General features: G+C 36.5%; 2 protein-coding genes and 1 pseudogene across 8 annotated transcripts; 2 read left to right on the top strand and 1 right to left on the bottom strand.

The window, feature by feature from the left end:
- Positions 1 to 537: 537 nt before the first annotated feature.
- ADAM10 (ADAM metallopeptidase domain 10) lies at positions 538 to 138,322 on the bottom strand. Its single transcript, XM_082733756.1, has 16 exons — positions 136,581 to 138,322; positions 101,323 to 101,473; positions 80,267 to 80,385; positions 76,963 to 77,121; positions 61,724 to 61,824; positions 44,274 to 44,423; positions 41,043 to 41,135; positions 38,230 to 38,413; positions 30,221 to 30,384; positions 21,604 to 21,787; positions 17,120 to 17,270; positions 16,110 to 16,293; positions 14,883 to 14,991; positions 13,958 to 14,178; positions 4,621 to 4,747; positions 538 to 2,795 (listed from the first exon to the last, which is right to left on the bottom strand). The coding sequence occupies exons 1-16, from the start codon at positions 136,633 to 136,635 to the stop codon at positions 2,701 to 2,703; spliced, it is 2,247 nt and encodes a 748-aa protein (XP_082589882.1). The 5' UTR covers positions 136,636 to 138,322; the 3' UTR covers positions 538 to 2,700.
- On the top strand, positions 81,181 to 88,383 carry LOC309868108 (proteasome subunit alpha type-1 pseudogene; annotated as a pseudogene). The gene is made up of 2 exons: positions 81,181 to 81,248; positions 87,270 to 88,383. The product of its transcript is annotated as a proteasome subunit alpha type-1 pseudogene (transcript).
- An 18,541-nt stretch (positions 138,323 to 156,863) lies between the features above and the next one.
- MINDY2 (MINDY lysine 48 deubiquitinase 2) lies at positions 156,864 to 231,874 on the top strand. 6 transcript variants are annotated; one of them, XM_082733758.1, is made up of 9 exons: positions 156,864 to 158,685; positions 173,763 to 173,820; positions 182,742 to 182,806; positions 187,971 to 188,129; positions 198,123 to 198,225; positions 204,547 to 204,689; positions 218,169 to 218,342; positions 221,582 to 221,776; positions 222,038 to 231,874. In XM_082733758.1, exons 1-9 carry the CDS (start codon positions 157,825 to 157,827, stop codon positions 222,086 to 222,088), a joined length of 1,809 nt encoding a protein of 602 aa, XP_082589884.1. In that variant the 5' UTR covers positions 156,864 to 157,824; the 3' UTR covers positions 222,089 to 231,874. The 6 variants fall into 6 exon arrangements, with proteins under 6 accessions (XP_082589884.1, XP_082589883.1, XP_082589885.1 ...); XM_082733757.1 differs by having other exon boundaries at positions 157,639 to 158,685; positions 225,387 to 231,874; XM_082733759.1 differs by having other exon boundaries at positions 157,644 to 158,685; positions 222,035 to 231,874.
- Positions 231,875 to 240,442: the final 8,568 nt, after the last annotated feature.

Raw genomic sequence — 240,442 nt, 5'->3', positions numbered from 1 at the left:
TTGATTTAAATTTTGGGGCAGATTATTCTATGCAGGGTACTAGTCTGGGGTTGTACTTCTTTTTCTAGTTAAGACTGAAATGTCAGTTCTCTGCTTATTTGCTATGAATGTGACGAAACAGGAAAAGGTGGCTCCAAATTTTAAAACATACTAACTACTAAAATGGGCTTTTAAAATAAATTAGGTACTTAGTATTCAAAACTTTGTAAAATATATATAAGACCACAGTTTCCAAAATGACTTGGCTCGTCTACCAAGACAAAGACTTTTAAACATTTTGAATATTGATTAGAAGTAATGTAAAGCAGCTGAGATCAGTTGAGTGTTTTTTTAAAGGATCATTGTGTGTAGATACAGAGATACCTAGTCATAAATTTTTTTCATGGACTCCTAACCTGGAATAAAACTATCCGTATGTGTATGGAAAGAGTCATCCTCTCTGCTTAATCATCTCTCTCTTGAGAAGTAAGGAAAAGCTGCCTTGCAGGAAGCTCCTTTTGATAGTTCTCAGAGTTCAAAGAGTATGGAACCTTCAAGTTGATTTCATCAAGTCTATTTATTAATGCATTTCAAGTTTCAAAAAACCTTACATCTTTGCACAATACTTTATTTTTTGCAATTTTTAGTAAAAATTTCCAAAGTGAACAAAAAGATACTGTATAAAACACAGTGGACATAAACTGACAGTAGTATTAGATCTCATTTGTCTTGATCCTTTTGTTTTACCACATCTTGATTTGCAGTGGAAAGAGTTCAGTGCACGTATCTCTTGTCAGAAAACATTTAACTTAGACTCAAAATAAAATAGGGCAGTGTGTACCTGCCAAAACCCTACCACAGGATAACATTACAAGCAAAAAATGTACATGTTCCAAAGTCTACCACATTCAAGAAGTTACTAAGAACTCTTGCAGAAGAAAAGTCACCATTTTAGAAATGCAAACCCACTTCCAACCTTTGCACAGTCCAAAAACAAAGGCATTTAAATGATTTAAAAGCAATTACGTACATATCTACCTACTTGTCTGTTTAGAATTATTTATAGTCTATCTGGGGTTTCATGTACAAAATTTGTCTCTAAATCATGTACAAAAAGCTGTATTTTGAAAAAAGTCACCACATACTGTACAAGTTTACAAGGAAGAGATCCCATTATTTTCTCTAGCATTTTTGGCCTTGCTGGCTTGCGTCACATTATGAGAATGATTGTGTAAACCTTATACTCTTAAGAAACAAAAAGGAAAAAATAAGCCAAAACACAAATCTTTTCAATGTTCCCTAAATTTGCCTCCTATGTGAAGCCAGAAAAAATCATAGCTGTTTACTTCTAATTTAAGTGATGTAGTTGGAAAACAGAAGCAATAAATACGTCACAAGCTTAAAACTTTTTGTAATGCCCCCTTCCATTCCTGCATAGCAATAAGCCTGTTAATACATTAAATGCTTTTGCTTTCTTTCTTTAAAAAGCCAATTATTTACATCTGTTTAAAAAATAAATTTGGAATGGGACATTGTGCTGTTTCACCTTCACTGCTGTTAAAATATTTTAAGGAAAAAAATGTCAGAAGGCCTATCTACAATTTTAACTACTAGTTGAACAAATCATCCTTCTTTAGTGGTTACCAATGATCAGTGATAGTATGCTGAAAAAACTGTTCCAATACTTTGATAAAATAAAAGACACAGCTTTTCTTTTCTGTATCAGAGAAAACCAAAAACATAATTAGCATACTTTAGATATATGGAAAACACAAATAACAGGCTACAAATAAAAAAATCATTTCATTGACATAATTTCTACCAAAGCGTGATTAAAACTTCACCTATCAATTCAAAACTGGAATTAGAAAGTTAAAGTAAATAAGCAGAAATCAGACATTTACGTAAGAACGGACTCTGAAGTAGTATGCTGCATACGTCCAGTTTGCACACTTAACTGTGTTCCTAAGCGTAGTCACTCCTGTGCTCTCAGCAGCCATTGGATGAAGACAAGATGAATATCAGAACCAACTCCATCATTATAAAAAGGTAAATTGATTCTCACTTCAAAAACTGCCTGTGTAAAGCATTACAGAATCCTGGACCACTGAATACCACCATTCTCTGTTATCCTGAGTATGTCAATTAAACAGTAATTTTTCATTAAGAGCGGAAAAATTTTATAATACAAAGAAACATCCATATTGCAATTTCTGTTTACAATTGCACACAGAAGTACAGTGTACATAAGAAATACATGTCTGCATATAACAAGGTATGTACATTGGCAAGTGATGTCTCCAATGTTGAGGTGGTCGAGCCTCCTAGCCTTGATTGGCAGTTGAAAAAAATATATATATATTTCAATTTGTGATAAAAGTTTATCGAGAGCCAAGTCTGCCTGCAAGTGAAGAAAATGCAGCAACGAAGAACAGGGAACACGGGGCACGTAATAATATTCTAAGACTTTGTGCCATTAGGTTAAAAAGAGCTGTCCATAAGAAAATTGGGTTCCTTTTCCACCCCCCCACCCCCAAATTGGAATTTTCAGGCTTTAAAATTTAAGTAATTCCACCTGGTCTGAGGACATGATCTCTTGCCATTTTTTCTTCGACTGTTATTTGTGAGGGTTTAGTTGGGGGATGATGATTTAATAGGTGTCTCTTTGGAGTGAAGTTTTCCCATTGTAGGCACTAGGAAGAACCAAGGCAAAAGCTGCAGTTAACGTCTCATGTGTCCCATTTGATAACTCTCCCGGGGCCTCTGACGCTGGGGTTGCTGAATGGGCTGTGGAGGTCTCCTCCTCTTTAAAGTGCCTGCGAATCATGAACAAAAGTAAAACGGATTTACTGTGCACTTTTTAATGTTAAAAAACAAAGCTGTCAATTCAATAAGAAAGGTTCTAGATCAACACTATCCAACAGAAATACAACTCATGTATGTAATTTTAAATTTTCTGGTAGCCATAATGAAAAAGGTCAAAAAGATGGGCAAGATAATGTTAGTAGCTTTTTTATTCCACTTAATCTGATATAGGCAAAATATCATCACCTCAAGGTGTAATCAATACAAGAAAGTATTAATAAACTATTTCATTCTTTCTTGTATACCAAGTCTTCCCAGTATTGTATTTACAACATTCCCAGATGTATTTACAACACATCTCACTGTTAACTTGCCACGTTTCAAGTGCTCAACAGACATTAACTATTAGATTAATACATATTCTGAGGACAGAATCTATGAGGAATAAATTACAGAGTCTTTGAGCAAATGACTTAAACTCTCTGAAACTGAGATGCCTAGTCTGTAAAACAGGGATTATAATGAACCCCTACAGCCTGTCCATGTAATCTGTGAGGATTAAATGACAATTCATGTAAAAGTGCTTTTTGGGAGGGTTCGATAATTGCTAGGGTTGGTTTTCTTTTTTTTTTTTTAAGGTAAAATTTGCTTAAAGTGAAATCAAGTTAAAAAAAAAAACTGTTATGTTGCATGAGATCATAATTGGTAACATATCTAATGAGTGTCATGTGGCCCTCAGAAATCCCTAGGAAATTAATATAAATTCTATGGTGCTCGCTCACACTGTCAATTTACAAAAAGCAGTGACATCAAAATCACATTTCCTCTGATTCCCACCAAGATGCTGTCCCAAGCATGACTACTGAGCTCTCTTGTGCCACGACAGGTAAATTTAGGCAAACAGTTGTAAGAAACCCCTAGTTTTAAACTACTTTGTGTAAGGTATCAGACTTGGCCTGAGGTGAGAGGCTTCATGAGAAGTCTGTGGGAGGCAGGAGAGGGACAGCTGTCATTTACCTCTCGTTCTCCCCCACCATTATGGCACCATGTCTGCCCCACACCTAGAGTGAACAGTTCTGGCGCAGGCACTTCTGAGGGCAGCACAGAAGCCACAAATAGCTTGGGGAAGGTGAGGCACAAACAGATGGGAACTAAATCATCTGGAGCAGTTGCTTCCTAACCTTTTTCTTTTCCAAATCCCTGGAGCGAATGTAAAGAAAGCCTCCTCCCAATGCTGTGTCTCCATGAGAGGTCAAGGGTGGACCCCAAACCTCAGGAATTGTTTTCAGAGACGAAGAGTAAAAACCACGGTTTCTTGGTGACTGAAGCCTCCATCCTAAGCCCTTCCCACAGACCATTATCTTTATTTCCCCATAAGCATCACCTCTCAGGAAAATGAATTTATGTGCCAGAAAACATTTTAAGAGCACAAACAATAGAAACAATAACAGAAACACAGCTATTAGAATAATCAATCATTTCGAAGTAGCCTATCATAATAAAAACAAAGAAGGGAAGATTTTAGAATACAAAAATAAGAAAAGAGAAAACAGGTATCAGGCAAATATATAACTGTCCAAGTCTAAATATTTTTAGTGATTCAAGACAGATTAGCATTAAATTGGTAGCCATTAGCAAACTAGATTGGACTGACAAAAAACATACTTAAAAATCAAATAATTCAAAAAAAAATCAAATAATTCATCTACTAATCTTATTCTCAAAGAGAAAATACTATAAAATTTGTTAAAAGACCCATTTATCATTCAATTCTACCTGCTGAACAGTTCAAAGTTATTTAAAAAAAAAAAACATACCTTGCTCAAAGTGTCTTACCTGGAAGAGGTTTAGGAGGAGGCAGCTTTGGATTACTACTTGGAGTATGAACACTGCATATCTTAATAAATCCAGCCATTAGCATGATCAGGGCAATTCCCATAAGTAATACTGCCCACCAATAAATCTAGAAATAAAAAGATTTTTCTACTGAAAGAACTGCAAAATATTTTAGAATATTTTATATTACATAAAATATATATATTACATTTTAATTTCTGAAGAACATTTGTTCTTCAGGAAGTGTACAGATACCACATATAAGATTAATTTCTTCTTTTTTTCCTTAAGATTTTATTTATTTATTTGACACAGAGAGAGGGACAGCGAGAGAAGGAACACAGGCAGGGGTAGTAGAGGAGGGAGAGGGAGAAGCAGGTTTCCGGCTGAGCAGAGAATCCAACATGGCGCTTCATCCCAGGACCCTGGGATCCTGTAGTATCACCTCCAATGTGATCCAATCCATAAGCACCAAGAATCAGTGGTTTTCCAACTTTCAGGATGATATGCTAGCCACAGGAGATGCACATCTATTCCTAAAGTCTACTGTATTTTCTAACGTATTTCCTTCCCTCTAGTCTTCCCTGCTCAAAACCATCTTCTACATGGTCATCCATGTTACAACTACCTAAAATATGGAATTGACCATGCCATTCCTCTCTGTAAAACCCTTCTTTAAAACCTTCCCACCAAGGATCTCTAAAACCATTAAGCAGGAGGGAGGAAAAAAATAAAACGAGCACAATAAAGTACAGCAAAGTACACATATGATTCTACTTAAAAAATATATATATACACATACACACATATACACACACACACACACACACACATACATACATAGATATGGGGGGGCGGTGCCTGGGTGGCACAGTTGGTTCAATAACTGGCTCTTGGTTTCAGCTAAGGTCGTGATCTCGGGGCATGAGATCGAGCCCCATGCTGGACTCTACACTCAGCATGGGGTCTGCTTGGGATTCTCGCTCCCTCTCCCTCTGCCCTTCCTGCTTGTGCTAAGATAAATAAATAGACTTAAAATAAATAAGTAAATAAATACACACACACATGCATGTATGTATATAGGTATATGTATATATATGGATGCTAGTCATTTGGGCATCCAATTCTTAATTTCAGCTCAGGTCATAATCTCAGGGTTGTGAGATCGAGTGTCACGTCAGACTCTGCAGTGGGTGTGAAGTCTGCTTAAGATTCTCTCTCTCTGCCCCTCCCCACCAGCTCATGCTCTCTTTCTTTCAATAAATAAATAAATAAATACTTGTAATAGTATACATGGTTTTTAAAGAATATACAAAAAAATCATCTTGAGAAGACTGGGCTTCGGGGGGAAAAGGTGGCTTATTTTTCAATCACTACTTTGCCAATTTAAAAAAAGGATAATCACACTTACAAAAAGAAAAAATGTAAAAACAAGACTTTTTAATTAAAAAAAAATACGTGACTTTTTAGATCCTCCCTATTCATAAAACATCCATCTGTACGCTCTATTTCTACTAGTCCTTAAGAATTTAGTTTTGGGGGACGCCTGGGTGGCTCGGTTGGTTAAGCAGCTGCCTTTGGCTCAAGTCATGATCCTGGCATCCTGGGATCGAGTCCCACATCAGGCTCCTTGCTCAGCAGGAAGCCTGCTTCTCCCTCTGCCTCTGCCTGCCACTCTGTCTGCCTGTGCTCGCTCTCTCTGACAAAAAAAAAAAAAGAAGAATTTAGTTTTGGTATCACCTCCTTAAAGAGGTATTCCCTAAATAGGTCTTCCCTATTTTCTATGAAAACACCAGGCAAGAATGAAAATGTGTTTCTCTGTGCTTGTCTTCTCGAATCCAGACTGGACTACAGGCTCCCTGAATTTATATGCTACAAACTTAGTACCTGTCCCACAAAAAAGTACCTGTTGGACTAGTTATTACCAGTGAGTCACTATGGCAAACACCGACTCTTATAAACACTTTTAAAGAGCTTATTTGTTATTTCTAGATTGCCCACACAAATAATGTGACAAGGCTCTCACAACAGAGACAGGATATAAAAAATAGTGGTTTTGGTATCTCTGATACTAGTTTTTTAGTACCTAAGACATCTTAAATACAAGATGCAGGTAGTTATGAGAATAACAGAAGCAGAGAAGAAAGCAAGCCTGGATTTAGTTATGGTTATAACTGTAGAAAACAAAAGTCAAAAGTTGAAGGTCCAGTTGAGATCAATAAACATTTACTAAAATATGGCATCCAGTTCCTAATGGACTTCCAGTTCCTTTTAGCAGTTTTCTTGGACTTCCTCCAAATTTTTCCAGGTAATTAACTACGTTCTCAAAAGCCCACAGCCTGAGATGTTTTAGTGACGACAGCAGCTCCTCTGAGTTTAGTGTGTGGGGAAACGAAACGTCACAGTGGTGAGAATACAGCAAGAAAAACTAAACAAACAAAACAATAGTGTATTTGAGAGCGTAGTAAATAAATATGGCCAACTTTGGTCGAGGGTATTTTTTTTTTTAAGATTTTTATTTATTTATTTGAGAGAGAGACAGTGAGAGAGAGCATGAGAGGCGAGAAGGTCAGAGGGAGAAGCAGACTCCCCATGGAGTTGGGAGCCTGATGCGGGCCGAGATCCCGGGACTCCGGGACCGTGACCTGAGCCGAAGGCAGTTGCTTAACCAACTGAGCCACCCAGGCGCCCCGGTCAAGGGTATTTTTAATGTTCCCTTTAAAAGAGAATTATCGTAGAATTGGTTAAATGTGAAATTATACATACTATAAAATTAGAAGAAAGAATACCAAACCAGGCTAACAAATGAAAAATATGTGTTTCATCTGTAAAGAAAAGACCACAATTTGTCCACCTGCTAGAATATCAAAGAAAGGAGAGCCATCACTTACTCAACAAACATTTAATGAGTGTAAATTATGCGTGAACTCTCGCCTTTCATAGATACAAGGGTGTTGAGTGAAATTTAAGAGACAAAGAGAAGATAACCAAAAGGTTAAAACATAGCTTTGCAGTTACCAAGCACTAAATCAAGTCTAAGAAAATAATTCTACAAAGGAAACAGACGTTATTCAACAGAGTCATTTACATGGCCAAAAGAACACACAAAGTAGAAAAAAAAAAGTAAAAATTACAAATTAAAAGGTCAAAATTTACCAGTCTAATATATTATGTACTAATTATAATTATTTTTTATTTAATAATCTAAATAAACAAAAGGGACCTATAGGATTATAAAATGATAAAACAGGTATCACCCAAAAGAAAACTGTGAGGAAGAAGGAGCAACACATACACTCAAGTCTCTCCAGACACAGGATAGTCTTTACTTTATTTTAAACATCCCCTCGGGGCACCTGGGTGGCTCAGTGGGTTGAACACCTGACTCTTGGTTTCAGCTCAGGTCATGATCTTGGTGTCCTGGGATGGAGCCCTGTGGCAGGCCCTGCACTCAGTGCAGAGCCCACTTCTCTGCCTTACTCTCCCTCTGCCCCTCTCCCCTTCTTGTGCGTGAGCATGCACTTGAGCACGCACACACTCTTTCTCTAAAATAAATAAATAAAATCTTTTAAAAATCTCCAGAAAAACTCAACCAGATAATCGTTTCAGTGAATGTTCCAGAGTTTGGTAACTCACTCTCCGTAAATGACTCTAGACCTCCTGTGGCTCACAAAGCCTTTTTGGGCCCACAGTTCCTTGTGGTGATTCTCGTTTTGCCACCCTGCAGGGACAAAAGGCTTCCCTTCTATCCTTCAGAATATACTGGTGTCTAGACTTTGACTAAATGTTCTTCCATCCTGCAACACCCCCACGTGCCACCCCTCACACCAGTCTGCCAAGCAGAAAGCAACTGACTCCTAATCTCTTAGTTACTTTAATCATAGCCTGAGCAAGCAGGATAAAATACCACTGAGAGAAACCTGAAGATATTATAGCTTCAAAGTTAAGATAATATGCACAATTTTTATTCTTTTCCAGATACATTATGACATTTAAGAAATCTGCTACATTCATCTAGCAAATATATATTGAATCCCTACCATATGCTAAGCCCTATGACAATACTGCATCTTTGGTGTTCAGGTTTCACAAATGATAGCTATGTGGCCTATTCTACCACGTAATGAAGGTCCACATCCACCCTCCATTTTAACATGTGAGGATGACAGAGTAGAAAATTCTTTTAAAAAATGAGTCATTACATTGCAGAGACTAAAAAAATGGTTTCCAAACTTGAGCATGCACCATCACCTACTGTCTCAGTGGCTCAACGATGAGGCCCAATAATCTGCCTTTCTAGCAAGTTCCCAGACAACACTGACACTGCTGGTCAGGGGACCACACTTTGAAATCCAATGCTCTAGATTATGGTTTGGCAAAAGGTTTCCTCTAAAAGGCCAGATAGATATTTTAGATTTGGGGAGCCAGTCTCTGTTGCAACTACTCAAAGTACAAAAGCAGCCACAGATAATATGTAAATGGTTGGGTGTGGCCATGCTCCAATGAATCATTATTTATGGTCACTGAAATCTGAGCTGATATAATTTTCAAAGGAATGTTATTTCAGTAATATCTTTTGATTTCTTCAACTACTTGAAAACATTTATAGCTTGTGAGCCACACAAAAGCAGGCAATGGGCTAGATTTGGCTCATAAGCCATTCTGCTGACCCCTGGTTCTAGATAAATGGTTGGTTCTCAGTCCTGGCTGCCCACCAGAAATAGCTGAGGAGCTTTTAAAAGATCCAGATACTTATACGCCATCCCATGAGATTCTGAATTAATTAGTCTAAGCCCTAATTAATGAACAACCAGGAATAAGAATTACTGGTTGTTTTTTTTAAGATTTTATTTATTTGACAGACAGAGATCACAAGTAGGCAGAGAGGTAGGCAGAAATAGAGAGAGGGGGAAGCAGGCTCCCCACTGAACAGAGAGCCCAATGTGGAACTTGATCTCAGTACCCCGGGATCATGACCTGAGCCAAAGGTAGTCATCCAACCAACTGAGCCACCCAGGCGTCCCGATATTTAGGGTTTAATAAGCCTTACATGAATAAAGATTTCTAGTGTCAGGTAAGTTTGGAAAATGAAATTTAAGGATTTTGTACTGTAGGACTTCTCACAATACTCTTCATAAGTATCTAAGAGAGGACTACAGTATATAATGTTTTCCAGATTCATTTGACTACCAAACCCATACATCTAGTGTTCTATGAAGCACTCAGGAAAACTTGCTTCAATCTTTCATAAAGAAGAACAGATACTTAGTACTGAGGTTCATAAAGTTACAACAAAATATGAGAGAAGAAATTAATTTAAAAATGAGAAATACAATTGATTCTTATCAAAATAATAATAAAAAAAGAAAAACTGATAAATCTAAACAAAAAGAAAAAAGTAACAAAATAACAGGAAATTACTTTTAAAAAGATGGAGAGGGGCAACTGGGTGCCTTAGTCAGTTAAATGTCCACTCTTTATTTCAGCTCATATCATGATCTCAGGTAGTGGGATCAAGCCCCCCACTCACCCCCTCCCCCGGTCGGGCTCAGTACTTTGTGTGGAATCTGCTTGAGATTCTCTCCCTCCCTCTGCCCCTTCCCCCAATCATGCTTTGTCTCTCTCAAATACATAAGTAAACCTCAAAAAGATGGAGAAATACAATGATAAATTTGAAAAAAAAAATCAAAGTCAAAGAAGGTTTTCTACAATGTCAAATCTAATACAAAAGATATAGAAGATGTGAACACATCAGTAACTATGGAAGAAAGTGAAAAAGAACTACCCAAAGCCCTCAACCCTGTTTTTTAAAAAAGGAGATAAGGATGCAAGGTCTCTATAGATTTCTTAGTAATCGCTTTCAAACTTTTTAAGGACTAGGCGACTCCGGGGCGCCTGGGTGGCTCAGTGGGTTGGGCCGCTGCCTTCGGCTCGGGTCATGATCCCAGGGTCCTGGGATCGAGCCCCGCATCGGACTCTCTGCTCAGCGGGGAGCCTGCTTCCTCCTCTCTCTCTGCCTGCCTCTCTGCCTGCTTGTGATCTCTCTCTGTCAAATAAATAAGTAAAATCTTTAAAAAAAAAAAAAAAGGACTAGGCGACTCCTTAATAAATCCAAAGGATGTTTATCATTATCTCTTTGCCAGATACAAATATAACAAACATATTTTTAAAAAATACATTCAAAAGGGGTGCCTGGGTGGCTCAGTGGGTTAGGGACTCTGCCTTTGGCTCAGGTCATGATCTCAGGGTCCTGGGAACGAGCCCCACATCAGGCTCTCTGCTCGCAGGAGCCTGCTTTCCCCTCTCTCTCTCCCTGCCTGCCTCTCTGCCCACTTCTGGTCTCTATCTGTCAAATAAATAAATAAAATCTTTAAATATATATATATATATATATATATATATATATATATATATATATATATACACACATTCAAAATACTACCAAAAACAACTTTTCCAGAAAAAAAAAGCAGAAGTTTTCTTACATCATTTCCATGATACCAGCAGCAGTCAGTAACTCATGCCCTGAAAAGTATTAAACTGTTCAGATTCTTCTTACTCTATGCAATCTGAGGAGTAAAGGTGCCAGGGTATGAAAGGAAAGTCAGTGAAACTAACCCTCCTTCCTTTCACAGCATCTTAGACCAAAGCATCCTAATAATCTAGCTTATTAACTAGAAGGACACTTTCCTGACATGATGAAAAACCAGAGCATGAAGCATTCATGTAACAAAATAAACTCTGCTATGCAAGTGAACTCTGCACAGAACACAAATCAGACAAATAACTTCTAAGAAACTGGATTTTTGTTATCTTAACTGTTTGGCCTGGGAATGCCCACAAATGCAGCAACAGTCTTGTGGTTCTCTCCAAGCATTATGGACCATGCTATCTGAAAGAGTGGCATGGGAATGTCAACAGTGATATAAAATGAAAGCATTCTACACTCACTTAAGGCAAACTTGTATAAAACCAAAAGTGCCTGATTAATCAGTTTCAGAACACAAGAAAAGACTTGATATTGCCAATTCATTTTAAGAAGCATTTCACTAAATCCTCAAATCTAAATATGAAAAAACGTTTTAAAAATGCTTTTAGGGACATCTGGGTGGCTCAGTTAGTTAAGCATTTGACTCTTGATTTCAAGTTTTGATCTCGGGGTTGTTAGTTCAAACCCTGTGTTGGGCCTTATGCTGGGCATGGAGCCCAATTAAAAAGAAGAAAAAAAAAACTGGAAAAAAAAAGTAATACTTTAAAAAAAATCATTTCCATTAAATATTTTTCAAATAGGAATGAAGGAGCTTTTGATATGCTAAATAAAGGAATCAAAATTAGAGAGAATGGAGAAAAGTAAAAAAAATATTATTTTTAACCTGGTAATTCACAGACCTGTACCCCTGGGGATAAAAATATATGTTTATAAAAAATAAAAAATTTAAAAAATATATATATTATTTTTAGATATGATTCACTACCTTGAAAACCTAAAATATCTGGCACAACATACACTCAAATAGAACATACCTCTGAGATCTCCATTATCAGATTACTTTTTCAAATATTGTCTTCTATAGTTGACAAGTATACCAGATCTCAACTTACTCTTATCAGAGATAATGGGGGGGTGGGGGGTCTGGATCTGAATTGAAAAGAAGGAAGTAAAGGACCAAGAAAGGTAAGCTACTTAAAGTCACATATCTGACAAATGCCAGAGGATGATATGAATCCTTGCACAATTCCCAAGCCTATACTCTTTCATCTTTGCCACAGTGCCAAAGGCACCTTCAGCTTAATGGATATTTTTTTGAACACCTATTATGCACCAAGCACAGGAGTAAGAAAATGAGTAACATATCATGTTTTAAGGAGACCTAAGTTAAGTCAATTGACCCAGTTTTGGTTTAAAACCTAGGTCTCTTAGAGCAATCTGGCTGGTTCAATAGGTAGAGAATGCAAACTCTTGATTTAGGGTCATGAATTCAAGCCCCATTTTGGACAAAGTGCTTAAAAAAAAAAAAAAAGGAAAAGAAAATTAAAAGTGTTCTCCAAAAAATAAATAAATAAATCCGAGGCTTCCTAAATCCAGGTTCAGTGATCCTTCTACCTCATAATCATGATATAATCTAAAAATCCTACACTCTAACAAGTGGAGTATTATTCTTCATATGTTTAAGAAGCATCATTTTTTATTATTTATTTGAGAGAGTGCGTTCAAGTGTGTGCATGTGTGACAGGGGGCAGAGAGAGGAGAGAAGCAGGCTCTCTGCTGAGTGCAGAACCCACTTGGGGCTCATCTCAACTCCCTGAGATCATGACCTGAGACGAAATCAAGAGTCAGGGGGCTTAACGGACTGAGCCACCAGGCATCCCAATAAACACCATTTTATTACTGGAGATAATTTCAAAGTTTGTATATTACAAATGTTATTACAAGAGTACCGAAAAGGATGAAAAACCACAGATGACTTTTTTTGTGCCTTTAAGGCATCTTCAGTCCTAAACACACACAAAAAAGGTAAGAAACAATTTGGGAATGGGGGAAGGGAGGAGGACCTGAGTTCTAAGTCAATTTCCAAAGCAAACTCATTCAATTCACATATAGCACACATTCAAATATACACTTGCAAATTTCCTACTAATATTTTAATGTAATCACTTAGAAACATGAATATTTAAGTGACTTCAGATAGTCATTCTCAGCAATCTTTTAAGAAATTTTCAGGTAATTCAACATCTGTACAGCTTGGAGAAATGTGAGCTTAAAAATAATACAGTTCAGTGGATTTATGCCAGATGAACATCCGTAATCATTAACAAATCTGCAAAACCCTCTATATCAGATCTTAGCTGTTCAACATTTCTGATGACTGACAAGATAAAAACCAAGGAATTATATTGAAACAGAAAAAAACTGCAGAAAAATCACCGATTTCTATTTCAGCAAAGTAGAAGCTGCAGCTGGCTATCTGTCATATTGAGACAAGGGAGACACATAAAAAGCAAACAAGCCTTTCTAGAACAACTTGAGGAAAATGCCCTAATAATACGGACCAGAAGAGGAAGTAACCCACTCAGGAGACCAGGGAGCAGAGTAAAACAGAAAGACTCCCCATCATCTACCATCTACTCTATGATATAGATATACATATGGGGTTTCTGACCACTTTGAAAGAAAATAATACACAGGGATAACTGAACTGATAAAGTTAATTCCAGTATAAATAGGAAAGAAGTGATTATTCTCTGGTGACTGCTGACCAGGTGAAATTACCAAAAAAAAAAAAAAAAAAAAAAAAAAGTTAAGATAAGTTTCTTTATAAATAAAAACTATACTTACCACAATCCATTCAGCAATATTTTCATAGAGCTCTGGACTAAAAATTGCTTTTTTAAGCCTAGCTAGAGGACCATCAGCATCTACTAGTCTGCACCGCATGAAAACATCACAGTAGCCTCTAAAATCATTGCAAGGGGACCCAGGTTGCAAGGTGATCGTTCGACCAACGAAGTGCATGCTCCACCGCGAAGACCCTGTACTGGCACAAGTTGATGGGTCCACTAGAAAAGAAATGCCAAATATAAGTTGAAGCAGATTTCCTACCAGGCTAGCTGGGGAGAGAGGGAGGAGAGGGAAAAAACTGCCTAAAATCACTACCATGACATGTTATATAGACTTGCATGGGTTAGGCTGGATAACACCATTGGTAATTAGCCTTAAACATACAATATAAACAAATAGCCAGCCAGCAACATCTGATTTTGTACCTACAATGGCTATTGGTGTTTATATTAATTATTGCCATAAAGCTGGCAGGTTTTTGTCTAGTTTATCATTTTTAAAACACTGTAGGGATCATAATACTAGAAATAAAATGCTACACTACATTTAAAATTTTCCAAAGAGGACCAGTATCAGTAGAAATGACCTGTCCAAACTGGATAACTATGTTTAATGCTTAAAACTTAAGAGGAAAATGAGTCCTGCTTGGCTCAGCTGATACAGCATGAGACTCTTGATCTTGGTGTTGTGAGTTCAAGCCCCACATTGGGGGTAGAGTTTACTTTAAAAAAAATTTTTAAGGGCACCTGGTTGGCTTAGTCAAAAAAGCATGCAACTTTTGATCTCAGGATTGTAAGTTCAAGCCCCACCTTGGGTCTAGATAACTAAAAAATAATAAATAAATACACAAACTAACTTAAAAAAATTGAGAAAAATTGGTTTTAAAACAGATTTTATAGTCTTGTGTTTTTAAAAGCCTTACTCTTCTTCATACAGCAGACATGGCATAATTCCTTATCATCTTTGCCATCTGAGCTGGCACAGGTACACTCCTCCAGGCCATACTTCTCACAGATAGAACCTGCACATTGCTGCAAGAAAAATAAAAGACCAGTTATTAATCACTCTACAGTCAAACCTAGTGTTCACAGTGACAGGTATACACCTCTGATGCTAAAATAATTAAGTAGAGGGCCACGTAGGTGGCTCAGTGGGCTAAAGCCTTTGCCTTCAGCTTAGGTCATGATCCCAGGGTCCTGGGATTGAGCCCCGCATCGGGCTCTCTGCTCAGCGGGGAGCCTGCTTCCTCCTCTTTCTCTGCCTTTTTGCCTACTTGTGATCTCTGTCAAATAAATAAGTAAAATCTTTAAAAAAAAATAATTAAGCAGAAACACCAGGGGGAACAAAAAAGTATAGATTAATATCAGAAGTGGATCATATAAACATACCCAAAAAACAATTAAGTGCAAATAAGGTAGCAAATATTTTTTTTTTTTTTTTTTTTTTTTAATTTGACAGAGATCACAAGAAGGCAGAGAGGCAGGCAGAGAGAGAGGACGAAGCAGGCTCCCCACCAAGCAGAGAGCCCGAGGTGGGGCCCAATTCCAGGACCCTGGGATCATGACCTGAGCCGAAGGCAGAGGCCTCAACCCAATGAGCCACCCAGGAGCCCCAAGGTAGCAAATCTTTTAAAGAAATGGCAACTCAAAAAAAAAAAAATCTGAACAAAACAAAAACAGAGAAAGAGATAGATGAGCATCAATTTTATATTGGTTATTATGATGGCTCCTTTATAAGAAGAGAAAAATTAAATTTTTCTCATGTAAAGTGAATGTCTAGCCAAGAAAGCTTTAAAGGCTTCACATTCAGATAAAATGACAGAAGAGTCCTTTTATGTAGGCTGTTAAAATACTAATTTATAAAACTCAAAAGCAGTGCAAAGTCATATGCCTAGCTATAAAACTATTTTTTCTCTAGAGACTATCAAACACATGCAGTGGAAAGATGAAATGTTAGTAACTAATCGAATGCCACCAGGCACTTATACCACATGGTATATTCATGGCTTTATGAGGGAACAGAAAGGGATATTATTAAAACAGGGATCAGGATTAGTTACTAGAATGCTGCAGCTTTAAGTAACAAACAATTATTCTGAAAAAGCAGGTTTTATAAAACTAAATGAAAGGGTTATAAAGCAAATGCTTACCCCATTAATGCACACTTGAGTATGCCTATTACAGTCCGTAAAGTTTGGTTTAGGATCAGAGGCTGGGCATAGAGCTGTGATGCCATTACATATTCCCTCTTTTGCACAGTCTGAATCATCCCGACACTTCTCAGTTTTTGATTTGAATGCACACTGTGCTGTACAACAGGGACCCTGACTTGGGCTAGAATGAACAGTAAAGTTTAGATTAAGGAAAATTACTTGCTTATTAGGAAATAAGATATGCATAGATATGGTCCTAGTTTTTAAATCATAAGTCTTATCTTTATGTAAGCATGTTATTGGAATAAAACTTCAAATTTTGGACTAAGAGGCTACTAAATTTCAACATTCTATAAATGTGAAAGAGTGACTGTCTTGCTTCTATAATCAAGGCATACTGTATTCATCACTCTTATTCTACTTGCCTTTAGTGAAAGGCTATCATAAAAACAGATTTAATATTAGGTGAGCTATCACTGTGTTTCACAGTTAACATTATACATTAGTCAATTCATCAATTTTTCTCACATTTATATGCTAACATCAAACTAGGCTACACAGACCAACCATTTAAAAAGAAGTGCACTGGCAATATTTTGTTGCTTATATCTACCATTACCAAAGTAATTTTGACAAGTGAAATAATAATATGACACTAAGTTAGAGGAGTCTATGAAAATCAGTATTACCTAAGTATTTAAAGTTAAAATTCTAAAAATACGGATGAAAGTCACATTTTTAAGTTAGGAACTGAACAGTGTGTATTTTATTGAGCGTCCTGTCTTTTGCCTGTTTTTTACACCCACCACACAAGCTACAATTATAAGGAGCTCAATCTGCCAACCACAGTGCACTCATCAAAGCTACTCCAGAAAAATATACAAGACAGCAGCAAACAAAGACAAAGTTTCCAAACCCTATGTGTCTCTAAAGTCAGTTTTAAATGGGTCCTAACTGCCCCGGGCTGACCGGTGGCAGCGTGAGCACTCCCGGGATAGGCAGAATACCTGCACTGCTTCCCAGGCTTCAGCTTGCATTTCTTCCCCTCTGGCTGGTTTGCATCATAGCAGCACTCATCTTTACACTGGTCACTATAGCCACAGTCACATTCTTCACCTTGCTCCACCATCCCATTTCCACAAATAGGTTGGCCAGATTCTGAGGAAAATCAATAAAACAAAGTAAACACTGTCAGCACACATAATTTGATTTAAAATGCACAAACTTTGGAGCCTCATAACAAAGGGAGAAAGGATAATTTGATGAATACAAAAAAGTAGAACTAGGAATCTCGAAATCAGTAGAAGACCTAAATTCAATTCTAACAGTGCCTCAGTCAATAACTAGCAATGTAGCCGTTGGGCAAGTCACTTCCCTTTTGGGGGGCCTCAGCTTCTTAATCTGTACGGTGAAGAGACTTGACATTATGGTTCCCTCTAAAGTCCCTTCTGGAAGTGGTAACATTCTATTTAGGCTACACTGAGCTTTACTGAACAATGATTGCACTGTTCACATTACGCAAATATGAACTAAGTTCTTCATCAACCAGGAAAAAAATTGAACCCTCTTTGGTAACAGAAAATTTCAAATATACACAGAAGTAGTAGAAGTACAGTGAACTCCCATGTACCAATCACTTGGCTTTAACAACTAGCAACAATATGCTATAAACAATTCCACCCAACATATTCATTTATTCTTGTAAATACTCCAGGACGAATCTAAGAGACAGGAGTTTTTTTCTTTTTTAAATCTAACCATAATAACATTATCACATCTAACAAAATTAATAATATGCTTTAACAGCATCTAATAGCCGATCCATGTTCAATTTCCTCAACTGTCTTTTTACACCTGGTTTGTTTGAAAAAAGTACCACATAAGGATCCTCAACAACCCCATGGTTGCTTTTGGTTGGTATGTGTTCTTTTAATATATGAGACTCCCTCCTCTCTTTTTACTTTTACACTATTTATTTGTTAAAGAAATTGGATCATTTTGTCTTACAGAATTGCCATGTTGTGTTTAGCTGATTATATCCTAGTCAATAAATATTTTTTTAAATGTACATTAATTTGTTCCTCAGCTAGACCCAAGCTCTCTAAGGGAAGAATTACATATTCTTTCTATTTTTTTTGTATTCCCAAAAGCCTAACAGTATTGGGTCAAATCTTGGCTCATTAACGTTAGACAGTCTGGTCTAAGCACAGTGAATAATTTTAGAAAAACTTGTAGGCTCTCTTAAAGTTCTCGAATTTTATCAGTGGGCTTTAACATCTGTAGAGGAATGCTACTCCTTGTAAGATGAGATCACAGAACTTTAGCATCTGCAGAGAAATGGCAAGAATCAAATGTCTTCACTTTTTAGAAAAGAAAACTAACTTCCAGTCTGTGACTTGCCAGAAACTATATGCTGCAGTACACGCAAATCAGAAACCAAACCTAGATTTCCAGGATCTAAACTCTGGTGCTCTTTTCTTTCTGCTACATCAAATTGATGTGGGAAACTGTTCTAGCACTCTTAAAATTAAAACTTAAAATTCTAGCTCTCTTAAAATTGAGAACTGAGTAAATATATGGGAATACCTGAACTTAACACAAAGCATATCTGAATCCAAACTATTCTAGAAAGACTAGCTTTATATTTAAAAAATTCATTCTTACCCTTAACCACATCAAATATTAAAGAAAATCTTAGAGCTAACTGAAGATCTCTCCCTCTCTTTCATTTTGTACCACCTATTCTGTTCTCTAAAACTAGAAGCATGAACACAGACATATATTCTAAGTGAGTAATAATGACTTTGTTCTTAAGTCTCGTAATCATCATTTCAGAATTCACAGGACATGTAATTTAGGAGAAAAGGAAAAATGATAAAGTCAGAAAATCTCTGAGGCAATATTTACTACACACTGGTTTTTATTTCATACAGAAATATTTTTTCAAGTAAGCTAGAACACATGGAAAAAGTGCTGTTTAAATGCAAAAATTATAATAGACACATATCTCACTATAACTTAAGAAACAAATTTCCTTACATAATACCTACAATATGCTCATTTATAAAAGACAACTTCAATCAGAAAGTTTTCTGTGAAAATCCAGTTTACAAATAAAGAAACTAGGTAGCACTTTTACATGTCTTAGAAAACCTACCAGTGATAATAACAACATCAGTAACAAAAACGATACCATCCATGTAATTTGAATCTGTCCTTTTAAAACAAATAGAAGGCCTTAAAAGAAAAAGCCAATCAATATTAAGTAAAAATTAAAACTTGAGCCTAAACAAAAATTTAATTTTTACTCTGGGAAAGATTCTATGAAGAGGATAAAATGAAAAGCTACAAACTGGAAGAAAAATATGTGCAGATCAATATCTGACAAATGACTAGTATGCAGGCTATGTAAAGAACTCTCAAAACTCAACAGAAAAAAAAAAAATCCAATGAGAAATGGCCAAGAAACATGGACATTTCACCAAAGAAGATAAACAGATGGCAAATAAAGCACATGAAAAGATGAACATTTTTAGTCATGAGAAAAATGCACATTAAAACCACAATAAAATACCACTTTACACCTATCAGAATAGATAAACTAAAAACAATAAAAATGCCAAAAGGTGACAAAGATGCAGAGAAATTAGATCACTTATAAACTGCTGATGGAACCCTAAAATAATACAGCCGCTGCAGAAAACACTTTGACAGTTCTGCAGAAATAAGAGCAAACAATTATTATATGATCCATCAAGTGGACTAGGGGGCATTTATCCCAGAGAAATGAAAACTTATGTTCACATAAAAAGCCTATACACAAATATTTATAGCTGCTTTATTCATAATAGCCAGAAACTGAAAATAGCCCAGATAGCCTTTAGCAGGTGAATGAACTTCCTAAAAGAATAGTTTGGACTCAGATATGCCTTGTGATGGGTTTGTATGTTTGAGCTGTGTTCCCTTGTAGCCTGTGCTACAACTGTAAACAAATTGTGGTACAGACACACCATGGGATACTCCTCAGCAATAAAAACAAACTCCTGATAAAGGCAACAATTTGAATGAATCTTCAGGGAATTTTGCTGAGTGCAAAAAGGCAATCTCAAAGGTTACATAATGTATGATTCCATTTACATAACATTTGGAGTGACAAAATTTTAGAAATGAAGAATGGTTTAGTAGGGCATCGGTGAGGGGATAGCAGGAGGGAGGTAGGTGTGTTTGCCCTCAACTAACTTAATAATGTTGTGAAACAGGATAAAGTAGAATATCTAGAACATACTTAGAACATATTAAATACCGCAAGAGAGGAATAACAGATGAATAGATAAACAAAATGTGGTATTATCCATACAATGGAATATTATTCAACCATAAAAAGAATGGCATTCTAATACAAACTATAATTTGAATCAATCTTGAAAGTTTATGCTAAGGGAACTAAGCTAGACATGAAAGGCCAAATATCGTACAATCCCATCTGTATGAGGGGCCCAGAACACAGGCAAATTCATAGAGACAGAAAACAGATTACAGGTTACCCAGTCAGGAGAGAGGGAAGCAGGAGTTACTGCTTTTAATGATTATAGAATTTTATCTGGAGAGATGAAGAAGTTTGGAAATGGGTAGTGGTGATGGCTGCACATCGCTACAAATGTACTTAATATCACTGAATTTTTAACTTAAAATTAGCTTACATACAAATTTTGTATATTTTTATTTTTTATTCTTATTTATATTATACATATTTTATATATTTTTTTCTTTAGCATAAGGCAAAAAAGAATTTCACAGCAGCTTTATTCACAATAGCCAAAACCCAAAAAGCCCAGGTGTTCAGGTGCTCAACAATAGGAGAGTGGATGAGCAAAGTGTGATATATTCAGACAATGCAAGCAATATTAACTACTCAGCAATAAAACAGAACAAAACACTACTGATGAATCTCAAAATATGCTGAGTGAAAGCAGCCCTCCACAAAAGAATATAAACCATATGATTCCACTTATATGAAGTAAAACAAACAAAATTTCTCTACAATGAAATAAATCAGAATAATGGTTGTCTCTGAGAATTGTTGGGGGCAGAAACGGACTGTGAAAAGAAATGAAAGAACTTTGTGGGGTGACAGAAATATTCTGTATTTTGATAGGTGCTTAGGTCATACAGGTAAATGCGTTTGTCAAAGCTCACTAATGGTGGACTTCCTGTACAACATTTCACTTATATTTAAAAAAAAAAACGCACAAACAATATTGACCTTTAGTTATACAGGCTGAAGGGTTTAAGGGTGAAGTATACTGATGTCTGCAATCCATTTTTAGATTGCTACAAAAAGAACATGGGATTGAGGGATGGGTAAGTTAATAAATAAGTTATAAAGCAAATACAGCAAAGTTTTTAATAGTTATAAAATAGAGGTGGTAAGGGAATGGGTGTTTCAAGTTTTCTGAATGTTTGCAAATACATGTTGGGAAAACATACATACCAACAAAACAGTTGTTTCTCTTCTTCTCAAGAACTTGGCTTATATTTCTAATACTACAGAGTGAGAATTTATTGTTGTTAAGTTTGTCCCCGGATGTTGCTCTTGCATACATGATGTAATTGCCATTTTCTTTCTGTCCTAAATTCTTAGACTCTCCTGGAGTGCACTCTGTTCCAGAATCATGCTGCCAAACAGAATATAGAGTTACATAAACAGGAAGTAAAATAAGGTTTTCAGGTCATCTGATTAAATGTAATTTTCTCACCAGAAGAACAATGGAAGCTTGTGGACTCTTCCCTAAAAAAGATCCTACAATTGTTTTAGACTGTGAGAAGGAAAACAATTTGCTCTTTTAGGAGCCACTGTCTTAGAAGGGGAGGAAAAATGAGGGAAGGTCTACCCACAACAATGTACAGCTCTGTAAAGGGGGAGTAGAATGGAGGATAAACCATCATAAAGTCTGTCAAAAATAAGCTCGCCATGCACTCCTATGTTTATTGCAGCATTATTTACAATAGCCAAATTATGGAAACAGGCCAAGGGCCTACTGACCGATGAATGGATAAGGAAGATGTAGTACATATACACAATGGACTATTATTTAGCCATAAAAAAAAAAATGAAATCTTGCCATTTGCAACAACATGGATTGAGCAAAGAGAATAAGGTATGTGAAATAAGTCAGTCAGATAAAGGCAAATACCAGACAGTTTCACTCATACGTGGAATTTAAGAACAAAACAAATGAACAAAGGAAAAGGAGAGAGGGAGCGATGCCAGGAAATAGTCTTTTAACTATAAAGTACAAACTGATGGTTACCAGAGAGGGAGAAATAGGTGATGGGGACGCCTGGGTGGCTCAGTTGGTTAAGCAGCTGCGTTCAGCTCAGGTCATGATCCCAGTCTCCTGGAATCGAGTCCCACATCCAGCTCCTTGCTCAGCAGGGAGCCTGCTTCTCCCTCTGCCTCTGCCTGCCACTATGTCTGCCTGTGCTTACTCTCTCTGTCAAATAAATAAATAAAATCTTTAAAAAAAAAAAAAAAAAGGAATGCACTTATGATGAGCACTGAGTCAAAAGTGTTGAATCACTATACTGTATACCTGAAACTAATATAACACTGTATGCTAACTACACTGAAATTAAAATTTAAAACTTAATAAAATGAAAAAAATAAGCACCTACTTTCAAAACTAGCAACAGGAATGCAAACTACTTAAAATGACTAAATATTCTTCAATATACATGTTAAATTACTATGATTAGTTCAGAGAGAAAAGATGAGGAAAGACGGGAAACAAAAGAGAATGGCATGAAGCTAAGTACATAAAAGATAGGCATCTAAGAGAGTTGACTTACTAACTAGTATATAAGAAAGATTAAGTAAATGCTATTTTTAAAAAATTTTTATTTATTTATTTGAGATAAAGGGAGAGAGAGAGACTATAGCAGACTCCACACTGAACACAGAGCCAAACTTGGGGCTTGATCCCGCACTACAAGATAATGACCTGAGCTGAAACCAAGAGTTGTTTGAGCCACCCAGGCACCCCAGTAAATGCTATTTTTAAATGACAATTAAGAAAAGCCAAGTGGTGGGGCACCTGGGTGGCTTAGTGAATTAGCCTCTGTCTTCAGCTCAGGTCATGATGTCAGGGTCCTGGGATGGAGCCCCATATCGGGCTCTCTGCTCAGCGGGGAGCCTGCTCCTCCCTCTCCCTACGTCTCGCCTGCGTCTCTGCCTACTTGTGATCTCTCTCTCTCTCAAATAAATAAATAAATAAAATCTTAAAAAAAAAAAAAAAAGAAAGAAAGAAAAAGCAAAGCCAAGTGGTAAAACTAAAACACTCTTTGCAAGAGTAAAACAACAGACATATATGTGTGTGTATACAGAGAAAATTTATGGTGTTGGCATACACATACCAAAAAGTACCAAGTACCAAACTATAGCTCCATAAATTTTCTCAAAGTAAATATACTTATGTAACCAGCATGGAGATCAACTAACAGAATACTACCAGATTGCATCGGCACCCCCACCGCCATTCCTCCCCTGGGAAATATTTAAAAAACAAATCAGGGATGCTTGGGTGGCTCAAGTCAATAAAGCGACTACTTTCAGTTCAGGTCTTGATACAAGCATCCTGGGATCAAGCCCCAGAATAGGGCTCCCTGGGAGCTTGTTTCTCCCTCTCCTGTTCCCCCCTGCTTGTGATCGCTCTTTCTGTCAAATAAATAAATAAATCTCAAAACAAGCAAATAAACAAACAAATAAACCTCACAATGCTCCTCAAACAACAATTCAGAACTTGCCAAAAAGGGTGAAAATATTTGGATCCTAGAATAAAAGCTCCGTTTAATTAAACTGTTATTTGAATACCCAACAATTCCACCTTCCAGAAAAGAATGAATGCCCAAAGGCATTATGTTTCTTTTCAAAACCCATCTAAATTACTTTCATTTTCTACTCCCTAATCTGAAACAACTTTTTTTAAAAGACTCTATTCTTTTTTTTTTTTCTAATTTAACTAATATTGACATCAAACATGGGGCTCAAACTCATAACTAGAAGATCAACTAGCTTCCAACTGAGCCAGCCAGGTGCCCCTGGAAGCAACTATTAAACGTAAGACCTCTCCTATCACATTTATTCTCCCTGGTACCTCTTGCTGTTCCCCTGAACATAGATTCAGCATTTAACAACTCTTGATTATTCTCTATTACTACCTTGCTTTATGTTTTCATTCTATAGAATTTAATTTGCTTTAGGATAATGTATGACACTAGATTTATTCTCAGCATTAGAATTTTAGAAAAAGAAAAAAATCCCATACTGTATAACTCTTGATATTATCACAAAATATTTTTAATTCAATAAATATTAGAATGTGTCCGATATTATATGAGGAACTAAAAATATAAAAATATAAAGATGAATTTAAGCATCATTCCTAGCCCTTAAAGGCTTATATTCTATTTAAAAGAGATAGCATATTTTGATATCCCTGGCTAGTCTGACTCTCTGCCCCATAAATCTATTACAGATATCACTAATTGGGGAGGCCTGACTGGCTCAGTTGACAGAATACGTAACTCTTGATCTCGGGGTCATGAGTTCAAGCCCCACATTAGGCAAAACACTTGGTTGCTTACACTCACATGCATACATACATAAACTAACAAATAGAGAACACTGATCAGTTATTACTTTACTAGCCCAGAGGATATTGTAATAGATAATCATTAATGGCCATGGAGGGAGAAGAGGTTATAAAAAAGCATGCCAACTATTCATATTTGTCATACTCAGAACAGGGGATAAACAAGCATACGAGTAAGCAAAATATAAGACAGAATATAAAGGCTACTTGACTATATCCCCCAAAAGTCCTGACAGTTCAAATGGTTTCACAAAGAAACTCTAAATTTGATAAGAAAACAAATATTTTTCTCTGACTATAAATACAATACATACTCTTTTAGAAAATTTAGAAGATAAATTTCAATCATACTCAACCATGCATAACTACTATTAACATTTTGGTCTACTTCCTACCTGACTTGTACGTAGTTATATCATATTTTAATACAAAATTTGAATTATACCACTTGTACAGTTATATACATGGTTTCTTTCAGCTTAACTGAATAAGGCAAACACTGATTTTTTAAATGATTGCAGAGCAATCGAGGATACTTTCCTATTGTGGGGCCATTTAGGCTGCTTAAAACTTTTTGCTATAAATAAATAAAACTGTAATAGATACTTTAATGCACATAAATCTTTGACAGATTCTGCCTTTTTCTTTTATAAAGTTGGATTCCCAAGCATACAGTTTCTGAGTTACAAGGTCAAACATTTTAAGGGTCTTGATACATAATGACAAAAGGGCTCTATCAATTTACATTATGTAACATGGATCAAGATTTCAGTAGGCAAAGATGAGAAGGAATTGGCTTCCTGGCAAAAAGAAAATTTTAAAGGACTATAAGTAACTTAATTTGATAGGAGGGGATAGTTAACACTGGAAATATACTTAAACCCAAAAGATGGAAAACCCTGGGGCGCCTGGGTGGCTCAGTGGGTTAAAGCCTCTGCCTTCGGCTCCAGTCATGATCCCAGCGTCCTGGGATCAAGCCCCCAATCGGGCTCTCTGCTCAGCGGGGAGCCTGCTTCCTCCTCTCTCTCTGCCTGCCTCTCTGCCTACATGTGATCTCTGTCTGTCAACTAGGTAAATAAAATCTTTAAAAAAAAAAGATGGAAAACCCTAAATGCTAAGATAAGGAGACTGTATGAGCAATACCAGCAGATATGGGAAATAAGGTTGTAAACTGCAGTGACATGATCAAAACAATCAGAACTATAACCTAGACAAAGATTAACTTGGTAACAGCAAGCACATATTATAACTTTCATACTAAAAAACAGAAACTTGTCTCATTTATTATTTCAACTTCCCAAGACAGAGCTTATAAAGTGGCTAACAACAGGTGTACAATAAAGATTTGGGATAGGATAAATAAACACTAGCGAGTGTGAACCATTAAGAGAAAAAGTAACACTGACATAGTACAGATGTACAACAGGAAAGATAAAGACAGATTTCAGATAAAGATGTCAAGGGAGATGGGCTCAGGAATTTATAGTACTGGCTGCTCTTAGTAAATTTAAAAGTAATTTAATAGTAAACACTACTGTGTATATGCATGGTAGTGTGAATAACATGAACAAGGGAATGGGGTGTGATTGAGCATGGCAGAGTCTTTAAAAGTAGTCTGGTATGAGAGGAAAACAACAGGGTAAGCAAAGAACGTGAACCAATTTATCCATTAAACAAAAAGCCTTAAGTAATATAAAATTATTATATTAAAAAAAATTTCTGGCAGTTGGATAAGGAATAGATTAGACAGGAAATAAAAAGAGAACAAATTAGATTCCCTACTCTAAGTGTGGTCTACAGAGCAGGGGCAGCTACAGCAACACCTGGGAATGTAAAAACTGGGGTGCATGGGTGGCTTAGCTGGTCAAGCATCTGACTCTTGATCTCAGCTCAGGTCTTGATCTCAGGGTCATGAGCTCAAGCCTCACGCTGAAGCCTACCAAAAAGAACAATGCAGAAACTTGTCCCCCCTCCCCATGGAATCTGTATTTCAAGATCCTTGGTAATTTACAAGCACTTTAAAATACAGGAGACCCTACATCACTCAGCATCAGGGAAATACAAATCAAAACCACAATGAGAGAGCACCTCACACCAGTCAGAATGGCTAAAATTAACAAGTCAGGAAATGACCAATGTTGATTAGGATGTGGAAAAAGGGGACCTCTCCTACACTACTGGCGGGAATGCAAGATGCTACAGCCACTTGGAAAACATTATGGAAGTTCCTCAAAAAAGTTGAAAATGGAGCTACCCTATAACCCAGCAATTGCACTACTGGGTATTTACCCCAAAGACACAAACATAGTGATACAAAGGGGCACCTGCACCCCAATGTTTATAGCAGCAATGTCCACAATAGTCAAACTATGGAAAGAGGCCAGACCCCAGATGTCCATCAACAGAAGAATGGATAAAGAAAATGTGTATATGTATATATATGTATGTACAGATGTATATAAGTACACACACACACACACACACACACAAATGGAATACAACTTAGCAATCAGAAAAATGAAATCTTGCCATTTGCAATGACATGATGGAACTGGAGGGTATTAAGCTAAGTGATATAAGTCAATCAAGAAGGACAATTATATGATCTCACGTATATGTGGAATTTAAGAAATAAAACAAAGGATCATATGGAAAGAGAGGAAAAAATGAAACAAGATGAAATCAGAGAGGGAGACAAACCATATGAGACTCTTAATCACGGGAAACAAACAGAGGGCTGCTGAAGGGGAGAGGGGTAAAGGAATGGGGTACCTGGGTGATGGACACTAAGGAGAGCACATGATATACTAAGCACTGGGTATTACATAAGACTGATGAATCACAAATCTGTACCTCTGAAACCAATACTACATTATATGTTAATTTAAAAAATAAATAAAATGTAAATTAAAGAAAAAAATTGGGACGGCCTTAGCCTAAATGACAGAGGAGTAGCTAAAGAGTACTACAACACCCCAAGTAAGGGTTGGAATCAAGGGGACTGAGAGAGAAAAGAGAACATTTGCTTGCCCTTGAAAAAAAATAATTAACCATAAGCAATAGTTCTCTGCTCATCTCTACAATTTCAATTACTCTCTTAAGAACAGATCACACAGTGTGGGATGCCTGAGTGGCTCAGTCAATTAAGCCTCTGCCTTTGGCTCAGGTCATGAACCTTGGGTCCTGGGATCAAGCCCCACATCAGGCTCAGCAGGGAGTCTGCTTCTCCCTACCCTTTGTTCATGCTCACTCTCTCTCAAATAAATAGATAATTAATTAATTAATTAATTAAATAAAGCGGATCACATATTTCCTGCAAAGAGAACCCGCTTTCAAAGTTTTGAACCTCTAACGAGAAAAAAAAAAATGTATCAAGCTCGAGAACAAAAGCAGTCAAGAGGCAGAGAAATTAAACACATTTTAAATAGTTTATCTAAGAATATTAATAATCTATCAATTTCTGATAGGGATTTAGAAGAAGAAAGATTTGTTATTTAGAGAGATGGCACTTCCATTTTACAAACTAGGAGAAATTAGAGAAGTGCATTTGAGGATTTTAAGCTCCAACTATATAATTTTCTTCTAAACTCAAGAAAATTTCCATTTCTACAAGTGATATGGTACAAGTAAAATGAATTTACATAGTTGTAAAATGAAATTTTCCCAAATTCATTATTTAATAAGCCTTACCAAAATCATAAGACTATCTTTCAGTATTTTGTATTTCTGTGTGCATTAATCTTTAGGTCTCTTGAAAATCAATATGATAGACTGAGTACTAAATGACACCAAGGAATTGTTAATTGTCAGGTATCATAACTACATTACAGTTATATAAGAAAATGTCTAATTTTTTAAGGATGTATACTGAAATATGTTAAGGATGAGTAAATTTGCTTCTAATCCCTTACAGAAAGAAAGAAACACAGAGAAAGGAGGTATGGCAACATCTTGGTCACTGTTTAATCTGAATCAGAAGTTGGCAAACCAGAGCCCACAGCCCATTTTTATATGGCCCAAGCTAAGAATGGTTTTCCATGTTTAAAGGATTGTAAAGGGGCGCCTGGGTGGCTCAGTGGGTTAAGCCGCTGCCTTCGGCTCAGGTCATGATCTCAGGGTTCTGGGATCGAGTCCCGCATTGGACTCTCTGCTCAGCAGGGAGCCTGCTTCCTCCGCTTTCTCTGCCTGCCTCTCTGCCTACTTGTGATCTCTCTCTGTCAAATAAATAAATAAAAATCTTTAAAAAAAAATTAAAAAAAAAAAGGATTGTAAATACAACAAAGAATAATATGCAACAGAGGCCAAATGTTACCCTCCAAATCTAGCATGTTTACTAGCACAGTCTTTATAGAAAAAGTTTACTGACCCCTGTTCTAGATAATGGGTATTTAAGAATTTATTGCACTATTTTTCTCTACTTTTGTATATGTTCACACTGAAAAAATTTAAAATATCAATCCACAATAGAGAAAGACAAATCTAACAAACTCCAACAATGCTTTAACAGAAACCAAGCAAACCCCCCCCCAAACAAAAAACAAACAAACAAACAAAAAACACTCCACAGTTTGCTAACATTCAAAATGTCCTTTTATTTTTTTTAAAGATTTTATTTATTTATTTGACAGAGTGAGAGATCACAAGTAGACAGAGAGGCAGGCAGAGAGAGGGGGAAGCAGGCTCCCCATGAGCAGAGAGCCCAATGTGGGGCTTGAACCCAGGACCCCAAGATCATGACCCGAGCCGAAGGCAGAGGCTTTAACCCACTGAGCCACCCAGGCACCCCTCAAAATGTACTTTAAACAATGAAAAGTGAGGGGAGCCTGGGTGGCTCAGTTGGTTGATCATCCCATTCTTGATTTCAGCACAGGTTACCATCTTGGGGTCGTGAGCTCGAGTCCCAAGTCCATACTGTGGGTGGAGCCTGTTTAAGATTCTCTCCCTTTGTCTCTGCCCCTCCCCCGGCACATGGGCACTGTTCTAGGTCCAGCAGACAGAGAAGTGAATGAAATAGACAAAATTCCTTGCCTTCATAGACTTCTGCATTGTTATGCTTACTTTTCTTATTTGACTTGCAAATAGTCTATCCTCCTCTCTTTCAGTAGTGTCAAGTACATTCCTGTGTTCCAATATATAAAAACTAAACACTAAACAGTTAAAAAAAAAAAAAAACCTAGAGGCGCACGGGTGGCTCAGGAGGTTAAGCCTCTGCCTTCAGCTCAGGTCATGATCTCAGATCAGGGGCTTAGGATAGAGCCCCACATCGGGCTCTCTGCTCAGCGGGGAACCTGCTTCCCCCCCATCTCTCTGCCTGCCTCTATGCCTACTTGTGATGTCAAATAAATAAAATCTTAAAAAAAAAAAAAAACTAAATATCCATATGTACTTGTAAACAAATCACTCAATATAAAATTTAATAATCTTTTTTACAAAATCTAATGATTAGGCAATACTTACTGGAGATCCAAAGTTATGTCCAACTTCATGAGCAAAAGTAATATGAGAGACTTTGGGGGGCACATGAGACCCATAGTTCTGAACAGTAATAATTCCAGTGTTTAAGGACTTCTTCTTACCATCTGAATACAGCTTACTTTTTTCACATATTCCTCCAGAGCTTCCTAGTTCAGAACAAAAGATGGCTAAATTAGCATCTATTCACCCCCGAAAATAACTTTCTAACATATACTACATCAAATTAAAACATTTTATATATTCCACATATATTAAATACTCAAAAGTTTCTTTAGGCCAAGATTAGTAAGTCATTTCAAATAACTTTTAATGGTACACATAAAAAAAACTCCCAGGACTTAGTATAAGGCCCTTAAGAAAATGTCCTTCATAATCAAAATATTCCCTAATTTTTACTCCCATTAATTTAGCAAAAGTTTCTGTTAAATTTGAATATACCCATATTTACGCTATCAAAGCCTATATCTTCTTGTTAAAAAAAAAAAAAAGAAACAAACATTTAATTTAAATGAAGTTGAACAAAATATTCTCAAGTAGATTCTGAGAAAGTCACATCTACAAGTAACAGTAGTGATGCATAGGAGTACATGATTCATTATCTTTAGAGGCAATATACAACATATTTTTTAAAAAAGAAAATAATTAGTGGTTGCCAGGGGCTGGCAAAGAAATAGGGGGATAGAGAGAGATTTGTAAAAGGGTAGAATTTCCACTTATAAAATGAGTAAGATCTATGTATCTAATGTATAACGTGATGACTATAGTTGGTAACACTGTATTGTATAAAGGAATTTGCAAAGAGAGTAAAACTGGAACACTCTCACCAAAAATAAATACTATATGCAGTGATAGATGTCACCGCATCTATAAGGGGGAATCCTTTCACAATGTACATGAATATCAAATCATTATGTTGTATACTTGAAGCATCTTACAATTTTGTCAGTTATACCTCAATAAAGCTGTGGGGCAAAAGAAAAGAAGTATGCCCAGGAGGCAAAAAAAGGGGATTGAAAGGGAAGGAAGGATAGAAGATGGACAGAAGGGGAAGAAAGCAAAATGTGGAAAAATGTTGATTGATTAACCTATCATGAGTTCACTATACTATTCCTGCAACTTTTCAGCAAGTTTGAAATTTTTTTCAAAATAAGTTCAAAAAATTGAATTATGACTTTCCAATGTATCTTGAGAATGCTTTCAAATTTTAAAAGAAAACCTATAACACTACTTCTATTATATATATTAAATAACTTTGTAGTTCACTTGTTGCAGAATAGTAACTTGCCAAAATAGCCTAACAGCAAAATGATAAGTACTTGTACATCTAAAGCCAGTTAATAATAAGAAATTAGAAAAAGAACAATGGGAAAATCCAAAACTGGCTGGCCAACCCATGTCTGTATGCACACAAGTACTGAGAAGAATATAGTTCTTTTAATAATTCTGTTAAAGACTCTTAGTGAGAACTCTTTTGTTTACATTCACATGAAAAGGTTTTCTCTCTTTGATGTTTTTATTAAAAATACAATCAAATGTTAGGATATTCTGATAATCAAATTATTTCAAATTAAGCTTTCTATATGCAAAGTTACAATCAAGTTATTAAACCATTAAAAAACCTTATGTTTAAAGTTCTGATAAAGCATATAATAGAAGGCAATTAAAAACAGATTTGCTAAAATGGCATAACACTACAACTGCTGCCCTGTTCATTTTAATATTAGAAAGAAAATTTAACAAGGGGCTCCTGGGTGGCTCAGCTGGTTGAGCATCTGCCTTTGGCTCAGGTCATGATCCAGGGATCCCAGGATCTAGCTCCATATCAGGCTACCCACTCAGCAGGCAGTCTGCTTCTCCCTCTGACCCTCCCCCCATCTTGTGCTCTCTTTCTCTTTCTCACTCCCCCCAATAAACAAACAAACAAATAAATAAATATTTTAAAACAAATTTAACACAAAATTAATATGAATTTGAATTACCATCATGATTTAGGAAGTGAAAGTAACAAGCTCCACAGATAAGTAAACTGAAAGACTAAGCCATATGCAGATTTTAACTAGCACAAGATGGAGAACTTTTATGATATTCAGAACTTACTACCTTTTCTACAAAGAAAACTGAACAGAATGAAAACACAGCAAATGATGTATGAATATTTAATATATATTTTTCATGCTACTTCTGCTTTTGGAGATGAATCCTAAGGACTGTATCACTATTTCCAGAAATTAGAAAAGATATGAATAAGCACTCTGTATGTAATAATTATAGTTTTAAACAAATAGTAAATTAATGTCCTGCCTTAGTGAAGATATGTCATACGCAAATTGGTCCAATGCAGTACTGTCAAACTTGAATTAAGCATAGAAGACTTCCGTAAATCTTTATCAGTTAAAAAAGAAAAAAAAATAGCATGTATTAAAAATCTGATAATATAATTTTTCTGTATTTTTAAGGCTTATATAGTTTAAGGGAAGATCAGACATAAATCTGAATGTTCTCTTCTAAAATACAGTCTTTGAAATTTCACATCCTGTTTAACGTCCCAGTAAATATTTTTGGTTTTAATGTGTATCTCTTAGAGAAAAGTTCAATATTTGTTACAAACTAATAACATATGTTAAAATAACTCAATCATATGGAAAAAACAAAAGACTATACTTAATTTTGTAAGTTATGGCTTAATATTTTTTTGGCAGTAGTACACTGATTTTTTTATTTTAATTCCAATAAAGTTAATATAGAGTAGTATGTTAATTTCAGGTATACAATATAGTGGTTCAACAATTCCATACATTACCCAGTGCTAAGTTATGGTTTAATTTTTTACAAAATAATGCAACTAGTTCTGATGTGCCAGAAACTCAATCAGTGATATCATATACACCTACAGCTAAACCACGGCTCAAGTTCAATAACTGCTTTATTGTAAAAATTCTAATACAGGTAGTCATCGTTGCAAAACACAAATTGTGAATGAATACTAATGAGAAAGGTAAACATTTTTTTGAGTTAAAAGCTGGATGGATAGATGGCTCAATAACCAACAAAGTACAATGACATTTTTTTAAATCTACTATACAATCTGAGGGCTAAAGTCACAGAATATCACTCCTAAATTTTAAAACAGACCTTCACCCCAGCCCCCAAATTAAAAAAACTATAGGATAATAATATATATAATACCCTGTAAGAGTCCACAAGCACAGTTTTGATGTGAGCAAGCCTAAACACTTAAAACTTAACATACTGACCATGCAGTGTTAATCTGAGCAGTAATTTTGAACCAGACAACAGTCTCACTCCCTGACAGGTTGTTAGGAAATATCCTAAGGGCATTTCTTTGTCTTTCGTGTCTGGAAAGCAGTATTCACAAGTAATAATGAGGGACCAGAGAAGTTAAACGTCCTGCTTGGACCAATCCAGACCACACAAAATGCCAATATTAACTGTCCTCTTGTAATATTCTAATTATGTAATTCTCCCAGCCTTATAACTAGACTTTTAAACAACATGTTAAGAATTTAATAGGCTTATGGGTTATCTTGAGAACATGGAGTTGAGCTCTGTATGTCCTTAAGTCCTAATACGTAAAATCAAACTAAAATTTCTAAACTTAAGAAACTACTGCTAACAATTGAAATGTCTCAAAAAATGTTCTTCACAAATGGTCAGAGGAATACCAAATGGTTCAGGATTAACTATAGAGATGAATTCCACAGACAGCCTTACTCAGTGGCCTGCCCAAATTGAGACTATGTTCATGAGGATAACATTAAGAAGGATAATACATGAAGAACGTACCTTAATATATTTTAAAAAAGAAAATGGCCCCTCTCAAAAGGCATGTTGGAAGGGTGCCCCAAATAAAATGCAAAAGATTATCTAATACAAGGAATTTACTTAGTTAAGGATTCAACACTGCAGTCTCTAAATTAAGTAGGAGGCTACCTGCTAAACACAGAACTGTATTCATACAAAGAAAAGCTTGAAGAAATCTTCCCAGTTCCATAATCAACACTAACTTTGTTTAGAAAACCAGATTCCCTTTTTTGGACTCCCTTCTAATCACTGTATAATTTAAATGGTAGCCTCTAAGCAAGCCCAGTTCACAGCTGTTTCCACTTATTATGGAGTTGGGCAGGAGGTTCTGTTTTCCTAATTAAAGAAAACCAAGGCCATACCCAACTACAGAATGATATTAAGTGAGAATAAAAAGTAGTGTAAGAAGATTTAAAGACAAAAAACCTACTATTCAAATGTTTCAACCTTCACCGTTTTTCCCAGCTTAACTGAGTCAGTGAAGACCTCAGCTAATAATTTGAGTAATACTGTGAAAATTAACATCACAACAAAACCCTCCACACCACCATCTATTTATAGTAAAATATCTGCAGAATTAAATGAAACTAAGTTAAATAATACAACAAAATCAAAATTAATTAGGCCAAATAAAAATGAAAGATTGAGACAGTAACAGATCACAAACTGAACAGATTAGCTACGAAATGGTACTTTTTAACAAACGGATTAACCACAAAAATTACTAAGATCTTTAGGCAGAAACATGCAGTCTATAAAAGGACAAAGAGAGAAGAAATTACAATGAAAAATACACACTGAAGCAAAATGATGTACCTAAATTTCTAAGATAAATTTATAGATACAGAACAGACAAGAACCCAGTCTCCTAGCTCCCAAACCAGTGCTCTTCCCAAAATGATGTCTAAATATTAAAGAGTAGAACCCTTATAACTCCTCTTTCAAAAAAAATGGATTCCAACAATACAAAACCTCTTCCAAGATGCTGGAAACATTTCAACTTCTTATCAGAAACATCTTGGAGTAAGCTACGATCCTGTAGTATATTAAACTCAGCAGAATAACTACCAAATGCACTGAACCTGGAGTCAAAAGGTCTAGACTCTGGGTTCTGTGTGATCCTGGATCGGTCACAAAAATCTCTAAATCCAAGTTTTCTCATCTGCAGAATGGAGGTAATAATACCTACACCTCAGAAGGGTACTGAAATAATAAAACCAAATATATATTTTTCCTTATAAAAAATTACAACGTAGGGTGCCTGGGTGGCTCGGTTGGTTAAGTGGTCTGCCTTAGGCTCAAGGTCATGATCTCAGGGTCCTGGGATAGAGTCCTGTGCTCAGCTCCAGCTCGAGTGCCCCCTCTCTCTTACCTTCCCCCAACTTGTGTGTGTGTTCTCTCTCTCAAATAAATAAAAATCTTTTTAAAAAATACAATGTGGGTCAAATATAAAACCCAGTTCAGGAAGTCCAAGGGCAAAGGGAAAAGAAGAAAACTGTCAATGTTATGTTAAGGCTGGTACCCTATACTAGAAAAAGCCAGATCAAAAGAACAAAGATCAGGGTGTCTGGGTGGCTCATTCGGTTAAGCACCTACCTTCGGCTCAGGTCATAATCCCAGGGTCCTAGGATGGAGCCCAACACTGGGCTCCCTGCTCAATGGGGAGTCTGCTTCTGCCCCTTCCTCCACCCCTCTCCCCACCTCCCTGCTTGTGCTCTCTTGGGCTCTCTCTCTAATAAAATACTCAGAAAAAAGAAGAGAAAAAAAGAAAAAAGAACAAAGATCCCTTCTCTTTCCCACTCTGGACTCCATCCTTCTGTCCCTCCCAGTAGCTCTTAGAGAAAGATTTCTAAGAACTGGAGTTGAGGGTTTAACACAGAGTAAAGAAAGAGGTATCAGAAGAAGAACTTGCGACAAAAATACAAGTTATATGTCCCACTTACAATCGAGAACTTTGCCCACTGCCGTTCAGAACAATGAGTAGCATCACAAATGGTGGTTCAAATATCAAAATAACTAGATAAAAAGACTAATTGTCCATTAAAAAGACTAAATGTCCAAACCCATTACCCTAGTTTAATCACGAGAAAAACATCAAAAAGACTGTAATAGAGGGGCATCCCACAAGATACTTAACCAGTACTCCTCATAATTGTCAAGGTCATCAAAAACAAAGTCTAAGAAACAATAATAGTTAAGAAAAGACTAAAGAGACAAGATAACTAAATGTAATGTGGTGTCTTGGATGAGATCCTACAACAAAACGGGACCTTAGGTCAAAACTTAAAAAACTGAATCAACTACGGACTTCAGTTAATAATTTTGTTAATTGTAACAAATGTACCATCTAATGTAAGCTGTTAAAAATTTGTATAGGGGGGCGTATACAGGAATTCTCTATACTATATGCTCAATTCTTCTGTGAACCTAAAACTATCCTAAAAATACAGTTTATTTTTGCATCTACAGACATGAGGCTATCTGAAGCTTTTAAAAAACTGATCAAGCTCCTTCAGGAGTATTACATTCCTAATGAACAAAAGTTTGAAGCTGAAAATGTAAAACAGTTTCTGGTTTGAAATCATCCAATCCCCTATCCAAAAGCCATTCTGTGAGTAAGTTTCCTTAGAGACAAAAATATGAACATGGTAGTTCTCAAACTTGAATGTGAATCAGAATCACCTGGAAGGCCTGTTCAAACAGATTGTTGGGCTCTACACCTAGATTCTGATTCAGTAGACCTGAGTAGCATCCATGAATTTGCATTTCTGCTAAGTTCCAAAGTGATGTTGATGCTGTTAGTCTAAGGTGTACACTTTGAGAATATATTAATGGTAATTTACAATAAAAAATCAAATGAATCCTTGAATGTTCACAGTACTTACTAATGAGTAAGTAGAAGAAATCATGAACTTTGTAATAAATCATCCAACTTACTCAAGAAGGGGAAAAGAAATATCAGAATATAAAAGTTATAAAACATGTGAAATTATCATAGGAAAAAGTGAGATTATACAATCTGCTGACAATGCAAGTAACACAATACCAGGACAGATCAACATAAGAGACAAATATAAATTTCAAAAAATACTGTACTATGATATATAGTTCATGACATAAATTTGCACCTTAATGACATCATGAAAATGTGGAAGAAAAACAAAAGAAGCTTTGAAAATTGCAAAAGTATTATTCATTGCTGGCTTTAAAAATAAAGCAAGAAATATAAAAACTAAAATACAGTACTACTTAAAATGTTAAAATATACATTACAAATCAAACAATTACTAATTAAAGCACAGGAAAAGAAAAGCTTCCCTTACTGGGCATAAAGCATTCTATGTTTTAAAAAAATTAGAAATGATACATCAGAAGAGGTATTGCCAAGATGAAAGGCTACTGATCAAACTCTATATGGCCAAAGTTATATTCAAAGAGTCTGGGATTGTTTCTACTCAATCTTTCAATTAATAAATTTGTATTTCTCTAAATTAGTCTCCTCAACTTATTAGACTATAAATTACAGACTCCCTATCCCCACTGTAATGGGAAAGGCATTATCCTATGCCAGCTTTCTTAATGACAGCAGTTTCCGTCGCTAAAGCAGAGACCCAAGCAGAGTCCGGGCCCAGGTGTTAAGGTTAGTGGAGGCTTGGGTACTGGGGCCTTCTGCTTATAACACTTTTCAGGCAACACTTACCCTTTGTTAAAATAAAGGCTGTAAATAAAATAATAATAAGGGCAGTCTTTCTTTTCTTTCTACCTATAGCTTCTGACTGTGCTCTGCTCTCTCATTGTAGAACAGAAGCAAGACTATCGTTTTTCCCTTTTAATTCTAAGGACCTCTTTCCCAGAAAAAAAATAAAAAATTAATAACATTAACTTTCATGAAAAAATTAGTAATAAGTACCACTTCTTCCTCATAAAATTATTTCAGCCACTGAAGTTACCAAATGTCAGGCTATCTCCCCATTTGTACTCATTTCAAAACAAAAAGCTATTTCATATATTTTCCTACTTACATTACACTTCTAACTCTTGCCTAACTCAAGCTCTTTAAATTAAGATACTGTACAGCCATCAGTTTCTACTATACTTTTGTAAAATTCAATTAGCCCTGAAAATTGCTTTTTTTAATTATTAAGCCAAGACAAAGTTAGATAAATTACCTGAAGGTGCTCCAACCCAAGCCAGACCAAGAACACCATCATCAAAATCTCGGTCTGTGAAGACATAGGCCAAACAGTAGTCATCATGATTCTGCTCAGAATTCAATTCCAGAAACTTTTCCACGCCAATATTTGGGAAACGGAAGGGATTTGTAGGGTCCTTTTCATCAGCAGTTGTGTTGATCTAAAATCCAAGACAACTATTTAAATAGGCAATTAACGTTAGAAGAGTCTATGTGTAAAGTCATTGATCACCTTCTTCTGAACCCGCCTGGACAATATGCTTGGAATCCAAGGAAAATAAGGCCTGGATTAAGGCTTCTACAATTATTCCCACTGCCCCTATCCCTAAGCTGATCATAGAAGTCAAAAAGAAAAAAAAGAAGAAAAGGAAAAAAGAAAGGCTGAGTGAGTAGGAGAATTAAAACTGGGTACACTAAATTTCTAGGCAAGTATTGACCAAATTTCTAAATACTGAACACTTGGGATGGAAAAGCAGGTTCTGCTTTCAAAACTTCTAATAAAGAAGTAGAGTTTCTCAAATTTAATCATGTGAGCAAGTCTCTTTTAATACTAAATGGTGGAATGCAAAAGGATATAAACCCCTAAATTCTAGCTAATTACTAGAACATGAAATAGATCTCAAACCCAAGACCCTCAACTCAACAGCCAAATCATTTCCTTGCTCTCCTTGCCTAAAACCATAGGAGTCAAGCCCAACAAACTGCAAGTTCAATTTTTTTCCCTGAATGTAGGCACGAATTTTCTTTTTACTCCCCATTCTCTTCTCTTACTATATCAAGCTGAGTTCCTCCAGAAAGTTTCTTTTGATACTTAGCTACTGTACTCCTAGTGCAGGTTCCTCCCTGACAAAATCTGAAGAATAATCAGTTCTGATAATAAACTTCTACCAAACAAAAGCTTTCATTTATAAGCCCCTGTCTCCTTTCAGAGATACTTGCCTATCCTCTGAAGTCCTAGAACAATTTGCCTTTCCTCAAGTTAGAAAATTACATATAAAACTGTGGAAACAGAATAAAAAGTGATATGTATGAAAGGAGACATTTTTTAGAAGGCAGTCCTCAGTCTATTGAAGATGTTAGTAGTAAAGGGAGGGTAGAACAGTTGATAAAATAAGAACTACAGGACTTTTTAGGTTCCATACCTTTCAGTAAAACCAAGAGACTCAGAAGCAGGACTGCAAAAATACTACTGTGGGAAACTGCCTGAGGACAGATTTCCAGTTTATCTACTAACAACTAAAAACAATCAGTAATGGTCATCTAACACAAAAATATCCAAAAGCAATCACACTATATATTATAAAAAGCACATGCTTAGAGACAGGCTATAGATGGCATTTTCCCACTAAACAGTGGGAAACAGTGAAATGAAATTCCTTGATATTTCTGAAATATTAGCTACAAATAAAAATTGCACCCAAATTGTAGTTACCTATATTACAAATGAGATAATATTTAAATGTTTATTGATACAAATTTCAAATTAATGGGTCACAAGGAATCTTCAGGTAAGATTTAAACTAAAATTTTAGTCTTGGTTAAAAGCTTTAAAACAACCAAGTGCCATACTATCCATTCATATACTTGCATTTCTTCATAATGCAGATCATTATACTAAAAAAAAAATGTGTTTCACTACAATTTGTTCTAATATTCTTTACTTTCCACTAGTTTGCATTTTATTGCTTTGCCTACTAAATAATAATTATTATCACTTTAACTTGCTCATTTAAAGGCTTAAATTACTCTCAAAATACATGAAAGCTACTGATTATAAACAATTCTTATGTTTATCTGCAAACCACATTTCATCCTGAACTCCCATTTAACATTTCATCACACTACTATGGACCACCTTTAGCTAAGCTATTAAATGTATTACATGCATAAACAAAAATTATAATTTAGTCAATCATATTTTAAGAAAATTAGAAGCACAAATATAAAGAAACCCTATGGCAAATACTTACATAAAATGATTTTTTTAACTCAAGCCATTTATCTAGTTTACGAATTCAGATTCCAAAGCTATACACATAGATAGAATTCACACTTGAAAAATTTTTGAAACAACCCAATTTCGTTAGTAATTTAGTATCTACTTATTTGAATTTATAACATTAAAATTAATCATCAGTGACCCTGTGGATCTAGGTAAGCATTTCTCACAATGTGTTCTACAGTTCTCTGGACCCTCAGTTGACTTTAATACAGAAAAGGTTCCATAGTCAAATTAGTTTTGAAAATTACGAGTTCCTCTCCTGAAGGACTTCCCAAATTTGAGAATTCTGTACTAAGAATTCATAAGAAGAGAGCACAGTACTAAGTATACAACTTCTAATTTTATTTAGCCACTCTATCTATTCTTCTCTCTCCCCTAGAGCACCAAAAGGGATACACTCTGAAAAGTAATGCACAGGGCAAATCTTCAGACACTGAGAAATGATAAGGTGGGGTGGGGCAGAATGTCAAGTATTGTATCTGTAGTTCTTGAGAGGCTAGGGCTTTCTAACTGGCATGTTAATCAGACAGAATATAGTATGACTACTTCTCTTGCAGTCCAGATTAAACCCCTATAGATTTCCTTTTTATATCATAAACTGAGGTATTCCTGTGTGTGTGTATTTGCACATGTGTGTGTAAAAGCCAAGAATAAAGATAAATTGGATGAGTAATACAATTTAATTATTAATGCATAAAGATGAAGTAAAATGCAAGCACTTTTCTTATAATAAACACTGTCCTTATTGTTTCTCTTTCTTATTGTTCTGAACCATCGAAATTTCTTACCCTTATTCGTTTCACCATGAAACTGATGTTACGGATTCCGGAGAAGTCTGTAGTCTGGTAAATTGTATCAATTGCTTTAACATGACTGGATATCTACAGATTTAAAAAAAAAAAAAAAGAACATTTTAGAGGCGATATTAAAATGTGAATAAGGCTATGAATTTCCATTTTCCCAAATCAAGAATTACTCGTGTTCCACCACACTCAAATTTTAAAATGTCCACATCACATATTGGATGAAAAGATGAAACAGATTAGTGAGCTGGGGCTAAGAGGGGAGATTCTGTGCCTTTTCCAGACTCTTCTCCAGCAAGAAACAATCACTCTCACTTCAATCATATAAAACTTTGTTTCTTCCATCAATCCCGCAATGTCAGACCTCCATGTCTGTTCATGTGCTATTTCCTTATGCCTAGAATATTTTTATCTGTCAGACTCGGTTCAAACATCTTCTAAAGAATTATCCTGATAGGGGAACCTGGGTGGCTCAGTGGGTTAAGTGTCTGACTCTTGATTCTGGCCTGGGTCATGATCTTGGGAGTTACGGGACTGGCCCTGCACATCAGGCTCTGCACTGGGCATGGAGCCTATTTAGAATTCTCTCTCTCCTTCTGCCCACTCCCATGCCCAACTCTCACCCTCCCCTGACCCCAAAAAAACATTCCCTGATAACATCAGGATACTCAGTCATTCTCTGACTTTAGTCTTTCTATCGCTGCACTAGTCCACATTATCTTTAAGTTTTGTTGACTACTACTATATACTATACTAAGCACTGTTTAAGGTGCTGGGGATACAATAGTGAAAAACAGAAAGGTCCCTATAAATTTACAGATTTATTCTAGAGGGTGATGGTAGAAAGAAAGTAATATAAATATAAGTAAGATACATTAAGAGCTCCTAAACTCTAGGAGGAAATTAAACACGGTGATAAAACATAAAGGGATTCTCTATTTACCTAGCTGACTCCCAACTAAACACTTCAGCTTCTAAAACCACTTTCCCATCTTTCATTTATAAAAAGCAATCTTGCTACAGTTTATGTAAAAACATGTATATGTTCTCTTAAAATTATTTTCAAAGAAATTATATAAACTTAAGATAGTTAAGTAGAAGCATTAACAATAATTTCAAAAGTAGCCCAGGCTTGGGTGGCTCAGTGAGTTAAAGCCTCTATCTTCGACTCAGATCATGGTGTCAGGGTCTTGGGATCGAGCCCCACATCAGGCTCTCTGCTTGGCGGGGAGACTGCTTCCTCCTGTCTCTCTCTCTGCCTGCCTCTCTGCCTACTTGTGATCTCTGTCAAATACATAAATAAAATCTTTAAAAAAAAAAAAAAAAAGTAGCCCAGGCTGCCAAACTGATAAAGAAAGCTCTACCAGTGCTGACAGGGTCCATTATAAATTCATGCTACTGAACCTCAACTTGGCTTGGTAATCCCTTATCCAATTCCTTCTGTTCCTACTTCATTCCCAATAGTGGTAATTCAAACATCCCTCCACAAATGAATATACTTCATACTTTACTGAGACTTCATTTTTATTTCTCTTCCTCTTTACCTTCAAATTTTTCTAACTTCATCCATTTCTATTTTTCTCAAAGGGTAGTTCTTTCCCAAAGGGAAACTTTTCTTTATTCTCACCCCAATTCTTACTGGACCTTTAAGAACACTTTCCTATCAATTTTTCTTTCTCTTATATACCACATTGCTTTTCTAGTGGATCATCATCTTCCTCTTCCTACCAACTTGCTCATTAATTCTATGTCCTCCTTTCACCCCCAAATATTCCATATTGTTTCTAAGTCGCCATATTTGTTTCTATTTTTCACATTTCTTAAAACCCTCACTGCTTTGGCCAACATACTGATCACTGTTTGTAATGCTTTTACCCTAACAACTCTATCAGCTTAAAGCTCATCAATAATCTTCTAATAACTAAAAACCAGCCTCCTTTTGTAGTTTTTTTTCCCAGTATTGAGGTATAATTGATAAATGAAACTCTAAGATGTTTAAAGTGTACCTCTTGATGATTTGATATATATATATATTGTGAAAGGACTCACCCACCCCATCTAGTAAATTAACACACTGTAATCATTCTCTTTGATATCTCTGTAATATAACACTGTTAGTCATGCATTTGGTTTTGAAACTGTTTCTGCCTTGGTTAATTCCATTTAATCTCCTACCCGTTTAACTATTACGTTTTATCCCATTGCTTCTCTTCCTCATCCTATTCACTATATACAGACATCCCCCAGTTTCTTTCCTTTTAATTTCATTTTCTCCCCTTACTTCAACTCTGTCTTCTGTATCTTTAAATTCAAAGAAGAAAGTTTAAGGTTAGGGCTAAATACTCCCAAGCTCTACATTTTCAATATGCTAAGGAATGACCACTTGGCTCTTTTTTTTTTTTTTTTAATTTATTCAATTGACAGACAGAGATCACAAGTAGGCAGAGAGGCAGGCAGAGAGAGGGGGAAGGGGACTCCTTGCTAAGCAGAGAGCCCAATATGGGGCTTGATCCCAGGACCCTGGGATCATGACCTGAGCTGAAGGGAGAGGCTTTAACCCACTGAGCCACCCAGACACCCCAACTACTTGGCTCTTAAACACATCTAAAATTAAGCTCATCACCACCATCAAAATGAATTCATCATTTATACTAATGGCACCTACATCCTCTTAGTCTCAAATCAATTTAGCGTCAAAAATGGATTATCAAACTTTCACTGGGCATCTTCAACAAGAAGGACATTTTGAAGAGTATCTTCAGAAACTTTTTACTTTAATAAGGGTTGAGAAGATAAAAATGCAAGAACACAACTCTGAAAGTGCTGAGTACAAAAACAAAACAAAACAAAAAAACAAGTACTAAGTACAATGGGAACACAAAACAAAATTAAATACTTCTCATTGGAAGGATTCCTCTATTCTTCCCTCCTTATAGGACCACAACTGAAAATTTCACCTTCTTTTCAAAGCTAATCGCCAGTGTCATCATCTTCACGAAATCACTGTCTTACACCTGTTTTGGAGGATTCTAAAATATCCTAACTCTTTCAGTCATCCATGCACTTATCCCACGTATTTTATAATTACTAAAAATATGTTTGTTTGTTTGTTTGTTTTCAAAAAAGGGATATGCCATAACTTTAATTCTTAGAGGAAAATATAGGTGTAATGAAACAGTATGAGAACTCCTAAAATAGTAGCAAAATTACAAATACCTGGGCAATCACAGCTTCTCGTGTTCCATAATATTTAAAGAACAGATGATCAGTCTGAATATAAAGCTGACAAGTATTTCTTTCAGCTGAAGTTGTACGTTTTTTCCTCAGGTGTTCTGGACTATTAACAGCATGTTCTTCTTGAGGTGTCTATAAGTCAAAAAAGAGTCATTTCTGATCATTAGTATGTTTCACTATTATTATAAATTTATATAGCTAAGAACACATATTAGGTAGAATTTCATATTTGCTTTATTATGGAACACCATAGGTATTCCCCCACACCATTAAAAATTCTTCATAAATCTTACTTTCAGCCTCATAATATTCCACTGTATAGATGATCTTTAATTTATTCAAGCAATTCTTTCACTTTAAAACATTTTCAAAACCTACCTTTCAATACGTAATCATTTAAATATAAAGCAAGTCTTCTAGTTGTTTGTAATACTTTGATATCTTCGTCTATCTCCCTCTAATACCCAATCTATTACCCAGCCCTGTCGAATTTACTTACCTCCTAATACCTAGGGAATATGCCCATTTTCTCTGGTACCCACCCATCAGCCCAAGCAACCATCACTTATTACCTAAAACACTCCAATAATAGCAATGTAATCTATCCATATCTATTACTGGCCTTCACTCTATTCGCCATACTGCAATCTTATCAAAATGCAAATTTGCAAATATTACCTACCTGTGTAACAGATTTCAGTAGCTTCTTACTGCTCTAAGGATAAAGCCCTAAATCCTTTACATGTGCCACCAAATCAGCACTCAGTCTCTACTTACCTGCCCACTTTCTTTTCATTCTATCTACCACAGAAACCAACTCTTGCTCTCTGTGCTACACAGGCCTTCTTTCCAATCCTCCAGCATCATGTCTCCTGACACAGTTTCTGCACACACTACTGCTGTCTCTCCTGACCTAGCTAACTTCTCCCTTCAGACTTAGCAAAGGTCAATTCATCCATCATACCATGTCACAGAACCATGTACCCATGTCCCTTATATACATGGTGATTGGTTAATTTTGGTCCCCAGCCCACCATCATTGGTTTTAATTTAATTTATTAAATTAAATTTATTAAATTTAATTTCGGTCCCCAGTCCACCATCATTACTTCAACCACTAGAATACAAGCTCCAGAAACAAAAAATATCTGTGTTTGCTTCTTGCTATATTGCTTTCACCTAACACACACTTGACAGGCAAACACTAGATACTCAGTTTGTATTTATTTAAAGAATTAGCACTGCTACTGAACCCAAGCACTTCAACATTTGCTGACATCTAAGAGCTCCATTTTAAGTGAATTTTGATGACACAGTAATGAAGGATTCAAATTAAATTGGTTTTTTAAGCCACAATCCAAATTTACATTCACATTTTATACTTTCCTTCTACCTTAACGACTCCATGTCTGCCTGTTCTCTCACTTACTGCCTTCATTTTACTTTTATTTATTTTCACTGAGTACAGCATTCTAGGACAGCAGGTACTCAGTTCCAGCACATTGCACCATCTTCTGTTTCCAACTGTCTCCAATGAAAAATGAGCTGTCATTTCAACTCTTGCTTATTTGAAGGTGACCAAATTTTTACTACTGGTTGCTTTTAAGAGTACATATCTTTTCGTTTTTATACTTTTCTAATAATATGCTAGAGTGTTACTTTCATTGGAAAGTATTTGTCTAATTACACAGCTTACTGAATTTGTTGATATGCAGTGTCATTTTTGGAAAACCCTCTGCCATATCTGTCCCTATTTCACTCTTAGTTTTTCCCTCCTTGATATAATTGATATCAATTATACATATACTAGACCTTTTTAATGAATCCCTTATTTATCTCTTTTTTATATTTTTCTATCCCTTTTCTTAGTAGTTTACTCTGTTTTCTTATGATCCACCATCCAGATCTAAACCCATCAAATTCTTAATTTCTGTTGTTATACTTTTCAATTCTAGAATTTTCATCAGGATCTTTTGTGCCTTTCCAGTTTTTTGCTGTAATTTTAAATTCTATCTTTATGTACTTGAACATACTATAATATGTATGTGTCCGATCATTTCATTATCTGGAAAACTTTAGGTTGTTTACATGTTTGACATCCCAGCTAGAATGCAAGCTCTCTGCGGATGTATACTCTGCGTCATTTACTCTTGTATCACTGCTATTTGGTATACAATAGTTTTCTTCTCTTGTTCTTCCATCATGTTGTCTTGTTTGTTCAGATGCTTACTATTTGTAACTGAGCGCCAGACAATGTACATGAAAAACCAAAGATATAATTTTAGGCTTCAGGTGATGATCTTTCTCAAGACAAGATTTATTTTTTCTTCTGGCAATAATTAGGCCTGATACATTGGTAATCCTGGATCACCTTAAGCTAATTAGAGATTAAGCAGCTGTGATGTAGAATTTTAATCCCTGTGCTAGAAGGAGGCAGGACATTTTTTGACTCACTCTTACTCCCACGGAGTAGCCCTTCAAGATTCCAACCTAAGAGAGCCGTAAGTACTATTTTTATCCTTAGCTTCAAGAGTTCTACTCAGCCTCTCAGTCTCTTAGCTACCTTATCAGGAACTAGAAGATATACCTAGAGAAAAAATAGCCCCAAAGGCCATGCTCACTTGTCTAGGCATTTTCATATATTTTAAGATTCAGCCCTGTAATTCTTCACAGCCTTGTTCTTTCTCCAATGCCTCCAAACAAATAAACACACAAACATGCAAATGCAGACACACATAGAAACACACACAAATATTTATATTTTAGGGTGCCTGTGTGGCTCAGTTGGTTAAGTGTCTGCCTTCAGCCCAGGTCATGATCTCAGGCTCCTGGGTTTGAGCCCCATTATCTGGCTCCCTGCTCAGTGGAAAGCCTGCTTCTCCCTTTCACACTTCCCCTACTTGTGTTCATTCTCCAGGTGATTCTCTCACTCTCAGTGTCAAATAAATAAAATCTTAAAGAAAAAAAAAAAGGAAAAAGAATACTCTATTTCTTGAAAACAATTCCTTATTAATTTTATGTATTGTGAATACTGCCTCAAAGTTTATAACTGTCTTTGCTTATGGTGTCTTTTACTCTTAATTTTCATATAGTGAAATATATCAAAATTTTTATAGTCAAAAGATTTTATGTCATATTCAAAGTGTTTCTCTACCCTAAAATATTTTTTAATATCTTTTTAAATGCTTTGCCCATGTTTTAAGTGGAGCTCATGAATTTTTTTTAAGTGAGTTAAAATAGTTCTTTGTATATTTTAGAGAAGGCTTTTATCAGATGTACTGTTGACATTTTCGCACGGTCTCTGGTTTTCTACATTTTCTTAACTGTGTCTTCTGAGATTTTAATTTTGACAGAGTCCAACTGATAAATTTTGTAGGGTATTTTTGTATCCTAAAAAAACTGCTGCCTATGCCAAAGTTACAAAAATTTCTCCTTTTTTTCTACAAGTTTTAAGATTTAGCCTTAACCATATAGATTTTTCATCTATTTTCACCTACTTTTTTTAAAATTTTCACCTAATTTTTATATAACGTATAGTGTACAGGCTGAGGTTTTTTCTCCCATATGGATATCCAATTCATTATGCTAGTACCTGCCAGACTGTTCTTTCTTGGGACTTTCGTGAAAATCAACTGACCCTATGGCTCTCTATCCTTAGGTCAAAAGGACACCATTTTGACTATTATGCCTTAAAATCAGGCAGTATAAATCCTCTAGCTTTGTTCTTTTTTGATAATTCTTGGGCTATTCTAGGTTCTTTACATTTCAGTCTATCAGAATCAGTTTATCAATTACTAGATAAATCCCCACTGAGCTTTTGATAGGGGTTGCACTGACTAACTCTACAGAACAATTTAGGGAAAACTGACTATTGAATCTTCCAAACAATAAACACAGCATATTTCTGCATTTAGTTAGACATTTAATTTTTCTTGGAATGTTTTATAGCTTTCATATATGTCTTGTGCATATCTTATTAAATTTATTCTAAGTATTTTATATTCTTGAAATTTTTAGAGGGTTTTTAAAAATTTCACTTTCTTTTTTCTTTTTCTTTTTTAAAGATTTTATTTATTTATTTGACAGACAGAGATCACAAGCAGGCAGAGAGAGCAGGGGGCAGGGGAGGAAGCAGACTCCCCGCCAAACAGGGAGCCCAAAGAAGGACTCAATCCCAGGACTCTGGGATCACGACCTGAGCCAAAGGCAGAGGCTTTAACCCACTGAGACACCCAGGCACCCCTAAAACTTCATTTTCTAAATGTTCACTGATAGTGTATAAAATATAACTGATTTTTTTCATACGGTCTCGGTACCTATCCTGAATTCTTGATAAATTTACTTATTAATTTTAAACTTTTCCTAGACTCACTAGGATTTTCTAAGCATACTCTCAATGTCACCTACAAACAAACACAGTTTATTTCCTTTACAATCTATATGCCTTTCATTTCTTTTTCTTGCCTGATTACGCTATGACCACAATGTATTACCTTCTTTTATATCTTTTATATATTGAGTCTGACTGGTTAATATTTTAAGAAATTTTGCATATGGGGCACCTGGGTGGCTCAGTGGGTTAAGCCTCTGCCTTCAGCTCAGGTCATGATCTCAGGGTCCTGGGATTGAGCAGAGAAACTACTACCCACACTCTCCCTCTGCTTGCCTCTCTGCCCACTTGTGATCTCTATCTGTCAAATAGATAAATAACATCTTAAAAAAAGAAAGAAAAAGCGGGCTCTCTGCTCGGCAGGGAGCCTGCTTCCCTTCCTCTCTCTTTGCCTTCCTCTCTGCCTGCGCTTGTGATCTCTCTCTCTCTCTCTCTGTCAAATAAATAAATAAATAATCTAAAAAAAAAAAAAAAAAAAAAAAACAGGGCGCCTGGGTGGCTCAGTGGGTTGAGCCGCTGCCTTCGGCTCAGGTCGTGATCTCAGGGTCCTGGGATAGAGTCCCACATTGGGCTCTCCGCTGAGCAGAGAGCCCGATGTCAAATAAATAAATAAATAATCTCTCTGTCAAATAAATAACCAAATAATTTTAAAAAAAGGAAAGAAAAAGAAATTTTGCATATATATTTATAAGGTATATTGGCTTGTAGTTTAGTTTCCTGTAAGATCTTTTTCTGGTGTGCTTATCAGCATAATGCTGCCCTGACAGAACGTGTTAAGAAGTTTTCCCTTCTCCTTTATTTTCTTAAGGGCTTTGTGTAAGATTGGTTTGTTTGTTTGTTTGTTTGTTTTCTTAAATGCTTAGACTTCTATGGTGAAATGATATCTGGGCTTGAACATTCCTTGATGGAAAATTATTAAGTATCAATCTAATATCATCATACATACACCTACTATTCTATTTCTGCTTGTTTTTTTTTAATTTGTATCTGTAAAGGAATTTGCCGATTAAACTGGCTGTTAAATTTATTGGCTCAATGTGCTCAAAATTAAACTACTAATGTGTGTAGTAATATCCCCTTTCATTCCTGATACTGTTAATTTCTGTTTTCTCTTTGTTTCTTGATCAGACTAGCTAGAAGTTCATCAATTAATCCTTTCTATTGATTTCCTCTGGTTTTTATATTGAGACCCCTCTTGTTACTTGATTCCTTCTATTTAATAACTTAGAGGTTAATTTGTACTTCCTGGTCTAGCTTTTTAAGGTGGAAGCTTCTAAGGCTGATTTCTATATATTTCTTCTTTTCTAATATGATCATTTAAAACTTCACATTCTTGGGGTGCCTGGGTGATTCAGTGGGTTAAAGCCTCTGCCTTCAGCTAAGGTCATGATCCCAGGGTCCTGGGATCAAGCCCTGCATCGGGTCCTCTGCTTGGCGGAGAGCCTGCTTCGCCCTCTCTCTCTCTGCCTGCCTCTCTGCCTACTTGTAATCTCTGTCAAATAGATAAATAAAATCTTAAAAAAAAATTTTTTTTTTCACAATCTTTGTTATTAGCGAATGTTCCCTGTGCACTCTTCACTTCTTTGCATAGATATAACTTTCCATCTGGTATTCCTTTCCTAACCAAAGAACATCTTTTAATATTTTTTTGCATTAAATTTTCTTTCAGTGGTTATTCAGCTTAAGCTGAATCTAACAAATTTTATTATTTTGTGTTTTTGTTATCCATTTCAAAATAGTCCCCAAATGCATTACTTGATGTGACTTAATCTCTAAAAATTACAGAATTTTCCTCATTTTTTGTTACTGATTTCTAATTTAATTTCTTTAAGACCCAAGAACTTATTCCGTATAATTTCAATCCTTTTAGATGTATTAAGATTTCTTTTATAGGCCAGCATATGTTGGCAAATATTCATTTATACTTCAAAAGAATGTATATCTGCTACTTTTGAGTAGAGAGTTCTATAAATGTCAATTAAGTCAGGTTGGTTCAGAGTAGTATTTAAGTTTCCTATATCCTAACTGGTTTTCTATCTATTTGCTCTATCAACATATCAATCAACTTCTCTAATCAGAAGTAAGTGTACATCCAACTATAATTTGTAGATTTTTCCAGTTCTCCTTTCAGTTTTGTCAGGTTTGCCTAATGTATTTCATAACTCCATTACTAACTACATTATTAACTAACAATTAGGATTATTTCTCCATGATAAAGTAAAATGCCCCTCCTTGTCCACAGTAATATTCTGTGAGCTGATATACATTCTTTGATATTAACATGGTCACTTTAACATTCTTATGACTGGTGTTTGTATGATACATGCTTTATCATCCTTTCAAACTATCTGTGTCTTTACATTTAAACTGCATTTCTCTCAGCAAGGAAATTGAGGCAGCAATCAAAAAGCTCCCAAAAAAGGGGGGTTGGGAGAAGGGGGGTGGGGTTATGGACACTGGGGAGGGTATGTGCTATGGTGAATTCTATGAAATGTGTAAACCTTGCGATTCACATACCTGTACCCGGGGGATAAAATATATTATAGGTTTATAAAAAATAAAAAATTTAAAAAAAAAAACCTCCCAAAAAATAAAGAGTCCAAGACCGGGAGGCTTCCCAGGGGAATTTTAACAAATATTTAAAGAATTAATACCTATTCTTCTGAAGCTGTTTGAAAACAAGAGAAGTGGAAGGAAAACATTCAAACTCTATGAGATCAGCATTACCTCATACCTTTTGATCCCAAAACCAGAGACCCCACCAAAAAGGAGAATAACAGATTAACATAACATCCCTGATGAACATGGATGCAAAAATTCTCACCAAGATACTAGCCAGTAAGATACAACAGTATATTAAAAGGATTATTCACCACAACCAAGTGGGATTTATTCCTGGGCAGCAAGGGTAGTTCAACACCCACAAATCAATCAATCAACGTGATACACTAAATAATAAAAGCAAGGACAAGAACTGTATGATCCTCTCAACAGATGCAGGAAAAGCATATGACAAAGTACAGCATCCTTTCTTGATTAAAACTCTTCACAGTGTAGGGACAGAGGGAACATACTTTTATACCATAAAAGCCATATATAAAAAACCAACAGCGAATATCACTCTCCATGGAGGAAAAAAAAGAGTTTTCCCCTTGCAGTCAGGAACACAGCAGGGATGTCCAATATCACCATTGCTGTTCAACATAGTACTAGAAGTTCTAGTCTTAGCAATCGGACAACAAAAGAAATTAAAGGCATTCAAATCAGCAAAGAAGTCAAACTCTCACTCTTTGCATAAGACATGATACTCCCTGTGGGAAACACAAAAGTCTGCACCCCAAAACTGCTAAAACTCATACAGGAATTTAGCAAAGTGGCAGGAAATAAAATCAATGCACAGAAACCAGTTGCATTTCTATACACCAGCAACAAGACAAAAGAAACAGAAATTAAGGTGCCATTTCCATTTATAATTACACCCCAAACCATTAAGACACCTAGGAATAAACCTCACCAAAGAGGCAAAGGATCTGTACTCAGAAAACTATAGAACACTCTTGAAAGAAACAGAGGAGGACACAAAGAAATGGAAAAACGTTCCATTCACAGATTGGAAGAACAAATCTGTCTATGCTACCTAGAATAATCTATACATTCAATGCAATCCCGATCAAAATACCATCACCGTGGGGAGCCTGGGTGGCTCAGTCAGTTAAGCATCTGACTTTGGCTTAGGTCATGATCCCAGGGTCCTCGGATAGAGCCCCACCTTGGGCTCCCTGCTTAGCGGGGAGTATGCTTCTCCCTCTTCCTCTGCTGCTCCTCCTGCTTGGGCTCTCTCACTTGCACTCCCTCTCTCAAATAATTAAAACTTTAAAAAAAAAAATCAACTTCTTTCATAAGAGTTACAACAAATAATCCTAAAATTCATATGGCACGAGAAAAGACCCCGAATAGTCAAAGGAATATTGAAAAAGAAAATCAAGCTTTGCGCAGTGGCAGTATCGTAGCCAATGAGGTTTATCCGAGGTGCGATTATTGCTAATTGAAAAAGAAAATCAAAGCTGGTGGCATCACAATCTGGGCTCTAAGCTCTACTACAAAGCTGTAATCATCAACATAGTATGCTACTGGCAAAAAAACAGATATACAGATCAATGGAACAAAACAGAGAACTCAGAAATGGACCCTCAACTCTATCATCAATTAATCTTCACAGGAAAGAATATCCAATGGAAAATGGTTCCTCGGGGCGCCTGGGTGGCTCAGTGGGTTAAGCCTCTGTCTTTGGCTCAGGTCATGATCTCAAGGTCCTGGGATTGAGCCCCGCATCAGGCTCTCTGCTCCGTGGGGAGCCTGCTTCCTCCTCTCTCTGCCTGCCTCTCTGCCTACTTGTGATCTCTGTCAAATAAACAAAATCTTTAAGAAAAAAAAAAGAAAGAAAGAAAATGGTTCCTCAACAAATGGTGTTGGGAAAATTGATACAGAAGAATGAAACTGTACTATTTCCTTACACCATACACAAAAAATAAACTCAAAATGGATGAAAGACCTAAATATGAGACAAGAATCCATCAAAATCCTAGAGGAGAACACAGGCAGCAACCTCTGTGACCTGGATCACAGCCAATTCTTGCTAGACACGTCTCCAAAGGCAAGGGAAACAAAGGCAAAAATGAACTGGGACTTCATCAAGATAAAAAACTTTTGCACAGCAAAGGAAACAGTTAACAAAGCCAAAAGACAATGGACAGAATGGGACAGAGTATTTGCAAATGCCTTATCAGATAAAGAGCTAGTATCTAAAATCTATAAAGAACTTACCAAACGAAACACCCAAAGAACAAATAATCCAATCAAGAAATGGGCCAAGACAAGAACAGACATTTCTCCAAAACAGACATACAAATGGCCAACAGACACATGAATAAATGCTCAACATCACTAGACATCAGGTAAATACAAATAGAAAGCACAATGAGATAGCACCTCACAGCAGTCAGAATGGCTAAAATTAATAAGTCAGGAAATGACAGATGTTGATGAGAATGCAGAGAAAGGGGAATCCTTTTACACTGTTGGTGGGAATACAAGCTGGTACAGCCACTCTGGAAAACAGTATGAAGGTTCCTCAAAAAGTTGGAAAGAGAGCTACCTTACAACCCAGCAATCGCACTATGGGTATTTATTTACCCCAAAGATACAAATGTAGTGATCCTAAGGGGCACCTCAATGTTTATAGCAGCAATGTCCACAATAGCCAAATTACAGAAAGAGTCCTGATGTCCAATGACAGATGAATGGATAAAGACAATGTGGTATGTATAAACACACACACACACACACACACACATACACACACAGAGAATGGAATACTACTCAGCCATCAAAAAATGAAATCTTGGGGCGCCTGGGTGACTCAGTGGGCTAAAAGCCTCTGCCTTTGGCTTGGGTCGTGATCCCGGGGTCCTGGGATGGAGCCCCACATCGGGCTCTCTGCTCTGCAGGGAGCCTGCTTCCCCCTCTCTCTTTGCCTGCCTCTCTGCCTACTTGTGGTCTATGTCAAATAAATAAATAAAATCTTAATAAAATGAAATCTTGCCATTTGCAACAAGTCAATCAGAGAAAGGAAATTATCATATGATCTCACACATATGTAGAATTTAAGAACCAAAATAAAGGATCACAGGGGAAGAGAGGATGAAATCAGAGAGGGAGATTAACCGTAAGAGACTTTTAATCATAGGAAACAAACTGAGGGTTGTTGGAGGGGAGGAGTAGGGGAATGGGGTAACTGGGTGATGGACATTAAGGAGGGCACATGATGTAATGAACACTGGTATAAGACTGATGAATCACCAACCTCTACCTCTGAAATTAATAATACATTATATGTTAATTCACTGACTTTAAATTTTTTTTATTTTTTTATTTTTATATTTTATTTATTTATTTGACAGAGAGAGAGAGAGAGAGGTCACAAGCAGGCAGAGAGAGAGGGGGAAGCAGGCTCCCCACTGAGCAGAGAGCCCGATGCGGGGCTCGATCCCAGGACCCTGAGATCATGACCCGAGCCGAGGGCAGAGGCTCAACCCCCTAAGCCACCCAGGTGCCCCTAAATTTTTAAAAAATTATTTTTATCTATATTTCTTTTAGACAGATTTGGTCTTATTTTAATTATTCTTACCATTCCAGCTTTTTAAGTCAATGTGGATAGTCCATTTACATATAATGTAATCATAAGCATGGTAAGATTTAAACTTACAATCTTGGTATTTATTTTCTATTTGTCCTATATGTTCTTTGTTCCTCTCCCCTTATTTTGGATTAACCGAGTATTTTAAACTCCAGTTGATTCCTGAACAACCCAGAGATTAGGGATGCCAAACTCTCACACAGCTGAAAATCTGCATATAACTTCTGACTCCCCAAAAACTTAAATATTAATAGTCTGACTAGAAGCCTCACTGATAAAGCAGCTAGTCAGTTAACATATTTTGCATACCATATATATTATATACTTTACTCATATGCAAACTAGTAAGAGAAAATACATTTATAGTGTTGTAATTTATGTTGTGCAGTATTTACTGAAAAAAAATCCACATATTAGTGGACCTGCTGTGCAGTTCAAATCCATGTTTTCAAGGGTCAACTGTACATTTGATTGTTAACTATGTCTCCTTTATTTTCTTTCAGTGGTAACTCCAGGGCAGAGGACATTACTGTAAACATCATCTTAAAAGGACCCAAAGTAGGGATGCCTGGGTGGCTCAGTTGGTTAGGCGGCTGCCTTCGGTTCAGGTTGTGACTCTGGGGTTCTGGGATCAAGCCCCGCGTCAGGCTCCCTGCTTAGCAGAGAGCCTGCTTCTCTCTCTCCCTCTGCCTGCTTACTTGTGCTCTCTACTTCTGTCAAGTAAATAAATAAAATCTTTTTTAAAAAAAAGTTGTTAAAAAAGAAAAGGACCGACAGTAAATACTTAGACTTTGGGTCCACGCTGTCTCTGATACAACTACTCAACTCTACCGATGTAGTGCAAAGGCAGTCACAGACATGTACCTAAGAATGACTGTGGCTGTGTTCCAATAAAACTTTATTTACAAAAGCAAGCAGCTGGTGTATGGGGTGTAGTAGGTTGCTGAGCTCTGCACTAAAGTTTCCAATATCCAACTTTTTTTTTTTGAATTCTTTAATTTTTTATTTTTTTTATAAACATATATTTTTATCCCCAGGGGTACAGGTCTGTGAATCACCAGGTTTACACACTTCACAGCACTCACCAAAGCACATACCCTCCCCAATGTCCATAATCCCACCCCCTTCTCCCAAAGCCCCTCCCCCCAGCAACCCTCAGTTTGTTTTGTGAGATTAAGAGTCACTTATGGTTTGTCTCCCTCCCAAACCCATCTTGTTTCATTTATTCTTCTCCTACCCACTTAAGCCCCCATGTTGCATCACCACTTCCTCATATCAGGGAGATCATATGATAGTTGTCTTTCTCTGCTTGACTTATTTTGCTAAGCATGATACGCTCTAGTTCCATCCATGTTGTCCAATATCCAACTTTTAAACGGCAGAATCTACCTGCCAAAATTACACCACTTTATGTATAGTGTAAGAAACAACAATATACTTCCACTTTTCCTATCTTTTGTGCCATTATCATAAATTTTGATTCTTTGTATATTATAAACACATTTTACATTGTAACTATTTTAATTACCTCTTAAAGAAAATATTTAAATGATAAAAATGTCCTTTATATTCTACTTATGCATTTAACAGCTTTTTAAAGATTTATTTTTGAAAGAGAGAGAGGGCACACATGGGCACGGGAACGGAGAGTGACAAGCAGACTCCACACAGAGCAGTGGTGGACGCAGGGCTTGATTCCACAACCTTGAAATCCCTACCTGAGCCAAAACTAAGAGTTAAAAGCTTAACTGACAGCACCACCCAGGTGCCCCTATGTATTTTCTACTTTATGCTCTTCACTTCATTGTATAAATCTGCATTTCCATTTGGTATCCTTTTTCTACCTGAAAAATATCCTTTAACATTTCTTGCAATGTATATCTAGAGGCAAATTCTCCCAGCTTTACCTAAAAAAGATCTTTAATTAGCTCTCATTTTTTAACATTATTGTCACAGAATAAAGAATCCTAGAGTTTGATAGTTTTTCTTTCACACTTTAAAGATGTCATTCCATGTATATCTTCAGTTTGCAATGTGTGATGGGCAGGCAGCAGTTACTCTAATATTTGTTCCTTATATGTAAATGTATCTTCTTTTCTATGGCTAGTTTTGGGTTTTTTTAAGGATTTTATTTTTAAGTAATCTCTACCCGGAATGTGGGGGCTTGAACTCAACAATCCCAAAATCAAGAGTCACGTGCTCCACTGACTGAGCCAGCTAGGCGCCCCTCTCATTTCTAGTGATTTCCAGTAATTTGATTGCAATGGGTCCTGGTATGATTTTGTGTTTATCCTGCCTGAGTTTCACTGAGCTTCTTAGGGTTTTTCCCGATTTCTTAAAATTCTGGAAACATTAATTTTTCAAATCTTATTTCTACATTCCCTCCTCCTTGTACTCCCAATTATTTTCTCTCTGTGCTAAGATTTGGGTTATTTCTACTGTTTTATTGTCCTTTATTCATGCTTTCTTATGTTAGCTTCTGCAATAACTAATTTGCTCTTAAGCCCATCCACTAAATTTTTCAATTCAGAAAATGTACTTTCCACAGTTCTGTAAGTTACATTAGGTTCTTTATTATAATTTCTAATTTTCTGTTTTCATGTTCTTTGATAATTCTTTGAACACATTAATAATAGTTGCTTTAATGTCCTTGTGTGCTAATGCCTGTAATTTCTGGTTCTGTTTCCACCTGGTGTTTTTTCTCCTGACTACAGATCACATTTTTCATCTTTCTGTCATCTAGTAATGCTTTCTGAATGTTTTTTGAATGCTTACATTGTAGAGTATCTCCGTTCTGTGACCTCCTTTAACAAATATTATTGAGCTTTATTCTTATAGGAAGCTAATTTACTTAAGAATCACTTTGATCTTTATCAAGCTTGATTTTTCAGATTAATAAAGGTAGGTCTGAAGTAGTCTTTACTCTAGCGTGAGGTCACCCTATTCCTAGCATGACTTGGGATTTCTACCAAGTGTAATTTCTTATAGGTGTTCAATTTATAGATTCTCCAATAGTCTGTCCTCCTGTTCACGCACAGGTTAGTTTTCAGCTAAGACTCAGGGAAATCCTGTCCAGATATCTGGAGCTTTTCCTAGTATAGCCCTCTCTTCTCAGGCATTCTGTCCTAAGTCCAGATACCTCAGCCTTCCTAAACTTTGACCTGTCTCTTCAACTCAAGAGAATTGCTATGTACTTCTCACCCTTCTTGAGATCTCCTTTCCCAGTGCCATACCTAAAATTTTGCCTCCAGCCAAAAAAGGAGACTACAGAGAGACTTACTTCTTCCCACTCAGGGATCTCAGTCCTTCCCTGCTTCCCTTCCCTACATTCAAACAATGTCTGAAAATAATTGTTTCAAATATTTCATTCAGTTCAGTCTTCATATATTCACAGGAGGTCTAGCTGGATATCAATTACTCCATCATGGATAGAAGGAAAATCTCCACTTACTTTTTCCACTAAGCATTTCATATTTTTCATTTTAGACATTTAATACTTTAGCAAACCAGGAATTTTGTTCTGTTTTAAATATGATGTAAGATGGAGACCTAATTTCATTTTATTTTTTTTTCCAAATGGGCACTTTTTTTCTGGCTCTGCTTACTCAATGATCTCTACTTTTCCTCACTGATTTGAGCTTCTACCTCTACTACATAACAAAATTTCACACATGTATCAGTCTCCTTCTGAGAACTCAATTTTATTCCTCTGGTCAACTTGTTCACCTTATGCTAATATCATACTCTCAATTTTATAGTAAGTCTTTATAGCAGCAATGGCCACAGTCGCTAAACTGGACCTTCCAGCCAAGCTGCCCTTCACAGACGAATGGATCAAGAAGATATGACCCATATATTCAATGGAGTATTATGTCTCCTCAGAAAAGATGGATACCCGGGGCGCCTGGGTGGCTCAGTGGATTGAGTCTCTGCCTTCGGCTCAGGTCATGGTCTCAGGATCCTGGGATCGAGCCCCACATAGAGCTCTCTGCTCAGCAGGAGCCTGTTTCCCCTTCTCTCTCTTTGCCTGCTTCTCTGCCTACTTGTGATTTCTGTCTGTCAAATAAATAAATAAAATCTTTAAAAAAAAAAAAAGATGGATACCCAACAAACATTTTTATCAACATGGATGGGACTGGAGGAGATTGTGCTGAGTGAAGTAAGTCAAAAAGAGAAAGTTAATTATCATACGGTTTCACTTAGTTGTGGAGCATAAGGAATAACATGGAGGGCATTGGGAGAAGGAAAGGAGAAGGGTGTTGGGAGAAATCTGATGAGGGCTTGAAGCATGAGAGACTATGGACTCTGAGAAACAAATTGGGGGTTTTGGAGGGGAGGGGAGCCGGGGATTGGGTGAGCCTGGTGGTGGGTATTAAGGATGGCATGTATTGCACGGAACACTGGGGGTGATGCATAAACAATGAATCTTGGAACATGGAAAAAATAAAATAAAGTTAAACAAAAAGCAAAAAAAATAGAAATTATAATAAGTCTTAATATCTTCCAGAGTAAATCCCTCTTTCCTGCTCACCACCTTTAGGGTGGGCCCTACTTCTTATTAGCCTTTACTTTTCTCTGTAACATTTTCAACACATCATTGTGCTGTGAATAACCCCGTTGTAATTTATACTGGAATTGCAGTGAACTTACAAATCAATATGGGGTTATGGACATTGGGGAGGGTATGTGCTATGGTGAGTGCTGTGAAGTGTGTAAACCTGGGGATTCACAGGTTTTGAAACCTTGGGGCTAATAATACATTATACGTCTATTTAAAAAAATAAATACATTATATGTTTATTTAAAGGGGGGGGGCGCCTGGGTGGTTCAGTGGGTTAAGCCTTTGCCTTCAGCTCAGGTCATAATCTTAGGGTCCTGGGATTGAGCCCCATGTCAGGCTATCTGTCCAGTGGGGAGCCTGTTTCCCCTCTCTCTCTGCCTGCCTCTCTGCATACCTATGATCTCTGTCTGCCAAATATATAAATAAAATTTTTAAAAAATCAATATGGGGAAAACTGATGCTTTTATGGTATTAGGTATTATTTTCTACAACAATGATATATCTCTCCATTTATTTAAATCAATCTTCTTTAACTTTTCTTCCAAAGTTTTATAATTTTCCTTATATAGGCCTTATAATTCCTTGTTACACTGATTATTCAATACATGGCAGTCTTTTACTATTATTAAATGATGTCCTCTTTTTCTGGTAGTCTGCTGATATAAAGAAATGCAGCCTACTTTTGTATATGAATGTTATATCTAGCCACTGCTTTAGTATTCTGTAGTCTTGTCCTCTTTATCCACATTACGAATACCTTAGTACAAGCCACAATCTCCACTGAGTAACTGAAAAACTTCGAATTTTTTCCAGTCTCTAATTTTGTACCCCACCCTGGAGTTAAAAATTGTTTCCTGGTCTTGCTGTCCCTCTGACCTTTGTATATACTGTTCCTCCTATCATCCTGTCTCTTCATGGCCAACATAACTTCTGCTTATTCTTTTAGTTTCTGATTTTTGTCCTCAAATACTATCTAGGCTAGATTAACTACTTCTCTTAATGTGTACAGTATCAATGCTTAATCCTCTTCTATCTCTTACCACTCTCAACTGTTTCTCTGTGTCACCAATTAAACTACAGTTGACCCTTATACAAACCTGTCATAGGTTTGAACTGTGTGAGCCTGCTAATATGTGATTTTTTTTCCATACATAAACTACCATACTCTAAATGTATTTTCTCTTCCTTATAATTTTCTTAAGAACATTTTTTTGTCTAGCTTATGTTATTTTAAGAATACAGTATTAAATACATATAACATACAAAATAAATTAACTATTCATGTTATCAAGTAAGGCATCCAGTTAATAGGAGGCTATCTGTAGTTATTTTTTGGGGAGTCAAAGTTATATGCAGAATTTCAACTGCACAAGGGCAGCAACCCCCCAACCACCATGTTTTTCAAGGGTCAAGTTACTAACTTTTTGAGAACAAGCTTTCATGTTCATCTCGACATAATCCCAGAACTTACCAGTCTCTGACATAAGGCAGAAGACTGATACATAATTATTCAAGAAGTACAAAAATAAAATCTCGCTTATACTTGAAAAAGCCACCTGAAATAGAATTGTCTGTTCCATTTTGCAGATCAAGAAACACACATATCTGCATTTGTGACTCAAGAAACTCAAGCAACATTATTCCATCTTACTACTGTTAGAAAAGACGCCAAAATACATAATAAATGTTTTACCATAAAAATAATTTTTTAAATGTGTGTTTTGAATTAACTATTTCTAAAAAGGTCAGAAAAAGAGTAAAAATAAACCAAGAGACAATGGTGAAAAAATGTAATATACCAAAAGCAGAGTTGGAGATCCACGCTGGGCATAGAGATTACTTTAAAAATCAACTAATTTGACAAATAAATATATATAAGTCTCAAAAGCCTTGTGATTTTTACTATAGTGCCTAAACATCTCAGTTTGCTTAGGCCAGCAAACCAGGATAATTTGGTCGCTCTAATTTTCATACGAATACAAATACATTTATACAAAATATGTATTCGGACTAAATTTTTCCTAACTTGACAACAAAATATGTAAGACAGAGTATATTCTAGACATGTAACAATGTTTTTTGAGTCACACAGATTTGCATTCCAATCTCAGCATCATGCCTTATTATAGGCAAGTTACCTGACCTTTTGAACATTAAAAAATATTAAGTATTTCCCCACAGAGGGATCAATCTTTCAGAAATTCTAGAACATGCATTTTTAATGCAGGAACACATACCCAAGTTCATTTCCATTTCTTAATGTAAGCTAGTATTAAAATCCTTACCTGTGTTACTTCCTCTACACCAGTCATCTGGTACTTCCTCATCCTTTCAAATACTGAATGATCTGCACAGCCCCCCTGTGGACCATATTTATGGGGATAGTCTAAAATACAAAGAATTAATGACATTACTATCACAGGTTTAGAGATTACTATCTTATAAATGAAAAGCTAATTCTGACAATTAATGAAAGCCACAGATGCTTATTGAACATCCTCATTTTAAAAGCTTGCAAGTTCCTAAGTTCTCCTCAATAAAATATCACTGGTCTCTAGATTTTTGTCTAGATGATTTGTGAATTCTAAAAAAGACAATAACCATTCTTCATTCTAGGTTTTACTTTCCCAACCTTTCCTGCTTCAGATATATAAAGTGCGTTAATACTGCAATTTACTTCATTTCATAATTTACAACTTTCCCCCCAAACACATTAATTTTCCTATGTTGCAAATGTACACCTCAAGCTGAACTACAGTTAGACTAATATAATATTCTATATGGCTTGAATTCCTTCAATGAATACCAACTGGCCTCAAGGAAAAGTGACCTAGAAACATGCTTCATGGCACAGTAAAAGCAGAGAGAGTTTAAATTTCTTCGAAGTGTAATTCAAGTCAGTGCTTTATAAGCCAATAACTATTTTATCATTTGTTTTCCCTTTATAATTAAACAGTGATTAATTTATCCTTAACTGAATTCATTCTATTTCTAGATACCTATTCCATTTTAGCTTAGTCATTTAAAACCTTATTCCACTCTCAAATTTCACATACTTCTCCCTTGCTAGGGTTCTCCTTATTCATGAACCTATTTTATAATTTAATCAAGTTACCATAATTAAGAGAACTGTCAAGATAAAATATCAAGTATTTTATATTTAGCTTAAGATATAGTACAAAAAATAATTAGAAATACTATACACAGTTTCTTAAGAAAATCTAAAACCTAAAGTGGATACTAGTGACCTAATTCTTTGAAAGCTAATTAGATAATACAACACAAATTTAATCTAGCAGTTAAGAGGCAGGAGTTATGTGACAACCTATATTTACTGATAGTAACAGTTCTAACTTAAACTTTAGTTTTTTATCAAAGGTCAAGACTCCAAAAACTGTAAAATTCCAATCAATAAGTGTAAAATAATAGACTTAAAATGTTAAGACTTTGTAACTCCACATGTATGAAGTGATTTAGGGAAGGATCATTAATGGGTACTAAAACCATTAGGTGAAAGATATGAGGTAACAGGATTTTCATAGTCTCTGGAAGTATAACCCCATAGATTATTTATTAATTATAAAGGAAAATGGTACCTTCACACTAAAGATATAGTTCTTTATAATTCTCACTTCATTTACCAAATGACCAAGCTAAGCACAACCAGTAGGAGAAAAATATGTGCCTCTTTTTTTTTTTTTTTTTTTTTTTTTAAAGATTTTATTTATTTATTTGACAGAGAGAAATCACAAGTAGACGGAGAAGCAGGCAGAGACAGAGGAAGGGAAGCAGGCTCCCCGCTGAGCAGAGAGCCCGACGCGGGACTCGATCCCAGGACCCTGAGATCATGACCTGAGCCGAAGGCAGCGGCTTAACCCACTGAGCCACCCAGGCGCCCCAAATATGTGCCTCTTGATGTAATGTGATAAGGAATGCCCAGCTTTCCCTATACAATATTCTTGACCAAATATGTTCATGAATAAACAATCAAGACATAATAAAGTGCAGAATATCCTCTAAGTCACTGATCTAGACAAGTAAAAAATAGCAATGTTATTTAAAGGAAAAAAACAGAAAAAGTTGGTAACTAAGGGTAGAGGAGCTGGTAATCAAGACACTAAAAGAGACATAATAAACAAATGCAAAAAAGATATTCTTAGGACTACTGGAGAAATTTTATTATAGACTGGATAGTAAAAGGTATTACTGAATTAATTTTTTTAGGGGTGAACACTACCATAGCTATTTATGAAAATGTACATATTCTTAAGGAGTGTGAGTTTTAGGGGATGTGTTTAGCAATGAAGTTTCATGATGTCTAGAACCTATTTTCAAATAGTTCCCCAAAAAGTGTATGCGGGATCCAAAAAAAAAATTTTTTTTAATGGCAGATCTAGGAGGATATATGTTTCTGCATAATTCTTAAGTTTAACATTTTTCAAAATAAAATGAGGACTAAAAGACTACAACGTTGGTAGAACAAATGATTTCAAAGTGGCACTGAAATACCAAATGAGACAAAACCTAATATGTGTATTATTTTAGCGTTTCAAAGGTTGACTTTGGGAAAGTAAAAACGTAACGCCATTCAAAATGTATCCAAAAAGAATCTGCCACAAAGGCTGAAAAGTTTTCCAATGTAATATGCCCAGATTTTCAATTCTCATCTTTTAGAATATTTAGGGTTATAATCACCACAGTATCTTCCTCTGATAATACAATTTTTTTAAAGATTTTATTTATTTATTTGACAGAGAGAAATCACAAGTAGATGGAGAGGCAGGCAGAGAGAGAGAGAGAGAGAGAGAGAGAGGGAAGCAGGCTCCCTGCTGAGCAGAGAGCCCGATGCGGGACTCGATCCCAGGACCCTGAGATCATGACCTGAGCCGAAGGCAGTGGCTTAACCCACTGAGCCACCCAGGCGCCCCTGATAATACAATTTTAACCTGAAAACATCCCAATGAGCCTTGCCCAGATTCTTAATGGACTCTAACTTGCCTGAACCACCAGGTGAAGAAGCTCCTCCATGCCAAGAACACTCATTTTAATAAACAAAGAAAAAAATATAGAGTCTTATTCATAGGCATGTTTATACACATACTTAAAGTACCTTTTTCAGTTAACAGAGTTTATTTTGCTACTTATTTTAATTGTTATTATAAAGCCATGTTCATAGTTTGATATCATTTATACATCCATAACTCTGTTCTATTTTATTTTACCCCCATACTAGGATAGTCCAGATTCCAGTAACCAGGAACATGGACTGAGTCTTTGGCTTGTTTTCCCTTAACTCAAGGCTAAGAAAATGGCTTATCTATTTAAGATAACAATGTTTAAAGGAGGAATCTTGCTGATGCTGGCAACAACTAGGCAGACAAGTAAAAAATGTACTCAGAGTTACTGATAAACAAAATATTTTGCCATATAACAACGGATGAAACTAATTTATATATTTTCCAAAAGTTTAGTTTCTGTTCCAATGTGATACGCAACGAACTTACAATTCAATTAGTATGTTATAATCTTATTTTTCGACTAACAGGTGAGTTTGTGGTACCTTAGTTTAGATTAAGTCTGTATTTAAGATAATAAGAATCTATTTTACCACTTACCTTAGGCTAATTTAAGTTCAATGAAAAATGCATATTTACCATTTGATGAAATTCTTATAGTTGAATTAGACATCTCCCAGTATACACACACAAAAAAGCTATTTTGACACCTGAAACTAATATAATGCTGTATGTTAACTATATGGGAATTAAAATTAAAACTTTAAAAAAAGAACTATTTTATACTACAATTCCAATTTTATCGTGACATTTCTTAAAACCATTTAATAAACCCCAAGCCCAAATTGCTCTCTCTCACAAAGAGACATTAGCATAGACACATGGACACCCGATGACACCACTCCCAAATAAAAAACTATTTTACTTCTTAGCCTTTCAAAAGACAAGCCCTGTGATTAAATCATTACAATCAATTTTCAATGAGCTTTCCATAAAAGTCTACCATACCCGGTCTCGCCATGTCACACGTCTCACCACTACCAAAAAGGAAAGAAGAAAGGAAAGGAGAAAAGACAGAATGAAAGAAAGAAATACAGAGGCAAAGGGAATAATTTGTTTACCAAAATACATAAATGTCTCCAAAGACCCTCCAAATCAGTATATCATTTAGCCAATTTAAAAAAAGGTCTTTGGGGTGCCTGGGTGGCTCAGTGGGTTAAAGCCTCTGCCTTCAGCTCAGGTCATGATCTCAGGGTCCTGGGATCGAGCCCCACGTTGGGCTCTCTGCTCAGAAGGGAGCCTTCCTCCTCCTCTCTCTCTCTGCCTGCCTCTCTGCCTGCTTGTGATCTCTGTCTGTCAAGTAAATAAATAAAATATTTTTTTAAAAAAATAAAAAATAAAAAAAAGGTCTTTAACTATTCAAAAATCTTATTTGAAAAAAAAAAATTTTACTTTTGGCATAGTTTGGTAGCCATTGACAAACAGGTCCTCATTATTGTGCATACAAAGCTACAGTGAATTTCCCAGCTCCCTTCCAAGTTAGATGTGACATATAACCAAGTTCAAGTTGAAGGAGCATGAGCAACAATGAAGTACACAAGACAGGATACTCCACACTCTCTGTCCTTCTGAATGGCTGACGGGAGACAAACTGGAAACAGCATGAAATAAAGTACCCTGGATTCCTGAATTATTTATTGAAGAGAAGCTGCCTGATGAGGAATACTCACCTTAAACTGTTACTTAGTGAAATGAGCTTTTAGTGCATTTTGTCACTGAATTTGGGGGCTATTTGGTACTGCAGCTAGCACTGCCTTAACAGATAGTGAAAATGTTCATCAAAGAGAGAAAAACTAATTTTATACCTGCTCTCCCAATGGCATTTGGCAAATTTTTCCAATCATAGTACCAAAATAATCTTAGGCTAGCATATCAGATATCCTTTAGCAATGTTAGTATTCATTGTCATTTTCTGAATGTTTTCATTTATAACTAGTTTTTACTCATCCCCAGATAGAACTTTTGCCAAAAATTCAGACATACAGTTAAGTAAAGAGTCATACACACAGTAATAATTCCACTTTTAGCTAAAGATAGAAACTTGTAAACTCTGTAACACCCAGATAAAATATTTCTCACGCTTAGAGAAATGTGCTATTTTCACTGTTCAAACAATTTAAGAAGATTTATTAATGCATGATTTTCAGTTTTAAAAAAGTAAAAAGGGCTGTGAAGCTTGTTAGCAATGTGGTTTAAGTCCACCACATAATATGTCAAAATAACATTTTTGCTTCAATACATAATATAATTATAATACTTCAATACATAAATCAGTTAATAGCCTTGATATTTTTCAAATTTGAGAAATAACAAATATCATAATCTGACCATGAGAGGAATTAGGATATACCTCCACTCAAAACAAAGAAGGGCACCTGGGTGGCTCAGTTGGCTGAGCAACTGACTTCAGCTCAGGTTATCATCTTGGGGTCCTAGGTTCAAGCCCTGCATCAGACTCTCTGCTCAGCATAGATTTCTGCCACTCCCTCTCCCTTCGCCCCTCCCCCTGCTCATGCTCATTTTTTCTCTTTAACAAATAAATAAAATCTTTCCCCAAAAAATACTAAGAAATATATTTTGAATCAGTTTCTACACAGGCACAAAACAGCTACTACAAAGTATTTCTGGAAGAGTGAATTTTATACTTCCAAACACTTGAACCAGTGAATGTGCACAGCATTTAAATGAGCATCTTACTGAATTCAGGAACAAAACAAAAATATCCCTGTCTTAAACAACTGTAACATCATCCTCTTTAGTATGATAATAAGGGAAGCCTAAAAAGAATATACGTGTCTGATTTATACATATTCAGCAGTCCCTATTATGTAGTAACCCAATAAAATATAAATACTTTCCAGATATTAGTAATACTAGACACAGTGACACTCTGCTGTCATCAATATATTGGCACTGATGCTGAGCAACTGCACATTTAAGATTAGGGTACTCAAACAAGTACTGGGTATCTCACCTACATGATGAAATATATAAAGCTAATATATTTATAGACATAAACATACACAGGTATACACACACATATATATCTGTTGACACTGTATATGTAGCCAATATTAGAATGGATTTCTTCCCACCAGTCCTCCGCAGTCAGAAGTCTAACAAATACTAGTGTAACAGCACACCATCTATAGGCTAATATCAGCAGCAGGTGAAAGGAAGCCAGCACAAGCAAGAACCGAACCACCACCTTGCAGGCCATCATTCCCCAGGGGTAAAAGGCAGCCTAAAATAAGATTGCTCTGTGCCGTCACACCTCCAAAAAACTGCGTTTGGCTGGAACCAAGAGAATACAGACATTTCAGAATATCACCTCCCCTGGTCCATCATCCAGCAGAGGTCAAGAGACTCTTGCCGCATTATTCAACTCCAGCAAGAATCAAGGGGGAACCCAAGAATTCTTCCTATTCCTGAGAAAACATTACCCTGCCTCTCATGTCACTGAAGACTCAAAACCATCTACCACTTTCTGCCTTAGGACCATCAGGACTATTCTCATTGTGACTTAGCTTTTATAGTCATGAGACTATACCAGCAACTACTCTAACTCATTAGAGTCATTTTTTCTGTCCCTCGGTCACTACTTCCCTTTATTTCCTTATTTTTAGCTCCTATCTCTCTGACATCACCCCAACATAATTCTTAGTGATTCCAATAATATCAATGATTCTTCCAGTACACTTACACCGCCTTTTCTCCAATGATCTTCTCCTACATCAAGATCTCACTTACATTCTTTTGAACCTGTCATTACTAATAACTGAAACCCATTAATAATCTCAACTTGCACATCCTACTTTCTTTCCATCAATTATCTTTTCAGAAAATTCCCTCCAACAATCCTGCAACACCACTTAAGATCTTTCAATCTACCAATGTTACCACCTTGTTCACTATCACTGGATATTCTCTTTCTTCTGTTTATTCAGCTTAAATCCAATACTCAATTATTATTATAATTACTTCATTGTATTGCCTTAAAACTTCATTGCCCCCCCACCCCACCTCTCATCCAAATCCTGTTTAAATGAACTTTCTACCTGCACCCCTGCAATTGAATGGGCCTGGGGAAAACCGGTAACTATGACTATTCTCACTCAAAAATAATCATCTGTAACCTCTAACAGTTCACTTATGCTTCCTGGCCATGACACTATATTTCCAGAGTCCATTCTCTATCCTATTTACCCAGTTAAAGACAGGCACCCCTTGTTTTGCCCCATTAGTGGCAGCAGTAAAACTGACCATGTCAGCTGAAACTATGCAAAGTGATCTTCATATCAATGGGTAAAGTTACAATTGTTCCCAACCTTAAAAAATTTTAAATATGAAAATACTAATACCCTCTTAGTAAATATACTAAAACTAATTATTACTTATAAATGTATAGGGGAATGAAAAATTTTTAAAAACTATTATTTAGTACAACATACTTTAAAATATTAGAAAAATTAGAATATCTAAAAAGAAAAATGTAGTGTTTTATCTCTTTATAAATTGTATTTTATATACCATAAACTAGAGAAAGACATACTTTCGGAAAGTTTGATATTTAAGTTAAAAAAAGACATTTCCAAAGCAACAAAATAGTATTTATATATGCTTCAAATTCTGTTAGCACAGAACTGTCTCAACAGAAAAAAAAGGAATCAAGTGTAAAATTTTTCCTATATAGTTTCAAAACTTTTAAGACTTATTTACCCTGGTCACCACATTAACTATGAAAATGGACAATGACATTTTCCCTCTAAAATTACTGACAATATAACCCCCATTTCTAGAAAAAGCCTTTGTTCAACTAATGAATAAGCCCTCATTGTGATGCTAAATCATAGGATGCACTGTAGTTCCCCTGAAAAGGCCAAACAGCATATTCTTTCACAAAGAATGAATCATTGGTGTAGAATATTCAGCCTATTTAAAACAAAGATCGGCTTTAAATCTATTGCCCATCTTCCAGTTCTTTTGCATGCCAACCTTTTGCTTTTGTTTTGCTGTAGAAGGGGCAAATATAAATAATACATATATTGTGATACCACCTCAAGCAGGAAATAGTTCTCATTAACTCTCAATCATCCACTCCAGGAAGAAGGAAATATTTACCATTTAGATACTGTGTCCAACAGAACTGATGCATAAAACAAACACCCACTACGGGGCGCCTGGGTGGCTCAGTGGGTTAAGCCGCTGCCTTCCACTCGGGTCATGATCTCGGGGTCCTGGGATCGAGTCCCGCATCGGGCTCTCTGCTCAGCGAGGAGCCTGCTTCCCTCTCTCTCTCTGCCTGCCTCTCCATCTACTTGTGATTTCTGTCAAATAAATACATAAAATCTTTAAAAAAAAAAAAAAAAACCCACTTCTCACTACATACTAACTAGTGTAGACCTTGCATCCCCTTGCATCCTCACTATTTCCAGTGAGGCTTTCCTCACCTCTGTGTGACTGGCAGGTTAAAAATCTGATTGCAAAGTCCAAGGCCTCAGTTATGAGATCTCAAATTTGGTTTGTCTCCAATAACGTGCTATAAATCACCAATCCAGTGAAATGATCTAACTTTTATTATCTTAATTGAATTTAAGATAGACGGACTTCACAATGAACAGAAAGTTGTTAATATCTGAAGGGTAGGTAGGTAGGGTTCTTGCCCACAAAAATGCTGTTTATCCCCAAAGTTGTCAAAAATTAACAAAGATTCACTGAAGAAGAGTAAAAGGAAGAAGTGGGTTTTTTGTTGTTGTTGTTGTTGTTTTTAAGGACAGAGGATGAGTGTAGAGAAATAAAAGAATGGCTAGGGCAAACCCAAATGTCCTTCCTCTCTGTTTTTAAGGACAGAGGATGAGTGTAGAGAAATAAAAGAATGGCTAGGGCAAACCCAAATGTCCTTCCTCTCTTTGAACTCCAGGAGACAGGAGTACCTTTCTCCTGAACACCCTGTCTCCATTCCCCACATCCAGTTTCTCCAGAGGGTGGGGAGAGCACGGGAAGAGAAGCATAGTATGATTGTCCCTGGGACAGAGAGGAAACTGAAGGTGGTCTCCCTTTTCACCTGCACTCATAACACTGATCACCCAGGAAAAAGAGGTGGGATAGGCCAGGCATGTCCTTTCCCACCTCTGGTTTTTAAGAAGAAAGGGTTAGTGTTGGGGGCCAAGTAGATCATGGGCATAAGGTCAAGAAGAGCAAGTTGCTCTATTATTCTGCTCAATTATAAACAGAATCACTAGACTCTAAGATGTATTAGGGTAAGAACTTTTGTGTCCATAGCATCTGAAAGTGTCTTATACAAATCAGGCACTCAGATGATATTAGTAAATTAATCACATGTTAACTGCACTCAAATTTCAAAAATAATTAATCATTACATCTGTAAAACTTACAACTAAAACTTGCAATGAAAGCTTGTAACACACTGGTTTAATATGACCATTATTTCCATTTATTCAATCTGGCATTACACCCCTATACACAGAAAATGGGTGAGTCCAGGCCAAAGAAAATGCCAGTTTCCTTTCCCTTCTGAAGTTCCTGAGCTGCAGCAGCTAAAAACAAATACTACTGCAACCAGAGTTATAACTACCTTTCTTCTGTCTTCAGAGATTCTTACTTCCAACAGCCAAAAGTCTACCCTACCCAAGGTTCAAGTCAAATGCCATCTCTCCTTAGAAGTCTTCCTAAGTATCCAAAAGGCTCCTTCAGTTTGTAATACCCTCTATGCTTTGATGGCATTTTGGTTAAGCATTTATCACATTCTGACTAGACCACTGACTGAAAATTCCCCTGATGGATTTCTTTTTTAAGTCTTAATCCTTACATGGACAAATAAATAAACACTTGTTGAATTTAATTTCTCAGTCAGCAGCTGGTTTCCATTCCTCTTCAAAGGTCATCCATTAACCAAAGATCTGTAAACTGCTGACTCCAATAGCCTCTTTTCAGCCTTCATTCCACCTGCGGTAAGTAGGCGCTGCCTACAAGCAAAAACTGTTTTTACATGAAAGTGTGTTCTAAATCTCTAACTACTTTATAGATCCACTATAACACAGACCTTGCTCAAAATTAAGGCATGTATGCACATAAATTTCCTAGTTGTATGTCAATGTTATTCTTAACTGCATTAATTTATTTATACAACAAGCAATGAGAGAGAAAAAACTATTAGTTACCAAACATAAGCAACACAAGAATACACAGACAAAGAGTAGAGACCCTCAAAGAGCTCACAGTCTAGCTGGGGTGTTAGACATATAAACAAGTATCCATTTAAATATTAACTCCCTAAGTGTGAAGTGTTGTTGCAATCATCCACAGTTAATAAAATGTTAAATATTGGTTGAATTTAATGTACTCATCCAGTCAACAGCTGTTTTCCTTCCACGCCTCTTCCCAGAGATCAATCAATCACATGGACCACTGACCCGTAAACTGCTGAATTCAAAACACAGCGAGGACTCACCAACACATCGACAGCAGTAAAGAGAGGTACAGCCAGAAGTGAGGAGCCAGAAAGGCTTCTAGATTATTTCTGAACTGAATTTGAAGGATGAGTACTGGGGTTTGGGGGAGACAGAATCTATACACAACTCACATAAGATGAATGTTCCTTTGCTCTCGTTTCTACAAGGCTCATCTTAAAATTTCCAAAATGTCCCCTCTCTAGACCTCAGGTATTAGACCAAGACAGTAAAAGCCCTAGTGTTTGTTACATCCTCTTGTCTTTTTCAAAAATTATCACATGTAAAATGTTTAATCAATCAACAGTTGATGAGTTTATCAAAAGCTTTAGAGTTGTTTTATTTTTTTTAATTTTTGATAACCCAAAACATGTCTATTAACAGGCAAATGCATAAAGATATTATCCACACAATTAAATACTACATCAATAAAAAGGAATGCACTATTAATATACACAAACAATATGGATGAATGTCAAAAATACTGTGCTAAAGAAGCCAGATTTTTTAGACTACATAAGACATAAGTGCATTTACATAAAATTCTACAAAGTGCAAACTAGCCTGCAGTTTTGTACCTGAGAAAAGAATTGTTGAGAAGAAGAGAAGGATTACAAAGAGCAGGAGGAACCTTTTGGGGCAATGGATACATATACTATATTAATTATGGTAACAGTTTCACAGATGTATACAAATGTCAAAAAAAATACTAAATAGTATACTTTACATAAGCAGTTTTGAAGATAATGTCTACCAGAGCAATGTTTAATAGTAAAAAAGGGGAAGCAATCTAAATGTCCATTTAGTTGACAGGTTGGTAAGTAATATATTCACCAATGAAACAACAGAACATTATGCAACTATTTAAAAAAAATGTAATGATGGTGGGCACACTTCTACTTCATTAACAGGCAAAAATGTTTTATATAGTCATTTGATAATCAGCAAAATCAAAAATATTTCCAGCTCTAGAGGAAAAGTAGTTAGATATCATCCAATTTTAGAAGAGATAGGGAGATTAAAAATCTGGTCTAACACCTTCATTTTATACACAGAAAATTGAGACCTACTTACCTGCATAAAAAAAGTAGACCTTCCCATAAGATCACGAAGCTATTCTAGTGCATCATCCTGACTTCCCTTCTAATTCCTTTCTCAGACATATGGCATGCCTCAGTTCTCTGACACATTACCCCTTGTGCTTTCTCCCTACCATGTCTGCAACTAACTTGTTATTAGGATCTTGAGGCAAATAAATTAAACCCTGAAACCCTTTTAGCCAGTTGATCTACAGGGTCATCTTTAAATCCATGATTATAAGACTCCCTAAGGTGCTAAAACCAGTTATATCCATATCAATGGATTCCTAGTATAATGTCTGAATATAAATATATAAGATAGCAATACTGCTTATATAGATTACCTATCTGATCTCCAAATTAACTATGTACAAAGGACTAAGTGGTATTCTTACCTTGCCATAATTGTTCATACTTATATGTCCTAGAAGAAAGTGCTTTTTACTACCTAAGTACAGAATTGAGCAAGTGTAAATTTAAAGCTGATAAATACATGTGGTTATCACCATCACATATAAATATCAAAGCGCCTAGAGAAGTTATTGAAACTTTTCACTGCAAATTGTCTCTGTGTTCTGGTACTGCCTCAGAAGCCATATTCTCTAAGATTCTCCAGAACAGCAATAGCATTTTCCATGATGGCTTCATACATTTAAGCCTATGGTTGCAAATATGGTATTAAAAGAAGGATAGCCAAACTCTCATCAGAATGCCTACCCTAAGTTGGTATACTTCACCTGTCATTTGCTTCTGCTGAAGATAAACATACAGGGATACTAAATTTACTCAAGCATATACACAGTGATCTAAACAATCACACGGTAATTCAGCTGTGAAAATAAATTATTGGCACTTAAGCAAATTATATGAAAATACTAATATACATTAAAGGAATGTCCTTTCCCTCTTAATTAGTTATAAAGTAGAACGTCCGGGGCGCCTGGGTGGCTTGGTGGGTTAAGCCTCTGCCTTTGGCTCAGGTCATGATCTCAAGGTCCTGGGATCGAGCCCCGCATCAGGCTCTCTGCTTGACAGGGAGCCTGCTTCCCCCCATCGCTCTGCCTGCCTCTGCCTACTTGTGATCTGTCTGTCAAATAAATAAATAAAATCTTAAAAAAAAAAAGTACATAAGATAATAAAAAATTAAAAAAAAAAAAAACAAAGTAGAACATCCACTGCTAAATATAGTGAGGAGAGAATTTGGCTTAAAACAACAATAGATGCAAACATGTCATTTTAGAAAGGCCTTACAGATTTCAGAAAAGCCTCAGAAGTCCTTGGAGTAATAATGAGTTTACAGCTTTCTTCCCTGAGTAAGGCAGACGAGCACATGGTGAAGAACACAAGATCGACTATCAAGTAACGTAGGTTTTCTAAGCCTTAATTTCCCTCATCTATAAAGCCGGGGAGAAGGAGATATGATATGTGTGCCTACTATACTTTATGGTGTTACTATAAAGATTAAATGAAGTAATGTAAGCAAATAATTTTACATAGTGCCAGGACACACAGTTAATGACTGTTTTTACTACTACAACTACCAGTACCATAACCTTAGGTATTCTACACAAAGAGGTTAAAGAACCAGTTAAAAGTAAGTTATCCACCCATCCTCTAGAAGAGGAAGGGGTAAGCAAATGATAGCTGGCTCAACAACTCAGTTGTTTGGTCTGCTATTCAAATGAAGGAAGATTTTTACATTTTTAAATAGCTGAAAAAAAGATTACAAACAAAGTCACTCTAAACATTACTATTTTTAAGCTCTAATACCACTACTGGTATATAAGAATAACAACATGAAAAGGTCTCCTTAGCATCAACATTATTTTTTTTAATGGAAAAAAAAAAAAAAAGTATATATATATATATATATATATATATATATTTAAAGATTTTATTTATTTATTTGACACAGAGAGAGAGATCACAAGTAGGCAGAAAGGCAGGCAGAGAAAGAGGGGGAAGTAGGCTCCCCACTGAGCAGAAAGCTCAATGCCGGGCACGATCCCAGGACCCTGAGATCATGATCTGAGCCAAAGGCAGAGGTGCCCCTTAATGAACTTATATTTTAATAGGACAAGTAAAAAACAAGAAATGAAATCGATGGTAAAGTTAAATGCCAAAAGGCATAGAAAACTCAGTCACATCCAATGTCACTGATCCTCCAGGCTAACTTGTCATTTTGGGGGGAAAAGAAAAGTTGACGTAAAGGAAGGTATTTGGAAGTTACTATAAGATGGAAAGTGGAAAAATGCAATTACAGGACAGGAAGCAATAAAAGTGCAAAAAAGAGCAGAATATGCTCAACCTACTTACAAGTAGACAGAAGGAAGGAAATGAGAGAATATGTAATAATAATAGAAATCATAATTCATGGGAAGTGTAAATCGGCAAAGGATAAAGTTTGATCATAATACAAATAAAAACAGGTGTTCAAAATCTGTCCATTACTCTCCTCCTCTCCCTTTTCCATAAGGCCTTGTTTGATTTTGAGAAAACATCGTAAGGAAAATGTTTCAAGATTTCATTAAGTGTCTGTAAAGAATCTGCTCCAGATATTAAATAAAATTTGGAATGCTAAAGAAGCAAAAGAAACAGAAATCATGTTTGGAGAACTTGTATACCCTGACTGGAAAGGTAAACCTGCAAGAAGATTAAATTACTAAAAAAAATTACAAAGTAACATACGAATCAAGTAGATAGTAATTCTGTTGGCAGAAAGAAAGGAAGGCAAAGGAATTCATATTCCAGCTTATGAAGAAGGACTGTAGCATGGTGCTTGAGAAGTCTGAAACACCAGCAGGGTAAACTGGAAAAGGAATCAAACAGGGATGAATAAATATAGGCAAATAGCATTAAAAATATGTACATATAGATACAAGCAAGTAGCATTAATGAATTTGTGAGTTAGTAAGTAGCTAAAAATCATAATGCACCCTATCTAGAATAATTATGCTATTTTCTATAGCAATCCAACATCAGAGATAACAAGCAGTTGGACAGACTGAAGAAGTATGGAAACTGTCAGAGCTGATAGAGCAAAAAGCCAAGATGGTTAGGCTTTCCAGCATATTATTAGGAGTGAGAATGAAATTACTGACAATAAATTCCTGGCTGTAGAATGGAAAATGAAGCCAGAAGGAAGTTGCCAAGTTAGGAAAATAGGCAAAAAATGAGACTAGTCTAATTATAGTCAAAAATAAAATATGAGTATTCAAGAGGCATTATAAATTAGAGGAATGTATTTCGGTGGTATTTCATTAAAGCATTCTCGTGACTGGATGACTGTGAATATATGAACAATGGTAAAATTAAACAGTGAAGTACAAGTACATTTTCTACTCTTAAAATGCAGAAAAAGAATTCTCCCAACAAATTACAATCATGTAAAAACAAGGGTAGAGGACAAAAATCCATCATGATAAACCTAGAATCTCACCAAGCTGAAATAAAATTATTTCAAGATTCCAAAAAGAAATACTCAAAGAATTTAGAGATACAAAAATATCTGAAATAGTCCTTAAATACTACACAGTACTACACAAATACCCACCCTGAAATTTACAAGAAATTTCACAGGAAAGCCACACACACAAAGGCATTATAGCATTAAATGACTGATTATCAGAATAAAGAATTTCCAATTCAATCAGAGTTGGTTGACTCATAGTTCAAATAGAACTGGTTGTACCGTATCAACAAAGTAGGCATGGACTGACAAAGAAATCAACTCTTCATACAGGTCGAATATTTGTTAAATTGAGACTCTGGCTGTGAAACTCTTTTCTAGCCTGATTAATAGCTTAGGAGAGAAAACAGTTCAGGACTCATGTCTCCACATACTTTTACCTATTTATATGTCTTTTTGCAGAAGGCTACTTAATAAAATTTAAGTACTTACTAATATCATCTTCATGATAAATGACAGAATGAAAGGGCAGAGTTCGGTCTTTAATATATCGCTCTGCTGGCTCAACATAAAATGTGCCACCACGAGTCTGGATGAATCCTTCAAATCTTCCATCAATAACGGACCCATGGCTAAAGCTTCCTTCTTCACCTGTTAATGAAAGGAACAAACACTTGAAAAATTAATTTTCACGTAAATGTTAAATTCGTTCTCCTTTAAAAAAAGCCATTCTTACATATCTTAACCCAATGAGCCACCCAGGCACCCCTTTTCTTACATATTTTAAAAACCTGAATACAAATTTATTGGGGAAATTAATTTTCACAAAGAATATATCAAGCAGAATTTGAGATGTGAACAGCAACTAGTACATAGTTAAAGTCTATTCAATTACTAGATAACAACAGTAAGAAGAGAACATCTTTTTCATTGACAATCACATTCCCAGCATCTAAGTACAGTACCTGGCAAGAATTCAATAGTCATTCAATAAATAATTGTTAAATTAACTTAAACTCAGAAAGAGGCAAACAGATCCACTGATAAAATATGCACTTCCAAAACACAGATATTAACGTTTTTTTAGAGGAGCACCCGGGTGGCTCAGTCAGTTAAGCTTCTGACTCTTGATCTCAACTCAGGTCTTGATCTCACAGGGTCATTAGTTCAAGAAGAAAGAAAGAAAGACAGAAAGAAACATAAAGGACAGGAAAGAAAAGAAGGAAGGAAGGAAGGAAGGCAGGCAGGAAAGAAAGAAAGAAAATAAAGTATCTTTTGAGTTTTTGCTCTAATCACCATAAGTAATAAAGTTCTTTTCCCACCTGACATAATCTGTATGAAACTTTTGGCTTCCTTTTTTAGAAATATATTTTTAAAATAAGTAAGTATCAAATATTTCAGAAGTAGTTTGAACAAAAGCATACCAAAAATCCTTTGTAATTTATAAACTGTCCCATCAATTATACTTCTCTAGTGAAAGAAAATACAGGATAAAAAGGCTATTTTGAGATATTCACAAAGAAAAAGTGAGAGTCAGCCATCAAATGATATGAAGAAATGAAAAGTAGGGGGATGGTGCATTAAAAGTTAAATTTACCTGTTAAAATTTTCTCATTAAAATAAGTATCAGGCTTTCCACAATTTCTAAACTGTAGATTAACATTAATTAACTGACTGTGAATTAACTTAGGACTAAAGTTAAGAACCCAAGACACTGGTATTTTAAACGTGATTTCTATCTGCAAATTCATCTAGTTTTATACTCTTCTTGACCATCACCTAGCAAAGAAAGGTAGACACTACATTCTGCCAAGAAAGATAAATGATCAAAGGAATAATGGTTCAATATTGAAAGTTTAGACTGATGGAAAAACACTTTATAGAAAACTTGTAATTTATTAACAAAGTTTCATCTACAAGTAAGAAATTCTAAGTACAGAAATGCCTCATTTACCTGGCATAAAAAAAATAGGAAAAATTTTTAATAACTTAATTTTCTATAATGTTATGATTTTGAGTAAAGATCTTATAGAAATGAAATTTAACTTTCAGTTAACTTTGTCTTAATAACTGAGAACCATCTTGAGTATTTATTAATATAGTTATAACAATATTTTGAACCTCTCTAATATCTCCAGAAGATTTGACTGTTCTTTCCATACTACTAAACTGTCAAATGTAACTTTTTCTTGGGTTAAGTGTACTCCCCATAGCCCTATTACATTTTTTTTTTAAGACTTTATTTATTTATTTGACAGACAGAGATCACAAGTAGGCAGAGAGGCAGGCAGAGAGAGAAGAGGAAGCAGGTTCCCTGCTGAGCAGAGAGCCCGATGTGGGGCTTGATCCCAACACCCTGGGATCATGACCTGAGCCGAAGGCAGAGGCTTTAACCCACTGAGCCACCCAGGCGCCCCGCCCTATTACCTTCTTAATCAGTTTAGTAAGGGAAATTTGTTAGAATTGTGAACACAGTAGTTTGGAGCACATTCTAAGGTCTTTTCAGAAATCTTCATGAAGTCATTATACACATCTGATCAAATCTCAAAAAGTCAGTTCAGAACTGAGCAGCAGGTAGCTCCAAAGATTATGTGTACCTCTGTGGCCCCCTGTTCTTCATGGCCCTAGGGCTAAGGCTGGGGTCCATCTTGTTCTGAGATTGAACACCAGCAGTACCTTTCAAGCTCACTTCAAGAAACAGATAACTTCACGCCACAGTAGGCTGCACAACAATGAAGCTTTAGAATTCTTTGTGCAGTGATGGAAATGATCAAAAAATAATAATACAAAGGCAAAACCTGATCTCTCCCAAATCTTTTAAATATCTAAATATTTTTTTCTCATGACAAGATTCCCAAAGTGTTTTGTTATAAACCACATTTTCATTTTTTAACAAATAAAATTTGGTGGTATTTAAAATCAAGACATACCATGTTGTTATTTCACTTTTCATTGCTTTAGCTGCTTAATATTTAAGCTTTGCTTCAATGCTACCTTTATCTATACTTCGAATCTTCACAAGTCTATTTCATTTTGTAGATCTGAATGACTAAAGTTGTTTCTCATCTGAAGTATGCTAAGACTTAAATGTTAAAGAATGCTGTATAACATTTATCCAATAAAGTTTTGATTTAAAAAAAAAAAAAAAAAAGAATTGTGAACACTGCAAATAGATTCTGAAGCAGGAAGGCCCAAAAAGGATTTTTCTATGAATGACTTTGTCCCTTTTTTTTAAGGGTTCTTCTCTTTTCTTATAAAACACAGCTAATGCTTTGCTTGAAAGATCAGAAAATTAATGAAATCATTAAAAGCTTTTTTAAAAAACCTAACAATCATATAGGTGCCTGCATGGCTCAGTTGGTTAGGCAACTGCCTTCAGCTCAGGTCAGAATCCTGGAGTCCTGGGATTGAGTCCCACATCCAGCTCCCAGCTCCACGGGGAGTCTGCTTCTCCCTCTGACCTCCCCTCTCATGCTCTCTCACTCTGTTTCTTTCTCTCTCTCAAATAAATAAATAAAATCTTTTTTAAAAAAAATCTAACAGTCATAGGTATTCAGCGAATCACAACTACATTTCTTTCAGAAGCCAGGCACTGTGTAATTCATTATTAAATATACATATAGAGATCGGTCCAAGGATTACTTTATTCTTCAAAGACTGTTATCCTTCATAATACATTTAAATCTCCTCAGGAATTATCTCACCTCTCTGGAATATATGCCTATACCTCAAAATATATGTGTTTCTTTGTACAGAAAAAAACTAAAGAAAGAGATCCTTCTAAGATTCAACTTACCATAAATATGTCCAGTGTAAATATGAGAGGTATCATAATCAAGTACTTTATTTGATGTTTCTACTTTAAATTCATCACTGAAAAGAGATGTATCCCGCTTCATTCGTAGGTTGAAATGTCTACAAAACAGGATGGAAAAGGATAAAAATGAAATTTAAAGGATCCAAATTTTAAACATTTTTTGTTAAAAGTTCTGCCATTTTAGTATATGTGCTGCTGAAGCGAGCACAAAAGTTCTGCAAAATATAAACTGTTTCACACCATTTGTCTACCTGGAAATATACAAGATCTTTCTTTAAAAAAATTTGCTCTAAAATTAACTCTAGTAGCTACAATGCAAATTGAAATTATATATAATTAAACATTAACTGTCTAAGACATATTAAAAATTAAATGCCAACAGTCTGATTCCCACATTGTAAAACAAGTTAATTTCAACAGCAACTAAGTTGCTTGGATATAAAAACAAGCTTCTTGACCCAATTACTATTATTTACCACTACCTGTCTTTCCTCTTAAGTAATTCTGCAGCTTTGCCATTTTCCCCTACTTTTCACAACTTAAACAATACATTAAAAAGTTGGGGAGGGGAGCTGGGAGAGGATGATGTGGTTATGGACATTGAGGCAGGGAATGTGCTATGGTGAGTGCTGTGAGATGTGTGGACCTGGTGATTCACAGACCTGTACCCCTGGAGATAAAAATACATTATATGTTTTTTTTTTAATTTAAAAAATTAATAAAATTTTTTAAAAAAAAAAGAAGAAGATAAGACGACTAGGGTCAGGAAGACTCCACCTCTTGGGGAAGGTTCTAACTACTTTCACTTTGTTATAAAGGAGCAGGAGAGAGGAAACATCAGTCTCCATGACGGAAGGATAGGACAAGGAGACAGGAGGAGCCTGGCTGCCATCATGGCTGCAGTGCATTCTGAGTATCTAACTGGAAGGGCCATGGCTGGGTTTAACGCCCGGCTCCCACCGTCTGGAAATTCTTAATTTTTTTTTTTACAAATGGTTCCACATTTTTGTTTTGTACTGAGCTCCTTCAATTATGTACCCAGTCTTGAGGGAGAGACACTTTGAGGAGAGTTGTGACGCTTCAGTGTTTGAGCTGTTGACATGCTGACTGGAATCTAGCCCTGACTGACGTCATTTTGATCAGGAAAAAAAAAAATTTTTAATCATGCTAAACTGTGTGGCAGTCAGACAACAAATTGAAGTGATAAATACATATTTTGTGGGTGAGCCTTTCTGAACTAATAAAATATTTGATTCATTAAAAAAAAAAGCGGCATCTATATTAATGACTCTCCTCAGAAAAGTAACTATGCATGCTCTTTCTTTTACATATACATAAACACACAACTCGTTTCAACTTCTATATGTTTTCCCTAGGGCTTCTAATTCTTCTAATTATCATTAGACCTTCCTCAATTTAAGTTGAGAAGCCTGTGATGACCAATATCAAAAGACCAATATCTTAGCCAAAATCTTACTCATTTTCAATGGTCCTCCATAAAAGACAAAGACCAAAATACTGAGGTGAAATTAAATAAAGAATCTAGGGTTTGAATCAAACTATGAATCAACTCTTATGCCTAAAATCAACTAGCCCAGGATTCTGATCTCTTAAATAAAGATAATAAATTCTATCTTGTAAAAGCCCTTTTAAGGATGATCGCTTATAATACATGTAAAGTCATTAACACAGCACCTGGCACAGAGGAGCTGCAAAACAAATGGCAATTAATTAGCTATCATTACTAAACCCTTAAATGTATTTCAAGTCTCTTCTATAACTGTTAAAAGAGTCTGCACATAGCACAATTTCTCCCCCAATGAATCTGAACCAAAGTGTTCAATTAGCAACCCCCAAATGTTAGTAGGATGTAGAGTAACTGGAACCGCCACACATTGCTGGTAGAAGTATAAAATGGTACAATCACACTTCGGAAAACTGACAGTTTTTTTGAGGTTAAACATGAAAACCCTATGATCCACAATTCTACCCCAAGAGAAGTGAAAATATAATACGTAACTCCACAAAAACAAACTGGACACAAATGTCCAAAGCAATTTCATTCAAAATATATAAAAACTGGAAATCAATTTTTCAGTTAGTATCAACAAGTAGAGTTTAAAAGACTGTGGCTTATTCATACAATGGCAAACCAAAAAATGCCAAACTACTAAAAATATGCACTTTTGTGAAGATACAAAAGAATATATATAGTATAATTGCATAGATACGTAATTCTAGAATAGGCAAAAACCTATCTACAGTGACAGAAAGCAGATTGGTGGCTGTCTGGGGTGAAGAGAGACTAAGAGCAAAAGGGGATGAAGAAATTTTTGCTCAGAGGGACATGTTCTATTACCTTGATTTGAATGGTAGCTGCACAAATATATACATTTGTCAAAACCTAACTCACACTACACACATGAAATGAGTACAGTTGACCTTTCAACAACACAGATCTGAAGTGCATGTGTCCACTTACCCACGGATTTTTCCCCCATAAATATAATACAGTATCGTTTTCTTAATAATATTTTTTCTCTAGCTTACTTTAAGAATACAGTATATAATACATAAGACATACAAAGTAGTATTCATCAACTATTTATATAATCAATAAGACTTCCAGTATAACATTCCTGTTGGATATCATATCACAAAGACTTCCAGTCTTATTGATTATATAATCGATAGTAGCTGAGTTTTGCGGGGGAGTCAAAAGTTGTACAAGGCTTTTGGTTGTGTCAATGGGTCGGTGCCCCTAACTCCCACATTGTTCAAGGGCCAACTGTATATTTTCTGTAAATTATACTTTGTGCTTGCTTCAGCAGCACATACACTAAAAAAATATATATAAATTATACTTCAATAAAGTTTATCTTGAAGGGAAAAAAATTCATTTTTCAAGTAAATAAGGGTCAACAGGGTATACTCATTAGCTTCAGAAAGCTGTGTCCCTTTTTCAACTTTTTCTATTTTATATTTTCCTTAATTTCATGTCAATCTTGGTACTCCTTTATTTTGAGGTTGTATTCATTTTCTACTGGCCTCAAACTCTCACCAAAAAACTCCAAAAGCTTCCCAGGGCTGAGACAAAGACTCTGGGTTAGGAAAAGTATCCTTAGAGCCTTAAGTTTTCCATCTCCTGGCACAAGTAATCAAAGGTCAAACATACCTTCTAAACGGGAACTCTGCAGGCAAGGTTAAAAACAGACTACCCTGAACAAACAGGAATCCTGCCTGAATTCTTACTACACATCCTGACTTTTCATAAAATTTCTTCTGTTAACAGGAAATTCTTGATAATATGAAGGTATAAATAAATACATTATTTTTTGAAGGATCACAATATTTGAAAAATCATCAAGTTATCATTATATATACTTTTAACTCACTGTACAAATACTACCTGAAAAAGAGCATCTTTGCTAAAGGGACTAGAACACTAAAAGTCCAAGGGCTTAGTATATTTAATCATTCAAGATTTATTATTCAGCAAAATTATTATACCCTATAACCATTATAAGCAAGAGTATATTCTATATGCAAAAAAGGGGGGTTATAAGCTTCAGAAAGAAGTTAAGCTCAGTATAAAAACAATCTATGCTACATTCCCTACCCCTCAAAAAATAGTTTTATATCACTTAAAATGTTTAAGCACATAGGAACCCTAGAGGAAGTTAACAGATAAAATTTAAGAACACTTGAAGTAGTTCCCTTCCAACCCTGATACTGGCAGTGTAAGAAAATCATCTCACGGGGCGCCTGGGTGGCTCAGTGGGTTAAGCCGCTGCCTTCGGCTTAGGTCATGGTCTCAGGGTCCTGGGATCGAGTCCCGCATCGGGCTCTCTGCTCAGCGGGGAGCCTGCTTCCCTCTCTCTCTCTCTGCCTGCCTCTCCGTCTACTTGTGATTTCTGTCAAATAAATACATAAAATCTTTAAAAAAAAAAAAAAAAAGAAAAGAAAATCATCTCACATGTACAAAACATTATTCTCCATACTGATTTAAATTGGACTACACCATATATAAAATCAGTTCTCAATTACCATCACAATCAAGTAGCAGTATAGATAATGAAACAAAAAATCAAACTGAGATAATACCCCCACCAAATGCATTGCTTTTATTAACATTAATTTGCATCTAAAACATTTATCAACAGAAGAGGGAATGGTACAAAAGTGAGCCTGACAGGCAGGTAAATGGTAAAAACAAACAAGATTACTGGGCTTTCTATTCTGTCCCATTGATGGATGTGTCAATGGTACTGTTTTTGTGCCAGTACCATGCTGTCTTGATGACAGCTTTGTAATAGACCCTCAACTCTATGGTCAACTAATTTTCGACAAAGCAGGAAAGAATGTCCAATGGAAAAAAAACAGCCTCTTCAATAAATGGTGTTGAGAAAATTGGACAGCCACATGCAGAAAAATGAACTTGGAGCATTTCTTTACACCACACACGAAAATAGACTCAAAATGGATGAAGGACCTCAATGTGAGAAAGGAATCCATCAAAATCCTTAAGGAGAACACAGGCAGCAACCTCTTCGATCTCAGCCGCAGCAACATCTTCCTAGGAACATCGCCAAAGGCAAGGGAAGCAAGGGCAAAAATGAACTACTGGGATTTTATCAAGATCAAAAGCTTTTGCACAGCAAAGGAAACAGTTAACAAAACCAAAAGACAACTGACAGAATGGAAGAAGATATTTGCAAACGACATATCAGATAAAGGACTAGAGTCCAAAATCTTTAAAGAACTTAGCAAACTCAACACCCAAAGAACAAATAATCCAATCAAGAAATGGGCAGAGGACATGAACAGACATTTCTGCAAAGAAGACATCCAGATGGCCAACAGACACATGAAAAAGTGCTCCATTTTACTCGGCATCAGGGAAATACAAATCAAAACCACAATGAGATGATATCACCTTACACTAGTCAGAATGGCTAAAATTAACAAGTCAGGAAATGACAGATGCTGGCGAGGATGCGGAGAAAGGGGAACCCTCTACACTGCTGGTGGGAATGCAAGCTGGTGCAAACATTCTGGAAAATAGCATGGAGGTTCCTCAAAATATTGAAAATACAACTGCCCTATGACCCAGCAATTGCACTACTGGGTATTTACCCTAAAGATACAAACGTAGTGATCCGAAGGGGCACGTGCACCGGAACATTTATAGCAGCAATGTCTACAATAGCCAAACTATGGAAAGAACCTAGATGTCCATCAACAGATGAATGGATAAAGAAGATGTGGTATATATACACGATGGGATACTATGCAGCCATCAAAAGAAATGAAATCTTGCCATTTGCGACAACGTGGATGGAACTAGAGCGTATCATGCTTAGCGAAATAAGTCAAGCGGAGAAAGACAACTATCATATTATCTCCCTGATATGAGGAAGTGGTGATGCAACATGGGGGCTTAAGGGGGTAGGAGAAGAATAAATGAAACAAGATGGGATTGGGAAGGAGACAAACCATAAGCGACTCTTAATCTCACAAAACAAACAGTGTTGCTGGGGGGAGTGAGATTGGGAGAAGGGGGGTGGGGTTATGGACACTGGGGAGGGTATGTGCTTTGGTGAGTGCTGTGAAGGGTGTAAACCTGGCGATTCACAGACCTGTACCCCTGGGGATAAAAATATATTATATGTTTATAAAAAATAAATATTTATTAGAAAAGAAAAAAAACAAGATTAAAAATCTATCACAATCTATGAAACAGACAAACTACGAAAGAATAATTAGAAGCTAGATGTAATTTACTCCATTAATTAAGTCACTAAATTCCAATTCTTTAATTTTAATTCTACTACCATCTGTTTAATACATATCTTTATGCTATTTTAATATTTCTATGAATTATAACTTCTTCATAACATTCCTGTTGGATACCATATTACAAAATAATTAGCTAACCACATCCTACCTTCCCAGTTTCTCAACAAGCCCTGAATAAAAAACAATCTGAAAACATAATCTGGTTTTTTAATTGTTTACACTTTTGGTTCAAAGATCAGAAAAACTACAGTGACCACTGCCTTATAAAAATCATTGTATTCTGGAAAAAGTTTGATGGTTCATTAAATATCAAACACAGAATTATTATATGACCCAGTAATTCTACTGCTAGGTATAAATACCCAAAGGAATTAAAATCAGGGACTCAAACAGATTCTTGTACACCAATATTAATAACAGCATTATTCACAATAGCATAATATGGAAATAACCCAACTGTCCATCGATAGAAGGATTTTTAAAAATGTACACGAGTGGAATACATATACAATGGATTATTCAGCCTTAAAAAGTAATGAAACTCTGGGGGCACCTGGGTGGCTCAGTGGGTTAAGCTGCTGCCTTCGGCTCGAGTCATGATCTCGGGGTCCCGGGATCGAGTCCCGCATCGGGCTCTCTGCTCAGCAGGGAGCCTGCTTCCTCCTCTCTCTCTCTCTCTGCCTGCCTCTCTGCCTACTTGTGATCTCGGTCTGTGAAATAAATAAATAAAATCTTTAAAAAAAAAAAAGGTAATGAAACTCTGTTATGTGCTACAACATGGATGAATCTTGAAAACACTTTGCTAAGTAAGTCAGACACAAAAGGCATACTATGGCATGATTCCACTCATCTGAGAGACCTACAAGAGGTAAATTCATAGAAATAGAAGGTAAAATAGAGGTTATCAGTGACTGCTGAGAGGACAGAAAAGGGGAATTATTGTTTGTTTTTGTTTTTTAAGATTTTATTTATTCATTTATTTTGACAGAGATCACAAGTAGGCAGAGAGGCAGGCAGAGACAGAGGAGGAAGCAGGTTCCCTGCTGAGCAGAGAGCCCAATGTGGGGCTCAATCCCAGGACCCTGGGATCATAACCTGAGCTGAAGGCAGAGGCTTAACCCACTGAGCCACTCACGTCCCCCAGGGAATTATTGTTTAATGGGTAAAGTATTTCTGTTTGAAGACCTCCTCCTGTGTCTTGTCCTGCATCTCTAATTGGAAGCAAGACCCAGATACAAACACAATGATATGTCCAGAGACCATATGGTGTTGGTTATGATGCTATGGGCCCTCATATTTTCCAAACCTGCCATTTGCCAACTACTTTGACTGTAGAGGCACGTCCACTGTAGCCCATTCTCAATCAGCTTATACTCACTTGGAGAGACATATGTCTAGGTTTGATGACCTGGTTAAACATGGTCTGTGTGCCTTACAAAAGACACTTCGTGCAGAACAGGACCGAACTACAAAGAATGTTTCCACTGGAATTGTTGGTAAAGACTTGGAGTTTACTACTTAGGAGGAGGCTGATGTATCTTCATTCCTAGAAGGTCTTGAAGAAAGACCACAAAGAAAGGTACAGCCTGTTCAACCTGCTGATTAACCTGAAGAAAAGGCTGATGAACCAATGGAACATTAAGTCACAAACCAACCAGTCTCTATGTGTATTACCAACTATGTAAGAATGTGGAGCACATACTGATGACAGTAATCTATACTTTGAACCAAAAGATGCAGGGTGGTCTTATGGTATGTTTTAGGAATCAGTCCAGATGTGTTTTTCCCAAGTAACTTATCTGAAATCATGTAATGGTGTGCATTTTTCTTTGGGGATCTATATAATCATTTTCTAGAAAGTATAGTTATCTGTACTAATATTTTTGTATGAAGAACATAGTGTTTTGTGATCTTAAAGACAACTGTGAAGTAAAATTGTTTCACCTGCTTGTAGGGAGGAAAAAGAATTTCTGTTTGAGAAGGTGAAAAAACTCTGAAAATGGATAGTGGTGGTAGCTGCACAACACTATGAAATGTACAACTGAATTGTTCACTTAAAAATGGTTAAAATAGTAAGTGATGTATTATTTTGCCATAATAAAAATAAACAAATAAATATTTGTAAATTATTATATTCAAAAGACTTGGAGAATAAGATAAAATTGTGTGGCCAGAGATACCGTTCTTGGTGATAAAAGTTCCAAAAGAACCAAGTGAGACAGTGATATTGCGAAGATAATGAGATTATAACAATCTTCCCAAATGTAAACAGGTTTACGATTTTCACAGCATTTTTACCTATGTTACTATATCTTATCCTCAGAGTAACCTGCAAAGGAGTTGTGATGAGTATTTCTATCAAAGTGTATGACTCAAGGTCACAAGACTAGAATTAGGACTAGAACTTCAGTATTCAGCTGTTGCATCTTACTCTTTCTACGATACCACAAATGTATCTCAAGCATGTGATTTAAAAAGTCAAGCTAGGGGCGCCTGGGTGGCTCAATGAGATAAGCCTCTACCTTCGGTTCAGGTCACGATCTCAGGGTCCTGGGATCGAGCCCCATATCGGGCTCTCTGCTAAGTGGGGAGCCTGCTTCCTACTCTCTCTGCCTGTTTATGATTTCTGTCTGTCAAATAAATAAATAAAATTTTTTTTAAGTCAAGCTAATACACACTGAGTGCTGTAGTAGTCTTAATGTAGTATTATCAGTCTCTGAAAACAAGTTATCTTTTAAAATCTGAACAAATGCAAATAAGATAATGAAATAAAAATATAACCTTGTTTAATTCTCACTGAAAATTGTATAATACTACCATAAGAAATTTTCTTTTTTAAGGGTTAAGCCACTTTCAAGATTAAGGCTAACCTCTGTCTCCTTTTACTATGTTTCTTTCAGTAAGTTTAGTCTTATTACTATTATTATCATTATCATTATATAGCACACTGTCATCAAAGAAGAACTTTAGATTTTCTTTGGGAAGAAAGATGCTCTGTATAAAGAACATTACTTGCACCTGGAATGCTTTTCTACCTTTAGATTTAACGACTATACTGATTCTACTGATCAACAGTATTTTATCCCTCATATTGATTATAGTATTTCTACTGTAATTCTTTCTTGTTTTCCTCAATGGCATTATAGTAAAGATGTAAAGAACACAGTGAAAAAAAAAAGAAAGAAAGAAAAAAAAAGAACACAGTGAAATTATAGGAAGGCAAAATCAGTTAACAAATAACAGTAATTTGAAAAAAATCAAACATTCCAATTCTCTAACTTCACTGTTTTGAGGATCTAGTTGTACCATACGATAATAATAGCTGGCTTTCCTTTCTAGGCTTTAGAAAGGCACTCTACATCTAAAGAAACAGTAGAGGTACCAGAACAACAAAATCAATTTTGTTTAGGATAGGTCTCTATAAAAATTTCTGGAAGTTTATGTATCCTCTACATCTTTATATGAAGAAGTATCTCTTCTATATATTAGAACACTAAGAATACAGAGTAAAAAGAAGTTGCCTTTGTCCATACAGCTGCTATTTTGGCTAAGGAGAGTATGGCTCTGATTCTCAGAAGAAAACAAGAGATAAAGGGTACATCCCTTGAACTGAAGCCATATTAGGACAAAAGGCCTCAACTAATGAAGTACCTTGGTAACACAGGAAAGAACCCTGAGAGCAAAAGCCTTGCTTAAAAGTACATCAGTATAATCCAGCAGTCCCAAAGACCAGAACTGTCATCATAAACAGAGGTCTATCATATCTAAATGGAACAGGTCTATGGTAGACCTGGCTCAATGACTCCTAGAAATAAAACTGTACTACTTAACAGGACATCCCTGAGGTCTCTAGATGTTATCTCTTAACATTCACTTTATTCTTAATAAAGATCCCTGAGTCTCCATCCAAATTATTTTTTAAGACAAGTTGTCAACATTTAATATCATTACTATGAGTCAAGTACCTAGTTTACTCCCATGAGTACACTTTTTGAAACAGAAAAGTCCTTTTTTCAAATGATCTTTAAAAAGAGTGTGTGTGTGTGTGTGTGTGTGTGTGTGTGTGTGTGTGTAAATCTACTTTTTTAAAGGATAAAATGAATGGGTTGGTAGAAGGGGAAAGGGCACAGTCAGCCCACAGGCACCACACTGGGCAGCACCTGAGGCAATCACCCCAGAAATTCTAGGGCTATACAGTTTGAAAGATCTAGTTCCAGGCTTAACTGTTGTCCTTGAGGTCAATTACCCTAAATAAGCAAAACACATAGATCAGAATCCCCAATGAAGATAAAAGTAAAACTAAAACCTGAGCTAAAATGAGTAACTTTTACCCTGTGTAAGAAGACAAACAGATCACTAGTTTAAGTCTTTCCCATACTAGGAGAGCCAAGGGGAAGAGTCCGCCATAATGGCATCATCGCAGAACACAAGACTACATGTATTTTACATTATGTGAGAATAAGATTTATCTATTGGAGAGGGGAAAAAAAAAGTTTCTGTAAACACCTCTGACTTTATGCAACTGTTATGTTAACTAAACAAATGGCAAGCAAAACTACTGAATATAGGCATACCTCTTGTTTTTGAAGATTTTATTTTTAAGCAATCTCTACACTCAACATGGGGCCTGAACTTAAAACCCCAAGATCAAGAGTCGCATACTCTAACTGACTAAGCCAGTCAGGAGCCTCCAAGCATACCTCATTTGATTGTGCTTCATTTTATCATGTTTTGCAGATAGTGTGGTTTTTTTACAAACTGAAGGTCTGTAGCAGCCCTGCATATAGTCTATTGGCACTATTTTTCCAACAGCTTTTGTTCACGTCATATGTCAGTGTCACATTTTGGCAATTCTCACAATAGTTCTAACTTATTCATTATTATTGTATTTATTATGGTGATCTGTGATCAGGGATTACAACGGCTAAAAGATCAGATGATGCATTTAGCATTTTTTAACAAAGTATTTTTTAATTAAGGTATATACCTTTTTTTTTACATATAATCCTATTGCATATTGAATGGACTACAGTATAGTATAAACATTAACTTTCAGATGTGCTGGGAAACCAAAAGATTCATTTGACTTGCTTTATTGCAATGTTTGCTTTACTGCAGTGGTCTGAAACCCAACCTGCAGTACTCCAAGACATGCCTCTATAAAACACTAAAACAATGATAGGATTTAAGGGTTATCCAGATATTTAACATAAATCAAACATACAAAATCATAAGGATCACCTGTATTATTAATTTCACAGATCAGATAAGGTTGATATGACCTAGATCATACAAATAAAATCAGAGTTTGAATCTGAACCAAAATCTCAAATATTAATTCAGAAAGATCTATGGACCCCATGTTCACTTAAGTATTTACAGTAGCCAAGATATGGAAACAAACCTAAGTGTTCACTGATGGATGAAGATAAAGATGATGTGCTATATCTATGCAATGGAATATTACTTGGCCATAAAAAGGAAATCTTGCCATCTACAACAACATGGATGGAACTTGATGGTACTTTGCTAAGTGAAATAAGTCAAAAACAGAAACACAAATAACATATGATTTCACTTACATATGGAATCTAAAAAATAAAACAAAACAAACAAAGCAAAAACAAACTCATAGATACAGAGAACAGACTAGACTGGTGGTTACCAGAGCAGAGGGGGTTGGGAGGTACACAAAATGGGTAAAAGGGATCAAGTGTATGGCAATGGAGGATAACTAGACTTAGGGTGGTAATTACTTCTAGTATATACAAATACGAAATCATAATGTTGGAGACCTAAAACTTATATAATGCTATATACACCAATCTTACCTCAAAATCAACAAATAAATAACAAATCAAAAAACAGGGGAGGTGGGGTGCCTGGGTGGCTCAATGGGTGGCCTCTGCCTTCAGCTCAGGTCATGATCCCAGGGTCCTGGGATCCAGTCCTGCATGGGCTCTCTGCTCAGCAGGGAGCCTGCTTCCCTTCCTCTCTCTCTGCCTACTTGTGATCTCTGTCAAATAAATAAATAAAATCTGAAAGAAAAAAAAAAAAGGAGGAGAGCAGAAGATAAGATAGAATATCTAGCATAGAGAAGGGATTCCAAAACTTCTGCTGAATTAGTGAAGACTTGTCTGAGCAGCTAGCAGGTTATTCTTCATGTGGAAAACACTCTGAAACATCTCTATCATCGTATCCCTTCAAACTACAATATTCCCTATTGCCGTTTCGGGGGAAGCAGGAAGGAAATTTGCCCCTCTGCATTCAATTTCAATATTTCAGAGCTCTCGCTCTCTCTCTCTTTTTAAGATTTATTTATTTATTTTATAGAGAGGGAGAGCATGCCCACAAGTAGGAGGAGCAGAGGGAAAGGGAGACAGAATCCCAAGCAGACTCCTTGCTTAGCACAGAGCTTGATGCAAGGCTCAATCTCACAACCCCAAGATCACAACCTGGGCCAAAACCAGGAGATGGAGGCTTCACCAACTGTCCAACCCAGGCCCACCTCAGATCTCTCTTTCTTAAAGATAAAACCTATCATTATCTCTTCCCCGTGCTCCTCAATTATTCTACTCCTATCCACATTTTCCAGTGCCCCTTTTAACTATCCAGACCCAAACAGGCCTAAGGATCCAGATACCTCTTCCAAGCTCTACTCCCAGGCTCCACCCCATCCAACCGTGGCTATTCAAGCAGCTCACGTTTCCTTCCCTATGGATGAGTACTATACTCAGTTCTTATCCTAAATCTCCCTCCCACTTAAGATAAAGTTTCAGATGAAAGGGATGTACTGCTGCTCTGCTATTGCCAAACATTTGATAGTTTTCTGATTTGCCTCCCTGATTATCCCAACTTCCAAAAGAAAAAGAACAAAATGGTAAGAACTTCTACTTTACAATTTATACTAATAAACTATGATTAACTGATTAATGATCAAGTGACAAGAACTTAGGAAGAAGACACCACCATTAGAGTGCCTCAGTGGCTTAGTCACTTGAGCCTCTGACTCTTCATTTCAGCTCAGGTCATGATCTCAGGGTTTTGGGGCTGGGCTCTGTGCTCAGCAGGGAGTCTGCCTGAGAGTCTCTCTATCTCCTTCTGCCCCTCCCTGCTGAACTCCTGCTCTAATAAATAAACAAATCTTAAAACTAAATAAATAAATAAATACAAGATACCACCTTCATCTTCTCACTTTATAGTTAGTAGGGGAAAAAAAGCATATTATATATGCAGATTCTTAAATGTTCACGGGAAGCACAAGTAACATTTCCTATTTGGGGACTTGAAACACAAAGAAGTGAAGCTGAATGACCATGTCTCAAAAATATCATCCAATATTACACTGGACAAAGTGACCTCTAAAGTCTCTCAAGATTTAGAATGTGAAAGGCTCACTCAGTTTGACAACTGGGAGTAAGCTATTTGTAAAACTGAAATGTAAGAAGATTTTGGGTGTCACGTACATGGTCTGAACAGTTTTACTATGAACCAAAAACAAAAAACAATGAATACTGTTTATAACACAACTATTTGTCCCCTACTACCATTTCTAAGATTCTTGATATGCTATGTGTTCATACATGATCTGTTCATTCAGCATTGTTCTCCCAGAAATGAGTTTGTGAACCTAATACAAAGTGATTATAATTTAAGATTTCAAAGATGCATAAAAATTATTAATTAAAATTAACTGATGTGTTTCTGCTTCACACATTTAAGTCAAAATGAGCCATGCTATACTCAAAAGACAACTGGAGTCCTTATAATCGATCACCACAGAATTAGTACAGATGGTTGTCAAAGATATTGGCCAATATGCTCTTAAAACCAAAATGCCTAAAAATACATTGGCTATTTTCATGAATCATTAGAAATTCACACACACAAAAAAAGCTATTTTGCTACCATAGCTATTTATATGTGACCATGATGTATCCAAATCTGGACTACCCTGTGCATTTAGATCCAGCAAAATCATCAAAACTAGAGAAATTCAAAAAAGGGTAAATAATATAGATTAGGAATATTGCTAATGTTCACCATAACAAAAGCAAGAAGCACCAATTGACCATTCCCCTCCTTGAAATATTGTTTCCCTTGGCTTCTGGAATACCACACTTTCAGGTTTTCTACTTTTCTTACCACTCATCAGGCTTTGCTTCCCCCCCAGTCACCACCTAAATTTAAATTGTTGCCATTTAATTCTCTCCTAGGCCCTCCTCATGAATTCCACAAAACATGTCCAAATTTCTCCTCAAATTTAAACCTGTTCCAATATTCCTTATCTAAGTGGACCCAGTAGCCACTCAGTTGCTCAAACCAGAAAGCATTCCTGGCTTATATAACTCCTTTTATACCTATGTATCAACCAAGCTCAATAAATTCTACCTTTAAAATGTCTTAAATTTATCCACTCTCCTTCATCACCTCTAACACCAGCTTAATGCAGGCTACCACCTCCCATGAGGACTACTAGTGCAATGGCCTCCTCAACAGCCTCAATGCTCTTAGTTTAACTTCCTTCCAAATTACTCTTCAATTGCAGCCAGACTGAACTTTTTAAACTTTACACAGTTACTTATCATTAAAAACCTTCCAAGACTAAATAAAAGATTATTACCATGACTTACATAAACACTCAGAGATGTGGCTCTTACTTACAACTACAGTCTTATTTGGAACCATTCTCCCTCATATTTTACACCCCCTCATATAACGAAATTCCTTCAATTCCATAAACATGCCACTTCTCATCTCAGTATCCCTGCACATGCTGTTTCCTCTGTCAAGAACACATTTCATTCCCTTCTTTGGCTAACCAACTCCTCTTCTGTCATCTTTCCAGGATCAGTTTAAATGCCATCTCCTAAGAGTAGCCTTCCCTGACCTTCAAACAAGACGGTATCCCCCAATGCTCCTATAGCAATCTTCTTAACATTCCTTTCTTAATATTTATCACAGCTGTTATTCCTAATCCAATACCTGCCTTTCTCACGAGTCCATAAACTCCTCACCAGTAAGGACCTGTCCAGTTACTCTATTACTAGTGACTACTAAAGTACCTGGAATACATTAGGTGCTTAAAACATGAAAGTGGACTTAGTATATTACATCATATTAAAGCTGGAGAAACATCTCTTGTAGCTCAAATAAACTTAAAAAGAAATGCACAGGGGCACCTGGGTGGGTCAGTGGGTTAAGCCTCTGTCTTTGGCTCAGGTCATGATCTCAGGGTCCTGGGATCAAGCCCCGTGTCGGGCTCTCTGCCCAGCTGGGACCCTGCTTCCTCCTCTCTCTCTGCCTGCCTCTCTTGCCTACCTGTGATCTCTGTCTCTCAAATAAATAAATAAAATCTAAAAAAAAAAAAAAAAAAGAAAGAAATGCACAATGCATTTGTTCAATCCAGAGATCAAAATTCCATTCAAATCAATCTGTGGTTTGCGGTTTAAAAAAAAAAAAAAACATACTGCTATATTACACAACTATATGTCCCATACCAACATAAGACTCTATTTAGATGTTACACTTTTGGTTTACATTTGATTTGATTCAGCCTTATTCTCCCTGCACAGACTGTTTTAGAACTAGTTCAAAGTGGTTAAAAGATTTCAGAGACTCATACACAAATGAACAGTTTGATTTTATCCCTATGTACAAGTATTAAAAAGAGGCGCCTGGGTGGCTCAGTGGGTTATAGCCTCTGCCTTCAGCTAAGGTCATGATCCTAGAGTCCTGGGATCGAGCCCCGTATGGGGCTCTCACTCTCTGCTCAGCAGGGAGTCTGCTTCCTCTTCTCTCTCTGCCTGCCTCTCTACCTACTTGTGATCTCTGTCAAATAAATAAATAAATAATCTTTTAAAATATTTGTCAATCCTCCCCTCAAAAAATTGTTAACCCAAAGAACCAAAGACTTCTAAGAAGTTAGAAAAGAGGTTATGATACAACCAATTGAGGAATCTCAGTATTCAGAAGCTTTTCAAAAAGAAACTATATATGTCATTACCAAAAAATTTTTGAACAGTTACCAGTTTTAAAGTAGCATATAACTATATGAGACTTCACTAATGCTTAATAAAACAACCTAACAAGTATAAAACCAAGAAACTTAACATATCCATGCAATAGTTATATAAAGGATTTTCAAGTATAACAAAATAAATAAACATTTAAATAACTTTTAATTATAGAAAATCCTTGCTTCACTTTTAAGAAACAGCACAACTTACGTGGGGCTTAATCAATTGAAGAATAGAAAAAAAAAAAACAAGGATAGCTATGAACCCAAAGTAAATCATCTAAGCTGGAGAACTTACCTCATAAAAGACCCAGCTGCACGTGCAATATTTTAGTATGAAATATAATTTACAATTGAGGAAAGTGATTGATGGGTTTTTCTACTACTAAAATATATGCAATTTCTGACACTTATTGTCTAAATCATCAACTCTAGAAACTCTGACATCAAAAGCCTGTTTTTTATGAACACGTTTTTGGCATTTTTAAAATTTATTTTATTTTATTTTATTTTATTTTATTTTATTTTAAGTAGGCTGCATGCCCAACTTGGAGCTTGAACTTACAACCCTGAGATTAACAGCCGCCTGGCACACCAGAAAAGTACTTTTATACTCTTACTTCCATTCCTTTTTCAAAATGGGCAGAAGAAAGCTCAGCTTTTTAGGTTTTTTTTTTTGTTTTCTTTTTTTGTTTTTGTTTATACTCATTCCATCTCTTCCACATAAAGCCTAGTTTAGTGCTTAAAAACATGTAAAATAAAAACGGTGTTTCAGATTGAAATCCTATTGAAGAAGTAAAACTCAGAGCAATCATCAGTTCTCAACTTAGCTTTTTTTTTTTTTTAAAGATTTTATTTATTTGACAGAGAGTTAGCAAGAAGGGGAATATAAGCAGGGGGAGTAGGAGAGGGAGAAGCAGGCTTCCCAGCAAGCAGGGAGACTGATCCAGGGCTCCATCCCAGGACCCTGGGATCATGACAGGAGCCAAAGACAGACATTTAACGACTGAGCCACCCAGGCGCCCCTAAACAACTTTAAACTTTATTTCAAGAGAAGTGGCTTTTCATGGAATTCTTAAGAATGGACTTAGGGCTTAAAGAATCTTAACATTTCTGCATTTAACATTAATATCTGTAAACCTGAAATGTGATATACCCTTTCTTATTTAGGACACTTGGAAGCCAGGTGGAAGGAAATTTGCTCATATACTTAAGCATAAAACAAAGAGCACAAAGAATGACTTTAATACACACACACACACACACTCATATACTTAAGCATAAAACAAAGAGCACAAAGAATGACTTTAATACACACACACACACACACACACACACACACACACACACACAGAGACTGTGCTAGTAATGAGAAATCCAAGTCATAAATGTCTAAGCAGAACCCTTTTCAAGTATTTTCCTCTTTTCTCAGTTAACTGCATAGTATTTATTGTGTTCTGTAATTTATTAAAATATAGTGATCAGATTTTAGGGGATTAAGCCTTACTATATAATCAGGAAACATAAACTCTACTTGACTATTTTTTAAAAGATGAAAAACAGGGGCGCCTGGGTGGCTCAGTGGGTTAAGCCTTCGGCTCGGGTCATGATCTCAGGATCCTGGGATCGAGTCCCGCATCCGGCTCTCTGCTTGGCAGGGAGCCTGCTTCCTCCTCTCTCTCTGCCTGCCTCTCTGCCTACTTGTGATCTCTGCCTGTCAAATAAAGAAAGAAAGAAAATATTTGGGGGAAAAAAGGATGAAAAACAGATAACAAGTCTAGTCACAATGCACAAGGACAGCCCACATTTTAGAGCTTACTATTGCCCAAAGTCATTCCAAAACTATATACACAATAAAGCTTGGTCTTCCAATGGACACACTGCTGCTGTTTTACCATAGTCACTTCTCTTCTCATTTGTATTACAAATTGTTACCAAATGAATAACCCATAATTTGTGTACCAATACAAATCCTATTTATGAGGGATTGTAGAGTACCAAAACTAACATTTTGTATATGGTGGAGTAGGAGAGACTTAGCAGGAAATCTGTAACTACACCAACCAGGTCATTTTGTAGACCTTTGCAAGGAAACAAAAATAAAATTATCAGATCATCATCACATTTTTAACTAACATATGTTACGACATAATTACAATGACCACATTTTGGTTATGACATAATTACAATGACCACATTCTATGGCACAAGGTTGTTTTTTCATTGTTGTTGTTTTGTTTTTAAGATTTTATTTATTTATTTGAAAAAGAGAGAGAGAACACAAGCAGAGGGAAAGGCAGGCAGAGAGAGAGGGAGAAGCAGACTTCCCCCTGAAGACCTGGCTCCAGGTCCTTTGTTGAGAGAAGAAGTAAGTTCTCCCTCATCTGAATATCTATAGTATTTTTACCTATAAAGCACCACATCACATTTTCCTCTTATAAAACAGCTAACCCATATCTTGCTGCCCCTATTAGGTCTATGTTTGATTTATGTTTCTACTACCCACAGCCTAAACTAGGTAACCTTTAACTAGCAGTCAATAAATAAGTTTTTGGATTAATAAACAACAGCATGCACTCACATGCTCACACCCACTCACACACATAAACACACAAAGGAAAGGGGCGGGGGAGTCTGGGAATTTAGTTTTGCCACAAGCTCAATATGAATTATGTGAAAGATAAAAACACAAAAATCTAATGATATAATAGAAATGTGGTATACAAACCAAAGGCAGCCAGAATCTAAACTTTTCCTTTTAGTAGTTACACTGTATTTGGAATACAGTATTAAATTTATTTTGAGGTGGTCACTAAAAACTTATGAAGGCTTAATGATTGCTTATTATTTCATGGCACTAATAAAGAATGGATAATTTAAAAATATCTGAAGGTAAGGGTCATAAAAACTTACATGAATTATTACCACTAAAATTTTTATCTGGAAAAACAGACCTTAAAATGAAACTTTTTACCTCCTTTGAATCAAAGTAAGAGATTTTATAACTTAAAAGTGCTTTTTTCCACAATGATCATTTTTTTAATATGGAAAATAAATTAATCTAAGTAACACATTTATTTCCCAGCTTCCACTCCATTTATCATCAAAGCTCTTCTATGGACTTCTACAAGATGACTCTTCCTTAAATGCTTCCTTTTTCATGAAAGGAAATACTTTGTTTCATAGCATTTATTATCTGATTTTTCATCCATTAAATGTCTTTTTTTTTGAAGATTTTATTTATTTATTTCACAGACAGAGATCACAAGTAGGCAGAGAATCAGGCAGAGAGGAGAGAGAGAGGAGGAAGTTCCCTGCCAAGCAGAGAGCCTGCCGATGCAGGGTTGGATCCCAGGACCCTGGGATCATGACCCGAGCCGAAGGCAGAGGCTTTACATCACAGAGCCACCCAGGCACCCCACTAATATATTTCTTAAGCATCTGTACATCTGTATACTTAAGCATAAGTACAAATAATAAACATTACTAAATAGTAGCCAAGATGTCTTCCTGTGAGGAACAAAAACACAGATATAGAAAAATAAATATGAAATACATGAAAAGGTAGATAGAATGAATCAAATTGCCAATGGCACATTTCACCTATTTAAAGGTTCCAAGGAAGGCATAAGTAAACCTTTAAAGAAGCAGAACTTGAACTGTACATTAAAAAATGATCAAGATTTAAGATAAATGACACAGAAAACAAACCATTCATGGTATACTCAGCAATTAGATCATTCTAGGTGAAAAAGACAGTTAATGTTGGGAAACAGAATAAAGTTTAGAAAAATGGACTACAACTAATTTAGAGAGAATCTTGAAAGCCAAGTTAAGAAATCTGGCTTACAATCATTAATTGAAGACTTTAGAGCAATAAGCTGACATGGAAAAGGAAGCATTTAAGGAAGAGTCATCTTGTAGAAGTCCACAGAATAGCTTTAATGATAAATGGAGTGGAAGCTGGGAAACCTATTAGGAGCTAAACAATAAATCAGGGTTACACCAGTAGGAAAAACACAAAAGGAATAGATTTACTTATTACAGCAAGCAAGGGAGAGAGTCTAACAAAGAGTACTCCAAGATTTTGTATCTGAGTACCCCTAACACACAGAAAGAAAAAAAATATGGGGTTTAAGTGAACTAGATCTGGCTCAAATCTATGCTGTGTAACTATAAAGAAATCATTAAACTTCTCCGAGCCTTAGTTTTCTCAGATATAAAAAGATATTTACCTTGATTGGGTTTTGAGAAGTTACATAAGAAAACGCACATAAAGCATCTATGCACCTGGGACACTCCAGGCACTAAATGTGATTTTTACCATTCTCCCTTGGCTCCCTGTTCTTTATCCCTTAACAAATCTGAAAATCCCTTAACATAGGTAATCTGTTTACAAACTCATTTTAGAAATGATAAAATGGAGTTATGGGTGCCTGGGTGGCTCAGTCACTTATAAGCATCTGACTCTTGATTTTGGATCAGGTCATGACTTCAGGGTCCTAAAATCAAGCCCTATGTTGGGCTCCACACTGGGCATGGAGCCTGGTAGGATTCAGTCTCTCTCTCTCCCTCTGCTCCACCCCACTCCTGTGCTCACTCTCGCTCTCTCAAAATAAATAAATAAAATAAATAATTTTTTTTAAAAACTGAGTTGAGAAATTAAATGACTAAATGACATAAAACCAGCTACCTTCACTGTTGGCCCCCTAAGGCAGATATATCAACCCATAAGACATATAAAAAGTAGTTGGAAATTATGAAAAAGAATCTTCTTTAGCAACACCTACATGGTGCCATCAGTTGAGCATCCAGCTCTTGGTTTCAGCTCAGGTCATAATCTCATAAGCGCTTTGCCCCACCCTGTCCTCAGCACAGAGTCTGCTTAAGATTCTAACTCCCTCTCCCTCTGTTCCTCCTGCCTGTGTTCTCTCAATCTCTCTCTCTCTAAAATAAATAAATATTTTTTAAAAAATCCTCCAATAATATAAGACTGGATTTATAAATTTAAAAACATTTTAAATTTGACTATTTCCTTAATATAAAAAGGATAATCCATTTTTATAGAAATCTTTTTATTTGCATATTGCCAAATTTTAGTATAGGCTGAATTTCCAAATAGGGACCTTTCCATTAAAGAAGGAAAATTTATGGTACAAAATTTCTTCTTTTAAGTTAAATATAGGAAAACTTCAGACACAGCAATAAATTTACTCACCTTCCATGGGCATGGAAATTTAGACGTAAAAACTGGTCCTCATGTGAAACTGCTCTTTTGGCACGCTGGTGTTTTTGGTGTAGTGAATCCACATCATATGATAATCCTTCATAATGTCTAATGTATTTATTTAAAGGATTTCCATACTGACCTATAAAAAATAAACAGTTCAAATTAGTATCATTCTGATGATCCATTCTAGTTCTAATATGATTCCACAATTATTCAAATATCTACTAATACGTATGAAACACGGTCTCACTAATGTTAGTATTTTCACATACATTTTTTAAAAAAACTTATTGGCGCCTGGGTGGCTCAGTGGGTTAAGCCGCTGCCTTTGGCTCAGGTCATGATCCCAGTGTCCTGGGAACAAGCGCCCCATTAGGCTTTCTGCTCAGCAGGGAACCTGCTTCCCTTCCTCTCTCTGACTGCCTCTCTGCCTACTTGTGATCTCTGTCAAATAAATAAATAAAATCTTAGAAAAAAAAAAAACTTATTGTAATAGGAATTTCAACCACACACAAAAGTGTGAATATTAGCCATAGGTTTGTCTTTGATGTCTTTTATCAGGTTACATTTTCTATTAATACTTCGTTGATAAAAACTATCAGGAACAGATATTGACTTGTGTCACCTGGTTTTTCTGCAACTAGTAAGTTGATTATATGGATTTTTTTCTTTTTAGTTTATTAATTATAGTGAATTAAATTGACTGATTTTCTAATATTAAACCAACTTCACATTACTGAAATAAACCCTATTTGGTCATGGTGTATTATCTTTTACAGTCACGAGACATACTGGTCTATAGCTTTCTTTTTCTGCACTATCTTTGCCAAGGTTTGATATTGGAGTAAAAGAGGAGTTGGAAAAGTATTCCTCTTTTTCAATTTTCTGTACACTTTTATATAGAATTGGTATTAGTTCCTCCTTAAATGTTTCATAGAGTTCACCAGCAAAACTATCTTGCCCTAAAGTTCTCTTTGTGAAAAGTTAATTAACTACAATTTCAATTTCATATATAGATAAAGAGCTATTCAGGTTATCTACTACCTTTTTTTTTTTTTTTAAGATTTATTTATTTATTTATTTGACAGACAGAGATCACAAGTAGGCTGAGAGGCAGGCAGAGAGAGGGGGGAAGGAGGCTACCTGCTGAGCAAAGAGCCTGATGTGGGGCTTGATCCCAGGACCCTGGGATCATGACCTGAGCCAAAGGCAGAGGCTTAACCCACTGAGCCACCCAGGCACCCCTAGGTTATCTAAAGTGAGCAGTAAGAATTTGTCCATTTTTCCTAAATTGTTAAAAGTTACAGAAATAAATCTGTTTATAATATGCCCTTATTATGCTTTTCATATCTTTTGAATCTGGGGTGATGTTACCTCTCTCATTCCTGATACTGGTAATCTATATCTTTTCTTTTTCGTTCCTGATTAGGATGGCTAGAGATTGATTTTTACTGATCTTCTAAAAAATTTAAAAAAAAACAAACTTTTCCTTTGATTTTCCCTCATTATTTTTGTTATCTATGTGTTGGTTTTCACTTTGTTCTTCATTTTTTTCTGCTTACTTTGAGTCTAACTGCTCTTTCTTGTTTGTTTCCAAAGGTAGTATCACTGATTTAAGACTTATCTTCTCAAAAAAAAAAAAAAAAAAAACTTAGCTTCTTCTCTAATTCAGATGTTTACTGCTATAAATGTCCCCATTATACAGCATTAGCAGCATCCAATAGATTTTTTTGTTACCACTTTCATTCTATTCAACATACTCTCGAATTTCCTTTTTGACCCTTGCATGTCCTTTTAGAAGTCTGTTATTTACTTTCCAAATACTGAATATTTTTCAAATACCTTTCTGTTACTGACTTCTAATTTAATCCCACTATAGCCAGAAAACTTGCTTTGTGGTATATATCAATCCTTTTAAAATCAGACACTTATTTTATAATCCAGAATATGATCTATCTTTGCAAATATTTCATGGGCACTTGAAAATAATGTGTATTCTGCTGTTAACAGTAAGTGCTCCAAAAATGTCAATCTCTGTTCTTATTGAGTCAGAGTATTCTATAAATGTCAACCAGGTCAAGTTGGTTGCTGAGGTTGTTCAAGTCTTCTATATCCTTAATGATTTCGATCTACCTCTTCTATTTTCAAGAAAGGAGTATTGAAATTTGTTTATGGTTGATTTTTTTTTCTATTTCTCCTTGTAGTTCTTTGCTTCATTGATGTTTGAAGTTGTTATTATTATATGCATAGATGTTAATGATTATCATGCCTTTTGGATTAATTCATCCTTTATCATTATCAGATGATCTTTATTCTTTTAATATTCTACGTCCTAAAATCTACTTTGGTATTAATATGGCCATTACCCTCTTTTTTGGGGACTAGCATAGTGTATCTTTTCCCATCCTTTTACTTTTAACCCATTTGTTTTGGGTCTTTGTTTTGTTTTGTTTTATTTTTAGATTTTTATTTTATTATTTATTTAAGAGAGAAAGAGAGCATAAGCATGAGGGGAGAGGCAGAGGGAGAAGCAGACTCCTCACTGAGTGGAGAGCCCAACACTAAGTGGGGAGTCCAGCATGGAGCAGGGAACCTGATGTGGGACTTGATTCCAGGAACCTAGGATTAGGACCTAAGCCAAAGGCAGCTGCTTTACCAACTGAGCCACCCAGGCGCCCCTGGGCTAATTATTTTTATGATTCCATTACTATCTCTTCATTGGATTATCAGCAAAATCCTGTGTGGTTATTTCAGTAGTTGCTTTAAGGCTTTTGGTATATATCATTAACTTATCCCAGTCTACCATTAACAGTTCAGGTACAAGAACCTGACATTACTATACTTCCACTTTCCTCCTGCTGACCTTTAGAGGTTATTGCCATTGTATATTTTACTTTTTATAAATCTCACAATATACTGTTATTGTTTTGGTTGAAACAGACAATTATCTTTTAATTAGATTAAATAACAAAGAAAAAATCTCTAACATTTCCAGGGTTCTTTATTTCTTTACGTGAATCTATATTTCCATCTGGTATCATTTTCCTTCTGATTTCCTCCTAACACTTCTTCTGCTGGTAAAAAAAACTCTTCCAGTTTTTATATGTCTGAAAGTCTTTATTTTGTCTTCATTTTTGAAAGATATTTTCACTGGGCATTCCAGGCTGTCAGGTTTGTATTTTTTCTTTAAATACTTTAAAAATGCTGTTCTACCATCTTTTCACTTGTATTCCTTCTGAGAAGAAATCTGTCATCCTTATCTTTCCTCCTCTGAATATAATGTATCTTTTCCTCCCTAGTTTGCTTTTAAGATTTTCTTCCTTATCACTGGCTCTGAGCAATTTGATTACGATGTGTTTCTTCATGTTTCTTGAGCTTTATTTCAGTGAAATTCTTGGATCTACGGGTAGACAGTTTTTCAAACTTACTTCTTCAATTTTTTTTTTTAACTCTTTCCACCCTTCCCCAGAAGGACTCAAATTACAAGTGTATCAGGTCACTTAAACTTTTCCCACAGTCAACTGGGGGCTTTCCTCATTCATTAAAAATTCTTTCTTCTCTTCATTTTGAATTGTTTCTACCGCTATATCTTCTAGTTCACTAATAATCTGCAATATCTAATCTGTTGTTAATGCCATCCACTGCATTTTCCACTGAAAACAGTATAATTTTCATCTCTAGAAGTTAAAATTTGTTTTCTATTTTCTATGTTTATACTTAACTTTTTAAATACATGAAATAAAGCTATAATACTCTTCTAATGTTCTTGTCTGTTAATTCTAATATCTGTGTCACTTCCAGGTTGACTCCAATTAATTGTTTATTCCTCTCATTAGAGACTGCTGTTCTCTTGCTTCAGTGCACGCCTCATCATCTTTCATCAAATAGATGTCAGACATTGCAAATTTCACTGTTCTAAGCTTTTTTTGTATTTTCATAAACATTCTCAGGCTTTGTTACAAGAGAAAGTATAGTTACATGGAAATAGTTCAAGCCTTTTGGGTCTTGCATTTATGATTTGTTAGAGGGGTCAGGAACAGTGTTCAGTGTAGGATTAATTATTCCCCCACTATTTTTTTTTTAAAGATTTTATTTATTTATTTGACAGAAATCACAAGTAGATGGAGAGGCAGGCAGAGAGAGAGAGGGAAGCAGGCTCTCTGCTGAGCAGAGAGCCCGATGCGGGACTCGATCCCAGGACTCTGAGATCATGACCTGAGCCGAAGGCAGCGGTTTAACCCACTGAGCCACCCAGGCGCCCCCCCCCCACTATTTTAAGATTTCATTTATTTATTTGACAGAGAGAGACTGGGAGAGAGGGAATACAAGCAGGGGGAGTGAGAGAGGGAGAAGCAGACTTCCTGCGGAGCAGAGAGCCTAATGGCCTGATGCAGGGCTTGATCCCAGTAGACCAGGACCAAGACCTGAGCTGAAGGCAGATGCTAATGACTGAGTCCCCAGGCGCCCCATTCCCCACTATTGAAGCAAGATCTATTTGAGTGGTCTACCCCATTGCTCCACAAATTCTGAGTGAGAAGAGGCACATTTCCTGCTCTATGTGAACACAGGGCACTCTTTCTTTCCCTGGCCTCAGGTAGTTTCTTCACATGTATGCATCACTGATCAATACTCTGCCAAACACTAGGGGAACCCTTTGCAGATCTCAGGAATTCTCTCTCTATGCAGTGCTTTTCACTCTGATGTTCTGTGAACTCTAGTTGCTTTGGTCACCCCCTCACCCAACCCTCAGTTTCATCTTCTTAACTCAGAATTAATTGGCCTCCATCTAGGTTCCCTCCCATATCACTGCAGATGGAAATTTTCTGAAGATAGAAAGCTGAAGCAATCATAGGTCTTGGCTCATTCGTTTCCCGTCTCTCAGGGATCATCATCCTTTACCATCTGGTTACTAGTGTCTTTCAAAGCTGTGGTTTCTCTGGTTTTTGTTTGTTTTTTCCCTGAGTTTCCTTAGTTTGTTTCAGGCAGAGGGATAAATCTGTTCCTGGTTTCTCCATCTTCACCATGAGCAGAAGTCAAAAGGAGTGATTCCTTAAGGTATCAGAATTTCTTCCTAAAGAAAACTGCCTTCTTTTATAAAACAGAATACCAAAATTAAAAAAAAAAAAAAACTATAATGGTTTATCTAATGTATTCCATAAAGCCTAAGTGTCCATCGCCAAATTTTCTATACATATATAAGTCAGTGGGTAGTCATTATACAGCTAAGGACACAAACTCTTACGTCAAATCATCTGGGTTTAAGTTCTGAAGACTGTGCACAAGGTAAATATATGTAACACTACTGAGCTGTACACTCAGAAATGGTTAAGGTAAAAAATGTTATGGTAAGCATTTTTTTTTACTAGAATAAAAAAATTATCTAGTTTAAATACCATTACCTTCATTTATTAGCTTGTTGCCCTCATCAAATGGAACACTCACCTTCAGTGCCCCATCCTTAAAATTGGAGAGAAGCAGAATACCTCTCTCTTAAGGCTATTTGGATTATGATTTAAGCCATGTGTGGCAATTAGCAAAGTGCCTACAATACCATAGAGCCTCAGTAAATTATTCATCATCATCATCTCCTCCATCTCTTCCTCTACTTCCTCTTCCCACACTTGCCTTTGAGACCTACATACACAAACTGAGGCCATAAATTGAGGAATAAACACAGAACTGGGTTTCATTCTGATACTTCCTACCTATGACTAGATGACATGGGTAAATATTTAACTTTTTTAAAATCTCAGGGTTCCTATCTGTAAAACAGAGACAAAGACTACCTTAAATGTATGTAACCTGCTTAGCACAAAGGCTAGCATTAAAAGGTCATTTAATGTAAACTATTACTGAGTCACTTCACTGTCCTCTTAAATGCACTGCTCTCAAGAGAGATGACAAGAATGGAGTCCTAAACTAGAATCCAAAAATATCTTTGCAACTAACAAAGAAAATACAGTGAACCCAGGATATAAGAGATGACAAAGCCTGCTAATATGAAACTTTCAAAAATCAAGACTAAATAATGGAATCAGATATTATGCATTTTCCATATTCTTTAGAAATATTTTTAACTCTATACTTGGGTTGTAAAAAACACCCCGCACAAGAGAAAATATCAAGAAGAAATCAAGAATGAGGAAGTGGTAGTATGAGAGCTTTTGGGTAGTTTCTTTCATTTTGAAAATCAATGTGGGATTTCCATTGGATAACTGAGTTGTATTTAAGTGGACTGAGTAGCCACAGCACACACTTGGCTTTGCAAAGTTACTGCTTCCTCTCCTTTTTCAACACCAAAAAAGTCAACTTTTTAAGTCACAGTTCAGATAAAGTGTTCTGCCACTTTTAATAACTTAAAACAATTAACTACTGGTGTTCTGGTGACATGTGATAAAAGCTCAATTATTTGCATGGATGGAACACTACTGGGAGAGTTATCAGTCATCTTTTCTCTGTCCCACACACATAGAAATTTTCTAAGGGAAGATAATGTTTACTTTCACTGATAAAGGATCTGAGTAATGATTTTCTGAATCTTTAAAATTGAGATAAAACATGATTCACAGATTTTAACTGGTAAAGTTAAAAATGTTACCCAGAAACATAACAGTTTTCAAGTCCATGTCATTATCCTCTTGTCCATAAAACCTATGTTTCTATGTTAACTATACCTATATATCAGTATTTATGAGAAGATCTCAGTAATTTATTAAAAAAATTCACTGAAGTTAAGATAATGTATTGAAACTATTTTTAATTTATATACCCCAATACTTAATAAGACATAGGGGGATCCATGGCAAAAAGAAATCAATTAAGAAGGAAACAAAAAATATTTGGAGAGAATCCTGGACAAAGTAGAATCAATCTTAGATAATATTAAGGAAATCTTGTTAATATTTTTTAGGACAGGGGCACATGGGTGGCTCAGGTGGTTAGGCAACTGCCTGCAGCTCAGGTCATGATCCTGAAGTCTCAGGATACAGTCCAGCACTGGGCTCCCTGTTTGGTGGGGAGTCTAATTCTCTCCCTTTGACCCTCCCCCTCTCATGCTCTTTCTGTCTCCTTTCTCTCAAATAAAATCTTTAAAAACATATATATATTCTTCAGTTCATGAGCACTGTAGGTATACACAAGAATACTCCGAATTTTTGAAGATACATTTTAACGAATATAGGGGTAAATGCATTTTTCATTGAAGTAATTCCAAGTAGGAGAAAAAGAGAAAGGACACAAAATGTTAAATAAGTTTCCACTTCTGGCTTTAATGGAGAAAAGGAACTGAATTTAACCTACCACCACCATAAACAATTAGAAAACTAAACATAAGAAGAAAACCAAATGAGGTGAGATTTACAACTGGCTCAACTCACTAACTACAAGCTGTTTCCAGGCCAATGTGCAGGGTGGAAGAACCCAAGAAGTCTGAGGGTCTCAATGAATGGAGGAGCCAGATACCTGCATTCATAGAGATCAGGCATTCAGAACTTGTGGGTCGAGTGCCAGGAAAAGCTAAACAGAGAGGAGCTATAAGACCTAAAAAGGAGTCCCCTTAAATGTTTGGCTGAGTACTAATCTGAACATGTGAGAGAATAAACTATCACAGGCCAGAAAAATTAACCAAATACCAAAAAAGTCAACAGAACAATCTTCAAAGGCCAATAAAGGTGATCACCAGAACAGCCCTACAAGAAATATTGAAAGGGGTCCTCTAAGCAAAGAGAGAGCCCAAAAATAACAGAAGAGTCAATATACAGTAACAATCACCTTTTAGACAATACAATGGCACTAAATTCCTATCTTTCAATAATTACCCTGAATGTAAATGAGCTAAATGTCCCAATCAAAAGTCACAGGATATCAGACTGGATAAAAAAGTAAGACTCATGAATATGTTGTCTGCAAGAGACTCATTTTAGACCCCAAAAAACCTCCAGATTGAAAATGGGGGGTGGAAAACCATTTATCATGCTAATGGACATCAAAAGAAAGATGGGGTGGCAATCCTTATATCAGACAAATTAGATTTTAAACTAAAGACTATAATAAGTGATGAGGAAGGACAATATAATTAAAAGCAATATCCAACAAGAAGGTAACATTGTAAATATTTATGCCCCTAACATGGGAGCAGCCAATTATACAAGCTAGTTAATAACAAAATTAAAGAAACACATCAACAATAATACAATACGGGATGAGTGAGCCTGGTGGTGGAAATTAAGGAGGGCGTGTACACTGGGTGTGGTACATAATCAACGAATCTTGGAACACTGAAAAATTAAAATTAAATTAACAATAATACAAGAGGAGGGGATTGTAACACCCCCCTCTGGGCAATCGACAGATCATCCAAGCAAAAGATCAACAAGGAAATAAGGGCTTTGAATGACACAGTGGACCAGATGGACTTCACAGATATATTCAGAACATTCCATCCTAAAGCAAAAGAATACACATTCTTCTCTAGTGCACATGGAACCTTCTCCAGAAAGGATCACATGCTGCATCACAAATCAAGTCTCAACTAGTAAAAAAAAAGATTGGGATCATTCCCTGCTTATTTCTGGACCACAATGCTTTGAAACTGAAACTCAATCACAATAGGAAAGTTGGAAAGAAATCAAATATATATGGAGGCTAAAGAGTACCCTACTAAAGAATGAATGGGTCAACCAGGAAATTAAAGAAGAATTTTTAAAATTCGTGGAAACAAACAAGAATGAAAACACAATTGTTCAAAATCAGTGGGATACAGCACAGGCAGCTCTAACAGTGAAGTATACAGCACCACAAGCATTTCTCAAGAAACAAGAAAGGTCTCAAATACACAACGTGACCCAGTATCTAAAGGAGCTGGAAAAAGAACAGCAAATAAAGCCTAAACCCAGTAGGAGAAAAGAATTAATAAAGATTAGCTCAGACAGAAATCAATGAAATAGGAACCCAAAGAACAGCGGAACCTATCACGAAGGTTAACTAGGAGCTGGGTCTCTGAAAAAATTAATAAGATTAATAAACCCCCAGCCAGACTTATCAAAAAGAGAAAGGACCCAAATAAATAAAATCAAGAATGAAAGAGGAGCAATCACAACCAACACTGAAGAAATGCAAACAATTATAAGAACACATTATAAGCAACTATATGCCAACAAATTGGACAATCTGGAAGAAATGGATGCATTCCTAGAGACACATGAACTACCAAAAGTGAACCAGGAAAAAATAGAAAACCTGAAGAGACCCATAACCAGCAAGGAAATTGAAGCAGTAATCAAAAATCTCCCAAAAAACAAGAGTCCAGGGCCAGATGGCTTCCCAGGAGAACCCTAACAAACATTTAAAGAATTAATACCTATTGTTCTGAAACTGTTCCAAAAAATAGAAATGGAAGAAAAACTCCCAAACTCTTTTTAAAAAAATCCAGCAGTACCTTGATCCCAAAACAAGACAAAGACCCCACCAAAAAGGAGAATTACTGAACAATATCCCTGATGAACATGGATGCAAAAACTCTAAGATACTAGCCAATAGGATCCAACAGTACATTAAAAGGATTATTCACCACAACCAAGTGGGATTTGCTCCTGGGCTGCAAGGATGGTTCAAAATCCACAAATCAATCAACGTGATACACATTAATAAAAGACCAGAGAAGAATCATATGATCCTCTCAAAAGATGAAGAAAAACCATTTGACAAAGTATAGCATCCTTTCTTGATTAAAACTCTTCACAGTGTAGGGGTACAAAGTACATACCTCAATATCATAAAAGATATCTATGAAAAACCCAGAGTGAATATCATTCTCAATGGGGAAAAACTGAGAGCTTTTCGCCTAAGGTCAGGAACACAGCAGGAATGTCCACTATTACCACTACTGTCCAACATAGTAGTAGACGTCCTATCCTCAGCAATGAGACAACACAAAGAAATAAAAGGCATTCGAACTGGCAAAGAAGTCAAACTCTCTTAGCAGATGATAGACTACTTTATGTGGAAAAACCATAAGACTGCATTCCAAAACTGCTAGAACTCAAACAGGATTTCAGTGACGTGGCAGGATATAAAAATCAATGCACAGAAATCAGTTGCACTTCTATACACCAACAAGACAGATGAAAAGAGAAATTAAGGAGTTGATCCCATTTACAATTGCACCTAAACCATAAGATACCTAGGAATAAATCTAATCAAAGAGGCAAAGTCAAAGGATCTGTACTCAGAAATAGAACACCCATGAAAGAAACTGAGGAAGACCCAAAAAAAAAATTAAAAAAGGGAAAAACATTCCATGTTCATGGACTGGAAGAACAAATACTGTTAAAATGTCTATGCTACCGGGGCGCCTGGGTGGCTCAGTGGGTTAGGCCGCTGCCTTCGGCTCAGGTCATGATCTCAGGGTCCTGGGATCGAGTCCCGCGTCAGGCTCTCTGCTCGGCAGGGAGCCTGCTTCCCTCTCTCTCTCTCTCTCTCTGCCTGCCTCTCCATCTACTTGTGATTTCTCTCTGTCAAATAAATAAATAAATAAAATCTTTAAAAAAAAATGTCTATGCTACCTAGGGTAATCTATACATTCAGTGCAATCCCTTTCAAAATGCCACTGACTTTTTTCACAAAACTAGAACAAATAATCCCAAAATTTGTATGGAACCAGAAAGGACCCTGAAAACTCAAAAGGAATGTTAAGAAAGAAAACCAAAGTGGGTGGCATCACAATCCTGGACTTTAGGATCCATTACAAAGCTGTAATCATTAAGGTAATACGGTGCTGGTACAAAAACAGACACACTGATCAATGGAACAGAAGACAGAACTCAGAAATGGACCTTCAACTCTATCTTCAACTAATCTTTGACAAAGCAAGAAAGAATATCCAATAGAAAAAAGACAGTCTCTTCAACAAATGGTGTGGGGAAAATTGGGCAGACACATGCAGAAGAATGAAACTAAATCTTTTCCTTACACCATACACAAAAACAGATGAAATGGATGGAATGGATGGATGAAAGATGGATGAAAATGGGTGAATGGATGAAATGGATGGAATGAAATGGCTGGTTGGATGGATGAAATGGATGAAAGACCTAAATGCGTGACAGGAGTCCACCAAAATCCTTGAGGAGAACACAGGCAGCAACCTCTTTGACTTGAGCTGTAGCAACTTCTTGCTAGACACCTCTCCTAAGGCAAGGGAAACAAAGGCAAAAATGAACTATTTGGACTTCATCAAGATAAAAAGCTTCTGCACAGCAAAGGAAATAGTCAACAAAACCAAAAGACAACTGGCAGAATGGGTCAAGGTATTTGCAAATGTCATATCAGATAAAGGCTAGCATCCAAAATCTATAAAGAACTTATCAAACTCAACACCCAAGGAACAAATAATCCAATCAAGAAATGGACAGAAGACATGAACAGAGATTTCTGCAAAGAAGACATTCAAATGGCCAAAAGACACATGAGAAAGTGCTCAACATCACTCAGTACGAGGGAAATACAAATCAAAATCACATGAGATACCACCTCACACCAGTCAGAATGGCTAAAATGTTAAGTCGGCAAACAGCAGATGTTGATGAGGATGAGGAGAACAGGGAACCTTCCTACATTGTTGGTGGGAATGCAAGTTGGTGCAACCACTCTGGAAAACACTATGGAGGTTCCTCAAAAAGTTGAAAAGAGAACTATCCTATGACCCAGCAATTGCACTACTAGGTATTATCCCAAAGATACAAATGCAGTGATCCAAAGGGGCACCTGCACCCCAATGTTTATAGCAGCAATGTCCACAATAGCCAAACTATGGAAAGAGTCCAGATGTCCAATGACAGAAGAATGGATAAAGAAGATGTGGTATATATACATACATACATACATACATACATACATACATAAAGTGGAATATTATGCAGCCATCAAAAAGGAGATCTTGCCATTTGCAATGACATGGATGGAACTAGAGTGTTTATGCTATGCAAAATAAGTCAATCAGAGAAAAACAACTATCACATACTCTCACTGATACATGGAATTTAAGAAACAAGAGAGAGGATCATATGGGAAGAAAGGAAAAAAAGAAGACAAACCAGGGAGGGAGACAAATCATAAATCTCTTCATCTCAGGAAACAAACTGAGGGCTGCTGGAGGGGAGAGGGTTGGGGAACTGGGATGGCTAGGTGATGGATACTGGGGATGGTATATGTTGTGATGAGTACCGTGTGTGGTGTAAGACTTACGAATCACACACCTACACCCCTGAAATAATACATTATATGTTAATTTAAAAAATCAATAAATAAGTGCCAATAAAGGACTGAGAAGTGTTCATATTCCCACCAACTAGAGAAGAAAGACCTGTAAAATATGGAGCACTGAGTACAGAACTCAAAAAAATAATACCTATTCATGAGGTAAAATTTGCCTAACACTAAAGCTGTTGAGGACCTTATGCTACCAAAGATAAGGGCAATATTCCAAAGGGTTAACATGGTTCCAAGTAGTTTAACTATAGGAAGTTTAACTATAGTTTAACTATAGTAGTTAACTATAGGTCATTATCTCAGGTCCTGGGATCAAGCCCCACTTTAGGCTCTCTGCTCAGCGGAGAGCCTGCTTCCTGCTCTGTCTCTCTCTGCCTGCCTCTCTGCCTACTTGTGATCTCTGTCTGTCAAATAAATAAATAAAATCTTTAAAAAAATCAAACATGCAAAAAATAATAATCGAATGACCTACATCCTATCAAAAATTACCATGCATGTAAAGAAGAAAATCAGAAAATATAAATTTATTTTTCTGCATGATGGGGGAAAAAATCATACATTAGAAAGAGAAACTGCAGAGATGATGAAATTAGCATACAAAGAGGTTAAAACAGCTATTGTAAATACATTCCATATGTTAAGGAGCATACAAAACAAACATAAGGAGGGGGGAAGTAAAAGATTTAACTATAAATCTACAGAATCAAGAAACTCAACAAATCTTAATCAGAATTAAATATAGGTATGCCTGGGTGGCTCAGTGGGTTAAGCCTCTGCCTTCAGCTCAGATTGTGATCTCAGGGTCCTGGGACTGAGACCCACATCTGGGCTCTCTGCTCAGGCAGGAGCCTTCCTCCCCCTCTCACTCTGCCTGCCTCTCTGCCTACCTGCGATCTCTCTCTGTCAGATAAATAAATAAAAATATTTTTTTAAAAAGAATTAAATATAAAAGAAAACCACTCAGAGGCAAATCATAGGCTAATGGCTGAAAAACAGGGGCAAAGAAAAAAAACCAAAGAACTAGAGAAAAAGACACATTATATACATGTGAACAAAGTTATAAATGACAGCATAATTGTACATAAGTCAGAAGATAATGAAGCAACATGTTTAAAGTACTTTAAGAAAAAAAAGTTCAACCTAAGATTCTATACCCAGTGAAAGTATCTTTCACAAATGAAGGTGAGTGGGGAAAAAGGTGAAATGATCCCTTTTTCAGACTTCAAAACCGACAGTCATCACTAGTAGACCTGCATTACAAGAAATGTTAAAGGAAGCTTTTCAGGCAGAAGGAATGCTACCAGATGGAAATCTGTATTGACACAAAGAATAGTGCCAGAAATAATGAATATATGAGAAAAAAGAACTTTTTTTAATCCTTCCAAAAGTTAAGTGACTGTTTTAAAAAACACAATGTACTGTCACATTTATGACACATACAAAATTAAAATATATGACAACAGCACTGTGGAGAACAGAAATGGAATTCTGTATTTTTTGAAAGTACACAATAAGTTATTGATATATATATTATATACCCTAGGAACACCTCTAAAAAATGTAGCAAATATAACACATAAGCTATTGAGCAGAGATAAACAGAATCTTTTTAAAATAAATTAATCCCAAAGAATGCAGGAAAAAGGGGAAAAGGGAATAAAAGAAAACAAATAGTATGATGGTTGTTTTAAGCTCAACCATATCAATAAATATATTAAAAGTAAATGACCTAGGGTCCCTGGATGGCTCAGTCAATTAAGTATCTGCCTTTGGCTCAGGTCATGATCCTACAGTCCTGGGACAGAGGCCCACAGCAGGCTCCCTGCTGAGTAGACAGTATGCTTCTCCCTATTCCTCTGCTCCTCCCCGAGCTCATGTTCTCTCTCTAACTCACTCCCTCTCTCTCAAATAAATAAAATATTTTTAAAATGTAAATGACCTAAACATAAACAAATGGGAGTCATTTTTTCATTTTTTAAGAAAAGGAACAGGTAAATACAGACCATACAAAAGATGTTTAAAACACAAAAATAAAGATGAGTTAAAGTAAAAAGGAAGAGAAAAGTTATTCCATACCAGCAATCCAAAGAAAGCTGGAGTAGCTAAGGTATTATCAAAGTAAACTTCAAAACAAAAAAATTATGGGTAAAGAAGGACATTTCCCAATTTATCAAAAGGACATAAATGTGTATCACATAACAGAGCTTCAAAGCACATGAAGAAAAAGTTGACAGAACTAAAGAAGTTATAATTATAGTTGAAAATCATAACAGTCCTCATTGAACAAGGAGACAAAAAATAAAAATACAGAAAATTTGAACACTATCAAACCACTTGATGCAATTAACATTCACAAAACATTCTACCCAACAACATAATATTCTTTTCAAGGACATATGGAATATTCACCAAGACAGAACTTATTTCTAGGCCATAAAGCATGTTTCTATAAATTTAAAAAGGCTGAAATTATATAGTATGTTTTCAGACCATAGCGCAATTAAATCAGTAACAGGTATGTGTTAAAATCCCCAAATATTAGGAACTTAACACACTTCGATTCGATTCAGCCCACAGGTCAAAGTAGAAATCAAAAGGGATATCACAAAGTATTTTCAACTGACAGCAAAGAGCAGATGAGAACTTTATAGATTGATGTAAATGTTCTATATTGTGATAGTAGTTATATGGCTATATATATTTCTCAAAATTAATTGTTGAAGTTTACTGTATAGAAATTATACCTCAATAAAGCCAATCAAAATTTTAAAAAATGCTGACTCAAACTGGTAGGTATATGGCTATCTGGCCTTTCTTTTACCTTTCCCTAAGTTATAAAATTTTCAAAAACAAAAGTCCAGAATCTAAAACAAAGATAACTCAAATATTACAATTTACCCTCTTTAAGGAAAATTAATAAAATCAACATTCTACTCAATTCCAAGAAACTACTCAGCAACCTATAATGATTCATTATTCAAAAATAACTAAATTTTGGTTAATAAGACATAAGTAGTAAGAAATGGAAGAAACAAAAAGATTAAATGACAACTAGTGATCACAGATACCAAAAGAACATCAGAGGAAAACAAACATCAAGGGAAAATATCAGTTGAGAAAGTAGAAACTACACCATCTTCAAGAATTAGCAGTTGAAGTTCCAACTCAAAATTTAAGCTAAAAAGCTAAAAGAAAATCTGGGAGCCTACTACTCACCACATGTTCAAATAATGAGTTCATTCATTTACTATTACCACAGATACCAGAAATCTGTGCTTATGGATGTTTCAGTCTTAACACACAGAACCATGCTATTCAAATTGTGTTTTGGGAACTGGCTGCATGGGTAGCTTCTGGAGAACTGTTAGCAATGAAAAATCTTGTGCTCCCCTTCAGAATCCCCCAAGCAACTCAGGCTCTATCCAGACCATGATTCCCAGTGATCTGTAATATACATCCAACTTTCAGAAGCTCTGCAACTTTTCTGTATACAGAAATTCCCTGACTTCTACTAGCAGCTATATTTTTTTTTCCAAAATCTGGCTTCAATCTACGCATTAATAGCGTATTAACAGTTACCACACGTGCTACCACTTAAGCAAGAAACGCCTTACCTGTTACCACAGGTAAAAAGTTTCCAAAAGTTCCCACCTGTTACACAGAAAAAGTTCCCAAATAATATAAAACAGAGGAAGCAAATCAACCTAAAAGTCAAATGCAGCAGGCCACCTGTTTTCGCAACACAATTACATGTTCGTTCATTTATGTATTTTCTGTCAGTCACTGCTTTCATACTACAACAGCACAGCTGAACAGGCAGAACATTACAAAACAGGCATCAAATCCGTAGGAAGTCACTTTAGCACTTACTGACTAGTTACAAACCATCTTTTTTTCCTCTACAACACAGGTTCTAACTTGAGATCCATGTGCTTCTGCAGGAGATTTTTGAGCTCCTTGATTTTGCATGCAAAATTCTAAGAATATTATTTTCTTTCTCTCTTTTTAGTTGGTACCTTATTGATTCTGCTTCTCTTACTTAAATCTTTTATTCATCTATTTGTAATTCTATCTTTTTTTAAAACTTACTACACTAGCCAGGACTAACAAACCATGCTGAATAACAGTAGAGCATTTTTACTCTGCTGATTTTTACAAGCGTATCTTTAGTTTTTATCATACAATATATTCATAATATAATGCTAAGGTTATTTCTTCCCATTCCTATTTTAGAAATATAGTATTTTAAAATTTCCTGTACCCCGAGGGATAAAAATATGTTATATGTTTATAAAAAATAAAATAGAATTCACATGAAAATCTGGCTAAAAGACATTTAAAAAAAACTTCACATGTCATATCTTCAAATTGAAGTTAAAAATCCAAAACTACGTAGATCTATTTTATTTCTTAAAATGTATTCTAATTATTTTAAGTGTATACTGATAGCTCATTATGTACAAAAAAATCTTGCTTAGATAATTTTTAAGTATTTAATTAAATAATGTTTAAAATTGGATCTAATAAGTGAAATTCATTGAGCACCTGCAATCTGCCAGGCTCTCTAATATTCTACATTTTTTTTTCATTTAACCCACCCGAAAGACAAAGTTAAAAACTATTAGCCCATTTTAACAAAAATCGAGGTTTGAAAAATACGTAACAAGCCCAGAGGTGTCTCTGGGCTATTTGCTATTGCCTAGCAAATAGGAGGCAGTGCCAGGAAGATAACTCTGGTATCAGTTACTTCATGATTTTCTGCAATAATTCTATTACCCCCATCATAAACAAGGAAAGCTATCATTCACATTCACATTTCTTATGTAATTATAAAAAACTAAAGAGAGGTGCACCTGGCTGGCTCAGTTGTAAGTATGTAACTCTTGCTTGATCTCAGAGTTGTGGTTCGAGCCCCATCTGGGTGCACAGATTACCTAGAAATAAAATCATCCACAAAAAAAAAAAAAAAAAAAACCCTGAAGAGAAAAAAAATATATCAAAATACAGCACATGGCAGGGACCTTTCAAAACCTAAACTGACATCTACCTCTAAGATGCAGAAAATCGTATAATAAAATACCAAATAAGAACATACCTTTTAAAGACCCAGAAAATATATATGTATACCCTTGATTTCCACAGCTTGTGAATGAAATTGGCACAGTTTACTCCACAGGAGCCCATGCCAATCTCCAACCCTCTGCACTACTTAGCTCAGTCAGATATCACAAAATTGCCTGTTTCCACATACAGAGTCTGGACCTACTCAACTGAGATTTGTTCCTATACTTTAGCATCTAATCAAAAGCTCAAAAAGCAGGGGCAGAACGCAGCTCTATCACCAAATCTCACTGATGCAGTTAAATATTCACCCATCTCCTCAACTATCTGAACAGAGCTTGGCCTCTGATCCACTTTTGTATCTGATCTCCCCTTATTGCAGATCTTCCTGATTCCCTTCTAAGCTGCCTTGAACAATGTGGGAATTAGGGACACCAACAGATACACACACTCCTGCACGTAAATGTTGAAAATACACATAAAACTTTGGAATCCCAAAAAACTTAACTACTAATAATGGCCTATTGATAGGAAGCTTTACCAATAACACAGTCGATTAACATGTATTTTGTGTATTTGTGTAACATGTATATTGTATATACGGTATATTTCATATACTGTATTCTTACAATAAAGTAAACTAGAGAAAAGAAAATGTTACTAAGAAAATCACAAGGAAGAGGAGCACCTGGGTGGCTCAGGCGTTAAGCATCTGTCTTCAGCTCAGGCCATGAGGGCCAGGGTTCTAGGATGGACACCCGCATCAGCCTCCCTGCTGGGTGGAAAGCCTGCTCCTCCCTCTCCTACTCTCCCTGCTGTGTTCCCCCTCTCACTGTGTCTCTCTCCGTTAAATAAATTAATTAAATATTTTTTTAAAGATTTTATTCATTTATTTGACAGAGAGAGATCACAAGTAGACGGAGAGGCAGGCAGAGAGAGAGGAGGAAGCAGGCTCCCCGCTGAGCAGAGAGCCTGATGCGGGACTTGATCCCAGGACCCTGAGATCATGACCTGAGCCGAAGGCAGAGGCTTAACCCACTGAGCCACCCAGGCGCCCCTAATTAAATATTTTTTTTAATCATAAGGAAGAAGAACTACATCTACAGTACTGTACTGTATTTATCAAATAAAATCTGCATAGAAGTAAACCTGTGCCATTCTAACTCAGGCTGTTAAGAGTCATCTGTACTCTACTCCTGATCATTGTTATTTGCTAGACTCTCCCAGGTTATATCAGTACATAAATATATATGCCCTAGTACTAACAGTAGTATCACTGCTTCTGTAATACCAAGCTTGAACTAAGAGAAATCACTAATAGCACCAGACATAAACAGGAACCCAAGATTTTGTGTTTTTCTCAAATCAACATGTAAAGCCTACATGAGAAACTTGACCTAGAACCTCTGAATTTTTCCATAAATACTAAATCATTCTCCATTATCATCTTAATTAATTCCCATACTTTCCATACAATATCCTCTTACTTGAAGTAATATTCTATCACTTAAAAATAATGTGGGAATCCTCCCCACTTTTATCTTCTTCAAGACTATCCAGGTATCCTTTGAAGCCAGCAATATAACCCAAAATATCACCTGAAAAATAGTTAACCCAAAATAGTTAATAATAACTAATAACTAAAAAATAGTTAACCCAAAAATATCACCTGAAGAACACCAACACTGCCCTGCCTGCCTCTCCAATGCCCACTTTTCTACCAGGGACAAAACCATAAAGTGAAAATCTGGTAAAACTGTCAGGGAACCTGGCTGGCTCAGTCGGTATAGCATGTAACTCCTAATCCCGGGCTTTGAAGTTTAAGCTCCACAATAGGTATTGAAATTACTCTAAAAAATAAAATTTAAAAAAAAAAACACTGTCTGAATAATGTATACTATCAGCAAAACTTCAGCAAGCAAACATATCTGCTCAGTTCAGAATCCAGGTCTCCAGTGAAGGATCTGAACAGAGCAGCCTAGTTCAGAAAACTAGTTTACATGTCTGTGTCCTGTCTGCAGATGAAAAAGGGTGGGAATCTGAATTAGGGAGATGGAATTCATAAGACTAAAAATTTGTGCCAAACACAGCAAGGTTCAAAAGGTTCTAGACAATCAGAAACCATGACAAATAACTGGCTTCCTTGCTTCCACACTTGCCCCCACTGTACACTATTTTCCACAAAGCAAGAGTGATGCAGTTCAAGTCATGTCATGTCTGTCCTCTGCTCAAAAATGTCCAAATGTTTCCCAACTGCTCTGAGTCCTAACCATGATTTACAGGGCTGAACATGAACTTATAAAGGGCTGCATTCCCCTACTCTACTCCCATAACCGTCTCACCACTCTCCCCTCACTCTATGGGCGACATTAGTCTCATTGTCCCTCTGCCTAGAATATCTTCTCCCCAGCTTCTCCCAAGCAGGGAGAAGCAGGACTGGACACCACACTTCACTCAGGTATCTACTCAATTTCTTCAGAAGCTGTCTATGGTCACCCTATCTAAAAGCATAGCTCCTGGAACGCCTTGGTGGTTCAGCTGGTTTTGGGTCAGGTCATGATCTCATGGGTCATGGGATCAGGCCCCTGTGTGGGACTCCACACTCAGCAGGGAGCATGCTTGAAGATTTTCTTCCTCTGCCCCTTCACCTACTCGTGTGCATATGCTCTCTCTCTCAAATAAAACAGATAAATATTTTTTGAAAAGTTTCATCTTAACATAAAGTTAACAAGCTGACAACAAAGTTTGTAAGTTTTATTGAGTATAATCAGGTAAGTATAAAGACACTCTACATTTCCCCTTGGAGTCTAACTTCACAATGAATGACAGCTGTTCCATGCTTTAAAAATAACATTTTTTTAGGGGGTCCTGGCAGGCTCGGTTGAAAGAGCTTGCAACTCTTGATCTTGGGTTCATGAGTCCAAGTCCCCCACTGGGTGTAGAGATTAATACTTAAATAAGTAAATTTTCAAAAAATAACATTTTGGAGGGGGCCCTGACTGCTTCAGTCAGTGGAACATGTGGCTCTTGATCTCAGAGTTGTGGGTTTGAGTCCCACACTGGGTGTAGTGATTACTTTAAGTAATAAAAAACAAGTAATAATTAAAAAAAAACTTTTACAAAATAACATTTTTAAAAATAGGAACACATACTAGCTGAGAAAAAGCAACTTGGTTTTTACAGAGAAAAGGCTAACTCATTCAACCTACCTAATTATATTAGGTATAATTATATGTTAATTAACAGAACATATCAAAATACTCAATGAGCAAAACTAATACACTAATACACTAATACATAACAAAAATGATAGTTCCATTCCACTTTAAAGGCAATTTAAGGGGCGCATAGGTGGCGCTGTCATTAAGCCTCTGCCTTTGGTTCAGGTCATGATCCCAGGGTCCTGGGATAGAGCCCACACTGGCTTCCCTACTCAGTGGGAAGCCTGCTTCTCCCTTTCCCACTTCCACTGCTTGTATTCCCTCTCTTGTTGTCTCCCTGTCAAATAAATAAAATCTTAAAAAAAAGAAAAGTCAATTTAAGTAAAAAGGCTAATTAGAAGCTTTCAAGGCTTTTTTCCAGACATACTGAGAAACTTAGGATTCCCACATAATACACAAAAAATAAAATTTACTTCAATATTCATTAATCTGTTCACTTAACACATAATATAACCGGCACTTAGTAATATCCTAGCCATTGTTTCGGGTGCTGGGAATACAGCATGGACAAAACAGTTACTGACCTCATGAAGTTTTATTCTCGAGAAGGAAGATTGACAATAAAATAAGTTAATAACTTTAGATGGCTATATGAGCGTATTCTCTGGGTAAGCAAACAAAATGCCAAGGAAAGGGTTGGTCGTCTTATGCGAAGTAATGGTAATGGAAGACCTCACTAACATCTAAGCAAAGACTTAAAAGAGAGCCAAATGCAACAAAGTAAGTGTACAGTAGTCTTTCCCTTCTATCTGCAAGGGATACATTCCAAGACCGCCAGCAAATGGCTGAAACAACAACTGCATCAACCCTAGACATACGGTCTTTCCTATACATACACACCTGTGATAAAGTTCAACTGATAAATTAGGCACCATGAGAGATTAACAACAATAACTAATAGTAAAACAGAACAATTAGAACACTGTAAAGTTATGTGAATGCAGTCTCTATCTCAAAATATCTTACTGTATGATAATCACACTTCCTTCTTGTGATGTTAAGAAGGTAAAATGCCTAAGTGATGAGATAAAGTGAGGTGAATGACACAGGAATTGTGACAGAGTTAGGCTAACACTGACCTTCTGACACTAAGTCAGGAGGATCATCTACTTCTCAACTGGGGCTATCTTAGGTAACTGAAACTATGGAAAGTGAAACCATGGTTAAGGCAGGACTACTATACTTACCACTACTGAACTGCATAAAATGGTTATGATGGTAAATTTTGTTATGTGTATTTCACCACTATTTTTTAAAAGTTTTAATTTAAAAATGAAAAACTAAGAGGACAGATAATACAGGAATCTAGAAGGGAAGTGATGCATGTAAAAGGACCAGCAAGGCCAAAGTCCCTGAGACAGGAACAAGCTTGGCATTTTTTACAGAACTCTGTATAGCTGGAGCAGAAACAAACAAGGGGGAGAACTGCAGAGGTATAGTAGGGGACAGAAGCATACAATGAACATCACATAGGGCCTCACAAGCCACTTAGGACTCTGGCTTTTACATAGAATAGTAAGCCACTGAATGGGTTTTTTAAAATTTATTTATTTTCCTATTGCTTTTTTTGAGGTGCAATTCACATAACATAAAACTCACTATTTGAAACATTTTAAAGTATACAATTTGCCAGTGGATGGTTTTGACAAAAGGAGTACCTTTTGAATAGGATCACATTAACTGCTATGTTGAAAAAGGAAGGGAGAACAAGAGAACAGTTAGCAGGGTTTACAGTAATTAAAGTGAGACGGATGTTGGCTTATGTCAATCAGGGCAGTGGAGGTGGAAATAGTTGAGTATTCAAAGTCTACACATACTTTGCAGAAGGAGCTGAAAGGATTTGCTGATGGACTGTATGCAGAGGGTAAGAGAAAGAAGAATAAAAGATAACTCCAAGTTTTTGGCCTGAGCAACTGAAGACCAGAGCTCCCATTCGTGAGATGGGAAAAGACTACAAAAGGCAGGGGGTGAGGAGAATCAGAGGTTTGTTTTTGGACATGTTAAGTTTGAGATGCCCACTAAACATTAACCCAATATATAGCTGGGATACAAGAGGCTGGAAATCAAGGAAGAGGTCTGGTCCAGAGATACAAATAAAATGTGGGGGATCATAACTATATTAAGGGTTGTTTAAAGCAAATAATAAGTAAATCCAGGAACAGAAACTACTTCTTCCAAAGGTCTGTTGCAATTTAAATTTACATGTGATTTGTGGCCCATAATAGACTATTTTCTTCCTCTAACTTAAATCTTCTATTTACAGGAAATAGATTTGTACAAAAGGAGACACAGCCAACAAATCTGTGAGTAAAAAACAAAACAGTAATGAAAAAGAATTAATATTCTGTTGTTGCCTCTGAATACAGACCTGGAGTTTGTTGTTGTTGATGTTTTTTATCACTCTGATAAAATACCCATGAGGGCCAAAATGTAAGACAGGAAGGTTAACAAGAAGGACTCAAAGAACAGCAATCTGTTATACCTTTTTATTCCTTCTAATAAGAATAGAATATTAACAATTTCTCATGTGAAGTCCTTAGCAATGGAGAGACACATCTGTTATCTCACAATGATGAAAATAAAATACATTTAACCTAAAGTACAAGAAAGATGTTAGTAATCTCACATCAGTGGAAAATGACAGTTTCCACTGAGGAAAATTTCTAGAGAACTGTAGTTTACCTATCTCCAAATAGCTTTTCATTTGAACAATTATTAATTTTTTCCTCTACTTTAACATCTTCTTGAGCCAGGCTCATCATTATTAATATCTTTATTCTAAGATGTCCTCCTAACAATGGGATAACCTATAGGTTATTATGTTACTGTGCCATTGTTCCTACATAAAATATTTCCATCCTGCAATATTCTGTCAATGTCTCCTCCTTTCTCTACTATTACTTTATTTTACCCATACATAAAAGCATCCCAACAACATTTTATTTTCTGGTCCTTAGTTGTAGTTGACAGAAATCTAGTCCTCAGATAGCATGTAATAAATTCACATGGTGCCTAGTACTTAGAAGCTTCATGGGAAATTTGAACATCCCACACTTAAAAAGAGAAGTTATCTTATTAGTTGTGTAAGACAATGTCATTAATCTCATGAGATGCATAATGAAGTCTTTAGTGGTACAACTTACTTTCAACTGGTTCAGAGGAAAAGATATATATAAATAAATACATATTTTTTTCACATATTTTTTAAATGAGCAATAAAGCAATCATGGCAATAGATAACCATTAATAAATTTAGATCAAAGGTATACAAATGTTAATTGGACTATATATGCTTCCAACCTCTCAGAAAGTATAGAAGCTTTTAAGATACAAAGTTAGGAAAAAATATATATTGAGTAAATGTCTATGTATACAATTGGTAAAGGATAACTGGATTGGATCTATTAAATGGAAAAAACACAACTAATTTCAAAACTAAATTTAAAAAAAAAACTGGAGAAGTAAAGGAATACCATAAAATTACCTACTTGCAAGAGTAGTAGAAAAATGACCAGCAAGTTCTAAAAAGCAGAAAAAAACATACATTGGTCTCCTTGCCACTGGAGAACTTAGAAAGTATCTCCATTTTTACAGTTTGAGAATAGTATTTTTATTTCCTGTAAATTTTTTCAAAGTCTGGTGACTTTGGACACTAGTTTTTACTATAGATAATCTACTTTAAAAAAAATACTTGTTTCCGGGGCACCTGGGTGGCTCAGTGGGTTAAATCCTCTGCCTTTGGCTCAGGGCATGATCGCAGGGTCCTGGGATCAAGCCCCACATCGAGCTCTCTGCTCGGCAGGGAGCCTGCTTCCCTTCCTCTCTCTCTGCCTGCCTCTCTGCCTGCTTGTGATCTCTCTCTGTCAAATAAAATAAAATCTTTAAAAATAAAAATTAAAAAATACTCGCTTCCTGATTATTGCATAAACACATAACTTATATCTCACCATCCAGAGATTGTGTATCCTCAAGCTTTTAAAAAATGAACATACACAAATTTATGACAAAATTGATATAGTATTATAATAAAATGTCGTATAAGGTTATTTCCTCTCTTTAATTGTAAACATTTTCTAATGTAAAGGAAAAAAAAAAAAAAACACTTGATGGACCAAAAGCCAAATGGCTCAAATATTATAAGTATAAAGAGTCTAAACTGATGGCAAAATAATCCAATCTTTGTACAAAGGCAGAATCTAACAACCTCACTATACAATGCCTTTCAAAGCATGAAGTTTGTTTCTCGGAGGCACTACGGTGTTTAAGAGCATGAATTCTGCAGCCAGACTGATGAGATTAAATCCTGGTTTTCTCAAATAGCTATATGACTTCTCTGACACTGAAGAAGTTATTCTCCCTGATCCTGCTCCCACATTTGTGAAATGAAAATAACAGAACCTATCTTACAGAGATGTTGTAAAGATTGGGATAATACACAAAATGCCCAAGAAACAGTGCCTGGCATATAATAAAAATTCCATGAATGCTAGACATTACAAATATTTTCCATTTTTCATGGGTAGGTAGCATCTTACTTTCTATGGATTCTGCAAACAAAAGCTTCCTTCCCAGCTTCTGAATCCAAAGCCTACAAACTTCTGTTCCAATCTAAATTAAATATAAGATTAGGACAAAAAACAAAGAATAAAAATTTCATTAACAACAAGATGAAAAAATAATCAGAATATATCTTGCTAATGGTAGGTCAATATCATCATCTTTGTGTATAATAGCAAAAGTACATAACACACTTTCTTTTCCATATCAAAGAAACTTTATTCTACAATTTTAAGAATGGGGCAGAAAAATCAGCAAACATGTTTTGACATTACAGATCTTCCTATTTACAGAAAAACTCAATTACAATAAATGAGAGGATGTGTAAGAAGCTAAGGCTGGCACATTTCCATTCCTCAGAAAAATTACTTGTAATCAAGTTGTTTTCAACAGACTTTTCACTTGTATAATTCTAAAATTAAGTACCAAGAGCATTTTTCCCCAACATAAAAGTGTATTTCCTTCCTGAGAAACTTGAGTCATCAACTTTATCTTAGACATCACACTGTGTTGACCAATGCTTCTTATATTTGATATATACTCACTCTGATCTTGAAGCAGTAAATACCACTAACAAAACTGTTCTCTTGTATGACAAAGGCAGACTTCTAGGAACTATCATGTCCTATATTTCAGCAATATATGTAAGTACCCTTACTGTATTCTTAGAAAAGTTACTTCTGGGGGGCCTAGTTGGCTCATTCAGTTAAGCGTCTGCCTTTGGCTCAGGTCATGATCCCAGGGTCCTTGGATCGAGCCTTGCACTGGGCTCCCTGCTCATCCCTCTCCCTCTACCTGCAGCTCTCCCTGCTTGTGCTCTCTGTCAAGTAAATAAATAAAATCTTAAAAAGAAAAGGAAAAGTTACTTCTACAATGTGACTTCAAACTTAAGCCACAGTATCAACTTCTTCACTAGAAATGAGTCAGATAATGTTCTACAAGCAAATACCTACACCCAGCAGTTTCAATGGAAGTTCAAGACAATAGGGTATGTCCTACAATTAAAAGCATATTTCAAAACACCCACTTTTTGAGATGAGCTGGTTTCTAAAAATGAGGCTAGCTGGCTCAGAAGTTAAAATAACAGTTAAAATAATTTAAAAAGCAGCTCTTTTTTAAATTATAAACTAAATCACAAAGGGCATGAGACATCAATGATTAAAACATACTGAATGTATTAAATTTCTAACACTAATGTATGAACTACAACTTAACAAATTCAAAAATGAAACATGTACATATTTAGATTTCTAGGCTCATCTGAAATGCCTTTATACCATTTCAATAAGTGCAGCCACACGTATAGACAGTAACCCATGTAAGCGACAGTGACTTTCAACCTACCTAAATAAAATACGCGCACACACACACACACCACACACACACACACACACACAATGGGTTCAGCCACAACTCCCCTGCTGGTGTATATCTACCACACACCCACATTTCATCCTAAACCCATTCTCATTACTTCTCCCTTCTCCCATATGAAGCCCCAAAGCATCTACCTCTACCTCCTTCCAGGAAATATAGATGTGCAAATAAAACAATTCTGCCAAAGGTGTTAATGATGATAATAAGAGGAAGCGAGAGTAGAGTTATAAAAAAGATATGAAAGCCTTTGAGAACTTATGCATTAATATTTTGAAGAAAATATTTTGTGAAAAGTTGAAACTGAGTAGAACTAATTCTGAAGATAGAATTGTAAAGCTGCTGGCTGAGTCTCTCAAAACTACCCCACAGAAACTAAAATCCTACCAATCTATGGCTCTTCTAACGAGCAATTGGTTTGTTCTGGTTTTGAAATAATCCTCACTGAGTTCTCAGTCATTCAATTACTATTATAAAATAATTAACAGAATCAGATTTACTTCCCAGCCACAAACTAGAAGATGAAGAATGGGAACTGCTAGAAGGTAAGGGATAGAGCAAATTTTTCAGAGCTGCAGCACAAAGAACACTAGGAGAAAAAGGTTTCAACAGGATAGAAATATGGAAGCTTATGAAACTTGAGTAATCAGTTAAGACAGCAGCTATCAGAAATTTTTAAAAAATAAAGAAAGAAAGGTAAAAAAGACTCAAATTTCCTCTGGAGCAGGGTTTCTCACTCTCAAGCACTACTAACATTTTGGCCAGACAAATCTTTGTTGTGAGGGGCTGTCCTGTGCATTGTAAGATGTTTAGCAGCATCTCCAGCCTCTACCCACTAGATGCTAGGAGCATCTCTCCAGGTATGACAACCAAAACTGTCTCTAGACTATAAATATTTCAGTGTCTGCTCTGCATATACACTTTAACTACACATTAATTTTTTGAAAGATTTAAAACTGCATAAATACTACCAGGCAAACTGTTATTAATAAGTATTTTTAAATATTAGTGAATTAATATTAATAGTGATTAATTTTAATTAATTAATGATTAATATTAAATGATAAAATTGTGGAAAGGAATTATGGATTTTCTTAAGCTCTATTTTCTAATGCTTGGTATCAACTTTCTAGCATTTCAATTTCTAGAAATACATTTTATCCATCTATATTTTGAAACTAATAGATTCCAAATGAAAGTAGGCCTGGAAACAACAGAATCTTTATAATATCTGTATAACATTTTGCAGCCTCCAGCATTTTTACAAACTTATCCCAATTAACTCCTAGGGAAAGAGGTAGCAAAGTAATATCCCATTCAACTCATAAGTATAGGACTCCATCTGTATTCTTACGAAAACTAAATACAAAGTTCAAATATATGTATTGTATCCCTTGCCATCATCCATGCAAGCAAAGATGGATAGAAAATTCTGCCCTGGGGGCACCTGGGTGGCTCAGTGGGTTAAGACTCTGCCTTCAGCTCAGGTCATAATCTTGGGGTCCTGGGATCGAGCCCCACATCGGGCTCTCTGCTTGGCAGGGAGCCAGCTTCCCCTCTCTCTCTGCCTACTTCTGCCTACTTGTGATTTCTCTGTCAAATAAATAAAAATTAAAAAAAAAAAAAAGAAAATTCTGCTCTGAAAATCATATATGTGCATTTGCCAAAGAGCCTAATTCCAACTTAATAACAAATACACACCTGCAAAAATATACTTGTTAACGCATCTTTAATTCTAACCTCTCCCAGGCGCCTGGGTGGCTCAGTCACTTAAGCATCTGACTCTTGATCTCAGCTCATGTATTGATCTCCGGGTCATGAGTTTAAGCTCCGCACACAGGGCTCCACACTGGATGGGGAACCTACTTTAACCAAAAAAAAAAAAAAAAAAAAAAACCCAAAACACTAACCTCTCCCCGCCACTCCAAATTCACCAAACTTCTGCCTCACAACTCTAGAGCAGTTCTTCCCAAATGTCAAGCCAAATATTTCTGAAAGACTATGCAAAGTTTTAACTAATCCCTAACAAAAATATTAGATTGCAAGTCGGATAAAATCCCCAACTATGACACACATCCCTAACTAGAACCTACATAGATTCAAAACTTTAAGATGCCTTATTTTCAACTTCGAAGACTTAAGTCCTCTAAGTTTGATGAAAACACATTCTCTCCAATGCAACAAACTCTGAAATCTAAATTCCACACAGTGAGCCTTCAGTAAATTTTATTAGCTTCATGTTAAACTTCTGCCAAGTTTTATCAATTTTTCTTCCATGAGATTTCTTTTCTATCCTTATTTATTTCTACAATTGCTATTCTAATACAGAACTCAAACACACAATTCATCAAGGAACTAATTTATTCCTTACTTGTGTCATATTCCAACTCCTCTACATGGACTCCAACCAACATTCCGTAACACTCTACCTTGCAGTTATAATGGTCTAGAATATGAATATTTGGAGTCCTGGCTATCATGGCCATGGAGACTCCATTCCAGGAAAGAAAACCTATGAGCACCTTAGTAGACTATTATGCCAAACACTTTTCTCAAAAACCTTTCCCCAACTGGGGAAATAAATCCTCAGTTCAACTGCAACTATAATACATAATTGGAACTGTATTTTTACATCTCGGCATTTCTGTCTATGCTGACAAATTCTGTTTTTTACTTCTCACTCAAGACTAGAGCTTCATGACTCCTACTAACCACAGACATACAATAAACCGGTGACTAAACAGCAACGTTCCCGCTGTACACATTCTCACACTGTTTACTTGGAATTATAATAGCTTTAGAATGAATTCACCCAGTATCCGAGGGAATCTACATTCTCTAAGAACAATTCTCAGTATTGCTGTTTCTTGCAACCTAGTTGGACAGGACTCTCTCCACAGTACCAAGGCAAAACCTTCACACTGCTGGATATCACTATTACTGCCCTCATAGGAATTGAACTGGCAGGATTATTACAGTTTTCCCATTTATTCTTATTAGCACTTTTTCCCCAGTATAAAGATTAACAGCTTTCTTTTCCCAGTATAAAGATTAACAGCTAAACTAGTTAGAATTACCACTACTGAATTTTTATTCACAGAAGTAGGCATTTTAGAGTTGCTTGGAAGAATCACTAATAATCATTAAATAAATCAATTCCTCCAAAACAAAAAAACAAAACAAACAATAACAAAAAAATAATAATAATACACAAAACCTGAGGCTCCTTACCCAAGCATGTCACACAGAGTTGCCCACATGCAAATAGACCAAATGCAAATCAATTCCTAGAATTTGGAGCATCTGCCCTTTGACTTGGGGCTCAGATTTGAAACCACTGCACTCTTCCTTCCACGGCTTTTTGCATCTACAGTTTGTCTCCCCCAGTTAGTGACCACATAGTCCTCTCCTGGAAACTTGTGTTAGCAGCTATATCCAGTGACTACTTGCCCTGCCCAACAACTTCTCCACACACACAAATTCCATTTTTGTTACTTCACGTATATATTTTAAATTAGGCCATCCCCAAAATACACTTCCAACATTGGCAAAAGTTTTCTAACCATTAGAATGTGATACAATTCAAAGACAGACAATTTAACTTTATGCAATCACAAACTCACCAAATCTGTAACACACAACAGTTACTACAAACTAACCATAAAACACGGTGTCATAGTATCCGGAGCCTCTGTCATCTACCTCTTACCTAACTGCTCCCTTTAAATACTGAGAATATTTTTCGTTACTTAAAATTTGCATTCCTGCAGAGGATACTACAATTGCACATTTTCAGGTATATTTAATATCAATAATCTAGTATACTAGTTTGGAACCAAAGTACTCATGATTCAGATCTAGAAAAGGATCTACCTACAACCAAATGAGTTTGTGTTTTATTTGGCTTGTCTTCCTGGTTATCTATCAGGTTTTTTCTCTCCATTCCACCCTGCCTCATTTTAACTACCAAAATACATTAGTACATTATCCTAAATGTTCAGAAAAGGGAACCTCAACACTAAACTACACAAGCCAAAGCATACACATTAAAAATAAACTTTCAGGGGTCCCTGCGTGGCTCAGCCAGTTAAGCATCTGCCTTCAGCTCGGGTCATGATCTTGGGGTCCTGGGATCAATCCCCATTTCTAGCTCCCTGCTCAGCAGGTAGCCAGGTTTCCCTCTGCCCCTTCCACCCCAACCCCACGGCTCCCCTCCTGGCTTGCGCATGCTCGCTCTCAAATAAACGAATAAAATTTTTTAAAAAGTGAACACCAACTAATTAGAAGGTGATATTCTCAAGGTTTGCAAGAAAGCCAGGAATTTTAACCAAAAAGTTGGAAATACTATTGAAACTAGATAGAATAAAAAGCACAATCACTAGAATAAATTTAGAATACTCATTTCAATTGTTTCAGGGCAAGGGGGAAAGCCAGAAACTACAACAGAGGCCGGAACAATAATAGCTGTTCTTTACACTAAACTCCAATCATTTAAGAGATTGAAGTCGGAGCAGTGGGTTAAAGCCTCTGCCTCCAGCCAGGTCATGATCCCAGGGTCCTGGGATCGAGCCCCGCATCAGGCTCTCTGCTCAGTGGGGAGCCCGATTCCTCCTCTCTCTCTGCCTGCCTCTCTGCCTACTTGTGATCTGTCTGTCAAACAAATAAATAAAAATCCTAAAAAAAAAAAAAAAGATTGAAGTCAGCCCATTTCAAGAACACAGTAAATGTGTAAGTATATCTTAGAAAAACTTCATCAAAAATTGCCAAAATTTTACAAGTCTGGTCTTAAAAGAAAAAGAGCCTGGGACGCCTGGGTGGCTCAGTTGGTTAAGCAGCTGCCTTCGGCTCAGGTCATGATCCCAGGGTCCTGGGATCGAGTCCCACATCGGGTTCCTTGCTCGGCAGGGAGCCTGCTTCTCCCTCTGCCTCTGCCTGCCTCTCTGTCTGCCTGTGCTCGCTCATTCTCTCTCCCTCTGTCTCTGACAAATAAATAAATAAAATCTTTAAAAAGAAAAAGAGCCTAAGTTTTTACTTGCAAGACCCTCAACTGTTTTTTTTCTGTGAGTTTCATCCAAGTAGAAAAAGAAATGGCTTATTTGTTCATTGAAATAAAGTGATTTGGAAAAATGAGAACCATCATTCTTTAAGACCTTCAAATTGTTATTATGAAAAGAGAATTTTTTAAATATTTATTAATCTTATACTAAATAAAAATAATAGAGTATGCCACAGCTTTTAACAAAGTTTTAAAACTACTGTATAAATAGGGACTCCTGCGGGGCTCAGTTGTTAAGCATCTGCCTTCTGCTCAAATCATGGTACCTGGGGTCCTTGGGATCGAGCCACACATCAGGTTTCCTGCTCAGCAGGAAGCCTGCTTTTCCCTCTCCCATTCCCCATACTTATGTTCCCTCTCTCACGGTCTCTGTCAAATAAATAAATAAAATCTTTTTTTAAATACCACTGTAAAAATAAAGAATTAAAAAACATATTAAAAGTTGGGTAAGAGGTCACAGACAAAAAAACATTTTTAAAAGAATCGATCCATCTATGCAGGATGAAGCTGAGGCAGAAACACAAATAACATACAGGATCCACACAGGTGACAAAAATGAGTGAAGTAGGCCAAGTTTATTACCAGTAGGAATGATAGTAACTGCACTGACTGATAAGCACATGCCCAGTCTAAAGAGGACAGCTATCGCTCTACCACTCTGCTATAGACAATGGGAATGCAGCCCAAGAACCTGGGTTTCCAATCCTTTCAAGAAAGAAAGAAAGAAAGAAAGAAAGAAAGAAAGAAAGAAAGAAAGAAAGATCTAAAAATCTATGAATTTCATTGAGGAATTTCCCAATTTTTCGATGATGTTAACTAGTTGAAACCTAAAGATGCTATGAATCAAACAAAACACATCTCTAAGATGGGTTCAGTCCAGAGGCCACCTTTAAGCTAATGTGTGAAAACCGCTTTCAAAAGGTTATGAGGGGGCAACGGGTAAAAAGTTCAGGCCTTGAGGTCAAGCTGGCTTGGGTTTGAATGTCTAATTCACCACTGAGCAGGGGGGTAATACTAAAGAAATCATTTCTTCAAGCCTATTTCTTCAACTGTAAAATACCACCACTCTCTCAGAAATGCTGAAAAGTGAAACTCCTAACAACAGTATCAGAAACAAAATAGACATCATAGAAATGTCCCTTACTCCCCCTCCTTAACCCTGCAAGTCCTTTGAAAAATTTAAGAAATCAGATAATTATTAAATAAACACCCTTGAAGATCATAAATAAGTTATTAAAAAAAAAAATCAGAAAACAGAGGTGCCTTCTATGGCCGTTTCCCTCAACACCTGCCTCTCAGAGAGGTTCTTTGTATACAGAAAAGATAGAGTTAACGTAGGGGATGGCCTGAATGGGCCTTAAAATGATACAGCTGACTGGATTATCAATCTCCAACTAAAAAGATGAAGAGGCAGAACTCCTTAAAGACTGAGACAAATCTGTCTCTCTTATTAAATTCATAGACCCTTATTTGCTGGTAGAAGTGAAAGAAATCGTTTAACCTTAAGCTTTGATACTTTTAATACTTTTGGCCAAACTTCCAGAAAGCTTATTTTTAAAGAATGCATGGTATAAAACAAAGGATTTACGCCAAATTTTTAAACATAAAAAACATGCCATACTCTAAACTTCATTTTATGTGTGATTTCATCAAACCAAAGTACTATTGTAGTGAATTGACTACTAGAGCTGAAATATCGTTTGTCCTCTCAAGCATATCAATTAATTTTTAAAGAGAAAAGACAACTCTCCAAAATATTCAAAAACACAAATATTTTGGAATTTGAAACACAAATATTTAAAAATTCCAACCAATTTCTAATGTATATGTTACAAATAGCTCAGATTCATATTTAAAAATAGTATATATTACAATAAAATTACAAATATCTCCATGTACCCAAAGGCTACAATCTTGATGCTAATTTTAAAATGAATGTTTTAGTGTCTTTTTTTTAAAGTTCTGCTTAAATGTGTAAGAGCTAATGCTTTAATGTTTAATGCAAAATGATACTTTATAAATGACTCCAGAGTTATGAATTTAGATTTTTGTGTGCCAAGAATCTTAACCCACAAAAATTATGCTCTTAATTTACTTCTTCTTCAGCCATCAGGCTACACCAATTTATATTGATTGTTTCACACTTAAAAACAAAGGTCATTTTATATACTATCACTCCTCAGTAATTTACAGTACATGTGTTTGTCTTACTTTGTACCACCTAATAGAAATCAAGAGTCTAACACCTGACTATAATCACAAATAGTGGTAACAGGCATAAGTAATGATTTGCTAGAAGTCACATTCTGAACATAAATACAAATGGTATAAAAAGGCCCTTATAAAGGGTCTCTAGCACACAATACTTCTTAAAACTAAACATCTTCTAGAAACTCTTAATCTAAAACGTACATCTAGCAAATGAACACCACAAACTACAACAAAAGTGTACCTACAAAGCATCATTCTCGGACTAAGTAGAACTCAGGACAAAAACATGCTTGGCTCTGCAATCATAAGTTAAAGTGACAAAGAAGAACAGAAACAATACACTACATAAAATATAAATTATCAAATTAGACTAAACTCATCGGAAGCATTCCGGTAAATTTTTCAATTCAATTATCTTAAACATATTTGAGGTTTTTAAGTATACTTTGGGGCAAGTAAAAAACTTTACCTGAAATAAAGCACTTGACACAACAACAAAATTATGCAGCTGGTCCTAGGATCAGAAAAATCGTCTTCAAAACCCGAGTTATCAAGTGATTATCTGCTTACAGTAAATTTAATTCCAATTTGGGGGTGGGGGGAGTTGCCACCGTCTGACAACTCACTAACTACACTGTACGTCTAACTCCACCTGAGACCTTAGGAAAACTCAAGTTGGGTCACCCAGGGACTTGTCCCTCTAAGAGACCCAAACCAAACAGCAGGTCAAAGAACATCCCGAAACGGCTCACCTCTTCCTCCCCACCAAACCCAATCCCCAGGGCAACAGAATGCTTTCACTGAACATAAACACACCCTCCTGAGAGCTCTCTCCCTACACTCGGGCAGAGGCAGGGCTCTATAAAGAGCGGAAGCGACTCTTCTCAGAAAAGCAGAGGACCACCGTTACCCCTCCACCGGCGACCCCTCTGCAGAACCGGGTCAGTCTGGATCGCCGCGCCCGGTAAAGAACAATACACCAGCCCCGCCGCACACATTGCAACTTCCCACGAGCCTGCGCGGCGCTTCCCCTCGATGGAGCGGACTCCGGAATCCGCCGCCCGGCAGAAGCTGGGGGCGGAAGGAGGGAGGTAAAGACCGCCAGCCCCACGGCGGCAGCCCGTCCGGCACCCGGCGACAGGCTGGAGGGATGGAGCCACCGGCCTGGGCTCCACGGCTCACGCCCGGCAACTCCGATCTCCAGACTGCTTCTCTGGGAGGCGACCCCCGCCTCCCCTGCCGCCGGGGCAGTGGGGGGCGGGGAAGGCCTCGGCGGAGGCTCGGAGCCTCCTTGGCCCGCCACGGAAGGGAACGCGGTCGGGGCGCGGGGGACAATAGGGAGCGGGGAGCGCTGCGCGCCGGAGTGGCGCCGCCGGCCGGCCGGGCTGACTGACGCGCCCGCCGCGCGGCGCGACTGGGCTCCGCTCGACCCGGCCGCCGCTGCCGCTGCGCGGTCCGCCGTGGTCAACGCGTCCCCGGCGCTCGGGGTCGTGCCTCACCTCCCAGCCCCGCCGCCCAGGAGAGCAGGAGAATTAACACTCTCAGCAACACCATCTTCCGCGGCCGCCGCCTCCTCACGGGTTAACAGCAGCACATCGATCCGGAGGGAGAAGCTGAAGGGGCTTGGTCCGGAGTCTCCACGGGAAGCCGGGACCTCCCCCGGCAGGAGAAACGGCGAAGCACCTCCCTCTCGCTCCACTTCAGGGGCCGGCAAAGCTCCCAGCGCCTCCAAAACAGGGACCTCCCTCCCCCTCGTTCTCTTCCTTCCTCCCTTCCCCGCGTTCCTTCCCTCGCTCCTTCCCTCTTCTCTACCTCCCTCCCCCGAACCCCGGACCTCCGCCTCCTTCCTCACCACGTGATTCGCGGCGCCCAACCGGCAGGCCCAGCCGCACCCCTTCCTCCCGCCCCTCCCCCTCCCCCAGGCGCCCCAGGGGCGCGCGCATGCGCGCGAGGGCCGGTTCCCGGGCTGCTAGACCCGCCGCCGCTTCCTGTCCGCCGGCGGAGAGCTGGGATTGGGTTTAGGAGGCGGGGTTTCTCCGGGTCCCGCCCCCAGACGGGAGCGCATCTCTGCAGAGCCTCCGGGGCTCGCTAGTTCTTGGACTGTTAAGGACCGTCCCTAAGGCGAAAATGAAGAGTGAAAGATGTTAAGAGGCCGCTTTCTTCTTCTTAACTTCACAAGGAAGGGAGGTTTATTTCTTCCTTTTCTGCCTCTTGTGGTGCAAGACAGCGAAAGTAAAGTCCCAACAAGCGACAGCCACCAGTGATCAAAACAGACGAAAAGACCTTCAATTCCAGAAAGGAAAGACAGAGCCTGTGGCAGGTTTTTTTCTGAATTCCTTAAAAATTTGTCGCAGATCACGCTTTGGCCGTTCTAAATGCCCGCAGTCTAAACCATACGGTCCTAAATCTGCCCAAAATACGTCTTCTTTACCACTCTCCTTTTACCAGCTCTCAAGAGAACTCTCTGATCTTCACCCCAACTTCTTTGAAGCTTGTGTTTGGTTTATGTTTGGTTTCTTAGTAACTTACTTTAGTTCTTTAAAATCATATTCCTGGATTAAAGACTTAAACAAAGGACCTGAAATTGTAACACTTCAAGAAGAAAAATGGGAAAAGGCTCCTTGACATTGCTCTTGCCAGTGATTTTTTTTATTATGACACCAAAAGCACAAGCAACAAAAGCCAAATAAGTGGGACTACATCAAACTGAAAGCTTCTGCACGAAGAAACAATAAGCAGAATTAAAACGCACCCTATGGCTCAGTGGGTTAAAGCCTCTGCCTTTGGCTCGGGTCATGATCCCAGGGTCCTGGAATCAAGCCCCACCTCAGGCTCTCTGCTCAGCAGGGAGCCTGCTTCCTCCTCTCTGCCCGCCTCTCTGCCTACTTGTGATTTCTGTCTGTCAAATAAATAAATAAAATCTTAAAAAGAAGACGCACCCTACACAAGGAGAGGATATTTGTAAATCATATATATGATAAGTTAGTATCTAAAATAAATAGAGAGCTCATACAACTCAACAGCAAAGAAACTATCCAATTTAAAAATAGACAGAAGGGAGGGTCTGGGTGGCTCAGTCCTTAAGCATCTGCCTTCCACTCCGGTCATGATCCCAGAGTCCTGGGGTGGAGCCCTGGGCTCCCTGCTCAGGGAGAAACCTCCTTCTCCCTCCCACTCCCCCTGTTTATGTTCCCTCTCTTGCTCTCTCTGTCAAATAAATGAATTTTTAAAAAAATAAAAATAAAAATAGAGGACATGAGTAGACATTTTTCCAAAGAAGACATACAGATAGATGGCCAACAAACACATGAAAAGTTGCTCATCATCACTAATCATCAGGAAAATGCAAATAAAAACCACCATGAAAAATCACTTTATATCAGAATGATACAAGTAGAAAACTGAAGAAATAACAAGTGTTGGTAAGGATGTGGAGAAAAAGAAGCCCTTTTGCATTGTTGGTAGGAATGCAAATTGGAGCAGCCATTACAGAAAACAGTATGGAGTTTCCTCAAAAGGTTAAAAGTCAAGCTGCCTGGCTAGTTCAGTCAGTAGAGCATGCAGCTCTTGATCTTAGGGGTTGTAAGTTCAAGCCCCATGTTGGCTGTAGAGATTACTTAAAAATTTTTAAAATCTTTTTTAAAAACTTAAAAATAAAATTACCATATGACCCACTAATTACACTAGAAATGTATAGAATTATTGAATCATTATATTGTATACCTGAAACCAATATAACCAATATAACACTGTACATTAATTATACTTGAATAAAAAATAAATTTTAAGAATGTTTTTGAAATAGGCAGAGGAGCTAAATAGACACTTTTCCAAAGAAGATACTCAAATGTTCAATAGTAAAACACTAACCATCAAGAAAATGCAAATCCGGGGCACATGGGTGGCTCAGTGGGTTAAAGTCTCTGCCTTTGGCTCAGGTCATGATCTCAGGGTCCTGGGATCAAGCCCCACATCAGACTCTCTGCTCAGCAGAGAGCCTGCTTCCCCCTCTCTCTCTGCCTGCTTCTCTGCCTACTGGTGATCTCTCTCTCTGTCAAATAAATAAATATAAATCTTTAAAAAAAAAAAAAGGCAAATCCAAACCACAATCTTCAGTATTAGAATGGTTATCTTCAAAAAGACAGTAGATATAAGTGCTGGCAAGGATGTGAAGAAAAGGAATCCCGTATGCACTGTTGGTAGGAAAGTAAATTAGTGCAGCCACTGTGGAAAATAATTTGGAAGTTCCTCAAAAAATTAAAAATAGAACTACCATGTGTTCCAGCAACCTCATTTCCAGGTATACATCCAAAGGAAATGAAATCAGGATCTTGAAGAGATATCTTCACTCCCATGTTCACTGCAGCTTTATTCGCAAAAGCCACAACATGGAAACAAGGTAAGGGTATCTGCATGGATGAATGGATAAGAAAATATGGGGCGCCTGGGTGGCTCAGTGGGTTAAGCCTCTGCCTTTGGCTTGGGTCATGATCTCAGGGTCCTAGAATCGAGCCCCACGTCGGGCTCTCTGCTGAGTGGGAAGCCTGCTTCCCCCTCTCTCTCTGCCTGCCTTCTGCCTACTTTGATCTCTCTCTGTCAAATAAATAAAATCTTAAAAAAATATATATGCGTGTGTGTGTGTACATATACATATACATATACATATATATAACATAAAGATATATATAACATATAGTGCATATATATGTATATATAACATATATATATGACAGAATATTATTCAGCCATTACAAAGAAGGAAATCCTGCCATTTGCCACATCACGGGTGAACCCTGAGGGCATTATGCTAAATGAAATAAGTCAGAGATCTGATACCACGTGATCTTCCTTATATATGGAATCTAAAAAAGCCAAACACTTAGAAACAAAGAATAAAATGATGGTTACCGGGGGCTGGGGTTTATGGGAGAAAAATGTTGGTCAAAAGGTACAAACTACTAATAAATCGGCTCAGTGGGTTAAAGCCTCTGACTTTGGCTTGGGTCGTGATCTCAGGGTCCTGGGATGGAGCACTGCATTGTGCTCTCTGCTCAACAGGGAGCCTGCTTCCCCTCCTTATCTCTCTGCCTGCCTCTCTGCCTTCTTGTGATCTCTGTCTCTCAAATAAGCAAATAAAATCTTAAAAAAGGAAAAAAAAGGTACAAACTTCCAATTATAAGATGAGTTAGTAATGAATCTTTAATAAACAGCATGGTGACTATAGTTAATAATACTATATTGTTTACTTGAAAGTTGCTAAGAGAGTGTACTTTAAATGTTATCAACACAAAAAAGAAATGGTAATTATGTGAGGTGATGGAGGTGTTAACTAACCCCACTGTTAGTTAATCATTTTGCAGTATATGTGTATCAAATCAACACATTATGCACCTTAAACAGTGTTGTATGTTGGTTATATCTTGATGAAGCTGGGAAAAAATGAAATTAAATAAATAAAAGTACAGGAGTCAGTGGCATTTAGTAAATGCAGATTGCTGTCTAACCACCACCACTATCTACTTCCAGAACATACTCCTATGGCAAATAGGGAGGAAAAAACTTGTATTTCATTAACTAGAACTTTCTGGTGGCATATTTTTTTGTTTTTAACATCTTAATTTAATTTTATTTTTTTCAGTGTTCCGAGAGTCAATGTTTATGCACCACCTTCCTGTGGTATTTAACTAGATTATCTTTATCTATTTGGCATCGTGTTTGAATAGGCTGAATTAGGGAATATGAGTATTAGTAGTATCATTACTACTAATAAATCGGCATACCTATACTTTTTATTCTTTATGTTTTTTTAATTTTTACCCTTTACATAAGTCAAGAGTATGCTTCTTTGTCAGTTTGACGAATGAATTATAGTTTTCCTCCAACATTAACAAGCTCAAAAATATAGTCAGTAGTTCCAAACCATCATGAAAAGCATCCATTTATAATGAGATGTATGGGATTATTAAAATATGACAGATTCTCATGACTTTTTTTTCCTTTCTTTTTTTTTTTTTTAAGATTTTATTTATTTATTTGACAGAGAGACAGAGATCACAAGTACTCAGAGAGACAGGCAGAGGGAGGAGAGGAAGGGAAGCAGGCTCCCTGCCAAGCAGAGAGCCCGTTGTGGGGCTCAGTGTGGGGCTCAATGTGATGCTCAATGTGGGGCTCGATTCCAGGACCCTGAGATCATGACCTGAGCTGCAGGCAGAGACTTTAACCCATTGAGCCACCCAGGCGCCCTTTTTTTTCCCTTTCTTAAAAGAAAGTTTTATGCCAACGTTACATTGCCTGTCACCTGTGCTTGTTACTACTCTCTTTTGGCAGTGTTGTCAACAAATTATATTTTTATTTCTACCTATTAGACTATCTCGTGGCATGTTTTGTATAGCACAGTAATTTTATATAATTAATGAATTTTTTTTTAAAAAAAGGCGGGGGTCACCTTGGTGGCTCAGTGGGTTAAAGCCTCTGCCTTCGGCTCAGGGCATGATCTCAGGGTCCTGGGATCAAGCCCCACATCAGACTCTCTGCTCAGCGGAGAGCCTGCTTCCCCCTCTCTCTCTGCCTGCTTCTCTGCCTACCTGTGATCTCTGTCTCTCTGTCAAATAAATAAATAAAATCTTTTAAAATATTTTTTTAATTTTTATAATTATATTTTAAATTTATTATTTGTAATGGTTAGAGGCAAGTGACACATTCTCTTTAAATTCAACTGGAAGGGCCCTTGGCAGCTCAGTCAATTAAGCACCTACCTTTGGCTCAGGTAGAGTCCTGCATCAGACTCCCTGCTCAGTGGGGACTCTGCTTCTCCCTCTATCTACTCTTCTGCCCTGCATGTGATCTCTCTCTCTCTCTCAAATAAATAAAATCTTCTTAAAAATAAATAAATATATATATAAAAATGCAACTAGAAAAAAAATCCAAAATCATCATTTGCATTACCAAGGTGATAACTGAAAATTACACTTAAGATTGTACTTTATATTTTATTTTACTTTTTAAAGATTTTTTGGAGTAATCTCAACAGCCAACCTGGGACTTGAACCCATAACCCTGAGATCAAGAGTGGCACACCCCACCAACTTGGCCAGCCAGGGACCCCACCTTTTTATTTGAAAACATAAATATATAACATACCAACCAGCTTCATAATGTATGGTATTAAAATGTCACAAGTTAGGACCACTCTTTTGTTTGAAATTTTAACTTACCACATTTGGGGTATTTTTCAGATGTACTGGAAACTGATGATTTATACCATTATAGAGTGCATGGGTTTGGCTCCCAGCCCTCCCGCGTATAAGCTGTGTAGCTTTGACCAAATTTTTTCACCTTTCTAACTTCAATATTTCTTTATAAGATAAGAATAAAATATTTGCCTTATGGGATTGTTTTGATGATTAAATTTAAATTAGTTAACATTGTAAAGTAGCAGGTAATAATTGCTATGTAAATTTTTGTTTGGTAAAAATATATAAATATCACCATGCTTTCATGAATACTCAGACATCCTTTCAAAAGCAGCAATTAATAGGATTATTTCCTTAGCAACAATACACAGCTTTGATACTACCAGTATGATGCAAGTTATCCTCATGCTGCAATAATGAGAAACTTGGTTAGTAAGAATATACTTGTATACAGAATATTACACAAGTAATCTACATGAAAATGCTTGTTGCACAACTTAAGCCTATCCTGCTAAACGTTTCAACATTCATATTTTAAATTTCCAACTCCTAATAAACTGCCGTATGGATGTCTCTCTGTCATGCCAAATTCGTGTTAACTTCTTATCTCTAATAATGGCACCATCACTCTCCCAGTAACCTGACATGGAGAATGGACAGTAGACTCTTTTTCCCTCATCTGTTCATAACCAGTAACCATGTGTTAATTCTTCCCCTAGAAATGGTTCTTGTGCCTTTTGTCTTTACCTCCCCACTACTGCCACTCCAATTCACACAATTTCTCTTGCTCACACTGATGGAGGACTTCTAATCCATCCCAGGCCAGTCTCCTAGTGTGGAGAGCATTGCAGTACAATGGTCTCTCACCATTGGTCCTCACTCAATGAGCTACAATTTGCTTCCTCTCCTATCATTCCTAGGAAGCTTCTCTTGCCAGGGTCATCAAAGATCTGTTAGTTATCAATGCCACTGTATACCCACAATCCTTATCTAACTAGACCTCCTCAAAATTCCCTCCTCCAGTTTTTCAAGACTGCTCATTTTCCTGATTTTCCTCCCTATTTTTAACTGCGCCTCCTTCTGTATCTCTTCCCTGGGGCTTTTTCTTTTCTTTATCCTCTAAATATTGGTGTTCCTTGGGTTTTTATCCTTGGCTCTCTTGTCTTATAATTCTTCACTTGCATTAGTCTTACTGCTCTCAAACATCTACAATGCACATCATTGTAAACTCCATTAAAACAAAGCCTAGATTTCTCTTGTTCTGAATTCTACCCCAGTGCCTGGACACAGTCAGCACTTTTCCTATACTTGTGTCCCAAGTCCCAGACCTATATCCTAGTTGCTCCATGTACCAGCTGCAACCTTTAGTAAGGCACCTGTGCCACACTTTGGTAATTTTTACAATGAGAATAGTGAGACCTACCTCAGAGTGCTGCTGTGAGAGTTAAGTGCTTGTAAAGTACTCAGCATATTACATGGCACATGTAATTATAAAAGTTTAGGTGTGTTATTATTGTGTATCTAACGTTTGCTAACCAACTCCTCCCGTACGCCAAATACAACATGTCCCAAACCGAACAAACCCCTACATCAACCTACTCAGTCCATCTTGGTTAATGACAAACCCGGGGAAGCAATTACCTAAGTCCTCTCCCATTCTAGTGAGTCAAGTCATCTTTAATCTCATCCTATGAACCACCTCCCCCCAGAGCCCAAGTTCTGGGCTCTCTGTCTCACATTACCCACTCCTTGCCCTTTTGCCCCCACTGCTGCCAGAGTGATCCTTTTGAAATATATATATATATATATCCTGGGGCGCCTGGGTGGCTCAGTGGATTAAGCATCTGCATTCAGCTCAGGTCACGATCCCAGGGTCCACAGGGAGCCTGCTTCTCCCTCTCTTCTCCACTCATGTTCTCTCTCACTATCTGTTTCTCTCTCTCTTAAATAAATAAATAAAATAAAATATATATATACATATATACATATATATACATATATATAACATATATATGTATATATAAATATAAAAAACATATATTTATATATATCATTTTATTCTCAGGGTAAAACACACAGCCTTCATGAACTGGTTGTTGCCTTCCTTGCCAGATTTGTCTTTCATGGCTCTCATACTTTATCTTCTAAAAGCATGAAGGACAAAAACCAGAGTAACAGTAACAGCTGGCAGTTAGTAAGGAAATGAAAACTTAAAAAACTTAAATAAGTTGCCATCTAGGGGGAAAAAAAGGTGGGACACCTGGCTGGCTCAGTTGGCAGAGCATGCAACTCTTGATCTTGGGGTTTAAGTTCAAGCCCTGTGTTCGGTGTAGAGGTTATGTAAAAAAATAATAATAATAAAATGTAGGAAAAAGAAAAAAGTAATGGGTTGCCCATAGTCACAAAGCAGGTATGAGGCAGAGCCAACCTCCAAAGTTAAATTTTTCTCCAAAGCATGTGTTTAATCACTACAGTATGCTGTGACTCAACTGCAGTTGTCTTCCCAAAGACACATATCATTTCCCTCTTTGACACCTTCGCACGTTTTATTCCCTCCATGAGGAATGCCTTTCCCATTTATTTTACATATTCTACAAAATTAGGCTCAAAAGATCCTTTCATTAATTAATTTTAAGACCACTTTTTGCTAGAATTTTGCCTCTGAGTAAGGGATCAGAGAAGAAAAGGACTTAGAAAATTGACTTTTGGGGAAAGAGAACGGTGAAAAATGGTATTTAAAACTGAAGGCATTTATGGGCGCCTGGGTGGCTCAATGGGGTAAGCCACTGCCTTCGGCTCAGGTCATGATCTTGGGGTCCTAGGATCGAGTCCCACATCGGGCTCTCTGCTCAGCAGGGAGCCTGCATCCCTCTATCTCCCTCTCTGCCTGCCTCTCCATCTGCTTGTGATCTCTCTCTGTCAATAAAATAAATAAAAATCTTTAAAAAAAATAAAATAAAACTGAAGGCATTTAGATGGCATGTAACAAGTGTCAATTTCCTTTCGAATGTAAAGAAGTAGATATTATTAAAGATACAGCTCAGAATACTTTTCTGTAAAATCTCCACTAACTTCATCTCTGGACAAAACAATATTCATCATTTACATACTTCTAATGTAGCTTCAACTGGATTGTAGGAGCATCTGGGTGGCTCAGTCAGTTGAGCATTGGACTTGTGGTTTTGGCTTGGGTCATGATCTCAGAGTCCTGGGATGGAGTCCTGGTGGGGTTCCTTGCTCAGGGGGAGTCTGCTTCTGTCTCTTTCCCTCTCCCTCTGCCCCTCCCCACCAAGCTCATGCTCTCTCTCTCTCTCTCCCTCGAAAATAACTAAAGCTGTATTAAACTGTATAAAACTGTATTGTAATTGTTTATTTAATATCTTCCCTAATTCTTTTTTAAAATTTTATTTATTTATTTATTTTAAAGATTTTATTTATTTTTATTTATTTGACAGACCGAGATCACAAGTAGGCAGAGAGGCAGGCAGAGAGAGAGGAGGAAGCAGACACCCTGCCGAACAAAGAGCCTGATGTGGGGCTCCATCCCAGGACCCTGAGATCATGACCTGAGCCGAAGGCTGTGGCTTAACCCACTAAGCCACCCAGGCGCCCCTGCATCAGTTTATCTTTTAACAAGGATTACATAGCCTTTAAAGCTCTGGACACAACCTGGTAGTTCATAAGCCAAATTAGACTCACAGACATGTTTGGCTTGACTTGTAGTTAAATTTTTTCTGAACTAAACGTCAATATTCAACAATCAGGAGCTTTTGAATTAAAAACTAGATACCAGATTTTCTGTGAAAACTGAGAGGCTGGGGCGCCTGGGTGGCTCAGTGGGTTAAAGCCTCTGCCTTCGGCTGGGTTATGATCACAGGGTCCTGAGATCGAGCCCCACATCGGGCTCTGCTCAGCAGGGAGCCTGTTTCCTCCTTTCTCTTTCTGCCTGCTTCTCTGCCTACTTGTGATCTCTGTCTGTCAGATAAACAAATAAAATCTTTAAAACTGAGAGGTTAAGCAGACTTATACTCCTACATAATCTCAATTGCCTGAAACTGAGTAGAGGCTGCCCTCCTTGGATGGGCTGGTCTAATGTCACCCCAGCTGGTGTTATTCCTGTCAGAATTTTAGCTTGTGACTTCTGTGTTGAGAATTAGACCAACTTCCAAAACGTTCTAAAGTGTTTTCCTAGACCCCAGAGGCCCCACAAATCCCAATCACACTTTAGCACAAAATACATATTATTTATATTACTCATCTGTAATTAATCCCATATTACTTTATGGAAACTCATATTATTATTCTGATATTACAAAGGACAAAGAGAGAAAGGTTTTGAGCCAAAGCAGAGAGAACCCAAAAAAAAACCTTATGGGGTGGCAATGGTCATTATTGATCATCCATTCAACAGATATTTATTCTGCTCCTAATCTAGGGATTTTCAGACTACTGAGACTACTGAGACAATATTGCTGACATAGGACCAGGAACCATAATAAGCATTTGACATACATGATCCCATTTACGTTCACAACAATGCTATGAAGTAGACATACCCATTTTCCAAATGAGGAAACAGAGGAGGACCAGGCCTCTAACCTAAGTTTGTTTGACTCCAAATCTTACAGTCTGGTTTTTTAAATTACTGGGTGACTCCATTTGTGTTATCATTGCCATGGTCCAGAAACTACTATTTGTTTGGTTAAGCCCAGAAGTTTGATTTTTCACAGTGCAACCTGAGTTGATCAAGCCAACAAGGACTAATTCATAGGAGCTAAACTCTCAAGGGATGTCTTGAGCAAAACGTCACATTATTATTCTACCAGTTAGATATTCATGTTAACAAGTCACTGCATTCTGTTTTATTTTTTTTAAGATTTTATTTATTTATTTGACAGAGATCACAAGTAGGCAGAGAGGCAGGCACAGAGAGAGGTAGAATCAGGCTCCCTGCTGAGCAGAGAGCCTGATGTCCGGCTTGATCCCAGGACCCTGAGATCATGACCTGAGCCAAAGGTAGAGGTGATAACCCACTGAGCCACCCAGGTACCCCATCTGTTTTATCTTTTAACACATGAGTGGCTAGTCATCATTGGAAGCAGTTTAGTAAGCATGGCATCACTGCAGAAGCAGTTAATTAAATGATTTTACTGGCTAGTTTATCCAACTATTCAATTTACTATGCCACATTAGAAACTTTCAAGGGACCAGACAGGTATCAGGCCATCCAGCTGTTCAGATGACTGCTACCCTAGATAGTGATTGAAGCACACGATGTCAAACCCTTATATTTTGGAATATTCTCTACGACTCTGATCCATTTTATACTGATTTGGTTATTTCATTCTCATCTTTCTGGGAAGCACTTCATAGTAGGCCTCCTATACTACTGTGTAGTCATATTTTTATTTCACTCATAGATGCTATGTCTTGTCTTCCTAACCAGATCATAACCAATTTGAGGGCAGTGATGATAATATATTTGAAGAGTTTTGCTCTATGTTCCCATTTTATTCACAAAGCCACATAGCAAAGTCATCCACGTTAATATTTTTCCCTACCTTTTTTTCTTTTACAAAAGGTGAAATCTCATGTTAAGGTGAAATCTCATGTTAAGAGAAGTAAATTGATTTACTCAAGCTTGTAAAATTAGTGCAGGACCAGGTTTTGGTCCTGGGTCTTGTGGTCTCCATTCATCACAATTACTACTACACTAAGCTGCTTCTGCGTGACCATGCTTAATATTCCCTTTTGTGCCCCAAAGCACCATGTTGTAGATAGTCAATAAATATTTACAGAGGTTTATTATTGTAATTAGAAGCCAAATGAGTCATAATTCCTACTATATGCATATAAACAATTACCAACTATACTTCTCAACAATGCAAGTGGTTATTATCTGATTATTACTCTAAATGAGTATTTCTCAATGTATGGCCTGGGGAATACCTGCATCAAAGTCACTTAGGATGCCTGTCAAAACTGCATATTCCTGGGCACCTGGGTGGCTCAGTGGGCTAAGCCTCTGCCTTCCGATCATGGTTTTAGGGCCCTGGGATCGGCCTGTGACCGGTTCTCTGCTCAGCCGGGAGCCTGCTTCCCCCTCCCTCTCTGCCTGACTCTCTGCCTACTTGTGATCTCTCTCGCTCTGTCAAATAAATAAAATCTAAAAAACCCCAACAACAACAACAACAAAACTGCAGATTCCTGGGCTTTTCTCCAATTCTATTGAGTTGAATTCCTGGGCTTGGAGCCCAGAAACATGCATTTTTAAAAATTAATTTATTTATTTAAGGGAGTGGGCAGCAGTAGAGGGAGAGAGAGAATCCCAAGTGGATTCCCCAGTGAAGGCTGAGCCGGCCTGTGGAGCTTGGTCTGACGACTGAGATCATTACTTGAGCCCAAATAAAGAGTCAGACACTTAACCGACTGAGACACCCAGGTGCCCCCCAGAAACATGCCTTTCTCTTAAAAAAAAAAAAAAATGGATTTTATTTTTTTATTTGACAGAGAGGGATCACAAGTAGGCAGAGAGGCAGACAGAGAGAGAGGAGGAAGCAGGCTCCCTGCTGAGCACAGAGCCCGATGCGGAACTTGATCCCAGGACCCTGAGATCATGACCTGAGCTGAAGGCAGAGGCTTAACCCGCTGAGCCACCTAGGCACCCCCAGAAACATACCTTTTAACAGTTTTCTCATGTGTTAATCACACTGAAGTTTGACAATCACTGATCTAAAAAAAACCATGAGGGATAGAGTGAACATAAAAGACCAGGTTCTCTTGGGAAGTCAATGTCAACATATAAAAATAATAGAGCAGAGGATATATTTCCTTGATTCTCAGATACCCTCAATTGTAAAAGTTTGCCATTGATTTAATAACAGCTTTTGAAGAGAATAAGAGAAGAGCATTAAATGTTCACAAAATGTTTAATACCTGGGTGTCTGGGTGGCGCACTCAGTTAAGTGTCTGACATGAACTCGGGTCATGATCTCAGGGTCCTGGACCAAGCCCCATATTGGGCTCCATGCTTAGAAGGAACTCTACTTCTTCCTCTCCTTCTCTCTCTACCCCTCATCCCCACTTGTGCGTTCGTTCTCTCTCAAATAAATAAAATCCTTTTTAAAATGCTTAATTCTGAATCTAGAAAATTTCAAATATTAAGATAGTGAAACTTAGACCTGAGGAAATGCAACGATTGTATTTTTTAATAATTGTATTTTAAATGGTATAGTTAAAAAGAGGGGATTTTAGGGGCACCTGAGTGGCTCAGTGGGTTAAGCCACTGCCTTCGGCTCGGGTCATGATCTCAGGGTGCTGGGATCGAGTCCCGCATCGGGCTCTCTGCTCAGCAGGGAGCCTGCTTCCCTCTCTCTCTCTCTGCCTGCCTGTCTGTCTACTTGTGATTTCTCTCTGTCAAATAAATAAATAAAATCTTAAAAAAAAAAAAAAGAGGGGATTTTAAAGTTGGAAGTTGGACATAATTTGAGTAGACTTTAAAAGCTAAACTGGAATTAAGAGAAAAAAGGAAAAGACATTTTGAATTAGGGAAACAAAATGAGCCAATAATTTGCATAGGTATAATGAGTTCAGTGAGTGAGCAAAACCAAATCTTCTAGAAAGAGGGTTATTATTACATTTTAGTAGTGGATAAGGCTGTTAGATAGGATAGGGATTAAGAAAAACTTTGAATGCTAGACCAACTCGTGACATTTAGTGGTTAAAGAAGTGTTTTTAAGGGTTTTCAGTGATAGATGGAAAGACTGAATGCATTGTTTAATCTGGCAATATACACAATGTACTCCAAAGAAAATAAACTATAGAGAAATCAGTTAGCAGGTTTTCTCCAGCATACTCACTGACCTAGGATAGCACCAGAGAGAATGGAAGGCAAGCCTTAGGTAAAATATTGAAGAGTCAAATCCTGATTGGACCTAAACTTTTGGAAATCGATTAAACAGAGATTCAGTTACAAGGACATTGATTGTAGTGAAGCTCATAATGAAATGTCCAAGAAGCAGGGATTGGTTCAGCCATACAATGGAATATTATTAATTCACTAGGAATGTTGTAGGTGAATGTATATCAATGCATAGAGATGTCACTATATATGTATTTTTTTTTAAGATTTTATTTTTTTGTAAGTAAGCTCACACCCAACGTGGGACTTGAACTCTCAACTCCGAGATCAAGAATTGCAGCTGTGCTGAGTCAGCTATACCCTAAGATGTTCATAATATACTGTAACTAAAAAAATGTGTTCAAAATGGTCCCATTTTCATTTACAAAAACATGTATGTGTTCAGATGCCTTGAAAATTTGATAAGGACATACATACAGTGAAGTATCACTAGTATTATCTTTAATATTTCATTCCACATAGTATGATGAAGAGTAGTTTTTCCTTTCTTTTTTTTTTGCTTATATGTGTTTGCTAATTTTTCTAAAATGAAAATCTTTTGTATTAAGAAAGGACAATTAAATATTTACTCACTTTAAACATTTTAAATTTAAAAACAGGACTTGTTGACCATGAGGAATATAAACAAAAATACTTGAATGTTTTAAGCCTGGATGCCAGAGACTGATATTAAGGTATAAAAATGTGGGAAAGACAAGAGCAAAGAAGCATTTTGAGATCCGAATAGCAAATTATGGTTTTCTTTTCTTTTTTTTTTTAAAGATTTTATTTATTTATTTGACAGACAGAGAACACAAGTAGGCAGAGATGCAGGCAGAGAGAGGGAGGAGGAAGCAGGCCCCCTGCCGAGCAGAGAGCCTGATGCGAGACTCGATCCCAGGACCCTGAGATCATGACCTGAGCCGAAGGCAGAGGCTTTAACCCACGGAGCCACCCAGGCACCCCCAAAATATGGTTTTCAACATGATTTTGAAGTTATACACAAAACACACAAGTGCACATGCACGCACATATACCCACAAACATGTACAAGGGAGAATATATGGAAAAAATGGCCAAAAAACTACTTCAGATAGTTCTGGGTGTGTAATGAAAAACAAAATTGGCTATAGAGGGTGAATTTAGAAGCTTTCTGATCTTGCTAAGTTTATTTATTTGCCATTGGGGTGAGGAAGAGAGGCTTACCCTAGTGCTAGAATAGTAATTTTCAGGGCGCCTCGGCAGGGAGCCTGCTTCTTCCTCTCTCTCTCTGCTTGTCTCTCTGCCTACTTGTGATCTCTCTGTGTCAAATAAATAAATAAATAAAATCTTTAAAAAATATATAGATAAAAAAAAGAATAGTAATTTTCAAACTTTACTGTGAATCAGAAACACCTAAAGGTCTTGTCAAAGCACAGGCCTCTGTATCGCTGGGCTACACACAGAGTTCCTGCTTCTATAGATCTGGGGTGGGCTTAGAGAATTTTCATTTTTAGTAAGTTCCCAGGTGATGTTAATACTACTAATCCAAAAACCACACTTCGAGCATAACTGTACTAAAATTGAGAGAAATCTAGTAAACTGGTAGGAGTGGCTTTTTTTAAATAAGATTTTTATTTATTTATTTGACAGATCACAAGTAGGCAGAGAGGACTCCCCACTGAGCAGAGAGCCCGATGCGGGGCTCGATCCCAGGACCCTGGGATCATGACCTGAGCCGAAGGCAGAGGCTTTAACCCACTGAGCCACCCAGGTGCCCCGGTAGGAGTGTTTTTGAGGAGATGTGTCCTAAGGCATGGTATATTTGATCCAAAAACAAAACCTTAACCATTGTCATAATGCCAGCACGATAGGGATTTTGAGATGAAAGTGATGGAATATAATCCTTGAATGCATTCCTGATCAGCCTATCTAGACCCAAATTTAGGTCCCACTCTTAAAAAGAACTACATAACCAAAAATTTTTTAAAAACTATTTCACCAATGCTTAGCATAGTAGAGCTATAATGAAGGGAAAAGAAGGTCGTTTTCTTCCATTCACCATCATGCATCTTTAATACCACCAGGACAGACTAGCATCTGGTGAAGCAGCATGGAGTAGAAGCAGCACCTGGCAGAATATCATAGGATTGGATTTGTTTCTGAACAGGTGTGGGACTCCTCATGGGGGCTCTCAGAAATAATTAAATAGGGGATGTACTTTGCAGGAGGCTGGAATTTCTGCATAAGCAGTTGGGGGCCACAGCCAGCACAATTTGAGTTACATGGAAACACTTGATTTTAACTCACAATTTTACCACCATATCTTAAGCAGGGAGCAAGAGAAAAGAAGAAAAGGCATATATGCCCCACACCTGTGTGATCTGCTCTGACCCAATTTTGGTTCAGCTAATAATAAAGAATCTTCAAATTATTTTTAGTAGAACCATAAGAGTCAAATAGTTTATATAAAAATAAAGTAGTTCTCGGCCCTATCCCTTCACACTTTTTTTTTTTAAAGATTTTATTTATTTATTTGTCAGAGAGAGAGAGAGAGCAAGAGCGAGCACAGGCAGAGTGGCAGGCAGAGTGGCAGGCAGAGTCAGAGGGAGAAGCAGGCTCCCTGCGGAGCAAGGGGCCCAATGTGGGACTCGATCCCAGGACACTGGGATCATGACCTGAGCTGAAGGCAGCTGCTTAACCAACTGAGCCACCCAGGCGTCCCTCCCTTCACACTTCTGAGTGCTATTCTTTAGAACCAGTCCCATTCAACTCCTAGATATTCTTTAGTTCTTTACCTCCCATTTCTGAGTAACATGATAACACTCGGATTTCTTCATTTAAAAACTGTAGAAAAGTGTTTACTGATTTATTCTATGGGAGATGAGGATTTGGGAAGAAAAATACATAGGCCAGGGAATAATTAGAATGCTGATACATCCTAGTAGTAAGATGATAAAGACTCAGCAAGGTGGGGGAGGCTATAGGTGAATGAAATAGAAAAGGAGTGTATAATGTCAGTAAGACTTGATGGATGAGTATGATTAATAATCAGTAAATACATTAGGGTAAAAGTCAAAGATAGTACCAACTTTTCTGTCACGGTAGCTAAAAAAGCCATGATCCAACTTAAAAAAACAGAGTACTTTAAAAGAATAATCATTTTGAGAGTTAGAGATTTTTCTTTCTTTTTTTCTTTTTCTTTTTCTTTTTTTTTTTTTTTTGGTTTCTTAAGCCTGAGGTAATAATTGGCCTGTGATTTTAATTAGGGTAATGTAGCTTAATTCCTCAATTATCTAATACTAAAAGATTTTTCTCATCTGAATTTTTATGTTACTGCTTATACCACTCAGTATTTTTTTTTTAAGTAGGCTCCACACCCAGTTTGGAGCCCAACATGGGGATCGAACTCAAAACTGTCAGATCAAGACCTGAGCTGAGATCAAAAGTTAGACACTTAACTCAGCCAGGCAGGTGTCCACCACTCACTTAGTATTAATTATTAACTGAAATATTCTCAACATTTCATGTGAATATATCTTATTTCCCAAAACAGATTTGGCCCTTCCAAAAAGTAAAATTGATGTTTTACACTTGTTTTCTCCCATATCTCACTCTCTGGCACTGTCAGTAACCCCATACTAAGGATACTTTTTATAGCATATTGTATAGACATCATTTGAAAAATGGTAAAGGATACATTAAAATCTGTGATCAGGGGCACCTGGGTGGCTCAGTGGGTTAAAGCCTCTGCCTTCGGCTTAGGTCATGATCCCAGAGTCCTGGGATCGAGCCCCGCATCGGGCTCTCTGCTCCGCGGGGAGCCTGCTTCCCCCTCTCTCTCTGCCTGCCTCTCTGCCTACTTGTGATCTCTGTCTGTCAAGTAAATAAATAAAATCTTTAAAAAAAAATAAAATAAAATCTGTGATCAATATTCTAAGAGATGAGAGGTCAGGTGCCTTTAAGCAAGAAAAAGGAACTAGAAAGAATTCTTGGAAATTAAATATACAATAGTACCAGTAAACAATGCATTAAAAAGAATTTAAAAAAAAAAGATAAAGTTGAGAAAAATCTCTCAGAAAGTAAAACAAAAAGATAAATAAAATAAAAGAATAAATAAGAATTATTAAAGAAATGAAAAAAGAAAATTTTCCAGAACTGAAGAACTTAGTTTCTACATTGAATGTGATCACCAAATATGCATCCCCATGAATAAAGAAAAACCCACCCAAAAGTATATCAGATACTGAAATATCAGAACACCCAGAAGAAAGAGACTATCAAATAACCTTCAGAGAGAAGACGTAAGTTCTATACAAAAGTTCTGGAGTAATCAAACTATTATAATCATCTGGAAGCTAAGAGATGATGATCGATGACTTTAAAATGAAGGAAAACTATTTGCAACATCGAATTTTATATCTAGCCAAACTGTAAATATAAAGGTAAAATAGAGGTCTTTTTTCAGACACACAAAGTCTACAAAAATGTGTTTCCTATGCCTTCTTTCTCAGGAACCTAAATAAGAATATGTTCCAAAAATCAAAGAAAGAAGAAGACAGGAAATCCAAGAAAGAAAGGAATCAACATGGGAATGAGGAGGAAAGAACTCTAAGACAATAGTGAAGAGAAGTCCCAGGATGGGAGCTGTGCAGCAGCCCTGGGAAACAGTAAATTTAGATCAGAGTAAGAGAAGTGTTTGAGGAGGGATATACCCAAGATTAAAATGGATCTGAAAGGCAACCTCATAGGTTTGACTGGTAAGTCTTTGGCTGAGTTAGTGGTAGGTGAAGAGTTAAGCAAAAAAGGAAACAATAAGGTAATTGTTAATTCCAGGAAAAACAAAAACTTTAACAAAACAATAAATGTAATCATAGTCATAGTAAAATACCCAACTTAAATGGTAAGTAATATTCACATAACTTTTAAGCTGTGAGTACCTTATTTAATCAAAATTTTTTAAATAATTGGGAGGTTGGAACAAGAGGAGGAAGGAAGGTATGAGAGAAAAGAATAAATCCTCATCTCCCATAAGAATAAATCAATAAAATCTACAATTTTTAAATGAAGAGATCAGAGTATAATTATGTTACTCAAAAGTTCAGGTATAAGGAGCTAATGAATACCTAGGAGTTGAAAGGGACTGCTTTGAAAGAACTAAAAAAAATGTAGAGGAATGGAGCAGGGAACTGCTTTGTTCTTAAATAAACTATTTGACTGTAAGACTGTTATATCCATAACTTGGAGAATAATTTAAAAATTTTGGGTAGTAACTATTATATTTTAAAATGGTATATTTTACCTTACATTTAAGTGAAGATATATACAAGCAGAATGAGACATTTTCAGCATGTTGTCTTCTGGGATTTCTCCCTAGGTGACACTCCCCACCTCCTTAGAAAAATAGCTATGCACATTTTTGCAAACTTAAACCACTCTTCACCACTGTTCATGTTGGCTTATGTAATTCTTGACAACATATAAAAAGAAAAATTGGTTCTGTTTCTTTCTATTAATAAAATTATTAAATTATGCATGTGAGCATTTGAAACACATGAAACATTTAAAACAGTGAAAACTACCAGGACAAGTACAGGCCTATCTAAGCAGGTTAAAAAAAAAAAAAAAATAGTGAAAGGCTATTATTTGAGACATGTGTGCCATACATTTTGGCTCTGTGGTTTCTGGCCTGTAAATGACCCCATCATTCAATTTATTCATGTAATATACCCTCACTTATTTATTTATATTATTATTTTTTTAAGTAGGCTCAATGCCCAATGTGGGATTTGAATTTACCAATCTGAGATTGAGTTACATGCTCTGAGGGATCCAGCCAGGTACTCCTATAATATACCTTTCTATCTACTTACATTCAAGGCATCATGCTAAATTCTGAATTAACTGAAATCTCTAATATTCTCATTTGCACTTAATGGCCCTAAATACCATAAAACGCTTCATCTATCATCCAGCAGCGTATATCTTATAAACTCTACAGGCAAAGCAACCCTGGAACCCCAAGATCAAGAGCCACATGCTCTGTGGACTGAGCCAGCCAGGAGCCCCCAGCAGCATGTATCTTAATCTGTTAACATTTGCAGCCTTTATTCAGGGCAAAATCCTGACTTAAACAATAGTATTTATTGCTTATAAATTGATATGGAGACCAAAAACACATAAAACTTCCAAATTCAACATTCTGAAGATGCTATTATCTTTTTAAAATTTCCTTTTCCAGGAGTTGGATAAATATCACAATATTGCGTTAATGCAAAAAGGTGGAAGAAGCTCCATCTTCTGTATTTTCAGGAAACCATACTTCTCAAGCAAGTATTAAAAATAATGCAATAAGAAAAAAAAATTACTAGACAGTAAACCCAACGAAGATATAAACCCTTTGTCTTAATCACCTTAGCATCCCCACTGCCACAGTATCCAGGAATGTACTTTGTCCTGAAATGTGTTACATGAGTGAATGAAACTAGTTTGTAATTTTGTCTACCTTCTCTAAAAGAAATAAATACCATTCCATTAGGTGTCAGGTAATAAGCCACTTGTCTTGTCAACTGTTCTATCTTTTGAGCCTAAAAAATAATGATGAAAGACTAAAAAAATAAGCGGCGGGATGGGGGTGGGGGCGCGCTCCTTGTCTAGAACATGTCAGAATAGGATCCGAATCCCATTTTGTCACCAAAAAAACGTCAGGCTACTCCGTCGTCTCGGAAAATTGTGTGGCTTTAAGACGACTCAATTCTAATTAGAAAACTCTTTCGAGAACAGGCACTTCCCACTGTATCCAAAGTGAGGCCAAGTTAACAAAACCGCAAAGACTTGGCTAATTCAGGCACAAGCTAATTTATTATTACTGGCCCAAATCACCTCCTTTTTTTTTTTTTTTCCTTGCTGTGCAGGCCAATATCCACAACCGCACTGACGCCTCGAGTAGGGCGAACGGTTTCACCAGTAGCTGGTGGGGAGCCCAGTTTTTCTCAGCCAAAACCCTGGGAGACTGGGATTTATGCGGTGTAGTAATCCAAACACCTCGAGTAGATTCCAGCCTTTAAAAATCTGCATCTCGTAAAAAAAAAAAAAAAAAAAAAAAATCCTTCAATTTTCCCTATTACAAGCCGAGGAAACAAATCTCCTGAGCTCTTCGGGGACCAGCTCTTTTCCAAATAACACAGACACTGCCAACTCCCCACGCTTGAGCCCTAACTGGGCAACACTCAACCCAGGTCTGAAGGGTCACAACAAACTGGACGCCGTCCGCCTCGCCTTTACAGAAGCCGCGCGCGGTCGGGCTGCCCCACAGTTCCACTTCCGGCCACAGAGTGAGAGGATGTTTTCCTTCTGGTCACGCCCTCCTAGCCACGCCCGCCACGCCCCCCGCCTTCCCAGCCCGAGCTCCCGCAGGCGGGCGCGCAGGAGGGGCGGAGTCCCGTGGGGGCCTCTGCGCCGTTCGGCTTCACCCGGCCGCGCGCAGGCCCGCCCCGAGTCAGCGGATTGTGCGGTGGCGCGCGCGCGCGCGCGCGGTGCCCTCCCCGTGACGTGCCTGGCCGAGGCCGCGCAAGGGCGCTGTTGCTGCCAGTGCCGCTGTCATGGCGTCCGAGGCGCTGGCTGAAGAGAACCCGCCGCGGTCTCCTTAGAGCAAGGGGCTGGCGGCTGGGTATGGAGAGCGGCCCCGGGAGCCTGCAGCCGCTAGAACACAGGGTGGCCGCCGAGCCAGCGCTAGGGACAGGTTCTCCGCAGGAAGGGCAACCGGAGACCAGGCTCGCCTCTGGGGATGGTCCTGGAGTATGGGCGACGGAGAACAGCGGCGGGAATGGGCAGGGGGCGGCGGCCGCCGGGAGGAGCCTTTTGGACTCGGTTTCTCCAGCCAGCTCTCCTCAGGTTCCCGGACCCTGCAGCTCTTGCCCGGGCTTGGACTTAAAGGAGAGTGATTTGGAGAATCCTGCTGCCCAGAAGACGCCTCCGAGAGGGCAGTACAAGGTGACCGCCTCCCCGGAGACAGCCGAGGCCGGAGCGGACCATGGATCGGGTCCGGCCGGAGACGCCGGCCCCCGCCCGGATCCCGCCGGCACCTGCGGGGCAGAGTTGGCGGCCGCCGGGTCCGAAGAGCCCAGCAGCGCCGGCGGCCTCAGCAGCAGTTGCAGCGACCCGAGCCCTCCTGGGGAATCGCCGAGCCTGGACTCCCTGGAGTCGTTCTCTAACCTGCATTCTTTCCCCAGCAGCTCTGAGTTTAATAGTGAGGAGGGAGCCGAGAACAGGGTCCCCGGGGAGGAGGAGGAGGAGGGCGCCGGCGCGGGCGCGGCGGTGTTGCCTGGGGCAGTGCCTCTGTGCCGGGAAGAGGAGGAGGAGGGGGAGGAAGCTCAGGTACTGGCGGCCTCCAAGGAACGCTTCCCGGGACAGTCTGTCTATCACATCAAGTGGATCCAGTGGAAGGAAGAGAACACACCCATCATCACTCAGAATGAGAATGGACCCTGCCCTTTGCTGGCCATCCTCAATGTTTTGCTTCTGGCCTGGAAGGTACATTCTGCAGCTTTCTTATTTCCTACCGCTTTTGGGGAGGGGGAAACGGGGTGAAGAATCTGCTGCGTGTCAGCTGACAGCTTCCTCTTTTCTTTGCTCATTCACCAGTATTCTGTTCCTTGAAATTCTTTATGGGACTCCTTTTGTCCAAAGAATATTCTTCTACGTTATTTCGTAAAGATTGCTAGCAGCCCCAGGTCTCTCTAGTGTTTAAATAAGAGTTCAGCCTGATGTACTTAAAAACAACTAGGACTTAGAACATCCTAAATCCTAGGATTATTTTTTTAAACTATATTTTTCTACGTTTCCTTCTTACTGACCTTGTCCAATATGCAAAAGAGTGAGGAATTGGGGAAAATTATCTTCAGAAGTTACCATCAGTTCGTGTTATCAAGAAGGAAGTTTTGATGGTTATGTTTAGTCGATTTTCTAACTAATACTTGTGACATTTCGTTGTAGATACTAAGGAAATGGTGACAGGGAAGATGTGGCCTCTTTGACAAATTCCATTTAAGGGAAAGCATTGGTCTGAGCCCAATTACCATAACTTCTTGGTTTTCAAAGATTGTTTTCATCTTATGCTTGATTTTTACTTTGGCTCTGCTTAAGTAGTTTGGCATTATTGCTAGTAACCTCGCATCAGAATATGTTAAGGGAACTAAAACTATAATGAGTAAAATAAGGAAAGACATATTCAAGGTAAAGGAGCAACAACAACAACAAAAAAGGAAGGGGTCTTCAAAACTTAATTATATCAAGGACTCAATGAGTTTATGTATAACTGAAGTGTCTTACCCAAGCTTGCAGTTTTAGGGTGTTGAGAAGAAGCGTCTTATAGCACCCATTTTATTTCCAAATTGTAATTATATCTGTTGATAAAATGTTTCCTAGAAGAAGAAAAAAACCTGGATTATTCTGACCAGTTAGGAAGAAAATCAAGTAAAGGGAATAGTATTTATTACGTGCCTTCATTTTCCTGTTACTAGCAAGGGCTGATGCAAGAGAAATAAGATTAGAAACCTTAGAAGTATCCGGTACGTAAGGGCACTCCAGTGTTTGTTGGAGGCTCTGCCTGCTTTTGAAGAGCTGTTGAGCCATTTGGGGTTACATCATCGACTTACTTGAAATTATTAAAGGACAGTGCAGGACAAAACACTGTAAGTGCATATAAATATAAATATGTTATATAAATACAAATTTTTAGGTTATAGAAAACAGATGGAAATGTACTAGAAATTCCAAAAGGGGAAAGTTTTCTTTGTTTTGGCATAGTCCCGGAGAGCTTCATGGAATTTGTGGTCTTGAACCAAGCTTTTAAGGAAAAGTAGAATTTAAAAGAATAGGGAAATGGAATCCTGGGAGAGGGAAGGTTGTAAACAAAAGGGATGAAAATAGAATGGAGAGAGAGAGAGAGAGTGTGTGTGTGTGTGTGTGTGTGTTTGAATGACAGAAGTGGTAAGTTCATACTGGTGAATCATAAATAAGATTGAAAAGGTGAAGAGCCACTTGATGAAGGCCCTAAAGGGTTAGAGTCTGGTTAGATTGATATATGGGCCAAAATCCCCAGTTTTTTGTTTTTTTTTTTTTTTTTTTTTTAAGGAAGGAATAACAGTTTCCTTTGGGCTTTTCTCTTCTCTTAGTTTCCATACAGTACTGCAGAAGTTGGGAGGATCTCCTTCCCTTGGTCTGGAATTTTGGGAGATAGATGAGCATTTAATTGTCTTTTTCAAAGACGTGGCCTGATTGGAATAATCAAACATTTGAGTTCCCGTTATGGGTGAGGTACTAGAAATACAAAAACAAGATGTAAGTCTGCCGTTCTGTAGCTCGCTATTAGTGGGGAGACAGACATATAATAATTACAATGCAATGTGCTAAGTTCTAACTATGCTTTGGAATTACAGAGAAAAGAGTAATGGGATGGGATGTGTCAAGCGGAAGCTTTATAGAAGAGGTAACCTAGGAACTGGGTCTAAAGGATGAGTAAGAAGGCCTTTCAGGCAGGGGGAATAGTGTCTTCAAAGATGGTGAAGTAGAAAAAAATTTGTTCTCTTTCCTGATTCCAGCCTTGATGGGGAGTGCAGAGGAAGAGGGGAAGGAAATGGCAGTGGCAGAACATAAAATTGATTGGTTGGGTTAGACTGTTAAAGAGCAGGCATGCTAATTAATTTAGAGGATATTTTATAAATCTGTGGCTTTTAGCCTTCTTTCTGCCTCCAGGCTATGGCTACACACAAATGTTACTTGTCAGTAAGCATCAATAGGGAGACAGATAAAGAGATGCAAGGTCTGATAAAGTGATGTTTTCTAAGTGAGCCAGGGGGGCTAGATGTTAGATCTGTTTTCATAATAATACTAAGATGTAATTTGTCTTTTCATTCTCATTCTTTCACAAGTGTCAGTGGAGTTTTCCAGGTTCTGTGATGTGTGGTGACATCATTCCTCTGACTGGAATGTGTGCTTATGTATTCTTCTGTTTAAAACTTTTCTCCTTTTTCATTTCTAGTATGGTAAGTATGAGGAGATAGAACAAACATAGACAAAAGTCATAGACAAAAGTTCTTTGGAGGACTGTAATTTTTAGGCTGTAATGGTCCTGACACTAGAAGGTCTGAGAAATACTACAGTAAAGAAAAATAATAAATACATTATAAAAGTAGCTGTCAGATTTCAGAAGACCCATTGCTGGTGCTGTTTACACTTTATATTTAGCTGATAATAGGGAACTATTAAAAATTACTGGACAGAGGAATAAGGTGATAAAAGTGGTCTTGTTTGAGATTAGACTAAGGGTAAGATTGTAGCAGGAAGAATGGATAAGGATAACCTTTTTGGATGGGGAATTTTCTGCCCCTTCTCTTTGATAAAGATAATGTTGCAGCCTAAATGATGAACTAATCATTAACGGACATAGGAAATGAAGGAGACAACCCTATCTTTTCTAATCTGGATTGATTGGGTAATTCAGAAGATAGAGAATATGTTTTAGGTGGGAGATGTCAAAGTTTGGTTGTGTCAAGTTGGAAATGTCTGATGGGGGACATGATAATATAAATATCCTTATGCCTCTGAAAGCATGGAGTGGGTCTCCGGGAAGAGGTCAAATTATAGAGGAAAACTGAACAGGGGAATTATTGCATAGGTGTAAGTATGGTAGCTTACTTGCCGTAAGTATGAGAATAAATGAATACTCCTTAAGGAGAGGTGAACAATAATTCTCAACTTTTTTCCACCCCAATATATGTGGTGAACAACAAATTGCCAGCTTAATTCCTTCCTGTAATCCCACCCTGTAATTCCCCATGCCCTCTTCAGTAGATATAGAAAAACAGAGGAACAAAGATTAAACTTGCTGTGGAAAAGGGCATGCTAAGCATTAAGGGTGAGAGAGTGTAAAAGAAACTAGTGTAGGCATAATTTAAGATATCATGGAGAACTGGAAGTAGGACAGTGTCGTGATAGTAGTCTTGGAGAGAGAGACTGTAATAAAGCAGTTATCATTGTCAAGTGCAAAAGCATCAAGGAGCTATTGGAATAGGAAAGATTTTTGCTAAAAAAGGACAGGTGTGAGGACAAGGTTGCTAAAAGTTAGGATAAAATGACTCCCTACAAGTTCTCTTCAGAGGGAAGGAACAGCAATCTCATTTTCTGAAGTAATGGAAGGAATGGGACAAAGAAGATAGAGAGAAAAGGTCATGTTAAGAGAAGTAGGGGGACGTGAGTGACTCAGTCAACTGAGCTGCTGACCCGTGGTTGTGGTCATGATTTTAGGGTACTGTGATTGAGGGCCTGCCTTTTTCAGCTCTACCCTTAGCAGAGAGTCTGCCTGTGGATTCTCTCTCTCCCTCTCCCTTTGCCCTTTGCCCCTTGCTCAGGCACGCTCTCTATAAAGTAAATGAATTTTAATTTATTCATTAAATTTAATTCAAGCTCAAATTTCTAATTCTGTTTCACTGACAGCAGGGAAATTTACCTAAAATTATGCTTTGGAATAAATTTCATTTTGCTTCTTTACTTCTTTACTTTACACTATACTTGTTTTTTTTTTTAATAGTTTTTCTTTAGTCTTTCATTTTATCTTTTGAAAACAATGCCATCTATAGGTATATTTGAGGTTGTGACCCATTTATTTAGAAGTGTTTAAGGGTGCCTGACTGGCTCAGTCGGTTGGTAATGCAACTCTTGATCTTGGAGTTGTGAGTTCAAGCCCCACATAAGGTATAGAGATCACTTAAAAATAAAATCTTAAGGGGCGCCTGGGTGGTTCAGTGGGTTAAAGCCTCTGCCTTCGGCTCAGGTCATGATCTCAGGGTCCTGGGATCGAGCCCCACATCGGGCTCTCTGCTCAGCAGGGAGCCTGCTTCCTCCTCTCTCTGTCTGCCTCTCTGCCTACTTGTGATCTCTGTCTGTCAAATAAATAAATAAAATCTTAAATAAAATAAAATCTTAAGGAGCACCCGGGTGGCTCAGATGGTTAAGCGTCTGCCTTCAGCTCAGGTCATCCTGATATCAAGCACTGCCCCTCTTCCATGGGGCTGTCTGCCCAGGAGGAGTCTTCTCTTTCTTCCTCTGACCCTCCCCACTGCTTGTGATCCTGCTCCTGTACTTTCTCAAATGAATAAAGAAAAAAACTCAAAAATCTCTAAATAAATACATAAAAATTTTTAAAGAAAAGTAGTACTTTTTTTAAAGTGATTTTTTCTTTATTCATTTGAGAGAGACAGAGAGCAAGCTGGGGTAGGGCAGGGGGAACGGGAAGAGAGAATCTCAAGCAGACTCCCCGTTGAGCAGGGAACCTGGCACAGGGCTCAGTCCTAGGACACTGGGATCATGACCTGAGCCAAAACCAAGAGTCAAACGCTCCCCAGACTGAGCCACCTAGGTACCGCATATTACTTTAGTAATAGAGGGAATCTCTACTTTGTCACACTTTTCTTTTTCTTTTAATGATTTTATTTATTTATTTGAAAGGGAGAGCAGAGCAAGGGAGAGAGCACATGAGTGGAGGGGAGAGGCAGAGAGAAGGAGAAGCAGGCTCTCTTAAGCAGGGAACCTGGTGTGGGGCTCTAGCCCAGGACCCTGGGATCATGACCTGAGCTAAAGGCAGCCACCCAGGAGCCTATACATATGTTTTCTTTTAGAAAGAATTTTATAGGTTCTGAGACTCAAACACTGAAAAGTACTTCAGTAAACTTAAATATATTGTGATTGAGGACAGATAGTTTTGTAATAACTAATGATTACATATCTAATCACTATGTAGCATTTTAGTAGAAGAATGAATGTACTGTTCTGAATTAGGATGCTGGAAGCACATCTCCTACATAGCCGTTTTGGGTAGGCAATTCTTCCCGGTTTTCTTTGCTTAATAGAAGCTGAGACCATCTCCTACTCCCAAGTCAAGGGAGGAATGCCAGGATTCTGAAGTAAGATTTTTTTTTTTCTCTTTTTATTAAGCTGGTTTCTCCAGACATTAAACCTAGAAAATGAAAAATAGGATTGATATATTTGATGCTATAAAAAATGAAAAAGCTGAGGGGCACCTGGGTGGCTCAGTGAGTTGAGCTCTAACTCTTGACTTCAGGTCAAGTCATGAACCTGGAGTCATGAGATCAAGCTCAGAGCTGAGTGTGGAGTCTGCTCAAGATTCTCTTCCTCTCTGGGGCGCCTGGGTGGCTCAGTGGGTTAAAGCCTCTGCCTTGGGCTCAAGTCATGATCTCAAGGTCCTGGGATCGAGCCCCGCATCGGGCTCTCTGCTTGGCAGGGAGCCTGCTTCTTCCCTCTCTCTCTGCCTACCTGTGATCTCTCTCTATCAAATAAATAAATAAAATATTTATAAAAAAAAAATTCTCTTTCTCTCTCTCTCTGCACCGCACCCCCCATACATGCGCTTTCTAAAAAAAAATTAATAAATAAAAGCTGAAGGTTAAAAAATAAAACAAAATTACTCCTCCTTTTCCCCCCAAAACACCCCACCAGGAACTAAACCAAAACACACTATAGGCCAAGGGAACTATTTACCAGATGATGTGTGCATTTGTTAATTTCTTCATTTCTAAGGAGCCCTTATAAATTAGAAGAGATGAGCAACCCCAATAGCAAAATGAGCAAAAGCCATTACCAGAAAATTCAGAGAAGTGCAAATGGACATCATCTCTCTCATTACCACTTGCTGATTAAGGCACCATGGAGGTAAATGTCTTGCCAAGCAATGAATTTTTGCTCTAGTTCTCCCTCCTTCCTTGACAGCTTTTCCCATACCCTCTTCTTGCTTCGGACTTGGTTTTACTTTTTTTTCCTTTTCCTTTTTTTTTTTTTTTTTTTTAAGATTTTATTTATTTGACATAGAGAAAGAGAGTGCAAGCACAAGCAGGGGAAGTACAGAGGGAAAAGGAGAAGCAGACTTCCCACTGAGCAGGGATCCTGTAGTGGGCCTTGATCTCAGGACTCTGAGAGCATGACCTGAGCCAATGGCAGGTGCTTAACCGACTAAGCCACCCAGGCCCCATCTTTCTTTTTTCTTAAACTTCCTGACTTGTAAGAACATTGCAATCACTCAATTTTCTCTCATTTCCCTTTTCTTTATGTAGGCACAAAGCTCTTTCGAGGCTTTCCAAGTGTGTTTATTCCTCATAAAAGTGGAAAAACAGATGGTGAGCCAAAGATTCCACTTTAGCCTCTGCCCACTTTTTTTTTTTTTTTTTAAATATAGATCTTGTAAGAAGAGAATAATAACTTCACACGGAGGTGTTTTGTTTACACAATAGATGCAAATAACACTTATGAGGCTTTGATTTTCAATCTCTGAAGCATTAGGATTGGTATAGTATCTCTGGATTTGTGAGATAAAGTAAATGGATACAGGCTGATGACAGTATGAATAATGCTGATGGCTGTAGTAGATTTGTTCTGTAGGTAATAGCTTGTCCTATTAATGTTGGGTTCATGGGGCACCTGGGTGGCTCAGTTGTTAAGTGTCTGCCTTCTGCTCAGGTCATGATCCCAGGGTCCTGGGATTGAGCCCCTCATTGAGCTTTCTGCTCCATGGGAAGCCTGCTTCCCCCTCTCCCACTCCCTCTGCTTATGTTCCCTCTCTCGCTGTATCTCTCTCTGTCAAATAAATAAATTAAAAAAGAAATCTTTAATGTTGGGTTCATTTTCGCCTCTTTCCTTGGTCTGAGTGGGTAACTTTCCCATAGCCTTGTCTATGTTGAGTCCCAGATAAAGAACATTTGAGCATAGGTGGTACCAACAATCATAGAGCTTTGAGAACTAATAGTACACAGTTATTTTTATGACATGCATTATACGCATTTCTTTTTAATTTTCTCAATCCCATCACAAAAATCCTTAGGTAAATATAGTTCCTATTTTACATATATACAAAACTGAGGTGCATAAAGTTTAAATAACTTGCCCAATTTAAGATTATAAGATTATCACCCACTCCAGAACTTAAGCTATTACTTGGGATATTTGGTTAAATATCAAGATGCCAGCACATCTGCTGGACAATAGGTCTAGAACAATGCAGGTTGGAAGAACAAGTGATAAAGTCAGAGAAGCAGAAATAGCCTTCTTGATTCCTTAGAACAAATCCCGAGGATCTGGTACCAGTTGTTCTTTATACAAACTCTGTCCATTTTTAGCTCCCTATACTTTATCCCATGTCCTCTGAATTATCTGACACTTCCAACTTCTGGATGTAAATGAGCTGGAGTGAATGAGCTGGCCTTTCCAGTCATAGTTTATTAAATACATTCTTTGATATTTTAATTAATTAGTAACTTCTGTCTCTACTACCATTACTCTAGTTCAAGCAACCTTCCTCTCGTCTGGATTACTTCAGTAGCCTTCACATTGGTCCCTTGCCTCACCCTATTCCCACCACCTTTTCAAGCAACTAATGCACAAGTTTCGTTGTCAGTTATTCTTGGGGTAGATTTTTCAGTAGCTAGGCTTTCTGAACTTCTTAAATGTAAGTCCATTGTAACATTTTTCATTACTCTGAAACTCTTGAATTGCATGTAAAATAGGACATCCTTGAAAATCTAATATATGTGAATGTATCTGCAGTTTCTGATGGTTTTACTTTTATTTATTTTTTTAGAGGGGGAGGGGCAGAGTGAGAGGGAGAAAATCTTTTTTTTTTTTTTTAAGATTTTATTTATTTATTTGGCAGACAGAGATCACAAGTAGGCAGAGAGGCAGGCAGAGAGAGAGTAAGGGAAGCAGGCTCCCTGCGAGCAGAGAGCCTGGTGCGTGGTTCAGTGCCAGGACTCTGGAACCATGACCTGAGCCGAAGGCAGAGGCTTTAACCCACTGAGTCACCCAGGCGCCCCGGTTTTAAATAGTTTTAAATATGCCTTGGTATTACTCTGAGGGTAGGGTCTAAAGTAATGGTAAAGATTGATGTTGAATGTGTTTCAAATTGACTTTTCTAAGTTGAAGATTATCTCTTATAAATTTTTCCTGACTTGGAATACTGATAAGAAGCAGGGTGATTTACTAAAAAACCTGAATTTTGGTATTTTTAAGTATATTATTCTTAATAATAAATGAATTATTTTTAATTAATAATAAATGATAAATAATAAATGAATGATACATATAAAAAGTTAGAATATAAAGATGATATGTAATTTGCTGGAGCCAGAATTAAGGTATGTTGAAAGGATCCTTAAGTTTTTTAGTCTTTATTTGAAAGAGGTTATATTTCTTCCCTTTGATTCCCATTAATACTTCTAATAATTTTAAAAATAGTTTCTTTACAATTTTGACTTAAAAAATCATGAATGCTATATGATTTAGTGTATATTTAAAATTAGAAGAGCACCTGGCTGGCTCAGTCCATAAAGCGTATAACTCTTGATCTTGACGTCAAGAGTTTGAGCCCCATGTTTGGGTGTAGAGATTACTTAAAGTAAAATTTTTTTTTAAATAAATTTTTTTATAATTAGTGAAATTTGAACAAGAGGAAATTGTATTATGGAGTTGGTCCACTTTTCCATAAGTAATGCAGAAATAGATTGCAACACAAGAATCAAATAATTCATATACAGATTAAAAATGGTTGCCTCCTAAGTTTCAACTCAGCTTTGTTTTAATGTCAAACTAAACCTCATAGTTCTGAAGCAGACATCATTTCCTTCTACAAACTTAACTTCCCTTACCAAATTTCTCATTTATATGTATTATATGAATCTTAATTTTTAGAATCTCCTGAGTCTTAGAGTTAACCTCAGTTATTCTTTCCCTGTTGTCCTCCGCTTTTCTTTCTTTCTTTTTTTTTTTTTTTTTTAAGATTTATTTATTTATTCGTGAGAGAGAGAATCTTCAAGCAGACTCCTCCCTGAACACGGATCCCATCACACTCGATCTCATGACCCATGAGATCATGAACTGAGCCAAAATCAGGAGTTGGATGATGCTTAACCTACTGAGCCACCCCCTCATCCTCCACTTTTCATTGGTCACAAAGTTGTGTCAGTTCTTCATTTAAAGTATATTTCAGATGATGTTTTAAATAAGACTTGTGTTGAAAGTGTTCTGCTATAAAATCTGTAAATACTGACATAATGGAGAGGGTAATTGGCTTTGGAGTTCAATCTCAGTTCACATCATAGCTTTGCTACTTTGAGCAAATTAACTTTTCAGTGCGATAGTTTATTCTTTGAATGAAGGTTATGAAATCTCCATAGGATTGTTGTGGATTAAGGGTAACATGCAAACTGGATGACAGTTAGTTCAATATATTAAAAATTTTTTTGTGACTTTCCTAAAGAGCAAAGATTGGCAAATACTTGATTTTTTAATCTTCTCAAGTAACTCTCCAACTTATAGAGGTGTTATAATTCTGTGTATTTCTGACTTTTTATTGGTATTCCAGTTAAATATTTAATAATATTCTTCGGTCATTTTTGTACTTAGCATTACCTATATAAACTGCTAATTTCTTAGTTATAACCGGGTCTCCTGCATTTCTCTACCCCCCTCAGAATATCAAAATCATAGGTATCAAAATCTTGGCATATCACTTTTAAGATGTTTTGCATTCTTTTTTTTTTTTTTTAAGATTTTTATTTATTTACTTGAGAGAGAGACAGTGAGAGAGAGCATGTACGAGCAGAAGGTCAGAGAGAGAAGCAGACTCCCCATGGAGCTGGGACCCCGATGCGGGACTTGATCCCGGGACTCCAGGATCATGACCTGAGCCGAAGACAGTCGTCCAACCAACTGGGCCACCCAGGCGTCCCAGATGTTTTGCATTCTTGTTTAAGATTTTATTAATACTTTACATGGAAGATTTTTTAAATTTATTTTTAATTTTTAAAAAGATTTTATTTATTTATTCATGGAGAGGGAGAGAGAGAGGCAGAAGGAGAAGCAGACTTCCCAAGGAGCAGGGAGCCCAGATGTGGGACTCGATCCCAGGACCCCAGGATCACGACCTGAGCCGAAGGCATATGCTTAACCATCTGAGCTACCCAGGCACCCTATTTTTAAATTTTTTTAATTAAAAAAATTTTTGATCTTGTTTGAGTCTATTCTCAAATACACTTCACTTTTCACATGACTAAGAATTACAGAATAATTTGGCTAAATTAATGAGGTTTTACCCTATAGTTGAATATTTGGAGTTGGAGTAGCTATTTCCTTTTGTTAATTTAAATATTCTTGCTGTGCTTATGTTACTAATTTGCTAAGGAAAGCCAGTTAATTCAGTAAAATCTTTAGTTCTAGGAGAAGACACAATTTATTTTCCTAGACTCTATTTGGACTCTTAATTTGGAGCTATGTGTTACTATATACTGAGAAGCTTTGCTAATGTTTTAGGAAGACTATTTAAACTACTTATGAGAGTACCTTTCAACTACCTTTTTATACATTAAAGTATTCATGTACTTAAGAACAATATGTTTTAGATTATTACTAAAAGAAGATCACCTAAGAACCTAGGTTATACTTCATTTGATGTTTTTTTCATTTTAAAATTTAAAATTGAGATTTAGACAAAATACCATACTTGGTAATTCTGTATTCTTAGGTAGCTATTCCCTAAACTGTTCTTTCTTTTATAAAATCTAAAGAGACAAAGGAGTGAAAGTCATAGGCTCATTAACAAAACCTTGGACACTCGCTTTTGAGGTGATGGTGCTAGAGGAAAGCAAAAAGAAAATCAAGCTTTCAGGAATATCATTTTGTGGTTAAAAAAAAAAAAATCTGTTGACAGCTCCACAGTATTATTGAGAAACAGGCGTTCCTTCTCAATTTTGTTTGTTTGTCCTTAGTTTTAATGACTATCCGGAATATGTTATTGGCTAGGATTCAGGAAGTGAGTATTTCACTGAGTGTGCATGTGAATAAGTCAGTTAAAATATTTGTATACTTGTTGTCCCACTTCTTAATGAGTATAGAGATACCATTTTCTTTTTCAAGTGTTTAAAGCAATACATTGTAGGCAGTTGTTATTTGGAAATTTCAAGGCTAAACCCTGAAATCATATTAGTGGAAATCTAGGATTATAGTATGTTTCCCCCAAGTACCTATACTTGTTAGTGCCTTTGTTTGTTATTTTGACAGAAATGCCACATTTGACAATTCTGTTAATTCTTATTTTGACAATTTTATAGTAGGATTGTTACTTTAGCCAGAGTAGAGGTAAAGCTATCTGTGGAATTTACTTTTGAATATATTCTGACTGAACCTGTCTGGAATAAAGGATATATAGTTTTGTTTTGAGATTTTACTTTATTTTATTTATTTGACAGACAGAGATCACAAGTAGGTGGAGAGGCAGGCAGAGAATGAGGAGGAAGCAGGCTCCCTGACAAGCAGAGAGCCCAATGCGGGTCTCAGTCCCAGGACCCTGGGATCATGACCTGAGCCAAAGGCAGAGGCTTAATCCACCGAGCCACTATATATCCAGGTGTCCTGGATATATAGTTCTTATTTAAGAAACATTGTTAGGTATAAATGGGACTTTTTTTTCTTTTTTTTTTTTTTTAAGCTTTTATTTTTTATTTATTTATTTGACAGACAGAGATCACAAGTAGGCAGAGAGGCAGTGGGGGAAGGGGAGAAGCAGGCTCCCTGCTGAGCAGAGATCCTGGGATCATGACCTGAGCTGAAGGCAGAGGCTTAACCAGCCACCCAGGTGCCCCTAAATGGGACTTTCAGATTGTTCTGACAATTATTCAGAATATAAACACTTACAGTGAATATAAACTGCTGGTTTAAATAACAGACTTTAGTGCTACTGAAATAGCTTGCTTAAATATTCTATAGTGATAAAATATTCTATAGTAACAGTTAAAATCATCTAAAGGAAGGATCAGCAAACTTTTCCTATAAAGGATCAGATAGTAAGTAAATATTTTTAGGCCTTGTGGGCTCTATGATTTCTCTTGTAAAGATTCAACTCTATTATTGTTGTACAAAAACAGCCAAAACCATACATAACCAATGAGAGTGACTGTTCCAATAAAACTTTATTTAGAAAAACAGGCAGGAGACCATAATATGCCAATGAATTTCAGTTTAAAAATATACCCTGTATTGGGGTGCCTGGGTGGCTCTGTGGGTTAAGCCTCTGCCTTTGGCTAAGGTCATGATCTCAGGGTCCTGGGATCAAGCCTGGCATTGGGAACTCTGCTCAGCAGGGAACCTGTTGCTCCTTTCTCTCTCTCTGCCTGCATCTCTGCCTATTCGTGATCTCTGTCTGTGAAATAAATTTAAAAATCTTAAAATACGCACACATACACACACACACACATCTTATATGGGAACTCTCTACTTTCTGCTGTAAACCTAAAGCTGCTTTAAAAAAAATTTCTATTAAAAGTTTTTGAAAAACATGACACACGAAAAAAAATGACTTAGAATCAAATAATGTTCAAAACCTCCATGGCATCTCTTTGTTTTCACTGAGTGATAAATCTCCTGGATGACAAAATCATAAGCATTAATTGTCAGGTATGCTTTCAAAGCATATCAGAATGTTCTGTTTTACAGAGATCTGTTTTAGAACTTATTTTATTCATTGATTAAAACAAAATATTGTGACATGCTATTACCACATTTGCTAACATAAACACCCAGAGCACCTTTTTCAACTCTTGGAGGAATTGTTGGAAAATTGATGATTTAAATGATTTCCTTGGTTGAATAGAAGATAATTCCAAAAAATAACCCCAGGGAATTTTTTCTTTTTTTAGGATTTTATTTATTTATTTATTTATTTAAAGATTTTATTTATTTGACAGACAGAGATCACAAGCAGGCAGAGAGGGAAGCGGGGGGCGGGGGAAGTAGGCTCCCCACTGAGCAGAGAGCCCGATGTGGGCCTCGATCCCAGAACCCTCGGATCATGACCTGAGCTGAACGCAGAGGCCTAACCCCACTGAGCCACGCAAGCGCCCCTAAGATTTCATTTATTTATTTGACAGAGAGAGAGATAGAGAGTAAGAGAGGGAATACAAGCAGAAGGCGTGGGAGAGGGAGAAGTAGACCTGCTCTAGCAGGGAGCCTGATGAGAGACTCAATCCCAAGAACCTGAGCAAAAGGCAGACACCCAATGACTGAGACACCAATGTGCTCCCTGGAGAATTTCAAATTCTGTTACTGTCCTCCTGTCATTGATATTTAATTACTTTGTTTGAGTTTCCATCCTATAGTATTTATTTTTCTTCTATCCTATGAATATACCACAGAGTATGCTTTTGAATAAGTAAGTTAAAATATTTATAACGATTGGCTGTAATATTTGTGTAACTCATCTGGCAATTCAATTGAAATGTTAATGTAAACTAATGTATTATAGCTCAATTAACTTTAGAAACTTAAAAATGATTATAATTATGTATCTAGTTTTAACCTTTTTATTGTGAACTATAACACACAAAATACATAAAACAGAGATGTATAGTTTGACAAGTTATTATAAAGTAAATGTCAGTGAAACTACCATGCAAGTCAAGAAATAGAGCATTGCTAGCATGCTTTTTTTTTTTTTTTTAAGATTTATTTATTTGAGAGAGAAAGAGAGGCAGAGTGAGCAAGTGAGCACAGTGGGGAGGTAGAGGGGAAGAGAGAATCTCAGGCTGAGCACAGAGCCTGACATGGGGTCCGATCCCATAACCCTGAGATCACGACCTTAGCTGAAACTAAGAGTCAGACACTCAACCGACTGAGCCCCTGGGTGCCCCACAGAAGGCTCTTATATGACTCTTTCCAACTATAACTCCTTCCCTTACCCCTAGGGCTAACCATATTCTGATTTTTATAGTATCCATTTCCTTACTTTTCTTTATAATTTTATCACCATGTGTGCAGCTGTAAACAATATAGTTCAATTTTGCCTGCTTTTAAACTTTGCAAGTGGAATCATACAGTGTGAATTCTTCAGTATATGACTAATACTTTTTTTTTTTAAGATTTTTTTTATTTGAGAGAGAGTATAAACAGGGATAGGGGCAGAGGGGGAGGAAGAAGCAGACTCCCCACTAAGCAGGGAGCCCAAAGTGGGGCTCAGTTCCAGGATTCTGGGATCATGACCCGAGCCAAGAGCAGATGCTTAACATCTGAGCCACACAGGTGCTCCTGACTAATACTTTAATACTGTATTCATTATAGTCATTTAATAAAAATGGCCAAGGTAAAACTGAAGTAATGGGATATTGAGCCATGTTCAAACCTGTCTTCAGTAAAACTGCTCCATGGGTGACCTGTCACATGTTTGTTGACTCTTCCTGCCCTTCAACTGCTCTTTCATGTAGGACATTGTTGGATGTGCCTAGTGACAATTGTAGTGGGTGATGAAAGGGGTAGCACTTGGTTTTGAAAACAGATTTCTCATTGTCTCTGTGAGATCTTACATCACCCTGTAAATTTTATGGTGATAAGATTGACTTTGTCATATTTTATAAAGATTAGTTATAAAGATTTAATAACAAATATTAATGTATATGTATAATAGATCCATATATACACATACATACTTATGTTTCTGACTGAAGAAACACTTTAATTACCTAAAACATTTGGTTTTATAGAAAAAATACTTTGTTTTTCAGGTGAAACTTCCACCGATGATGGAAATCATAACTGCTGAACAGCTGATGGAATATTTAGGTTAGTGTTGCAAAGTGGATGATTTTATATCTCTTTGAAAATGAAGTCTCCAAAGCAATATATTACCAAATTGCATTTTTCTGAAGTGCTATTATATTATCTAGTTTAAAATTATAATTTTGAATCTCGTAACTAAAAATTTGTGTCAGCATGTTACTGTTCTTGGGTGTTAAACCTTTCTGAAGGCTTTTTCTAACCAGTGTTAAAATTCCGTAATATAAATAAGGAGACTGGTAACTTCCAAAAAAGAACAAGATACATATTAATTCCTAATAAATTGTAGAATGGGAATTGGTGCAGAAATTCTAACATTGCATGTGGAGAGTGTTAAAAAAAATACTGAATAGACTTGAATTAAAGACCCAGGAGGTGACTTAGAACATCACTATCCAAAGTATGATTCATGGACCCATACTGGTTGATGAAGTGTTAGTTACCAATCTGCAGTGATATAGGGGTTTGTACCAAAATGTAAGACATTTACATAAGCACATTGGTTAGTTCATCTGAAGTTTTTCATAGCAAAATTTTCTTGATGAAGGAGGCAGTGTCTTAAGTTGCAGTTTGTTTGCAGACCACCTGCTTTCAGTAGAACTTGTTTACAGAACAGGTAACTAAACTGAATATTACACTGAAGTCTCTTATAGTTTAGCAAATAGGAACTTACATATTTATACTGTTACAAAATAGGGAATCTTAATCCACATTCTTAGTTTTTTTAGTAATAAATGTTTATTTTAAGAAAAATTAAAAAAAATTTTTTTGGTTGGCTGATTAGTTTGTCTATGCCATTCTAGACTACAAGCTAGCTATTTTTAATGAAATATAGGCTTAGTGAAGTAATGGAGATTGTAGCTTTGGGAAGAACCCAAAGGACCCAGAGATCATGACCCGAGCCGAAGGCAGTGGCTTAACCCACTGAGCCACCCAGGCGCCCTATTGTGATTCTTAAACTTTGTGACTTTAAATTATGTTTCATAATTGGGATCATAATTGGGAATTATGTTTCATGGGGAAAGCTAAAATATGCTTGGTGCTTTTGATGAATAGCCAGTATGACTTCCAAGAAGTGTGCAAAGGAGATCACATTTGAGAGGTAATGGGGTCAAGGCATAAATGGCCCTGTTGGATTTTTTTTTTTTTAAGATTTTTATTTATTTATTTGACAGACAGAGATCACAAGTAGGCAGGGAGGCAGGCAGAGAGGGGGGAAGCAGGCTCCCTGCTGAGCAGAGAGCCTGATGCGGGGCTTGATCCCAGGACCCTGGGATCATGACCTGAGCCGAAGGCAGAAGCTTTAACCCACTGAGCCATCCAGGTGCCCCGTTGTCTGACTTTTAAAAAGATAATTTATTATATCTTTACATACAAATACTATATAAGGAGGTCACTGTTGAAGCATTTTAATTTTGCCCAGAGTTGACCTGTCTTCTCTTTTCCTAATGCTCACTTGGGATAAGCTAATGACTACCAAACCCTCTCTTCAAGTTTTGGCCTAGTGTAACTGTCAGATGTTTCTTGATATCTATTTGTCTGGAATGGCCCACTTAGTAGCAAAGACTTATGGGTTCTTTTTCTGAAATTCTTTCCTCTCTGTATACTTCAAAATGTGAATTTATTACAAATTCTGTTGTTTCCTCTCCCCTTCAAATTGGCGTACATAACAGTGTTACTTTCCTAAAGCATCAATTTCATACTTCCCTTATCTACTTATAAAGGTAAAGATCCCTTGACAAGCAGCTAGCCTTATCAACATACTATTTATGATTTTCTATTATCTGATCCAGTTTACTTGTCCAGTCATATTTTCCACCACTCTATGACATAAATCTTTTCTTTTTTAATAAATAGCATCATCTCTGCCTTTTCTTTCTCTTTTTTAAAATTTTAAAGTTTTTTTTTCTTTTCTTTTTTTTTAAGATTTATTTATTTTAGAGAGTGTATGTGTACAATGGTGTGAGGGGCAAAGGAAGAGGAGGAGAGAGAGAAAATTCTCAAGCAGATTCCTTGCTGAGTGTGGAGCTGAACAATGCTTGATCCCAGAACCCTGGGATCTTGACCTAAGCCAAAGTCTAGAGTCAGTTGCTTAACCAACTGACCCACCGAGGTACCCCTACAACGTAAATCTTGTGTATAAACTTTCTTACGGGCTATCCATATGGCACAGCGTTTCTTTCTTTCTTTCTTTTCTTTGTCTTCCTTCTTCCTTTCCTTCTTTCTTTCAAGATTTTATTTATTTACTTGTCAGAGAGAGACAGAGTGCACAGGTGGGCAGAGGGAGAGGGAGTAGCAGGCTCCCTGCTGAGCAAGGAGCCCATTGTGGGACTCGATCCCAGGACCCCAAGAATCATGACTTGAGCTGAAGGCAGGTGCTTACCTGACTGAGCCACCTAGACATTCCTCTTTTTTTTTTTTTTTCTTCCTTCCTTCCTTTCTATTTTTCATCTGTCTATTAAGATTTTATTCATTTATTTTTTTCGGGGCGCCTGGGTGGCTCAGTGGGTTAGGCCGCTGCCTTCGGCTCAGGTCATGATCTCAGGGTCCTGGGATCGAGTCCCGCATCGGGCTTTCTGCTCGGTGGGGAGCCTGCTTCCCTCTCTCTCTGCCTGCCTCCGACTACTTGTGATTTCTCTCTGTCAAATAAATAAATAAAATCTTAAAAAAAAAAGATTTTATTCATTTATTTTTTAAAGTAAATTAAAAAATTTTTTTAGATTTTGTTTTTAAGTAACTTTATACCCAACGTGAACTGGAACTCACAACCCCCAGATCAAGAGTTTGCATGCTCTACTGACTGAGCTAGCTAGGCACCCCATGGCATGTTTCTTTTGTGTTTTTCTGTCACTCTTTCTCCTTCAAAGAATGCTTTTTGCCTCACTTCCTTTCCAAGTTCTGCCCCTTTTTTTGAATCCAGTTTAGACTTGACCCCCTCCAAAGGATATTTCTAGGTGCTATAGGCTTTATCAATATCTCTTTTCACAAAATCAATTGGTACTTCATTTATCACATGTTTTACTCTATTATACTTTACATCATCTCATTCTGTTTCTTGTATGTTCTTTTCCCAACCAAATTATTAGTTTTTTAAGAGAAACATGTATTTCCCAATATTTGTTTTAGCCTATTATTAAATATTCATAATGGACTCTCTAGACTCTCAGTAAATACTTTTTGATTGTAATAGTATTGTTTTCATTTGTTTTGTTTTTGTTTTGTTTTTTTAGAGGGAGAGAGAGAATCTTAAGCAGGCTCCATGCCTAGTGCAGAGCCCAATATGGGGGTATATCTCATAACCCTAAGATCATGACCTGAGCCAAAATCAAGAGTCAGATGCTTAACTAACTGAGCCCCTGAAACAGTATTGTTGACTAAATTCAGTTATAAAGGTTAGATAAGCTAGATAAAACAACACTCTTAAAAGATGATTTATTTACTTTAAAAAAAAAAAGAAGAGATGATTTATTTAGATAAATCTCCTTTAGAAACTCGAACTTTAGGGATGCCTGGCTGGCTCAGTCAGTTGAGCATCTGCCTTCACCTCAGGTCATGATCCCAGGGTCCTAGGATCAAGTCCCGTATTGGCTCCTTGCTCAGTGGGGAGCCTGCTTCTCCATCTGCCTGCCACTCCCCCTGTCTATGCTCCCTCTCTGACAAATAAAATCTTCACAAAAAAGAAAATAGAGACTCAAACTTATTCTTCTAAAAATATAGATATCTATTGCTGTATAACACATCACCCCAAAATTTACTGGTTTAAAAATGAACATTTATTATCTAATGGTGTCTGTACATCAAGAGTCTATGCATGGCTTAGCTAAGTGACTGACTCAAGGTCTCTCATGAGGCTGCAGTCAGGGTGTCAGCTGGGACTGCAGTCTCATGCCCAGGCCCAACTCAGGAGGATCTCCTTTAAGGTTATTCACATGGTTGTTGGCAGGATTGAGTTCCTTATAAGTTGTTGGACTGAGTCCTTACTTCCTTACTAACCGTAGCCCAAGTCCTTTAGTTCTGTGTGATGTGGGCCTCTCCATAAGGCAGTTTAGAACATGGCACCTGGCCTTCCTTAGAGTAAGCACGTGGGAGAGCATCATTACAAAAGCCACAATATTCTGTATTCTAATTTCAGAAGTGATATATCATTATTTATGCCATTTTTTATTTTTGGTATTCACCAGAAGTGAATTCGTAAGTCCAATTCATACTCAAGGGAAGGGGATTATACAACGATGTGAATACCAGAAGACAGGAATTCTTGAGGTCCATCTAAAAGTAAGCTCCACATCCAGCATGGAGCCCCATGTGGGACTTGAACTCATGACGCTGAGATCAAGAGACAGACACCTAGGGGCACCTGGGTGGCTCAGTGGGTTAAAGCGTCTGCCTTTGGCTCAGGTTATGGTCCCAGGGTCCTGGGATCGAGCCCCACATCGGGCTCTCTGCTCCTCAGGGAGCCTGCTTCCTCCTCTCTCTCTGCCTGCCCTCTGCCTACTTGTGATCTCTCTGTCAAATAAATAAATAAAAAATCTTAAAAAAAAAAAAAAAGAAAGAGATGGACACCTAACCAACTGAGCCACCCAGGTGTCCCTCTTGAGGTCCATCTAAGAAGCTGCCTACCTTAGCCAAGCTATTCCCTTGTGCAGAAATCTTCTGGGGTCAGGAAAAGAGGAGTTGTGTGTTTGAGTCTTTCATAATAATTATTCTACTATTAGCATTTAAGTTTTATCTTTGGTAGCATATTTAGGGTCATTTAATATTGAATTCTAGAATGTTCTGCGTCTTGACTTCACTAAGGTTTTAGTGAGGAGAGCAGATACAGTCTTTTATCATGGTAAATACAGAACCTAAATATAAGATACAAGTATAGTAATTATGTCCTCAGTTATTTGAATAAATGGTGTATAGAATTTACTTAAAGCATAGTTTTTAGTTAAATGCTATATGAAAGCCTCAAAATACTAATATACAATGTGTTGTATATGGAGAGGACTCAAAAATGTTAAGTAGACTTGCTTATACATTTTTATGTATTAGTTAATTTAGTGCTTTGGGATATGGAATAAAATCATTACTGTTTAGATTTTGATATCTTAAAGTTCTAATTAAGAGCATACACAGGGGCACCTGGGTGGCTCAGTCAGTTGGGTGTCTGCCTTTGGCTCAGGTCATGACCCCGGGGTCCTGGGATCAAGCCCTACCTTGTATTCCTGGCTCAGTGTGGGGGGGGTGTGCTACTCCTTTTCCCTTTGTGTTGCCCCATTCATGCTCCTCTTAAATAAATAAATAAAATCTTAAAAACACACACACAAAACCCAAGTAATAATATATTGATGTTCATAAGAAACTTTTGTTTTCAGAGATTCTTGATGTTATGGGAAAGCTCTTGTTGTGAAGCTTAAGAGAATACTTGATGCAGTCTTTAGAGGTTTATTTTAAATTAGAAAAATAATACTTGTATTAAAAACAATTTTGGGTGCCTGGCTGGCTCAGTCCATAGAGGATGCAACTCTTGATCTCTGGGTTTTGAGTTCAAGCCCCACATTGAATGTAGAGATTATTTAAAAATAAAATCTTCAAAAAAAAACCAAAACCAAAACCCATACAGTTTTATCAACTTAGTGATTTGGGAGGCTAGGTAGAAGTTGGTTCCATATATCACTATTTATATCAAAATAAGTTCCAGATAAATGAGATTTAAACATTAAAAAAGATAAACATAAAATTACATGAAGAAAGCACATGTGAATGTTTGTGTATGCTTAAGAGATAAAGCTCTTTCTAAACATGACATCCTACCAGAAGTTATTAATAGAAGAATTTTACTTTATCAAACTAAATATTTCTGGGGCACCTACGTGGCTAAGTTGGTTAAGCGTCTGCTTTCAGCTCAGGATATGATCCCAGGGTCCTGGGATTGAGCCCCTCATAGGGCTCCCTGCTCAGTGAGGAGCCTGCTTCTCCCTCTGACTCCACCCTCCCTTACTTGTGCTATGGCACACTGTCACTTGCTCACTCGCAAATAAATAAAATCTTTCAAAAAATTAAATATTTCTGCGACGGCTGGGTGGCTCAGTTGGTTAAGCTGCTGCCTTCAGCTCAGGTCATGATTCCAGTGTCCTGGGATCGAGTCCCACATTGGACTCCATGCTCAGCGGGAGCCTGCATCTCCGTCTGCCTCTGCTGCCACCCTGTCTGCCTGTGCTCACTGTGACAAATAAATAAATAAAATCTTTAAAAAAATTTAAATATTTCTCTGTGTTAAAAAAAAAATAGACATAAAGCATCACCATAAAGTCAGAATACAAAATAGGGGAAAAAATATTAACCACACAATATAACAGGAAGTGTTTTAATTCTTCTAACTGAAGAAGAGTTTTACAGAAATAGACCCATAAATATAGAGAAAAAACTGGTAGTTGCCAGAGGGGAAGTGCATGAGGAGATGGGCAAAATGGGTGAAGGGGGGTAGGAAGGTATAGGCTTCCAGTTAATAAGTCATGGGGATGAAAGTTACAGCATAGGAAATCTAGTCAATGATGTTGTAATAGTGCTGTATGATGACAGATGGTAGCTACACTTGTGAGCATAGCATAACATATAGGGTTGTTGAGTCACTATCTTATATACCTGAGGCTAATATAACATTGTGTATCAACTATACTTCCATTAAGGAGCGCCTGGGTGGCTCAGTTGTTAAGCGTCTGCCTTCGGCTCATGTCATTATCCCAGGATCCTGAGATCGAGCCCTGCATCAGTCTCCCCGCTCTGAAGGAGGCCTGCTTCTCCCTCTCCCTCTCTGTCTGCTTGTGTTCCCTTTCATTATCTGTGTCAAATAATTGGGTTCTTTTTTTTTTTTTTAAGATTTTATTTATTTATTTGACCCAGAGAGAGGGATCAAAAGTAGACAGAGAGGCAGGCAGAGACAGGGGGAAGCAGAGCAGAGAGACTGATGCGGGGCTCGATTCCAGAACCCTGAGATCATGACCTGAGCTGAAGGCAGAGGCTTAACCCACTGACCAACCCAGGTGCCCCAAATAAATAAATTCTTTAAAAAAAAATTTTTTTTAAAGGAATTTAAAAATCTTTTTTTTTTCTTTTAAGATTTTATTTATTTATTTGAGAGAGAGACAGTGAGAGAGAGAGCATGAGCAAGGAGAAGGTCAGAGAGAAAAGCAGACTCCCCGTGGAGCTGGGAGCCCAATGCGGGACTCGATCCCAGAACTCCGGGATCATGACCTGAGCCGAAGGCAGTCGTCCAACCAACTGAGCCGCCCAGGCATCCCGGAATTTTTAAAAAAATCTTAAAGGCACCTAGGTAGCTCAGTCATAAACCGTCTGCCTTCAGCTCAGGTCATGATCCCAGGGTCCTGGGATCGAGACCCACATAGGGCTCCTTGCTCAGCAGGGAGTCTGCTTCTCCCACTCTCTCTGCCCCTCCTACCTGTGCTCGCTCTCTCTGTTTCTCTCTCCCTCTCAAATAAATGAATAAAAATCTTTAATAAAAAAAGACCTTCTAAAAAAAAGTGGTGTGGGGTGCCTGGCTGGCTCAGTGAGTGGAGTGTGCAACTCTTGGTCTCTGGGTTCTGAGTTTGAGCCCCACATTGGGTGTAGATCTTACTTAAAAATAAAATCTTTTAGAAAGTCATTTTACTAAAAAAACTTTTATAGTTAAATAAGAAAAAATGATACTAGTATAGGCAGACAATTAAAAGAAAAGTATAGACTCAGTTGGTTAAGTGTCAGACTTGGTTTATGCTCAGGTGTTGATCTCACGGGTTGTGAAATCGAGCCCACCCCCCTCGGGCTTCCTGTTCAGGTTTGCTTGAAGATTCTCTCTCTTTGCCCCTCCTCCTACTTGCTGGCTCTCTCTTTCAAATAAATAATAAATAAATCTTTAAAAAAAAAAAAAGGAAAGTATAGTTAATATATAATTAAAAAGGCAAAACATAGGGGGCATCCAGGTGGCTCAGTCAGTTAAGCATCTGACTTGGTTTTGGCTCAGGTCATGATCTCATGGGTTGTGAGATCAAGTCCCATGTTGGGCTTCATGCTTAGCGTAGAGTCTGCTTGAGATCCTTTCCTCCACTCTCCCTCTCTGTTCTTTCCCTGCTTTTATGAGCTCTTTCTCTCTCTAAAATAATCAGTAAGATCTTTCAAAATATAAAAAGGTAAAAAGCCAAAACGTAGATTCAAAAAGTTACAGCATATAGTAAAATGGTATTACATAGATTAAAAAGGTACCACATATACTGAAAGTCATACATATATTAAAAAGATGATGAGAGGAAAGGTGATAACAAAAATACATATATTAAATACATATAAATACATATATACCAATTTTTCAAGTACAAAAAATATGTGTACTTTTTAGAATGGCAAGCATTTAAAACACTGATAACACCCATTCTTTTTTTTTTTTTTTTTTTAATTTATTTGACAGAGTACAAGTGGGGAAGCAGCAGGCAGAGGGAGAGGGAGAAGCAGGCTTCCCTGTGGTGGAGGGATGTGGGGCTCAATCCCAGGACCCTGGGATCATGACCTGAGCCAAAGGCGGTTGTGTAATCAACTGAGCCACCCAGGTTACTTGATAACACACATGTTCTTGAAAAAGTAATGAGGTAGCAGTTTATATTGTTGATAGCAATGAGACTTGGTACAGTCTTTCAGAGCTTTATTGTAGTGACGTGGAAAAATGCTCAAATATATTGTAAAGCAGAAGAAATAAGTTCAAAAGCATTTTAGTATGTACATTGAAAAAAAAATACTTGAGACTATAGCAAGTAGTTAACACCAAGTTTTCTCTGAGTAGAACTGGGGGTCAGTTTTGTGTCACTTATTTCTATAGTTTATAATTAAAATCATTACCTTTGTAATGAAAAAGTAATATTTTAAAAAGGCAACTTTACAATTTCTTTTTACAGGAGATTACATGCTTGATGCAAAGCCAAAAGAAATTTCAGAAATTCAACGCTTAAACTATGAGCAGGTAATAGACACAATTTTTGTTATATTAAAATGTGTAATTTTTAGCTTATGGATGTATTCATTGGTTTCTGTCAGTGGCTTTTTAGGCATATTCATTTTCTTATTTTACAACCCTTTAAAAATGTAAAAACCATTCTTAGCTGCAGCCAGTTTTGACCCAGAGGCCATACTTTTCTGATCTTTGTTTTATATGAGCATATATACTATATGGAATAAAACGTAGGTATCATTCTACAGATCTATGAAGAATGATAACCTAGTATTTTTCTTGAAAAATTGACTTTCAGGTGATTTTGTCATTGATTCATCTTTCCTTGTTTCCTTTATATTTTATAATTAAGTTATATTTGAGAGGAAGTTGAGTAAATGATGTCTGTTGTGTGTCATTAGGACAAAATCTGTTCTTTTGTAGTTTCAATGTGTCCACATTTCTTGCATGTTTTTTTAGAGATTATGTTTTGTAAAATAGGAGAACCTCAAAACTATTGGACCTGGAAGAAAACAAGGGGAACTTCATTTTCTTCAGTATTCTTCTGTTTAACAGTTAAAGGCAAGAAGGAATCAGGTTCTTACAGTAGAAGGAAGTATCAGGGAAGAAATAGACATCTTTGGAACCTTTATATTTACTTTTAAAGCAACCTTTTTTACGTGGTTTTACCAGTATCACATTGGCAAAAAGGAAGCAAAACTCATTTCAGTATTGCAAAGTTTTTTGAATTTGAATGATGAGATAATCTAGTCCTAATAGAATTGAAAAGCCAAATGTAATGCATTGCTTCACTCTGTATGGTAGGAAATCTTTAGCTAAAGCCAAATTGGTATGCTAAGTCATTTAAATTCTATTAGAGTTTGTAGCTTAAAGCAGTAATTCCAAATATTTTTCCCATTAGAAAATCTTTTCAGGGGCGCCTGGGTGGCTCAGTGGGTTAAGCCGCTGCCTTCGGCTCAGGTCATGATCTCAGGGTCCTGGGATCGAGTCCCGCATCGGGCTCTCTGCTCAGCGGGGAGCCTGCTTCCTCCTCTCTCTCTCTGCCTGCCTCTCTGCCTACTTGTGATCTCTCTCTGTCAGATAAATAAATAAAAAAAATAAAATCTTAAAAAAAAAAAAAAAAAAAAAAAAAAAAAAAAAGAAAATCTTTTCAATTGAAATCTCATGCTAAGCTCTAATATAGAGAAGCAGTAAATGATATTTTATAAGTATAAAGTATAAGATTCAATTGACATATTTTATTTATGAAATTTATATTCTCTCTTACTGAAATTAGTGAGGCTGGGGCACCTGGGTGGCTTGGTGGGTTAAGCATCTGTCTTTGGCTCAGTTCGTGATCCTGGGGACCTGGGATTGAGCCCCCCCATTGGGCTCCCTTCTCCACCAGGAAGCCTGCTTCTCCCTCTCCCACTCCCACTGCTTGTGTTCCCTCTCTTGCTGTGTCTCTCTCTGTCAAATAAATAAAATCTTAAAAAAAAAAGAAAGAAAGAAAGAAAGAAAGAAAGAAAATTAGTGAGGCTGTTTTGCTTAATACAAAAACTTGAAATTAGGACTTATAGGTGATAGTTGTAGTTTCATATCACCCTCAATATTTATTTTTGTTGCACAGTCTTCAGAAAATCTTGATTAATGAGTGTTTGCCAATGATACCAGCATTTTGTATGTTTTTTCAAGTCCATCTTGTAGTCTCAGAAAATACTTCCATTAAGGTGATCTAGACTCTTAGAAAATGATTGGAAATAAAGTTTTGTTTCAAGTTGAAACAATATCTAACAACCACTTACATTTCTTAAGAGAAATACATGTCAGATGAAAAATATCCTGAATTTAAAATACACTCTTAAACTGTTTGTAAGCTATTATGATTACATTACCATTAGTTGTGAGAACAGGATGTACCAAGCTGATAAGGCTGATGTTTAATGTTTAAAGCTGGTGTTTAATGTTCTACAGGTGTGATTTAATAATGTTCTTTTTTATATAATTATATGTGAACAGAAATTTTTAAGCCTAAGTTTGAGAAAGACCAATGTAGAGCTGGCATCTTCCTACTTAAAACTTCTTTGCTAGAAGTAGTAATATAAACAAAAAGCATATTTTTTCCCAGTTTTGTTTAATGATAGATGCCCTGAAAACACCAGAAAGCAGTGTGTGTGTGTGTAAGACAGGTTTTTAAATGACTGCAAATGTATTTTAAAGTATATTATATATTTAAATTAAAAATATTTTACTATGTCAGAAGTACCTTTGTGAAAAATTCTAAAAAAACAGTTTAACCACTGGCTTAAAGGAATCAGTAGTAATCCTTTCTTGTGATGTAAGCAACCATTCCAACGATTTATATTTGATATTATTAACATCATAATTTGGGTTTAGGAACACAATAGCAAAATACTTATCCTTTAGTTCTCTGTTTACAAGTGTTCATTTTTTATCAATGTTATTAATATTTATGGAGATTATCAAATGGTGTCAATGTAGATCTCTTAATACTACATAATTTTAAAGAAATATAGAATATATATAAAAGTATAAGCATGAGCCCAGGAGCTGTTAGAAATTATACCTACCTTAAAGGAAATTTGGTGACTGGCAATGAAGAATTTAATAAATGTAGAAGAAAAATCAGTAGCAGAACTAGAATCCTTCAATAGCCCACTGTTACTATTTTTTCAGATTCATCCTTCCTATGACTTAGGAAAAGTTTTACAACACTGAAGGGAAAAAAATGTAAGCTGATTATTTTCAAGGGTTCAACTTTTGGGAAAACTGAAAAAATATATTGTTTTGGGGAATATAGTTATTTGGAAGAAGTGAAACTGATGAAAGCCAGACTATATAACAGTGTTACCCTATTATAAATTCTTCTTTGATAAATTTTAAAAAGTTGAGAAATTTCTACTTTCAGTCTGTATAGTCTCTTTGGAGTTTTATGTTATTTGGTAAAACAGAATTTTGTTCTTATGACCTAAGTTTGTCTTCTTCAGATTTCAGAGAGAGTCCCTAGTTTTATTATAAAGGATTTATTTCAGGTTCACCCTTTGTACTATAAGGACCTCAGTAGGCTGTAGTTCCCTCCTATTTTCTACCTTTAGTATGTAGTGCAGTGTCTGATTAGCAGTAGGGATTAAATAAAAATTATATTAAATTTTATATATTGGAGTGTTTTGTTTAATCAAACAAATTCTCTGTAAGTATGGCCATATTTAATGTATTAAAAATGTTAAGAAAAACATGCTTTAAAATAGTATTCATTACAGATTTATGTTACCATGTTTACAGAGAAAACAGATGTGGTCAGAATGACTTCTTAATTTGGGCAACAAGTCTTTGTATCTGTCTTTTTCTGTCTTCCTCTGACTTCATCTTCTACCACTTTCTACTTAATTTTGTTCTAGCCATTCAGGACTCCTTGCTATTCCATGGACATAGTATGGAATCATTTCTGCCTCAGAGTTTTTGTGTGGAGTGCTTTTTGTCCCAGAACTTCACAAGACTCAGTATTTTGCTTTTGTTGGTATTTAAGTGCCATTTTTAAAGAGCTCCCTCCGCCTATTTAAAGCAGTATTTACAGCAGAACTGAGTGGAAAGAACAGAGTTGCCATATACCTCCTGTCCCTCCCCGTCTCCCCATCCCACGCATACGGATGTTCCCCTACTATCAATATCCATCTATCAATAGATTTGTTATAATTGATAAATCTATACTGACTCATAATTAATCACCCAGAGTCCATAGTTCACATTAGGGTTTACTCTTGTTAAACATTCTGTGGGTTTTGAAAATGTATGATGACTAATGTCAACTACTGTAGTACCATACAGAATAGTTTCATTGCCCTAAAAAAATCCTCTGTGTTCTGCCTATACATCTCTCCTTCTTCCTAATCCCTGGGAGCCCCTGATCTTTCTACTGCCTCCATTGTTTTGCCTTTCCCAGAATATCATTTGGACTCATACAGTTTGTAGCCTTTTCAGGTTGGCTTCTTTCACTTAGCAATGTACCTTTAAATTTTTTTTATGTCTTTTCAAGCTTTGTAGCTCGTTTCTTTTTCTTTTTAAATTGTGATTTAAAAAAATATAAAATGTAGGGGCACCTGGGTGGCTCAGTTGGTTAGGCATCTGCCTTTGGCTCAAGTCATGATCCCAATGTCCTGGAATCAATTGCCTGAGGTGGGCTCCCGGGTCAGTGGAGAGTCTGCTGCTTCCCCTCTCTCTGCCCTCCCCTGCTCATGCGCTCTTCTTTCTCTCCTGCTCTCGCAAATAAATAAAATTTTAAAAAATATATAAAATTTAATCCCTTAACATTTTTAAGTGTATAGTTCAATAGTGTTAACTATATTCACATTGATAACAGATCTCTAGAACATTTTCATCTTGTAAAACTGTATAATTCTAAACCCATTGAACAGCTCCGCAGCTTTTCCTTTGTCCATTCCCTGACAACCACCATTTACTTTCTGTTTCCAGGATTTTGACTACTCTAGATATTTCATGTAAGTGGAATCACATAGTATTTGTCCTTTTGTGATTACTTATTTCACTCAGCATAATGTCCTCAAGTTTCATCCATATTGTAGCATGTAATAGAATTTCCTTTTCTTTTTTTAAGGCTGAATAATATTCCATTGTATGTATATACCACAGTGTCTCTATCCATTTATCTGTCAGTGGACATTTGGGCTGTTTCCACTTCTTGACTATTATGAATAATGCTACAATGAACATGGGTGTGCGAGTATTTCTTCAAGATGTTATTTTCAATTCTTTTGGATATATGCCCCAAAGTGGGAGAGGTAATACTCTTTGATTAGAAACTTTGTCTTTGGTCTTTCCAGTCTAAAAGAGGTCCCTCATCCCTGTCAGTCTGTACGTCATTATCCTGTTCAATATTTCTTAAATACTTGACATTATATTGTATATATATTTGTCTCTCAAAATAGAATATTAGTTACATGAGATCAGGAACTTTATTTTACTCACTGTTATCTCTTTAGAACTCAGATTAATGCCTAGTACATAGTAGACACTTAATAATAAAGATTGGTTGAAGGGACAAATAAATTGGATAAAATGGAAAGTTAGAAGTAAATGTGCCTGCATTGAAGTATCTTTGCTGTTGTTGTCATTGTCGTTTGATTTTTCTCATCTTTACCTTTCTCCTTTCTATTTTCAGAATATGAGTGATGCTATGGCAATCTTGCACAAACTACAGACAGGCTTGGATGTAAATGTAAAATTCACTGGTGTTCGAGTATTTGAATATACACCAGAATGCATTGTATTTGATCTTCTTGATATTCCTTTATACCATGGGTGGTTAGTGGATCCACAGGTAAGTGGAAAATTTAAAATTATATAAACACAAATGTAGTAAAATTTTATTCATTTGGAAATTTAATCTAGATTTATATTTTCTGATTGTTATTTATTTATCATTTGTTTCTTTATTTCTTTATGGGGAGAGACAGTGTGTGAGCTGAAATCAAGAGCTGGACACTTAACCAACTGAACCACACAGGCGTCCCTGTGATTGTTATGTTTTTGTGCTTTTACCTGAAATTAGCCAAATTGTGAGGTTCAGGGGATTGTCCTCCAGACTGCTCAATTTGTCTAAGACTTCTAACTATAACTTCAAGGAGTTAGGAGTCACCTACAAAGTTGAGTCCCCATTCTCACCAATACTTATTAGATATTATTTGGAATATAGTCATACTAATAGGTATAAAATTGTATCTCATTGTGAATTTGTTTGTATTTCTTAGGAGAAATGTCTGCAGATCCTTTCCCCATTTTTAATTGGGCTATTTGTCTTTTTCTTACAGAGTTGTAAGAGTTCTTTATATATTCCAGGTGTAAGTCTCTTACTAGATATATGGTTTTTAAGTATTTTCTAACATTCTGTGGATAGTCTTCACTTTCTTGATGGTGTTCTTGAAGCCCAAAACTTTTTAATTTTGATGACGTCCAGTTGATCTCTTTTTTTTTTTTTTTCTTTTGTTGCTTCTACTTTTGGTGTCCTAAGAAGGCTTTGCCTAACTCAAAGTCACAATGATTTACTCCTGTATCTTCTTCTAACAGTTTTATATTTTAGTGCTTATATTTAGGAGTGTGATCAATCATTTTTGAGTTAATCTTTGTATATAGTTTGATGAGGGATCCAATTTTATTCTTTTGTATGTGGATATCTAGTTGTCCTAGTAGTATTTGTTATAGTCTTTGTACAAGATTATTCTTTCCCCTCATTGAATTGTCTTGGCACTCAGACTGATCTTTGTAAAATAACCCTCCCCTTGATTCCTTTGCCCCCCTTCTTCTCTTAAAAACCTCCACTATAACTCCAGTATGATAACAAAATCTTTATGATATGCAGTATGACCTAGACTCTGCTTGTCTGTCTAACTTCACCTCTTATAATTCTCCCTTTCTTTTCTTTTCTTTTTTTTAACTACTCTCTAGTAAAGTTAACTGCTTGCCTGTTCTTCAGACATGACAGACATGTCAAATTCATTTCTATTTCAGATTTTTCTGCTGGCTGATTGCCTATGGTGGAACATTGTCTTACTACCCTAATACATTGTTCTCCTAGATCTTCACGTTTCTGGTACCTCATTTTTCAGATTTCAGGTCAAATATCACCTTGTTAGATGCTTTCTGACAACTTGTTGAAGTTAGTCAGCCTCCTTTTCCCCAGCCATTTCCTCCCCCATGATCGTATTTGATTTTCTTTACGACTTACCATTATTTGGAATGATTATTTACTTCTTTACTTGATTGACTCTCATCTCCCAGTAGAATGTTTTTTTTTTTTAAGATTTTATTTATTCTTTTGACAGAGATCACAAGTAGGCAGAGAGGCAGGCAGAGAGAGAGGGGGAAACAGGCTCCCTGCCGAGCAGAGAGCCCGATGCAGGACTCGATCCCAGGACCCTGACATCATGATCTGAGCTGAAGGCAGCAGCTTAACCCACTGAGCCTCCCAGGTGCCCCTCCCAGTAGAATGTTTTATGAAAGGTGGGCTCTGATATCTCATTGTTTAGAACAGTGGTTGGCACATAGTAGGTTCTTAGTAAATATTGATCAATGGCATGAATCATGTATACATGTCTCCATGTGTTAGCTACAAGGACAGAGAGATCATAATAGCAATAGTTTCTTCATCCCTGTCTGTTGGTAAAAGCAACTGGTAGTCTGGGCAAGGAAAGCATGTCTTACTGTAAACAGGGCATCTGTGTCTTTATTGGCATTCTGTCTCTGACAGTATCACTGAGAAGTGTAACCATGTCCAGTATTTTACATATCCAGGGTGAGCCATATCAGATCCTGTCAGATGACAATGCCAGGTTGTCTAGGAGAATGAGCTAACAGCCTGAGGAACCTAAGCCTGAGTTCTTAAAAATTGTACTCAGATCATCTCTCTGATTGTCTGTGTAGAGCTATATATTGTCCAGGAAACAGTTGAATTCATATGCTTAAAGAAAAACATACTCAAATGTAGAACTGAAATTGTTTGTCAGACTTTTCTGGCATACACAGTGGGTTTTCACACTCTTGGAAGGGGTGAAGGCAGTGCTTTTTTATCTATTTTACTTACTTATTTTGTGACAAAATGATTCTGCTGATGAGAAAGGAAAAAAAAAAACAAGGCAAAGTTTGAAATCTATAGGTGTATATGAACTACCTCTCAGAACTGGTTAGTATTCTGATGATGTATTCTGCAAATGATTATCTTGTAAATAAATTTCAGCTATTCTTTTGATGGCGGGCACCAGAATTCAGCCACTGAGAGGATATTTCTCCATTATTAATTGATAATACCTCTTTAAAAGCAACATGGGGAAGCCAGATAATGGTGAAAATGATATATTGAATGTACTGAAAGAAGACAAATGCTAACCTGTAAACCCGTTCCCAGAAAAATTATATTTCATGAATGGAACAAAATCATTTTTGTAGATTAATTAAATTAAGATTGCTTCCTTGGGGTGCCTGGCTGGCTCAGTCAATAGAGCATATGACTTTTGATCTCAGGGTTGTAAGTTTGAGCCCCACACTGGGTGTAGAGATTACTTAAACATTTGTTTAACTCTAGAAAATTAAAAAAAAAAAAAAAAACTTCCTGGCAATAGACCAACATTAATGGAAATTCTAAGCAAGATTTTAAAAGGAAGCAAAATAATCTCAGATGGAGGGATAAGTGAATGAAGAGAAAAATAACATGATAAATATACATGTAGACTGTATCAAATAATAACACTGTCTTGGGATTTTAAAAAAGAACATTAGCAAATACAAAAATAATAACATAAGTTGGGAGGAAGGTAAAGTATTCTAAGGGTCTAGAATTGTTCAAGAAGAGACTTTGTGTGGGGGGTAGATATTATAGTTTCTATAACTTCTTTGTCCAATGTGGTAGCCAAGTGTTGCTATTTAAATTTAATTAAAAATTTAGTTTCTGAGTTGCACTAGGTACACTTCAGTTGTTCAGTAGTCACATGTGGCTAGTGGATATCTTACTGAACAACACAGATTTGGAATATTTCCATTATTACTGAATGTGCTGTCAGATAATGCTCTTTCAGAGTAACTGTGAAAAGAATAGAAAACATAGTGGGTAACTTCTAGATTAGTAGAAAAGAGAAAAACTAATCTAAAAAAAGGAAGAAAGAAGAGGTAAAGGAATGTTGAACTGATGAGACAAAGAGAGAATAGCTTTAATAAATTAAAGTATATAAATAATTATAGTAAGGGTAAATAGGACTAAATGCTCTAGGTAAAAGTGGTTCTGAGGCTGGATTAAAATATCTATATTGATTTTTCACAAGATATAGAAAAAAACAAAGATTACAAATAAAGAGAGGGAAAAAAAGATGCCATACAACTGCTTAATGTTTAATTTGCCAAGGAGATATAATTATGTTAAATTTGTATGTGCCTGGAGATACCTAGAAAGTAAATAAATACCTGACTGATTGCTCATTTTCTGAATCCATGGGAACTGTCACAAAGAATAAAGGTTAGTTTTTTACTATAAAAAAATAAAATTTGTATGCATCTAATCCTATAATCTCAAAGTACATAAAGCAAAATTTAACAATTATAAACAACTTTTAAGATTTTATTTATTTATTTGACAGAGATCACAAGTAGGCAGAGAGGCAGGCAGAGAGAGAAAGAGGAGAAAGCAGGCTCCCCGCTGAGCAGGGAGCCCAATGCAGGGCTCGATCCCAGGACCCTGGGACCATGACCTGAGCTGAAGGCAGAGGCTTTAACCCACTGAGCCACCCAGGTGCCCCTAACAGAATTATAAAAAGAAATACATTACCACGCTGGAATATGTTTTGTCTTTTTCTGTTACTGATAGGAGCAGTTAAACATAACTGAATGTTATGTTTTGTAAAAAAATTAACTTGTTTTAATAATTTCAGATTTACAGGAAATTTGCAAAGATGTTAACAGAGAGTTCCTGCGTACTTTTCACCCCATTTCTTTTAATCTTATATAACCTTGGTACACATATCAAAACTTAATATTGGTACATTACTATTAGCTATATTAGAGTCTTCACTCATATGTCACCAATTCATTTTTTAAGTTTTTATGTAAATTCCAGTTAACATACAGTATAATATTAATTTCAGATTATAATGTATTAATTCAACACTTCCACACATCACCTGGTGCTCATCATGACATGTGTACTCTAAAATCCCCATCACCTTTCTCACCCATCCCCCCACCCACCTCTCTCTGGTAACCATCAGTTTGTTCTCTACAGTTAAGAGTCTGTGTCTTGGTTTGCTTCCTCCTTCCCCCCCCCCTTTGCTTATTTGTTTAATTTTTTAAATTCCTTTCCCCCCCCTTTGCTTATTTGTTTAATTTTTTAAATTCCATGTGAGTGAAATCATATGGTATTTGTCTTTATCTGACTGGCTTATTTCACTTAGCATAATACACTGTAGCTCCACCTCTGTCATTGCAAATGCCAAGGTTTCACTCTTTTTTATGGATGAGTAATATTCCTGTGTGTGTGTGTGTGTGTGTGTACCACATCTTCTTTATCTGTTCATCAGTTGATGGACATTTGGGCCTTTCCATAATTTGGCTATTGTAGATAATGCTGCTGTCAACATTGGGGTGTGTGTATCCCTTTGAATTAGTATTTTTGTATTCTTTGGGTGAATACCTAGTAGTGCTTTGGCTGGAGCATTGGATAGTTCTGTTTTTGTTTTTGTTTTTTTTTTTAAGATTTTATTTATTTATTTGATAGAGAGAAATCACAAGTAGGCAGAGAGGCAGGCAGAGAGAGAGGGAGAAGCAGATTCCCTGCCAAGCAGAGATCCCAGGACCCTGAGATCATGACCTGAGCTGAAGGCAGAGACTTAAGCCACTGAGCCACCCAGGCACCCGATAGTTCTGTTTTTAAGTTCTGCAGGAACCTCCATACTGTTTTCCAGAGCAACTGCACCAGTTTGCATTCCCACCAACAGTGCAAGAGGATTCCTCGTTCTCCACATCCTTGCCAACTCCTGTTATTTTTTGTGTTGTTGATTTTAGCCACTCTGGCAGGTGTGAGATGATATCTAATTGTACTTTTGATTTGTATTTTTCTGATAATGAGTCATACTGAGTACTTTTTCATGTGTCTCTTAGCCATATGTCTTCTTTGGAAAAATGTCTGTTCACATCTTCTCCCCATTTTTTAATTGGATTATTTGGGGGGGTTTTGGGTGTTGAGTTTTGTAAGTTCTTTATAGTTTGGATACTAACCCTTTATCAGATATGTCATTCGCAAATATCGTCTCCCATTCCATGGGTCACCTTTTAGTTTTGTTAATTGTTTCCTTTGCTCTGCAGAAACCTTTTATTTTGATGTAGTTTCAGTAGTTTGTTTCTGCTTTTATTTCCCTTGCCTCAGGAGACATATCTAGAAAGAAGTTGCTACAGCTGGTATCAAAGAAGTTATTGCCTGTATTCCCCTCTAGTATTTTTATGGTTTCAGTTCTCACACATTTCACCAATTTTTCCACTAATTTTTGTTATTGTTGTTCCATAATCTAATGTAGAATAACACACTGCATTTAATCATCCTATCTTCCTAGTCTCCTACTGTCCATGACATTTTCTCTTTTTTTTTTCTTGAACCTGACTATTCATTCTTTTTATACATTCGTGAAATTTATAAAAACTGACCTACTATAGGGCCATAAAGCAAGTTTCACCAAATTTCTAAGGATTTAAGTCACATAGAATATAGAATATCCTTTGACCACAGGGTGATTGAGCTAGAGAAATCAGTAGAAAAACAACAGACATTGTTTGCACCAAAAATTGATAATGAAAGATAGAGTATTTTTTACCTGCACAATAACTAAGTCCATATCAAAACTTGTGAGTAGAGGGATTTTTAAAACCCTAAATTCATTCATTAATGAGTAAGAAAAGATTAAAAGCCAATAAACTATATACCTTTTAAACAGCAGAAAGTGCTAAAAAAAAAAAACAAAGTATTTTTTAAAAAAGCAGAGAGTATTAAAATAGTAAATATATAATAATGAAGATTAACAAAGCTAAAATCTTCAAAATTCGTGAAGTAAACCTTCTTCAAAGAAATTTTAAAATGAGAAACAGAAGGGGCACCTGGCTGGCTCAGTTGGTAGAGTACACAACTCTTGATTTCAGCGTTGTTAGTTTGATCCCCACACTGGGTATAGAGATTACTTAAAAACAAAATATTTTTAATAAGTAAATAAAATGACAGAAAGTGAAATTTTAAAAATATGTCATTTACATAGCAAAAGTTCTTAGGAATAAAGCTGACAAAAAGATGCACAAGATCTCTGCATGAACAATTTTAAATTTGAGAGAAATTAGAGACCTACATAAATTTAAGTCTCTATTCTTAGATTTTAGATTTTAAGGCAATTTATACAGATGTCTATTCTCTCTAAAGTAAGTTATAGTTTCTGTATGACCCCAAACAAAATCTAACAGATTTATGGGGAGTAGTTGTGGAATGAGACAAGTGGATTCTGCAACTTATGTGGAAATGCAAAGGGCTGGGAACAGAAGCTATGATATACTTGAAGCAGAACAAGCAGGGAGGACTTGCTCTTCCAGATAGGAAATACCTTACATATTATAATTAAGAATTGGACAAATGATAGAGAATAGGTAAGCCAAAAAGACCATGCATGCATAGACAGAAAGAGGGCACTGTAGAGCAACAGGGAGTGTTTATAATAAAAGGTGCTAAGGCAATAAGGTAGCCATTACAAATTTATTTATTTTTTTTTTAAAGATTTATTTATTTATTTGACAGAGAGAGATTACAAGTAGGCGGAGAGGCAGGCAGAGAGAGAGAGGAGGAAGCAGGCTCCCTGCTGAGCAGAGAGCCTGATGCGGGACTCGATCCCAGGACCCTGAGATCATGACCTGAGCCGAAGGCAGCGGCTTAACCCACTGAGCCACCCAGGCACCCAGCCATTACAAATTTAATTAGATAGCCAGTTAGATAGCCAGTTCAGATTTCTAATTCGATAGTCAATTAAAAAGAATGAAATCATTTCCTCCAATTCAGAGCATAAAATTCTGTTCCATATGCATTGATGTTTAACTGTAAAAGCTAAAACTGCAAAGGAAAAGTTTGAGAGTATGTTTCTGAGCTTAATGATAGGAATGGATTTTTATTTTTTTATTTTTATTTTTTTTAAAGATTTTTATTTATTTATTTGACAGACAGAGATCACAAGTAGGCAGAGAGGCAGGCAGAGAGAGAGGAAGGAAAACAGGCTCCCCGCTGAGCAGAGAGCCCGATGCGGGCCTCGATCCCAGGACCCTGGGATCATGACCTGAGCCGAAGGCAGAGGCTTTAACCCACTGAGCCACCCAGGCGCCCCAGGAAAGGATTTTTAAACAAATACATTAACCATGGAGAGCTTTGGTAAACATGACTACATTAAAATTGAGAACTTATATTTATTTAAAGAAATGCTGAAGAAAATGTAAAAGCAAGCCCCTGAGAGGATTACAACTTATATAATGAATAAAGAGCTACTACAAATATATATATATATATGTTTTAAGATAGATAACCTCATTTAAAAAAAGAAGCAAATTATTTGAACAGGCATTTTATAAAAATGGATATCCAAACAACTAGTGAACATATGAACTAGTCATTAGGGAAATGGAAATAAAAACCAAAATGAGTTACCATTATATACCAATTAGAACATAGAACAATTAATATTTAAAAGTCTGACAGTACTCAGTGTTGGAGATGCTGTGCAATGTAGAGAATTCTTATTTCGCGCTGATGGAAATAAATTGGCTTTCTGCTTTGGAAAGCAGTTTGGAGTTCTAAAGTAAAGTTGATGATAAGCATACCTTAAAACTTAGCAATTTGATAAAACATATTTCCTAGAGAAACTCTTTGTGTGTAGAATTGGATAAATGTATAAGGCTATTCATGGCGATATTATTTATAATATCCCAAAACTGCAAGAAACTTCGCCATCAAAAAAATGAGTGCAAAAAAAATTATGTTTTATCCATACTATGGAATACTGTACAGTGAAAATGAACAAAAAACAGCTGTGCACCACTACATATAACTACCTAGCATATATTTGCTCATTTGGTTTGTTGTTTGTCTTTACTCTAGAATGTAACCTTTATGAAAGCACAGACCATCTCTTTTGTTCACTGCTGAGCCTGCAGTCTCTAATAGCAACTGGTACACAGCAGTGCATAAAAAGTTCCCAAATGAATTCATTTACTGAAATGCTAATGTAGAGATTTGGCCTATGAAATCTCTGTATTGAAATCTTCATATTGTGTATTGCTGGTCTATAGAAGTGCAGTTGATTTTTGTGTATTGATCTTGTATTTGTATTTTGTGGATTCCTTAGGATTAAAAATTCATACACTTTGGAAAGACTTAATGAAGTTGAGTCACTCAAGAAAATTGCTATAAAGAGTAAAAGTGTTAAGAAAAATAATGAAAATCTAAAGTTGCTGTGCCCTCAGATTGCTTCTTAAGGGTCTAAGTTTTCACTTTAAATAAAAACTGGAAGCCATACTCTTATGTTGTTTACATAGAATTTAAGATTCTGCTTTCAAAGAAAAAGTTATTTGGCTCTACATCAAAAGACTGACAAGTGAATACATTGTGTATTTTAACATGAAATGTTCAAGGTGTATATATAAAATTTTTTCACAACTCCTTGCTTTGACTTTTTTTCAATTAACTGCTCTTCTCAATAGTTGGTCCCATAATGGTTCAGAGGCTTTTTCTATACTAGAATTTCGCAGGAACAAAGAAATTGTAGCCTAGGGCAGTTTTCCTTAAACTTTGCTATGCAACAGTGGAATAAAAATTTAGACAACTGAGAAGCAACTTGAGCCTGGAATTCTGTTAGATCTTTTTAACAAGCTCTCCAGTTTGAGAACTGTTGTCTAGAGTATTATTTTTACAGATACTATATGGAGAATTCAAAATATAAATGTTCAAGAAGATCATTTGGATGTGGAAAGAAAACATTGGCCCTCTTATGTTTTATCATTGTATTAATTTGTATTTGTTTAATCAATACAGTAGTACATATAAATAGATTATAAGTAAATATATATTACAGATGGGATGGCAATCAAAACAAGTTGTTTAGACACCAGAAACCTATTTTTCTTCAATAGTCAAAGCAAAGTATAATGGAAGGAGAGTAGAGATGCCCAATTTCATTTTCCTACAGCTTAAGACATTGCATTTACTTTTCTGCTCTACTGCCAAAGACCAAGATTAAATAAGTCTCATGAGGCAAATTCCATCTCTGATTAATATACATTAACTTTTCTTCAGGAAAATGATATGGTTACGTCTACTTGCATCTCCACTATACTTTCATAAGGACTAAATAAATAAAATGGGAGAACTTTGTTAATCCCATAAATTATCTTTAGATTTGCCTTGCTCTAAATACAGAGTACTTGTTTTTTAGAAAAAAATGAAATGTTCTTATTTTTCCCCCTGAAATAGTTTACTTTTTATTTTAATCACTTAAATGCCTCTTCACAACCTTAAGAAATAAAGTTGCATGTTATAATCCCATTTCATCATTTTTTGCGTAATTGAAATACAGCTAAGCAATATTTTTCATAATATGTTATAATGAGCTGTAAACAAAATTCGGAACTGTTGGATGTTGATTTTCTTTTTCATAAGTAATATTTTGACATTTAATATTAGAATAAAACCCTAAAGAGTGATATGGGTTTGTTATTGTTTTTAATCTTATCGTGATTAGTGAGACAGTCATTTGTTTTCTAGATTGATGACATTGTAAAAGCTGTTGGTAACTGCAGCTACAACCAACTAGTGGAGAAGATCATCTCTTGTAAGCAGTCAGACAATAGTGAGCTCGTTAGTGAAGGTGGGTGAGTGCTCCTAATACCTGATTTATTCTTGGTAAAATAATTTGTGTTATAATTTAGTAACTTTTAAGTGTCACAAATAAGACTTCTAAAAAAATCCAAGTGATGCTACTTTTACTTATAAAAGAAGTAATTATTCATAAAGATACCAGTGAAAGGTTTTTTTTCTAGAACGCTTTTCACTTGACTTCTAAAATCAGGCCTGGATTCTACTAAAAGTCTTTGGAATCACTTGTTAGCTTTGATATGGTCAATTACCCAGGAGTTATTGATAATTACCTTTTTTACAAAAGGATTATTATTTGGGGGTACTGAGTGAACTTTACAATTCCTCCTCTAATTGATTGAAATGAGTATTATGTACTCAAGTGTTTATTTTAATCGAGTTCCGCCTTATGTTTCAGTACAATACAGTGTATCAGAGAACCATTCTAAATGAAAGTATACCTCAGATCATCAGATTTCCTAATCCCTAACTAATTAAAATTGTTAAATTTATCATTATAGAAGTAGTTTCATGTTTTTTTCATCTGTGTTCTGGTCAATGAAGGGAAAAAAAGTACATTTGAAACCAGAGTGCTTTTGGGATCCATAGTATTTGGATATACCTTTCCTACAACCCACTTCACTTATAAATGTGCATGAATATTTGGGCTGGGCTCCTGTTCTCTTCCATAATGAGAATAGGGAATGGGCTTCATCATCATCATCCTCTCAGACACAGGTCTTTTACATGAGGTATAATAAAAGTTGATTATAATCACCACATTAAAAATACACCTAAGTGACTATAAGACTATATAAGAACATATGAGAACATGTATCACATGCTACATTAATCAAGTAATTATTCGATTACCCATAAATTTAAATGTTTATTCAAGAAGCAGGTAGCAAGAAAAGAGAGTATTTTAGTGGAGACTTATCCTAGGTTTTTGGTGTGTTGTTTTTTTGTGTGTGTGTAATTATCCTAGGTTTTTACTTTCAATAAATACATAAATATACAGGGATACCAATCACTGATTTGTATAACAGCTCTTTCACTGCAACCCAAGGCAACAAAATTTTAATTTTAGGGGACAGAGGAGCAACAAAAGCTGTTAAAAATACTTCCAATTAACAAAATTCCATTCACTAGAACTTTTCCTTTCTTACCCAAACTTTCATTACTATATATTCCTGAACAAATAGACTATAAAAAAAATTTCCATGTGTAGATGCCTGCTCTCTCTGTAGTTTCTGATGTGCTATTCAATAGTAATTGAGGGGACGTAGGATTCAGCAAGTGTTAACAGATGGAATGATAGCTGTAAAAATGATGTTTGGGTGAACAGGCTTATAGGATGGGAAGCTATAGGGAATACTTGATAACAGCATTTTTCCCAAGCCAGGCTGTAATGTAACAAGTAATGTAATGTACTTAGGCAATATGCTAATTATTAACAAAGTGAACAACAACAAAAATCCAGCCACTTCATCACTTCTCCTTTCTCTCTACCTGATGTTACAATTATTGTCACTATTTCTCTAACATAAACTGTAACTAATTTATATAGTATTGATACCTTGAGAAGAACTCCTTGATAAAAGCAAGGAAGGAATCATCCTCTTTAGTGCCATAGAATTTTGGGGCAATATGTACCAGAATTGATTAATTTCTTGGTATATAAATTTTATATGGTAGAATTCTGCATGTCAGATTTTTATAGCAAGGAATAATTTTATGCAGATTTCAGTATACTACAAATGTATATAGTCTGTTTGAAATAATTATTCAGTTACAGTAGTTTATTTGTATAGGCACTAAGAAATGGTATAGGAAAGAAAAGACCACAATGGACATTTTTACTTACAATATATTAATTTAGCTTCCTCCCATTGTTTTCTTCCTCATATTTTCTTGGGTATAGTGTTCAGCTGAAGGAGTCTGCTTCCTTTTTCTGTTTGGCCCACAACTGTAACTTTCCTTCTGAATCAATAAAATATCCCAAAGGTGGTTTATTTCTAATCCTTCTTTATTAAAAATATTAAGCTTTAATCTCAGGTGGTAACTACTTATTTTTTTTTAATTTGAATATTTTATCTCCGTAAGGTGTAGGATACAAGATATATTTTTACTATCATTCTTTTTGATGAAAAAGCAATGTTATTTAGCTAAATAGAATTAGATATTCTTTTACCTTCTTTCAGATAACATTTTTTTTCTTTTGATACCTTGTAAGTAAACGTACAGAACTTTTACATGTACTTAGAGAGTATGTATTATTTTCTACATTATAATGATGGTTATGCCGTGGCAGCAAAAATCAGTACGGAAAAAAAAACAAAAACCACACAGTACCAGCTGCCAGACTTTACTTGAGCTGGTCATTTAATTCCAGTTGCTTTCTTAGGAATAATTTCTTCTTTAACAGTTATTCCTAAGTTTAAAAAAATGCTCAAATAATTCCAGGATATTCATTTATTTAAATATTTATTGAGCTTTTATCAGATGCCATCAGCAGTGAAAATTATAGTTTGAATTTATGTTATTTCTGGTTAAATGATACTGATTTACTCTTTTTCTTTATTTTGAAAACTCTCAGACTCATGAAAAAAATTGGAATAGTACAATGATTATAATCCACTTTGCCTGAATTCACCAATTATTAACATATTGAAGTTTTGCTTTCTCTGTAGACCCACACACACACACATTTTCCTAAATCATTTGAGAATTAATTGCAAGTATCATAGAAGTTTATCCATTAATGCTTCAACAGTTGTCTCCTAAAAACAAGAGTTCTATCTAATCATAATACAATTATCTCAGGAAATTTAGCATCAATACAAGTGATACTACTTGTAGCAAATACAATATATTTATCTAATAATACTGTTCATATTCTCAATTTTCCAATTGTCCCAGTAATGCTCCTTTTAGCTTTAAAGATTTTTCAGTGTAGGCTCCAATCAAGAATCATTTGTCATTTCAGTTGAGCTTCCTGTAATCTAGAAGAGATCCCAAATCTTTTTCTCTTCTTTTTTTCTTTTTGGTCTTTTCTGATACTGACTTTTCTTAATTAGTCCAGGCCAGTTTTTTGGTAGAATAGTCCTCAATTTGGATTCATTTGATTGTTTCCTCATGAGTAGAATAGGTCAGATATTTTTGGTGGGAATACTACATAGGTGCTAGATACTGTGTCTTTCCCAGTGCATCACATTCAGGTGGTACAAGATGTCTGATTATCCCATTATTGGTGATGTTGAAATATGATTAAGGCAGTATCTGACAGATTCTTTGTTGTAAAGATGCCCTTGCCTTTTGTAATTTATTAGTAATCTCTGGTATCGTGCTTTGAAACTGAATACCCTGTTCCCTAATAATAATCTTTTAGCTAGTACAATTGGCATTCACTGGTTCTTGTCTGAATCAACCCCTACTATGTTGATTATGATAATTCTATTATTCCTTCTATGTTTATTAGTTGGCAGTCTTCTGTAAAATAAAAAGTGTTTTCTCCTCCTCCATTAAGCTTTTGAATGTTCCATGAAAATCACAGGGCTAATTTTAAGAGTTGGCAAAAGAATTAGGAAACATTGTTCTCTATAAGTCTAAATTAGAATATGTTTTATGGCTTGGGAGAAATACAATTCAGTTTGCATTTATAATAATCAGCACTAAATTTTTAAACGTAATACCAGTAATTCTCCTGGGCTCCAGTCTTCACTTTGCTAACTAGTTTTATGTCCTTGAGCAAGTCATGTATTCTCTCTTGAGCTGATATCCTTTCTCTAGAAAGTAGTAGCTGAGAAAGAGCTTTCTAGTGTAGCATTTTTGAATTTCACACACATGAAATAATGTGAATTCAGTAATCTCCATTCATTTTTTTAAGAATTTTTTTTTATTTATTTGACAGAGAGCGACACAGCGAGAGAGGGAACAGAAGCAGGGGGCACGGGAGAGGGAAAAGCAGGCTTCCCGCTGAGCAGGGAGCCTGATGGCGGTGCTTGATCCCAGGACCCTGGGATCACGACCTGAGCCAAAGGCAGACGCCCAACGACTGAGCCACCCATTCACCCCTCCACTCTTTGTTTTTTTTTTAAATATTTTTGAAAGGAATTTTTAGAGAGGATATTGTGTGAGATGTGGGAGGGGTATTTAGAAACATCTTTCTGAAGGGGCGCCTGGGTGGCTCAATGAGTTGAGACTCTGCCTTCAGCTCAGGTCATGATCTCAGGGTCCTGGGATGGAGCCCTGCATCGGGCTCTCTGCTCAGCAGGGAGCCTGCTTCCTCCTCTCTCTGCCTGCTTGTGATCTCTCTCTGTCAAATAAATAAAATCTTAAAAAAAAAAAAAGAAACATCTTTCTGAAGGAAGCATTTAGTAACATGGATATTACATAGAGCAGTGCTACTTCTCAGCATAGGTATAGTGCTTAAGACTTACTGTTACATATAGCAAGTGCTTTAGTATATAACTATATATTGTCCTCAGTAACTTAATACTTTGCAAAGTAATGGTAATAATTGAAACAGGGAGCTCTTATAAATATATAAATGCAGGAAGTTGCAAATGAGCTATAAATTTCCTTTGGCAGGGACCTTCTATATAACTTTTTTGCACTTCCCCTCCAGCCTTAACCAATTCCTTGAAATAGTGTGATACATAGGTAGCTTTTTACAACCACTTTGCAGCTTGAACTGCTCTAGCTTGACACTAAGGGTGAGGGATAGAGACGGAGTGGAATAAACCTATGTTATCCAGCTGCCTCTGGCCCTACCAAGTTTATTTTCAATTTCTTATTGAGGTGTCAGTTTCTTAATGGAGGTTTCCCTTTTCTCCCTGTAACTGCGCCTCTCTGCCCACTTATAAAACTTGTTAGAGCGTTCTGTTCCACCCTACCCCACCCCAACCCTCACCCCCATTGCTACTGAGACATTCCTTATTAAAGGAAGGGAGCATAAGGATGAAGGAAGAAAAAATAAGGAAAGAAGAAGAAAACAGCTTTTCAAGTTATTTACACAGATTCTCATTATTTCTGGTAGTTACATTCTGTAAAGTTGTGTGAACATTGAATTCATGAATACTGAGTCACTGCTCTTAGGGGAAACACAAGAGTAGGTTCCTATGAGCCACTGGTCACAAGATTTTCATCAACTGATCAATATATAACCTTGTTTTATTTGTGTTTCTGTTTAGAAACATTTATTTATTTATTTAGACATTTATTTAATACATATTGTTGATTCATTAACATCAAACACATGGCTAGCAGCACTATAACTCATGTCTGAATGAATCTGCAAAAATGTGTTTTCTCTGTAGGGCACATCACAGCCTTTGACTCCCCAGCACTTCAGCAGTATGCTTGAGGGCCATTTTACACACCCCGAAAGGCATACCTAATAGATTGTGAAAAGTCTGTTTATAGTAAGAAAGCTGAAATAAGAAGGCAGAACATTGCCTCGCTTGACCTCAGTGGGGAATGTGTGCATTGAGTGACTCAAAAATTTTGCCACTTTGCCCGGATCCAAGATTTACCCTGAAGCACAGCAAGTGTTGATTTTTGGGGATTTATAAATAAACTTTAGTTACTAGGCAAGTTTACAGGTACAAAAGTGCACAAATAATGAGGATCAATTGTACATACATCTTTTAAATTAAACCCCAGAAAACTTTATATTTTACTGTGTTTTAAAAAGAAAAGAGATCATTTCTGTCTCTGAACTTGATATATCTACATAATGCTAATGAGTGGTATCTGTGGGAAGACATTAGGATAAAAATGGCCTCAGTTATCCCATTGTTTTCTACTTAGTCTCACACCTACTTTAAGTCTTTAGTCTTTTATTCAGCAAAAACTGAACGGTTTATGAATTGAGAATTATCTAGGGTCTTTGTTAACATCTTAAAACAACTGAAGTTGTTAAACACCTTTCCACTGGGAAAGTCACTGTTGACATACATCTTTAATTCCTATTTTTTAAATTGCTAACTCATGCCTTCTTATTTGTTTTAATAGGCTTTAGTGTTATTTTGTCTGTATCTTCTATTGGTAGTTGCCGAAAATCCTTTTCGGAAGTAGGTGGAGTATAAGCAAATACATTTATTGTTAAAAAAGAAGCTCACGTAACTGTTTCTTTAGGATGGAGAATGTCTATAGACACATCTTCCATAGCAGAATTACAAAGAAAAATCTTCAATTTGGAGTCATCATGTTATAGTAGTTAAATCTTATTTTGATTGGCCTTTCTTCATACTTGGACCACAATATAAATAGAAAAGCTTTTTAATTCTGAAATTATTCTTCTATCTAATATTATGCATTGGTTCCATAGGCTTTGTAGCTGAGCAGTTTCTAAATAACACAGCCACTCAACTGACATACCATGGATTATGTGAACTAACTTCAACGGTTCAGGAAGGAGAACTTTGTGTGTTCTTTCGGAATAATCATTTTAGCACCATGACCAAATACAAGGTATGATATAGAAATAGCTATTTAATTGTTATTCTAAATTAAAGGAGCTGGATTTAGAGGTGTCTTACGATCTACTTCAAAATAAAAAAAATTCAGCATAATATTCTTTATTCATCGGATTTATGAAGGTAATCATTAAACATTTAGGATGCAGTGGATTCACAGTTTAAGTGTTACTTCAAAACAGCTTTTTGTTTTAATTCTCAACTCATTTTTCACAGATTACTGTGTTAAAAAATATTTCCTTTCTAAGAAAAAAAGATAAAGAGAACTATGATCGTTAAAGATGGATGTATATCTTTGAGGGGAAGTTTGACGAAAGAATGAGGATTTGTCTTTATGATAGTGTTTATTATTACTAAAGTTATCAGTGTGACTTTGAATTCTTCTTATACCATTTATGGCTCTACAAAAAATCTTACTGATTTATCCTCTTTGTCATTTCTTCACCCATATCTCTTCCATTTTTACAGCTGCTGCCTATTTGCGGAAGTTTCGCAACTTAAGAGGGCCTTCCGTGGTAGAATACTACTCTGATCATGTCAATAATACAGCAAAAATGCTCAGTAGCACTCAGTGCTTAGAAGATAAAAATGCAAGGTGTTTTCTGCTATCATCTTATGCAACTCTGTACTTCAGCCATATAGTCTGCCTACTCATTAATAATCGTCTGTCTTCATACACACTTAAAACTTTACCATTTCTGCACTTTTTCCATCATTTTTTACTTCTTAATTCCTATTTGAAAAGATCCTCACTCCTCTTAGCTTATCCACATTTCACCTAGCTTTTAAGAAGCCTTTCAAATACTAACTCTCCAGTACAGCTACTTCTTTTCTCCTAAAACCAGTAGTTCTCAACCAGGTTGTATGCTAGAACTACCTGGAAGCTTTTTAAAAAATACCAATGCGCAGACCTCACTACAAACTCAGTTCAATCAGAATGTGTAGAGGTAGGACCTAAGCATCTGTATTTGTTAAATGCTCCCCAGGTGATTTAAGTGTGCAGCTAATGCTGAGGATCACTACTTCACCCAACCTCCTCTAGCTGTTGTGAGCCATGTCATTCTTATTTCCCTTATGGATGAGTACCTAGTTACCAGTTTTCTTTTCATGTAAATGTGCCTTCTTCCTCTAAATGAAAGTAAGCGGATTGAAGTTAGAAATGGGGTCTTCATATTTGCTTCAACACTTTAATCAATGAATTGCACAAAGCAGTGTAAAATAGTGATTTGTTTGCTTACATATGAATGCTCTAAGTACTGAGCAGTATGTGGAATTGTTGAATCACTATATTGTACACCTGAAACTAATAACACTGTGTTAATTACACTGGAATTTAAATTTTAAAAAATTAGTTAAAAAATACTCTAAAACCTTAGCTCTCCTGTTGTATTAGTTATAGCAGGGATTCATTTATATTGCTCCCACATTTGAGGTAGTTGTGTGCTAGGTGCTGGCCCAGAGTCAGGCATACTTTCAGAAATTTAAGGCTCCAAAACCTTAGAATCAGAATTACTGCCATACAGTGTATGTATATTGCTAAGTCATCTTGCTTTACTGGATCTCTTCAAGTCCACACCTCAGTCATTTAACAAGTACTGTTAAGCATGATTATGTCTGGGTGCTCAGCCAAGTGTTACAGCCTGAGCAAGGCAGCTTTGGTTCCTACCATTTAAGGACCCCTGAGTTTGGCAAGAAACATATGTTAAATAATTATACAAATAGTTATTATTTCTGTTGGGATACACTTTAAGGGGTACGTAAACATGCTGTGAGTGCTGTTATCAGGACTTATAACCTAGCTAGGTATGTCAGGAAAGATTTCTTGGGAAGGGAACATTTAAACTGAGACTTGGGGCGCCTGGGTGGCTTGGTCGTTAAAGCGTTTGCCTTCGCCTGGGGTCAGGATCTCAGTGTCCTGGGATCAGCCCCCTGCATCAGGCTCCTTGCCTGATTCTCCCTCCCTCTGCCTGCTGCTCCCCCTGCTTGTGCTCTCTCGATCTCTCAAATAAATAAATAAAATCTTTTTAAAAATTAAAAAAAAAAATAAACTGAGACTTAAAAAATGAATCTTGTAGGAGTTTAATCATTAGCAAAAAAAGGATTAACTAAGCAGATAGAGCATGTGTGTGCAAAAGCCTGGAGAAGGGAAAGAACTTAATTCCTTAAGGAATGAAAAGAAGGCCTGTGTGGTTAAAGCATAGAAATTAAGAGGCATGACGTAAGATTAAAAAGATAAACAAGTACCAGATCTTGAAGAGTCTTGAGTTAAGAGGAGAAACACACCTTGGTCTCCTGATGGCCTAGTGGTTCTTTTTGTTTTGTTTTTTGTTTTGGGGGGATTTTTAAATTTTTTTAATTTTTTTTGGCTCAGCAGGGGTGAGATAGTTCAATGGGAAAACAAGATCTCTGCCTGTCATTGATGGTGGTTAGGCAACCTCCCCAGACTAATCTGTAGGCTGTTCTCTTTTCAGTCACAGCTATATCTCTGAACAGAAATCCTTTACTAGTCACCTAGGTATTCCCAATGTTCCTATGTGGTTGGGGAAGGTGTACCTCTCTTCAAGCACTTTCTACCAGGTGTCTGTTTCTGGACAAAGTATACATTTCTGTGAGATAATGATAACTCAGAGAACGGGTGCATTCTGCTATTTCTCTGCTTTCACATTTTTCTCAGTAAACCTTCTTCTCTGGCTAAATAGTGTATCTGAGGTGTTATCTTCATGTCCCCTTTGTACAACATTAAGGTGCTTTGGACTTTTGGGCAAATGTGGATGTGGACTTATTATCCCCTGACTATTGAAGGGGCCAAGTAGATGTTACAGTGACTTGGACTAGGATGGTAAAGAAATGGAGAGTAGAAAGATTCCATAGAAATTTAGGAGGTACAATCTACCAGATTTGGTGATTAGGATGTAAAAACTAAGAAAGAATGTTTCTGGGCTCTGAGCACGCAGAACTGGATAAAATGGCAGTGCTCTTCATTGACACCGAGAACACTGAAAAAAAGATAACAAATAGCACGAATCAGCCTTGGAACTGTTAGAGGTGCTTCTGAGGCATATCTCCAAGTGGAAATGTTGGATAAATGTTTCAAGACTGGAATAATTTTTGTGTATAAATAGTAATTTGGGGAGAGGATGAGATTTACAAGGAAAATAAAGAATGGGGAGAAAAGAGAAGACTTAGGAACTAGATTTAAGGAGAGCCAGTATTTACGAATCAACTAAAGGAATATGAACTGGCAAAGGAAACTGAGAAAGAAAAGAAGAAAAGGAAAATCTAAAGAGTATGGTATCATGTAAGACAGCAGGGAGAGAGTATTTCAAGAAGACTGGAGATCTCAGTGGTTAAATGCTATTGAGAAGATGTGGAAGATGAAAACACTGGGAGTAAAACATGATATGGATTTCATTGGTATCTTTTAGAGAATGGTTGCAGCAGAAAAAACTCAATTTGAATTGGTTAGGAGTCTACAGCCATACCATACTGAACGTGCCCGATCTCGACTGAATTGGTTAGGAAATGATTGGGACGTCAGGAACTAGAAACATGATAGTAAACTGAAACAGTGAGGGAGGCATAGACATTAATGTCTCAGAGCTGTAGTGGAGTATGGATCCAGAGGGGTTTTGTTGTTGTTGTTGTTTAATATGAGAGATGTGATCATGTTTCAATATTGAATGACTCAGTAGAGAGAGAAAGGTTGAAGATACCGGAGAGGAGATAGTTGATGAGAGAAGGCTCCTAAGAAGGTGAGAAAGGGTAGAAATTTTCACAGGCCAAGGGGGTTAACCCTTAGTTGAAAAAGCGACTTCTGGGACGCCTGGGTGGCTCAGTTGGTTAAGCAGCTGCCTTCAGCTCAGGTCATGATCCCAGCGTCCTGGGATCGAGTCCCACATCGGGCTCCTTGCTCCGCAGGGAGCCTGCTTCTCCCTCTGGCTCTGCCTTCCACTCTGTCTGCCTGTGCTCGCTCTCGCGCTCTCTCTCTCTCTGACAAATAAATAAATAAAATCTTTAAAAAAAAAAAAAGAAAAAGCGACTTCTTCGTTGTATAGGAGGGAAGGAATAGACTATGAGTACAGCTAATTTATAGATCTGATGGCAGGAAGTAGAGAAAGCTACTGTTTAAATGCTTCCTAGTTTCTGCTATTATTTGGAAGGCAAGATCATTTACTAAGATTGAGTAGTTAAGTTTGGTAACAGATTTGAAGGAGGTCATTTGAAATAGTTTTTAAAGCATGTAAGAGAAAGTTCTAATTAGAGAAATTAAGGTAGTCTTGAGGATGGTAATTATTACATGAATATACCTCTTGTGTAATTTTTCTGCAGAAGTATTCATCAGGGTATAGACATGGCAAAGGTAGCTAGCTTGCTATTCTAGATTTGGGACTTTGTTAAGTGGGTGCAATAAAGAATAGAAAACCAGAGAAATTTAGGAACATCATTCTTCACTAAGGTAATCCTGTTTTTATAGAAGGGATAAATGGGAACTATTTTGGTGGTCAGTCACTAAGGGAAATGCTTAGTTTCCCTTGTTTACTGTAGTGACCACAAAACTGAAACAGTAACACTGCTTTTTTTGTTGTTTTTTTTTTAATGAAAAATGGCAAACTTAGAAAAAAGTAATGACACTAATTTAATGTCATTAAATTTTTAAAATTATTAAAAATTATTAAAATTAAATTATTAAATGCCTATTATACTCATCACTTTTAGTAATTTGGTATTGACTATTTTCACCTATTTTTGCTTATATTTCAATATGCATCTCTAAACAAGAATGTTTTCCTTTCACATCACAGTACCATTATTGGATCTAACAAAATTAACTGCAGTTTTTACTATCACCTAATACCCAAGCCATATTCAAGTTTCCCATTTGTCCCTCAAATTGTTTGATAAATGATTTGTTCAAACCAGGGTCCAAACAAGGAAAATGCATTACATTTAGTGAAATAACTCCATTTTAATATGATGCAAATCCTGTGTTTTCCAGGGATCTTGTAGGCTTGTGAACAATTTATTTATGCTCCATTATAATCCTCTCAGTCCAGTCATATTTCCTGTATTCCTATTGAACTGTCTAGTCCTGAGGGTCTGTAAATAAGACACTGCTTTACATCTGGCAGAGTACTTAATGAGTACTTTTTTTTTTAAGAAGAACATTCTGGGTATGATTTTCTTTTTCCCACTTTATGATTTATTTATTTATTTTAGAGAGAAAGCACATGAGCAGGAGGAGGGATACAGGGAGATGGAAAGGGAGAGAGAATCTCTAGAAGACTCCCCACTGAGCATCTAACTCAGGGGGCTTGATCCCATGACCCTGAGTTCATGACCTGAACTGAAACCAAGAGTCTGACACTTGACGGATTGAGCCACCCAGGCCCCCCAAAGAGCACATTCTTTTATAAGAGTTAGAGTCACTTTCCCTCCTCTGACCTAGTGGCTGATTAACTGATCTACAACAAAATCTGTAACATTCCTTTGGCTGTTGGTGTAGAGCTAGAAGCCCTAAAAGAATACTTAATAGAGTGTAGGGAAGGCATTCCTCCAACATGGTATATACTTGTTTGATAAGAAAATAGGATAGAAGATTGTGCCCTTGCTCTGTTAAACCTGTCCAGCATTAAGACTGTTATTCTCTACCACTAATTTCTGGGTTGTTAAGAGTTTCTTTAGTGCTTTATAAATTTAAACCCCAGGGACTCTATAATCTAATAAGGATATAAGTAAAGAAAAACTATAAAGCTGCTTTTCAAACAAGATACAGCTACTTTTTTTTTTTTTTAAGATATTTATTTATTTATTTGATAGAGATCACAAGTAGGCAGAGAGGCAGGTAGAGAGAGAGGAAGGTAAGCAGGCTCCCCGCTGAACAGAGAACCCGACGCGGGGCTTGATCCCAGGACCCTGGGATCATGACCTGAGCTGAAGGCAGAGGCTTTAACCCACTGAGCCACCCAGGCGCCCCGATACAGCTACTTTTAATACTACATTAGGTCTTTATAACTTTTCACTTTGAAGACCCCTGAGATTTTAGAGCCATTTTATGCATTCATATTTAATGATTACTTTATTTCCCATCTTCCTACCCCTTTGGAATACCTATAGTATAAATACAGTTCATTTATATATACAGTTTATATATACAATTCATTTATATATGTATTATATATACATTTATATATATAAATAGATACACATTTATATATACAGATATACTTTCAACAAAAAATAAATTTAACATAGGATAGAATACTTTCTATTACAGATAAGTGGTATCTATAACTAGTACCCTATGATAATAAATTATGTAATATTGAAGTATAGTATTTATATAAATGTCAATAATAAATTGATAATGTCATATGTGTCTGTAGCCAAATTATTTTATTTGTGGGGCTTATCTTTATTGTGATTTGCAGAAAAAATCTTTATGCTTTCTGATAACCATGTCATATCATAATGCCACTATGCCACTATCGTCCTAGGACCAAGACCTGCAAGGAGGAAGTCCATGTTGTCAGAACAAAGGATTACCTAGGAAAGGTTATTTCCAGTTTCCTTATTGGTTATGTTATTTCTTTAGGAACTTTCTAAACTCTATGTGTAAAAAACTTCTATGTGTAAAGTCTTCTGAAACCCTAGAGATAAATGAGCTATGGACTTTTATATGACCAAAGGGGAGGTATATGTCTGTTACAATGTTCTCCAGTACTCATCTTTGTTCTAATTCCTCTCTTTAGACACTAAATAGAAACAGAGGCAAATTCTCTGTTAGGTTAGACTTCTTGATGACTCTTTGTAAAGCACTGAAGATTATAGATATTTCTAAAACTTGTATCTGGACAAAGTATTCTCTCTTTACTAACTTTATGATTCCATCTTCATAGACATTTTATTAAGCTTTCTACCATTACAGAGTCACAATGGTTGTGTGAGTCAAATTGACTTTTTTTTAACCCCTGAATAACATCTACCAATTGACTTCACACTTCTCAACTGTCTAACACAGCATAATCTATGGTTTTGATTGCATAGCCTCTCATATTTTCCCCAACCATAGATATTCACTGACTCCCTCTTATTGGAAAGGCCCCTTATTATTCCTAGATTGTGATTTACCATTACTAAACCCTGGACAAGTGCCTGTACTGTTCCATCTCATCACTAGGAAAATAATCAAGTCCAGCTCTTGCTAGTGGTCTGTTATAATAGTGCCCTTGGTGAATCGTTTTTTAAACTCTTCATCCCTCATCTGTCTGTCAGGAACAAATACATATGCCGATTTCTGCTGTCACTTCTGTTAATTTCCTCCATATACCTCCACCTAATCTTGTTGGCAAATTCCTAATGAATACTGATCCTGTGAAGATTTGTGCATCAACATAACTAGATGAGAATCTGAAAGCAGCAGGAGGAGTTCCTAGTGAGAGAGCAGATGCTTTCAGGGCCATTCCTGTGGTTCTAGCTAGTGAGGTGACTTTTTTATCCAGGCAGGAAATTTGAAAGTGTAAAAATGAATTGTAAATAACTACCCTTGTACGTCTAATTTTAGGAAAGTCTTTGTAGGTCTGTTTTGCTTCTCATATTATCTATGTGATCATGACTGTTAGATTCTAGTATATTAGATTCTAATATAATTCTATAGCTAAGATCTAGTTACTCCATTTTATTCTTATGATCCTTCTCCATTTTCCAGTACTTTCTGCTTTCTCTTTAGTAAGATAAACTACAAATTCCCTGACCCCTGTGTAGATCACTTAGCTTAACTTTGGTTTATATAATGACATCTATGTAGCTGTTTCCACATCATGACACCCTCTTTTGTTGTTGTGTCTATTCATGACTTCCTCTTAATCATCCCTTATCCATGTTAGCCTTTCTATCTATGTCATTACTATTTCTTCTACCCCTTCGCTTTAGTTACATTTCTCTTGGAGTGTATTCAAAACCAGGGTTTTTGAGGTTGGCTTTTGTTTGTTTGCATTTTTACTTTACATTTAGGGATTAGAAGTGAAAAGTGGTTTAGAGGGAGATACAGGGTACCTGGGTGGCTCAGGGCCTGAGTGCCTTCGGCTCAGGTCATGATCTCAGGGTTCTGGGATCGAGCCCCATATCAGGCTCTCTGCTCAGCAGGGAGCCTGCTTCCCTCTCTCTCTCTCTGCCTGCCACATCAAAAATTGTCACATTAAATGGGGGCAGGGATGAGGAATGTAGAAACACACTAAGACAAGTGATAGATTTGATAGGGTAGGCAGAGAGATTCATCTTTTTCTTCTAAATAGGAGAGAGGAAAAGGCAATAGATACAGAAACTGAGATAGAGTTCAGTGGTATTCATGAATATAGAATCTTATATTCATTAAGCCTTAATGTGCCTTGCATTGTTTTAAACACTTAATATGCATTATCATACTTAATTTTCACTTCCCTATGAGGAGTGGGTATTATTACTCCCACTTTACAACTGAGTGAATAGGCTTACAGGCACTAAGTAACTTGTCTAAGACCATTCAGTTTGTAAGCAGCTCCAACCTGACTTTCAAGCCCACACTCAACAGCTCTGCCTCTCCAGATGGATAAGAAAGCTATTTGTAGATGGGAAAGATGCCTGCTTGTTAAGTAGTAGTAAAGTTGATCTTTCAATTTATAAAATATCTCAGAAATTCTCTGATTGAACTGCCTTTTTATTACTTTATAATAAAGAAAACAAAACTAAGTTCCAAAGACATTAAGTAATTGGAATCCAAGCAAAGCAACCAAAAATATTTGGGCAGTGCTTTCCTCCATGTTTAAAGGCTATAATTACATGATTAATTTTTTTATATGTTTGACAAGTTTTCTTCTCTTTTAGCAATTTACAAATTGCGATGATATTGTCATGTATGCTGTTAATACAGGTAACCCATACTCTGTATAGGACTAACCTATCAAGGTATTTTATTTTATTTATTTTTTAAAGACTATTTCAGAGACAGAGCATGAGCAAGGGGGAGGAGAAGAGGGAACAGGAGAAGCAGACTCCCCACTGAGCAAGGAACCCAACACAGGGCTCCATCCCAGGACCCCAGCATCATGGCCTGAGCCAAAGGCAGATGCTTAACCAACTGAGCCATCCAGGTGCCCCATCAGGGTATTTTATTTTGTTTTGTTTTGTTTTTCAAGATTTTATTTATTTGACAGAGAGAGAAAATGAGATCACAAGTAGGCAGAGAGAGGGGGGGAAGCAGGCTCCCTGCTGAGCAGAGAGCCAGCTGCGGTGCTCGATCCCAGGACCCTGAGATCATGACCTGAGCCCAAGGTAGAGGCTCAACTCACTGAGCCACCCAGGCGCCCCCCCCAATCAGGGTATTTTAGATAGAATAGTTTTTCATTCTGTCTTTGGTGATCCAGTTGTCTAGTTTATAAAAATTATAAACATTTTTATAAATATTTAAAAATTACATAATTATAAATACAAAATTTATAAAAATTATAATTTATAATCATAAAAATTATATAATTATAAATTATAAAAATTTATAAAATTTTCATATAAAATAATTTGTATACATTTTATACGTTTCTACATAATTTACAAATTTAATATATGCATCCTTTATTAGGTTTTTTTTGAGATTAGTATTTAGAGACTGGTAAGATTAGGAAGAGTCAAGGCTTAGAAAAGAATGCTTTGACTAGATAATGTAGCAAAAGTGCTAGGATATAAAAGCAAGAACTAATCTTTCTTTTTTTTTTAAGATTTTATTTATTTTTGTGTGAAAGAGGGAGAATGCACATGAGTGGATGGGTGGAAGGAGAATCAGACTCCTTACTGAGCAGGAAGCCCAATGCAGGTCTCAATCTCATGACCCCAGGGCCATGACCTGAGCTGAAGGCAGACGCTTAACCAACTGATTCCCCCAGGTGCCCAACCCAGAACTATTCTTAATGGTCATTTAATTGTGGACTCTTAGGAATGAATGGGCCTAAACTATTCCATACTATATTAATACACACTTTGCGATTCTTAAAGATTTTATTTATTTATTTGACAGAGTGAGCGATCACAAGTAGTCAGAGAGGCAGGCAGAGAGAGAGGAGGAAGCAAGGCTCCCCGCTGAGCAGAGAGCCCGATACGGGGCTCGATCCCAGGACGCTGAGATCCCAGGACGCTCTGAAGGCAGAGGCTTAACCCACTGAGCCACCCAGGCGCCCCCACTTTGCGATTCTACAATGAAATTATATAAAGGAACTGTTGAGTAATAACTAGCATTATTGACAGTAGACTACAGACTTCTTTGATAAATGTCAAGATCTAAAAGGGGAAGAAATTGAGACTGATGAGAAGACAGGTCACCTATTTTAAGAAAAAAATACCATTTTTGTTAAACTTGTAAGTATTCGTATGCTATGGTTGGCAATAGCTTTCAGTAAAACCCTCCCAGAATTTACCCACCTTAAAGTGTGATTTGGAGAATAAGACTGTAATTTTTCTCCTAGTAAGTAGCCACTCTAATATAGGACTTAAATCGTAAAACCTAGATATTATATTATATAATATAATGGTATATTAAAATATACTCTGGTAAGTATATACATAGAAGGGTTAGATCTATTCAGTGGAAAATTGGCTGGAAAGAACTTTTAGAATTTTTTTTTTAAGAACTTTTTTCTTTTAAATTATTTTAGGGCAAAGTAGATCCTTCTGGATATTAAAAATATGTTAGGTAGTGAGGATGCATGGATGAATAAAATATGGCTCTGGTCCTCAAGGAGCTTGAAATACATACAACAGATAAGTAAATAGATACACAACTACAGTTCGATGTATAAAGTGCTATGATAGTGGTAAGTGCAGTGTTTATGGAATAACATAAAAGGGGTACCTAATATAAAGTAAGGAAAGATCATTACTTTTCATGATACGAATCCTCAAGCACTTAGCATAGTACTGAGCATGTGGTAGAATATTTGATGAACTAGAACCTACTTGATTAAAAAAGAATGAAATATCACATCATAATTTTTGCTTAAAGCAATGTCTTTAAACTGTATATGCCAAAATGTTTTTCTTTATGAATACTTCTTATATTGCTATAGTAATTTCAATGACCATATAAATTAATCAGTATATACAGCTAATTCTTAGATGTAACTGGTGGTAGGCAATAGGAAAGATTTCCTATTTTAGATTTAGGAATATCTGTGTCACACAGTGCTGGACATACAGTAAATGTTCAAAAAGAATAATTACTTAGTTTTTTAAAGCTTCAGAGTTTAGTCAATAGTTTCTTGTTGTAAATGACAAGATTTCATTTCTTTTTATAGCTGAGTAATATTCCGTGTGTGTGTGTGTGTGTGTGTGTGTGTGTGTGTTACACATGTGGGTATGGAGATATATCTCCATCAGTCAGTGGACATTTGGCCTCTTTCCATAATTTGGCTATTGTAGATAATGCTGCTATAAACATCAAAGTGCATGTATCCCTTCAAATCAGTACTCTTGTATCCTTTGGGTAAATACATAGTAGTGCAATTGCTGGGTCAATTTTTAACTTTCTTAGCAACCTCCATACTGTTTTCCAGTGTGGCTGCACATCTTGCATTGCCATCAACAGTGTAGGAGGGTTCCCCTTTTGCTGCATCCTCGCCAACATCTGTTGTTTCCTGTGTTGTTAATTTTAGCCATTCTTAACAGGTGTGAGGTGATAACCTCATGATTTGCATTTCCCTGATGATGAGTGATGTTGAGCATCTTTTCATGTATCTGTTAGTCATCTCTATTTCTTCTTTGGGAAAGACGTCTCTTCATATCTTCTGCCCAGTTTAACTGAATTATTATTTTTTTTGATGTTGTATAAGTTCTTTATATATTTTGGATACTAACCCTTTATTCCAAATGTCATTTACAGATACCTTCTCCTGTTCCAAAGGTTGCCTTTAGTTTTTTTTTGTTTTATTGTTTCCTTCACTGTGCAGCAGCTTTTTAACTTGATGAAGTCCTAGTAGTTTATTTTTGCTTTTGTTTCCTTTACCTCGGGAAATGTATCTGGTAAGAAGTTTCTACAGGTGATGTCAAAGAGCTTATCGCCCGTTTTCTCCTCTAGTATTTTTACAGTTTCAGGTCTCACATTTAGGTCTCATCCATTTTGAATTCATTTTTGTGTATGGTGTAAGAAAGTGGTCCACTTTCATTCTTCTGCATGTTACTGTCCAGTTTTCTCAACACCATTTGTTGAAGAGACTGTCTTTTCCCCATTGGATATTCTTTCCTGTTTTGTTGAAGATTAGTTGATCATAGAGTTATGGTTCTATCCAGGGATTTCTCTAACCCCACCACCAATCTCTCTCAATGAATTTCTTATTCTTTTTTTTTTTTTTTAAGATTTTATTTATTTATTTGTCAGAGAGAGAGCGAGCGAGAGCGAGCACAGGCAGACAGAGTGGAAAGCAGAGTCAGAGGGAGAAGCAGGCTCCCTGCGGAGCAAGGAGTCCGATATGGGACTCCATCCCAGGACGCTGGGATCATGACCTGAGCCGAAGGCAGCTGCCCTACCAACTGAGCCACCCAGGCGTCCCAAGGAATTTCTTATTCTTAATTATTAAGTTTAATTTTGATGAGAGAACATGAGAAGCATGAATCCTGTGCAACAACAAATACCATATTAACCAATGGGAAACCTAAGCAAGTAAATGGAAGTCATATCTTTGGCAGATCTGAACTAAAAATGGCTTATAAACCTTATATGGTATCATAGGGACGCTTTACATATGATTGGAATTAGAACTAATGCATATGAAAAATTAGAGGTTGGTACTAAATTCTGTGGTAATGACTAAATACAACTTAATTCATTAATTGAGTCAATACATTTTAGACTTCAACTTTATGATGCACCTTACACTAGGCCAAGAGATAACAGAGATTTAAAAATATAGTCTGGGAACGAGGCCAGGGAAACAATCGTGGCACACTGTGATTCAATGCTCCAATAGAAATAAGTGCAAAGTACTGTTAGTATATGAAAGAAGAACAGCTAATGGTGCTAGCAGAAAAAGAAAAAAATTGTATGGATTGCATTAGTCATATAGGCTTAATTTTTTATTTTTAATAAACAGGCAGTGTGATATCATTTTATTATGACTGTGTCTTGTTACCCACTATGTATTTAAGGAACTTGTATAGTATATTTCTATTTTATGAAATGAGATTATAAACCCCCAAAGGTTTACTGATAAGTTGTGTAGTAGTTGAACCTATCAGCAGCTTCCTACTTCTCATTATACTATAGCATACCAATTTTAAACTATATTCAAAGCCAGGTAGACCTAATTCAGTGAACAAATAAGGTATCTACTTTGTCTACTATTTATTATATCTAACTAATAGGAATAATTAATATGCTTTAAACATACAGGTGATAAAATTTCCCTTAAGTCTTAACTAGTTTGGGTCAATTTAATAGTCCTTTCTCTTTCTTATTAAGGGTCTACTGTATTTGCTGGTAACAGACCAGGGGTTTCTTACTGAAGAAAAAGTTGTTTGGGAAAGCCTACACAATGTGGATGGTGATGGAAATTTCTGTGACTCAGAATTTCATCTGCGGCCTCCTTCAGATCCTGAAACTGTATATAGAGGACAGCAAGATCAGATAGATCAGGTAAATTTGTCTTCTTCATATGGTTCTAAATGCTCTTGCTTTCGGGTGTCTGGGTGGCTCAGTCAGTTAAGCATCTGACTTTGGCTGTGGTCATGATCTCAGGATCCTGGGATTGAGCCCCACGTGGAGTCTCTGCCTCTCCCCCTAATAAATAAAATATATATTTTTTTAAGATTTTATTTATTTGTCAGAGAGAGAGAGGGAGCGAGAGCGAGCATAGGCAGACAGAGTGGCAGGCAGAGACAGAGGGAGAAGCAGGCTCCCTGCCGAGCAAGGAGCCCGATGTGGGACTTGATCCCAGGACGCTGGGATCATGACCTGAGCCGAAGGCAGCTGCTTAACCAACTGAGCCACCCAGGCGTCCCATAAAATATTTTTAACCGAATAAAAAATAAAATGCTCATTCCTTTCAAATGTGAATTCAGTTATCTAAAACTTTTGAATTAAAGACTTATTGTGAGGGGGCACCTGGGTGGCTCAGTGGGTTAAAGCCTCTGCCTTCAGCTCAGGTCATGATCCCCAGGGTCCTGGGATTGAGCCCCACATCGGGCTCTCTACTCAGTGGGGAGCCTGCTCCCCCCCACCCGCCTGCCTCTCTGCCTACTTGTGATCTCTGTCTGTCAAATAAATAAATAAAATCTTAAAAAAAAAAAAAAAGACTTATTGTGAGATATTTATGACATTTCCTTAATCAGTAAGTGATAATTTTACATGTTATACATTGATTATACACTTTGGTTCAGAAGGCCAGATTATATTGAATTCTGAAGGCCAAAGGTACAGTTTTTTTATTTTAAACTACAATAGGAAGGATATGCCAAGTGTTAAACATGGAAGTGAGATGATCTACTTTACCTTTCTTAAAGGCTACTATGTGAGGAATGCATAGATGTAAACAGACAACACAGGTATAAGCAGACTAGCAATTCAAGCAAAAGGTAATGATGGCTTAGCCCTGGTGGTAGAGATGAGCTGAGCACAAATTAGAGATATATTTTGGCTAGTCAGAAGTAGGAGAGAGAGGGAAAAAAGCAGGTGGGTGTTCTGAGCCTTAGACTCCAGAGTAAGCCGACACTTAGAGCAAGAGCTGCACTAATTAGTGGAATTCTCATGTAGAACGGAGACTGCTATAGGTGAGCAGTCTTGGAGCCACAAGTGTACTTATTCCTAGAAGTATAACGGTGTTGGGACTTCTTCCCTGACTGAGGCAGAAACATGGTTATGTTGAACTGTTGGCACATGTTTCTGATACTAACAGTTCGAGTACATAGAGACTGTTCATTTAGCCAATATTCATTGAGTTGTGTTCCTGGCACTAGTAACAAGGTCCTGGGGATTCAAAGATAAATCATTTCGCTCTGTCCTCAAAAATTCTACAGTCTAACAGAGAGGCAAATATTTGAACAACTAATAATTATATGTTAAGTTTTATAATGGCACTTTGAATAGTAAGCTGTGAGTACACAGAATACTGGATTCAAACAAATGCTGATCTTTCTAGGACTCTTGGAAGGTAAGTATACAAATATCTATAATAACATGCTCATTTTCCTTCAGAAACTTTATGGGGCATTTGAAAAAATATTACTTGAGAGAAATGTACAAGATTTTTCTAACACTGTATGTAAAAAAATACCAGAGCAGAGGGAATGAAGGTAGAACAATAGGTTGCCACAGTAGTAAAGTTGTAAGATGCTGAGAAAAAAAAAGATAAAGGATAATGTCTGTGGAAGTTGCAAGGAAGGAGTGGATTTAAGACCATGGGATGTGGCAAAGAGCAATTTGAAGAAGTGAGGAGAAAAAATTGAATAAGATATTCATGCTAGAGGGCGCCTGGGTGGCTCAGTGGGTTAAGCCGCTGCCTTTGGCTCAGGTCATGATCTCAGAGTCCTGGGATCGAGTCCCGCATCGGGCTCTCTGCTCGGCGGCGGAGAGCCTGCTTCCCTCTCTCTCTCTCTGCCTGCCTCTCCATCTACTTGTGATTTCTCTCTGTCAAATAAATAAAAAATAAATAAATAAATAAAATCTATAAAAAAAAAAAAGATATTCATGCTAGATAGTACAGAGTCTTCTTTGCCAACAAGCTTTTAGATATCCTCTGTGGGTAATTAAAATTCTCTAATTTTGAGGGTAGTTTGGAGGAGATACACAAAGTAGTCAATTTCGTTCATACTAATTCTTTATAAACATGGGTGTAAAGTTAGATAATATAACCTTCAGCAAAGATGCATCACATTTTCTCATAGGAAATAATTTGGGGGTGTTTGTGGGAGGAAGGAGGAGGTGGTTAAGTAATTGAATAGCACTGTATGATGGGCAACTCTGTTGGTCTTAAAAATCGTGTTTTGGAAGAACATTTAATATATGATTTGGGAAATTCTTTGATTTTTTTAAAAACGACTTTCATGACATTAACGAGAGGTTGGGAAATGTGTTTGCGTTTCTATGTGAATGTAGAAAAAACTAGGTGGATATATATCTGTTGTTAACAATAGTTACCTTAGGGCGCCTGGGTGGCTCAGTGGGTTAAAGCCTCTGCCTTCAGCTCAGGTCATGATCCCAGGGTCCTGGGATCGAGCCCCACATCAGGCTCTCTGCTCTGTAGGGAGTCTGCTTCCTCTTCTCTCTCTGCCTGCCTCTCTGCCTACTTGTGATCTCTGTCTGTCAAATAAAAAAATAAAATATTTTTAAAAAAGACAAAAACAATAGTTACCTTTGTGTAATGATAACGTAATTTTAACTTATACTTTTTAATTTTGTCTCAATTTTCTACAGACATGTTTCTTTCATAAATTGGGGGGAAGCTTATTTTTTGTTTGTTTGTTTTTAAAGTAGGCTCTATGCCCAATATGGGGCTTGAATTCAAGACCCCAAGATCAAGAGATGCATGCTCTATAGAAAAAGCCAGCCAGGTGTCCCTAAGGGAAGTTTTGCCAAGGGGTGGCAGAGGGGGGGTTGATTTTTTTAGATGAGTTGTTTTTAAAGCTTTTTTGAATGCTTTATATGCTAGTGCTAGGAATAATTTTAAATGAATTCCAAGAATATTTAGAATAATAGCAACATCACTGAGATTATGGCTCTCAAACAGAAATACTTAGGTAACTTTAGTTTTTATATTTAAACTCTGGTATGTTTTTAAGACGCCTTCCTCTTAGTTTTGTAACTTCTGTGTTTCGCACTCCTTGGTTCTTGAGTAAACTCTCATAGCTAAAGATGGTTATTATAATTTAATTTCTTAGGACTACCTTATGGCATTATCTCTACAACAAGAACAGCAGAGCCAAGAGATCAATTGGGAACAAATACCTGAAGGAATCAGTGATTTGGAACTAGCAAAGAAACTCCAAGAAGAAGAGGATAGACGGGCTTCTCAATATTATCAGGAGCAGGAACAAGCAGCAGCCGCTGCTGCTTCTGCTTCTACACAGGCCCAGGTAAAAACTAGTGTTCCGATTCTTAAATACAATGATGACTTTAGCAACAAAGAAATTTATACTGAGATAACTATTTTTAAATTAGGTATTGACTCTTGAACTTTGTTAGCATTTTAGCATCCATGGTTTCATGGCATTGTCATAATAAGTTTGTGATTATCTTAATGTGTTTCTCATTTAGTGAAATTATTTTTCCTGAGTTTCTGATGGCAAGATTTTTCAGTTTTGTTTTTTGTTTTGTTTGTTTTGTTTTTTAAGTAGGCTCCACGCCCAGTGTGGAGCCCAACGCGGGGCTTGAACTCACGACCCTGAGATCAGGACCTGAGCTGAGATCAAGAGTCGAAGCTTAACCGACTGAGCCACCCAGGCGCCCCTTCAGTTGTTTTTTGTTTTTTTGTTTTTTTAATTTTAATTCCAGCATAGTTAACATACAGTGTTATATTAGTTTCAGGTGTACAACATAGTGATTTAACAATTCTATGCATTATTCAATGCTTGTCAAACTAAGTGTACTTTTAATTGCCTTCACCTATTCCCCCCATTCCTCCGTCTCCATCCACTTCCCTCTGGGAAGCATCTGTCTGTTATTTATGGTTAAGAGTCCATTTTTGGGTTCGTCTTTTTTTCTTTGTTCATTTAGTTTTGTTTCTAAAATTCCACGTATGAGTGAAATCATGCTGATTGGCTTCCCTGGCTTATTTCACTGAGTGCTATACTGTCTAGCTCCATCCATGTTGTTGCAGATGGCAAGATTCCATTCTTTTTCATGGCTGAATAATATTCCATTGTGTATATACCATGTATCTATCCATTTGTCTATTGATGGACACTTAGTTTGCTTCCATAATTTGGCTATTACAAATAATGCTGCAGTAAACATAAGAGTGCATGTATACCTTTGAATTAGTATTTTGTATTCTTTAAGTAAATACCCAGTAGCATAATTGCTGGGTCGTAGGGTAGTTCTGTTTTTAATTTTTTGAGGAATCTCCATATTGTCTTCCACAGTACCTGCATCAGTCTGCATTACCACCAGTGCATGAGGGTTCCTTTTTCTCCACATCCTCACCAAGTCTTATGTTTTAGAATTTAGCCATTCTGACAGGTGTAAGGTGATATTTCATTGTGCTTTTGATTTGCATTTCCCTAATGATGACTGATGTGGAGTATCTTTTCATGTGTCTGTTGGCCATCTGTATGTCTTCTTTGGAGAAATGCCTGTTTATATCTTTGTCTTCTGCCCATTTTTAACTTTTTTATTTTTTAATTATTTATTTACTTAAAGGGGAGTGAGTGAGCAAGCGGGAAGGACAGGGAGAGGGGATCTGAAGCAGAATCTGCCCTGAGTGCAGAGCCCAATGTGGGGCTCAATCCCAAAACTGTGAGACCACGAACTGAGCTGAACCAAGAGTCAGACACCCAACCGACTAAGCCACCCAGGCACCCCTTCTTCTGCCCATTTTTATTTGGATTATTTGTTTTCTTGGTGTTGAGTTGTAGAAGTTCTTTTATATATTTTGGATACTATCCCTTTATCAGATATGTCATTTACAAATATCTTTTCCCATTCAGTAGGTTTTCTTTTAGTTTTATTGTTTCCTTTGCTGTGCAGAGCTTTTTATTTTGATGTAGTCCCAATAATTTATTTTTACTTTTGTTTCCCTTGTGTCAGGAGATAGATATGTCTCCTGACATATCTGACATAATAACAAAGATGTTATTGGCTGATGTCAGAGAAATTATTGCCTATGCTCTCTTCTGGTATTTTTATGGTTTCTCACATTTGGGTCTCATATTTAGGTCCTTAATCCGTTTTGAGTTTATTTTTATGTATCGTATACAAAAGTGGTCCAGTTTCATTGCTTTGCATGAGCTGTCCAGTTTTCTCAATGCCATTTGTTGAAGAGACTTTTTCCTGTTGCATATTCTTTACTCCTTTGTCAAAGATTAATTGACTATATAACTATAGGTTTATTTGTATGTTTTCTATCCTGTTCCATTAATGTATGTCTCTATTTTTATGCCAGTATCATACTGTTTTTTCTTTTTTTACTTTAATCTCCACACCAAACATGGGGCTCAAACTCATGACCCTGAGATCAAGAGTGGCATGCTCTTCTGACTAAGCCAGCCAAGTGCCCCAGAATCATACTGTTTTGATTACTACAACTTCTGTAATATAATTTGAAGTCTGGAATTATGAGACCTCCAGTTTTGTTTTTCTTTTCCAAGACTGCTTTGGCTATTCAGTATTTTTTGTGGTTTCATGCGAATTTTAGGATTGTTTGTTCTAACTCTGTGAAAAATACTGTTGGAATTTTGATAGGGATTGCATTATATCTGTAGATTGCTTTGGGTAGTATAGACATTTTAATAATATGTTCTTCCAATCCATGAGTGGGGAATATCTTTATATTTCTTTGTGTTGTCTTCAGTTTCTTCAGTTTCAGTGCTTTATAATTTTCAGAGTACAGATCTTTCATCTCTTTGGTTAAGTTTTTTTCTAAGTATTTTATTATTTTTGGTGCAACTGAATCAAATGTATTTTTTAAATTGTTAATAGCTCCAAAGAATATAAACGAATGGGAACAAAGTCTTTTGTAGCAATTCGAGGGCAGTATGAGGTACTGGTAGGAAGAATGTAGACTTCAGAGCCAGATAGACATGGATTCCATTTCCTGCTTCTGTCTCCCCATGCTAGTTGTAACTAACACCTTGGACAAAGTCCTTTACTTCTCTTAGCCCCATTTTCCCTATCTGGAAAATAAAAGATAATGCTTATCTGTTAGATTTGTGGGTAAGAACAAATAATGTTAGTACTTAACCCAATGTCTGACATGTACTAAGTATTCAACAAAGGTTATTAGCACCTTTCCACTTTTCCTAGTTAAACATATGAAGCACTGAAAATGTGACTATTAATTGGGTTTCTTTATATTAAATCTCATTTTATTAAATGAAAAAAATATTTCCCTTCTTTTATGTTTAACTGTACAATGCCAGAATGGTTTCTTTGTCTTGGGTATACAAGAAAACAAGATGTGCTTTAAGGTCTGATGAAACATTAAACATAGAGGTCTCCATTAAACCAAGTTATTTCTATTCCTAGTTCAAATGTTGACTATTCCAAGTTTAAAAGTTAAAACCTACCATATTATAAGTACCTTTTCATTAAAAATGTTCTTATTTCACAGAATACACTTACTTCACACTCAAAGTTCTCAGGATTTTCATTTTTCTCCTTTAAAATGTTTATTATAGTTTAATGAGGTTTTAGGGAACTTAATTTACCAAACATCACCTTTTCTTTTTTTAACATTTTTTAAACTTTAACATAAATATTTCTTGAATTTGAGATTTCAGGGAATATAATCCTATACATTATTTACTGTTTAAAATTCCATTTACTGAGAATAATGGATACATTAATTAGATCTATCCAAAATGACAGAGGCAGTTACTCAGATACCATGTAACATAACAAGTCTGTGTACAAGTAACATTTTTCCATTAATGATTCCTTTCACTCTTGTGGTTTTTCCTTCTAGATAACTATGATTAAGCACCTTAGAAAGTTGAGGTAATTTCTTCCTGTTTATTTTTCTTAAAGCAAAGCCAGCCAGCACAAGCCTCTCCAAGTAGAAGACAACCTGGGAATAGTGAACGTAAACGAAAGGAACCTCGAGAAAAAGATAAAGAGAAAGAAAAGGACAAAAATAGCTGTGTCATTTTGTAACAAGTGTTGGATTCTGTTGGATGCATCTATATGTCTTGAGAAACAAAACCACAGGAGGAAAGGAAGAAAAACCGATAAATACCGTCTGTGCCTGATTTCCCAATGGATTTTGTTCATGTTTTTCAGGGGAAAGGTTGTTAACTTAGTTACAATCAGACTTTTTCAAGTCACACAGTACACTCTTTATGAGCTGGAGTTTCATGTTACAAGTTGGAAATGCTGTGTGTTATCATTCATGAAAAATACTGCACTTGTAGCCAAATAAGCAAATCACAGCAAATTTTGTGTCATAGTGACATTCATAACTCATATCAGTTAGTAAGCTATTTTATCTTCTGTTCTAACAATGAATAGAGGTAACTTATTTTGTCTGATTCCTTCCTGAAATCTAAATATTAGCACAATAGTTTCTGAAATTAATTTTTACAATGTTAAATTATGATCTAATTCAAGAGAAACCAGGGATTTAATATAGGGATGTAAAAAAGAAAAAACAAAAACAAACAACAAAAGAACCAAGACGAAAAATAACAGAAATAAATAGCCCTTAATCCTGCATTGGACTAGTTCAGCCCTTGAACAGCTTTACCTTTCTTTAGGAATGTACATTTTAGATATTATCTTGAGAACTGATAATGGAGTTTGGGTTTAATTTAGATAGAAAAAACAATTTGTATTTCTTTTCCAATAGCAAAGAATTGCATAACAATAATACTCATTCTATCAAAATCAGATATTAATGACTTTGTAGTGTTGTGAAATTTTGAGGAATTTTGAAATCTTTAATATAGGTAACTTGTACTACAGTTACTATTTATTGACAGTGTGATAACTGAGTATAAGAAGGAAACCACAGTGGATGCTAGGCCTTGTAAATATGGGTTGTAGAAAAACAGATAGTTCAGTGTCTACCTTTTTCTAGAATTACCTTGAACCTTAAAATTTAAATCATGTTTATTTGCTGGAAAATTAAGTATACTTATTAAAGCCAACAAAAAAGCACATTTCTGAAAGGAAGTTAGAAATAATCTCTGAGACTAGTGAAAAGGCATTAATAAAAATCTGTTTGAAAAATAGATAAGACTTAGGAGGTAAAAGCAATCAGATTTTTTTTTAACTTATGGGAATTAAATAGACCTATAACATCTTGTAGTGTTTATAGGATTCAGAAAGAAATATTTATTGAACTTTATTATGAGGCAACACATTTTTTCCTGTATTTCTACTATCCTTAATAGTCCTTTTTATATGCTTTATATTTAAAAGTTTGTTTTAGTTATTTTTGAAGAGACTATTGCTGCTCCAAGTAGTTACGTGATTTACATTCTAAGCCTCAGTAAATTTGTTTAAGAGCTTCTTAATCTAACCTGAGCATCCACTTGGAGAATGTTCTTGGGATCTAGGGTGACAATAGACTACTAAAAACTGTGGTCTAGAGTTCTTAAGCTATGTCCTTAACATTCTCCATGATCCAAGACCATTTATAGGATGGGTCTATATATAAAAATAAAAAGTAAAGTCTTATTTATGGAAGGAATTATTCTAAGGGAAAAATCCAGGGTCAAGCTGTATCTTTTATGTCATGTCCTTCTGTATTGCATGTGTAGTTATGTTATACCATTTGTTTACTCCTTCAGATTTCCCATGCTAGCATGATAAATCATCAGAGAACCTGTTTGGGGTATAAAACTTTGATATAGAATATTTGGTGAGTCTCTAGTTAATAACCTAAAATATGTATACATTGGTAAAGTAATCAGATGTACTACAGAATTCTCTGTTGGCTCAAGCAGGTTGACCTTAGGCCAAGTTTACTCTTGATACCACTCTATTGGTTGAAGGAGGAAACTCAAACCTCAGGGTTTGTTTTTCCTAGAATAGATAGTAGTGACAGTGCACTATATTTTAATAAGAAAAAGCAAAACAGCAAACCCTGAGAAATTTTAAAAAGCATATTTGAGGCATATTTTTCCATAATTATATACTTATCTATTTATTACCCTTGAGAAATATATGTGTAAAAGTTATTCTTCTGTTATTTGTTACTATCTTCTTAATTTGTTCCAAAGATAATACTGCCATTCTGCATTCCCTCTGGAAGAAAAAAACTCACTCAAAACCAGCAGTGCTGCTATCAGATAAGTAGATGTCAATGTATACTTATGTCAATGTATACTTATAAAAAAATAACTTAAAAAATGTAATGTGTTTGTTAATTCAACCTTTTTTCTATGTAATATTTCCAAGTTAAACTTTCTTACATTCCTGGACTTCAGTTTGATATACCCAGAGTAATAATGATAAAATGTTTGCTTTGATTACTGTGAGGAAAAAATCAAATGTTCAGTTCTATTAAAACAGACTTCTTGGAGATAACTGGTTTTCCATCCTTGAAGGTTAGAGCTATTGTGTCTTTATTTTCTTATATTTTGCTCAAGGCAACAAATTATACATTCAGACGTTTCATTGCTGGTTTGGGTACATTGGAATTTGATAGTGGTATAGTCAAGTCTTTCCTTCAGTGTTTTGTAGTACTTGAAAATTGTTACATGAATTGCTAACAAGATAGAACTTAAACATTTTTGTTGTTAATCTTTATAGGCTAGATTAGGGACACGTTTGCATCAACCAGTCGCTGTTAGATTTAGCAAAACAGACATGAATGAGTGAATATATGGTCACTACACTTTCTTGTATTTTCAAAAGCTATTCCTGAAGTTTAGTGACCAGTCTTCCTTACAAATATGAAAATTGTCCTGATGTGTAATCCCATTAAATTAACAATGCTGTGATTTACAATAGGTTATCAACACTTAGAAGTATTTGTGTGTGTTTATCTGTGTGTTTCTGAAGCAAGGATCCGTTGATTTTTATTAACAAAAGAATCTGGGAACTTTCCCTCAAATTTAAGAATTACCATTTAAGAATATACACACATACATATGTACATACATACACTAAGCAGTTTGAGGCAGCTAAAATTGGCATTGGCTGCTTAGGGGACCAGTGTGTTTAGGGGAAGTAACTTCTTCCATGTTTCAAGGTGTCATTTAGCAGTGGAATGAGGCATAGATTTAAGTTTAGGATTAGGTTTTGGAATATATTTTGTTTTAGTGTCTCATATTTCTAGTATTTGACAATTTATCCCATACTATGTTTCAAATTCTTCCTCATACTTCCTGATCTTAGCTTAATCAAACAAGTCAGTATCAGAGATTAGTTGACTGAACCATTAACCATTAACCATTTTGTACTTGCACAAAACCATAGTACTTTGTTTTTACTGAATCACCAGCTCAGGTCACTAAGAAAGATCTTGAGATGAAAGAGGACTCGAAGTCAAATAGACATTTAAGGAAAGAATTGTTATAGTTCCTATATTAATGTTGGCATATGAAGTGGATATCGGTAAAGTCCTACTGGAGAAATATTCAAGGCAAGATTTTCCAGAATTATCCTCAAACTCATTTATTTAAAAAAAATTCTTTTAAGCAAAAAAGCAAATTGATTATTACATTTCATTTAATGTCCCATTAAATATACAAGTTTTTAAAATATAATGGAAAACTTAACAGGCTTTACCTATCATACAACACTTGGGCATACAACTTAAACTATCACTGTAAACTTACTAATGCTTGATAAAATAAGATGGAGGCATTAAAAATAGTACAAAATTTGTATTTTAAGGAAATACAAATGGGGAAATGTGGAAGTCTGAACTGTTTTAGGTCTAAAAAAATCTAGATTTTATCTTTCCAGGGGCAAACTTTCTGTGCCTCACTTTATTTTAAATATGTAAAAGATGCTCATTTTTTTAGTGCTTTATACTCCTGAATAAAGGACATAGTATAAGCTCAGAATATTACTTAAATAATAATAAATATTATAGTTTTTGTTCTTGAGTGTAGAGATCTTTTTCCCAATGACAATATTTCTTAAAAGTCAGTTTTTTTAATGCTGTTAAAATTTGTAGAATTTATCTTGTCTTTGAGTATGGCATCATCTCTTCCCAAAGTGTATTTTATGGTTGCTTTTCTGTTCTAATCAAAGTTGAGAGGATTTTGAGAGTTTAAAAAGCATTTAAAGTCTATTTTTCTTTCATGTATCTAAATATTTTAGATTCTCTTTGCCTTTTCTCCATGGAACAAAGTACAGTGATATCAAGTTACTAATGCATATATGTAAAGTTTTGTGCATGGATGGAATTCATTTAGGTCTGTTAAATACTGTCATTTTTAGGGCTATTTGAATTATTTCTGTTTTTAGTATAAAATGTTATTTGATAATGTGCAGATTAATTCCTTTTAGAAAGTGACTAAAAATCAGAATCCTTCGGTCCTCTGAAAATATAGTGTTTTTTTATTTTGTTTTTTCTTTTTTTTACTGATATCCAATATTTCCGTAGCTGCTGAGAAAATCTTATGAAGAACTGAGGTTACTTCTCTGAAGTAACACTTTAAAACAAACTGAAGTTTAAAATCGAAGCCTTCTTGGCCAAAAAACTGCAAAACAGAGAAAATGGAGTCTGAGGGACAGATTGCAGGACCCAAGTAATTTTAACTTCTTTTGAAGATCTATCTAAATTTTAATTAACAAATATCTGTTAATACCAGTATCTCTGCTATTAGAAATTAGAGTTTAATACATTGTGAATATGTGTATGTATTTTTACATAAAGTATCCTAGTTTCTAATTTCACTTTTCTGATTAAAAAAGTTAAACTCAAAAAACTAGGTCAAAGTTTTCAACAATAGCTGAACGATTACCAAGTTCTGCTTTGTCCTATTGTCCTGAGATTTAGACTTCTCTTCTTATAACTGGTATTTTTGAGAACATGGTACTATCCCAGATAAGGTATTGAAATACTATGGCAGAAATATAAAACCTAAACTATAAATCCCTATAGATTTAAAAGACAAAAAGCTCTAGTATTATTCTATAATGTGTCTGTTTGATATTAATTTTAAGAATTTTTTTGAATCACTTAATAATGTCATTAACTTAAAAAATTTCATACCCTTCCTCACTGTAATATCCTGTAGTTAAAGAATGCACAAAGCAAAACTCTTTTGAAGGTGATCCTGGCTTTTTGGGTCTAGTGGTCACACCTTTAAATAGGAAGTCAGGAAACTGAAATGCCCATTTAAATTCCCAAATCAGTGACCTGTCCAAACGGACATTATCACTAAAATACCACCATAAAGTAGTTCTAACTAACAGTATGTTTAAAGACTAAGATTGGCATTTAATCTTTGAAGATGTCTGGTATTCTCAATTTTGTCAGTTTTTATTCCTTTTTACATCTTAGTTGTATGAGGTAATCATTTTTTTCCAGAGTACATGGGATATTATAGCTTTACAGATTTTTAAAGATGGGGATTTGAAAAATGGTTTTTGTTAAAAAGCAATTTTCCTCAATAAAATGACAACCACTGTTTTCACAGACCCACACATGACAAGTAGGACAATATGATAGAAGACTGATGTATGCTTGCTACACAACAGTCAGCAAAAGGGATAATCTTCACTTGTACCTGAAAGTCATCTCCTAAAGTTAGTGCATGTGAGTCTTTTTCCTTGAATTGTGCAGAATAATTGGATGTGGCCAGTTTCGGGGGGAATAGCAAGTGAAATAGTACCATGACTACAGAGCAAGTGATCTTGAAATGTAGTAAGAAGAAAAAAATTTTCTGCCTCCACTTTCATGTCCTACTACTGGGGTCAGGAAGTTGCTATGACATATCATAGATCTCTTGTGTTAGGCCAAGACTGGCCAATTGAAACAGAGTTCTTAAAGAGTTTAAATATATAGTGTATGAACGCTTGTTCTTTCCTCCTCTTCTTTGCTATCTTAATGCCCTTTCTACTTCTAAATAATTCATTTTGCTCTATGACCAGCTTTAATTGCAATTTGAGAGTAATAGTGACCATAGAGATGGATATAAAACAGCATTGAAATACATTTTTCAAGTGACACCTAAAAGTATCTACCCAACTTAGAATTGAACTGAATTTCTATGAAAGAAAATTAATTGGTTTTAAATGCTAATTATGTTTTAACTATTTAATTATAAAAACTATGTCTTAAGGTTTGAAAGTTTCACTTTTGGAGAATATTCCTTTAAAAAAGGCATAGTGACCATAGATGGGAAAGTATAAAATATTTATGACAGAATTATTCAGTATTATTCAACATTTAATTTCATGTTTGTTATTGTACCACAAGGATAGTGTCATTCTTGGATTAAAATGTTGGATTTTTTGTTAATGTACTTAAAACTGTAACCAGTGATAACACCTTTAGTATTTTTTATTATAGATTATATTTTATTTCAATAAACTTTGATATTTAGACCAAACAGTCTTTCTGCTATGTATATTCATCTCATTAAGGTACTTCTTACAAAGTGGGGAAATGGAGAGATGGGGAATTGACATACTGATTCACATTTATCTAAGATTAACTCTTAGATACTTGGACTAATTTTTTTTTTTTTAAGATTTTATTTATTTATTTGACAGAGAGAAATCACAAGTAGGCAGAGAGGCAGGCAGAGAGAGAGGAGGAAGCAGGCTCCCCGCCAAGCAGAGAGCCCGATGTGGGACTCGATCCCAGGACCTGAGATCATGACCCGAGCCGAAGGCAGCGGCCCAACCCACTGAGCCACCCAGGCACCCCATACTTGGACTAATTCTTTTTTTTTTTTTTTTAAAGATTTTATTTATTTATTTGACAGAGAGAAATCACAAGTAGGCAGAGAGGCAGGCAGAGAGAGAGGAGGAAGCAGGCTCCCTGCTGAGCAGAGAGCCCGATGCGGGGCTCGATCCCAGGACCCTGAGATCATGACCTGAGCCGAAGGCAGCGGCTTAACCACTGAGCCACCCAGGCGCCCCACTTGGACTAATTCTTGATTAAAGACAGATTTTTATCCATTTGAGGCAATGAACAACAACAAAAGAAACCTCTAAACCATACAATAGTTAACTACCTGATTCCAATGGTAGATTCATTATATCTGATACTTTTACCCTCTTGGAAGACTAAGAAGCTGAGAAAGGATTGCTTTATCTTTATACCAAGCCAACCCTAATGTAAAGTTTTTGTCCAACAATTTAATGTCCAAACTGGCTAATGTCTGACATCTCTATGAAAGTTTTCTTAGACACCACAGCCCTCTAAGCACAATTAATCATTACACATGTTTTGTTGACTTCCCCTTGTTATAGCACTTAAGCTTTTAAGAACAGGAATCAAATCTTACTCATCTTGATTTTCTTGGCACATTACATGATCATTGGCACTTGAATATCCATTTAGAGGAATTTTTAAAGTATAGTTATTGCTTGCTTATCCTTTACATAGGTAAATTGAATTACTGAATTGGTATTCTCCTATAGCATTAAAATTGTATAGGGGTGCCTGGGTGGCTCAGTCAGTAAGGCCTCTGCCTTCCGCTCAGGTTTGATTCTGGGGTCCTGGGATGAGCCCCACATTGGGCTCCCTTCTCAGCAAGGAGCCTGCTTCGCCCTCTCCCTCTGCCCCTCCCCTCCTTGTGCTTTCTCTCTCTCTCTCTCTTTCTCTCTCTCTCTCTCTCTCAAATAAATGAAATCTTAAATAAATAAATAAGTTACATAGATAGAGGGAACTCAAATTCCTAATCCTTTATCCTGGCCCCTGATTTTCCTTGGCATCATCCTGCATTCTCCCAGAGTCAATGAAGAATGCTTAGGAAATAGTAGCTTCAACAAAACTAGACTAAGTGGCATGTTCTTCCCTTTTTCATACCTTCCCTTGCAGGGTCTCTTTCCTCACTATTATCCTATAAAGTAGCACCTATTAATTTGTTGGAACTGAGATTTAAAGCCAAGCAGTCTGACCCAAGAGACTGTGCTCACAAATATATCTGGAAGAGGGCATAATGGTCTAGGCCAGGTCTGTGTTCAAATTCTGACTTCAAATTCTGACTTTTGAAGTCACATCTGTTTCAAAACTGCAGAAATTTGAAAAATCGGGCCATTTTTGTACTCTCTAGTCTTAGAGCAAGTTAATACTACATAGACTGTTTTCTTACCTCTAAAATGTATACCTTGTTACAAAGTTTAACAATATTATATATAAAGTATAAGATATATAACAACCACTCAATAAATTGTAACAATTAATAATAGACTAGGGGAAACTTCTTTAACCAAGCCAAGAACTTTAAGAAGAAAGGCTTTAAGGAGCATAAGAAGGCTACTTAAGCCTCAAAAGCAAACATATTTCTGTTTTCTCCAAAATACAATGCTGATCCTGGTATAAGGGCTGAGACTGACCTGGACTCAGAATGATCCATAGTGAAAAATGTGCAACAGGCAAACTTAATACTTAGAATAATAATTAATTCTAAAACTGTGGCATGTTCTCCTTGAAGACTAGTTTGGTTATTTATTTATCAAGAATAAAATATACCGGGAGACCCAGGCACCTAGACTTTAGAGGAAGGACCATATTTGAACTAAAGCTGTGACATTACATTTTAAGAGTAAGCACAAGTTGGGAGCAGAGGACAAAGAGTCAACCAGACCAAAGTCAGCACCTTCAACAAAGTCAGGGTCAGGGAAGAAAAAATAATTCTCCTTCTATCCTTGTAAGTTCTTAGCTTGAGGCCCCTGTGACATAAGACAGATTAGTAAGAAAAAAACATTAACATGTATACCTCATGTATACTTGGAAGCTAGGGAAAGATGCACCAACTCTCAGAATTTGCTTAGAATTCAGGCTTAAGATATTGTTATATATAATATATATATTATATTACATTATTATTCAGATAAAGATGAAAGAAGAATATCGAGATCCGGTCAGGGGAAGTAACCAGGCAAAGTACAGTAAACAAAAGAAAGTTTTGTTTGGCATATTAAAATCTTTAAGTTGGTATCTTCTCCACTGACAAGACTCTCATGATTTAGTCATTCTCTTTCTGAAATAAAGATTTCCTTTATAAATTTAAATTTCCATTATGAAAGGGTAATTTCTATTCTGTTTTCAGAACTCTTGTGTTTGAAAGGGTAATTTCTATTCTGTTTTCAGAACTCTTGTGTTTGCTGTTTCTCAAAATAATCAGTTCAAATTAATACAAAAGGCATATTTTGGGGTGGCATATTCTGTTAGCCTTCAGGCAACTCGAGCAAAGGCTGACACATTACCTTTAAAGAATTCTTTTTGTTTATCTTTTTAAAGTAAGCTCTAGGCCAACAGTAGGGCTTGAACTCATGACCCCAAGACCAAGAATCTCAAGCTCTACTGACTGAGCCAGCCAGAGGCCTCTAATGAAGTCTTCATTGTTTGTCTGGACTGCCAGCTTTACTAAATAAGTCATTATAAATAAATGGTGATAAGGTAAATGAAATACAATAGCCCCTAAATCCTGGCATTCCACTGAATGTCCTAGTCCTTGGAATGGGGAGCTTATAAGTTACTACTAACTATTATAACAACCATACTCTACATTTATTAGGCTGTTACTACATATCAGACATTGCACTGTTTATCTTATTATTAATCCTCATAACAGTTTTAGGAGACCTAAATTGTCACAGTTAAAGGAACAGAAACTTAGAAGACCATGAGACTTTGCCAAAGGTCACTGCTACTGGCAATTTTGATACTTAAAACCTAACCTCTCCAAGTCCAAAGACTGTTCTCTTACTTCAAAATTATGTTAGCAGTCACACCTTTGCATGCCATTCTTGACTCCTTTAATGTGGAGAGTATCAGTCCTCTTAGACTTAAGTACCTGTTTAAGATGTAGGCTACCCTTGACAGAATCTGAATCTCAGCATAGGGAGACTACAGGAAATCCTTTAAGGTCCCATTCTGGGGGGCATCTGGGGGGCTCAGTGGGTTAAGCCTCTGCCTTTGGCTCAGGTCATGATCCCAGGGTCCTAGGATCAAGCTCCACATCAGGCTCTCTGCTCAGCGGAGAGCCTGGTTCCCCCCTCTCTCTGTCTGTTCCTCTGCCTACTTATGATCTTTGTCTGTCAAATAAATAAAATCTTAAAAATAAATAAAGTCCCATTCTGGAACTAAGCATTTGAAACCTCGCCTCATCAGTGTTTTTGTTTTTTCTAGTTGGGGTGGCACTGGGGTACTAGATCATCCATTAAAAGGTCAAAGATTATGGCCTGAAATTTTCTGAAGCTTCTCTCTCTGTGCTTTTGATTTACCAAAAGAATAGTTTCTCTCAAATTGAAAAACTGCCACTGTCTAGAGGTGGTTTATTCTGCAGATAGGATTCGGAGGCCAAATTAAAACATACCTTGTTTGGGACCCCTGGGTGGCTCAGTTGGTTAAGCAGCTGCCTTCGGCTCAGGTCATGATCCCAGCGTCCTGGGATCGAGTCCCACATCGGGCTCCACATCGGGCTCCTTGCTCAGCAGGGAGCCTGCTTCTGCCTCTGCCTGCCATTCTGTCTGCCTGTGCTCGCTCTCTCCCTCTCTCTCTGATAAATAAATAAGATCTTTAAAAAAAAAAAACATACCTTGTTTATATTTAATCACTGCCTTTTAGATTTATACCCCTTTATAAAGACTTAACTCCACAAAATTTAGTATGTTTTTGCATACCTAATGTATTCTAATGACTGTGTTCCGTATTAAGCCACTTCTTATATTTCTGAAATTTCCACCTACATTTCAGGTATCCAGTAAAAAATTTAAATCTGGGATCAGTAAGATTTCTAGATGTCATGGTGTTATTCTTACAGTTAGGTCTGTGATCCATTTCAACTTAATTTTTCTTTTTTTTACTGAATAAATTTGATGTGTAACATTGTGTAAGTTTACAGTGAACAGCATGTTGATACATTTATATATTATGATTGCCACCATAATGCTATTTATCACATTACATATCGTATAATAGTATTGTCTGTAGCCATTGTACTGTGTATTAGATATGTAAGTCTTATTTCCCACTTGTTAAAGTTTGTACCCTTAGACTATCACTCTTACCCCTGTCCTCTGATAACCACCATTTTATTTTGTTTTCTACATGTTTAATTTTTTTTAGATAAAACATAAGTGGTATCAAACAGTACTTGTCATCCTTTTATTTATTTCACTTAGCATGATGTGCTCAGGATCCATCCATGTTGTCACAAATAGAATGATACCTTCTTCATGGCCAATTAATATTTTATTTTGTTTATGTACCACATCTTTTTTATCCATTCATTTGTTGATAGGCATTTGGGTTGTTTCTGTAGCTTGGCTATGGTTGTGTATAAAAGGTTGTGTATAACAGTGTGATAAACGTGGGAGTACATTTATGTTGTCAAAATCTTCTTTTCATTTCCTTTGGGTATATGCCCAAAAGAGGAATTCCTGGATTATATGGTAGACCTATCTTTAAGTTTTTAAAGAACCTCCATATTGTTTTCCATAGTTTTTTTGCCAATTTACACTTCTACCAATAAAGTATTAAGGCTTCCCTTTTCACCACATCCTTGCCAACACCTGTTGTCTCTTGTCTTCTTAATGATGGCCATTTTTTTAAAAGATATATTAATTTGAGAGCGAGAGAGAGAGGGTGGGGGGTGGGCAAGGGAGAGAGAGAATCCCAAGCAGACTCTACACTGAGCCTGACTTGGGGATCCATCCCATGACCTTGAGATCACAACATGAGCCCAAACCACAATTCAGATGCTTAACCGACTGTACCATACAGGTGTCCCTTGATGACAGCCATTCTAACATATATGAGGTGATATTTCTTTGTGGTTTTGATTTGCATTTCTCTGATGATTAGACATGTTGGCCGATTTTACAATGTGTCTGTTGGCAAGTCTGATGATGTTTTTTGAAGAAATGTCTAAATAGTTCTGCCCATTATTTTTTTTTTAGAATTTATTTATTTATTTGACAGAGAGAGATCACAAGTAGGCAGAGAGACAGGCAGAGAGAGAGAGAGAGGAGGAAGCAGGCTCCCCGCGGAGCAGAGAGCCCGATGCAGGACTCGATCCCAGGACCCTGAGATCATGACACGAGCCGAAGGCAGTGGCTTAACCCACTGAGCCACCCAGGCGCCCCTGCCCATTTTTTAATCAGATTTTTTGTTGTTGAGTGAACTGAGTTCTTTATATAGATAGTGACCCCTTATCCAATATATGGCTTGCAAAAATTTCTCCCATTCTGTTTCTTTTCATTATGTTAATTGTTTCTTTTGCTATACAGAAGCTTTGAGTTTGACATAATCCCATTTGTTGATTTTTGTTGTTGTTTGCATTTGGCATCACTCTCCACTCCCAAATTATTGCCGATACAAATGTTGATGACATTTTCCCCTACATTTTCTTCCCAGAGTTTTATGGTATCACAACTTATGTTTAACTCTTTGATCCATTTCAAGTTAATTTTTGTGAGTGGTGTGAGAACAGGGGTCCAATTTCATTGTTTTGCAAGTGTTTATCCAGTTTTTCCCACACCATTTGTTGAAGAAACTATCTTTTCCCCCATTGGGTATGCATGGCTCTCTTGTTGAATATTATATATGCCATGATTTAATTCCGGGCCGTTTGTTCTGTTCTACTGGTTAATGTGTCTATTTTTGTGCCAGTACCATACTGTTTTTATTACTATGACTTTGTACTATACTTTGAAATTTGGAAGTATGATGCCTCTGGCTTTGTTGTTCTTTTCTCAGAATTCTTTTTCTATTTGGGATCTTCTATGGTTCCACATAAATTTTAGGATTGTTTCTTCTATTTTTGTGGAGAATGCCTTTGGAATTTTGACAGATTGTGTTCAATCTATAGAAGGCTTTGGATATGGCCATTTTAACAATGTTAATTTTTCTGAACATGAAATGTCTTTACATTTGTTTGTGTCTTCAGTTTCTTTCAGCAAGGTTATTATTATATAGATCTTTCACTTCCTTGGTTAAATTTATTCCTAAGTACTTTATTATTTTTGGTGCTCCTGTGAATGGGATATTACTCTTTATTTCATTTTCAGATGCTTCATCTTTATGTAAAGGAATGCAATTAATTTCTGTATGCTGATTTTATATCCTGACACTCTACTGAAATTGTTGCTTAATTCTAAGAGTTTTTTGACTGGTTCTTTGAGATTTTTTCTACATAGGATAGTATTAGTACATAATGACAATTTTACTTAGTCTTTTTTGATTTGGATGCCTTTTATTCCTTTGTCTTGCCTACTTGCTCTAACTAGACTTGTAGTACCATATTGAATAGGAGTGGTAAAGGTGGACATCCTTGCCTTGTTCCTAATCTTAGGGGAAATGCTTTCACTTTTTTCTCCATTAAGTATAATGGTAGCTGTGGGTCTGCAGTGTATGACCTATTTATTATATTGTGGTATGTTCCTTCCATACCCAGACTGTTAAGGGTTTTTATCATGAAGGATGTTGTATTTTGCCAAATGTTTTTTCTGTACCTATTGAGATAATCATGTGGTATTTATCTTTCATTTTATTGCTGTGATGTATTACATTTACTGATTTCTGTGTGTTGACCCATCCTCTCATCCCAGGGATAAATTCCATATGGTCATGGTGTATAATCTCTTTAATGTGTTCTTGAATACAGTTTGCTAATATTGTTGAATTTTGCATCTATATTCATCAAGGATATTGATCTGTAGTTTTTCTTATGACATCCTTACCTGGTTTTGGTGTCAAAGTAATGCAGGCTCGTTGAATGAGCTTGGAAGTGTTCCCTCCTCCCCCCTGCAATTCTGAAAGAGTTTGAAGAGGATTGGTGTTAATTCTTTAAATGTTTGGTAGAATTCTCAAGTGAAGCCATCTGGTCCTAACATTTTCTATGTTGAGATTTTTTGCTTACTGATTAAATCTATTTCTTCCTGATTCAGTCTTGATAGCTTGTTTCTACAAATGTATTCATTTCTTCTAGGTTATATAATTCATTGACATATCATTGTTCACAGTAGTCTGTAATGATTCTAGTATTTCTGTATTATCGGCTGTAATGTCTCCTCTTTCATTTGAGTCTTTTTTATTCCTAATTTCTTTAGTTATTGTAGCTAAAGGTTTGTCAGTTTTGTTTATCTTTATCTTTTTGAGGAACCAGTTCTTAGTTTTGTTGACCCTCCTATTGTTTTTCTGATCATTATTTCAACTCTGATCTTTATTATTATCTTCCCTCTGCTAACTTTGATTTTAATTTGGTTTTATTTTTCTAGTCACTGAAGTGTAAAGTTAGGTCATTTATTTGTGATCTAATTTCTTTATATATATATTATATTCCCATATATTGTATAGTAATTTCTATATAAATAGAATTTTTTAAAGTAGGCTCCATTCCCAATGTGGGGCTTGAACTCACAACTCTGAGATTAAGAGTTGCATACTCTACTAAGCCAGCAGACACCCCTCTAAATTTCTTAATATACACATTTATTGCTATAAACTTTTCTGTTGGAACTGCTTTTGCTGCATCTCAAAATACTTGATCCATTTTGTTTTCTTTTTGTTTTGAGATGGTTTTAAATTGGCTTTTTGATTTCTTCTTTGACCCCATGGTTGCTTAGAAGAATGTTTAGTTTCCACATATTTTCTACATCTTCTCACTTTCCTATTGTTGATTTCTCCTTGCATACTACTGTGGTCAGAAAAGATATTTGGTATGGTTTTGATCTTAAATTGTCTAAGATTTGTTTTGTGGCCTATATGATCTATCCTGTAGAATGCTGTGGGTGCGTTTGAGAATAATGTGTATTCTACTGTTGTTGGATGGAATTTTCTATATATGTCTAAGTCCATTTGTTCTAAAGTGTGCTTCAATTCCAATGTTGCCTTGTTGATTTTCTGAATGAATGATCCATCTATCGTTGATAGTGGGGTAGTTAAGTCCTCTACAATTATTGTCTCTCCCTTAAGATCTATTGTTAATTGCTTAATATGT

The sequence above is a fragment of the Mustela nivalis genome, assembly GCF_964662115.1.
Source record: "Mustela nivalis genome assembly, chromosome: 6".
Taxonomy (NCBI): domain Eukaryota; kingdom Metazoa; phylum Chordata; class Mammalia; order Carnivora; family Mustelidae; genus Mustela; species Mustela nivalis.
This window is presented reverse-complemented; position numbering and strand designations above follow the sequence as displayed.

Coding starts and splice junctions, on each gene's coding strand:
- ADAM10 (XM_082733756.1), bottom strand. CDS start 136,635: ATGGTGTTGCTGAGAGTGTTAATTCTCCTGCTCTCCTGGGCGGCGGGG. Junction 38,414..41,042: donor TCATGGTGAAACGAATAAGG/GTAAGAAATTTC, acceptor CTTGGATTTTAG/ATCAACACAACTGCTGATGA. Junction 17,271..21,603: donor GAGAAACAACTGTTTTGTTG/GTATGTATGTTT, acceptor GATTTTCCTCAG/AATCTGGCCAACCTATTTGT.
- MINDY2 (XM_082733757.1), top strand. CDS start 157,825: ATGGAGAGCGGCCCCGGGAGCCTGCAGCCGCTAGAACACAGGGTGGCC. Junction 158,686..173,762: donor TTTTGCTTCTGGCCTGGAAG/GTACATTCTGCA, acceptor TTTGTTTTTCAG/GTGAAACTTCCACCGATGAT. Junction 173,821..182,741: donor ACAGCTGATGGAATATTTAG/GTTAGTGTTGCA, acceptor TTCTTTTTACAG/GAGATTACATGCTTGATGCA.